The sequence below is a fragment of the Camelus bactrianus genome, chromosome 1 (genome assembly GCF_048773025.1).
Source record: "Camelus bactrianus isolate YW-2024 breed Bactrian camel chromosome 1, ASM4877302v1, whole genome shotgun sequence".
NCBI lineage: Eukaryota > Metazoa > Chordata > Mammalia > Artiodactyla > Camelidae > Camelus > Camelus bactrianus.
The window spans coordinates 89,681,802-89,970,159 of record NC_133539.1 but is presented as its reverse complement, the minus strand read 5'-3'; the positions used below and the strand labels follow the sequence as shown (position 1 = coordinate 89,970,159).

General features: G+C 42.0%; 1 protein-coding gene, 1 long non-coding RNA gene and 1 pseudogene across 9 annotated transcripts; 2 read left to right on the top strand and 1 right to left on the bottom strand.

Annotated features, from left to right (window-relative positions):
* The first annotated feature begins 135,835 nt into the window (after nt 1-135,835).
* SCHIP1 (schwannomin interacting protein 1) lies at nt 135,836-276,838 on the top strand. Of its 8 annotated transcripts, none has more exons than XM_074368922.1 (8): nt 135,836-135,895; nt 161,121-161,813; nt 249,868-249,986; nt 267,478-267,595; nt 268,669-268,866; nt 269,772-269,895; nt 272,340-272,433; nt 276,196-276,838. In XM_074368922.1, the coding sequence occupies exons 2-8, from the start codon at nt 161,139-161,141 to the stop codon at nt 276,245-276,247; spliced, it is 1,380 nt and encodes a 459-aa protein (XP_074225023.1). In that variant the 5' UTR covers nt 135,836-135,895; nt 161,121-161,138; the 3' UTR covers nt 276,248-276,838. The 8 variants fall into 8 exon arrangements, with proteins under 8 accessions (XP_074225023.1, XP_074225022.1, XP_074225012.1 ...); XM_074368921.1 differs by lacking the exon at nt 135,836-135,895 and adding an exon at nt 144,817-144,956; XM_074368911.1 differs by lacking the exon at nt 135,836-135,895 and adding an exon at nt 159,924-159,992.
* Nucleotides 135,903-144,460, top strand: LOC123615998 (cytochrome c-like; annotated as a pseudogene).
* LOC105066642 (uncharacterized) lies at nt 225,200-238,584 on the bottom strand. The gene is made up of 3 exons (XR_835068.3): nt 238,388-238,584; nt 234,516-234,590; nt 225,200-225,402 (listed from the first exon to the last, which is right to left on the bottom strand). It is a non-coding gene; the product is annotated as an uncharacterized LOC105066642 (long non-coding RNA).
* Nucleotides 276,839-288,358: the final 11,520 nt, after the last annotated feature.

Sequence of the window (288,358 nt, the reverse complement as noted above, 5' to 3'; positions counted from 1 at the left end):
ACATTTTATTTTTACTTTTGGCTTTTGTCATACAGGGTTCAGAGCTGAAAGCATCTACTTCTTAAAACTACTGAGTGATTTTCTAATGGTCACAGTATGTGGGAACTGGGCAGTCTGCAAAACTAAATGTCATTTGGCACAAATTATACCGGGTAATTTATAACCAATCTAACTGCTCTTTCTTGAAGAGCAGATCCTCTGTGTGTGTGTGTGTCTATGCATATACTGAGAGTGAGAGTCAAGTCTCATATTTATTTTTTTTAATTGAAATATAGTCAGTTTACAATATGTCCATTTCTGGTGTACAGTATAATGTTTCAGTCATACATATACATACATATATTCCTTTTCATATTCTTTTCCATTATAGGCTACTACAAGATTTTGAATATATTTCCCTGTGCTGTAGAGTAGAAACTTGTTGTTTACCTATTTTATATGTAGTAGTTAGTGTCTGCAAATCTCGAACTCCCAGTTTATCCCTTCCTACCCACTTCCCCCAAGTCTCATGTTTTAAATTAGACTTTCATTCTCTATTAAAGGGCATGCATTGACCTGAAATTCATAACCATCTTATGATAGTAAATAAGCATAATTATTGTAATTCAAATTAGAAAACCAAGAACATGTTGTAATCTGGACCACATGTTTCTATCCCTGTGGTGACTGTATTTCCCAAACCAAGATGTAGGACATGTGTTATGGCAAAGAACTTCCTTTAAAAATGGTCTTAACTCTTACTTATATAATCGTTCTTATAAGACTCTAAACATTCAATCATGTTTAATGCACATTTCATAATTTTTAAAGAAAATAACACTTTTATAAATGAGTTAGAGAGTCCATGACACTGACTCATCCTATGTCTCCTCTCATTCCTCTAAGGAATGATTTTATCTGTTGGCCTTGTTTAATCTGTAGACGGACTAGGAACAGAATGATCACTGGTTCACTTGAAAAACAGTGAAATTCTTTGCTTATAACGCTGGGATAGTAGGCATTTAAGAATCTAAATTCATATGCAGTTCAACTGGAAGCTGGAGATCGGAGCCCTAAAAATATCTCCTTGTTCTGAACTGCATTAATGTGCTTCCAAGACTTAAACAGAAATTACAGTAGATAGTTTTCCCCCTACAGAATTGATATAAGCTAGACTTTCCCAAAACCAGATTAAAATCCGTCTAGTAAAAATAAGGCAAATCCAATCCACATCTTTTGTGCAAGTAAGTTTTCCAACTGAGTAAAAGTTTAAGGCGGCTGTTCCTGGGTAAGACATGAAGGCTGGTGAGAAAAGAGTCTCTGGCCAGGGGGTCCCCAAGATGTAACAAGCCTTTTGAGAAATGGGATACACCTTGTAGGTGCCCCCTGCACCTTCATCTGGGATGTTTGTGTGAGAAAGAGCTTGTACAACCAGGTATCAGGGCTTAGAAGAAGACAAGCATCAAAAGCCATAGGGAGGTTTGAGGAAGTCTTTTTCAGAAATAAAACTTGAGGGCAATTCTCCATTGTTCCTCAATCCCAGCTAGAAGGAAAAACAGAAAATGGACATCAGACGCTTCGACCTTGAGTAGTTGTGTGACATCTTAAACTTCTGCCATTTCTCCATGTCTATTACTTATTAATCTGCTCTTTTGATAAGAAATAAAAGCAAACCCCTTAAAAGGAAATCCTGCTTCTTTTTGTCTCTTGGACAATAGGAAAGAGAATTTGGGGAAAGTGCATCCACTGTCGTATCCTTGGTGGAGGTATGCTTGGGTGGAGAAGAATTTTAGGATAAAAAAGGAAAGAAAGACAGTAAATCCTTCAAGTTGGAGGAGAGTAAAGGATAGTAAATCCTTGAGTTTGCTAAGGAAGGAAGTCACAAGCTGAGGACATGGGAAAGAGGAGAGCCCAAGAGCTGAACATCGGGAGGTGGGTGCCTTTCCTCACATCAGTAGCCCCTCAGAGCTCACTTTCCAAGCTCCCTGACTCCACAAATGCAACAGTGCTAACACAGCCTATAGGAGAAAACGTTTTGTATTAGCAGTTTGGTTATTAGGTCGTTCAGTCTTATTTTCTAATCCAACCTCCCCTCCTCCATTACAACCCCATGAAGAGCAGAAACTGCCCCATTCTCGTTCTTTACAGCTCAGTGTCGTCTATAACTTAGCACTCACAGACTTTTCATAAATATAGAAACAATACTTCTCATGCTGCCCTTACAGCTCAACACCATTTCCAAAAGTAATGGACAAAAGAATGTCCCCAAAGGACAAAAGAATGGGATGTGGGCAAGATGGACTGGGATAGCAAATGCCTGGTACATTTTTTAGAAAGGAATTTCTCTCTCAGACCTGAAAGTAACTTCCCAAGAGATGGAGACACAACTTTGCTCAGATGGAGAACTACTGCTTTGGTCTCTAATTTGCATTCAAGGCCCAGGTCTCGGTGTAGGATTCTTTCACAGTAGAGTCTTCAGTACAGAGTCATTTACAAAGAGAGGAGGATTTTTTTTTCTTTTTTTATCCCAACATTAATATTATGAAAATTTTCAAACATACAAAAAACAGAAACAAATTTCACAGTGAATGCTCATTTGCTCACCACTTGGATTATACCATTAATATTTTACTGTGCTTGCTCTGTCACCTACTCCACCATCTATGCATCCTTCTAGCCATCCGTAAACGCACTGCTTTATGCATTTCAAGATGCAGACATCAAAACATTTCCCCCTCTAGAGGGGATAAATTTGGGAGTCTGAGATTTACAAATGTTAGCCACTATATATAAAAATAGATTTTTAAAAAGTTTCTTTTGTGTAGCACAGGGAACTATGTTCAATATCTTGTAATAACCTTTAATGTGAAAAATATGAAAACAAATATATGTATTATATACGCATGACTGGGATTTTGTGCTGTACACCAGAGATAGACACATTGTAATTGATAGTACTTCAATTAAAAAAAAAACCTAAATACTTCAGCACGTATATCATTGGCTGAAATTGAATATTTGTTTACAGATTTTAATGTAAAATTTGCATATGATAAAATGTACAAATCTTGGATATATATCTACTGAGTATTTTAGTCTACTGAGCTTATCAAGTGTTTATATCTGTGGGATCCTAATCCCTATTAAGATACAATACTCTAGATTATATTAAATTCCATCCAGCAGGACCATCGTCCCAGAGAATTCCATCATGCCAGTCAATCCCTACCCACCGATCTTCCTCAGAGTCATCAACTCTTCTGATTTTTTCCTTAGATAAGAGTCTTTTTCACACTTTCCAAAGAATCATGCAAATTTTGGTTTTAGTGATGAAACTTTGCAGTCAAACTTTAGGAACATTTGACCTCAACAGAAGAAAAAATGAACATTTCTAAATGACTGATTATTGTAGATAAATGAGTCAAAGGAGAATGATTCTATTGCATAAGTCGTCTTCACCTCCTGCCCATTCATAGCTAATAGCCTGGATAAGAAGTACAGTACACATTGTCCTTGCTTGATAAATCAGCGATTTCATTTGCCTCATAATGAAGGGTCAAGGAAGAAGGTCTTCAGTTTTTGAATATGGTCCCTGTGTGATTACTGGTCTCAGAATACAGAACAAGAGAGACAGATTTTGATACTACCAGTGAGCTCTTCTTGGTCTAGTCACTCATACTCAGTATTATGGTGCCCTAGAAAAAGTGTAAATACAAGAACAGCATCTTGCCAACTGGATAACCACTCCTGGGTGGAAGTTAAGAACCACCACGAAAGGTGCGTTTTTCTTCCAGGCTGGGCAGGAAGTTGCTGTTCCACTGTGCTCAGTAAAGGTTCCCTAATGGCTTATGAGAGTGAATTCTACTCCAAAAATGGCAACTGCCTAGAGGAAGTAGTAGCCTTCTGGCCCATTGTTTTACAAATTAAATGGAAAGTTTCTGACCCGTCTTTACACCCACTGCATGGCTTTTTCTCTGGGGTTAATTGGTTTTGTTTTCTGATAGCTAACAGCATTTTTCCTCTTTATCCTATTGAATCCCTTTTCTTTCTAGTGTCTCTTTAGCAGGTCCTTCCACACACTCTCCCACCCCCGTTCCCTTTTCCTCACATCATTGCAAGTTTTACTCCCAACACTGAACTTGCTGCTTCTTCATGTAAATTCCCACCCCTCCCATTCTCCCCATTGCTCTCCAGTCGCCCCCTGGACTTACTGTGCTCTTTGTTTCTCTTTCCTGCTGCTTAATGATTTTTTCCTGCTGATAAGCTGTGCTCAAAATACTGAGAGCCCTGAAGCACTTACACTACTGTTCCCTGGGCTCATTGCTCGTGGAGTGTTCCACGGCAGATGGACGTCGGACTCCAGTCATGTTCATCCCGGGGCAGGTCTGCCCTGATGTGCAAATTGTATAACATCCCATCAGTTTTTTGGTTAATGAACCTATATGTTTCCCATTTTTATTTCCCTTTTTTTAAGTTGGAGTTTTATATTTTGGAAAATATTTTTCTGTTGGAAACTTAATTTCAGTGCCCTCTTTTGGAAGCAGAAGCAAACCCAGTGTTTATTCACTTTACACCCCAGAATCAAGGTTTTTGTTGTCATTGTTGTTGTTGTTGTGATTAATGCTGGAAGAGTGGAATCATAATAACATTGCTGACATTTGTTACGGCATCATTCTTTGTAAATGCAGTCTCATGCATTGTCCCATTTGAGTCTAACAGCAATCCTAGCCATTATTTTCATGAGTCTCACTTTAAGTCAAAAATGTCTGCAGGCATTACAGTGAGGGAGTGCCTCAGAACAGCTACACTAAGTCAGATCAGAAGCTCACCAGGAGAATACCTCTTTTTATAAGCCTAATGCAAAATTTGCCTGGCTCCTTCCCCGCTGGGTTTTCCTCTTCTGGATCAGCAGTTAGAATACAAAGCTTCCTATGAGGCTGGAATCTTTTTTAAACACCCTGCAGTGGTCAGGAAGTGGCTCCTACAATAATTCATCAGACACCAGTACATTGTATGCTGGGACATTTAGCCATGCCAACGGCCATCATGAATATACAGGCATTCCATTCTTGACCCTGAGTGTCTGCTCCTACAAAAAGTGTATGTAGATCAAATTACTGCACATGAAATCATATTGTAAAACACCCCAGGGTAATTTGCTATTTAAAGAAATCCTGTAGTTTACCTTTGTATAAAGAATTCTTTCATGATGCAAATAACCCATATTTTATTTGTAAATTTAAGACTTTAGGTATGAGTTTGCATTAAGTGAAGGACACATCCATTTTAATGGATAAGTAGATGGTGATCTGAGACACACTTTTCTGAACCGCCCAGGGGATCCCAGCCAATGTTCAGTGAAACAAAGGGACAAATTAGTCCCTCTGGAACAATAGAATTCTGCCATTATTCTTAATATGAGTTGATATGAGAATAGGAGGTCCTTTCCCCTCTCCCACAGTGGTTTTACCTTTCCCAATAATTGTTTCCTCAGAGTAAACCTGAGCTTTATATTTGTGAAAAGCACAAGGCATTCTCTTCTAACAAACCACATGAGCATCAGATACCCTTGAACTATGCATACAAGGGTACACAAGTGCTTTCCCTGCATTTCCTGAGACGAGCTTCAAAATGTTACCTGTGGTCTCTGAATGCTCCTTAAGCAGGCTTTGCCTTTCCTAATTTATGACCTTGGAATCAACTCTAAATTCCCTCAATCCTTTGCTCCCATTTCTAGTTTGCTGACAGACAACCTCCATGCCCTTGGATTATATATTTCCTCTCCGTTTTCATCAACTTATGCCATATTCCACTTTCATTGGAGAATTTTCTAAGTACTAACAAGCACTCAGCATCCTTGCTGAGAAAGGAGTTTATAAAATGTTCACTGCTGAGGAAAGTGTAGGGTGAGGGGAAATTCTGTCACAGGGGTTATCCCGTCTCCAGCGTAGGCAAGAGTGCTTCCCAGGGAGCCGGCCTCGAGAGCTTTAGCGCCACTCTTCTTCGGAAAGGGAGGAACTCAGCGATTGTCCGTAGTTGTGTACAGAAACGACTGAGGAGAGAGTAAATCTGTCTCAGCTACCAGGATCCTTTGTAGCTATGCTACCTGAGTCCTATGGAAAAATAGATCAAGACACAGAGACCTTGAATGTGCAGCCATTAGGAGATTTTGTTGGCTACGTCAAGTTGCACCCCAAGCCATGAGAGGTACGTGTTACCGTAGTCCATGTCCAGGGAAGTCCTCCAGGAAGATTTCATAAGCTCCCAGCTTGCAGTAACTTCATAAGTTTGCTTCCAGCTTCTCTCCTACCAAACGCAACCACAAAGGAGAAGAGATGGAAATTATATAAAAGAGAGACAAAATTAATGAACTCGGTATACAAATGCTGCACTTTTTACAGCATTAAATGGGATAGGAGATACAGATAGGAGATCTCTCTGGGACCTCAACCCATCCTTTGCTGTTGTAGCTAGACCATAGCCCAAATCCTTCCGTCCGCATGCCACACCTTTAAAATGCTAAATTCTAGATATGATAAAATGTATAGGAAAAGATAAACATTTTTCACCTTTTCCATGATGCCTTTATTTGGGAGGGGTATGGTTTGTAACTGGGTTAGAGAGCTTTACACATGTTTGTTTTAATAGTAAGGTTATAACTCAGTTCGGAGGGAAAAGAAGAAAGGGGCTGTTATCACACAGGTGCCGTTCTTAAGATAATGCCAGCTCCCTGGCAGCAAGTTGGGAGTCCGGGAGCCTGCAAAGCAAAGGTCTTCAGTCCCATTTGAGTTTATTGCTTCAGTTCCTTTAATATTAAACTCCCATGTGATTAATATTTAATCCTCAAATTACATCTCCACAATTCTCACTATAGAAACCTGAAGGCTGCTACAATGTTATATCAGGAGAATGGAGTTATAAGTTCATTTTTTTCTTTATACATCTCTATTGTTTTAAAATTTCCACAAGCAGGTGGCATATGCTACCTATATAATTATATGTAATTATACCTTTATTTATATATAAATACTTAGTATACTTATATTTACAAATATATATGGGTAGCACATGCTACCTGTATACTTCTTTTAAATTAAAAATTTTGAAAGGAAAAGCAGTGACTCCCTATTACATACCAAAATCCAAATTTCTTCCTCATTGTAACTCATCATATACACTTCTTTTTACGTATCACTGTTAGATTTCTATCTCAACAAAGCACTTTCTGTTCTCTGCCATTCCCATCTTCCCCCCTACTTAGTATGTAACACTTACTCCTATCTCCTTTAAGCCTCCCATATTTCACCGCTGAATCTCACAATTCACCTTCTTCAACCAATCTTCCCTTATCAGGCCCAAAATTCACTTTGCCAAACTTCTGTACTCTGCACTCGCACATACTTGCTTTTTTGATGTAAAGATTTCAGTAAGGTATAATGCTCAAACGAACAAGTGCATAGTAAGTCCTAAGGGTACAGCTAAATGAAACTTCACAAAGTGAAACTCAGATCAAGAAACAGAGCACCATCAGCAACCCAGAAGCTTTTCATCATGCCCCATTCCAGTGACCTCTCTGCCACCTCCACCCAGAGGAACCACCCTCTCGAATTTTAACACAGAGATTATTTTCGCCTGTACAGTGTATGCTCTTCTATGTCTGGCATCTTTCATCCAACATTGTAATTTTAAGATTAATTCATGTTGTTCCATATGGCAATACTTTGTTCATTTTCGTGGCGCTGTAGTATTTTATTGAACAGTTTTCCTATCCATTTGAAAGTTGATGGACATTTGTTTTATTTCCTTTGGGGCTGTTATGAATAGTGCTGCCATGAATGCTCTTACACATGTCTTTTGGAGAACAGAAAGGTATATCTTTTAGGTATATCTAGGAATCGTATTGCTGGATCATATAAGGACGCATCTCAGTTTTAATAGATAATTCCAAATAATTTTCCAAACGTGCTATGTTGCTTTTTAAATTCTCTCAAGCTGGAGTTCCCTGCTGAGCAGCTATGATTAGGCAGTCAGTGTGGACACCCAGCCTGGTGGACAGCCACGTCACCCCTGACTCCCCATACTCGGCCCGTGGGGAGGTACCACCCACTCACATCTTTGCAAGTTTCTTCAGGGTGTGTAAGGGCTGGCATAGCTTACTTCACCTCATCAACCCTTGCCAATGAAAAACAACTCATTTCTGTCCATGTGATGTACTCATAACCAGCCATAAACCTCTTGAGAGCAAGAATTTTACACTATTTAAGTTTTTAGAATTTCTCCTCAACTCATCCACCCCACTCTCTACCTCCCTTGAAGAACGGGGCTTAAGACATTTATAATATGATATGAACACCTGACTCAGGACTGCTGCCTTGGGCATTGGTGTGCCCCCACCCCTCTAGCAGTCCATTTTCCTGTCGCCTGCCGTGGAGACCTTATGAGTCTGTCCTTTTCTCCTCCTTTCTCCTCTTCTCCACAAGGAGAGACAACAGTTACGGATGCAGATGGACCATACTGGTTAAATGTCTTTACCCTGGGGGGGCCTCTTCAGTGTCACGTGGGCTCCTAAGTTCTGTTAACACTAATAGTTGTTAGGTGTTTTTATGGCGCATACAGGCCTCTATGGTTTATAAGGAAAAACTGAAGTGTACCCTCCTTAAGATGCATTTTTTTTCTTCCCTTCATTTTAGACTTTAAACAAAGTGGGATAGAAAGTCCTGTTTGATGAAATGATACAGTATTATGTGGTTACAGTAAGTGCATGTAATGTACAGCACTTCTGCTCCCAACATTCTTCACATGCCTCATATAATGAGCATCTTACTATTAAAATTCTCGCTAGTAGAATTCACAGTAGGGTAACCACTTCCCTTAGATATATCAGGGCAAGCATGACTGAGAGGCTTTTGCATTCTATTTTGCTGGAAGTAATTCTTATTTACTAAATAAATAGAAAAATTCTCTCCAAAGTAATACATTTTCTAGAGATTACATACTATTTAAGGGGATAAACGGATTTTCCATTCTAATATTTTTCTTCCTAGAGGAACACACTGGAACGTGGAATTTATTTAAGTTGGAGTTAGGGTAGCCTTAACACACTTGAGACTGGGCTGGACACTTGTGCTGTGACTTTGGGCAAACTTCTGAACCTCTCTGTTTCTCAGTTTCCTCCCAGGGCACCAATGGGGATGTTATTCATCCCGTTTCATTTCACAAAGTGTTGGAAGGATTACAAATAATGCTGTAATGAACATTTTCATGCACATTTATTCATGTAATAAATATTTATTGAGCACCTACCACGGACCAGGTTTGTTCTAGATTCCAAGGACACTGTAGTGAACAAAAACAAATCAGACCCCTGCCTTTATGAACTTACATTCCATAAGTAACTAAAATGTATATTATGTTAAGGATAAGTGCTAAGGTGAAAAAAAAATGAAGGTGGAAAAGGGGAGAGAGAATGCAGAAGCCAGGATGACCTCAGTGAGAAGCTGACATGCAGGTAAAAACTGGAAGGAGATGAAGAAGGAGCCGTGGACGTACCTTGTGGAAGAGCGAGGCAGGCAGAGGAAACAGCAAGTGCAAAGGCCCTGATGTAGGGATGTGCCTAGGATGGTCTAGGAACAAGGAGGCCAGCACAGCAGAGGCAGACTGAGGGAGAGGAAGAATAGGAGAAAACAGCACGAGAGAGTAGTCAGGAGCAGATCACAGAGGCCGTGTGTGCATGAGCGCACATGTGAGAGTTCCTTCAGGGTGCGTTACCCAGGAGTGGTACTGCCTGCGTCTGTAAGATAGGGGCGCCTGCCGTCCTGCTTGATATTGCCAAGTTGCTCCTCAGTTCACAATTTCACACTTTCGTGAGCTTTTATTTGAGTTCCTGTTGTTCTCTATCATTCCAGTTCTTGTTATTTTCAGTCTTTGAAATCTTTGGTCATTTGGCAGATAGGCAATGTTATCTATTGTAGTTTCAATGGGTATATCCTTCATTACTAGTGAGTTTGAAGATCTTTTCATCTGCTTATTTGTCATTCCAGATTTCTCCTTTTGTAAATTTTGTTCATCTTTTAATTTCCTATTATGTTGCTTGTTTTTTCCTATTGACATCGAGTATCTTCTATGTTCTGCGTATCAATTCTTGTCAGTTAAATACGCTGCTGCTCTATTCTCCATGCCTGTGGCTTCTCTCCTTTGTTCCTATGGTGTTTGTTAATGCATAGAAGTTTTAAATTTTAATGTATTCACATTTGCCAGTCTCTTCCTTTATGGTTTATGCTTTTTGTCTTCTTTAAGAAATCCTTTTCTACCTACAAGATACCTGTTACCTCTATAGTTTCTCCTAAAGATCTAAAATTTTAGTTTTTACATTTAAAAATTATCTCTCCCTGGAATGGTATGAAATAGAGATTTTTTTTTTTCTTTTGCCACATGGCTAACCAAGTCCCAGTCCCACTTTTCTCTTTAGATGAAAATGGCAGGTTTATAATTTCTTAAGTTTCCGTATATGTGTGGGTAACTTCTGGATTCTTTAACCTCTGCATTGGTCAAATTTTCTTTCTCTCCAACAGTACCATGTTATCTTAGTTGCTACAGCTTTATAATAAATGTCGAGATATATATTTGCACAGGTGAACAATTTTCCCCACCTTGTTTTTCATATTCTTTTTTTAGGTATATATATATACTTGTATTGACGTATAGTCAGTTTACAACATTGTGTCAATTTCTGGTGTACAGCATAATGCTTCAGTCATACATGAACATACATATATTCATTTTCATATTCTTTTCACCATGTCACTACAAGATATTGAATATAGTTCTCTGTGCTATACAGTATGAATGAAACATATTCTTGACCCACTGCTCTCTTATGAAAAATTTTTTTCTATTTTATCAAGTTCCATGGGAATATCTCTTGGAATTTTTATTGGAATTGCATTGAATTTAAGGGTATTTATGTCTTTATAATATTGAGTCTACTTATTACAGATGTGGCATATCTTTCATTTATTTAGGTATTTTGTAATATCATTCATTAAAAGTTTGTTATTTTCAACATATAATTCATACACATCTTTTGCTGGATTTGTTCTTAGGAGACATCTTTTGCTGTTAATTGTAAATGGTGCTTCTTTTTATATGTTTGTATATTGTCATTGTCTCTTCCTGGTGAATAAGGAGTGCAATTTTATTCCATTGATCTAATATCCAACAAGCCTGCAGGACTCTCTTATTAATCCTAATAATTTTACTGTATGTGCTCTTGGGTTTTTTATGTACAAAATTGTATTACCTGAGAATAAGAACAATTTTATTTCTTCCTTTGTGACTCTTATACATTTTATTTCTTTATCTCATTCTAATCCACTGACTAGGCCCTCAGTATAATCTTGAGGCAGAGATGAGGGCATTTTTGTTCCATTCCTAATTTTAAAAAGAATGAGTCTAACATTTCACCAGTAATGTACTTACTGTGGAGGCTTTTTATTGATATCTTTCATAAGCTTAATGAAATTCCTTTCTGTTATTAGTTCACTAAGAATTTTTATCATGAATGGATACTGAATTTTATCAAATGCCTCTTCTGCTTTTATTGAGACAAGCATACGATTTTACTTCCTAAATTTGATAAATTTTATTGGTGAATTTTTCAATTGTCATGATGCTCTTTCTAACAGGTTCCAGAAATGACTTATTACTATTTTGTGGTCATTTTCTTTTTAATACTCCATGCTTTTGAGTAAAAAAATTTTGAGAAAATTTTTGAGAAATTTGAGGGGAAAAAAATGTGTTACGAGTCACTCATCTCAAAGTGTGACTATCATAAAATTCCAGAGAAAAGATGCTGGTTACTCAAAGGAATTTAGAAAAAGGACATTTGTCTGAGTCTTCACATTATTGACAACTCCGTTTTAGTGTATAGATGAACAGTAGGATTGGAATGAGGCAACTATATCACACCATTATGGAAAATAGATGATTTGTCCTCATGAGTTGGCAGCAGGTCTATTTAGTGGGAGGTACAACTTTTTGAATAGACTTATTCACTGTCGTACCTTGAAGGCAGCTAGAAAGGAGACCGAATCTCATCCCTTTGCAGTGATTCCTGCATTAGCTGTCCTTCACTGTGGAGGACCAGATGAACAGCAGAATTCTCCATAGAAAATCCTGGATTTTCCCAACAACAGTTAAAATTTTGCAAAAAAGTCACCAGTAAGTACTGTTCATTTGAGAAAGAGGTGTTTGGAGCAAAATATTTAAGCAACTTTTCACATGAATAATAAAGATAAAAAGTTTTACCTAATATTTAGAGCAGCGCTTCTCAATATTTAATGAGCATGTGAATCACTGAGAGTTCTGGTTAAAGTGAACATTCTGCTTCCATAGATGGGTGGGGGAGGGTAAGTGCTGAGATTCCACCCAACAGACTCTCAGATGATACTGATGCTGTCAATGTACCTCACTTTAAGAGACAAGGACCTAAGTGACTAGGCAAAATGGGTTATATTTGAATAATCTAGATCTGGGCTATTTATATGTAATACAATAGCCACCAGTCACAAGTGGCGATTGAGCAACTGAAATAAGGCTAATCCAAGTGGAGATGTGCTGTAGCTATAAAATACACGCTGAATTTTGATGACTTAGTAAGAAAAAAGTATATAAAATAAGTCATTAATTTTTAAAATTTTGGTTAAATGAACATACTGGGTTAACTAAAATATATTACTAAAATTAATCTCACCTTTTTTTTTTTTTTACTGTTCAATGTGACCACTAGAAAATTTTCAAGTCCATATGCAGCTCATATTTGTGGCTCACCTTGTTTCATGTTTATTTCCTACTGCTGCTGTAATAAATTATCACAAAGTTAGTGGCTTAAAACAAATTTACCATTTTTCAGTTCTGAAGGGCAGAAGTCCTAAAAGCAAGATGTCAACAGGGATCTAAGAAACACTGTTTCCTGGCCTTGTCTAGCTTCTGAAGGTCACCTGCATTCCTTGGTTTATGGTCCCTGCCTCCACCTTCAAAGCCAGCAGCATGGTACCTTCAAATCTCTCTCTCTCTCTTCCTCTCTCTTTTCCCCTCCCCACTCCGGTCTCACATACACATGCTTCTGTCATCACATCTCCTTCTCTCATTTGAATTCTACCTCCTTCTTTACAAGGACCGATGCGATGACACTGGGTCCACCTAGATAATCCAGGATAACCTCCCATCTCAAGTGCCTTAACTTATTCACATTTGCAGTGGGATTCTTTTTGCCAAGTAAAATATTCACTGATTCCAGGGATTAGGATGTGGCCATCTTGATGTGGGAACATCATTTTCTCTGCTACGGTTTCCACTGAACAGCACTGATCTAGATAATCCATTAGTTTTGCCAGTTGTATACCTTAATCACTATGCAAATAGAGTCAGGAATACGAAATAAGGGATTTAGTTACTTCGTTATCACAATGCTAAACATCAAAAAACCGAAATTTATTTTGGGGTGGAGTACTTCTGATTTTGGCACAGATTCAGTGTTCATCTAAACAGGTTTTGTGGTTGAAAATATTAGCAAAAAATGGAAATTCCTGGATTCTCCTTCTAATTCAAGAGATTTCTGTGGCCCTCACTTAATTCCCCCTGTTAATTGACAGATGATTGATGAAGATAAAGGATAAACTCTGGAGAAATGGGTTAAAATCCAGTAGTATTGTAATATGAGAGATTTAGAGTATTTGGGGGCTGCTTTGTGGGCTGCTTTGTGGGCTGATAAGTTTCTTCATAAATGTATTTTCCAAGTATTTGGGAGGCACTGCTATATGTAAGGCATTGTCAGAAGACTGGAATGTGTCTCAACTCTATGAGCTCACAATCTAGCAAGGAAATAAGTCATGAACAGCAGTGGTCGTCATCCCAGATAGGAAATAAGTATCACCTGCCGTGGTGGTGCTAATAAGGATTTAAGAGGGAGGAGTAACAGCTGGTAAGGTTCTCTTAGCTCAAAATGATCAGGGAAGATCTCTTGGAAGAAGTAGACTATGGCCTGGGTCTTTAAGAATGGAAATGAATCTGGATCTCTTAGGCATTGATTCCGAACAATCCCATGACTCTTCTATTCTGTTTAAAAGGCACATTTGTAGATACTGGGGTTGATAGCATTGAGTTTCCTTTTTTTTTTTCTTTTTTCATTTCTTAAACATTAACCTTGGAGGTTAGGTCAATGCAGAATTGAATGACACAGAAAATGAGAGTAAAGGAAAAAAGAAGAAATGGAAATTATTGCAGTATTTTTCCCCATATACTTCCTGTCTACAAGACAAAATAACTTGTGCTTAGATTTGAGGAATACTACCACAAACTAGCTTGTCAGAATGACAGAAACTGACCGATTTTCAAGATATTGAAGGCACAGAGTCTACCACACCATGCATTTCAAAATATTTAAGATTCTGCTATGGTCTAAATGTACCGTTCTTGCAGCAAATTTCCATATTCATAAATTATACATAGATCCACATTATCATCCTATCTATGTAGTCATCCATCCATCTATGAAGTAGCAACTTTATCCTGAGGGCTCTACCAGGATTCCAATTTGAGGAACCTGTGCAGAACAGCCTGAAAACCCAAAGCCCTACTTTGTTATGGCTATTAATTAAGCATTCATAAATGCCAGGCATTTCCAGAACCTGCACAGATACAGGACCTCTCGCTTTGGCTTCTACTGGAGCTAACGTGACTAAACGGCAGTCTGTCCCAACTGGAGGATGGAGCCGATGAGGACAGTGCCTGTGCTGAGCTGTGGTGGGGAGGGCTGACGCCCAGAGCTGGAGCTGCTTCAGACACTCCAGAGTAGAATTATAACCACTGTCTCTTTACAAGGCTATTGTGATGTCTCATAAAATATTTACTGGATGAAATACAGAATGTCCCACAAATGTTATCAAATATTTTCAATAACAACAAAAATATAACAAAATAAAATAAGGCTGGAGAAAAGATGCTCACTTGCATGGAAATTCAGTTTGGCCAAGACAGGACATCAGCAGATGTACTTTTTGCCACTCCTTTGCCAGCAGCAGGACTTCGCTCCCTTGTCAAGAAACTCAGACAGATAAGGGCCCAGTGATCTCCATATGGCTTCACCACTGGCTCGGGGTTCATTTGAATGTCTCTAAGAGATAGTGTTCTCTAGAATCAAAATTAGTGGCAGAAAAAGAGTCAAAGCTAGCACCCCTTCCTAGGCACTTTCCATGATCTATGTGTTTCTCAAAACTATGAACTAATTCAGCATTCATATCACGTCTCTTGGGCACTTATCTAAAAATCTGTTTCTTTTTAGAACTCCAGCCTATGTCCTAAAAGCCTGCTTTGGAGTGTGCCTCACCACTCTTCATTACCTCAGTTCTACAATTCATGTTAAAAGCTAAGCAATGTCGATGGTACTTTCTTGTAGATAAATATTAAAAATTATTTGGGAAATGTTCATAGCAGCATTATCTACAATAGCCAAGTTATGGAAGCAACCTAAATGCCCATCAACAAAAGAAGATGTGGTGTGTATATATACAGTGTGTGTGTGTGTGTGTGTGTGTGTGTGTATATATATATATATATATACACACTCAGTCATAAAAAAAGAATGAAATTATGCAGCAACATGAATAGACCTAGAGATTATCATATTAAGTGAAGTAAGTCAGACAAAGACAAATAACATATGATATCACCTATATGTGGAATCTAAAATATGATACAAATGAACTTATTTACAAAACAGAAACAAACTCAGACACAGAAAACAAACTTGTGGTTACCAGGGAGGGAAGGGGAGGGATAAATTAAGAGTCTGGGATTAGCAGATACAAACCACTATATATAAAATAAACGACAAGGTCCTACTGTATTGCATAGGGAACTATATTCAATATCCTGTAATAAGCCATAGTGGAAAAGAAAAACAATTATTTGAGGAGGACTTCTGCTTCTGGGAACATGGAGTAGATGTACCTTTGCCTATTCCTCCCTATGAGTACAACTACAAATCCTGGACATTATATTTAAAATAAGCATAAGAAGACACTGAAAAGAGGAGAAAAGCAAGCAGAATGGCTAGGCACCCAGGGACCCACAGAATGATACAGTGCTGAGTTTCCTCGGTTTTCTTTCCTATGTCCCAGACTTAGAGCTAAAGAAGGCAGCCACCCAGAAACACCAATGGGTGCAGGCAAAAAACCCCCAAAAAGCCTCAACAAAGGCCAGCTCTCTCCGGCCAAAAGGACAGCAAGGGACAACCTAATAAGACAAAAAACTTTTAGACACTAACCACTCTATTCCAGCTTGACACTACTAAAACACTGTAGCCCCTGCCTGCCCGTGGCAGCAGAGACCCACTGGGGAGCCTAGACTTCTGCCCTCTGGAAACTGTAATGAGGAGCCCAAGACCCTCACCCCAGTGTGCGAGGAGGCCAAGAAAAGTGCTGGACTTTCATCCCCACGGAGCAGGAACTAGCTGCCCAGCTTTACCCATGTTAGCAAAGGACATCACGGAGAAGCTGGGATTTCCAATCTCACCTCCTAGATCATTCTAAAATGTATATGAAAAAGAATTTGAATATATGAAACAATTTCAAGAAAGAAAAATGAAGTGGGAGGAAACAGTCTGCCCAATTTCAAGACCTGTTCTCTAGCTACAATAATCAAGACTGTGGTATGGGCAGAGTGATAGACATATAGGTCAATGAAGGTGAGTCTACAATTCTCTCAGAATGAAAAGTTTAACTTTTAAAAAGTCATTTGTGCTACAACCAACTTGTTCATGTAGGGCTCATTTATTCTTTTCTTTTTATGAACGTGTATTTACATGGAAAATATTATGGAGGAGTTGAGGGGTTTTCTCCTTATACAAAATCTTCACAAGTTGGAGAAATCATTATTTAAGCATGTAAATTAAATTGTGGGTCATGTTTATATAACACTTAGCTTCATATTTTAAAATATTTTGAATATGATTTATGAAGTCAAAATCCAGATGCAAAGCCAAAAGTCAGCCAACTATCTAGATAGTCTTAACTTGACTAGGTTATCTAGATAATTTTGCAATGTGACCAAATAACAACAACTTGTAAATTCAGCAATAAGTGCTTTATTTACAGTTGTACTTTGAAAATTAATCATATATTAGCTTAAGTGAGACCTGGAGTCCGAATTACCTATGTCAACAAATAATAAGATTGAGATGGTCAGGGCTACATTGTAAAATATACACATAATAATTATGACACATTCTTATTTAAAAAATGCATACTCTCAAAATTCACAGCCATTATTCTTAACTGATGGGACCTAATTTTAATTCAGGACAGCTCACTAAATGCAAATTCGCATTAATTAATACAGTTGGTGATTGTTCTTTTCTGATACAGGGATCTATATTCAGTTTTAATCAAAAACCACACCATCCAACTGGTTAACTCAGTTTTTACTCTTAATGCAATAGTTCGTTGACTTGCAAACAGTCCATATTTAAAAGTGGTGCCTACTCCAGCAACATTTCTATAAAACTGTCCATTTTGATCCTCATATGTAATTCTAATATCACATATGTGTACAGCACTTTAGAAATTAAAGCCACATTCACAAAAGCTATCACATTTGTCCCTCCAACAACCCCTTAACTGGAATCATTGTGCAGGTTTTCTGGGGAGTGTAAGTGACTTTCCAAAGGTTACACAGCAATGAAGCCCAGCAAAGACTCCAGCCCACGTGTCATAGCTCCAAGTCGAGCAACTTTTCCCAGTTACCAAACTGACTTCCTGTAGGTGAATATTTCAAATTCACAAAGCAATCCAACTGATTGAATAGTACTTTCAACAGGAATCGATATTCCTATGGCAACACCTTCAGGAAAGATGAAAAATTGTATTTTTAGAGCAGTGACCACTATGTATTTTGATGCGTACAATATCAGCTAAACATTATGGACATGTCTTTGAAATGTGGGCTTAGCTGAGATGGCTAGTACATAGCTGCTTTGACTTCACCTGGAAAAGGGGAACTGTCTCTGAACTCAAAACATAGCAAAGCAGAGAAAAATGAAGAGAAACGCGTACCTGAAAATGACTTGTTAATTGTTGCAAAATGTGAGTCACTGCTGTCTAATTTGTATCTCCCTAAGGCCTGGTATCCCTTAGTCAGTTAGACCCTGAAATCAGCATCTCTGCGTCAGTGAGTGCTTTTGGCTGGTCAGGCTCCTCCCTGGTAGGAACAGTAAGCGTTTGTCATAAGGAAATGATTACACTGGTTTTATGCATGTTTTTAATCATTCCCCAGTTGTCCTCTCTCGCCCACTGGAGCATGTCTGTGTCCTCATTATTTGCATTCTCAACATGCCAATTGCCTCTTTATTCTCTCCCCGAGCACCTCTTCTCTGAGGTGTCTCAGTGATGCATAATTGCCCGTGTCCAGCCTATAGATCAAACTCCAGTCTAATTTGCAAAACCGAGTAAATACAAAGTAGGTTGCACATAATTCAGACCTCATCTTGCAATGATTAAGTTATCTGATTCTAGCTTTCGCATTTTCTGGCTTTCCACTCAGTATTCTCCCCAGCGTCTCTTCACAGCAAGTATTTGCCAGGTCATTTTAGTTTTTCAAGTACTGTTTCAGCTTCTCTTTCAAAACGGTCACAAAAATCCTTGATTATTTAGAAGTCTAGGGGATGTGTTGCCTCCTTTTCCTGGACTTCTGAGTGCCATCCTGATGAGGATACGCTGGGGCACTTGATGTCTGTCATTCCCTCTTGAAACATGAGCGGATCCACGTTCTATTTTTGAAGGAAATAAGTAAAGCCAATTTTGTACCCCACGGAAAGGCTTTTAGTGCTTCTTGACATCATCTTTTAAGAGGCCCAAATTTGTGTTTCTAACAGAGTCCTCCACAAATTCTTATTCAGTGAACAGAATAAAACGTGATGATGACAGGGCTGAAGAGCCACCATTGCGGCTGAGAAGTCAAATCAGAAACATCAGGCGCTGCTCTGACCTAACCTGAGTCAGAAGTCAAACACCATGCTCTGCACCTGGTCGGAACGATGCAGTTGATGCAGGGCCTGCAGGAGGTCTGTGGATGAGTGGGCCAGTCCAAAGTTCTCTAGGGCCAGGATTCCTAAACTGTGGTCCCAGACAGAGCTTAGGAGTCTAGGAACACCCTTAAAGCATGTGTGGAAAAGGGTAACTATATTCTAGGTGAGAGGTTCTCAAGGTGTGATCCCCAGAACAGCAGTGTCAACATCCCCTGAGAATTTGTTAGAACTGTGAGAAACTCTGGGGGTGGGGTCACCATGACCTGAGTTCTCACCAACCCTGATGCCTGCTGAAGTCTGAGAATCACAGTTCCAGAGAAAGGGTGGCTAGCTTTCCTCAGGCCGTCTAACCTCATCTCCTCCTGTTTCCTGCCTTGCTCATCTCAGCCACACTGCCTCCTTGTAACACCCTAGGCATGCCCTGCCCTGGGACCTTAGCACTGGCTGTTCCTTCTGCTTTAAACACTCTTCCCTCCTGTATCTGTGCAACCAACTCCCTTACCTTCTTTACACCCTTGCTCAGATTCTAGCTCTCAATGACAGCTACTCCAATCACCCTATGTTAAATTATACCTTGTCTCTCCCCATCCCCACCAGCATTCCTAACCCCCTCTCTCCTGCTCTTTTCATTTTTCTAAAGCATGTGTCACTTCTTACCTATTAGATAATTCACTTGTGTATTATGCTTCTTGCTTGTTGTCTGTCCCCCACCTACAGAATATAAGCTCCACGAGGGCAGCAGTCTTCACTTTGCTCCCTAAGTGACTGGAATGATGTTTAGTACATAGCAGGTACTCACTAAGTATTAAGTCAATGAATGAAACACTCGAAAGAATCCAAGACCCTAAAAAGGGAGGAAAACACTGTCCCAGAGGCAATTTAGTAATCTTCTTTCACAGAGGAATCCTTTCTGATAACCAGTGTACTTACCACTATTTTTGTGCTATTATGTGAATCTAAGGAAATTAGATTCAGGAAAGCTGGAAGTAAACGATGTAGAAGAGGTTTGGGAATGAAGGTGGGCAGGAATTAGAAATATTTGTGCAAACTCTCTGTTTGATTATATATTTGCCTTTCAGATGATGATTTCTGAATTTTTGAAATAAATGTATATTAACTCATTTAATCCCCCAAGAAGCTTATAAGGTAAATACCTCACTTAATCCTCCTTTGATAGATAGAAACTTAGGCATAGAAAGGTTAAGATTTTGCCTAAGTTTACGCAGAATCAGAAGGTATATGGAAGAAATAGGGTTTTGTTACTGAACCATACTTCGGGCCACTTGCCTGTCGTGCAGCAAAGCCAATTTACTGGCACGCACTGGGTTGTGGTAAAAGAAAGTACAGCATTTACTGCAGGGCCCAGCAAGGGGAACAGGCAGCTCATGCTCAAAAGAACCGAACTCCCTGAGAGTTTTCAGGGAAGGGTTTTTAAAGGCAACATTTGAGGTGAGGCTGCAGGGTATATGACTTTCTTCTGATTGGTTGGTGGTGAGGTGACAGGGTGGTTTTTGGGAATCTCAATCCGTGAACCTTCTGGTTCCAACCAGCCTGGGGTCTCTGTAATCACCATTCTCCACCTGGGTGGGGATCTTATTTCCTGTAGAATAACTCAAAGATGCGTGTCAGATTGTTATGCATATCCCTCAAGGGGGAACTTGGACTCAGTTTTATTGCTGAACTATTGTTTATTGACTGCTTTTCCTTTGGCTTTGCATTCTCTCACTTCCCTAATTAGTAATTGCTTGTTTTCCGCTCTTTGGAACTCAGGAAGGGCCCATGACACCAAAGCCATTTTCTAGAAACAAGAACGAGGGACACAAAGGGGATTTTGTACCCAGGAGGGCCCCGTAGGTAGGGTCCTGCTTAGTTTCAATCCCTTCTTCCTTTTTATATTCGCCAATCCTGAGAAGAACAGGGATCAGGACAAGAAAGAGAATAAAGTTTTCCTTAAAGATGCTAAGCATGAACTCAGCAGGCGAACTTGGTTTTAGGAGGACTCAGGTTCAGTTTGAACCTAGCAGCCCAGGTCAACAGAACAGCTCTTACAGCTGTACTATATCAACTTCACCTTCCAAGGTTAATGAGTTATACCTATGTGTTAGCATTTAAAATGCTTTATTATTCTTTATATAGTCCTATCTTCCCTGCCAACCTGAAAAATCCTAAAAGGGGCACCATTTCTCATTCATCATCTCTACTGACCCAGTGCTTAACAGAATGTTATTGGATGGATGGATGGATGGATGGATGGGTGGGTGAGTAAACGGGTGGACGAATGGACAAGAATATAAGTTCCAGGCTGGCTACTCCATTCAGCTCTCAGATAAACAGTTCCCTGAAACTCCAGAAATGAATTAATCAGCTTTAGTTTTTCCTCAGCTTAAATCTGTCAAGTAAGCCTGAGGTTTTATAATTGCAGAAATGTGTAGGTGATCAGATAAGGGAAACTGAACGATAAGGACATTTGTCTCCCGGTAATTTTGGCCACAGGAATGTCTATTCCCCCAGCTATCCTGCTTCCTTCCCCAGAAGATAAAGAGCAGCAACAGCAGGGGAAGCAAAAGATTATTGCTGGGCTGTGCCCTTTCCTCTCCGTGGGAGTTTGGGAGGATGAGCCAGTTTAGCCACAAGACTGGTCTCCAATTTCCATATGTTATCAGGGACTCAGTAGTTAAAGTAAATTTTTTAAATTAAGCCTTGAATTGAAAGACTGCAGAAGGAATGCAAATTGCACATGACTGCCCGAGCATCCTAATGCGTCCTTTAATCTCATTCTTCCTTCTGGCCTCAGTCTCAGTTTACAGAATATGGCTTTCAGAAGACATTCATTAACATTTCAATGTAAGTTTTTACAAATGGATAGCATCTCAGCAGAGCCCCTGATGATGCTGTAAAGCTCAGCTTTCTCTCTAGGATGGCTGCTACTTGCCAGTCTCGTCTCCTGCGTCTGCTCCTGGGTTGGCCAGAACAAGGACGGATCCCATTTCCACTTTGGGCCTGAGGCTGGTCCAAGACCTTTCTCTGCAGATCTCACGGCTGCTGCTCTCAGCTGGGATTATGAGACTTGGAGACCTTCCATCACAAATTCCAAATACCCTTCTTAAAAGACTTCAATAACTCTTCTCAAAATAAACCGAGCGGCACCGGCATTTAGGAAATTTACTGGGCAGCAGCCAACTTCAGAAAGGTGGTTATTTATCCTCATTAGAGGTACTGCCTGCACATCAGCAGAGAGAGAGCATCGCTCCACACCTGGGGCATCTAAGCCTGCAACTGCTGTTTCTAAGTCACTGCCTCCCGAATGCCAGTCCAAGGGCAAAGGCCGCTATGCCCCATCTGAACCACTGGGGAAACTTTTCCAAACACAGGTTCCTGAGCTGACCTCTGGAAATAGTGATTTATTAGGTTAGAAGTAAAACCCAGGAAGTCATCTGCATTTTTAAAGAACTCCTCCCACGATCCTGATGCACAATCAAGTTTAGAAACTGCTAGTAAGACGTTTTGAGGCCTGTACCATCTTTAAAAATAACTAACTTTTAACAATGAAAGTATCTTTATTTTTATTGTGAAATATTAAATTCTCATGTTAACACTTCATAAACCCAGAAAAACATAAACAAGAAACTAAATAGCACTCAAAAATTTTATTACCCAGAGGTCATTACTGTAAAGATTTTGGAGAACATTTTTCCTACAACTTGACATGCAAATATATATAATTTAAAATAAATGTCAGTTTTCTTAGATAGACTCTACCCATGTGTAATACTCATTCTATTAACCAAAAGTATGTATTCTAACACCAGGCTTTGGCAAATCTTTTTTTTTTTTTTAAGCAGAATTAGAAATAATTAGAGCCTGCATGGCTCCTCAAACCAAAGAGAGTATACTGTGAAAAACTGTTAGACAGTAAATATTTACTAATATTCTCCCTTGTTTCATGTTAGCATTTTTCAAGTAAGTACTAGCCAGAGTATCAGCAAGTGAACCGCAGACCTTCAAATAGTATTCATGAGTCTTAGAGCAGAGGGAAGAGAAGACAAATGTTAGACAAAAGTCAGGGCTGGTGAAGGGGGTATTGTTGCCAGATAAAATACAGGATTTCAAATTTGAATTCCAGAGAAACCAATACTTTCTTGGTGTATATAGTATACATCCTGTGTATATTGTATGCAATAGGTATACTTATATATAGTATATATTGTATGTAATAAGTATATTGTGTATATTGTATGCAATTAGTATATTGCAGTTTGTTTTTATCTGAAATTCAAGGTTAACTAGGCATCCTGTATTTTTATTTGCTAAATCTGGCAACCGTAGAGGAGGAGACCCAAGCTTGACTGGGGCAGAGTTGGCTGAGGGTAGAGGCAGAAGGTGGGCAGGTACAGGGCCAGACTCCAGATCCAAGATCAATGTCATGGTAAAGACTCAGGAGCTCTGACATGTCTGAGTCTAGCACTGCTCTGCCACATTGAGAAGTCAAATCCCACCGCAGCCACACCCCAGCTCAGTGCATAGTAGGAGCCACCATTCACCTAGCATGGTCAGCATCCTTACCAGTGCTCACGCCTTCTCTTTCTATTGTGTGTTAAATCTCCCTCTCCTAGTGCACCCTCTCAGGCTCAGTAACTGTTTACCTCAGGAAAGTTTCCTTTAGGAATGACTGTATTGCTTTCATTCTAATTCTTCTGGCTTCTTTCTTAAGAAAACATAAATCTTAAGTGGGAGCTCCCTTGATTGTCCTCCACATTTATCATTATCTCTCTCATCATTTTTAGTTCTTTTTTCCCTTCCTCTGCATCCTGGGGAAGCGTCTCAAATTTGCCCAGGACTTGATTTTATGACTTCAACTCTGATTTTACTGTCTCCAGTATGGATTTATTCTGCCATTGCATGCTTAGCATCCTTACAATCTTGACTTATCTTACTCATATGTCTGTTTATCTCATCCTGTTCTCTTTTTCTCTCTCCTTATGTTTTCTGCTCTTGTTTCATAGACACTATATCTTTTTGTATCCTTCTAAAGACCCCAAATTGTATTCCAAAATTTCCTTTTGGTTCCAAGAGCCTGGTCAGGTATTCGTCAATAGAAAATGAGTGTGGGTCCCTCTTGGCCCAGCTCGCTGTCTGCTGGAGGGCAGGACATGTCCCTTTCTCACAGATACAGCAAAGACAGGTAGACGTGCCTCGCTACTGTCCCCTTCCCCACTATAGCAAAACTTTCATCATGGACGGCTTCTGCTGGACTGAAATAGGACCTTTTCATCCTCTGTTTCCTGTGTCTTGACTTGCTGAAAAGAAGGAATCCATAAAAATCTGTCATCTCCAAGGTGATTTGTTTCCAGGACTCTTTTTCCCCTGCCTGTCCTGTGGGTAAAGTATCTCTCAACATGCATTTGCCACAATCTTTTCCTCACCCTCTATTCTCTGCCCTGGGCACTACCCCTGGAGATTCTAATTCAGTAGCTCTGAGAACTCAGATGTAGAAAGACCCAGTTTGGGGTGTAGAGATTGGTGTAGACCTTTCATACCTAAAACAGAGACAGCAAATACAAGGGGAATTGAAAGGACTTCCCCTCAGCTTTCATAAGTGGGGCCCCAGTTGAATTTCCAGTTCTCTGGGCCTTATGGTTGGATTCTGGTTGTCTAATTAATTAATGCTGGCTTTTGGTAATGAAATAATTTTCCATCTTTTGATGAGTTTCCTGTCATCACAGGCATTTTAGACCAGAGAGGGCTAACCAGATTCCATTTGAATGCAGATTTCTGAGGATATGTTAGCTTGTTTTATTTTAAGGTAATCAACTTCATATAAAGACATTTCACTATTGGAGTAGCATTAATTTGACCATTGCTAGGAACAAAAAAAAAAGTCCCTCGCCCTGGTAGGTGATATGTCAGAAAGCTAATAGAGACGAACGTGCTTGGCTGTGTTCTGTGGGATAGTAGTAAGATCTTTAAACTGATCCTCCCCTAATGCACTGCAGCATAAAAGCCCGGAGCGAGACAGAAAAAGACAGCTTGGAACCTCAGGGCACAGAACGCAGCTATCGATGTGGAACGTCTAGGTTTCAGTGGTTTTGTGCTACAGCCAAATGCCTTCAAGCTTTAAGTTGTTTAAATCCTCAAATGATTAATAATTATATCCTGCATTATAAATTATAGTTTAGACAAACCTTCCAGATACTTAACACCGTCTAGGGCTCTTTCGTGTCTCTACGCGAGCTGTTTCTCTCCGTGCGAGCCCTGTGCCCTCCTGCACCTGGAGGCCCCTACAGATCCTTTTGGACCCACATCCCAAGTTTGTGTCTCTCTGCAATCTCTCTTGCTTCCCAGGCAGTTTGTGGCTCCCTCCAGTTTGTCCATCCAACACTTTGTACCAAACTCCCCTCATAACGCAGTCATGGCTGGTTGTCCTTCTTGATGGTGGACACACACTTGACTAAAGGAACAGAGGAAAAGTAAGAAGAGGCTGGGACGTGTGCTCCCTTAAATAGCAGAAATAGTCTCTACTGGCCCGTCTGCTCTTCCAGAATGGATAATCTTGCCTGACCTTGTTTAAAAACAAATGGGGGGAACAAACTAATAGTTACCAAATATGCTGAAAGGTCTTTTTAGCTGTGTGCCCTCAAGCAAGATTCTTATGCGAGCCCCAGTTTCTTCATCCATAGCATGAGGATAGTACTAGAAATCTCCTTACAGGATTGTTGTGAAAATTAAAGGAGGCAGTATTTTAGAGCACTTAGAAGAGTTCCTGGAACATAGTAAATGTTCAGTAAAAGTTAGCCATTAATATTAATCAATTGGAGAAGACAACTTGATTACATCAGGATGGGTGCCGAAGTGGAATCACAGAGGGGCATGTGGCTCAACTTCAGAGTTGAGGGACAACACACCAAAGGAGGTGACAAGAAAGACACCTCCACGAGGAAGCGCCCTTCGTAGACTTGCAGGCTGCCCTCTTCACCTGGTACCTCCCCGGGCCCAGCCTGTCCAGGGGACTCATCAGGTTTAGGCCCTTACTCCTTAGAGGTCCACTGCTCCAGCCCAGAAAATCCCAGACCCTGGGTAAGAGTAGGGATTTGGAAGGAAGCCACCTCCATCACCAGTTAGCCATGTGAGCCTGGAAAAGCAGCTTAACCTCTCTGGGTCTCCAGAACCTCATCCATGATGCTCCTTCCTGTGACAATGGAGCGATGAGAAGTCTCTGAGGGGCCTCCCTCTGCAGACCAGGCGACCCAGTGCAAAGCAGGTAACTGGGGGCTCTCCTCTCTCCTGGACAGATGGACCCTCACTCTTTCCCCTACCTCCCTGTCTGGATGAAGAGATCTGAAGGAGAAGAATTGAACCACGTTTGGAGATGCTCTACCCTTCTCAGCAAGAGACAGAACTGAGAAAGCAGGAGGATGTATTGTGGAAGTATTTGCATGGGTAGTATTCCTGGGCATCTGTTTCCAGGATGTTTCCCTCTGAAGTAATGGATGGCAAGAGCCAGAGGGCTACAGCCCGGGCTCCTGGCTCCACTTGGCAGATTTGATTCTCTCCTGATTGCCTCTGTGGCTGTCTCTCCCCTTGGCCTTGGGTGTCCCTTACTTGCACAGCATAGAAAATTCCAAGATGATTCACAGATTCACTCTGTAGTTGCTCAAGGAATGCCCTCTACTGACCTCTGGCTGTTCCCTACATGAAGAAAGGAACACTGACACATTTCCAGAAGCCAGTAGAAGCCCAGGATGCAGCTGCTGCAATCTCTTTGTTAGAGGATGGGTTAGATTAATTCATGGACTTCCTGTGTTTACAGGGCTGAAGAAACTGCAACTTTGTAAAAAAAAAAAAAAAAAAAGGAAAGTTTCCAAACAAGAGCTGGCGGCAAGCTTTGATGGTTGCAAAGTAAATTAAGAAGAGAAAATCACCAAGTAATTTTTCCCTGGCGTGTTTGCTTTGTCTTTGAACATTTTTTTTCTCATGTTATGTCAATGGGTTAATTGCCTTCTGACACTGAGTGACAATAAGACGTGTTCGCCTGCTAGGATAAAGCAAAGTTAATTGAAGGAAGTTAGTAATGAAAATATTGGCTTCAGTCCATTCTAGGTAGAATATGACACTTGAAATTATAGCCAAAATGACTCCTACACTCACACATAATGTTTCTAAGAGCTTGACTTCCAAGAAACCAGCCATCAGTCACCTACAGTTCTGTGCCTATCACAAATGAACGACTTGGGAATCTATGAACCGTGAATCCTGAGCATCACTGGAGTACAGAAAACTGTGGTGCTCGTCTCTAGAAAATTCATTAGCAATGTCTTCAGCATAGAGGGAAGCCAATTGTTTCTATATTTAAACATAATTTTATTTCTGAATATAAACTCAGATGGCTGAGTGCATTCATTTCTGAAATATGTTTAACCCAAATACACAAATTGTTCAGTCTGCTCAGTCCTTCAGTGATAGAAACAGTGCCTGATAAGGCACAAAGCCTGGTTGTTCACTTAATTGGCTGTTGTGTTGTTGGATCTTAGAGATTAAAGATGGGGAGGATGTCAGGTTTCCAACCCTGTGTCTACTAAAGAGCGTCAGAGCCTAATTCTCTTGAAATACCAAAAACCTCCCAATTTCTGAAGGGCTCTTTGGCCAACATCTGTCATAAATCAAGAGAAAGTACTACCATTACCCAGTCAGTGACAAAGTAAATGAAATTTAATTACTCACTGGCTGGGGCATCATCTGCTGGTGGTGAGAATTGCCTGGATGCAAAAGCATCTGTAAATGCTGGTTCAGGGAGAGCATTCCCTGCACTGCTAACCCAGTGCGGCTCTGCTGGCAGACATGGAGCACGTCGTGGGCTACTGACCTCCTGTCCTCCAACTGTTCTCAAAACAGAGGGACAGGTGTCCATGGCTCTCTCACTGAGACATTCGGGGTAGGAGGAGATCTACATTAACTGTCTAAGAGGAGTGTTCTTTCATTATTCGGTGTGTATTATTCCTTCCTTGATGGCAAAGCCAACTATAGATGGAGCAGAGAGCCTAGGTCTTACTCCTGAAAGTCACTACTGTATGAAGAAAGAATTCCAGATAAACTGCTCGGGTCCTAACCTGAAAAGGAACATCAGTGGGTATCTTTGTAGTCAGGTCAGTATCTACCATGAAAATGCCTGACATTCAGTTGTCCTTGGGACAAACCAAACACAACTTCCTGGCAGAGTAGAAACCAGCCCTAGGGTCGTTTTGAATTTTCCTTGAATTCAAGAACCCGAGTTGATATCTTGATAAGTCACCTCCTAACTTACTTTGACTTCCTCCCACCATCAATTCTTTCCTCCTCTACAAAATGGGGAAACAATATCAGCCCAGTGTGCACCATATGGATTTACTGTGGAAATCAAATGGCATGAGATATAGTTGCAAACTGAAAAACGTGTAAAATACAAACTATCTATATTATGCAGACCTTATGTAAAATCTTAAAAAAAAAAAAATCAGTCCCAAGACAAAAAATAGGGATTGAGTTGGGAGAATCTCTATCCTGCTTTAAGAAAATTTCTGATTACTTAACCATTTCCAGCCCCTCCCAATAATAATAACCCCCACAACCTAGCACAGAGTTGAAAGAGAAAAATTCACTTAAAAGGTAAATATAACTGAAGGAGGAGGGTATAGCTCAGTGGTAGAGTGCATGCCTAGCATGCGCAAGGTCTTGGGTTCAATCCCCAGTGCCTCCATTGAGAATAAATAAATAAGGAAACCGAATTACCTCCCCCCAGAAAATAAATAAATAAATAGAAATAAACATAAACAACAACAACAACAAAAATAAATAAATAAAAGGTAAATATAACTGTAACTCATTTCTTGGCAATTTTCCTGATACGGCTAAGTGAAATGCAATAATAAACTAACATCTTTGTCTTTTCTCTGCCTGTGCTTTTCCCTGTCCCCACGATCCTCATGAAGTACTAGGCAGCCTTAGAAGTCCTTGGTGGAGGTTGTAGCATCTTCTTTTGAGTAGATAGAGTCTGGGGACCCAAGAAAATCATTAGGTGAACTGGGCTCCCATCTGCTTCTACCTGCCGTCCCCTGTTGCCAAAGACTTAGCCCCAAGTGGGTGACAGCATGATGCGGGTACCAACAGTGAGGTGGCTCATTTAAGCAGCATCACTAAATGCCTCCTCTGTGCCAGGCACTGTCCCAGGGGCTGAGAATACCAAGATAAGTGAAGGCAGATGGCAGTGCCCTGTCCAGGAAGCTCACCCACAGCCTAGTGGGGAAGTTATTCAAGTAAACCAGAAATTGAGGTGACAGGTAAAAACAGGCATATGGATTAGATCTACATTTGAAGTTGTTTCAGCACCTAAACATAATTTAAAGGAAAATTTAAGACCTTGTCAGCACATTTAACTTCCATGTTATTGACAATCCAGATGTTTCTCATCATCAGAATGTTTGGCCAGACCCAGAGTTTTTACATTAAAATGTTCCATGAGGTTATTTGAAGATGGTACTGACACAATGCAAAGTTAATTTCCCATAGATGTTGAATGATAACCTCAAGTGATTAGAATGATCAGATTGTGAAATAAGAATAAGCTACTACCTGACCCAACACATTTCTAATGACATTTGGTGACAGAGCCACTGATTTAATTAAAAACAGTTTTTCCTTCTATCAGAGAAAACAATCTAGGGGCAAATGGTGAACAATGCATGCACCCAACAGGGAGGCCCAGGATGGTGGAGTCAAAGTTTAGATGAGGCTAAAACCTTTAGTTCCACAGTCAGAAACGAGATTTAAAAGGGTGAAAAATAAAGGAAGGGTAGGCTGGGAAACAATGAGCACATACCTTGGGGACACATCGTTCTGACAAGGACTTTAAATCAGATATGTTACTAATCAGCCAAATTCAATTTGACAGTGACTCATGCACAGGCATTAAAATGCTGGCAAAAATGAATTAAAATCCCAGTAATTCGTTGATGGCTTTGAACTGGTTTTGAACTCTTGAATGAACTCACAACTGGAAAGTAATTGAGGCTTAGATCATAGGCTTTCAAAATTGGAAGAAAATTTAGAGACCTTTCTGACCAACCCCATCATCATTTAAGGTAAGGCAACTGAGTGTCTGAGGGGTTAAGGGACTTAGTCAAGTTCACCAGATAGTTAATGACAGTGTCAAGTCTAGAAGGTAGAGTCTACACTTGAGGGTAAGAATAAAAGCCTGACAAGTCAGGATAGGAAATGACAGACGACTCAATAGTGTAATCATATGGGTAGAAAAAAATAGCTATGTTAAAGTTTGAGGAAGTGGAGTTAATCAAACTGATGGATTAAAGTTAAGGCTTATTTTAATAATTAATAAGAATCCCTTAATTGATGACAACCATTCTTGTCGGCCCTGATCATATAAAGAAATCATATTCAGGCATGTGGGTAGCCGCAGGATCCCAGCGGGGACACCTAGAGCATCCTGCTTCCTAAGGCAGTGGAGACTCACGCTCCAGAAGATAACAGAGGTGATGCTGCCCCATGTCCCTCCCCCAGGCTTGTGGGAAAGGCAGATGCAAGCCCTAGCATACAGAGCTCTTCTCTAGGCACCCCAAATCCCAGTCCCAGCCTTTCACAAGAAAACTGAGCTACGATGCAGCCACCTCTATACCGGGAATTAATTCCTCCTAGTGTGTTTTTCATTTCAGTTATTCTTATGATTGGTTCCTTTATGTTTTCTAGTACCTTGTTAAAATTCTCACTGGGTTCATCTATTCTTTTTTTTTTTTAAACATGTTTTTATTGAGTTACAGTCAGTTTACAATGTGCCAAATTCCAGTGTAGAGCACAATTTTTCAGTTATACATGAATATACATATATTCATTGTCACATTTTTTTCTGGGTTCATCTATTCTTTTCTTGAATTCAGTTGGCATTGTTATTACTAATGCTTTGAACTCTTTCATCTGGTAGATTATTTCTGTTTCATTAGCTGTTTTTTCAGGGGTTTTTCTCTTGTTCTTTCAGTTGAAACAAATTCCTCTGTCTTCTCATTTTGCTTAACTTTCTCTGTCTCTATGAGATTAGGTGCAACAGTTACCTATTGAAGGAGTGTCCTTGTGCAGCAGTGGGCCTGTACAGCTTATGGGTGCCCAGTGGCTTTGCTGGGAGAGCTGGATCTGGCATGAGCACAAGTCATGTCTTCCCCCAAAGTGTGCTGACAGCTATCACCTCGGTAGAAGGTGAGGCTGAAAATGGAGGGGCTAGAGCTGGGCTTCTCCTTTGCTCAGCAGCCAGTATCACCCTACTGGGGGCAGGGTCGGTTCCCACGTTGCTTGAACTGAAGCCCTGAGGGTTGGGTCTGAGCTAGTTCATTCCCTGTAAGTGTGTGCTTTCCCTGCCCCTGCACCTTCACCCAAGAAGGAAGCAGTGCTGGAGCAAAAGGAGGTGGAGTGGGTGCTCGGCATAGGTCAGGGCATGGGCTGTGATGGTCCCAGCCCCAGTCAGAGTTCTGAAGCGCATTGGGAGTGGTTCCATGAGCACCATTAATGGCTGCTCCTGCCATATTCAGATGCTGTTTCATGTCTGAGCCGACTCCATCCCTCACAACTGAGCACTCCCATCGGCCATGACACCCTTCACCCTAGAATGGAGCTGCATCACAAAGCAAGCAGGGCTGGAGCAGGAACTTGGTTCAAACTGGAGCGGGTGCCATGGCAGTGGTGGGAAACTGACCAGAATCCCATGCAGCTTCAGTGTTTCCTCCCCCTTCTTTTGGGAATAAGCCAGCATGTGTGCACTCTTCACGAGCAGAGCCTAGGTTTATTATAGCCCTCCTGTTAGTCCCACTGGTTTTCAAGCCATCTAAGGGGACTCATCCTGCCGGAGTTGGACCCCAGGGCTGGGGTGCCCAATATGTGGCTCTAACCACTAACTCCCAGGGAAGATCTCCACCAGTGTAATCCCCCTCCTCTCCTGTGTCCCCTCCCAGGGGCACACGTCCCATCCTGATCGCTTGTCTTCCCTCCTACCCAATTCTGTGGGATCTTTCTTACAACCTTGCTTGTACAGGAGTCCTTCTGCCAATTTCCAGTTAGTTACTAGTGAGAATTATTCCACATGTAGATGAATTTTTTATGTCTTCTTGGCTGGGAAGTGAGCTCCATGTCCCCCTACTCTGCCATCTTGATGTTCTCCTCCTCCATATATTTTGGCCCCAATAGTGCACTGAAGAGGATGCTAATCCACTTACCAAAGCCCCTCTGCTTCTGCCCCCGCCTGTACTGCTGGGTCCCACTGTGTCATTCTCTCTACTCCTCTCTGCCTTTTCTCTTTGACTCCCTGTATGTTTCTGAATCATTCTCCCCCTCTCTCACTATAAAATTCCTTACAATTTTTCTCATGGGTTAGCTAAGAAGTAAACACAAATTATAAGTAATTTATATACTATGAATTAATCCTGGTAGGAGTGTTTTTACTATTACTGTTAGAATCAAAACTTTGCAAGTACTGAAACTATATTCAATAAAATTTATCAACTGAACATTGGCGAAAAGATAAAATATTTCTGAGAAATTTTGTTATGAAAACACTCACCTGAGAAAACTGCACTTTGTAGAAATAATGGCTGAAAGAGAAAGACTCATTATGGCCAAAGCTATAATCATTAAAAAAACTAATATATCAATGACAAAAATGAATACTTGATGTAAAATTGAAGTGAAAGAATTGATCCTGGTGAAAGTAATTTTAGTAATATAAAAATGAAAGTGGAAAAATATGAAAAACCATTAAATGCACTCTATAGACAATTAATCAGGGAATTAAATTGTCCTAATGATTTTCACTCCAGAAAGTACTTTCTTGAACCAAATTATTTAATATTGGTATAATTCTGACTGAAATGTTTATTTTAAAAATGTCCTTGAGGTCAAAATATTGGGTCAAAACTGCAGACGCTAAAAACCCTCTACCAATGACAAGGGATATCTGAAAGGCTATAAATTATTTCCTTAGCCAGGAAAATATCTTCTCTGGATTTGAGTTTTTAGCTCTTTTAGATGAAGATGTTGGAATAGATGATTTCCCCTTGTTTCCAAAGTTCTGTATGTAATTCTACAATTAACCAGATAAGTATTAAATTCTTTAACGTTTTAAAACCTTAATTCTAAGTCAGTATAAATAAAGAGATCATGAAAGTAAGTCAGAAATAAACCCAAACAAAAAATTTTTGGACACAAAATATGAAGACCTAGACAATTAATCATACATCACATAGTTAAAATCATAAAAATACTGTCACTTTGATAAATATCAAAAAATTGATTTACTTTACAAATAGGAAAAAAAAATCTCCGTTTTCATTCATTTCTGAAATTCTACAAGAAAAGCATAACAGACACTATTGGAGCTATATGATTGGTGGAATTTGTGGTTAAATCTTCAAAATATGGTTTTCCCATATTTTATACTGCTGGCCAGAGAGAGTATTGAAGTTACACTTAATATTGAACTATACACTTTATCCAGAATAAAAGTAAGATAATAAAGCACATTCAGGCAATTAACAAACAAAATTACTGATCAGATCATCAGTGTAAAATTGGGTTAATTAAGTAGTCAATAGGTTTATGAATTCATTTTGTGTAAACCTTTTTCTTCCTCTAGTTTGGCATCTATATTCAATTTCATTTAAAACTGTAAACGTCCTTGAAGATATCCCTACTTGAAAGTATTCACTTTAATTCCCATTTTCTGTTAGGGTGATTGACATGTCCTACAGGTTGAATTTAAGGTACATCTTGACACCCCTTAGCAGAGTATGAAGGGCACATTCAAAACTTGCTGCCCTGGAACAAACTGGTTAGAATAAGCAACAAGACCCACTCCTGAAGCATCGCCATCCTGGTTTAGATAACTACTGGTAACCTTCCCTTCCCAGGCTGGAGAGAGTTCTAAGTCATCAGAAAGAAGTTAAAAAGCAAATGTGGCTATTTTTACTATCTATGTATATAATATATTTGATCGTATGAAACTAAACATGCAAACAAAAACTTGGATTTCATGCAGAATCACTTATAAAAGAAAAAAAGCTCAGAGACCATTGGAGCTGCATTGCTTTGCAGATTTGAACTATTTCGTCCTGCAGATGATGATGGTAATAATAATTATAATATCAGCTAACAATTACTGAGGCACTCACTATTCTGAGCTTATAGGTATTTAATCACTACTGAAACACCATGGGATAGATGCCATTATTATGCCCATTTTATGGGTGAGGAAACTGAGACTCAGAGAGGTCATATAACTTGCCTAAGGTCACACAGCTAGGAAATATCAGACCTAGGATTTGAAATCAAGTAATGTGGCTCCAAATGCTATACAGAGCAGCCTCCCCAGCACAGTATGGGTTTTAGGAGGAAGAAGATTTCTTACAGAAATCTGAATTCCTTTTCTCCAGCACTTGATTGAGAACTTTAGGCAAACATTTTTCTATTTAACATGGAAGGCAACTCCCTTGCAACTACAGATCTTCAAACCATGATTTCTCAGGTTACATTGTAATATGTCTTCCTTCATGGGGTTTTATTTCCTCATCTTAAAGCTTCCCTTTCCTGTTTGACTGCAATTTAATTGCTGTTTGGAGTTCAGTGTCCCTTAAAAAGTCTAGGTGAATGTTCTTAGCTTGCTTTCTTCATTCCATTTGTGGGTCACAACTGCCTTATTTCTTTAAACCTAATACAGGACTGTACTTTCCGTTTGCATCTGGGGAGGATCAGGTGAGAGGAGAGAGGGAATAATAGCAGCATACCCACTTCTGTTTCCCTCATCCCCAGCCCCTCCCAGCTCAACCCGTCAGGATTCTACCAAGTCTTTGAAAGCAACCAAGTTCAGAAAGGCTTTTATGGTTTAAACCACTGTGTTCAAATGAAAAGATGAGGTGGACACTTAACATTAAAATAAGCTCAGTTATGTTAAGTTGCACTGAAAACCTGCATTTGACCTCTAATATTAAAATGGAACAGCATTCAATTCACATATTTATTTAACAGAGATTTTAACAGAGATTTAACATTCATTTAACAGAGATTTAAGGAGAGCCTACTCCTTGCCTGGTAGTGCTGGGGACAGGCGACACAAAGTGAAAAAGGTGTGACAGACTGACCTCAAGGAGTTCAGACAGACAGATGTGAATTTTAAATGAGCAGGTGCCATGACCGTTAGTTCAGTGAGAGTGTGAAAGAATAAAGGTCCCTTCCTCTTGTGGATGATCAGGAAAAGTTTTATCACACATGTGATGCTTTGGCTGGATCTCAAAAGAAGAGAGTTTCCAAAGCAGCTTAAGAATTGAGGGATTTGGGGACAGGGAGAGGGAACATTCTAGGCAGAAGGTACAGAGGGACAAAAATCACTGGGCCCGTCTCAGTTTCTCCAAGGAGTTCAGATGGTGTTTGGTGGAGTGGAGAGGAGTGTGCAGGGAGGGAGAGACTGGAGGGTAACCAAGGCCACATCACAGCAGGCCTTGTAGGTCACAATAACAAGTGTGTGCTTTCCGAGGGCAGAGGAAAGCCATTTAGGTTTTTAAGCAAGAGAGTGCCAATATCAAATCTGAGTTTGTAAGTCATCACTCTGGCTACAGCAAGGACTGGAGAAGACCGAGAGCAGGGAGGCAGATTAGCAGGTGGTTCCATTAGTCAGACTGAAAGGTGCTGAGAGTTAACTAAGGCCACCGAGAGAGCTGTAGCTGGCCTACCTGGCTCCTTTATTTGATTTAGAAAAAGCTGCTTCCTCTGGATACCATTAGGACAAAGGACAGCGGAACCCCCCCGGCTGGGGTGCAGATGAGCCTCACCATCCTCAGCCAGGCCGCCGGACAGTACACACACTGCTCAGCGCACGCCGCAGCTTTGGCAGTGGTGTCAGGATGAAAAAGGAGGAGGTGAGCGTGATAGAATTGGTGGAATGTGGGAGGTGAAGAACAGATGAATCTAGGGTGACTCTCAGATTTCTAATGTGGGTGAAGACGTGAGTGGTGGTAGCATCAACCAAGAAAGAAAATTAGATTATAAAAATGTAGATTTTTATGTAAAATCTTTGTATAAAAATAGATTTGAAAGAAAAAAACATCAAAATAAATGTTTTCAGTGTACACATTCTGAAAAATAAAACATAATTGCCTGTTGAGAGGGGCCTCTTGATGGTCAGCAGTGCCTAATTTTACTAGGACAGCATTTCTTTTGTATCTACAGCTGCGCCCACAGCTCCGGAGTCTTTATCTGAGACCTGTATCCACCCCATCAAATCAGGAGTTATTACTCTTTTCCCCTTTAAGGGGTGGGAATGTAGAAATGCAGAGAAAAAGTCATCTCAGAGGGTTAACTGCACACTTCCCCTTCCTGAGAACTGACCTAGAATACTATGAGCAGAGTCTGGGGCTCCCAAGCCCTGAGACAAAGTACATTTCTGACACTTTCTTTCATATTCAACTGGGACAGTGGAGGCCTGTTCATCTTCTGAGAGAGCATAATAACCACAGCAGAAATTACCAAGCAGTTGATCAGCCATGTATGTGCATACTGAGGTCATGGATGGTTCCCCTCAGCAGCTCCAGGACTAGACACAATACCATATAGAGGGAATGGTGGCTGAGGAACTACTCATTATGTGTCAATATAGGACTCCAGTAAAAGTAACAATTTCTTCCTTTGGATGGCACATCAGTCAGGATAGGCAAGGTCATACTACAGTAACAAATAACCCCCCAACCTCAATGGTTTAGAATAACAGAGGCTTGTTTCTTATTCATGCTACATGTTCCAGATTAGCTGGAGCTCTGCTCTATATCATTATGGCCTCACTCCTGGACTCAGGCTGATGGAGCAGCCACTCCCTAGAGCTGTGCTGTCCAATATGGTAGTTCTCAGCCACATGTTAAAATTCAATAAAATTAATTAAAACTTGACTTCTCAGGTGCACTAGCCATATTGCAAGTGCTCAATGCCACATGTGGCCAGTGTCCACTCTGTTGGCCTGTGTAGCTAGAGAACATTTCCATCATTACAGGAAGTTGTGCTGGGTACACTGAGTTAGAGCATTGGAACTTTGGAGGTTTTAACACCAACAAGTAAATGTCATGTGGTACCATCCAACAAATAAGTCCAAAAAGTTCAATTCCTCCAAGAGCCCAGAAAACAGAGAGCCAGACATATTTGGTAAGCAGCATTAACAATCACTTATTCATGGCTTCAGAAGAGCTCATTTCCCCCCTATTTTTGTTACCAGCCACAATATGAAGAGGGAAAGAAGCAATCATAATTTGGAAATGTGAAAAGCAGAATTAGAGGTCACAAGTAAGTTGCAAGTTCATAATTACATTGGAAGAATAACAATTATCATGTGATAATTTCCCTGAGCTCTACCTCTAGGTCATGCACCTTATTTTATCTTCATAATGATCCTATGTAGGCACATTATAATCCCCACATTAAAAATGAGGAAAATGAGGCTCAGAGAGGTTAAGTAACTTGGCCACCGAGGTCTACCTGAACTCAAAGCACCAGAAGTTCTTTATATGAAGCTGGAATATACTATTTCCCAGGTCTTTAAATTTTTACCCTTCAGTTCTATAATATCACTCAAATCCTAACTTCTAATTCTACATAAATGGTTTAGAGAAGCTGGGTAGATGTGTTTGGCTTAGTTACAAATCTATTCAGTTAAAAGCATTTGTGGGCATGAACTGCGTGAAGACACAAAATGAAATGACTATTTCTTACTTTCAGCTGCGTAGCAAAAGCATATATGCACACACATATATTTATGAAATTGATCTGTATATAATTAAGCTCCTTGGAAACCTTGAAAATCTAAGTGGCAAATTTGTACAAAGTATTCACTATGATGGTGAGACTATTAAGTATGCTGCATTATTCCTCTACTTTTGTTTTCTTAAAGTCATCCTTGTGCCAACATTTCATCTTTGTTTTTTAATTGAAGTATAGTAGTTTACAATGTTTTGTTAGTCTCTGGTGTACAGCCTGGTGATTCAGTTTTACAGACACATACATATTCTTTTTCATTATAGGTTATTACAAGATATTGAGTATAGTTCCCTATGCTATACAGTAGGACCCTGTTGTTTATCTATTTTATATATAGTAGTTTGTGTCTGCTAATCCCAAACTCCTAATTTATCCTTCCCTCCATCCTTTTCCTCTGGTAACCATAAATTTGTTTTTTTATGTCTGTGACTCAGCTTCTGTTTTGTAAACAAGTTCATTTGTTTCATTTTTTTAGATTCCATGTATAAGTGATATCATATGGTATTTGTATTTCTCTTTCTGGCTTACTTCACTTAGTATGATAATCTCTAGGTCCATCCATGTTGCTGCAAATGGCATTATTTCATTATTTTTAATGGCTGAGTAGTATTCCATTGTATATATATACCACGACTTCTTTATCCACTTAGGTTGATGGACACTTAGGTTGCTTCTATGTCTTGGCTGTTGTAAATAGTGCTGCTATGAACATTGAGGTACATGTTTCTTGTCAAATTAGAATTTCCTCCAGATATGTGCCCAGGAGTGGGATTGCTGGATCAGTTTTTTAAGGAATCTCCATACTGTTTTCCATAATGGCTGCACCAAACTACATTCTCACCAACAGTGTAGGAGGGTTCTCTTTTCTCCACACCCTCTCTAACATTTATTGTTTGTGGACTTTTTAATGATGGCCATTTCTGACCTGTGTGAAGTGATACCTCATTGTAGTTTTGATTTGTATTTCTCTGCCAATTAACAATATTGAGCACCTTTTCATGTGCCTGTTGGCCATCTGTGTGCCTTCACTGGAGAACTGTCTGTTTAGGTCTTCTGCCCATTATTTGATTGCGTTGTTTGTCTTTTTTTTTGTTATTAAGTTGTATGAGCTGTTTATATATTCTGGAAATTAAGCCCTTGTCAGTCGCATTGTTTGCAAATCATTTCATCTTTTTAGATGCCAAAATGGCAGACCACAGGTCCTGAATATTTAGCACTGAAGTGGAAACTTTATCTGTAGAGTTGGGAACCTTGACTGGAAGCCCTCTAGCCCTCCAGATGCTGGTGAGGACCCCCTTGACCTTTGACTCTTGTTTCACAAGGCGCTCTCTTTGGGTTGACAGCCCACAGGCTGCTGCTAGTGGTTTATCCATGGCATTCCAGAAGCCACACTACCCCGGCCGTCCATCCCTGTGATTGGCCAAATAAATCACATCATCTCTCCCTGAGACTCTTCCTTTCTCTCTCTTTGCAACATTCCTTAGAGTAAACAGTGCCATTTCAGCAATTTTAAAGGTGACTTCCAATAAAATATGTATGCAGATTTACTTCAGGGCTGGTAGGCTAAGCTATAGATTTATACCAGGTCAACCATGGAAAGCCCTTCAATTAAAAAAGAAGAAAGAAAATACAGAAAGTATAATTTCCATCAACATTTATCTTTGGATTTTAAAAAAAAAGTCTTTTGGGCTTTTGTCTTTTTTCTTTGTTTTTCTTTCTTTCTTTTTTTTAAATGTGAATCTATTCCTTCTTACCTTTTTTTTAAATGAGAAAGAAAAAAAGCCTATGAAGAGCAATTGACTGGAGCATTTCAATAGCCTGGTTTATAAACCTCTCTTGTAATCCTGGAAATAAAGAGAAATCCTCTCTGTGGCCCACCATTGCTTCACAGGGCCCCCGGTGCTTTGGGCTGCAGACGTACATGCCTGGCAGCCTTCAGTGCTCGGGTACAATTTGAAGCACAGCCATTGGTCCCCTCCCCCCTTGCTTATGAAAACTGAGGGATTAGCAGAGCCTGAGACAGACACCCCACTGAGCCGCCAGCATCAGTGAGCCCCACATACATTTTCCTCTTTCTTCCAAACCTCAGTACCCATCTCTTTCGAGGAAAATGGTCTCCCGTCCCCGTAAATGGATAACCCTTGGCCTCTGCCAAACAAAGGCTGCAGATTGCTTCATACTTTTTATTTGCCAAGAATTTATTGGACCCCTTAAAACAAATTTCTGTGGTTGGGGAAACTGTACCCTTTTTGTTTGTTGTTATTGTTTTTAATCTAGGCTGCAGTCCAAAAGTTTGCAGCATGAGTGAACAGTTATGCTATGCTTTCTAGTTGTATTTGGCCTGGAAAAAGCAAACAAGTGGGCAGTGCTTTGTGTCACATTATCTACGAGGGGTTTCTCATGTTCAGTATTTGCCTTATTATCTCTAAAATACAACTTGAAAAGGAGAGAATACTAAAACATGAAGCCCCCGATGTTTGCCCCAGTTCTTTGTCAAGTAGCAAAAGCATTAATAAAATCAAATTTATCTTCATAACACACTGTATCCAGGTAAATGGGAGATATGTTTATCCCACTTTGTGGATGGGTAGACTGACTGGGTCTGGGCCACACATGATAGGATCACAAAATCAGCTGGAGGTGGATCAGTCAGTATCTGTTGCTGTCCCAGAGTTCTTACCCTTTCTGCACACTCCCTGCCTTACAGAATGTGGGAGATGAATTTAATTTTGAAGCATAACACTTTATGTGAAAGCCACTACAGACACAGTGTGTGACCATGACCTGTCAACTTTACAGCTCTTACAATGTACCCCCAATGCCACCAAATGTTCCATATTTATCAGAGCTTTTGTTTCAGTCCAAACTAGGAATTGAGTAACAGAGAGGAGAAACATGACACTTAGAACTACAAAGATAGGTCCTGCTTGCTTCTGTGACATAGCATGTTCCTTTGAAGATTTAATTCATCTGGAAACTACCGCAGGCGTAAAGCCCAGTTTCAGCTGGGGAAGGAAACAGACAACGGCGTTTGTCATGTGTGGGAGCTGGAAAGATGCACGGTGAAAGTCACGCAGCAAGAGTGCCCCTTCTCTCCTGCCTGAGCTCTTGCAAGTGAGCTGACCCTGTAATTCTTGGGAAATAACACACTTTGCAGGATGCTGTGAGGAGGGGACATTGGAGGCAGAGCAGACCCTGTGCAGTGTGTCCTGCTCGGCTCTGTCCTCATGCCTGGCACGTTCTGTGTGGTCACGGGAGAGGGCGCCAGTGGGTGGCTTGCTGCGTGGAGACAGCGGGCAACCACGACAGGAAAATAGCAGAACCAGGGAGGAACATGAGCAAAGCCTTTTTCTTTCTTTGGTTGTAGCTTCAAGCTTCTTTAAAAAAAAAAAAAAAAAAAAAAAATCCTTATCGTGGCATCCTTTAGCACCTGTGCATGGAATTAGCCCGGCAATCCGATTATGCCAATAAACTTGTATTCTCCACTCTTTGCACAGATATGTTAGCCACATAACACATACCACATTTTAATATTCTCTTTTAAGTAAGCAAATGCCAACACCTTTCTGACATCCTGGCTGAGTCATCTCCTACTGACTGTTTGGAGGAAAAGCACAGTCATGTGAAGTGATGAGAACGCTAGTTGACGTGGTGTGATCCTGTCCCTGGCAGGTGTGCCCCGCCTTATCACCTAAAAACCTGCAGGTCCAGGGGAGTAAGTGTCCACAGCGAATAGGAAGGTGATGAGAGGACAGGAATCAGTGAGAGTTATACATGCTCCAAAGAAGCAACAACTGTGTCAAGCCCAAACGCACACTAGATGCCATAATGGGAGATAGTTTGAGAATTTCAGACAGAAACACAAAACTGCTTTCTTCCCTGAGTACTTGGCTGAAAGGGCTCGGGGCTTCTGAGGAGCAGAAAACTTGTTCACAGGCACCGAGGGCTCTTAATCTTTCTACATTCCAGTGGAACTCAGATATTGCCAACACTTTCTCTCTTTCACATTATTCACTGGCATCTCCGCAACCTGGGGTAAAGCCAGCTTGGAGTGAAAGCATTGTGTTCCCCAGCGAGGCTGCTAATCCTTTCATTTTCCAGTAAGGTAACAGCTATATTTGCTTCTTTTGAAAAAGGCAGCTGAAACAGGAGGGATGTGTGCATGTATTTTAATAAGGACATCTGTCTCCCAGCTGCCAGGCCCCTGGCACACCCTCTGACCCTTCCCTTCACCGCAGCAGCATCCTGTTTTATCACAGAACTGAAAAGGGAACAGTTCCAGAGGGTTCGGGTGGTGACCCCAAGGCAACTCTGTTTTCTGTTAACCTTCCTGGACTCCCACTTTGCTTCTGGCCCAGGCCCAGCAAGCTGGCATTTGCTTCCTAAGCAGGCACTGGGCCACCAGAACACCAGGCAGGGGCCTCACTGACCAGATCCTAATGGGTCCAAACCCACAATGTCAACACATCTGGCAGCCTGGAATAGCCCCACTCCAGGTTAAAGGGCTCAGCCAATTTCAAACTAACATAATTATATAAACTGGAGCTTCTGTAGGCAAAGAAAAAGGGTTTCATCTGAAAGGAAATGCTGTTTGTTTCTGGTGATTTTCCTGGAAGCTGGACACGTCTTTATTTCACAGAGTAATAGACTAGGCTTATAGTATAGCTAGCAATCTCTTTACACCAAGATGTTAAAGACCTTTGTGATTTCATGAATCCTCATGAGTGAATGCTCTAAAATATTGGCTTCTATACTGATGTCCCTGGTCTTTGGCTAAATAATCAGAAATATAAGAATTATTTGCAAAGGAATAATACAAATAGAGGAAATATGTGTGTGCATATATGTGTGAATACATATATGTATATAGAAATACATATATATTCAAAGATATTCCTTGTAGTGTCATTTTAAGACTGGAAACAACATGAATGCCCTCTGTTAGAAAACACTGATTGAACCATAGGAAATTCTCTCAATTGAATAATATTCAGGCATTACAAATAATACATTTGAAGCTACAGTAGACTTGAAATAGGTTCATCGTGTAATAGGTTTTCAAAAATTAAAATGCAAAATTGTTTTTATGCTAATGATACAATTGTGTAAAAATAATAAATGTATATGGGCAAGACCCCAAAGGAAATATGAAAAGCTGGGGGAGGATCTGTAGTTATAGGAGTCAGAAACTTGAGAAGTATAGTCCTCTTTTGTGTAGATGTTTATTTAATGTCATACTGTTGTTTGAGTGATAAAAGAGAAACGTAAAAACAACAGTTTTCCACTCCTCGTGGTAACTGCTTCCTACATTGTCTTCAGTGGGAAATGTAAATTTCAGGTTCACCCGGTAGGGTGCTGTTAGCTTCTGGCTTTGTTAAAAGGATAGAGCTTGGAAGGTTTTGGATTAAAGAATCCTACAAAGAGAATATAATGTGCTATCCCAGGAAACCCTACTGGGAACACATCTAAGCTCTGCCTAGACTTAAAAAGAATGTCTTCTACCCACACTCCACGTGCCCTCTCCCATGCGGCCAGACAACTTTGCAACGCTAGGCCAGTAAGAAAAGTCTGCCCTCACCCCTACTGCCTTCCCCTACCTGAGTCTGAACCTCTTGGTTGTAGGAAGGTCAGGGTGCTCCTCTGAGGCAGAAACTTGGTGTTTCTAGGCAATAAAAGCACAAACGGTTATTGATCATCTCATATGTCAAAGACACCTTGTGAAATATCATGTGTGGGGCTACATCCTGGGAAACAGTTATAGTCATGGTTAATACTTATTTGACCAGGCACCGTGCTAAGCATTAGACATGCATTATCACATTTGATCTTCACAGCAACTCTCTAAGCTCCATTCCATTAATAGCCCCATAGTACAGATTAAGAACATGAGATGTGAAGATTAATCATCTGTTAAATGGAATGAGAATTAAGTAGCCTGTGACCACAAAGCCACACTCTAACAAACCCAAACTCTCTGACTTTCTAACTACTCATCTGGGTACTTTTTAACTTTTTACAAAATTATAGCCCCTGAGGCTCTCCCTAGATGAGCTAGTGTGTATAATATGGGCTATGAACTGGGGACACTGGACCTAGGTGCTCCCAACACGGAGGTGCTCTGTATCCAGGGCAGACAACTCCTACAGGAGAATCAGAGAGAAACCACACAGAGAACAAAAAGCTGGCAGAAGACAGAATAATAGTCAGATACAGGGATGTGTGTTTCATCTAAAACTAATGGACCGTGGACTCACCCACTGAAAAAGTAATGCCTAAGGCCATGGAGATTGGGTATGGATGACAGACTGGCATCTACTTACACAGAGATTGAAAAGACAACTACAAATAACAGCTCAGTTTGAACGAGGAAGCAACCTTGAGCTCAGCAAATGAGAAGGACCACCATCTGGAGGTTTAGGGCTTCAGGAAGGGCTAGAAGAGCCTTCGGACCAAAAGCTTCTGGGCCCCAGCGCTTGAAGGGCATGTTTAGGATTTGGGGGTTTGGCAGAGCTCTGAGTAGCCAGAGTCTAAATTTGCAGCTTCTGCCTGGTGCAAGGTTTATACTTCTAAAATCTTCCCACCAAAATGGAAATTAGCCATGCACTTGAAACAACAGTATATACTGGATTTTGGAATAAGAGGACTAGAGAGGAAGAGGCAGAGAACGCAAATACGTGGGAACCGGGGGTTTTAGTGAAATTGTCCTCTAGGTAGAAACAAAGAATGGGAAACTGAAGACGAGGCAGTGACCCCTCTGGATGCTGGACCTTTGCACTGGGTCCAGTGAAATGGGGGTTGTACAGGGCAGGGTGGTGAACAAATCATGGGCCTGGAGTCAAGAGAGACCAGGTTCAGGTTCTAAACGGCCTACTTCCCAGCGATGTGACCTTAGGAAAGTTACTTCAATTCTCTGAACCTGCATTTCCTCGTCTGTTGCATGAGACCAGTCATACTTGGGTCCTAGTATTGTTGTGAGGTGTAAATGCTGTAAAGTACGTGAAATACTGGACATATAACAAGTCACTCAACAAATTTAGGTCTCTTTTCCTCTTTCCTTCTGAGCATTGCCCTTATTAACCAGGAGATTTATTTGGACCCATCAGAATCGCCTTATATTTCAAACACATAGTTTAAGAGCCTGAGGCAACAGGATTCTTCAGTCGTGTTTCTCAAAGAAACTTAAAGGTGATTAAATTATTACATCTTTTCTTTCCTCTCCACTTCCCTTTCACTGGTGGTCTGCTGAATTTTTCTTACCAGTTGTCCGCGCATTGGCAGCTTGCAGTCAGCTGTGGTGGGAATATTTACACCATGGGACTCAGCAAAGGCTACAAATCAGAGCTCTTTTTTGTTTCCAGTGAGCTGGTTTTTCAGCACACTGCACTCCAACCTCACAGGTGCCCTAAAGCCTTTCGCACCAACTCTCACCTCCTCCCCATCCACCCACCCGCAGAAGAAACTCATCCTCCCTCACAAGCTTTGCAGCTTCCTTCCTGCTAACACGCTCCTCCTCTGCTCAGCACTTTCCCATGTGGACCAGTGCTTCTCTCCAGACACAGAGGACGGAAGCGAGCAGGACTGACAAAGGCAGGATTGTCTCTAGTGGAATGGGAGAGAGATGCTGTCAGAACCGCACCTGGGTTAATAGTAACAACCTTCCAGAAGGACTGGACGTGAACACTGATCATAGTGACTCTATACCAAACTTGTAGCACCTTCTAAAACTAGGGCTGAAGGACTCCCAACTCTGGAATTTTTTTACCTTAGGGGGAAAAAAAGAGTCAAAGGAAGCCACTTATTTATTTGGGGAAGGAGGTCTTGCTGGGTCTAGCTTTACATTCACCTCAAGGGCCACGTGCTCCTTGGTCCACTGCCTCAGATGGTACCTGGAATCTGGCTTTCCTGCCTATATTTCTTGGAAGGCCTAACCAGACAGGATTTCACAACTATCTGTAGCTCATCTGGGACATGAATGACCCGTTGTACTATACAGGAATAAACCCAAGAGATTAACATTCCTCCACCAAACAAAACTTACCAAGCAATATAGTTTGCCTGGGGGTGTAGATAGCAGTTTGCTTTTTCAGACTCAGGCCAAACCAATGAGCCCATCTAGCTGCAAAGGATATCTTCCTGTGCTGGTCTTCTACTGGCGGCCATGCAGGGACCTGAGAAAGATGGTCTCCTAGATTGCATTCCTTCCCTCCCTTTTGTACATCCCTTGAAATTGGTAGGTGTCCCAGGCAAGACAGCACTGGCAATCAACTGTCGTTTGGCAGTGGGATTTTTGTAATTATTAGTGAAATTTCAGACCATGGGCTTTTTAGAGCCACTGTGTGAGCAGAGAATCTTCTAAGTTCTTCTAAAAGATCTACTTAAGTCTTATTTTTTCTTTCCCTCAAACTACATGGTGAGGCAAATAGATTTAATACGCAGGGTTGGCCTTAGGCAAAGGAAGGACAGGAAAGCAACTTTTACTTGGCACTCACTGTATGCAGTCATTGTTCTAGGCACAGTACCTCATTTAATCCACACAACAACCTTATGAGAAAAAAATACTATTTTAAAGGAAAAAATATACTCCAATGTGTCTCTCCTTTATTCTCACATTACCCACTACACTACTTCATTTATGACACCAGATGTGTAAGTTTTCCACACATCAGGCAATTCTGGGACACAAGCTGGGTGTCCTGCAATTTAACTCAATTCTGACACTACATGGAGATAGCATCAGATCCCACAGGTTAAGGGGCTCAGTCCTGCAAGACTGTCCCCACTTCAGATCCAGTCACAAGTCCAGGTTGTCACTGGTGCTTCTGACTAACTGGCTCTAAGTCATGGGAACCTATGACCCTCTCCTTGGGTTCAATTAATTTGCTAGAGTGGCTCACAGAAACAGTTTAATTACTGGATTATCAATTTATTATAAAAAGATAATGCATACGGCAACATATGGGGAATGGGTGAGGGGTTTCCGTGCTCTCTCCGAGCACAACTGTCTCTCAGCACCTCACGTGATCACTGACCCAGAAGTTCTCAAAAACCCATCCTTTTGGGTTTTCATGGAAGTATCATTACATAGGCATAGTTGATTAAATCACTGGCTATTGGCCATTGATTCAAACTCCACCTGCTCCTCACTTCCCAGAGGTTGGGGGTGGGACTGGAAGCAGTCTTAATGGTTTTGTGGAAAATCAGAATACTAAATTACATACTATATGATCTCATCTATGGAATTAAAGAAAAAAATGTACAAAAGTGATTGGAAACAAGCAAAAGAAGAAGAACCCAATTTAAAACCAGGCAAAGAGCGAGGAGGGTATATCTCAGTGGTAGAATTCTTAGATGTACAAAGTCTTGGGTTCAAGTCCCAGTACCTCTATTAAAAATAAATAGATAAACCTAATTACCACCCCCTGCCACCCCCTCAAAAAAAGATCAGGCCAAGTACTTGAATAGATATTTCCCTGAAAAAATATACAAATGGCCAATAAGCACATGAAAAGGTGCTCAACATCATCAGTCAGTAGGGAAACACAAATAAAAAACACCAGATACCATGCCTTCCCACTAGGATGGCTATCGTGAGAAAACTAAAAGGAAATGGCAAGGACTGGTGAGGATGTGGAGAAATTGGAACCCTTATGGAAACTTTGTGCATTGCTGGTGGGAATATAAAGGGGTGTAGCTGTTTGGAAACCAGTTTGATGGTTCCTCAATAAGTTAAATATAGAATTATCATATGACCCAACAATTCCACTCACAGATATAAGCAGAAATGACTGAAAACAGAAACTCAGATAGATACTTATAAACACATGCTCATATCAGCATTATTTACAATAGCCATAAGGTAGAAATAACCCAAGTATCCATTATCAGTAGATAAACAAAATATAGTAAACACATACAATGAAATATTATTCATCCATAGAAAGGAATGAAGTTCTGATATATACTGTAGCATGAAATAAAATTTGAAAATATGCTAAGTGAAATAGGTCAGACACAAAAGGACAAATATTGTATGATTCCACTTACATGAGCTATTTAAAACAGGCAAATTCACAGAGAGAGAAAGTAGAATAAAAAAGATTACCAGGGTCTGGAGGGAATAGGAGGTAAGTAGTTATGGCCTCATGGTTGCAGAATTGCTTTTTAGGATGATGAAAAAATCTGGGAATACTTAGTGGTGATGGTTACACAACATGATGAATGTCCCTAATGCCACTAAATTGTAACATTTAAATATGGTTAAAGTGGTAAATTTTATGTTATGTAAATTTTATCACAATAAAAAAATTAAGATTAAGTAGTAAAAAAATTGGTTGGAAAAATGTTTCAAAATCTTTTTTTTTAAATTTTATTTATTTTTTGCATATTTCAAAATCTTACTAATGGTTTCTTCTGATTGGTCTCTCCCCTCTCTCTCTGTCTCATTTGCATTCTGTATATTTTCCTTAATGCATACATATTCTATAATTTTTGAAAAACTCTAAATTTCACTTTTCAAAAAAAAGCAACATAGAAAACCAATATGGTAAGATAGAAAATCTATGCTTTCTCTATGTACAAAATACCTTGGGAACACAAAGGACATTGTGTGGATTTTACTGGGCCTGGCAACAGGCTTGCAAACTAGTTTGTTGGGAGAGCTTATAAAGTGCAGCCATGTGTCCTCTTGCTAGGAAACCTCTCCTGGAAGGGATGTAGCCCTGGTCTCCATTATTCTGGGGAAACTGTAACTCTATGCTGCAGTCTCCCGCAGAGCAAGACATTCACAGCCTCCAACTTCAAAGAGTCACTTCCCCCTTGGAATGCAGCTGCCCAGCTGGCTTGGCAGACTCTGCAGAGATTAGAAGGATCAGACAGAAACCCTCCAGTAGAGAGGAGGAGGGATGGAAACTCCAGCCAGTTTCTTCCCAGGTCTCCCTATCCCTCAGGGCGCTGCCAAGATTCTCCCCTTTTACTTTAAGGAAAGGAGAGAAGCTAGTTTTGTTATCTTAGTAAACTGGCCTCTGGCCCCTTGCTGCCCTTCCCTTTGTCAGAGAGAAAGCACAAACAGTATTGTGTTATGCTGAAGCCATGCCACTAACTTAGAACAAAAGTTCTGGAGCTGGGCCCTGCCTTGGAATTGGATCATCAGGCAAGGACCTGGGGCACTGCTAGTTCACCCAGGATTTTACTCTGACCTGGTTTGACTGAGAAGGCAACTGAACTGCTAGGAAAGGAAGAAGGTGTGATGAGCCCCCAGTGAATCTGTCACCTCCAGTGCTGCTGCTGCTGAAGGAAGACAGGTTTAAATTACAAATCAGGGAGATGTCGACCCTCAATTTGAAGGCCCCTAAGCTGGCAAGGGGGCACATGTGTGGGACTACTAAATAAGATGCTAAGGATGAAAATTGCCTTTTCTTCTGTGAATGTGCCCTAGAGATTAAATCTGTATTTAGTTCAGTCATCCAATATGGTCCCAGAGAATAAGCACCAATATGAAAACCTTCTCCTGTGTCTAAGAAAGCTCATGGATACACCCCTGGAACTCCATTCTTTTGTTTTCTAAAATCTTGTGACTTCAGAATTGAACTAAGAATTGGGATGCAGGAAATTTTAACACTAAACTCTCATTTTCCATGTATTTTTCTCCTTTGTTATGCCCAACTCTCTACTGCAGCAAACTACACACATACAATGTATTTAGAAGTTAATTCTTTGGGGAATCTGAGATGGAGACTCTGGACCCAGTGGTGTGCCAGAGAGAGTGCACAACGGCTTTTGAGAGCCAGTTGTACACATCTCTTCCCAACTCTGTTCACACATCCATGTCATGTTGGTAGCTTGAAATCAGCCAAGGAAGGGTATTGACACATAGAAATTAGCAAGAACTAAAAATCAGGGTGAGTTTTTTTGCTTGTTTGTTTTTGGAGGCCAAGTGTAACGCTCAAAACTAAAGATTAAAAGATTAAGTTAAAATCAGCATATTGATGGTAGGACCCTCAAACCCACCTCTTCTCCTCTCCCTGCCCCCAGGTTGCAGCAACCAGGCATTCACCACGAGGCAGGGAATTAGAAATTTATCTCTGGAAAATGAAAGGACCACGGAGATAAAGACTTATTCGTTACTATAATTTGAAATCCCTTAACAAACAAAAAAAGCTGATGTGTCACCCATGGTCAATAAGTCCCACAAGACTTTCAGGCAGCTTTTAGTTTCTTACTTTAATCATGAACTTTCATCCAATTTGTTTTAGAAGTTTGTGGAAACCCCCAGTATGAAAACAATAAAAGCTTCGTTTAAATAGAGGAAGCAAATAATTAGCAAGGAAAGCTTCAGAAAGTTAAGAGATGATATTGTAACCATAGAATTGAATAGTAGTTTTCCATTATGGCATGACAAATAACCAAAAAGTTAGCAGCTTAAAATAACATCTATTTATTATTCCAGAGTTTTCATGGGTCAGGAGTCCAAGCATGGCTTAACTGTGTTCTCAGCTGCTGTCAAGGTGTCAGCTGAGCTGTGTTTCTTTCTGAAGCTTGGAATTCTCTTCCAAGCTCATGTGGTTGTTGGCAGAGTTCAGTTTCTTGTGGTTGTAAGAGGTTGTAGGTCTCTGTTGTGTTGCTGGCTGTCAGCAGGGAACTGTTCTCAGTTCCTAAAGGCTGATTACAGTTCCTTACCAGGTGGTACTCTCATGGGCCCTGTCCAAATGGCAGTGTCCTTCTTCAAGTCACAGGATCTGCTCAAGTTCAAGGGGAGATTATATTAAAGGGTGACTCATTGGGTCACCATAAGGTGTATCTGCCACAGTTGCTATGGGAAAGAAACAAATAGAGAACAAGAAAGATCCTGAACATTTAAAGCCAAAAATAATTGCATTAAGTAGAAGAGATAGAAGATAAATTTGAGGAAATCTCCCAGAGAAAAGAACAACATAAAGAAATTTAAAATAGGAGAGAAAAGGATTAAAAAAAAAAAGACCAATTCGGGAGGCCTAATATCTGATGATAAAAGGTCCCCAAAGAGAAAACAGAAAAAAAAAAAATAGAAAGAGGAAATGTATCAAAGATATAACACATGAAAATTTCCCAGACCTGAACAAGTTTTCAGATTGAAAGGTGCCACTGATGGCCAGCACAATATATGAAAGAGAGAGCGGAAAAAAGAACCCCATCGATAAGGCACACCTCCATGAAATTTCAGAACACTACGAGTGAAAAGAAAATCCTAGTGGTTTTCAGAGAGGAAAAATAGATCAGATACAAAGGATTAAAAAGCAAAAAATCATCAGACTTCTCAATAGCAACTTTGGAAGCCAGAAGGGAATGGAGTAATACCTTCAGGATCCAGAGGAAAGCTGTTCTAACATGAAATTTCAAACCCAGTGGACCAAAACTCAAATGTAAGGGGGAAAAAAGACATTTTTCCCATCTGTAAAGGCCAAAAAACTTTATTTCCTGTGCATTTTTGGTTAGGAAGTATATTAAGAATTTATTTTTGGCAATATAAAGGGGTAAAGCAAAAATGAAGGGGATATGGGGCACAAGAAGTGGGAGATCCAGGCCCTCCCCCCCAAAACAAAGATGTACGGGAAGTCTTGAATATTAGCATACAACAGGCTGACAGAGAACAGTCAAGGTTGGAACAGCAATATAGAGGGTTAAGGGGAAGAAGTTTCCATTAAAGGGGGAGATTTAAAACAATAAGGTTATCTGATGTGATTAAATACTTAGAAAATTATAGATATAGGTAATTTGACAGATCTTCTGAAAAATGTGGAGTGGGGAGAATAGTAGTCCATATATGAACTTAAGCATAAGTTGCAGGGGAAATGGCAACTCAAGTCCTGAAAAAAAAAATCTATAATCTTACAACACTCCTTAGTTTCATACTGTCGACTAAAATAAATGCACAGCCTAAAAGTTGAGAGTTATGTTTTATTTGTCGGGAGGACTCAAGCCAGGATGACAGCCTCTCAGATGGCTCTGAGGGACTGCTCCGAAGAGGTAGGGGAGGAGCTAGGATATATAGGAGCTTGACAACAAAGACCAGGTAGTTGGAACAATAAAAGGTTACTTGTTATCTAAAGAAAAACAGGCATCTCAAGTTAAAGAATTTAGTGCTTTTCTATGTATGGGAGGAAGCAAATATTTGGGCTCATTGAATTCATTCCTTTGACAAGCATCTAGCTATCTAGGGTTAGTATCCTGTCCTTTCTCATTCTGAGTCCCCTCAGGGTGCACCTCTGTGAGTGGATGCAGAGTCTGGGTTGCAGGCTTGTCTTACCTGGGGGGGGGGGGTGGTGGCAGCCGCTGATGACTTGATGGCTTCAGCATTCTTTTGTTTACTGATACGGTTTGCAGTATTTTCCGTTCACAGTAGTAATATTTCATCACGGAAATGTAAACACTGACTCTACATAGAATGAACCAAATATTGCAACATGTGAAGAGGATAAGATATGAGGAAATTTAGGAGATTTATTTTTCAAGGGTTTGGGCAGTAGGTTAGATGGCTTAATGACCGAAAATAAAGAGAGAATGTTCCAAATCGGCCAAGCAAGCAGTTGCATTATTAACATGCTAGTTAGAAATGCAGAGCAACTGTATATTTCAAAAGGAAAAGGTAATGAAATGAGCTGAAAGGGGTTGCTTCTGGAGGTAGAAATGAAGACTAGAAAGAGGACTGGTTTACTCTCACCCTGTTTGGTACAGAAAAATAAGAGCGAAAAGAAAAGCTATGTAAATGTATTATTTTGGTTTGAAAAGATTTATCTATTTATTTAGTAGTTTATCAGGTTTCATCAAAATCCATAAGAATCAAAGTTTTTTCCCACCAGGATAAAGAAACAGGAAATGCTGAACACTTAGAATCAAAATCCCACCTCTCTCAGTTTAGTACTTGGTTTAACAAAGACAAACAAACCAAATTTAGCTTCCTTTTGTTACAACTTCCACGCTGATTTTGACAGATTTTCCTGAGTGCCTGTGCTCCACTACAAATTACTTCTTTTTCTGAGTCACTCTCGTCTAGACTGCCAGAGCGGCTCCTGCTCAGCGTTGGATGGGTAGGAATTGTAGGTCCTGCTCAGATGTGTTTGCACAGCACTTCCTCCCTCGCGGGAAGTATGCATTATGTGTGAACGAGGCTCTTCATGGCTCTGCATAATTACCGCATTTGGAGCCATTCTTCTCTTCAGAGGTTGAGTTTTTTCTTTTCCTTCTTTTGATTTCTTACATTTTGCAGTGACTGTCATCGTGATTTTGATGCTGTGGTTTAACAGCGACTTCAAATGCAAATTTGACAACAGCAGCTGAAAATTATGGGTGGCGAACAAAGGAACTAAACTTCCATGCCTGTGTTTTGAGAGGCTCCACCTGATCTATGAAATTACACGTTTTAGTAGTAAGCCCAGCATACAACTTTGGCTTTTGTATCACACGAAGAGCCAGAATTTTCCGAAGACATTCTCCAAACCTGGGCTCCAAAATGGAGTCTCAGTGATTTCCGCTTCACGTTTTACAGTTCTCATTTTGTAGGTAGTTAAGATCCAGTTGGAGACTTTGTCTCCCAGTGAAACTGTTCTCCTCTTTGCATCATTTATCCAAGGGCGATAAGCCAGATACTTCACAACCAGAACTGCCCAGGCAGCAGCCAATCAGAGCAGGAAGAGAGCTGGAGCTCCTGGCTGGCACGAGCTTTCTGCCTTTAGCTGGACCACGGGAGAGGTGACAGAAAGGGGGTCTCTGGCCAGGGGCTGAGTGACAAGAGGGATGCTTGGAAGGCCTGGGAAGCAGCAATAACTAATCAGTATGGGAGTATTAAATGTTAGAACAACTGGTAGGGCCGTATCTGTGTGTCCTGAAGTATCACTTCCTGTCTATGTACATGCCTCTCCATCCCTACTGTCTTCTAAATTCCTTAAGAAGAGATTGGGAATCAGACTCTGCTCTATGTGCGACACAGTGCTTTCTCTGGATGAGTGGATGAATGAATAAATGAGTGACATAAGTTATTTATCCTCCTTTCTAAACCTGGCTTCCTCATTCTTGACTTAAAAAATATTCCCTGTTAAAATTGAACATGCCAAAATTCACACAGGGAGGGACTTTTCATAACCACAAATCTAGTCCTTTGGAAGGGACAAAGGGACTTAGAGATAAATATGCAAGAATCAGACTATCAAGGGAGAGGTATAGCTTAGTGGTAGACTGTATGCTTAGCATGCATAAGGTCCTGGATTCAATTCCCAGTAGCTCCATTAAACAAACAAACAAACTAACTAACTAACTAAAACCTAATTACCACCCCCCCCCAAATAGTTTTTTAAAAATACACAAAAAAATCAGACTATCTTTTTTTTTCTTGAAAAAGTTATCCTTGGCATAATGGATGTTTGGGAGAATGATGAAAGTATGTTCTTTGTTATAGTTTGTTAGTTCTGTAGGTGGATGTGGAGTATAGTGGAACAGACTTAATGCTAAAAATTTTTCTTTGGGAAAAAAATGGAGACTTCATTTGCACTGTTTTAATTTTGCAATAGTTGTTTAGGTTTACATTAATACGAAAGAATCAAACCATAGGCATCACACTGACAAGTCTTTGTTTTCCCAGCTGAAGCTAATTGAAGAATAGAAAGGGAGAGAAATCCATAAATAGTCAGGAAGAAATTAGATTTTTTTAGATCAATTCTCAGAACCAAAGATGGCATCAAGCTATAAGGGATTGTAAAGGAATATGATTTTTATCTAGGTCATAATATTTACAGCTGTTTTCCTCCCTTAATTTAAATGTAGGAGTGATAGGCATCTATAACATGCCCACCCAGCAGGATCAAAAACACAGGATCACAGGTTAAAACATTTAGTTTTCATCCAGAAAGAAATTGACAGAAAATAAATTTATCAAGGGACTACATTTTTAAGGCATGCGTTGCATGGCTGCCTAGAACAAAAAAAGAATTCTAGTATATTAAAGCAATAATTCTTTTTGAACTATAGGTATTAATGTAAGATGAGAGAAACAGAGCAAAATAAACAATTCTCAAAGAAGAGACTGAGACCAGAGAATCATCTTGCTTCTCTGATACTATATTAGTTGTAGTTTTAGCTACTCGTGTTCTCAAAAGATAATTACCTAGAATTTTCTGAACTCAATCTGAGGCTCTGAGCAGAGCTAACTTATTGATATCACACTATTGCTATGAATCAAATGCAGGATGTTACTTTTGAAGCAACTGAATGGTTTACTTAATGCAAGAGCTGTTGACTATTTGAAGTAAGTTAAAAAAAAAAAACTAGTCTACATTAGACTTTGGGATATTTTTAGTTGTTCTTTAATGAGATTCTGAGAATAACTTACGTTTCCCTGATAACATGTTTCCAGACCTACCACTTGGTACATTATTACTAGGCACTGAAAATCTAGAAATAAATAAAATACTGTCTGTCATGCTAGAACTCAAGACTTAGTGTAGGGAGTAGACAGTTCTATAGATAATTTTAGCAAAGCCTGAGAAGCGTCAGTGTTAGAAGTACCCCAAGAGGAGAAGACTCCTTTTCTCTGCAAAGGGGAAGAAGCAGGAGTGGCCAAGGGAAGGTCTCTAAGGCAACCCCTGAGCTAAGTCTGCAAGAAAACAGACATTAGCCAGGCAGGAAGGACATTCCAGACAGGGGAAATGAAAATGCAAGATATGTATATGATATTTCAGAGGCATAAACTCAGACTGGATATCCTTAGAGGAAATCCAATGTATAAATTCATGGGACATACAGAGACTAAAATACTTCTTCCAGAAAAGTCATACAGAGTAAAATAATTAACATCTTCCCTTTGAGAATTATCATTACATTATGTTCTCAGTTGCTTTCAATAAAAAATATATGGAAAACTTCCCAAGGATTAGCCATAAAAATGCTTGGGAAAATTTCAACATTGGCCATTATAAGACATTTCCATAATATTTAATATTTCTGTCCCTAAGAGGCTGAATAAAACGCTAAATGACTTATACTCATCAAATAAGAAGAAAATTTGCTATGTTTGAATATTTTTTGCAGGATTACATGTAGCCTATCCATGTATCACAATATGGACTCTTCAAAATTGTCTCCTTATCACATAGTTTCCCTATACAAATGGAGAAAAAAATATGCTGATGTGAATCATGTGGAATTTGCATTCCTTGTAAAGGAAAACGTTTTCCTGTTCTTAAGTACCAAGTCCTCCTTCTGAGCCCAGCTAAAAGTTGGACTGGCCCAGAAGACATTGGACTGTGCTTGCTTCCTGCATTTAGACAGAGTCTTACATAACATAACATTATATAAAGTTCTCATTCTAACTGTGGACACCTCAGTTTCCTTACTGTAAAATGAGTGTGGACCAGATGACCTTTAAGGTCTTTCAGCCCTAACAGTCATTCTATTACTTTTTTATTTCATGCCTAGCATCCCACACACAGCATCCTAATGACTCCCAGCTCCAGTCAATGGAACCGCTTCTTCAGCATGCGTTTCAGCCATGGAGATCCAGGGTCTTACCTACTGTAGGCTGCTTTGTCCATCTCTCCTAGGTCATAATCATATTTCTTCACCCCCAAGTGGAGCACATTAGACTGAGACCTTCTTTCATAGGCTTTTACCGATCAAGGTCGGCTCATTCAACTGTATCAGCCTAAGTCCAGATCATAGTGTAGAAAGAATATGAAAGACTCCAAGGTGGTAAACAGCCAAAGCACTAAAAATCTTTCTGCAGACAACTCCCATGGCTCTATTACAGAAAAAAAAAATAATCACCTAAAGCAGGTGCCGATTGGCAGCATTATACTGGATATATTGAGCCTGTCCCACTCGGTCTCTCCTGACTGGGTCTAGAGCTTCAGGGCCAGAGTTCTTTAATCACATGCTACCTCATCAACTAATACATACATCTGTTATGTTCTTATATTTATATATTGTGTGCATGTATTTATTTATGACTTATATTCATGTTATATTGAACTAATAGTTTACAGTTTATAATATATACAAAAATAGAAGCTTTAAAAGAGTGAGATTTTTAAAAATTAAAAGATAGAAATGGAAGTTGCAGTATTCTTCCTGAATATTTTTGGATTATCTTGAATTCCCTACTTTGAGGCCATTGATTTTAAGTGCTGACTCTTCTGAATGACCTAGACATTTACATCATTAATCTATCCCTTTCGAATCTTTTGTAATTCTTAGTAACTTCTTATTCAAAATCTTAAAATATTTGAATTTTTTTAAAATACTGAGTTTTGATATTTTTGTTCCAAGCAGTCAGTTTTGCCTTTTTCAGTGAACAAAAGAGGTAACCAAGGGTCAAGTTTACAAGGCAAGTAATATGGATTAAGTCGTTTTCAGTAAGATCCCTGACCCATTCAAGCCCTCCAGAATCTCTCCCTTATGGCTCATTGTTCTCTACTATTCATTAGATCTTGAATAGGGTCTCCTTCTTATCGGAAAATCCCTTTTTTTCTTTGCATGCATGCATATGAGGTAACACAATTAAGATAGTGACATTGGTTCAGAATCAAACTCTTCAGGAAGTATCTAAATACATTCTCATTATTTTATGATCACATTTTATTTTCTTTACTTTTTTTTCTTTTTAATTTTATTACTCACCTTAATCATTCCATTCATTCACTGGATTGAGCCATTAATAATTTTTGACTATTTCCAAAAATCAGACCTATATAAAACGTGAGTTTTTTGTCTAAAGATAAAAGAGCAAAGATTTATATAGTACCTGAGGATATTTAAAAACAGTGTGTCCTAGAATTCTGGCAGTAAATCCAAACAAAATTGACAGTATCTTTATAATCAGTGTGTAAATAATTTACATATTAAAAGGAAATATATGAGCCTATGGTTTTTAAAATCGATTTTATTTCGCCACAGTCCGTTCTTATAGACATTAGTCTCTCCACATAGGTTGGAGGCAGTGTGGAGTGCTGGACAGAACCTTCAGAGGACTTTAAACCAGAGTTCCAGTCTCTACCCCATCATTAACTGGCTGTGACCTTGAACAGTTGACTTGCTTAATCTTTGAGTCTTGGTTTCCTATTCTGTAAAATAGGACACTATCTACCTCTTAATCTTGTTGTGAAGATAGAGTATAAAGCTCTTAGTACAATGCCCAGAACATAGCAGACACCCATTAAATGGCAAAGATTTTTTCTACTCTTTTAAATCCCTAAAGATTATGATTTGTCTCTCCTTTTTCCCCCCATTTAGTGCCAAGCATAGTGTCGTCTCTGGAGTTAATGTTCAGTATTTTTCCATTGATTAATATGGGTAATCTCCTACAGTTTGATAATTTTATGTAACTTCATAGAAGTAAATGATGCTCTGATGCTTCTTATATTTTTGGAGATTAAAAATAAAATAGTTTGACAACAACATAGCAATAACAACAAAGCTTGTCTGTGCAATCCTGCCTGCTTTCCCACCATATGGAACATTGATTCCCAGGGTCTGAAGTCATCAGAGCTCTGAGGGAGAAATGATAAATTGAGGTGCTCTAATCCTGATTCTACCAGCCACTACGTATGGCAAATCTGCAAATCCTTTCTTGAGGTCAATTCCACAATGCAGGTCTCTGCATCTGGGGCGTCAAGTCTAATCTTCTCCATTGGGTGATTTGGGTAATCCTCTGGCTTCCATCTTTGGGGATAAACCTTATCTTATTCCTGAGAGGGAAGCTGGGAATGTTAGTTTTTCTATCCATATCTAGCCAGATTAGATTCTGTGTGAGCATGTGTATGTGTACATGAAAGAAAAGCAGAGACAGTCAACTGACATTTCTACAACTCTCTGCCTTAATTTATAAGAAACTCAGGCATGAATTTTAATCTTTAGCACCAACACAAGGAAGCAGGATCTTCAAAAATGTCAGATGCAAAGGAACTACAGACTTGCAATCTGAAATGCAGAGAGGCTGTCTCTGTGAGACACCCATCCCTGGCTGTTAGCTGCATCACCACTGAATGGCCAGGAAAACCCGCACCCCAAGTCTCTGTGGGAACTGATAAATGCTGTGAAAAGATCAGTCTCTCCAGCTGATAGCTCCTTACAAACAGAAATACATACAAGGTTTATCAGTTCTGAAGCACTTTTTACCAATGTTAGAAAAATAGTGGTTAAATATGATCTGTTTGGAAAATGGCATGTCATTGTGGACAGACATTTGACTTAGAATAGATTCTAGTGTTTTTCTATTAAAAAAATCATCTATCTTGAAAAAGAGGCTGAAAATATGAACTCCAACTTTCTTATATGTAAAATGGGGGAAATAATACCTACCTCATAGATTTATTGGGAGAAGTGATTGAGAGAACAAATGCCTAGACATTACCTGGCACCTAGTAGCCCTTCGATAGGTGCTGAATCTCCATCAATAATGAAATGAAGTTTTCTGTTATGGTTTATATTCCTGTGTCTGTCTCATCCCCCAAACCTAGAATCTTTACAAAAACTTTAAGTTCTGCTTTTGGAACCATTTATCATTGATTTAGATTTGTATTCTCTGGATGATTAATTATTCAGCATTAATGATTTTTGCTGCAGCAAAGATAGGTTTTGAAGATTTACCTGCGTGTGAGTTTCAATAATTACAAGATCCCACCATATTTGCATAAAGCTATGTTCTGCAAAAGGCTTTTCTGTCTATTTTCTCATTTGCTCAAGAGTTAGTACAGTTATGCTCTTAAATTTTAACATCAATTTCATGGAGACAGGTTTAAATGGTTTCCTGTGGCTGGATGCGAATTGGGTTTTTTATTTTCAAATCTTCATTTGAAAATGGCAACCATATCCCCATAACCTATCTCAGAAAGGACACCCAAATAGGGCAGTGTTTCAAAGGAAATTCAGAAAAATTGCAAGTGTAGATTACAGAACGAGTGTCTGACATTTGCCTTGGCTCCTAAGTGAGTGTAATTCACCCGAATGGGTGCACATGTTCGGTGTGTAGCCCAGGGGGAAATACTCAACGGCCCACTCTCCACAGTGGATAGCCTGCCAAGGAAGAAAACCAAATGACAGCCTCTAAGAAAAGAAAATATTGGTGCTAAATTCTTTGTGGCCATTTTATTGTAGCACAAAGGAAATCCACATTAAAGCAGAAGAAGGAAATGATTTTGTTACCAGTTTACATTAAATGATTTGTATCTCCTACAATCTCAGCTTGAGCTGGGTCTCCAAATCGAGTTCATTTTCATGGCTTTATCGCATAAGCAGTACAGCTGAGGGGAAACGTCGGGGAGATTTAGAGACACAGGACCTGGTTTTGAATCCCATCTCTGCCATTACTTGCTGTGATCCGTGATTTTTAGCCTTTCGGAGCTTCTGTTTCCCCATGTGTAAAATGGCAAAGCACAATAAGAATTACCTCAGGATTTATTAGGGAGATTAAATGAGATAATACATATAAACAGCCCTTTTTATACTGTAAAGTGCTAAACAAACTTCAGTGTCAATGAGGTCATATTACTATGAATAGTGATAACAGAAATATTGGTACTGATCTTGTTTATCTATTCTGTATACAGTAGTGTGTATCTGCTAATTCCATACTCGTAATTTATTCCTCCCCACCCCCCTTTCCCTTTTGGTCACCATAAGTATGTTTTCTATGGCTGTCAGTCTCTTTCTATTTTGTAAATAAGTTCATTTGTGGTTTTTTTCTTTAGATTCTGCATATAAATGATAAATGATATTAGTCTTTCTCTGTCTGACTTTCTTCACTTAGTATGATAATCTCTAGGTCCATCCTCAACTATACTTCAATGAAAAAAATACTGGTACTGAGGTCTTTGCCTTGCCATGTTCTAAGGAAGTATGACAAACTCTAGTCCAAGCCCCCTGCCCCTGCATATACACCCATGAAACTTCCATCTACCCCTCCCTCAGGTTCATTGCATACCAAGTGTCATTTCTTACTCACACAGCATAACACTCAGTGCAAGAAGACTTTAACTACACCTTCCTATGCCTTCTCATCTGTTTAACTTTCTCCAAAATGTTTATAGATTATTCCAAAGGCATGGTTAATTCATTCAGTCGGTGAACAAACATTAGGTGAAGTGTTGCCATGTGCTGGGATTCTGTGGAAAGCACAATAACCTAACCCAGACAAGCAGAGGTTCAGAAGCTTTAAGATGGGACTGGCAATAAAAACCAAACACATTGTCTGAGAATATGAAATACTGAGTCGGACACAGAGACAGAGTACTGCTTACCCATGGGTTTGCAAATTGTGACAGTAAGAAGCATGGAATCATGGACCATCTTATGCAAGTCATCGACCTAAAGTGTGCTTGGCAGGTGGGCGACTGTTCCCCGGAGCAGTAACAGGGGGAGGGGGTGAGCTGTGTAGGGAAGAGCAGGAGGCGCCTGGAGAGATGGCTGCAGCACTCAGCACAAGAGGGCCCTCTGGTGGGGGTGGGGAGACTGCTGAGGAAGGGACAGTGCTCGTTTCGGTGGGGTGGAGTCAAGGTGAGTGAGCACCGGCCTAGAGGAGGAGAGGCAGTCAGCCAGGTCTGGGATGGTCGGAGGTGGGCTCTTCCTTGGTTGGTGAGACTTCTAGGTGCTGAGTATTGTCAGTACAGTCGGCCCTCAGTATCCGCGAGGGAAGAGCTCCAGGACCTCCCCGAGGATACCAAAATCCTGGGATGCTCAGTTCTCTTACAGTCAGCCCTTGGTCTCCGTGGGTTCAACCAGCTGCGGATTCAAAGTTTCCATCCGTGTTTGGTTGAACCCGCGGATGCAGAGCCTGACGGTACGGCGGCCACCGTCATACAAAAGTGAATCAAATTCAGCCCCTTCGGGGAGAGAAGTCAAGATTTAATGGAGCAATATCTAAGAACCTTAGGACAATACCTGCTATAGGTGTTCATAAGGAGGTTACTGTTCTGATTTCCAGAAGAATTTCTTGTTACCCAAGAACTCCCAACCAAGTGGAATTTGTTCCTTTGGCGAACTTGCTGTGATCCGAAGTCTGTGGCTCGGCTTTGCAATTTCTAACACCGGATTCTGTAAGCACATCACGAGTGGCTCTGAGCCTCTGGGGCAGACGCCCATTAGCCAAGCCCACGAGATGCAGAATGCCAGCAGACTCAGTCACAACGAGAGCTATTACTGTCACGCAACCCAGAACGCTCCGCCGGCACGTTCTCTCCCCGGAGGCGCGTCCACGTGGGAAGTCGATTTGTAATCAGAAGGTAGCGTGGTGAGCACACCACGGACACGAGGAAATAGGTGATTTGAATGTTTAATGGCATCAGGCTATCAGGGCTGGTTGCATTCTTCCGTCATAATAGAAATGTCCTTGATTAGCTGCAAAACTTCATAATTTTAGACTCCTTCTGCCCATGACTGTGATTGGCTAGTTTTCTGGTCATTTTCTCTGACTCTTTTTTTTTTTTTTCCTTAATCCGCCTCTCTAATTGACGTTTTTTTTCCTTACGTTTGTTTCATGTATTTTAATACATATACAAAGCCTTTTATCTACTGTTTCATGGAGGCCTAGGATCCCTCTTTTCTCATCCAATGTGTGTTAAGTTTTATGATTTGACCCTAAGAGATCTATCTTATTGACCTCCTTCCTCTATCTAGGGGCAGAGGTGCGTGAACAGGGCAGAGGGAGCCCTTCACTATTGCCCTATTTACTAATAACGGTTACAGTGACACACTCTTCCCTTTCCCCATTCAGCATAGGCACATTTCTAGGTTGTCAGTGTCCATCTGAAAATGCCCCACCTGGAATTAAACAGTATTCCAGGCATGTTTTGATGTGCTCCCAGAAACTACCACCTGTCCACTCATTTTTTTCAGGCACTATACTTCTAATAATATACCCTAAGATAGAGTTAGTTTTCTCAGCAGCACAATTGCACTGTTGATTTTTCTTGAGCTTCAAATAAACTAAATCTCTTAAATTGTCGTGTTAAGTTAACCTACATCTTCCTGGCTTTTGAGTGGTATTTTTTATTTGTTCCCATTTAATTTCATTTTGCATGCTTTGGCCATCAATACAGCCTACAAACATGTAAAAACTGGTTTGTCACCAATCAGGAACTATGTAAACACCTGAGTACACATTATAGACTTAATTTCTACAACAAGTGATTATTTTCTCTACTTTGTTTAGATTGTCTATAATGCTGGTGAATAAATGCATCAGCCACAATCCTTTATGATCTTTTTCTCCTTGTCTGTTTGGAGCTTTTTTTTTTTTAATTAAAGTGTACTTAGTTACAATATGTCAATTTCTGTTGTACAACATAATGTTTCAGTCATACATATACATACATGTATTCATTTGCATATTCTTTTTCATTAAAGGTTACTACAAACTATTGAATATAGTTCCCTCTGCTATACAGAAGAAATTTAGTTTTTTATCTATTTTTATACATAATGGTTAATATTTGCAAATCTCAAACTCCCAATTTACCCTTTCCCACCCCTTTACTATGTCTGTGAGTCTGTTTCTGTTTTGTAGATGAGTTCATTAATGTCTTCTTTTTCCTTTTTTTTTTCTTAGATTCCACATGTAAGTGATATCATATAGTGTTTTTCTTTCTCTTTCTGGCTTACTTCACTTAGAATGACGATCTCCAGGTCCATCCATGTTGCTGCAAGTGGCATTATTTTATTGTTTCCATTTGGAGCTTTGCATGAGCCATTTTTCTTTTGCACTGTGACCCCAGAAGGATTGAAACAAGATTAGCTAAAATGCTTATCTCACATTAATCAATAAACAGGTCTATAAAGGTATTTATTGCTTCCAAAGTAAACAAGGTAAAACACAATTCTGCAAACTGAATAATGCCCACTAAATTCAAATTAAAAGCCGGCTTCATTATTTTACAAAATCACAAGATTATTCTTGTTTTCCTTACTTTTTCAAGTTTGGTGCCAATCTTGTGGCACTTGAAATATAAGCATTCTGAAACATGGGGTAGCAAGAATCAGATTATCAGCCAGACAAAATTGTTGAAGACTTGCCAAATACTAAAAACTCTGGGGAGTAGAAGCTGAAGCAGACAAAGATCCTGTCTACAAGGAGCTAACACGCTAGTTAGGAAAAAAGACTATAATGAGACTATTGAACTGAATCTTGACACCTCTTTGACTGACTGGTCCTCAAGGCATAGCTAGGCCAGTAGCCCCCAAAAGTTTGAGGTAGAGAACGTCCACTTTAACCATACATTGCCTTGATTTTTTGTTTGTTTGTTTGTTTGTTTTACCCAATAAATCACAATTCTAATGGGGAAAAAAAGGCAGAGATAAGTTTTTATCATTTTCATAAATTCTTAAGAGGACAAGGCAGTCCATATAGACCAGAACTGGAGAAGCCATGACTCAAGCATAAACTTGAGAAAGAGCTTTCCCTCCAATTAATACCCCCCAACCCCAGCTTGACCCTCTGATTAGATTTATCTGAAACAAGAAATGCTGCCTATTATGCTCACCAACAAAATCTAAGCCCTAGGACTTTGCTGAGCCAAAAAGTACCCATCCATGGACATCTACAAAAATATAGGTTGACTCTTGCCTTATATCTATATTGTCAAGAAAACAACTCAGAACGTCCTTCCCAGAGCAGTGTGATAGGCTATTCTCAGCATAAATGCCAGTTCACAGTGTAGAGTGGAAAGATAGCTGGCAACCTCCAGAATGACCGTTGTGACCTTCCAACAATTTACAGATTCTGCCTCCACCAGGCAGCCCCTCCCTGTATGTTTAGGTAGCTCTTTCTCACTGCAGTGTGGAGGATGGACTGGGGGAGGAGGGTGTACCATTGTCATAACCCAGCAAAAAGATGATGTAGTATCTGTGTCGGTAGGAATGGAGATGAGATATGGATCTCAGAAATATTAATGAGTGAAAAGAAATAGGATTTGGCCATGTATTGGATGTACAGAATAAGGATAGGAATCAAAAAGTTGTGCCCAGATTTCAGGGCTGGGTGACTAGGTAGATGAAGGTGCCACTTGCTCTGGAGAAGAGAAGATCTAAATGAGAAGATAATGTGTTCTTCTGTTAAGATTTTATTTAGAGCCTATATAGACTATCAAAATGGGTTTGTTCGTGTCTTGGGGTGGGTTCTCCCAAACAGATTATGACTCAAGAATTCATGTGCAAGTGATTTTTTTCTTTTCCATTATAGTTTATTACAAGATATTGACTACAATTCCTTGTGCTATACAGTAGGACCTTATCTATTTTAAATCTAGTAGCATGTATCTGCTAATCCCAAATACCTAATGTATCCCTCCTTCCCCTTTGGTAACCTAAGTTTGTTTTGTATGTCTGTGAGTATGTTTCTATTTTGTAAATACGTTCATTTGTGTCATTTCTTTATATTCCACATATAAGTGATATCATGTGATATTTGTATTTCTCTTTCTGGCTTATTTCACTTAATATAATAATCTCTAGGTCCAGCAGTGTTGCTGCAAATGGCATTACTTCATTTATTTTTATGGCTGAGTAATATTCCATTGTGTGTGTGTGTGTGTGTGTGTGTGTGTGTATACATACACCACATCTTCCTTATCCATTCATCTGTTGATGGACACTTAGGTTGTTTACATGTCTTGGCTACTGTAAATAGTGCTACTATGAACACTGGGGCTCAAGTATCTTTTCAAATTAAAGTTTTCATCTTTTCCAGATGTACGCCCAGGAGTGGGATTGCTGGATCATATGGTAACTCTGTTTTTAGTTTTCTTAAGGAACCTTCATACTGTTCTCCATAGTAGCTGCACCAATTTACATCCCCACCAGTGTAGGAGGGTTCTCCTTTCTCCACATCCTCTCCAGCATTTATTATTTGTAGACTTTTTGGTGATGGACATTCTGACCAGTGTGAGGTGATACTTTATTGTAGTTTTGATTTGCATTTCTGTTATAATTAGCAATGTTGAGCATCTTTTCATGTGCTTGTTGGCCATCTGTATGTGTTCTTTGGAGAGATGTCTGTTTAGGTTTTCTGCCCATTTTGGGGGAAGGGGTTGTTTTGTTTTTTTGATATTAAGCTGTATGAGCTGTTTGTATATTTTGGAAATTAAGCCCTTGTCATTCACATCATTCACAAATATTTTTCTCCCATTCCATAGGTTGTCTTTTCATTTTGTTTATGGTTTTCTTTGCTGTGTAGAAGCTTGTAAGTTTGATTATTTTGCTTGTATTTCTGTTACCTTAGAAACTGACCTAAGGAAGCATTGCTATGATTTATGTCAAAGAATGTTTTGCTTTATGTTCTCTTCTAGGAGTTTTATGGTATCACGTCATATTTAAGTCTTTAAGTGATTTCAAGTTTATTTTTGTGTGTGGTGTGAGAGAGTATTCTAACTTTGTTGATTTACATGCAGCTGTCCAGGTTTCCCAGCGCCATTTGCTGAAGAGCCTGTCTTCTCTGCATTGTATATTCTTGCCTTACTTGTTAGAAGATTAATTGACCATAGGTCTGTCAATTTATTTCTGGGTTCTCTATTCTGTTCCATTGATCCATGTGTCTGTTTTTGTGCCAATACAATGCTGTTTTGATTACTGTAGCTCTGTAGTATTGTCTGAAGTCTGGGAGGGTTATTCCTTCAGCTTCATTCTTTTTCTTCAGTATTGCTTTGGCAATTCTAGGTCTTTTGTGATTCCACATAAGTTTTAGTATTATTAGTTCTAGCTCTGTGAAAAATGTCCAGGGTAATTTGATAGGGATCGCATTAAATCTGTAAATTGCTTGGGTAGTATGGCCATTATAACAATATTAATTCTTCCAATCCAAGAGCATAGGATATCTTTCCATTTATTTGAATCATCTTCAGTTTCCTTTATCAATGTTTTATAGTTCTCAGTGTACAAGTCTTTCACTTCTTGGTCAGGTTTATTCCTAAGTATATAATTTTTTTCACATGATTCTGAAAGGGATTTTTTTTTTTTTTTTACTTTCCCTTTCTAGTATTTCATTGTTCGTGTAAGGAAATGCAACAGATTTCTGTATGTTAATCTTGTATCTTGCTACCTGTGTGCAAATGATTTTTAAGTAATTTTTAAATAAAGTTCTCCCAGAGGAGACTAGTTAGGGAGTGGGGAAGGGGAGGGAGTCAAACAAGTATATGGTCTCAGCCAAAAGTTCTACAGAGCTCAGGCTTTAGCCAGACCCACAGGGGAATCCTGATGGGTAGGATACAGGTCCCAGCTCCCCACCTGTGACAGCATGAAATCCAGTGAGCCACTTAGGCCCATTTTCAAGAGAGAAACTTCCACTGGGAGTTCAATTAGCTGATAGCAATTAGCTGTTGGTGCTTTCAGCCTCAGCTGGAAAACTGAGACAATGTGCCCCCCACGAAGCCTCTAGCCAACAGTTGAGCACAGAGGTATAATTATAATGACTCACCATTTCTGGGACTCCTCTACAGACAATCTTTACACTGGAGCACCCCGGTGGACTAGCTGAGACTTTCCCAGCACTGCATGGCAATCTGAGTCTCAGTCTATCCCATCTCTCTTCCTCCTCTCTCACCTTCCACAGGTGTCAGATCAATTCTTAGTCTAAATGTTTCTCTGCCTACTTTCACTCTCCCTGTCTTTTATCTTTTATAGTCATTACCCTCCAATAATTACTTGTACTTCTAATTCCATCTTGACATCTGCTCCTTGGCAGACCCAACATACCACTCAACATAAGGGACCTGGGTTTTCATACTCTAGAGCCAGCAGTCAATGGTTAAGAGTTGACAATGGGGCAGGTTGGGGTGGTGGCGTAACTCCCAGGAAGTTACAACTCTCCATGGATGTACACAAAACTGCTCTGGTCATCAGAGGACATCCCTCTGAAAAAAAGCACAAGGACAGGCTTTGAGAGTGGGGCTGTGACACACAGCAATACTAAAAGGGACTCATGGGTTCTGGGCAGAGCACCAGCATTGTCTGCTACATTTAGAAGCAAGTTAGGTATCTGCATAGGTCTGGGCACAGAGAGAGAGATCTGGGCTAGAGATTGGAAGCTATTAGCATGTGGCTATTGAGTGAAGACTAGAAGATAAGGGAACCAAGACTGAATACATGGAGGGTGTTACGGGAGGATAGACAACAGCCAAGGAAAAAAACAGAAAGTAAATCAACATTTAAAGGGCAGACAGACAAAAAAAGAATGAAAATAATGCCATTTTCAGCAACATGGATGGACCTAGAGATTACCATACTAAGTGAAGTAAGTCAGACAGAGAAAGACAAATACTATATGGCATCACTTATATGTGGAATCTAAAGTATGATGCAAATAAACTTATTTACAAAACAGAAACAGACTCACAGACATAAAAAACTTATGGTTACCAAAGGGGACAAGCGGTGGGAGAAGGATAAATTAGGAGTCTGGAATTAGCAGATATAAACTACTATATATATAAAAAAGATAAACAACAAGCACCTAATGTATAGCACAGGGAACTATATTCAATATCCTGTAATAAACCATAATAGAAAAGAATATGAAAAAGAATATATATGTATAATGAATCACTTTACTGAACACCAGAAACTAACACAACATTATAAATCAACTATACTTCAATAAAATTTGTTTATGAATAAATAAATAAAGGGCAGGCATATAGAAAAGAAGAGAAGTTAGTGAGGGGGGAAAAGCAGAAAGGTAGAAGAAATCAGAAGAGGGTGTTGTTAGGGAACGCCAAGAGGAAAGAGAAATCCAGAGATGGACAATGGCAAATGCTTCTGAGGTAGAGCAAGGTCACGAATGAAATGAGTTCAATGGTGAGGATGGGGAAGCGGGAGGAGAGAGGGTCCACCTGCCAGAGAGTTGAATGGGAAATGAGGTGGAGACCCAAAGTGCCCAGTGATCTTTCAGGATCCTTGTCACCTAATTGAAGGAGACAGACAGAGCCATGGGGGAAAGGAATGTGGATCCTTCTCAGGTTCTTTGTGGTTAGAGGGACATGTACTTGCCAGAATTTTCAGCACTAGCAGTAAACTTCTTATAGAGAAGTGACTCCATGACAGCTCCGTCCCTGTTTGAAGTGCTGGCCAGCAGCGTCTGTCAGAACAAATGACTTCGCTAATTGTGTGTCTTCGTAGCCATTGCACTTTGCCCTGGAAAGCCATTATAGCTAATGTTCCAGTGCTTTTTACTGCTTTTACCCACTAGACTGGTCCCAGATAATACAATTGTTCAGCACTGTTCTTCTTTCTATGTCCTGTCTAGAGAAGCTCAAGTGATGTAGTTGCTGACAGAAACAAAAATGGAAAACCACCAGAACTAAATCCCCATCTCTCCCAGTTTGGTTTCTTTGGGAAGCAGGAAAGATTGAACGGTTTTAAATTTCCTGTCTTCAAAAACCTTCCCCGCCCTGGGGGTGGCCAACAAATAGGCTTTCTTCCTCAGGGTCACAGGGAAATTGATTTATCCAGTGATCTCTGCCCAGAAGACAGCTAATGAAGCAAGTGAGAGGCAAACCACTTCTGCTAAATCCCACCAGGTCAGTGACATGGACTCACCCATGGCTCAATTTTTTCAGAAAGTGACCACCATGTTGGCGCTGGGGGAGCCGCAAGAGCTTCCTGAAGGGAACAGGAATGGAAGGAGGGAAACTGGAATTGTCACAGAATCCCTGGCACACGCCTCTCCACTCCCAGCCCCCAGCTTCCCTTCTCTGAAAAATGGGAGGCTTCTTCCCGGAGTTATGGCCTCGTCCTTGACAGCAGGTCATGTGCTCCTGCTGACCTGCAGGCAGGGAATCCAATCGTGGTTAAGAGCACGACTACGGGGCCAAGCAGACTAGCCCCGTGCCTACCATTCGCTGTATTAGCTGCAGCAAGTTTTTTACATCTCTCTGCCTTGTTTCCCATTACTTAAAATAAGATAAATATCCCTACCTTGCAAGATGGTCTTGAGGATTGAATGGGATGCTGCCTGGAACACATTTAGCACAGTGTAGGCACATAATTGTTCAATCAACAGTAGCTAACAGTATGATTATTTTTTTTAAAAGGAGAGTACTTTTCTTATGGTTCTCATGGAACATTGTCTCTTCGCATTGTCAGTTTGTGTCTACTTTCTTTATGCTGATTTGCACACACACCTCCAAATCCATTCCCTGCCCTTCTCTGTTCCCCGGAAGCTGACCTCTGTGGACAGCCTCTACCAGGCACCCTGGATCCCTGGCTTAGTTACACCAGGGTTCTGCTAGTGGAACACGCTAGCAGAACAAGGTCAGAATCTTTCTCCCCCGCTTCCCCTCAGTGTTGGCAGGCTGCCTCTAGCTGTGGCTGGGTCCCTCTTTCAGGCAGCAACCATTCCCCAACTCCAGCTCTCAGGGCTCCAAGTAATACTCTCCTCGCTGCCTCCCTCTGGATTACTTGCAGGTGAAAGAGAAGTTCTATCCAGTTACTATCTTTGCATCTTCAGTCGCTTGGTCCTGAAATTATCCTAATTAAATGTCCCACCTCCATCTTCCCCACTTCTTGGAGATAGAAGACAGACAGAATGGGAGTTGACTGTACGGGTCAAGAACCCTGGTGAGAGGATTCCAGGGGGAGAAGTTAGAGATTTAGATATCTGCATTCACTTCAGCAGCAATAAAACAGGGGGGTTTGACTCAGCCATTTGATCCCAAGGGCATTTGTCTCTGTCGCTTTATAACCCACGTTTTTTAGCCCCTCTGTGCATTCAAGAACTCAGCAATGATTCCTTAGGACTTGGTTGGTCTCTAATGTCTGTCTCTCTCAGTCTCCATTTTCTATTGCTCACTCTCTCTTTATCACAGGTGTTCATAGGTTCATCATGGATTAGCTAGGAGATAAATGCACACCACTAGTCTTTTATTCAAAGTCATAATAAACTATAGATGTTGATGGTTGAAAAAATCAATGCAAAACTGACAAAGGCTAAAACTGTACATTGTAAAATTAATATTAAATAAAAATGACAGAAAAACCAAATCTTCATCACAAAATTTTGACCTGCAAAAGTAGACTTAAAAAAATAACTCTGCAGAAATTATGGCCATCCAAAAATAGTATCAGTACAATTTTATACAGGTGGAGAACTGATTGATGAATTAAATCTCTTCAATTTAAATGGAAAATAATTGAATCCAATACAAACAACTTCAGTTAATAAAAAAAAATTAAACAAAATAGAGATAATGTAACTACATCATATGGAAAATTGATTAAGAGAGTCACATTGGCTTTATTGAAGTCCATTTCAGGGGTAGCTTCCTCAGTGAAAACTCATCAATGTTGTTATAGTTCTGATTAAAATATTTATCTTTAAAGCGGCCTCTGAGTCAAACCAGTAGGCCCAAAGTGGAAAGGGCCCAAGAATCCTGTGTCACCTAAAGCAACCCTGAATATACAACCTCCAGATAGTTCTGGTTGCATCCATATTTCCAGAAATTCTATTTTCCCAAGACACCGGTACACTCTACTTATTTTAATAGCATGGTTGCTTTTTTTTTTTTTTTTTTTTTTTTTTTTTTTAGAATCATGCACAAGCCCTATAAAATCACAAGCCATCATCCTGGAGTTTGTAACTCAATTTTTTAAAATTCATATTCTCAAAGAATCATTGAGCTGGAAGGACTCTGAGAAATCATCTGGTATAAACTATCCAAGACAGATGGTGGTCTGTCCCCTCTTGTTCCTCCCTGAAGCATGCTAGAGATGGAAGAGAATGAATAACAAGAAATAAACACTGTTGGCAGGAGAAAACAAAATCTGTACATTTGAAATCAGGAAAAAAGGAGAAAATTCCAAACTGCCATTCATAATTATACCTTTTAATGATTTTACTTGTGTTTATATAATCATTTTATGACTAGCCCACCAATGTTTTATCAGAAATAGAACATAATATCAAAAACTATGAAATAAAAGATTTGTTATAAAAGTTACATATTCATAAAATTACTTAAAGTATTAATTAGGTAATGAGAGAAGTCCTAGAGCAAGTACCCTGGCTCACTCTTAGTACAGCTATAAATTTTCACAACCTTTGGGGAAGATAAACAGGTAGTATTTATTAGAATTTAAAATGTGCATATTCTTTGACCCCCAAAAGCCCAATTCTGAGAAAAATAAAAGTGCTAGTGCATAGAGATTTATGCACAGGTCTGTTTCTTGTTTATAATGGCAAAAAAAGGAACCTACATGTTCATCACAGGAGAGTAGTTGTACAAAGTATGATACATCCATCTGACAGAAAGCAATGCCACCATCCACCAGAATAGTTTAGTTCTGTTCATTGCACAGGAAAGAGGTCAATGACATTTGTTAGGTAGGTGAAAAAGTTTTAGGAAACATATGGTACAATCCCCCTTACATAAACCAAGCAGAAAAGCTATGTGTGAGAGACAGAGTAGCTTAGTAATTAAAACTACCTGAGTTGGGATACTAACTACTAGATATAAAATAGATAAACAACAAGCTTCTACTTGGGAAACACAGGGAACTATACTCAACATCTTGTAATAACCTGTAATGAAAACGAATATGTATATATATATATGTATGGCTGAAACATTGTACACCAGAAATTGACACAACATTGTAAACTGACCACACTTCAATTAAAAAAAAATTTTTTTTAGACAGTTAAGTTCACAGAAAAGAAGGGAACTAATATTCTCTGAATCTACTATGCTTCACTTACTGTATCAGCCAATTTCTATATTTTAATTTAATCCACAAAATAATACTACTGAGTAAAGATAATTCCTAATTGATGGTATTAGGGAAACATATTATGGGAGAGGTCAGATAACTTGGACAAGATCAGACAACTAGTTTTGGAATAAAGGCCTCTTTGTCATAAACAATTGGAATGTCCCTTATCTGGAAGTAAAATTTGATATCTTCAAAAAAAAAAAGACTATCTGAGTTTGAATATTTTGTCTGCTACACACTAACAGTGCGACTTTTGGTGAATGACTTGACCTCTCTCTACCTCGGCTTCCTAATCTATAAAATGGGGCTAATACTTGTATTTTTCTCATAGGGTTACATGTGTAGCATAATATTTGCCCAGTCGTTTAAAAAATACCTAACATAGTCTAAGCACTACCAGAGTATTATTTGCTGTTATTATTGTACATAGTATTTATATAACCAAAGGAGAAAATATGGAATTTATAACCTAAACATTTAGCATCTTTTATGCAAAAAATAGAATTAGAGGGAGAAGTAAAGACTATAAATTTTATAAAGATACCTTGCTTTTGTTTGAACTATTGCAACAAATAGGTGTTACTTCAATTTGCAATTCAAAATACTGAAACTTAAAAAAAAAACAATAGGAAGAATTTTTTAGTAAAGTGTATCAGGTGACTTTAGAAATGTCAGCACACATTTGAATCTCCCACAGGTGAATAATATAGACAGCTAAACTTCTGGAAGCCTTTTATAACAAAGACCATCACTTCTATTAGTAAGAGTGCAACGTCCTAAGCAGTTTAACAACCATTATCAGTAACAGCGTACTTGTTTGGTTATTGCCTCAACCACGTTAAAATGCATTTTTGTTTCTATAAGTGCACCGAAGATTTAACAATTTCCATTAGCACCTCTGTAAAAAGCAGTTGCAAGGTAAAAGGCAAATTGTATAATTATGAAGGCATTAGATGCAATTTTTCTTATTTTCTATAACTTTTTGGTAAGCAGACTTTTATTTTACTAAAAACTCTACCATAAAGTAAGTTGGAAGGCCTAAAGCACTTTATTGTTAAACTACTCAAAATGTTACCATAAGTAAAGGAAAAGTATACCTGTCACTATTTAATTATAAGAGACTGGGTAAAACGTGTTTTGTGGCTTCCTTGTAAAGTTGTCCCTTATTCACTTAATAGAAGCAGTTTATTCATTATTCAGGCTACCATCTTCATTAGGATCTGTTAGAACCTTCAAGGAATTTATTGAGCATTATTGGAGGAAAAATTTTATTTGCATTTATTATTTTTAGCTGAGGCTGTTAAAGGTGTTCTTTAATACATTTAATATAGTGATATCCCTGTTAAGAAGTACATACACTTAAAAGGAAATAAAACCAACAAAGTGACTATTAATTTCAGGTTTTGAAACCTGCTCCGTGTCTGCCCTGGGTGTCTTCCAGGAGAGGTCCTTGGCCCAGCAGCACTTACATCCTGATGGGGGAGAAGCATGGAAGCAGACACATATTCAGGCCCACTGCAGCCTTTGAGAAGTGTCATGAAGAACATAAGGGGCGACATGAAGGACAGCGACCACAGGGGTGGGGGGAGGGGTGTGCAAAGACAGTGGCCAGGAGACCTTCCAGAGGAAATGTCATCTGAGCTGAAGCCTGAAGGGCGAGGGGGAGGTGCCCACGTGAAAGGATGAGACATCGCAGAAGTCACAGCAAAAACAAGGGGGAGGTGATCTTTAAAATTAACTGTTGAGGGTTAGCTTCTAATAATCGTTAGTGCTTACCTCTACACAAATGTTCAATTTAAGAGTCTAATTTCAGATTTTGCTAAATACATCTAAAATATACCATCATATGTCCTTGGGAGATGGGGTTTTTTTGTTTTGTTTTGTTTTTATTCAAATATAGTTGATTTACAATGTTGTATTAGGTTCGGGTGTACAGCATAGTGATTCAGTCATACATACATACATATATATATTCTTTTTCATATTTCTCACTATAGATGATTACACGTTATTGAATATAGTTCCCTGTGCTATACAGTAGGAACTTGTTGTTCATCTATTTTATATGTAGTAGTTTGTATCTGCTAATCCCCAAATTCCTCGGCATATATCTAGAGAGAACTCTAATTTAAAAAGATACATGCACCCCAGTTTCACACCAGCACTATTTGCAATGCCCAAGGCATGGAAACAACCTAAATGTCCATTGACAGATGACTGGATAAAGAAGTTGTGGTGTACACACACACACACACACACACACACAATCGAATACTACTCGGCCACAAAAAAGAATGAAATAATGCCATTTGCAGCAACATGGATGGACCTGGAGATCATCATACTAAGTGAAGTAAGTCAGACAGAGAAAGATAAATATCGTATATCGGTTATATGTGGAATCTAAAAAAAAAAATGACACAATTGAACATATTTATAAAACAGAAACAGACTCACAGACATAGAAAACAAACTTATGGTTACCAAAGGGGAACTGGGGGCAGGGGTAAATTGGGAAACTGTTTTTAAGTGTGTCAGTCACTATTTTCTGTTTTTATCTTTCTTAAATTATAGAATTGTATTCCTTAAAGTGCTAATATAACATAAATAATTAGAAAGATAGTCACATACAAATCACATAAAGATGTCAGAGAAACTCCCCATTCCAGCTACCAAAGTACCTTCTGAGTTAGGGAATGTTAACGTGAGTGAACAGTGAGCCCCCTTTGACTGTCTGGCACCACGCTACCCCCCAGCACAGTCTGGCTCACCCTCTCCTGTTCGCCGGTCCACTCTCCCTGCTCCCTCGGATTCGGCACACAATTTTCATTGGTCATTTGGCTCTGCAGACTCACTGAACAGCTGGGTCACCTTGGACCTCAGTTTCCTCATCTACAAAATTGGGTGGTTGGCCCAGATTATCTCTAAAGTCTCTTTCAATTCTAATAGTTTGTGGTCCACAATGTACTGTCTATAAACCCCTACCTACTCAGATGATCAGTTGTGCCTCTGCTTCCTTCCTCTCTGGCTGCACATGTCTGTATGTCTGTGTGCCCATAATCTGAGGATATGGGTCTGCATGGTGGGGCACGGGGAGCAGGTGGAAGGTGGGGTTGTGTGCAGGTGAGTTTCAGGGAGGTAAGGGGAAGAAGTAAGGGCCCGCGTGGGTTGGAGTGTGGGCATGGATGGAGGTACAGGACATTTCCATTTCAGTTACTATCCCCTCGAAAAAGGAAGCTACTTTACAACATGGTCTATGACTTTAAGTAACAGATTCCTTACAAATCATACAAAGACAATCTGCACGTATTCAAAGTGACACATTGATTCGTCACCAGTGGCAGCACTGCTGACTGGAAGTGGTGGGCCCAGCCATGTCCCCCTGCCCTTTATGTCACTTCAGTGCCTGCTAACTGCCTCCCTTTCATAAAACAGGAAGACTGTGCTGCCAAACACGTAGAGTTCCCTGTTCAGGGCAGTGCAGTGTAGTCGTTAAGAGGATGGGTTCCGGGTTCAAATCCTGCCTCTGTCACTTACTTACTGTATGAAGTGAAATCACTTGATTTCAGTTCCCTGAACCTGACCTTCCTCCTCCATAAAATGGGAACGATAATATATCTATCTTCTAGGTTTTATGAAAATCGGCTATAAAACATCTGGCATAAAACTATTTCATTTGCTCGTTCAAGTGTCAACTATAAGGTAATGTGTCCACTTTGCAGGTGAAGGCACTGCAGCTGGGAGAGGTTGTGAGCTGCCCAGTCCCACAGCTCCAGAGTGTCAGGGTCAAGAGTCCCAGCCAGGTCTCCTGCCTCCGGAGCTGCCTCCTCTCCAAGCAGCCCACAGGTTCACCTGCCCCCTTTCAGTGGCATCTGGGGACCTTGGAGCCACGTGGCCTCCCCTAGCCTGTTCACAGCCTGTGCGGGGGAGGGGTCCTTCCCTGAGCACACTGCCAATCTCGAACGTACACCTTAGATAAACCACTAGAAACAATGGGTTCCTCCTGCATTACACAGAAACCTACACATATTTAAAAGGGCCAGAAACATCACATCAATGATTTTGGCTGATACAGACTTTGAGGAGATTAGGAATCACGAAGAAAGAGGTCCACATGACCATCCTCAAACGAAGATGGGGCTGGTAACGGGAGCAAGACGGGGCGGTGCCCTCCGCCGTTACCGCAGCGCTCCCCGCGGCGCGGGTCAGCCGCGAAGCGCGTGGGCGGCTCTCCCCGGGCCTGCGCGTGGCAGCCGCCGTGGCGTTCCCTTACTTTAGCCTTTATATAATTAGCCCCCAGATATTATTAGATGGTGATAATGTACACGTACATCACGCCCCGTTTACAGGCGTGTAGTTAAGGCTGTTAGTCACGCTCCGTGTGACTACAACCAAATCTGTCTCAGAGTCTAAGCTGACCAATAAATCCATGTCAAGTGGAGAGAATAATTTAAGTGATAATAAAAGGCAACCAGTTTAGATTTTGATTTTATTGGCCGAAGTTTCCTGCTGCCTGAATGTCACTTAACTCTTCAGGAAACAGTGCTGAGGGTCCTGAACCTTTCAGTCATAAATGCAACAGTGGGGATTAAAAGAGATATTGGCCTCCTGAGACGGCTTATTATAGATTGGATGGTGAATGGGTTATTTTTTGCTGCAAAATAACCCATTCTAAACTTTAAAAAAAGCCTTCTGAAGACAAGCTAATTGTGAGACCTGATTTTAAATTAATAAGAGTTATCAATGGGAAAGAAGCAACTGAAAGGATTCAGGGACACTTGGAGGCATGTTATATGGATGCAGTTACTATGGTGATGGGTTTGTTCTCCAGGAGATAGAAGCTGGAACCCAGAACAGGCATGTGGAACCAGGAAGTCGCATTAAAAGCCATGCTGCACTTCTAGCATTGTCCTATCAGAACCAGTGGCTTCTGAGCTAATGCCAGCAGTCTGGCAAATTTTCCAAGCCTGGCCCACTTCCTCCCACAGTTAGTTACCTAGAAGAGGGAGTAAATTGCCTATCAGTGTGGCGAGAATTTGAACAGGAGTGCTTATGTCATAAGGGGAGGTATGTGAATTGTTTCATAAAACTCTGCAGTTCCTAATACTGAAGTTCTGATTCAGAGAGAAAACATGATACCTGGCTGTTTCACAGTCTCCTTTCCATGATGATGATGTCCAGATGAAATATTGTGGAGTCACTCCAAATCAAAGCCTGAGGACCAGGGATTATATTCTCAAGTCAACAAGAAAGGTGGACAATGGCAGACATTAGAAATAACTGTTTAAAAAAATCCTTTAAATTGCAAATCAAGTATGGTATACATAATATTATATATTCTGTTTAGATACTCTTATGTATATTAAACTTTGAGAATGCCAGAGATAGATTAAAGGAAGGAATGATGACCTGAGTTTACTTGCTTTCAGAACACCCCACTCCTAATGGTCCTGCTGGCTTCTTCCCATCTCCCCGATGTTTATAATTTGGCCTGCCCCCAGTTAGTCCTTGAGCCTCTGTTCTTCCCTGTCCACACTTTCTCCCTCAGGGATCTGATCCAGTCTCATGGCCTTAAACTCATCCATATGCTGACTGCTTTTAAACAAGCATCTTTAGCCCATCAGACATCCCACCCAAACCCCAGATTCATGTGTCCAACTGCTTAATCAACACCCCTACTGGATGTTTACCTGGCATATCAAGCAAACCCAAAACCAAATTTCTAGTCTTTCCCCTACAAATTTGTTCTTCCTATAATCGTCTCCAACTCACTAAAAATTCCATTTTGGTTGCACAAGCCAAATACCTTGTCATTCCTAGATGGCATTTCCTGCTATCTCGTGTCTTTGGGCTTGGTTTAGAATCCCTTAGGTGACTGGATCACTTATGCTGCAGTGATCCAGTTGATCAGAGTAAAGAGCCCCATGAGAACACAGCCCATGCCCGCCCTCTGTTTTGTGCCAGCGCTAGACCTGGCCCAGAATGGGCACCTGGAAGCTCAGCAGAGGAGGGAGATTGCTGATGAACAAGCGAAAGGATCCTTGGGATGAGACTGGGTTCTCAGCATATCCAAATGGTGCATCTTTTTGAGACAGTAGCAAGGGGGTGAGATATTTACCCACGTGGCACTGCTCCCAGCACTGTCACACCACGTGGCTTCCTTTCAGTGTCATCATGTTCCTAGTAGGATTGTTCACAACAGCCCCATAAACAGGTACAGTTTTCAGGGCCTAACTCACTGAACATTCACTACTTCTAAAATTGTGCTAAGACTGAAAATGGTGAACTAAAAATATAAAAAATAATATCTTGTTAATGAATCATAATGCCTTTTTGTGGTGCTTCATGATTTAAAAAAATCTGAGAAGGCTAGATGAAGGAAAGTCATGACATATTAATGATTTCAAATGTGTGCTGGAATTGGCAGAATGGAAAGTGGCATGAATAATTCAAATAAGACACCAGATTTTTTTTTTCCTTCTTGCAAAAGGTTGACACATGAAAAGCAGGGGAGGGGGGCTCCTGGAAAGATGGAATTATATATTGTGTTGTCCAGCGATCACCTTGCATTTGGAGGGTTAATGCAAGTTCAGGCAACGTAGAACACCATCTAGTCATTTTGAGGGGATTATATTGAAATCTTTTGACACCACATTTCGTTCTTCTGACTCCAGCAGCTGCTGGGGAGAGTTAAGACTGAATGTTTGATGCCCAGTGAATTAAAGTCTATTTTTGAACTCAAATCTCCAAATCTTGAAGGAACGGTCACTGAGAAGAAAGGAAAGCAGGAAACAGCACTGAGGGCAGCTGGTTTAGTGTACTCCCTCCTTATCTCCACCACACAAATGAAGATGGAATCGGCTATGAAATGCTCTGAAAGGGAACTCTGAGTACAGATGATGACTTGGGAGGAAGCCAGGAATAAAAGCCAACACGACTACCTTTTTGCTTTAGTATCTTTTCTCCATTGTCTTTTTGCTTTAAACTACTTTTGAAAACAGCTGTAGTATCCTGAAGAAGAGCAGTCTATTTCAGCTGTGCATAGATTGTCATGACTTAATATGTATAAGGTTGCATTTCTTTTTTATCTGTTTATATCCATATATGTCCATATCTATACATACCCGTACACACGTGCACACATGTATGCACATACACATATAGCATATACACGCACACAATAATAAGTATATTTTGACAGTGCAGGAAAAAAATATTTTGAAAGAAAACTCTGTGAGTATGCTCCAGGCTCAGATTAATGAAGAATGAGGATTTAAGTGATTAGGGCAATACTGAACTTCAGGAAGATCATGAATTTACAGTTTTCTTTACGAGGTTCAGTAGAGAAGATAAATCAATAGGCACTTGAGTCAATCCATAAATTATCCCCTGCAAGTTATCTTTTAGAAATTGGCCCAAAGAGATCTGAACAAAGGGAATAGTAGAGAAATCAGCCCACAAAATCAGGCAGCAGGCTGCAGCTGGGAAAAGGGAAATCCATCCATCTATCCACTCACCCACCCATCCACTCATCTTCCCATCCATCCACCCACCCACCCATTCACCCATCTGTCCATTCATACAGTGAGTGTGTACTAATGTTAGGCACTGTGCAGAGTGCTGTGGATGCGAAATGAAAGCCAGAAGCCCTCACTTCACAGAGCCGTCAGCCCTGTGGATGAGAGAAGCAAGGAAGCCCAGACCGTGGTTGCCATCTGCTGAGCTAGGACAAGTGGGAGTCAGGGGCTCTGGGTATACAGAGAGGGGGCAACTATTTTTCATCAAAAAGCCATCTGAGATTTCAGATTTCAAGAGTCAGAACACCTTTCTGTATAGATTAAACTACATGAAAGCTGAATTTCCTATTTTATTTCCTTGTTTATAACCACATAATTTATATAATCATTTTAATGCATTTTAGGGGCACTTTCTGTATAGTTATCTCTCCATGTATTAAGAACTGACATACATATTTTTCATGCTCATGCCCAGTTATGTGTAAATTATAAGAATAAATTTTGTTAGACAACTTATACATTGTTTAAAAATAGACTGTGCTTATAATCAAACAGTATTTTCAGATTTTTTAATTAAGCACTTACTATGTGCCAAGACTATACTAGGAAGTATCAGTCATATTGCAAAATCCTGTAAAAGAAACATTATGATCCTGATTTATAACATATATACATATAATATATGCATATATACACATATACATATATGTATACATTATTGGTAAACCACATGATTTGATATGTGTTTATACATATAATACATAATATATAATCTATATAATATATAGTATATGTGCATATGTGTATATATACAATATATGTGTGTATATTTTTGATAAGTCATATACATATGATTATGAGAGATGAGATGAGCTGTCACATGTCTCCTTGGAATGATGACTAAGACTTGAGCTCAGAGCTTCTGATTTCAAGTTGAGCTTTTATTATTATTATCATCAAATCCTACCACAGATCCAGTTGAGTTAAATTTAAGTGAATAATTTCAAGGGTGTTAATTTACACACACACCGAGAGAGGCCATCTCTCTGGATTAGATCCTAGCTTGCACATGTCAACTAGGGTCTTTCTGACCAAGAACATCACAAGGACAAAGAAATCCCACTCCCAGTCCCCAGCTTCCAGTAGATCCCAGGAATGTCTTATCTGAGAAGCTGTTATAACCTTTCTAGCCAAGAAACACAGCACGGCTCCAGTGTGTTTGTAGCTGAATGTGGAAAGGAGACCAGCCGATGCTGGTCTAGATAATAGCGCACAAGTCCATGAAAAGTGAAAATTCTGTTGTCCAGGTGATTCTACTATTTCTCTTTTCATTAAATGACCATTTGCTTAAACAGATTGAGATAACCAAAGAAGCAGTTTTTCATGGTAGTAGTTCAGCACATAGATTCTAGAGATGGGCTGTCAGAGTTCACGTCTCAGCTCTGCCATTTATTAGCTCCTTGACCTTGGGTGTGTGGCTTCACTTCCTGTACCTCAATTTCCTCACGTGTGAAATGGGCATATTAATAGCATAATAACAGGACCTATTTCACAGGGGTTTTTTTTGAAGCTTAAACAAGGTAATACAGGTGTACATAAGATACACGTGCACACATATCACTTAGAACGATGACTGACACTTTAATAACTACTATAAATACCAGCAATTTTGAACATCTGGATAGTCTTTCAGATATTAATTTCCACTTCAGATTGTTTCTAGATGGACAAACCCTGGGACAGGAAAATTAAAGCCAGTTTCATTGTAGCAGGAGGGATATATATGATAGATGAGAGAGAGAGGTAATAGATAGAATGCTTTAATAATATTTTTCCAGCAATTTCTTGCTCACAAAAGCACATCAAAATTATTCATTTCAACAAGGTCGAGTGGGCTATAAGGTACAAAAGTAATTGCTTTAGGCCTCAATTTTGACAAACCTTATAAGAGTTCCTGTTACTTTTAAAATTACTCACTCTGTGAAAAAACAAAGTTTAAATTGGGAAGTATCTCCTATTCCATCATGTGAGGTTTATTTGCCTCTCTTGTTTTACTTGGTCCTTCTGATGGGATTTAATGGAAGCACTGGGTGCCAAGAAGGGGTCATAAGGCATTAACTGACCAGGAAACCTTGCTCAGGAAACTGCAGGAGAGAGGCATTTCATCCATCTCCTCTCTACTCAGCACAGCGCCCTTTCCCCGGGGGCAAAGTCACCACAAGAGAAATGAGTCTCTGGCTAGTGTGGGTGGAGGGTGGAGAGGCCCAGAGTCCATTTTATATTTCCTTATACTGATATATACTCACTCCATGTCACATCTGTGATTCTACCATTAATAATATAGCAGTTCTATTTCCTTACTTGTTCCTTACGAATTATGGATTTTAAAAAAGGCTTACAAAGACAGGTTGTAAACAGTACATCCCAAGTTTTGGAAGAAAAAAATACAGCCATAGTTTATTTTTGTATTCACTTCAATGTAGGAAATAGAACCTTATTTAATGAGAAACTACGTGCTGTAAAAGCGTATATATTAACATGAAAAATTCAGCACACGTTCTGCAACTTACGTTTGCTGGAGGAAACCTAATGTCAATTAGTGAAAACTGAATTACAGCCTTTTCTCAGTGAAGTGTGTTTTGTGGCAGGGAAGGTGTTGCAGGCAAAAGGAAGAGTGCGTTCAGAGACCTGTAGGGTAGAGGGAGCACGTGTATTCATTAGAGAAGCATAAAGAGTTGTGGATGGGTAAAAGAGAGTGTAAAAACGGCGAGAGGCAAAAATAAGGCTTGTGATGGTTAATTTTATGTGTTAACTTGAGTGGCCTAAGTGATGCCCAGGTACCCTGGTACAAGGTTATTTCTGGGTATGTCTGCAAGGGTGTTCCTGGAAGAGATCAGCGTTGATGCAGTAGACTGAGGGAAGAGACCACAGTGCCCTCGGCACTGAGTGGGTGGCATCCAGTCTGTTGACATCCCCAGTAGAAGGAAAAGGCCAAGGAGGGACGGGTGAATTCTCTCTCCCTGTTGTTGAGCTGGGATGTTTATCTTCTCCTGCTTTTGGAAACAGAGCTCCTAGTTCTCAGGCCTGAGGATTTGGGAACTTAACACTAGCAGCACCTTATTCTCAGGCCTTTGGTCTTGGACTGAATTATACACCCGCTTTCCTGGTTCTCCTGCCTGCAGAGGGCAGGTGTGGGACTTCTCCACCTCCACAATCACGTGAGCCAAGCCCTCTCCTCTTTTATCTGTCTGTCTATCTATCCATCCATCCATCCATTCTATCAGTTCTATTTCTCTAGAGAACCCTTACTAATGCAGGGCTGTTGAGGACACCTGACTGTAGATGGCCAGCAACTGTGTGTACATGTGGTCCTCAAAGCGTGGCCTGGAACCCGCATCATCAGCATCGCCTGGGAACTTGTTAAAAATTCACGTTCTCTGCTCCATCTCAGATCTGCTGAATCAAAACCTCCGATGGTGGAACCCCGAAACCTGTGTTTTAACAAGCCATCCAGTGACGTTAGTGCTTTGATTATAATGTTCTGAAAACCAGGGGTCGGACCATGCTGAAGGGCTGAGCCTGCACGTCAGAATCAGCTGGGAAGCTTTAAATGCAGATGTCTGATCCCCGCCCCAAGCCAACTAAACCTGGGGGTCAGGCTCTGGCACTGGTGTTTTCTGAAAACTCACCAGGCAATTCCAACATGGGGCCAGGGTTGAGAATCGCTGGTTTAGACTAACAGTTTGTCGTCTGTAACATGCTAATCGTAGGAAAGGCTTTATTCTGAGAGGCAATTCATTGATAACCAACTGTCTTCCAGTTCAGGCCTTGGTAACCCTGGTCTGTAGTTAACATCGTCTGTCTTCTAGTGGCTGGTACTAGATTTCCCACACCCTTGGCAACCATGTTTCCGTGACTCTTAACAGAATGGTTCTTTTTGCATAGACAGCATGAGGTAAACTTCCATTTAGCACAAACTAAATCATCAAGTAAACAGTCAGAGAAGTGGGTCCAAAGTAGCAAGATCTTAGAAGTTGAGTTTACGAAGCAATTATTTGGAGGGCGGGAGTGAACAAGAAGGGGGGAAATGATGGGAGATGGAGGTACACAAATAAGCATCTATGAAGAAAAATAAAACTTTCATATTTTGCTTATGAATAAAAGAAAGAAAGTAGCCACACTCCCTTTGGTCTAACAGGCTGCTATTTCTTGAAGTTCAGGTAGCATCTTCACTCATCACAAATTCCTGGACACTTGACACTGGGCAATCTTTAATAATGATAACCACCATTTATTGAGCTCTTACAGTGGGATCATATCTTCAAAGAGGGAGTTTAGGTTCTAAAGATAGTACGTAAGTTGAAAGTTTAAATAGAGTCAAAATTACCCATGAACATCCCTTAATGACTGAGGTAGAAGGGACCAAGTCCCTGTGAGACCAGCTGACCACATCTCCAATCTCACATTCCTCAGAGCTCCCAGAATGGGATAGGACTTCTCTCTTGCTGTCACCCATGGACGTGGATGTTTGCTTTGAGTGTCTCCCCCCATTATCTCTTTAAATTTTCATCACAGTCCCATGATGCAGATATCATTATTATTGTCTCTATTTTTTTTTTTATTTTACAGAAGGAGAAAGTGAGATTTAGAGAACTTTAGTAAATTGCCCAAGGTACACTACTGGAGCCCAGATTAGGATACAACGTGTGCAACCGCAGGAGTCACGGCATCTCTAAACCAGAGCCAATTTTAAAATTATTTTTCTTTCAGTGGGGTCATTTTACCTTCATGTTGTTTCCAGTAACAACAAACCTTTTCTGAGTAATTAATTTTGATCCCAGCAAGACCTCTGAGGCCAGTGCTAAAGGATCAAGGCAGAACTAGTCCCTTCTCTCCCACAAAGGGAACCCTTGTGCGCTCTTGGTGGGAATGTAAAGCAGTGCAGTCATTGTAGAAAACAGTATGGGGGTTCCTTGAAAAATTAAAAGTAGAATTACCATATGATCCAGCAATCCTACCTCCAGGTATATATCCAGAAGAATAGAAGTCAAGACCTCAAAGAGGTATCTGTCCTCCCACGTTCGTTGCAGCATTATTCACAGTAGTCGAGGTATGGAAATCACCTAAGTGTCCATCAGTGGATGAACAGATAAAGAAGATGTGGTATATAAACATAATGGGTATTATTCAGCCCTGAGAAAGAAGAAAATTCTGCCGTTTGCGACAATATGTATGGACCTTGAGGGCATTATGCTAAGTGAAATGAGCCGAACAGACAAAGACAAATACTACACAGTATCATTTATACGTGGAATCTAAAAAAAAAAAAAAAATCAAACTCGTAAAAACAGAGTAAAAAGGTGAAGAGGGGAGGGTATAACTCAATGGTAGAATGTGTGCACGTAGCATGCACGAGGTCCTGGGTTCAATCTCCAGGACCTCCATTAAAAAAAATAATAAATCTAACTACCTCCCCTACCCCGCCCCAATTTTTTTTTTTTAAAGTGGTTGCCAGGGCCTGGGGCCTGGAGGGAAATAAAAGAGAGTTTAGTAAAAGGGTATAAACTTTCAGCTGTGGAAGGCTAAGGTCTGAGGAGCTAATGCATAACATGGTGACTGTAGTTGATGACACTGTATCGTATAATTGAAATTCGCTAAGAGAATAGAACTTTAATGTTCTCATCCCCCTCCCCCAAAAAGATGATAAATACGTGAGGTGATGGATGTATTAATTAACTAGTTGGGGGAATCCTTTCACAATGTGTATGCATATCAGATCACCACCATATACACTTTAAAAATCTTACAATTTTGTCAATTATACTTCAGTAAGGGTCAAAATAAAGATTTTTAAATAAAAAATAAATTAAAATTAAAATTAAAAAATGAGGTCCCACATTTGTAAAATTCCCTCTAGCCCCTGCTTTGTCGTCTCTGGAGAGGGTAGCCCAGGATGAAAGGAGTTTCCTTTCAGTTGACAGATCACACGTACAAGTGCCCCAAAGTGAGGCTCTGGAGAAGGGAGCAGTGGGGAATGCCAATGTGCGGTTTGAAAAGTTATCACATCCTTCTCAGCATCCCCAGGCTCTGCTGGAACCTTCTTTCCTTGCTAGTGAGAAAACAGGCTCTGTGAAGGGGCAGGCATTTCCAATTAGTGCCTGAAATAAAGCCAGAAGAATCTTGAGGGAGGTGGTGAGATGATGGATTGCCTGCTCAGTTTAGCATCTCCCTGGGCCACTCTCCTCCTCTCCTGCCTCCCCGCCTCCCCACTATTGCACAGAGGGAGGAGCGGGGAGCTTTCCTCATCACCCACATTTCCTGGGACTTTAACCCAAAGCAGGGAGGAATAGCTTTGCCTGGGAAGAACAACAGGAACAATGGAATACCTTCCAACTACACAGCTACCTCCTCTTTCAACAGCTCCAATCCCAGTCAGTCGGTAGTTAGTTGATGAAAAGCAGAGAATGATATAAGCCCAGTTAAACTCTTTGAGCTGCCAGGCATAGATGTGCAGGTTGCACACTGAGCAACTCCATAGATTACAATGTGAATGGCCTCCCCTGGCACTGTGCAGTGCCTAATCTGCACAGCCATATGCAGCAGCCCTACCAACTACCCCGAGACTTTGCCAAGGCAAATAGTAAAGCATAATACTATACTTTCTTTTTTCAAGGCAAAACAGGAGTGGAAAATCCTGTTGTACATACTTTTCTATAATATTGTCAAGTCTTCTAAGTAATTCAGATGCTCAAGACAGTTAGGTATCTTTCTGAAAGAATAGAATGCTAATTTGTTTATTTCCTTCCTTGTTACAAATTTACATGTACATCTGTTCACAAATATACATGTGCATATGTTCACATAAACTGAAGTGAAAGAACAAAGCAGTGAAAAAGAGAAAGGATTTATGCCACTGTAGAATTAGCACACTTGCTATAGATGTTATTATTTCAATTTAATTGTGAGCCTCCTAGAAGCCAAGGCAAAATAGATAATTACAATTGTATTATTCTTAGCTGGTGGATAAATTATACCAAAAGGAGAAAGTTTTAGGAGAAAAACTTCTTTTCCTGAACCTCCATCCTTAAAGAGATGTATCACGACGAAGCTGATTAATTTGCCCATCGTGGCCAGGCAGCAATGGTGAGCCTGGGGTGGGAGGGCAGAGCCACATACAACCAAACCTACATGATGTAGTAGTCAAGCTCACAGACATGGACGCCAGCTGACCAGGTTCAAATGCCAGCTGACCTTGGGCCATGCACTTACCATAGCTCCAGTTTCCTTGTCTGTAAAATGGGAGTAAAATTTACCCACCATGATCTACTGTGAGAGTATGTGGAATAAGGCGATGGCATGCTTACTTAGCACAGCGGCTGGTTCACAGTAAGCCCTCAATACGTTAGTTCTCATTACTGAAGCCCAGGAGGGGAGCTGGAGCTTGTGACTAGGATCAAATACCAGAGTTACACCTGAGATGCCCAAGAAGGATGCATGAGGAAACGGGTTAGGGAAGCCAGGGTGAGGAAGCCTTCTGGAGAAATCCTGAAAAGTGTCTAGCTTCTGTGTTCTCAACCTGTCACAAGTCCCAGGTACCACCCCCTCAGGCAAGCATTTGCTTTTCTTTAAAACATCACTCTCTACAACAAGCAGATGATATTGTAAAGAAATAGCTGTTAGATTGATAACAGTCTTGCTGCAAATGCAAAGGGACCTGTACATATGGTGGGTTCCTGAGTCACCCTTCCATGGATGGTCAAGGCAGCCAGAGCTCTGGCAAGGCTGGAGCCTCAGGCCACAGACCCGTGTGTGTGTGTGTGTGTGTGGTAGGTGGCGGGGGGAGGGGAGGGATGGGCCGGCACAGGTAGTGGGCGTGGGATACACAGGAACCAGAGTCATAATCATGAGTCAGTTGGCCTCCGGAAGGAAATTTGAAATGTTGAGTTTCAGAGGCAGGCAAAAAGCCACAGTGACCTTCAAAATGATGGGTCTGTCATGGGATCTGGCTAGAAGAAGAAAAGAGTGGGGAAGTCAGAGGACTCCCGGAAAGCATGGAAAGCTGTGCTTTTCCAACTTTTTGGACCATGACCTGACCCACAGAGAGAAGTGGATTTTCCATCACATCCCAGTACACACGGACACGTGTAACTGATCAAAGTTTCACAGAGCAGTTGGTTCTTTTACCATGTATGTTGCACTCTGGTATTATCACTTCCATTTTCCTTCTTTTTTTTAAATGCTATTTTATTTCAGTTTCCAAAATATTGCTTTAGGGAAAAAGATGGAGAAAGGCCCTTTTGGGGGACCTTGGGTCCAAGATGGTGAGAGAGAAGGTTCATCAGAACAGATGCTCAGGAAGGACAAAGGGCCTCACACTGCAGTGTGGCCACAAATGTTGGGCTGCAGAGGGGAAATCAGTGAGACCTACTAGCCTAGATCTTCTTTGAATCCCTCATGCCTTTCACACAGTAGACTGGATAAAGATGTGGTATATATACATGATGGAATACTACTCAGCCATAAAAAGAATGAAGTAATGCCATTTTCAGCAACATGGATGGACCTAGAGATTATCATATTGAGTAAAATAAGTCAGATAGAGAAAAACAAATATATGATATCACTTGTATGTGAACTCTAAAAAAAAAAAGATACAAATTCTATTTACAAACCAAAAACAGACTCACTGACATAGAAAACGAACTACGGTTACCAAAGGGGAAAAGGCAAGGAGGGATAAATTAGGGGTTGGGGAATAACAGACACCCATTACTATGTATAAAGTAGATAAACAACAAGGACCTACTATAGAGCACAGGAAACTATATTCAATTTCTTGTAATAACATATACTGGAAAAGAATCTGAAAAGAAAAAATATATATGTATATGTATGTGCAAGTAACTGTATCACTTTCCTCTACACCTGAAACTAACATTGTAAATCAACTATACTTCAGTTAAAAAAAAAGTTTTAAATTATTTTAACCAAACTTGATCTACCTTAACTGAAAGTAGCTGCCTCAGGTATACAGCTTCTCATGACCTGACTTGATAGCTGGATGGGACTTGGACCAGCTGGAGGAGTGGATGGACAGTGTGTCCCATTCTCTTCCTTAAATGAGCCCTTTCTCACCTGAGCTGGCACAGGTGCCTTGAAAGAGAGATGTTGAGTTTGCACCTGACAGCTCCTCCTTTGGTAGGGCCTGGAGCACTGGTCCTCTCTGAAGACGGCCTCCTCGGGGCATTCAAAGCCCAGCAGCTCCCATCAGCTGGGAAGAGCTGAGCAGCTATTTTAAATAGTTCAGGCTGCGAAATGAATTGTCCTGAAATGTCTTCCCTTCGACTCCTCCACTTCCTCTTTCTGCAGCAGGGAACTTCTTCCTTTTCCTCCCCCTGTGGTATTCGACTTCGCAAATTAAAAAGTTACAGTGCTTTTTTTTTTTTTTTTTTACAAGCAAGCCAGTGCTCTGGCTGTTCCAGGATGCTAATGCTTCCATAAGAGAAAAAATAGCATTTATGAGACCCTAGGTTCTACCCCGGCATGTGTAGTTTCCATTCCGAGCAGGCCAGTGCCGGTTCCTCCCTCAGGCCTTTTCCTGGGTGCTCCCAGAGGACCTGAGCTTTAATGCTCCCATGGGAGGACGGCCGCGGGAGACCTGTGTTCTCACTGAAGGGTGCTGTGAGGGCAACTGCGCCTGAACTCCAGCTTCACCCCCTGGGGCAAGCGACTCAGCTTTTTGACATTTCATTGCCTCTTCGGGGAAGCCAGGATAATAATCAGTATCTTGCAGAGTTGTTATAAAAGTAAGGAGCAATGTACGTAAAACAGGGCAGAGAGCAAGCCACGTGGAAATGCTGAAAAGCAGTCGTAATAGGAATAGCAGCCGCAGTTGTGCTGTCATTTTTGTCATCATCACAGTTAAAACAAGCGTCATCTTAGGTGGACCCAGAGAGAGCTAGGCTCATTTTGACTGAAACCAAACAAGCAATGGAGCATTACCACTGTCACCACAGTTCAGTACTTATGAGGCAGCTTCTGCTCATGTCACTGTGTAAAGAGCATTAGACCCAGTGCCTGTCCAGTAGGAAGGTCTGTGGTGGACGACATGTGTGAAGGGATGGCATTCTACATCACGGTGCGAAATGAGTAGATCCCAGGAAGCAGGAAGTAGGTGACTGGCCTCCTTGCTATAGAAGGATGTTATGTTTATGCACAGATCTTTTCTGTTCTACCAGATTAAGAGCCCTCCATCCCACCTTAGGTCAAAGACTCTGTCTCATTTGCTTTCAGAGTCTCCCCAGCCCCTCACCTTGCTCTGTTCCCTGCACATGGCAGGCATTTGGCAGCGCTTTGTCAGGTGGGTAAATACAAGCATTAATCCTCTGACCCTGCATCAGATGCCCGGGCTATGTTTGGTGCATTTGTGGTGATTGAGGTTAAAGAGCAAATGCTGAGACCCTTTTTGGAGGAAACTCACTGCATTATGTCCTCGAGCCCTGAGGGGAAGCAGTGGGTGAATCTTTTCAAGTCAGAGTCTGCAGGAGGCACGTGGGAGGAGGCTGGTGCCTGGGCCTGTCATCAGTGAACCTGTGTGAATCAGTGTCTATTGTGGGCAACGAGCTCCTTGGCAAGGGGCTCTCTGGGGAAGAGAGATTCATCAAGCCACAAATTCCGAACAGCTAAAGAAGCATTCACCTTGAGGGAGGATGTTGACCAAACTCAAAGAAAATGATCTGATGTAGGGGAAGTTTGTATCTGGAAAAGACACTGTGCTCTGCTTGAGGGCAAAATCTTGGTTCTATAGTGCATCTGTTTGCTTTTCAGCTTGATTAGAACATAACATTCAAAGTATTAAAATTATTAGGTCTGCTTAAGTTAATCAGCAGAAACAAACCCAGGACAAGGACAAACTCAAATGGCTTCTTCTCATTCATTTTCAGCATGGTCAAAGTTAGAGCTCAGAGCCAATGTCTAGTTGTCCACATCTTTCAACTAATCACACATGGAAGAGCACCTTCATGGCTCTTTTACTAAACATACCAATGTGCAGTTAGATTCAGACAGCCCAGAAAATTTTCTGAACTGAAGAGAGACCAGCCAGGGCAAGGTGAATGCTTCCTTTGGCTGTCCAGAAATCAATCAGATGGTTGATAAAAACTCATCATGAACTACATTTTTGTCATTTTAGGGTGACCTTTTATGTTTGTTTCACAATTTAATATTTCTTAAATCAGTTTAGGTTGGATATTTTATACATACAACTAATGTGTTTATTTTTCTTGGAAAAAAAATAGAAGCTGCCACTAAGCCAATGGAGTGTCATGTTTGATGTTATCTTAGGATTAAAGAAATAGGATGCTTCACTGTTTTTGTCTAAGAACTTTCAGCACAGCACCTTGTGCAACAGCCCTTGAGTTACAAGCCCCCTTCTAAATAGCCCCATCTTCCCTTCGGCCCTGAGTAATGTGGAGATGGCTTATCTCAAAGGTGTATCAGGACAGCAGGGTCACTGCTGCCCAGGACCATCTATCTAATTTGTGGCTATAGATGCAAAATGAAAATATGGCGACTATCATTCAGAAGTTACTAAGAATTTCAACAGAGTGACAGCAGAGCATTAAGCCAAGGGTGAGCCTTTCGGAGCGTAGGGTGCTGTGCAGAAACTCAATGCACTGCTGGCCAAAGGAGCAGCTTGTGCTGAGCCTCAAACCCCATACAAGTCCTCATGCCACCCAGAGGCCCTCCCTCACTGACACGCCAAGCTTTCCCCAGTCTCCTTCCCATGGCTACGTCCCGCCACACCGTCTTGCACAACCTATTAATTCCACACATGCCCGATTCACCCATTTGTCCCGAAGAAGGGTGATGAGAGTCCACAGGCAGAGCGAAGCCCGGGGAGCCCTCCCAGCGTGGATCTGGGCACCACGCCCCCCACCCCGGGCCCCGGCCACTTTGGGCTGCTTCTCCTCACTGATTTCTCTTTTCGTTCCCCTTTTTCCTCCTTCTTACCTGTCTAGGTGTCCTCTGCTTTAGAGTTAGCATCCCTGCCCTACTCTCCCAGGCCCTTCTTTCTCTCCATCTCATGGTCAAATCATTTTATTCTACAAACTAACCCACAATAGTAAACTCAATAAAGATTTTCGGCATGAGTAATTGACCTGTAAGCCAGAATTCTTTTCTATATGAACCATAAGCACAGTCCAGGATATTATCAAGTCATTAGACCGACTTCTGAGCCAGCCCTCATTTATTTGGAGCATGGTGCTGAAGCCTGAGCTTTCTTCTGTTGGTCTTGGACTTAAATTTCTCCCCCTGAAATGATTACTACTAAGTCATTGCCTTAACTCAAACTAACTAGTTCATAAACACATTTTTTTTTTTCTGGGACTGTGACTTTGAAATAGAAAACATTTTCAAAATCAATGGCTTTTTAGGAAAGAGAGTGTTAAGGAGCCAAGAGTCTGAGATTTGCAAAAAGACAATTTTGAACTGATTCCATTTTCCCAACAGGCTCCATTTGCTCCCCTGGGAGCGGGTGGCAGAGGGGGTGACAGGCAGCTCCACGCCAGGAGAGCGCCTGGTACCCAAAAGGATGTGTGATCCTATCAACTAATTGGTTGGCTTCATGAAAATTATTCGAAACAATCCTTTTTTGACAGCTCAAGCTTGACCAGGTACATTCCATAGTTGAAGATAATTGGAACCGTAGTTGTCACTAAAATCTAATATCTCACAAGGACTCCGGAGTTGAACTTTGAAAAATTATTAGCCATTGCAGAATTCCCTCATGCTGCTGCAGTGGCAGAATTTCCTTTTCTGAATCTATTTTATGATATGCTGAGTCTGCAGGCATATCATTCCTCACAAGGCTGTGGAGATGATTAAATGGGCAAATGTGTATAAAGTGCTTGGCACACTTCTTGAAACATAGTAAGCACTCAATAAATGTTAGCTGTTATTGTTATCTGCTCCTTTATTTTGAAATGACATTAATTGCTGTGACAACCAGAGTACGTAGACTCTTTCTGTTGCCGTGCAAGGCAGTGTCTTCACGTGAGGGCTGATATTACATGTTAATTTTGTTTCTAGCTGAGGAAAAAGTTGGCTCTGAAGACAGACAGGTTTGAATTCAAAGTCCAGGTTAGCCAGTTACTCTGAACAGTGGTTCGTAACCAGGGGCCGTCTTACCCACCAGGGGACACTTGGCAATGTCTGGAGACATATTTAGTTGTCACAACCCAGGGAGGTGCTACTGACATTTCTTAGATAGAGGCCAAGGATGTTTCTAAACAACCTAAAAGGAACAGGACATGTTCCTCCCCACCCCCAGCAAAAAATTATCTGGTCCCAGATGCCGGGAGTTCCAAGGCTGAGAAACTCTGCTCTGTGAGAGATCTTGGTGGGATATGTAATCTCACTGGGCCTTGGTTTCCTCATCGTCAGGAAGGAAAAGAAATAGCATCCTACTTGCAAGGTTGCTATCAATAATAGAAATAAATATAAATGTATAAATGAAAAGTGCAGGGGGGAGGGTCTAACTCAGTGGCAGAGTGCATGCTTAGCATGCCCGTGGTCCTGGGTTCAATCCCCAGGACCCCATTAAATACATTGAACAAATATATAAAAATAAGCCTAATTACCTCCTCCCACACACAGAAAAAAAGTGCATAGTGGGATCCCTGGCACATAGTCACCCTGGCCTTGCCACCAGCGGTCACAGACGTGTTGGTGAGGCCTGTCAGTTCCTATACAACACGTGGAGAGTTCATTCTCTATTAACACCAGGGGAAAGAGAGAGAGAGAAACCATTTAGGCTTTTTTTATTACCAGGAGAAGAAAAATGGAAAAAGAATCTGCTCTTCTCCTTTTGTTTCTCATCTGAGCTGTTTAGAAGTGTCTGAAACACTCCTCTGTGCTCACTGTTTCCATCCCTTCTCGAACACACAGAAATCCAAGTTGCCCAGCCATGTGGACCTGAAACAATTTTTCTGTTCCCTTGTTTACTCAGTTGTCAATGACACTGTGTCTCTCTCTGTCTTAGTTAAGGTAATGCCTTCAGAGAGAAGACGGTCTGTTTGAGAGCATGTGTCTGGGCATTAATAAGGCACAAGGTCTCCGCTGAGCCTCCGTGGGCGGCCTGCCTGTTTCTGCCCCCATTCCCGTCCCAGGACTTCAGCCGGAACGCACTGTGTCCCCACCACCACCTCCTCCTGACCAGCAGACCTCGTGGGGCTTCTCGATCCTTCCATAGACTACTTTCTAACTTGAGGACGCAGATAGCAGAATTGCTTTCTATTTTATTGATGAAATGCATCAGAAGGGCAGCGCTAAGGCCGATTTGGCAATTATTCACCTGATTCCGGATCTCTTGCTAGTGATGTCAGGCAGCTGTGGGGTCTGGAAGGAAAGAACTTCAGAAAGGTCTCACGTGGGCCACTAAACAGGCCATGTGGGCAGGGTTTTCCTCTGGGAGGCAAGTGAACCTTACGGCAAATCCTTCTAGATCCCCAAAGAGAACAAGTTATACCTTGAGAGGTGCATAAGCCAGTTTGGCCTTTATCAAAAGGGAGAGCTGAGAGAGAAAGTTACTTACCCTCTAATACGCTGTTTCCCACCAGGAAATGGCTTTATAATACAAGAGGCATCACGCTCAGGCCTCATTCAGCACTCACTCGATGAAGGAATGCTAACCCAGTGCCAAGCGTGCTCAGGGCGCTGTGCTGGTCAGAAGATACGACCGTGAACAAGCCATGTCCTGCTGGCAGGATGCGTGGAGTGAGCTGCTCACTGCTCCTGAAGTTCCTACTACCCTGGTGCCTGGGACCGAGAAATTATTTGCTGAGTCCTTTCCATGTTGCTGATCCAACATTACCTGAAATATCCTGTTTATTACCTATTTTGATCATAACGCTTCCTTGCTCCTTCAAAGTCTGTTCCACATCTGTCGCCTCTGCGAAACCCGCGCCAGGTCATCAGTGTGCTCTGTGCTCCCACCACCTGCACTCTCTTCATCAGCCCCTTGCCGTCCCCTTCATGTACCTATGAGGTGTAATCTACAAATCTATGTGTAATGCAGCCTCCTTATGTCATGATTCAGGCACAAGGCATAACCATGCACCTCTCATAAACTGGGCCTGGAAGGGTGAGAGAGAGGCATGGAATTAAGATGCTCACTGGCTGGGGAGGTCCTCAGAGGAAGGGCCCAGCTGTAGGTGGTGCCCCTGAGAGGGCAGCAGGGCAGCCCGGGCAGAGCCACAGGCCTACTTCCCGGTGCCTATTCTTAGCATATCCCACTGGTGAGCCACACACAAGAACTAGGAATCCTTTCACAGTCAAGGCCAAACAATAGCAGTTCTCTTTGGAGGAGACCTGTCCATGCATAGCAGGACCTGGTCCATTGCCCTTAAGTATCGGGTCAGGATTCCAACCTCCAGAAAGGATTGGGAAGAGCTATCTAGAAAAATTGATTTGAATTGAAAGCAGGATAAAGATGGGGGAATGATGCATTTAAAGCCAGGCCACTGATCAGTAAATAAGAACCTAGGAAAGAACTCAATTCCAAAGGCTGAGCAGATTCCAGTGAGGATATGCCTGAGAGGTGCCTGGGCCCCCCGGGGTGCGCCCGGGTCTCCTTGGCAGTGGTAACTCAGGAGGAAGTAGCAGCAGGGATCAGGAGAGACAAGGAGGAACACACCGTGTGGGAGCAAGTTTGGAAGTGGCTTTTTCTCAACAGCATCCGGAGGGAAGAGGAGCCCAGAACAGAGCCCCGGCTGCAGACATGGGTTGTGCTTTAGGAGGTCTATGCTGTAAAGCCAAAGCTTAAGCTTCAGGGCTTAAGAAGGGCAGAAGTCGAGCTGGAGGAAGTAGCAGAGAGGCAGCTGATCTGTACGTCTTCAGATGTGCAGAGGCACGAATATTGAATATGTTGGCCTGACGTGCTTCTATGTCTCCTTTCCAAGACTGAAAAACTTAAGATAGCAGGGCACAGCTTCTCTGTGCTCTGCAAAATCCCAGGTTTGTTACAGCCAATGATAACGGTGAGGAAGAAAATGGCGTATATTAAATTACACAGTCTGTGTAGGTTAAGGAAAAGCACGACTACAGACATATTTCAGTGCTTCCCTGAATCCCTCGTTTATATGAATGTAGCAGAGGATGAGCCACCCCAGCTATGCACGGTGAGTACGTTAGCTTGAGTGTATGTCAAATTATGGTCTTTGTTTCTCACACTCTGACAATTGTTACCCGAAATAAAAGAGACACATTGTGCATCACTATGAAATCTCTTTTGGGGACTGTCTCACCAAAGGCTGGGGAACTGCCCTTGAGCCTGCATGAACTTGGTCTACACCTTAGGTCTGGACAGGACTATGTCTGGATCGCTCTGCTGACAGCAGCTCAGGAACACTGACAGCCCTAAACAACCTCCCTTCTTAGCTAGTGCCAGTTTTACTTTCACAAAACCCTCCCCAGCACACCCGCAAGGAAGGAGAAATTCCTCCTACTTGGAAATGAAAACCTATGCAAAGAGCAGTAAGGCCTGCTCTCTGTTGCCCTGATGGGAAGCTTGGAGTCAGGTGTGGCTTCAGAAGGGGGAGTTAATATTGGCATGCAGAATCCAGGTGTTTCTGTGCATGTGGAGGGGTACCAGGCTCTGGAAGGCTTTACCATTCTCCCTCTCAAAGTCTTCCCAAGGAAACAGATGTGAGTTCCCTCTATGTGCATCAAAGTTCGAGAGCAGGCAATTACTCAGATTATGCTGAAGATAAACAGTGTTACTCTGTTCAGTTCTTCAAATAATCTTCTATTTAAATCGTAGCTAATTACTAGTGAGCAAATTAAACTCATTGAGTACTTCAGAAATGTCTATTTCACTGTCAGAATGAATACTTTAGGGATTCCCCATGGTGAGGAGTCTTCTTTTTTCATGACACAGAATATTATCTAGTTGGCCTGAATCCATGAAAAGAATTTTTTTGGAGGTCCCTTAAAACAAACAAATGATGCAAATCATTTTTGAAATGTCAAGTCTTCAAGCAGACTTTTTTTTTTAGCACTAGAAGTTTCCTGGTAAAGCAGAAAGACTGCTAGTCTCTCAGGCTGTAGTTAGACCCTCAAATCATGTGCCAAGAGGTTAGGCGTGGAGAAGGGATGCTTCTGGAAAGGTGTGACCTGTCTGCTGGAATAAACCAGGACCAGGCAGCGCTCTCTGAGAGAACTGCTACCTGGGCTGTGTGCACCAAGTTCCACGATCGTTCAGCCACGAAGCCTCCCTTCAACCTGAAGGGAGTCTTTTAAGACAATTTTATAGAGTCAATAATATGGATTCCTGGAGAACTAAATCCACGTTATGGAATAAAATCTATTTATTAAATAGTTACTAAGTATAAAGCAAACATACTATACACACAATGGAGGCATTACTGCAGTGGGGGGGTGCCTCCTATGTTGGTTATGGTACAAGGGCACTGGCCTTAGACCCACATGCTTTAGAGGGTCCTACGCTGGCCATCCTCTAGCCACATTCCCAGCCATGTCCCCCACCTCCCATAGCAAGGAGTTCAAGGAACCAAGGGGCCTTGTCCACCTGGAACCCAAGCCCTCCATTCTAGGCAATGATTCAGGTACTCAGGACCCTAGAACCTCCTGCTCAGATGATCCCAGGCCTCCATCCCTGACCTACACAGGCCTCTACCCCATATCCTTCTCCCAAGGGCAGAGGGTGCCACCAATGTGTGTGCTCAGAGGCCCAAGGAGTGATCAGTGGAGGCGGACAAAATTTGGACATTCAGTGCAGGAGGCTAGGGGAGCTACCCAAGCTCTCAGCTGTACAACAGCATTCTCACCCACATCTGCATTCCCATAAGCTGTCCTATTCCTCCCTTCACCCACAGCTTTGTTATAAAATCCCATTTCCTCATTGAGGATGCTTTTATCCAAGTGAAAGGAAAGGAATCTTCAGACACTAATTTATACTACAGTATGAATGATTGATGGTTTTCTCACCATTTCAGTTACAATGGACTATTTCAAAAACTCTAGTTGAACAGTTTTATGGGTGAACATTTTTATTAGCAAAAATGTATTGACATTGACCAAATATATTTTTAATTTTAGAAATTATGTGTTTATAATTAAGACCAGTACAGTAAAATATGCCATATAATAAATAGCCCAATAAAAGAAAGTAAACTAAACTTAATTGGCTATTGGGTCAATCACACTGACTGGCAGAGGAGAAACTTACTTTCTCAATAGTGAATATTGCCCAAAGGATTCTATTGATGAACTATTTCCTCTAACTCCCAATTTAATTCTCACAGAGTATGACTTTAGAATTTAGTAATTAAATTTGAATCATGACTGTCTCTGCTCTTCAAGACTGCATGAAGGTGATTTCAACCCAAGAGAGTTCATTTTAAATTTAGAGAGGGCTTGTTGGCAAACATGTGTTATGAGGAGGAAAAAAATCCCTCTTAAGGTTTTATAATATATCTAATACCCTGTTGAGGGAAAAAAAATGAAGCAAGGAAGAAAATTGCTTTTATTTTTCTACCTGCAATCAGGAGAGCACCGCAGATCTGAAAATCAGAGCCTCTTAGCATCGTGGTTTTGCCTTGGACTTGTGTAGGGAGAAGGAGACAAGTTATAGGGGAAGTTGTTTCCAGCTGGGATGCTTCTGCCAGGAGAAAGTCCCTGCCAGTCAGGACCAGGGAACATTTGCCTCTGTGGCTAGCTAGTTTTGAGGAGACAAACAGTTCAGCTAATCAGTTACAAGACAAAGGGGGGCATTTGGAGAGGCTGTGTCTGTCCCTCTTGTAAGTAGACAAAGGGGGTCATTCAAGTGCCTTATCTAAGTCACATGGAGAAGGGTGGCTCTTTGCAGTAAGCCATTTTCCAGAACATAAAGGGGAGGGAGATAACTGTCACTGTTTTCCAGGAGCGCAGGGCTCAGAGGAAGTTCAGCATTGCCCATCCATTGGTAGAAGTGTACATTTTCTTAATGCACTGCTGTCCTGTTCCTACTGAGTCTTCCCTACTCCCTGAGAGCAGCAATGCACGTAGTAGGCTTGCAGTTCCTGTTTGTGAATAGATATGTTAAAATCACTTAGGGTATGCTTTGCCTCGCCTTGTGTTATTAAGGCTGTTTGTTACAATGATTAATATTCTTTGGGGTTTTACACAGTAGCACATAAATAACATGGCCTGGGAGGAACAGTATTCCTGGTTCTCTTCTGAATGCTCAGTCTAAACATATGTATTTTAAAACTTTATTTTCATTACTGATCATTATAATGAAAGATCCCAAAGCCAGCATATAGCTATATATGTTCTAAATATAAAATTTCAGATGTTGGCCTTGTAATTCCCTTGTCTAATTTATCTGAGAGAAAGTGGCAAAGTACTGTGTACATGGAGAAACGGCCACTGATTCCTCAGTGTCTCCTGATCTGCAGGCGCAGGTTTTAATCACATGCCACACGTGGTCTGGGCGCACGGGCATTAATCTCCTCCTTGCAAGTGAAGGTTGCACGATTTAATCAGAAATTCCTTCTTTTTTTCTTTTCCTTTTTGGTGGGAGAAGCAAACACAACAGCATTTCCCTGACTGATTATCTTTCTGCAGAAGGTCTGGGTTCCCAGACAATGAGGAGGAGAAAGAAAATTCTTAATGAAAAAGAAGGGGGAAATTAATTCTCAGGTGCTGTTTTTTTCATTTTACTTTTTATTGTAAAACTAACATCATCACAAGTAACAGACTTTTTTTAAAGCCTTTGGTGAGTCTATAATCCTAATCAAGATCTATTTCATTATTTCCTATTTTCCTCCAGTTCTCGACCACATGCACATATAATTTTTCATACAGTTGCAATCATAGAATAGATAAAATTTTGTGCTTTTAGGTTTTTTCTTGTTTAATGATAGTCTATAAACATTACACACATTATCTTAGCATCTTCAAAATTATTGTTATTTTTGTGCCTGAAGAATATTCCGTTAAGTCACTGATATACCACAGTTTACTTGTTCAGGGCGAGTTTCCCTGCTTTCTAGGCTGCTTTCCTCATCTCTTTTCACTGGACCTGTCATCAGTTGGACTTTGGAAAATATCTTCCAATTTAGTTACTTGACTTGGCATGACTTGGTGTTATCCAAACCACGTTCCACAGACTTTCTCATGTGCTGGGCAGGGAAAGGAGGTGGGGAGACTGTGAGAAGGGAAGCCTGTCCACACTTGTATTGAATATACACGTCTTGGAGTTTAGTATCACATAAATAAACTAAAGGCTCTGAGAGGTCTTTCAGAAAAGGCACTAATTTCACTGTAATCCAGCTTTCCCAAACTTTGACGAGCAAGAACTCTTCCTGGAGCACACAGTGCCTATCTGAGGGAGCATCGGGCCGCCCTCGTACCTGGTGCAGAAGCACTGCTGTAATGACCCCTCCAGTCCAGGGACCCTGTCCTCATCTTTCTTTCCTGCTCCAAACCATCTCTACACTCCCCATGGATTTCACAGCTAGACTCTCAAGGGAGCAAATGGAAGCCCATGTTGTCTTGGTTTAGCACAGGGCAGGTGCTCAGGGGCTAAGAGGTCTGGTTTCTGCTCCCAAGCTTGTTACTTTCTTTCTATGTGATTTTGGGCGAATCACCACCACCTCCACCCCGCTGCTCACTCCATCTTAAAGAGAGAATCTGAACTAGACGTTTCCTGGAAGGGCAAGGCTGAACCCAATCCCTACAGGCCGCACACGTGCCTGGGGAGGTAGTGGGAAGATAGGGAGTAGCACGTAGCATTCTTTTTATTTTTCAATTGAAGTGTAGTTGATTTACAATGTTAGTTTCAGGTGTACAGTAAAGTGATTCCGTTATACATATACATACATATTTTTTTCAGATTCTTTTTCATTATATATTACTATAAGAAATTGAATATAGTTCCCTGTGCTATACAGTAGGTCCTTGTTGTTCATCTACTTTATACAGAAATGTGTATCTGTTAATCCCAAACTCCTAATTTATCTGAGTGTGGCTTGGAATCTTCAGGAAGGTGATGCCAGAGCTCTCACAGAGAAGCTTCCCCAGGAGCCCAAAGGCTCCAGCAGAACATACACATTCTTCTCAATAGCCAGGGACATTCTCAGTGGCCACAAGTGATCGAGACTTTCTCTCTTCTATTTCCTTTCCTTCTTAATTTCCTCTTTCGCCTGACTGTGAGGGGTCTTAAGCAACTCACTTCACTTCTCTCAACCTCAGTTACTTATCCTTTCTGAGCCTCAGCTTCCTCTTCTTAAAAATATTGCAACCTGTCAATGAGATAACATATTTAAAAGGCCTGGTACATAGTGAGCACTCAATAAATGTTAGTTTTCTCTCCTTCCTTTTTCTTTACCGTGTTAAGGGAATACTGAGTGTCTAAAGAAGACACTGCTAAGGTTGAACAATTGCCAGGAAAGCCAGTTGAGCATGAAATGACTTCAGGAAAGACCTCAGCTCCAGCTAAGAAACATGAGAAAGTGATTGGAGCATCTCGTCCAAGTTCAGCTGCTTGATTACTTCATGTTCATTTACATTTGGGTCACAGTGATACCAAGGAACTACCGAAAAAAAAAGGAAAATTCAAGAAGAGTTTAAATGAATTTGTGGATGATAAAGTCGAAACAGTAGATGACTGGGGTACATATGAATCTTTGAAAAATCTAGATCTTGGGAGGAAATTATGTACTTCTTTTAGACATCCCCGGAGGATGCTATCACAGAAAAATGACTGGCATGGACTGACCATCTGGTGACCTAAGCACACCAGACAAAGCATGGAATCTGAGCATGACACTGTGTGAGCTGGGTCCCTTGGCAACTGGAATTATTGCTACCAACACACTCCTTATAAAACTCCCTTTGGGCTCAGATTTCACAACTGACATTCAAACTATTGTTTCATTTGTATATTCCATTGATGCCTTTCATTTTAGATGGTCCTCACTTAAGTAGTTCCTTCCTCCTTATTCCTAATATACTTTTCAAAAAATTGAAGTATATTTGATTTACAATGTTGTGTTAGTTTCAGATGTACAGCAAAGTGATTCAGTTATATATACATACATATGTCTATTCTTTTCCAGATTCTTTTTCATTTTGGGTTATTACAAGATATTGAATATAGTTTCCTGTGCTATACAGTAGGTCCTTGTTGTTTATCTATTTTATATATGGTAGTGTGTATATGTTAATCCCAAATTCCTAATTTATCTCTCCCCTGCTTTCCCCTTTGGTAACCATAAGTTTGTTTTCTATGTCTGTGAGTCTTATTTCTGTTTTGTAAAGAAGTTCATTTGTATCATTTTTTTAGATTCCACATGTAAGTGATACCATATGATGTTTGTCTTTCTCTGTCTGACTTAATTCACTTCGTATGATAATGTCTAGATCCCTAATGTAATTTTAACTATAAAATTGACAGAGGAGGAAAGTAGAAGTGAGAAATATATTCAGTTTTAACTGTATTTCTCTAAATTTGATCTTGCATCAGAATTATCAAGGATGCTTGTTAAAATTCAGATTTCTGAGCCTTATCTCAAACCTATTGATTCAGAATTTCCAGAAGTAGGAATTAGACATTAGACCTGTGTTTTAAACAAGCTACCTAGGTCATTCCTGTGAATATTAAAGCTCAGAACCTCACTGCTCTTGCCTGGGTCACTGCAGCTGTCTCTTAGCTCGTGCCCTGCCCTTGTGTTTTCCTTCGATCATTTCTGAAATACTCCTGAAGGTCTACATTCATCGTGTCATTTACTCTATGAAAACCTAGCATGGTTCCTTTGGATCACCTCACTGTATTTAGACCCATCCCTTGATGGTGAAAAGTCTTCCCTCTGCTTTCCCAATGCCTTCTCACTGGCCTTGTCCACACCTCCTCCTCAGTCCAGTTGTAAACTTGGGCCAATATAAGCTGCCCTCAGATTGCTCGGTGAAGCCCTGGAGGTTCCTTCCATGGGGAACGACAGGGGCTGCCACTGGGGGAGGCAGAGTGGAAGAGTGGCTCGAGGTTTCTCCATCTCCATTGCAACCAGAGCTCCTCTTGTGCTTCCTCATAAAATTTATTTGGAAATAAGACTCTGGTGGATAGAATAAAATTTTTAAAAACACTGTTCTAGATTAAATCTCTTACATCCCTTTTCGGTCTGAAAATACTTTCTTTTCTTTGTGTGAATCCCCTCCCCATCTTGCCTACTTCAAGGCTTCCTTATCAACAGTCTATGCATGGTCTGTCCATCAAATTTCAAAACTTTCCTCAAGATGCATCTGGGTATCACCTGACCTTCCAACTTCAGGGTTGTTTGTATCATCCTGAGCTCAGGGGAGCTCACTGCAAGTGGACTTAGTTTCCTCCTTGTTGTTAATTCGTACCCATCCCAGTTATTTCCTTCACTCAACAAATATTTATCAAGCCACCACTAGGTAGCAGGATCTGCACTCGGCCCTGGAAATACAGCAGTGAACAAAACAGACAAGCATCCCTGCCCCTTGTGAAGCTTACATCTTTCTGTGCATGCCCTCCCCAAAAAGACTCCAAGTTCTGCAATAGGAACTTGAGCTCTTCTTAGTTTTATTCCCTTCCAAACGACTTAGTAAAAACAATTAAATTAAATCCGCTATAGGAAACATAACACAAAATTCATGACAAAGTTATTTCATGTCTTAATGTCAAAACCTAACGTTTTTATTTTCTGGTTACTTGAAAATTAATTCTGAACAATAATTTGTCTGCTTCCTACTTATATTCCACATTCTGTGTAGAATCAAAAACCTAAAATTTCAGGGGAAAAAAACCAGTGGCAATTATTTATAATTCTTTAATTCTGTAATCAACATGATACCGTTCAATTTTTCTTAGACTTCCGTCTTAAATAGCTCTACGACTTTTATGAAAAGAGCTTGCTTAAATTCCCAAACTTACCCAACCAATTTGCTATACACAGGAAACTTTTAAAAAGGAAACATACTACTCTCAGTTGTCTTTGTCCATGCCAGAGTTCAGAAGATTCTTTTCTTACCTCAGTATAGATCTCGTGGGCATGAATTTCACACTCACATAACTCAGGCAGGACTTCTGATGTCCAGCACTGCCAAACTAATTTATTCAGGCCAATCCTCCTATTGAAAATTACTAAAAGTACTAAATAAAATATGCTTTCATCTTTATTAAAAACATCAGTAGGCACACAGTAAAGCATTACTAGGCCCAGAATAGAAGAGAACACAGTAAAATAGGCCACACACTAGAAGCTGCTTTTGTTCCAAGGGCATTTGCCTGTTTGGGCTGTGAAACTGAGTGGTGGCTTCAGTGGATTCCTAGGGTGAGAGGAATGGAAATCAGACCCCAAAGTCCACCAGAAGTGGAGAGTATAATCAAGAACCCCATATTAAGTGGAACAGAGTGGGCTACCCCAGAGGTCAGCCCATCCCCTCCCACTCCCCCTCAGAGAGCCATAGAAAGGGTTGCTTTAGCCCAGAGCAGAGCAGAGCAGGAGGAAAAGAAAAGGAAACCCAAGAGGCTGTAACCATAGGACTATTTGAAGCCTAAAATGTGCAGCCCCAAACTTGTATCATTGCCCAAAATCTAGTTGAGAGTGGTACCAGACTGATAGTCTGCCCAAGCCCCCGAAAGAAGCAAGTGCAAACCTTCCCCAGAGGAAGGCACCTTCATCTTATTGGGCCTTTGAGAATCCTCAACATATACGTTCTCAAGTGGTGCGAGAAGCACAGAATCGAAGGGAACCAAGGACACAAAGAAACGCGGCACGAAGAGCAAGAACCACCCTGTGGGAAGAACAGACAGCAGAATCAGACCCTCAGAGACTTCGGATGTTGGAGTTACCACCCTTAGATTATTAAAGGAAAATGCTTGTTGTAGTTAAAGAAATTTTTAAAGCTTGAAAATATCTGAAAAGAGCATGAATCTATAAAAATTGTCAAAGTTTTTTAAATGAGTCAAAGAGAATCTCTGAAGATTAAAACTAAAAATGAATGTAAAAGGATATGTTTTTTCTCTATAATTGAACTTAGCTCCTGAGCCCTTATTTCAGCTCGTGGAGGAATTTCAAATGCATTGATTCCACCTCCAGGTTACAGTCAGTCTCTCTCGGGTAGATCTTCAGTAATCGGTAACTCAAAACTGTGTAAGTCCCAGGGCTTTGCACATCCTTAGACAGTGGTTTAGTCTGTGAGGTCTTCCATTTTTTTCTGGATTCTAACCCTGCATTCTCCCCTTCTTAGGCATTCATTGGCCTCCTTCCTCTATAGAAACGCCTGCACTCACTTCTGCACTTTGATCGCTCAGACAATTCTTGTTCATCTCAACCATGAGGCTGCTTTAGGTCCACTGACCTGCACCCAGTCCTAACCTGTGCCACTAGAAAACATGGGAAATTCTCAGCTGCTGGGCTCCCCTCTGGGGCCATATGATTGCCATGCAACAGCCTCAGGTCCTCTCTGCCTGAAACCTCACCTGAGAAGCTCTATTTTCCCAGACAGGAGCTGGGGCAAAAATCCCCTCTACAGTCAGATCCAAACTTTGCTGGACATTTTGTCTTTCATGACCTCACTCCCCTCCCTACTCAGACTCAAGCAAAATGGGAAAGGGAGTCCTCTTTCTCCTCTCTCTCTCTGCCAAGCTTCTCATCCATCCCAGGAATGCTTCTGTCGCCTCTCACATTGCAGGAAAATATTCTGTGCTTATTGAGGAATTCCTCCTGTTTCATGTTTATTCTATCTACTCTAAGCTCTGAGCCCTCCATGCTTTGCCTCGGTATTCAAACTTTTGGAATGAAACCAATAAACAAATAATAACAATAAAATGTTTTCTCTTATCAAGAAACTTACTCTCAAGAGTTGAAAGCTCTAGCTTTGAAGACTGTCCTTGAAAACTCAAAACCAAGAGTATGACTCTGTTCTCACCATTTTATTGTGTTCTCCTTTCTCTAAGATGTGCATTTCTCTCAGGCTGAGGGTACAAGGAAGTTACCAAGAAGAAAAAAATACATTCAGTAATATTTCAAAATATTATTCTGCCGCATCAACTTTTCTTATCCAATCTCTACAAAAAGAAAACACGTTTACCAGTGAACTTGGTATCACAAAATTATCCTGTGGCAAAAATATGTGAGCCATAGAGTTCTGTTACACAAGGATTTGATCAGCCCATAGGTTTCAAGAGCAAGCCGGTGGCAAATTGTATTAATTTACCATGCAGTTCTCACAACCTAGGTCAAAAGAGTGTTACTGAGATAATTGAAGATTTGGAACAAAGATATATTTACTTTGGCTGGTGGCTATGAAAATTGAATCAATTTTCTTGTAATCTCAAGATTGAGAGTGCTATACTTATGCTTATGTCACCCCCAAATGTCAACAGGGAGAGTTTTGGTTTTTTAATGAGAACTTATACCATAAATTGAGGGTTCAAAAGTGACTCTACTCATCACCTAAAACTATTATGACATTTAACATTATTAAAGATAGTTTGGGTTTCACTGAAGTAGAATCTTTTTCACACCAATTCTAAGATCTTTCTTTCCTTTGAGGATAAAAACGTATATAAAGAGAAAGTAGGTGAAATCTGCCAACTTTATATTTGGAAAGAAATACAGAGATGAATTTCCTGCCAGCAGTCTTGGATATAAACCAAGTAGATAAAGTCATCAGAAAGGATTAATTGGGTCCCAGCACCCATAATTGAGCTGCCACTTTGGGGGATGCTGACCATTAATAGCTTAGACTAGAGAGGACGGTGCCTTTTTCAGCTAGAATTGAAATGTTCCCAAAGAGCAAATGGAAAACGCAGTAAGAATGAACACTGAACTATCCATGATTTTGTTAGCACATCTCTGATTGTTACTATAGATAGAGCCCACATCAGTCCTATGGAATTAGCATCTATTCTGTACTTTTTGTATGTAAAGCAAACTCAACAACAAAAACTCAACAGTTTTCAGAGATTTGGCTATGCTCCCCCCAAAAAATTACCTAGATCTGAAATTTACAAAAACAAAACTCTAGAATCTTCCCAGTTTTAAGATAGCTTTAGAGAGTGTTTGCAAAAAGTGAATCCATCCATTATTAAGTCATTTGTAGGATGTTAGAGCTGAGGGTACGTGTGTCATGAAGATCAGTGCTGTGGTTTCCACAGCAACTACAGCTCCGTCTCACTTCACTCCCCACTCCGTGCTTTATTCAGTCTGTGCTAGTAAATTCAGGCCCACAGTGAGAACAAGGAGGTGAATACAGGCGCACACGCACACCTGCATGGGGACAGGGTCTTTCCCAGAAGAACTAGGTTTTCCTTTTCGTCATGTCACAATACACTTAACCTTTAAGCTTGGAATCAACAGAGCCTTTTTTTGCAGGGTTTTCAATACCCAGGCATTATAGTAAAATATTTTTGTAATGAGAATTACGACCTACTGCATATTTTCTAAAAAATCAAACAATCGCATGTTCAAATAACCCAAATCCCCTAAGTTCACGACTGAGCAACAGTCACTGATTCAAGAGAAGAGCCTTCTCTTGAGCCCGCTGCTAATTCCAGAAACGAGGCTGATAGAATAGGGGTCTTTCAGCTCAGTTTTCCTTGAAACCAGGTAGCTGGCGTTCACGCAGCAGCACTTCAGTCCCTTCTGACTGAGCTGCTCAATTGCTTTGTGATTCTTGACAGATTGGTTGGTTGGGCTAAATGTATCTGTCACGGCAGATCCCAACGCTTGACTGATTGCTGTGCAGTACAATTAACAGGCCACCAAGTTATTCAGAAGACTTGTCCCCACCATGAAAGACGAGCTCCATCCCAGCTATCCTAGAGCTTCTTTGCCCTGCAGCTCTCCATGGCAAGAATTCTTCCTGAATGAAACCACTGTTGGCACCTTTGGTGTTCAGTTATGAACACATCCAACAAACATTGACAGAGTGCCTACCATGTGCAAGGGGCTGTGCTGGGCGCTATGGGCCCTCTGCTGACCCTGTCTTAAATGCCTTGAATGGGGGTCTATAAAGGACCCACAGCAAAGTGAACAGTGTCAGAGAACAGTTCCCACCCTTAGGTCATTCTCAGCTACCAAACCCTTAAAATGTGACTTCAACATGGCCACTGCCTTGTTTTCTTCTCCCATTGCAGGTTCCAGCTGACATCCCCAGGTCCTGTCCTACTATTGACCCTTCCTCCAGAGTCCCCACTCTTCCCTGTTCTCCACGTCCTTTCCTGTTACCAATTCAGTCACCACTTGATCCCCACTGTCACCTCAACCTTACCTCTCACACACCCCACTGCTTCTCACACCCCACTGCTCCACCCCCCATCTAGTTTCATTTCTTTCTACCTTCATTCCTCTTCTCACTGACAATTTTAAAGTCTTCAAGAGACAGGGAGATCCAAGGCACCATGTGGCTTTTATCTCTAAGTAGTTCAGGGCTTGATGGGGTTCAAGGAATTTGTCTGGGATTCAGAGTTGAGCCTTCTTGGCTACATTCTGGTTAAATAAGCATTGTGGAATTTGTATGAGGAGCTTACCACTGTTTGTCTCCTTTGTGTCTTTGGCAAATGTCTCCATGTCCCATAGAACCTATTACCTTCTTTATCTTCCCCTCAACCAGCCTGAACTTTCAATGAAGAGACATCATCCTTAAATTCACATCAACCAGAATCCTAGGAATGATCCAAGACCGTTCCTGCTCACTAACCCTTCCTTACCCCCTCCATCACCAAGCCCCATGGATTTATCTTCACTGTCATTGTCTTATTTAGGTTCTTAACAATTCTGGCCCAAATTATTGCCCTACCCCACTGACTAATTAGTCAAATCTACCACCACCCATCACCACACACCATACTGGTGCCCCTGCCTCCATCAATCAAATTCGTTTGTAGCTTCCTTTCCCAGTAACCTAACATCCACCCATGCACTCTTCATTCCCACCACCTAGAACAGTGTGTAGCTCCTGTATCTTCTGTTGCTGACTCACATCCCCGTTATTTCACATGTGCTGTCTTCTCTGCCTGGAATGCCTTTCTTCTCATCATAGAGAAGGAAAAATTAATTTTCCCTCTACCCTTCTAACTTCTCAGCTGGGGCCCCTGTAACAAAAGACAGATTAATAAGAGAAAAGCAAACAGAAGTTTATTAACGTGTATGCCTCATGTATACATGAGATACCCAGAGGAAAATGAGTAATTCTCAAAGAGGTGGCTTTAGAATTCAGGCTTAAATGCCATCTTAAACTTAAAAGAAAAAAAATGGTGTGAGGGAGACCAGTTATGGGAGAGATAACCATGAGCAGGAGAGTTTGTTATGCAGATTTACATTTTTTTAAGTCTCCATTTACAGGAGTTTCTGATGGCTTAGAGTCATCTTTCTCTTCCTGGTAGGGAAAGAGAGAGAGAGAGAGAGAGAGAGAGAGAGAGAGAGAGAGAGATTTACAAATGGAGATTTCCTTTATAAATATAAATCTCCCTTACAAAAGGGTGACTTATGCTCTGTTTTCAAAGCTTTTCCTGTGTCTGCTGTTTCTCAAAATAATCAGCTCAAAAATAATCCTTTGCCAAAAAGGCACACGTTGGGGTAGCATACTTTGCCACCCTTCACCATGAATAGTGAAATTAACTCATTGATATTACTGATCCTTTCAAACTCAATTCACTGTGTGGGTGATTGTGGGTGTCATTCCTGTAATTGGAAATGTTTGGTTGGAGAGCCAGTTTTACGAGAAAGAAAATAAGCTCAGCTTGGGACACACTGATTTTGAAGCGTCTTTACAACAAGTACAGTTGTCTGGTATGTATTTGAAGGTGCGTGGACCTAGAGTTCAGGGGAGAAGATGAAGAAGAGTCTGGAAATAGCGATCTGAGAGTCATTAGCATATAGGTTGCAATTAAGGCTGAGAGGATGAATGTGATGCCATTAGACTGTAGGTCTTGTGAGGCAAGAGCCATGCATTATGTATCTCTGTATCACCAGGGTCTAATACTGAGCCTGAAACAGAGTAGACGTTTGATCACTTTATTGAATGAATTAATTAATAAGTGAATAAGTGAATGAACAGTGTGAAATACAACCAAGTTTAGTTGGAAAAACTGTTGTATGTAAAATATTGAAAGATAAAAATTATTATGATATTAATATGCACCAACCAAGTTTTTAGAAAAGCAGTATTGGAATGAATAATCTAAAAAAAAAAAAAGTTGGGTAGAATAATGACGACTCCGAAGACAAGTGAAATGCATTTCATTTGTACAAATTAAGGCACAGTTACAGTCCAAAAATCACCAAAGCAGATTGCAAATGCTATTTTATTATCATCATTTATACAGTGTCTGTGACGGTGCAATTAAAATTTGATAATCATATTTGTCTCTGCATAGTAATTAGCAGGAGATAAAGACATTAAGAGAAAGTTAAAGACCAACCTCGAAACCACATGTTTGGCACCACCCAAACCTACTTTCAGCCGTGGCCTGTCTTGGTGCCTTGCTTTCCAACCTCCACTTGCTCCCCTCACAGATCTTCAATAGGGGGATACAACAAAACTCCTCTTGTGTGTTATCATGGTAATTTTCTAATTATTTTCAAAGGGAACTCTTTGAATCATTTTGTTCTTTTAGTGAACATAACATTTAAGTAGAGGAACACATTCTCTGCAACCAAACCCTGTCTATCAGCAAGGGTAACACCGGATATCAGTTCCACTACTGAACAAATATGTCCCCACTACTTTTTAAGCATGTCTCTCTCTTTTTTTTTTTCCTATTGATTCTTTCATTTCATTGGAAAACCTAGGAGAGACAACTCAGTGATTTTTCTTTTTTCTTTTTGTATGGCAATCCTAGTCATTACTGCAAGGCCAAAAGATGAATCTCAAGTGAGTTGCTATCAAGTGTACGCACAGTGGTGGAGAACATCCCGGCCAAAGTCAGGCACCAGTGCATGTTGCAGCGCACCTGTTCGGTAGGTGGAGGAGCTTAGGGAAGGTTGTTCAGCCTGTCTGGGCCTCGGTGGTCTCATCTGTAAAGTGAGGGATTGGATTTGGTGACTTCTAAGACCTTTTCTAGCTCTATGGTTTTATTATTTCATTATACCCTGGGAACGTTTTATTGCTTTAGACTATGTAGGCTTTATTAAATTTGACTTTGCTTCATTATTTTATTATATCTGCTCTCTAGTAAATACCATTTTTGGATCTACTGACGATGTCTCCATGCCCAGTGGAAACTAAAAGGCTGGAGACATAGCATGAGCATGGGATATGAAGCACTAACAACAGTGCTTCCGTTCTCCGGGTATTTATCATGGGCCAGGCATTGGCCTAGGTATTCGCTCTATCTCCTCTAATCTTCACAGCAATCCCATATAGTAAATATCAATATCCCCAATTTACAGAAGATGGAACTTACACTGGTACATGTTGACTGCCTGGCAGCTAGAAAGTGCAGTGGCTTGATTTCAACCCCAGGTCTGCCTGCCTCCTGAGCCTGTGCTCTTAATCACTACGTTAGATCGGGATTTCTGGCTGGTTCCCACTCTGAGGGTTGGAGTGAACCCAGTAAAAGCAGGTAGCGCTCAGGGGTTAGGAGAGAGTTAAATGGAGCAAGCCATCAGGGGTGCTTATCCATGAAAATGCAGGCTTGAGAGGCGAGCAAGGGAGGGAAAACTAAAATTGTGTTGAGGACAGCTCCGGTTGTGGTTGTAAGGCTGTGCGATAGATCACGTCCAAGGGGAGAGGCAAGAATGAACATGGGAAAATGAACAGTGACATCGGTAGCCTGGAGAGTCTTAGAATTCTACGGCTCCATCACTAAGGACGGGTACAGCAGGGTCATGTGGAAGTTCTCCTTTAAATAGCACCTGGTGGTGGCATAAGGAAATAGAGTGAACGTTTCTATAGGACAATGGAAATGGATTCCAGGAAACAGGTGGCAAGGAGTTTGTGCTGGAGCTTTTCTCAGTGGCTCGTGAGAAGCACACAGAGAGGCTTTCTGACTTGGTCAGAGAAGGGAAGGCGAGGTGGAGATGTGCTAGGCAAAGATCTCCTGTGCCTGATCCTCACGACTAGGTGATACAAGTGTCGCTGGGGCTGGTGTTCTCCAGGCCATCATCTCGTTTCACACGGTGAAGCCCTCAGAGACAACCATGCTCACTCTTTAGAAAGGTTTCCATCATAACAAAGGGTGATTTAGAACATCTAAATCAAGTGGATTGCTTTTGTCAGAAAAATGCAATTGGCTCTTGTAAAGTATTCTTGCTTTTTAAAAAATGACTCTGCATCTAGCCAAACCTCCATGTTAATTACCAGTTTATACTAAATAGAGGGGATAGAGAAACAAGTTAAATGATACCACAAGGAAGTCATCAGCCAAATCCTGAATATAGAATATTTTACAAGATCCAGTTTGTCTAACCACAAATGATGCATTTTCTCCAACAAATTAATGGCAAGAAATAAAAGGAAATAAATTATAGAATAAGAGATATTTAATAGATGTTAATTTAAAAATAAGCAATTGGTATAAGAATACAACTTCTAGTCATTTAAAATAAGTAATTAAACAGAGTACATGTGTGTATGTGGGTTTCCATTGCTCTGTTGTTTGTAACGGTGGAAATACTACACTTTCACTGAAAAAGATGCAGCATTGAAACAGAAAAGTAAATTAAGAGGGAGGAAAAAAGCAGGTTATAGGCAGTCTGGACAATATGGATGGTATGGTAATCAGAAAACCTAGATTTTAATGTAAGGCTAATTCCCACTGCTGGACCTTGTGCAAATTAATCACTCCATTTCCTCATCTTAAAGTAAAGATAATTATAGTTCTTATCTCATAGAGATACTATGAGAATTAAGTGTAATAATATTGAGCACAAAGCTTGGCAGAGTAAACATTTGCTATATTCTTCTAGAATATACACCAAACTTTCTAGAGTGGTCATGGCTCTCTAGAGAGGAAATTTTATTTTATTTTATTTATGTTTTTAGAGAGGAAATTTTAGATTTTTTTCCCTTTTCTGTATTTGATACACATTCATTGTCATTCAACTCTAAAATTTTTGTCAGTTTTCTTTGTGAAAATCCGTGTGTGTGTATCCTTTCTAAAAAATATTAATAAACTTTATTTTTAGAGCACGTTTAGGTTCACAGCAAAACTGAGTAGAGAGTACAGAGTCCTGTGTATCCCCTGACTGCACACACATGTAACCTCCCCACTGTCAACAGTGTCCTTTTTGCACCATGAGTTACTTAGATCTGGTTTTTAATTTTCATATAAATGAGATTTTTTTTTTAATTTTTATTGAATGTAGTTGATTTACAATGTTAATTTCAGGTGTACACCAAAGTGATTTAGTTATACATATGCATTCATATACATATTTTTTTCAGATTCTTTTCCATTATATGTTATTATAAGAAATTGAATATAGTTCCCTGTGCTCTACAGTAGGTCCTTGTTGTGTATCTATTTTTCAAAAAGATACATGAACCCAATGGTCATAGTAGCACTGTTTACATTAGCCAAGACGTGGGAACAACCTAAATGTCCATCAACAGATGACTGGATAAAGAAGATGTAATAGATATATATGATGGAATATTACTGAGCCATAAAAAAAGAATGAAAGAAATGCCATGCAGCAACGTGAATGGACCTAGAGATTACCATATTGAATGAAGTAAATAAGACAGAGAAAGACAAATATTATATGATATTACTTATATGTGGAATCTAAAAAAAAGATACAAATTCTATTTACAAACTAAATGGGAATTTTTAACTGATAATTTGATATTTAATTTCACTGTCATCAGAGAAAATGGTTTGTATAATCTTGATTCCATAAAAATTTATATTTAAACTCATTTTCCTGTATAACCTAACATATGGTAAATATTTGAAAAGATAGTAATTTTTCTATATACAGGGTTCTATTTATTTTTGATGTGATCTATCATTCTTTAACATATAGTTTTAAATCCTTGATTACAATTCTGGATTTGTCCATTTGGGGGGTAATTTTTCTTGTGTTTTAAAGATTATGTAGTGGCCCTCTTAATCCTGATTGATCTTTTTTGCCTCCTATTTCCTTACACGAACTATTTACATAAGGTGGCACAGGAGAAGGAGTGATAGGGAGATGGGCAAGACTTCCAGCAGTGTGTCAGAATGGCATAGTTGTTACCAGCATGTTCTTTGGATGAACACTGATCTAGACTGAAGCCCAGGCTTATCATGTCTAAGCTTCAGTTTCCTCATCTGTGAAGTGTGGCTGAAGACAGTAACAGTTCCCACCCCTATCCAAATGCACAGCTTGACGTGCCTTGGGCACATCAAGGTCAGGGCACTGCAGAATCCTGACAAATTCCCTAAACATCCTAATTGGGAAGTAAATCAGTGTTGACTTGGAATAATGCAGGAGCTTGAGAGGGCTTACCTTACCTACTTGTAGTAATGAAAAGGGAATTATAAAAATTCATTTCCTAACTAAACTGAAACCCCCAGGTGATCATTGTAGTGCCGCTGGTCAGTGTTCTTGGATCTTTAGGTCATCATGGCAGTTTTCAGAGGCACTAGAGGAGCTGAAGAAATCCCTGAGTTCTTCATTTTATTACATGTTCCAAGGGGAAAGGAAAGCTTTCCTCAGTTCGTACTTTGTGAGTAAACTCTCACAAAACCAAAGTAATTTGTTAATTCAGTCATAATATTTCTAAAGACACTATGATAGTCTAAATAATAATGAGATCTCACTTAATGCCTGTTCCTTTTGCTTTCTTATATAAATTATTTAAGACTCTCTGTCCATCGTTTCTCCGTGAAAGTACATAAAGTGAAACCTAATCTTCTCCTGACAAACACATCCATAGAAGTGAACTTCAAAGTCTGCAGATTACTAAAAGGAATGTTCTGCCCGGAATGGACACAGTTTATAATAGCTGTGAATGTTTGACTTTCCAAAGTGTCCACAAGATTTAATAGCTTTGTCCAGTGCTTAAAACAAAAAAAACAAAACAAAACAAAAAAAAACCTTCTCAGACCCTCATTTATCTAGAGATCAGTTCAGTTTAATAGCAAATATTTGTGCTCTAAGATGTGCCAGGCACTGTTTAAGGCTTTGGAGAAACCAAAATTGGTAAGACATGGTCCAGAGTAAAGGGAATCCTAGTCTGTTTCATAAACAAGCAAAGCAATGAATTAATACAAGTTTATACCGGAAGTTGACAACAGGGAGCCTGAAGACATTTGGCCCACATGGCATTTTTGTTTTTAATCCAGAGATTTCAAACAGAAATATGAGTTTGAGGGCTCTCTGGCAGAGTCAGCAAATAGGAGAGTACAGCATTTTGGACTCACTTTTCTTCATGGCTGCTGTCAACCAGAATTAAGAAGCCCTGCTCTCTTTAGAAGGGACATGTGCCCCTCGGGTGGCCATAGTCTGCACCCAGCCTACCTCGCATACATTGGGTTATCTGCCTGGCTGCTGGAGGAACGGAAGCCTATAACCCTCATCCTTACCAGATAATCCCAAACGAGGTGGTTTGCTGAATACCAATGATCACTTTCACTGCACTTACAAGCTGTGCCTTGATACTTCTTTGTATCTGAAGACAAGATTCTAAAAAATATTATTTTAATAAATACAAAACCCAGCATAGTTAATAAGGCTGCAGGAGACCCTTAGCAGTCAGGAACAATCTTGAGGTTTCTTTGGTTAAAATGAAAAGGTCCCAAATATATAAAACTATGTGCAGTGAATTGAACCAGATTACTCTATAATATAAAGAGTAGTTCCTGAATTGATTTTGTTCACAATGGCAACCTACATGTTTATAATGTTTTTGAGATCTTTTCAGCATATAACATGTAAGAGTTGCACATGGGTAAGGAAAAAAATATTTGCTGTTAAGCAGAGAACATCTTTAAAGGGACTGCCCGTGTGGTCATGGCCTGACTTCAGGCGCTTACTGGGGAGCTCTTAATGCCTGAAAAAGCCAGTCACTAAGAGCAAGAAGCTAAGCTGAATTCTGGGAGGGGAAAAAAATGCACTGAAAATGAATTGCCCGGATTTCTCCTAGCAGGTGAATTTAGAACCCAGTGTTAGTTTCGGATTGAAATTTTCAGAAAACAAGTACAGCATGTGAAACTGAAAGTGCGACTGCCTTCCTGCACTTAATTTTCCGAGGTTCAACTACATAAACTTTATTACGCATGGCTTATACATTTTAAAACTTTTAAAATATTTTTTCCAGTTCAACAAAGGGATTATTTTCTGAACCAAAGTATAGTGAGACTCTGTGATGACCTTTTGAAACAAGTAGACTTATCAAGTAGACTTGTTAAAGCCAGTCAATGATAAAATTGTTCTCGCATTTCTGTTTACAAAAATGGCAATTCTTTCTTAAACAATCGTCAAGATAATTGACAAAGTACATGCATTTATTCTTAATCTGTTTGCCATTCTCTGAGTGGTGAGGTGTAAAGGAGGAGACTCTTGTTTGGGAACTTGAGCCAAATTCATGACTCTGATCTTAATTCAGCCAATGATTAGAAACCAGTGTAGTGCCTTTCTGCCTGGACTGGAGCGAGGACGGAGGATCACCCATAAACAACAAGGGTCTACTGTATAGCACAGGAAACTATATTCAATATCATGTAATCACCTATAATGAAAAAGAATATGAAAAGGAATATATATGTATAACTGAAACACTATGCTGTACACCAGAAATTAACACAAAGTTGTAAGCCAATTATACTTCAGTTAAAAAGAACAAAAAAGAATCAAATGATTCGAGAACTTAAGCTGCAGGATCAAGTAGAGTTCCAGGGTGTTTATAGATTGAATGACTAAAAACCTTACTCCATTAATGATTTGCATTGAAGGAAATTATTTTTCAAAATTTTCTTCCATAAATGTTCTCTTTACATAATCATTTCCCCCTTATTAATCTAAGAACATACAACAGAGGAAAAGTTGAGTTAAAGCTTGACAGTAAGTGACATTGGCCAATAGCCTGGAGTGGCTTTTGCCCAAGATTTGTAGCTGACCTACCACAGAGATATGGGTAAATTATGTCACAAAAGAACTCCAGGATTGAATTAGAAGTCCCACAGCAGGACCTACCACAATATTTTACAAAAATTGGATCCTCGAGCAATCTCACTACTGGAGCCAACCCCAGCCCATCTCTGCTGTCGGGTGCCCTGAAAGAGTTCTGAAGGTCAGTGTCTCCCAGCATAATGCACTTCATCCAGAACAGCAAGCGTTTGAATGGCATCCACTTACACAGTCAAGTTTTGATTCTTAAGAAAAAGCAACACAGGAATTCAGAGAACTTGAGTTCTTTCTTGTGTGTTGAACTGTGTTTGGACAAAAGCCATTCTACTTGCCCTAAATCCATGCAGACTGTCATTCTGCAAACAGCTCTTGCCTCTGTGTTTTGCATGTTCTGAAGTGTCCATCCCATGTTTCCTCACTTTTTAAGCTCCCACCCATCCCTACAAGTGAAGCCCAACCCTTACCTCCTCTAGGAAGTCCTCCATGACTCCCTCTCCCAAGGCCTTCTTTGTCTGCATCAAATAACATTAAATACAATGTAAAGTAATTATTGTTTTATGTGCCTATCTGTCCACTGTACAATGAGTGCAGGTGCCATGTCTTTCCTATATATTTAGTGTCAAAGGTTGACCTTGGGCTCAGAAAACATGTTGCGTGGATAACTGAATGATGACTATCTCCATACTAAAGTCTCACTGGAATGTCATTTCATTAGAACAGAGACTGTCTTGTTTGTTTCCAGTCAGAAGATTGATTCCTGTGGTTCCCAGACACCTTCTCTTTAAATCAGAAAAGTGGAAAATCAAACTTCCTGCCACCTAGCAGTAACTTAATAAATGTTTCTTGAATGAATGAACATGTTTTAATGAGAAGCTATTTTTATTAAGCAATTCTGCTGGAAATTAAAATGCAAATTTCCTTTCCAGAAAATAATCTCTTTCTTCAACACCAAAAAGACCTCCACTCAAAAATATTTGAATCCTGCTCTTGAGGCCAGAAGTCAATGGCACACGTAGAGACAGGGCTTAGCAGCATTGCAATGTCTTCTACTGTAATGAGATAATATCTTTAAAAATTAATTTTGTGCTTTTCTTTTCCCAACTTTATTTGATTTGATCACATTGTCTCAAAGAGAGTGGAATAACTAGATTGAGAATAAAATAGAAGAATGGTACATGTTCAGCTGTGAAACTTCAAAAGAGGCTTTTGAGAATCAGAGGGACAGCTTGAGAGCCCAGAGATCATGACATAGAAATAGAAAGAGATTGGATGAAAGATCAAGCCACCAGCCCCTACCACTCCCAAGGAGGACCAGCAGGTGTAGAGATGGAACAGGACTAGGGGTCAGGGAATGGAAGAGAAGAGGCCCTGACCTGGGGTACCTGTGAAGTACCATGGGGAAGAGGTTTGGTGGAGGCAAGGACAGTCAACATCAGAAGACTGCCCAGCACTGCCGGAGTTTGGTACGACGAGGAAGCTGAGATCAATCATCGCCACTCGAAAGAACACTGCATGAGGCAGAGATGGAAGAGCTGTTTTGCTGTTTCTTCTATCAACCGATGTCCTTGTTGCCACCTGTGGTTCCTCCAGCCTATGAACATTCAAGACTAAGGCTTCTGAATTCCATCCATACTGTCCCATATAAATAACCCCCACTTTCCAATCGTTGAGTATACCTGTAAGCCGCCTGCCAGTCCCTTAATAGGGTAGGTGAGAATCCTTGGCTTCCAGTGAAACAGGGGGAACAGAGTGACATGGAAGAGAGGGGCCCAGTGCAGACACTTGTGAAACATTGGACACTGATTAAATAATTACCTTCATCACCATTTTTTAAATGGATGTTGAAGATTTCTTCAAATTCTGTATTGATCATAATGAGATTAAGTTAGCATAATCTTTGTTTAAGATCTAATAAATCTGTTCTGAACATATCTAAAGTTCAGATTTCTATCCTGAGTTCTGAACATGAGCACACATTCAGAAGAATGTGGACAGAATGATTATATGAGGATAATGTAAGGCACTGGACCCACGCTGCCTGAAGAAGAGAAGACTTGACTGAAGTCTTCCTGGGGGGAGAGGTGCACTGGAGCTCATTAGTATGCTCCCCTGAACAATGGCACTAGCAGTCAGAGTGATGCAAAGATGCTTTAAGAACAGTTGGTTAATCGGTTGGTTAGAATGATTCCACCAGGCTTCCGGTGACTGAGTGGAATACTTAGCAGCTGGGGTGACTGCTGACTCTGAGAATCTATAATTGTATAAAGCAAAGATAAAAGGACTTATTCAATCAACCAATAAACATCTATTGATCACTCACTATATGTCAGGCATTGTGTTCTAAATGCTGGAGATATAACGGAGCAGAATGGCCTCTCTCATGCAGCTCCCAGGCTAGGGGAGAGAAGACAGACATTGATCCAATAATCACACAGACAAATATAAATTTCAGCGGTGACAAGTGTTACAAACAAGAAATCCACAGTGCTATGAGGACAAGAGGGTGAGAATGGCTCCCTGAGCTGTGACTGACTAGACACCAAGGATGTGTAGGAGCTGTCCAGGAGGAGGGGAAGGGAAGAGCACTCAGCGCCATTGGAAGGAGCAGCCCCGTCTCTCCATTTCCAGGTGAGGGGCAATATGCCTCCTTGAAAGGCAATGTGGCCAGTTATTAAAAGATAGACTTGAATTCCATATCTTTCACTTGTGAGCTGTGTGTCCTTGGGCAGGTTATTTAGGCTTTCTGCACCTAAAGGTTCATATCTGTAAAATTATCTATCTCAGAGGATTGCTGGCTAAGATAAAAGAAATAATGGATGTAAAATGCTTACCCAAAGCCCAATACATAATGTTCATTAACCTTTGTCTATAATCCATTAAATAGACATGATGTGACGCTGACAATTTATTCACTGAAGACAAAACATAAGCCTTTTAAATTGCAAACTAGTAGATTGGGGACACTAAGTACCCCAGCATTAAGGCGGGAGCAGCAAACTGTTAATGGTAGGAAGTGTGAAGTGTGGTCCACAAACTTGTTATGAAAGGAGCCCCACAATTTTCTTTGAATCTAAATAAATCTTACTCTTACCCAGATCAAGGAATATTTTTTATAGATTAAGGAATTCAGTCTCAGTTATTACTGGATTCCTTCCCCCTCCCTAATCTTCAGTTCATCAAGGTCATTTGTGATTAATTTGTTGTCTGAGATGGTGTCAGCCCTTGAAGGCAGGCACCTCAACTGGCCAAGGTCTCTGTCCATTTCCTCATCTGAGCACTGTCTCCTCTCTGGTGGTGGTGGTAGTGGTGGGTTTTCTTCTTCTCTGTCTCCTCCTCTTCTCCCCAGGCCTCACAGGGGTGAGAGGTGGGCACAAAGGGAGAAATATTCTTACATTTCCCTTCCCCCTTGCCCTCCATCTTCTGCCAGCACCACCAATGACCCCAATTGGAAGCCAGAGGACAAGCGAGCCTGAGGAATGGAATCCTCATGGGCCAGCCTTCTCAGGCACAGAATAGGTTAGAAGAGGGCAGATAATGGGGGGGAGGCGGGGAAGGATGATCCGTTTACCAGTGTAGTGCAGTCACCTGTGATGAACCTTTATGCCATCAAGAGAGTAGCTATTCTTGAAATGAAAAAAACGTAGGTACTACTCAGCCATAAAAAAGAATAAAACAGTGCCATCTGCAGCAACATGGATGGACTGAGAGATCATCATACTAAGTGAAGTAAGCCAGAAGGAGAAAGAAAAATACTGTATGATATCATTTATGTGTGGAATCTAAAAAAAGAAACAAATGAACTTATTTACAAGACAGAAGCAGACTCACAGATATAGTAAACAAACTTATGGTTACTAGAGGGGAAAGGTGGTGGGAAGGGATAAATTGGGAGTTCAAGATTTGCAGATACTAACTACTGTATGTAAAACAGATAAACAACAAGTTTCTTCTGTATAGCACAGGGAACTATATTCAATATCTTGTAGTAACCTATAATGAAAATGAAAATATATATATGTACATTATGCTGTACACCACAAATTGACACAACATTGTAAACTGACTATACTTCAATTTAAAAGAAAAAATAAAGAAAGTGTAGAAATGAAGAAAAGATTAGTGGTTTGTCATGGGAGGGGCTGGGAGGGAAGGAAGCATCTGTAAAAGGACAACAGGAGGAATTCTTGTGGTGATGGAAACGTTCTGTGTCTCGACTGTACTGACACCAGTGTCCTAGATGTGGTATTGTACTGCAGTTTTATAAAATAATAAATACCATTGGGACAAACCAGGTAAAAGGTACAGAAGGTCGCTCATATTATTCTTACAACAGCACATGAATTATAATCAAAACAAAATGTTTAATTAAAAAGGAAAAAAATAGGTTAGCTTAAGAGCAGATGCTAGATATTTCTGGCCTTATATCATCAAAAGAAGTGTAATTATTTGCTTTTCCAAAAGACTGAGTCTTCCCTTTGGTTTACACAGAAATGTGTAGCTCCTGGGATTTGTACTCAGTAATAATCACTGAACAAATTGGTCTTTGCTAAAAAGTGCCTCATTCTTCAACTTGACCGCATCTTTAGAATGTTTGTTAGATTGCAGAATCCTGAGCACACCATGAATAGCCTTGGTCTGTTAAGACATTGGCACAGATACATGCCTTAGCATGTGGAGGCAGAGAGATCTGAGGAACAGGTGTCTAGCAGACATAACAAAAGGAATAGAGCAGGGGAAGTGAAGCAGTTTATTTAAATATTTATTCTCCATCATAATATAAGAAGGATTTAAAATGGGTTTCAAGGGTGGGGAGAGCATAGCTCAGTGATAGAGCACGTGCTTAGCGTGCATGAGGTCCTGAGTTCAATCCCCAGTACCTCCACTGGAAATTAAATAAATAATTAATTAAACCTCATTACCCCCCCCAAAAAAGTAAAAATACTTGCTTAGTAAACATTTAAAAAAGACAAAAAATTTAAAAATAAAATGGATTTCAAATATTACACAATAGGATTTTTCTTAACATGTGACAAAATCTGGGTGAAGAGAAAACCAGGGTAGTAACAGTTAGACACAGTCAGGGGTAGAGTTAATGCACAGTGTGCCAGCACGACATCATGTGCACTACGAGAAGTCAACCACGCAGGTGGCCGTGGGCCCTGCCTTTCTAACAGCCAGTGCAGAAAGCAAAACCTGATCTATTACATGCTTATAAGATAAAATTTGACTTGAAGGAAACCTCTTTGATGTGTTGTCATAGAGGTGACATTACAATTTATTCAACATCCTTAGGGTTAATAAAACAAGTAGTTTCATAGTTGGGTAAAAACAGTTCTCTTGGGGACCTAAATAATGCAGTTTAGGTGTACAGCATTCTGGTTTTGATTTGGGGGCAATCTGGAGTATAGTCAAAATGGAAGAATTACATCCTTTAAGAAATCAAAAAATGTTTTTCAATCAAGCCTTACATAAATATTAGTGAGATGGCAAACTAAAATTCCCGCAGGGTCCAGGAGGGTAAAATAACTAAGAAAAGTGCGACATCTGTTAAACACATGCGCACACACTACAGATTCAGTTAAATGGCATTTTCTAAATGGCCTCCAGTTGGGGGGTCCCCTAAGTTGTGGTGGGATCTGTGCAACTAGAGCCCACTGAGGACTTCCAGTCCATTGTTCCCATAACCAGCGTCAGGGCTGGCTGTTACCAGCGCTCTTATGTTTCCTGTGTACTCGTCAGAGTTCTGTTATGGAAAACAGAAACCACTCTGGCTATTTTAAGGACGAGGGACAAAAGGCTTCAAACAGGGAATTAGGCGCTTACAGGGTGTTAAGGCTGGGTCTCCAGGACCAACCCACGAAAGAGCAAAGAATAACTCGCGCCCAACGAGGCTGCCCCCGCTGCGTCAGTCCGGAAGATGGGAAATCGGAACGTTTCCTCTGAACCTTAGCTCTGGAACAGTCTGGAGACTGGGTAGCTCGTAATGCTGTCACTGCTGGCTCCAGCCATACCTCACCTGTTAGGTCCACACTGGCAACAAAAATAATGACAGCAGCTAAAAGATGCTGCCGATCTCACCTGTTGGTCCCCACAAAGCTGGTGACAGGAATGTCACTGCAGAAAAGCCCAAAGCATCTTTGAGCCTGCCACCAGGGGCAGTGGGGACCTCTGCCTTTGGCATCTCACAGGACTGCATCTGGTTGGTCTAAGCTAAAGCTAAGTCACTTCCAGATGCCCAGCTTAGAAATGTCATTGTGAGCTGCCCAGCCTCTGGGGGTGTGTGGAATACAGGCAGAGCAACAATCTATCTTATCCGCCACATTCCATTTTTATGCAAAAATCACCTGAACTTTTAAATGCTGGTCATTGAATCAATATTTTAATAAAAATTAAAGGATAGGCCAATAATGTGGGAGGTGATCAGACACATCCTAACAGATTCAACTTCAAGGCAAGTAACTGGAGAGTGGTTTTTGGTCCACTTCAGCACATGGAAATGATCAAGTCCCTCTCCCTCCCCATCAGCTGGTATATGGATAACAGTGTGTATAGTGCTGTGCTGTATTCAAAGCACTTAAAATGTTTATTATTATAAGTGTAGTAAATGCTTGAAGAAACAATATTCCAACAACACACAAGTTCACACAGTACAAGTTCATCTTTCTTTTCTCACTTCCCACTGCCACTGCCCAGCTGTAACTTCAGATAACATTGTGAAATAAATCAGACTTCACTGTGTTTGAAGTTGAATCTTCTAGAAGCACCCTTTGTTTCAGGTGGTCTACCAAGGGAAAGCTAGAACCAAATGTTTGAAGCATTTGGACTCATGTGAGAACCTATCCAATATATGTCTGGGGGTTTAACTGGACTAGTGAGTCAATTGACTGAGCAATGGGCCTACTATCCAAAGCAGAGTTCATATTCAGCCTGGCAACAAAGATAGTTTCCCATAACATATTTATAGCCAAGTAAACAAATACAGTTTCTATTTCAGACATGTTTTACTAGCTTTGTGGTAATTCTCAGACTTTGTGGTTAATGGTCATATTTATTGCTAATATTTGAAAATTTTAGAGTGTCTTCCTCTTCTCAGTAGACATAAAAGGAGAGGAGCTATAATTTATTACATTCTAAAACACTGTAGGCAAATATTTAAATTTAAATAAGACCTTTGTTCCCCTAGCTTGTCTTTCACAGTGTTCCTTGTTTGTCGTGCTCCTGTTTTCACTGGAAAGTAAATATTCTCTAACCTTCTTATGAAAAAGAGTAATAATCAACATGTCTTAAAGTACTCAGGTCAATGAGAGATTTCCTTCTGAAGGCATCTCATCAAATCCACAGTGATCTATAATTTTATTTACATTCTTTCCCAAGGTCAAATCAGGGGTTTAGGCTTCTGATGATTATTTCCACAACTGTGTGATGTATACACTTGGACAGTGTGTGTGTGTGTATATGTGTAGAGAACCGTGCGCACATGCATGTTTGTATGCATATCATTTTCTTCAAGCTCTTTCACATATTATCTCATTCAGTCGCCACAATAACCATATGAGGAAAGTGGGTGACCCATTATTATTCCCAAAGAGGCTCTAGGAGGTTTGGTGGCTTCATAAAGAGAACCCGACTAGTGAACCATCAGACCAGATTTGGGGCCTCTATTTCTGAGTCCAGTTCTCTTTTCCCTAAATGACATGTTTTCATATAAAAAAAATCATGAAGTATAACTGAAGGGCCTTAGAGTTCACATCCGTGCTCCTGGAGGGAAGTGGGAACCAGAAAGAGGAGTGGAGTGATCCTTTCAGTAGCACCTCTCCCACGCCCAGCTCCAGCAGTTAGAACCTGCTGCTGCTCGCAGCCAAAGCCTGCGTGTGGCCAGCGCTCCAGGAACCGGGTGCGTATTTTGCAGCCTCTTGTCAGAGTCCTTGACCTTAGTGCACCCAGAATTTAGGTTCTGGTTTGTTTCTTTTCAGTCCCCTTAGAGACTGAGGAGCTATCCCTGAAACTGAATATTGTTTTTCTTATTAAAATACTTTTATATTTTAACTCATTAATTTAGAAAAAAAGGGTTTCATAAAGATAAGAAATTAGAAATGACTACTAACCCCACCACCAGGTGTTTCCACCCCTGAAGTTTTGGTGTATCTCCTTTCTCCCTTAGTCATCTCAGGCTGCTCTAGCAAGATGCCATAGGTGGCTTGGACAACAAATATTTATTTCTCATAGTTCTAGAGGCTGGGAGTCCAAGATCAAGGTTCCATACATCCAGTGTCTGGTGAGTGTCCTCTTCCTGGTTTGCATGTAACTCCCTCTTGCTGTATCCTCACATGATGGACAGAGAGGATGCTGGTTTCTTCCTCTTCTTATAAAAGCACTAACTCCATCTTGGGGGCTCCATCCTCTTGACCCCAGTTCATCCCACTCTTAACTAGGACAGGAAACAATACCTCATTTCTGCTCACACTCCCAATGGGAAACTGGCTCCTCTAAACCCAATTACCTGCCAAAGATCCCACCTCCAAACACCATAACATCAGAGTTTAGGGCTTCAACATGAGAATGGGAGGGGGGAGGCAGGGATAAGTGACACAATCAGTCCATAGCACTTCTTTCTTTATAAATGTAAACATTTTAAAAATACTATACTGTTTATTCTCTTTGCCACATGTTTTTTCCTCTAGAAATAGCAATATATCATAAATATATTTCCATGTTATTAACTAGTCTTCTATAAGAACATTTATAATAGTTATCTCGCTGCATGGTGTCGCAGTTTACTTCAAATCCTGAGCTGGGCTTTTAAGTGATTTCTCTTCATCACCATTGCAGATATGCTCTGCTTATTTCATTTCCTGTCTCTTAGGGAGGGTGGAGCACCTAACTCTCACCCTACAAATAGCCCTTGGAAGAAGTAACCCCATACATCCTATGACACTTCTCTTCCCAGACAAACAATAGTTGACTGGATGAAGTCAGTCAATCTGTTGGCACTGAGCAAGCTATCAGTCTTAAATCAATCAAGAGTTGTAACTAAGAGAACCAGAAAATGCAGGAGAGAGTAGCCATTTCAAATGAAAGATCCTTGGCAACCTAATATTTGCAGCCAAAGAACCTTGACTTAAAAAACTGTGGTAAAGCTCAGGGATAAATTTTTTCCAACCTATTCATGATTATTGCTTAGAATAATGCTTCAAAGTGGGGTGCTAGCTCAACTTTATATATTTTTAAACTGTTTTTGACATATATTGCCAGATTGCTTTCTAGAAATATTAAATATTAAATTAGTTTATTCTCTTCCCAACCATCACTAAAGGTTAGTTTTTCTAATTTTATTTCCAGAATGGTACCTCATTATTTCAAATTACACATTAATGAATTCCAAGTGAGCTTTAATGATTTCTGTGGGTATTAGCCATTTGTATTTCTTCTTTTGCAAATTGCTGCTTTGTATCATTTGCCCATTTTTTCCTGAAATAATCATATTTTTCTTATTGATTTGAAATAACTCTTTATATGTCACAGACTTTAACCTTGATCAGGATCTTTCTCTTTGTGAGTTAGCGGGAGTTAGAAGGAAGGACAGAAAAAGATGAGCCAAGGATTTGGGTAAAGGTCTGCAGCCAAAAGAGGACAGGTCAGGGGCCACTCCATCTCCTGACCCTCCTTCCTCTTCCCTAGATGGGTCTTAAATGTGAAATACAAGTGTCACTGGACACCCACAGAGACTTTCAAATGAGTAGACAGAGATTTTTAGGGGAATTAATTTCCAGATCTTCACACTTCATATACCTTGTTCCTAAAATTGACCCTGAGAAATCCTTTTCCTACTTCAATCCTCCAATAGCGTTTGTCCCGTTTTACAAACCCTCATTAGGGTGATTTGCACTGGGCACGCTGTGCTTCAACGGGGAGGCGTTGCTATAACTGCCTTCGTTCCCATCTCCATGAACGAGGCTGCTCAATGTTTTTATTGAGACGCATTTTCAAAAATTAAACATTGTTTTTCTTAACAATAACCTGTGAAAAGTTGTAAAATATCCATGTTGTTTTGATCGGTTGTGGCATCTATTAATCAGGATAGTGTCAGCTACCTTACAGTAACCAATAAACTTAAAACTTCAATGGCCTAATGCAACAGAAGTCTGTTGCTACTTTTTGTATGACAGTCTGGTGCAGACAAGGGGGCTCTATGTGGGGACTCTTCTCCAAGGGGTCCTAGATAACTCTGCTTCATCTTGCATCTTTGCCATCTCAGAATTTCCCGCTTCCAGCAGGGAAGGAGAGAAAGAGAGAGAGAAAAAGAGCTCAGTTCAACCCACTCTTAACTAGGGCAGGAAACGATACCTCATTTCTGCTCACACTCCCGATAGGAAACTGAGAAATATAAACTTCCTGTACCTCCAAGAAGAGAAAAGGTTGTGGTGAACATAGCATTATTTCTGCTACAAGTATTCCTAGTAATGATTGTAATGATGACTCTGCTCAGATGAATTTTTTTAACAGTTTGAGCCTTATGGTCACAGATAAGAAAAAATTTTTTTTAATTTCACTCAATTTTTATAGGGAAATATGAAATGGTAAATAATTAAATACTCAAACACAAAAATACATTTAATCAGGATAAAATTCTATATATGAATAAAAATAAGAATACAAGGGGAAAATGAAAAGATGTAAAATTTGCAATTCTTACCCAGTGACTGATAGAGGGTATCAAGTTGCTATAGTGTCTACATGCCATTGGATTTATTATAATGAGTTGGGTAACCGTATCACTTTAAAAGCCAATATTTACAACAGATCATAAATTATATCCTTTGCTACCGTTCAAGCTTTTGATGAAAATTTTTACACGACAACATAAAACTGAAGGAGGGTGCAGAGTTTTTCGAAATCCCTTTAGGAGATAGTGAATAAAAATGTTGCAGCCCAGTGCCCTGTCCTGTCTTTAGGGAAACCCTCCCCCAATTTGATTTCTTTATTTAAAAACCAATAAGAAAGAAATTAAAATGCACTGTGAGTAGAGCTGCTTCTGCTGTACTGGATTTGCAGATGCCGTGGACTGCAAAACACAGTAGTTTATGATACCAACTTCCCAGGAAGTCCAGGGATAGACCATGCTGCGTACAGAAATGTATTTCTAGGCAGAGTTCACACATCAAGGTAACAACCAGACAGACCCACAGTCGGCCACGCCCTGCTTAGCTTTGCGGTCAGGCTACTTGAGGATTTAAGTCTTCCACCCTGAAGTCAGTGAATTCTCACTGCCTTGCTCATCAGCCGGTGGTACCGAACCACGCTCCAAGTTAAATAAACATCCTGCCACTTTCCAGAAGAATCTAAAGCAGCCTGATTTTTTGACTGTCAAAGACGGCAGTTTTAGATAGGGGTCTAGCTCTCCTTCCTAAAAAGGCCCATTGACCTTTATTGCAAGTGAAATAGCTTATGGGAACAGGAAATGGCTAACCTCACTGTGCCATAAACCAGAGCTCCCTCCAGCCTCCCCTCCCGCAGCGCTGGCGTGAGGCCTGGAACAGCACTCCGCATAAACGTCTCCGTGCCAGTCCCCAGGTGCAAAGCTGTCAAGAGGTACAACTGGGGAGTTTCCAGAATTGCTTGGAGAGACGATTGTCTGAGAATAATGCCGACTATTTTGCAGATGTTTCTTGACCGGAATTTGAGATCCCTTTATTTTTGTATTGGCACTTTTGTAACTGGTATAAGTGACAACTGGCGATATACTGGGCACAAAGGAGAGAAGGCTTCCATTGAAAGGCCAGCGAGAGTGCCATCTGATTTGGAGATAAAAAATAAATTCTACTCTCTGAACCAAATGAAATTAAAAGTCCTAAAATGGAAAATTTCGTCAGTTTTTCGAACAATAAATAAATAAATGATTCTCTGACATTTATTGAGAATCATTTGCCAGGTGAAGAGCAACAGGAACTGAGAAGCAGGATGTGATCTGCCTAAAAGAATTCAGAAAGTCCTGTTCTGACCAACACCCAGTCATCCCCTCACTTAGCCTGTTTTGTCTTCATCACAGAATTTATCACCACCTGGCATTTTCTCCCTCATTTCTTTACTGGTGTCTCTCCCCACGAGAACGTAAGCTCTGTGATCCTTGAGACTTTGTCTGTTTTGTCCACAGCTGTATCCCCAGGGTTCTGAACAGAGCCCTGCTTGTTGTAGACTTTCAACAAACTTTTATCAAAGAATGAATCAGTTCTCACCTTCAGAAGGGGCACGCACTCACAAGGGACAGAAACTGAAACCCCCATATCAATAATGTTCATTTATTCATTCAGTTAAATAGACCTCAAAGCAATGAGGGGCTTGAAGAACTGATGGAGCTTATGGAAAGAATTAGGTTTCCTAGAGGAAGTCATTAGATTGGGCTTCCATTTCCTGGGCTAGTGTGGGGCTGGGGGACAGGGCAAACTGTGGCGCACACATAGGGAACATTGGTTCCACGCCTGTAACTTTGTATGAAATGAAGATTTGCTAGCAAAGCCTTCATGCTAGTCAAAAAATTATTAAGCCTTTGTTCAGGGCATTTCCTGGAACTTAACGTCAAGAGCTGGTCGTCCTCCTCCAAATGGGTGTCCAGATAATTCCTGATCCTGCCCTCATAGCTCAGGTCACATCCATGGCATCACCAAATAAAAAATTCAGTCTTTAAAAGGAGGCCAATCTCTAATCTAAGAATAATTTAAAGCGATCTCCCCCTGGTGTTAGTTCTCAAGGGAACATTTTAAATATGTAATCTACATGATGTCAGTTATGCTTTGGTTGTCTTGCTAGGGCCTTAGGGACAGACTTTCTGCCTGTACATGGGTGGGTGAGCGCTTTCCAGAAGGGAATGTGTCTTTCCACTGTGGTTCTAGAAGATACCAAAATTGGGAAGAGAATAAGGGCTCTGGAAGTGGGCCTTATACTTATGTTGGAGATGATCTTTCTCCTCTTATAGGAGTGGGTTGTCATATTGTCCAGACTCCAAGACATAAGGATTCTCTTGACATCTGGAGACAGATGGAGACGGAGGCAGGTAACCCGCCTCATAGGGGCCCCTAAGGCCAGTCTGGGATGTGCTGTGCTTTTTCTCTTCCATTCACTTCCAACTTTCAGTAATGTCTCATTGTGCTTTATCCTTGAGTCGGCTGTCCTGTGAGACAGTGGGGAGAAGGTCTCACATCAGCTGGAGTGACAGAGGGGAGAAGGGCTTCCCTTCCCTCTTACCTCCAGGGAGGCCGGCACAGGGTGAGCTGCAGTGGTCACCAGCAGAGGACACCTGGGCTCAGAAGCACCTTGTGAAAGTCACTTGCAGTAGTGATGGCAAAGTAGGGAGGACAACGGAGGCCCTGCCTGCCTTGGGTACACTTCAGATGGCCTCTGAGAACACCTGGAAACCTGGAGAAATAGCTGAGGAACAGTTAAATGGAGAATTATCACACCTGATGGCCAGGGCTGTTAGAGCTACCAAACTTAGTCATTAAAAATAAACTCGTTCTAGATACATGCTTAGTAAAATTGAAATTTTATACATAAATTATTTTTATAGTGGTGAGGAATTAGCTATTCTGATTTTTTCCAAGGCAGCATCTTGATTCATGGGGAAATATAAGAAGATTTCCCATTAAAGAGAAGACAACATTGTCAACATATTTAACATATAATATTATTTAAGTACTACCCACTGGGATAATAGAAAAAATATATAAAAAATTGAAAAGGATGAGCAAAGATGATAACTACTTACAGATGGTATAATCACAATAGCTAAAAGAAAGCCACATGGAAAATGACTGGAAATGATAAGATGATCCAGTAAGAGAAGTGGTTGTAAAATGCAAAAACCAGTATCTTTTCTATATAAGAACAAGTTAGAAAATGTAATGAAAAAATTCCCATTTAAAAGAGTGTTCAGAATAGTTAAATACCTTACAATAAAAATAACAATAAATGTGCAGGATATATGTGACTTGGAAGAATCTTGACAGAATAAAATGGCATTTTCTGTGTTTAGACTAAGAGTTAAGTATTATAAAGATGTCAACTCTCTTTAAATTAAATTATTAACTGAATGTGATACCAATAAAAAATGCCAATAGAATTTTTTTGGTTATTGTTGAAATCATGTGTGCGAATAAAGATATTTATTATGCAATTAGTATAGTTGCAATAGCCTGGAAACAGTTTGAATGTACACCAATAGGAGGTTGGCTAAATTATGGTATATTCCCAGAGGATACCATTGTGATATCCCGCTATTTAAAAAAATAAGGGAGCTCTGCAGGCCTGGATGTGGAATAATCTCTAAGATATATTGTTAAGTGAAAAGATCAAGTTGCAAAAATAGATATACATACACACAAATAACATATCATATATCATATCTATTGTGTGTATACATATATAAGGATATATGCACAAATACGTAGATATATTATGATGTCATTTGTTTAAACACACACACACTCCTACACACGTGTGTACTTCAGAGCATCCAAGAACATTTGCTGCTGGAGATGAAGAGTGAGAGATGGCATAAAAAGAAGACTTGCCTTTTTACCATATATCCTTTTTATGCCATTTGATATTTTTACTATGTGTATGTCAGCTTTTCAAGAGAAAAACGTTTTTAAGCAATAAAAGAAATAAAAATATAGATCAAAAAGGAATGTTTGTTCAAGTTAACAGTATCAAAATGTATATGAGCATTCCCATCTACCCAGCTGGTCGACCTCCACTCAAATCCTAGAGAAATTCTTGCCCGTGTGCACAAGTAGACGTGTACAGGAAAGAGAGGTGTGGCATGGAGGGGGCAGCTAAAACACTGTCTATCTCTATTGTACCTACTGTTCACTTAGAATGTGAATAAATATTTATCGTAACAAAAATTCAGAAACAAACCCATCAGCAAGGATATATTTAACAAATTCTGGTACAGCTAAGTACCAGAAAATCCATACATAATAGAAAGTTGTTAATGTTATTAAGTGAAAAATCAAAATGCAGAACGATGTACGTAGTAGTAGTAATCTATTGTATAAGCACAGAAAATATATGGAAGGAAACATCAAACCGTAAATAGTAGATGCCTGAGTAAACAGTGTTTTCCCCAGTTCCTCCAAGCCAAGCCCGCTTCTCCCGGTCTCCTTCCAAGCTGCCTCCTGATCCGGGCTGTGCTGAGTCACTGCTGTAGCTGGGTCACTGATGTAGCCCTGGCTCCTGTCTGGCCCTCAGCAGCTCTTCATCGGGGTGCCGACCGCTTCTTACCGCCACTAAGGACAGTATCCTCTGGTTCCTCATCTGCAGCTTCTGGTGTGACGTAGCTCCTGGGAAACTTTGCCGGAGGGAGGAGTGATGGGACTGGTGTGTTTCTGTGGCTCCACTGTAGCCCCTACCAGACATCTCCAGGTCCCTCTAGAGGGAACTCTCCCTTTTCACTTTTTACACTTGTAACAATTGGCTTCTGTGTATTTTGGGAAACAAACAACTTATTAAACTGTAAAATAATGTAAATTGAAGAAATATCTTTGACATTCCTAAGAATAAACTGAACCTTAAGCTTGAACATGAAAATAACACATGTAAACTGATATATCCTTACTGATGCCTCCCACATCACGTGCAAAAGATTGTGACTGCAGAAGGATCCATAACCACTCTTCTCAACCTGTTGTTTACTTTATTTCATTTCTTTGGTTTTTGTTATGCTCATTTTTTCTTTTCCAAAATAAGTAATACACTATTACATGCTGTGTATTTAGTTTAAAAGAATATTAAGTAACCTTGATCAATCTGTGTCTTCACTAGCTACATTTCAGTTTACATTATTAACATTTTATTAGGGGAAAAAACTATTACTTTCCTTTAAACCTTCTATTAAGTTCATTAAAATCGTAATTTATTTACTCATTCATTTGGAATCACGTGGTCTCTCCCTTTTTTCTCCCTTCTCCCATGAGAGAAAATCGCTGAAATAATTTTAGAAAAGAAAATGTGACTACTGGGTCAAGAGCTATAAAAATATTAATGCCTCCTGATGCAAGTTTTCAGCATGCTTTTTATAGCTTAACTTCTTTGATTTTGCAGTACCTTCTAAGGTACAAGTATATTCATTTAGTACAACCCTCAACAGCTAGAAGCAGTACATTTTTTTTAATTTTAGTTAATTTACACCAAAGTTTCCCCTTGTATTCCTAGAATAAACACATCCTCTGAGACATACCTGTGTGTTTACTGATAAACGTTTTCAGATTCAGAATCCCTCGCTGGAAGCCTTCCCACTAATGTTGGTGAGACAGCGTTCCCCAACATCACTAACACATAATGCTTTATCCTTACCAGGTCCACAAATCATGAGATATTCGGTGAAAGTGGACCTGGTGAGATACCACTGTGATGCACAGTCAATTCAAGGGTGAATGAAAGGCAGCGCAGGTGTGCGGTGTATGACACAGGCGGGCCCCACCCCCAATTATGGTGACTCGCTCAGCTGGCAGAGAGCTCCCCTGGGGTAATGGCACCGTCAGGAGGACCTCTCGACACTCACTAGTCTAGGCTGATGGCGTCGTTTAGACGAGCTCAGAGCAGAAAGAATGGCAAGGTCAGCGTTTGCGTAGCCAGGATTTTTTTTTCTTACTAATTTAAAAATAAAAATAGTAGATAACGTTTAAGACAATTTTAGATAAATTATATCATAGTCCAGCACTGTTATACAGCAATTTTCAGTTTTGCACATGGCCTTCCATTTCTCATAGGTATTTAGCTAGTTGTAATCATAGATGTTCTCTCTTCTGCTTCTTTCCGTCAACTTTATACCACACGCATGTTTCCATGCCTGTACAGACCTTTCATAATTATTACTTTTAATGGCTGTGTGAAGGCCACCATTTAATTTTATTACTCTGTCTATACTCAGCGCCTATTATAATATTTAATAAGTCCTGATGGGAGCATAGGATGATGCTAGATTCTAAGTGCTGGTGCCGAAATACCTCAGTTCAAATACAAGTGTCTTAACCTCCGTACCTTAGTTTTCTGGTCCGTAAAATGGGATGATGACAATTCCTACCACACAGGTTTGTCGTGATTAAATGAATTAATTTGCATAAAGTGCTTAGAACAAGCCCCGGTATGCGATAAGCGATCAATAAACGTGAGCTATTATTATTGATGTATAAATGACTTTGGAGCCTTCGAGTCATTTCTTGCTTTTGCTATTACAGATAGCAATGCAATGAACATCTCTGCTTATCAGATGTTTTGCTTCTTTTTAATTATTTCCTTAGATTAAATTCCTAGGAATCAGATTGCTGGGTCAAAGAGTTTATCACAATGATTACCTTTTAAAGAAATTCCTTTAACCTCTGCCCTTGAAGAAAATGTGATTGCATGGAAAACAAATACTAGCTGATACGAAAGAGATGATAAAGCAAAGAGCTCATAGTTTTGTTTGACAACAACAATAATTTAGGAAAAATCCATTTTATTCATAAAACTATGTCCACATCATACAAAACCCCTGGGTTCCATTCAGTTGATTTAATAACAAGTATTTCCCAGTCGGCTCTAGGCCTGTTCCATGCTGGGTGTTAAGCAGAGTATGGAAGAATACGAAATGGTCTTTGTCTTTAAAGACTTAAAATCTACATAAGAAGGTAAGATGTGAAACTAGTATGAGACAATAGAACCAGGGGCCAAATTATGTGTTTTTAAAAAATGTAAAATCCATGGCACAAATGCTAAGCATTAGGCATAACCATCTAGCAATAAAGAGACAATATGCAGTTGGCAGTAAGAAAAAAGTGCGTGACCATCCAAATGATAACTATATTAAGCTCTATGTTGTTCTCACAATCTGACATTTTGGAGTTGCTTCTAATCCACCTCAAACCAACTGGCCAGACTTGGCATTTGAATTGCATCAGCAGAAAGTGTTCGCTCTTGCTAAAACACACTCTCACCCTGCCGGTTGGAAGATAAAAGCACTGTCAGGCTTCAGCTGTGGGCTTTAGCCAAGGGGGCCCAAAAAGGCTGCTCAGGGGCAGAGATGGCCTTGGTGGAGAACTGTGTGCGTATCTGCTCAGGAAGGGCCTCTGCCAGCTGAAATAACACCATCTCCATTTACCTCGTTTTTCAGGGGAGTGTGGCTAATGTGTCTTAAACAACCGAAGTCTCCCACCACCCTCAGTCGTCTCTCTTTAGTCTCAGTGTCGAAGGAAGAGGGTCGAACTGCCTCTCCTCTTAGAGATGAGCAAGATTATTGGTTTCCAGGAAGCCAAACCGGAAATAGAAGCAGAGCCCTTTCATGTCATTGAGGAAGACTTCCCAGTCACGGTAAATCCTTTCTGTAGGGGGCAAAACTCACATAAAGGGTTTTCCAGCCTTTGAAAATGGCCTGCCAAACACCGGTTCTTGTGCCTTAACCAGTGGTTATCCAGCTGCCCACTGTGTACAGATCCTCTTGGACTGACAGGCTCCAGATTCCCCCAGAAGGCTTAAGCCTCTGCTATGTCCAGAGAAGGAGCTGCTTTGCCCAAACAGGTCCCAAAGCAGACAAGTGAAACTGTCTTCCTTATATGGTGAAAAGCGCCCTGTCGCTTTAAGGCCAAGAGACTTGGCTGCAGACGGTCCCTGGGAAGTTTGCGGGCAGCCCCATCCTGTGTCTGATCCTTGCAGCTGTGCAGGTGAGTCCCCAAACCTTCTCTCCCCAGTTTGCCCTCTCCAGTCAATCTCGTGGTGTGGCCAGTTGGAAATGCTATTACAGAGGGCTAGAGAAATTCAGGGTCAGTTGAGATGATGTTGTTTGGAGAAGTTTGAGTTGAAGGGGAAAAATACAAGGTTACTAGGGAAATGTGCAGTAATGCAGCCACTGAGGATGCTTCTAACTTCCAGCAGGGAGGAGGCATCAAGGTTACGGGAAGCCCTGAGGCTTTCCAGGACAGGGCAGGGCAAACAAATTCAGCAGGGGATGAAGGACAGATTTTAGGTACGACAGGGGTAAGTGTGGACTTCTGAGCTACTGGTCAACTGCAAGTTTAAACCAAACATAGGTGGGAGGAAATAGTGCTTCTGCAAATGCTGAAGGCTTTGCAGGAGCTGGAGCTACAGGGCTGACTGCAGGCAGAAACTATACGTGAATGTTTGCAGCGTCTACTGGCGAGGAAGGCTGCAGCCTTAACCCTTTGTTCAGCCTGGCTGATTAGCAAGTAGAGCTTGACTGCACAGAGCAAGGAGTGGGGGTTGGGGTGGGGATGCCTGCGTGGAGTATTGCAGTAGGAGACTAAATAAATGGATGAGACTATGATCGTGGAACCGCATCTCTGGTAACCCATCAGTACCACCTGCAAGCTCGGCAATTCTGTGTCGTCCACAGGCAAAGAGCTGGAAGAAGTCTCGTTTAAACTGATTATTGCTGTCATTTACTAATTCAGTTTCCTGATTTCTTTTCCCCCATGGCCTGGAGCCTCCTAAGATATTAATTGGGAATTCTCTAATAGAACTTTTTAGCAGCTAAATATGCACTAACAGAAGCATGTGTCTAAGTGAAAGGCTGAGATGTATACAGTTGGGGTTGGGATTTTATGGATAGGACCAAAAGAAGTGGGTATGGCGGAGGAGGAGAAACACCTGATGGTTAATTTGCAGTCTATCCAAAGCCCTTTAACTGAGCCCATTCATCAGCTATGGCCAAAAAATGAAGTCCACCCAGGAATTCTAAAAGATGCCAAATTATACGGCTGGGGTTGTCTACCCTCCTGGTTGAGTCTGGGGCCATTCATCATTCATTTGAGGCCAGTGGTTGCTCTACAGTTGTGTGGGGGAGTGAACACAGAGGCTGGGTTAAAATTCCTTACATACCCCATGCCTATAAAAAATATTCATTCATCTGAGTAGTCACTGAAGAATTCTTTTTATTATTAACTAACAAGTGCTATAGCTACTTGTTTTCTAAAGACAGAATGTTCATGAAAAAAGGTTTATTTTATCAACAGAGACTTGTAAGCTCAAGGGTTCCTCTTTTTCACTTTTGATAGCTGGGAAAAGGATGATTAGAGCTTGCTGAATAGGAAGATCTGTTCTTGACTCTGAAAATCTCAAAGAACTCCACTTGGGTCTTACCCATTCAGAAAGGCTGATGTTCTGAGCAAAAAGTTAACTTTTGAGTTCCTAACTTGGAAGAGAGCAGGATGGGGGTATAATTTTACGTCATTTGTTTCAAGCTAAATCCAGAAGGCAGTGTCAAATATACTGCTTTCAAAGCCGAATGCTGCCAAGAAAAACAAAATTCAATCCCCAAAGCTGGAAAATCTCTAAAAGTAACAGACTGTGATCTTTTATAAGCTGAATTAAGGTATTTAAAAGGAAAAAAGATGTGGCTTTCTGAACATTTCACTCAGTGACCCTCGATCACATACTGACTGCACAACTTCTCTTAGGTTGTTTATTTCACCTGTGCCTCAGTTTCCTCACCGTTAAATTGTGCATTGTTGGGAGGCACTGTCCAATGAAGTGGAAAGATCAGTTGGAGCTGGAATTGAACAGTTCTGGGTTAAATTTCCAGTCCCTTCATTTATTCCATAACCTTAGGCAAGTTATACAGCCAGTCTGAACCTCGGTTTCCTTATTTATAAAGAGAGTGAATAATTAACAGTGTCATTAAAATTAGAGGAACCTACTGGTACATAGGTGCAGACTTGCGTGTCCTTGAACTTAGTGAGCAGGACGTCCTGCTCACAAGTGGGAACCTTTCTGTCTCCTGTGACAAAAGGGTGATTCTAAAATGGGTGATGCTGAGAAGGGCAAGAAGATTTTTATTCAGAAGTGTGCCCAGTGCCACACCATGGAAAAGGGAGGCAAGCACAAGACTGAGCCGAATCTCCATGGGCCATTTGGGCAAAAGACAGGTCAGGCCCCTGGATTTTATTACTTGGATGCTAGCAAGATCAAAGGCATCTCTTGGGGAGAGGGAACACTGCTGGGCTAGATGGAGAATCCCAAGAAGTACATCCTTGGGACAAGACATTAAGAAGATGGCAGAAAAGGCAGACTTGATAGCTTATCTCAAAACAGCTACTAATGAGTAGAAGTTGGCTGTTACCATACTTATTACAGAACAGAAGTATCTCACGACTTTACGTGTACCGTACTTAATTGAGCTCCTACACCAGAATTCAGACCATGAATGGCAGATATGATATTTCTTTTGGACTGATTTATATAGATTGACTTGTGGTTAAATTAATAAGATCAGCTTTTTAAATTTTGATATTAATTCCAGTTCAGCAAATGCTACCCATGTTTTCCTCTTCTAAATATATGACTGGACTTGATGAGTAATGCCCAACTATTCACAAAGATGGTGAATGCCATCTCAAAACCTATAGGAAGCTGGGTTTACATTTAAATTTATATGACTGGCTATATAACTATATTTAAAGACTGAGGCTATCCCTTCACTGTCTCATAGCAAGATGCACCTGCATTTCAATTTCCGTTCATTAGCCTGCTAAAGGCCAGGGCTGAAGATAAGCTGGCAATGTTCACATTATCTTCTTGGTCTTAACTATGCCAATTAAATTAAATTTGCTGTATCTAAAATGTTGCCCTTTACTTCATGAAAGGCATTTTAGTATGGTTTATATACATAATATCAAACAAAGAATATTGAATACTTTTCATATTTTATAGATGACCTATAAGCTACAACAGCAAACTTTGCTTGCAAATTCTATGCTGAGTCAAACTGAGTTATAATTCAGGATTGTCTTTTAAGCAGCTATGCAAAAGCACTGTGGCATTAACCTTTATGTATGATTGGTAATGGTGCTTTTGCCAGCTCATTAGAAAGATTAGAGGAATTACACCATCAGGAAAAATTTGTAAATTATGTGATCCTAAGGCTTAAGATAATGAAAACCAAAATCACAGATCAAAAATAGATAGATAGATAGATAGATAGATAGATAGATAGATAGATAGATAAAAAGAAGGGGGCAAAGAAGTAGAGGAACCTAGAATCCAGTGGAGCCTCCGTAAATATTATTTTACATTTCTTTCTTTTTTTCCTATGACTTAGGAAACTATATTGTTTCTTGGGGAGGAAATGAGTTTTGAGAGTGGAAACCAACCCTGGAGCACAACTTTAGAACCCCTGTTACTTCACCCCCTTCTTCCCACCCTTCTTCAAAAAAGGATGCCTAACTCCCTAGGAAATCCAGTCCTAATTATTAATTTAACCAGGCTCATTGTTTGGAAGTTCTTCTTAAAGCAAACCCACTTCCACCTATTTTAAGTTCAGAGACATGGAAAGTAGCTGGTTGTTTTCCTTTGCTATAAAAATATTCCATATGCTTGCAGACAATGGTAAGCCATCTTGGAATCTCAGTAAGGGTGGTCTACCCAAAAGGTGGTTTAAACAGCATTTTTAAAGGAACTGTTTTGGTTGTTATTGTAAGCCACCTCTTCCAATCATGTCAGTAATAACCAGTTGCTACCTTTCTGTGAAATCTCCTAATATATTCACACACTTTAAGCACGTGGTTAGTGCTACTCTCAGGCTTTTCATCTTTCACTTCAGGCTGTTTTAAGAGTGGGGCTGCACTTTTAAACGGGAAACATTCCCTCCACCAGCTTAGAAAGGTGGCGATAAATTTCAGCAGCAGGAACATTCCGTTGGCAGTACAAATCACAGCACACGCATCAGCTGGGAACTGAGGGCTGTCATTTTTAACTAAAGCAAGGGTAGGTCACTCCTACAGCCGATTTTCCAGTGGTGAATTAACACTGCCTCTGTTAGGAGACTGGTGTTTAGGATCCACACTTGGCCGCTTAAAGTAGCCACGGGACTCTGGGCTAGTTCCTTTGTGTCTGAGCCTCAGTTCTGTGGTCTGCCTCGTGGAAAGGATAATAATGCCATGTGTGTGGCTGTGGGAAAGACAGGAAAGCTGGCAGTGCAGAGTCTCAATAATTATGTTGGATCCAAATGCTTGATGGTCTCTAACAGGGTCCTTGTACTTTGATAAGACACTAACCGTAAATCTTGTCTACACCCTTTAGACCCATCTGCAAGTATGAGTATGTGTCCAAGCATGTGTGACCTACACTTTTAATAAAAATTAAGTCTCACATTAGGTGGAACCAAAGAGAAGTAGGTGCTGAGGCAATCCTAGATGGTGCTGCAGGGGTTACCTTTAAACAGGTTTAAATTCTGCTGGGTCACACAGGGCTTCAGATTGATCTCACAGGTGGCAAAGAGCAGATATGGTATTCAAACTCAGATTGATCTGGGAAGATTTGATCTTTCCTCCATTCCAGGGCTGGCAGTAACTTGTATGTCACCTCCAATCCATTGGTAGCCGCCGCCGGCAGCACTGGATTGGGGAGTCCCAGTTGGAATAGATGCTCAGCAAGAGGAAGTTCTGGAAATAATGAGCTGTACTTGCCAAGGAAGCAGGAGTAGAGAGTGAGGAACTGAGTGCTGTGTATTTGCCATCCCCACACGATGCCTTGTTTGTGGATCCATCTGTCAACTACTAGAATCAGATGAGAGATAGGTACTGAGATTTGTTCCATGGGGAGCAGTGAAACTTACTTCCTTTTTTATCCACTTCTCTAAAGGGTGAATCTGTTTTTTGAGCCTAGATTTGAGAAGGTATAATAACCAGTAAAGTAAAATGAAATGCAGCTGAAATATAGATAGTAGTAACCGCCATGGACATTTTAACTTAAAGTGGTGGCGACAAGAGAATTGGTTAATTATAATCTCTCTATGTTATCTGTCTCTCAGTGTGACCTGTCTAAATAGATCACCATATACTGAAATAATCCACTGTGACTTAATAAGGAGGTAATGAGCTTTCTGGTTTTATTCCTCCCTCCATCACTAACATTCAGTGTGGGATTTGTTGTTTTTAGTGTCTTAGTGCTTACCTAAAAAACGAGTTTGATAATGGTTTTCTGCTTCTTACTAATATGTATGATGATGTGATTAAATGACATATAACTTTACGGCATCTGTTATTCAATCAACAAATAATTATATAAATTTATCCAGACTGCTCTCATGGAACTTACATTCTAGAGAGGAAAGACAGACAATAAACAAGGAAACAGAGAAGGAAATTGTATACACTGATGTGTGCATAGCATGTGCACACACGCTGAGTGTGTGTTGCTATTTTAGATGGGGTAGTCCAGGGAATATCTTTCTGAAGACGTGCATTTAAGCTAAGACATGAAAGTGGAAAAGGAGCCAGACGTGGGTAGTCTGGGAGCGGAGCAGTCCCTGCAGAGAAAAGAGCCCGTGCAAAGATCCTGAGGTTGAAGGTAGGCAGGGGGTTCAGATTAAGTAGGCTAGTAGGGATTTTCAGCTGGGGGTGATACAACCCTCATTCCCCTGCCTAGACGGTGTTTGATGTGCAGTTGGTGATCCGGATGCAAAATATGGAGTTGAGGTCCGAGCACTGTTGGCTTTTAGTGGGCAGGACCAGGGATGCTAAACATCTTCACTGCTTTGGGTGGACGCATATGAGAAGATGTGCCCTGCTCATACTGTCCTGCAGATATTGTCTCTGTCAAGAAATCCTGAAGAATCTCTAAGGCCAGGGAAAGAAGTCTGAATTTTATCCTAAGCACAGTGAGAAGTTACCAGGGAGTTGTAAGCTTTAAAGATGATCTTTGAAAGATCATTTTGGCTAGGGAGTGGAGTGTGAACTGTAAAGGGACAAGTGTGAATGCAGGGAAATTCAACAGGCAGCTCTTCCAGTGACCCAGAGTAGAGATGGGGGGTGGCCTGGGGATGGGGAGTAATGGTGAAGGTTTTGAGAAGTATTTCTACCGTCAAGAAGGAGACTGCTACATAAATATAAAATGCTATTTCCCATAGCATCCCTATGTTATCTTTTTTTTTCTTTAAAGATTTTACCATTTCGGAATCCGCTGGTTTCCTCTATCGTCATTTAAGAGAATCTTTGTGCCACCAAATTATAGACTTTACTCTGTCAAATGCAAGTCCTTATCCTCTTGCTCTTTAACCTCGCAGATCCGTGTGCGTTTCAAGTTGTTCACAGCTCAGGAAGGTAATCTATTTGATTTGGGCTTGTAAAAAGAGATAAAAATTACATGTGCTCCTTGAATAACAATATGTGATTTCTCTCTCTGAAGGGTCAGTAGGAATTAGCCTACATACATCATTTTACAAAACTAGTGCCTAATCACATGAATAACAGGGACCAAGTCTACATTTTTTTTCGGCTGAAAAAGTCACAGTAAGTGAACATCGAAATCTCTTGGAGAGACTGCAGGCATTTCACTCGGGCACTAAAGCCTTGCAAATGGTTTTCAGGTGCATCAGCTGCTCCCCGACAAAGGCAATTCAGTTTCCAGGATCTTAGAGAATCCCCCTCACTGCACTCTTCTCTCTGCTCCTAGCCATCTCTTCTTACTGTACCCCCGCTGCGAGTGGCCCCCAGACTGCCCTCGGAGTGTCCTTGCAAATACAGAGACCCGTAAAGCAACAACATGGGAATCCATTAGTTCACCTGCAGAAGAACCCACTTCTGAAATATCTGGAGGGAGAAGCATCCTGGTCCCCAGGCTGAACTGAAGAGGGTGGCAGGAGAGAGAGGAGACAGCTGACTTCAGGTTATCCCCACACCGGCAAATGGTTCCCCCGAGTCCTGAAGTCAGCAGGTGGGTCTTCCCACCAGAGTCTTGTGTCCCCAGAGCAGGGCGGATAGTCACCAAAGAAACACTGGGGACTGGATGCGGGCAGGCAGAACAACGCACCGCAGCCTCCAGCAGAGCTGGTGGAGCAGGTACTCACTGACCGCATCCTGCCTTCTGATTTTGAGGTGAAACTGAAGAAGAGAAACAGAAAGTGGACAGGACCATCCCCCACCCCAAGCAAATTAAATTATGTGAACCCACCACCCAGTCTGTGTAAGCTAAGCTCTCAGAAATTAAAAAAAGCAAGGAGTCTTGCTTAACTGTAAAAAAAAAGGGAAGAAGAAGGTCTACATACAGGTGTGGTCTTGCAAGAGGTGGGCCACTTCTCTGCCGACTGCAAAAGGCGGAAACCAGGACCATGTATTGGAAGGGAAAGAGCAAATGTTTTGCGTTAACAAATCCTGTCCCAGCTACTAACTAGCCATGTGAATTTGGACAAGGCCACTTTCTTAGGCTTCCGAAATAGAGTTGATCAAGAGTCCTCTCAGACTCTGATGTGTTCTGAGGCTGTAATTTAGAATTCAGCTCAAGATCATGGCTCCCCTAAAGCCTCTTGCAAAACAAACCATCCGCTTCCCCCAACTCCTATTTCTCTCTCACTCTGAGTTAATCCCTTTCTCCATGCCGCCCCCACTAGCTGCTCCTGTCAGCACACCTGGAACACTACAGCTTTTCTTTCTTTCTTTGCATAGCTCGCTCCCTCCACTTGCTCTTCAGCCCCCAGGAAGGGAAGTACCAATGTCAGGTTTTGTCTTGGAATCTCCAGGGGTTAGCACTATACTTACTAGATGTTCAATAAATGTTCATTGTTGAATGAATGGATAGGGAAGATATAAAAACAGAGATGAATGGGCCAAACCAAGTTGAAGCTCAAGGGCCAGCTTTTGCTAAAGGCCATATATTCTGCCCATAAGACCCTGGATTTCTTAGAATTAAAAATAGAGAGAAAAGGGAATTTTAGATATTGTAGCAATAATTTTCAGACATCACAGTATCTAATACCCTATGTCTCCACTGAGATACACCGATTTTACAGGATTTTAGAAATACTAGAGTTTTACCTAGACTTTATGGAATGTCTTATATTTGTAAAAAGCTGGTATGAAATTGCTGAGTAGAAATTTCCAGATCCCTTACTTTATGACTTCATGCCTCTTGTTCTCAGAAGAAAAAAAAAAAAGCAAATCAGAAAGTTTAAAACTGCCTGCATCTTGTCTTCATAAGCTTTGATCCTTTCACTTATTTAAACTTCGTAACCATCCTGGCCTCATAATTAGAATTGCTAAAGAACACAGGGAGGCCATCTGGGAATAACCCCCCTGGCCTGTCTGGCCAAGTCACCAAAAATGGTCAAACCTTGCTGGTGTGGTGCTGGGAAGAGGGGAGGGGGCTGAGACTGCCAGCAGAGGTGGCCGGCAGTGTGACAAACCCAGGCTGGTCCAGTTCCAGGAGTTTGGATTTGAGGGGACTGAGATCTGGTGCAGTACCAGAACTTCTGGGCGGTGTCCAAGTATCTGATAAACTTTAGCCTAAACAGGGAGGATCACGCACAAGTGATTCCAACCTCAGGAAAGGGGTCAAAAGGAAAAGGGAAACGCAGCTGATTGTGCCTCTTCCTTGCACCGGGCCCCCTGCCGAACAGATGCTTCCGCAGGGCTGAGGCTGGAAGACACTGCCCCGCACGCCACAGTGTGGAATGGCCAACGGTGTCCCCGAGGGGTGCTGAATGACGGGTTCTTCCAGAATACCGTGCAGGAGACAAGAGTAATGGACACCCAGCTTCAGCGTGGGGGCGTGCTGTGTGCGGTTCAGCCATCCATTGTCGGCAACTGGGGTGGCCAGTGTCGTGAACTCAATTATTTTTAGTTTTCTGGTCCACTGTGTAAAGAAATGAGCCCTTTTGGCCCTTGTTAGTGTTGCCCTGGGAGCAGAGGAAGAGACCACCTCGAGACCGTGACACAGCTAGAGCTTTAATGACAACTATCAAGCCTTATTCAAACCAAAAAGAGCAGGGTTTTGGTAAGTTCCATGAGGGGAAGGCCCTGAGTGGGGGGAGAGCTGCTGATCACAGGGCTGCCGGGGGAGTTATGTCGGGAAACGTAACATACATTACACCTCTGTGACTGTTGCTAGGGCGTGCGCTTGGTGACATGAGGGGACTAGCACCAGTTTAAGTGCCCCCCACAGGCCTCTTGGCCAAACAACCTGGATGCTGACGCAGCGGTACCACGGAGTAGCTTTGCCCAACCATGCCTTTAGAGGAAAACCGTTAAGGAGAGGCAGGAGGTTAAGCTAAACTTCAGGATAATGTTGGGGAGTGGAAAGGAGAGACAGAGGGTGAAGTGTGGTTAGGATGGGACATGCCGAGGGCTTCAAAGGTACCAGGATAATCTGACTTAGAACGGAGAGGCGGGGGGTGCTGGGGTTCATTTGATCATTGTTCTTTACACTGTGCATGTATGTTTCCTGCCCTGCTGTGCATGTATGATATATTTTCTCTCTTTATTTTTAATTCAAGTATAGTTGACCCACAATGTTGTGTTAGTTTCTGGTGAGCAGCATTGTGATTCAGTTATATATTTAGACATATTCTTTTTCATTATAGGTTATTACGGGATATTGCGTGTAGTTCCCTGTGCTATCCAGCAGGTCCTTGTTGTTTACTTATATTGTGAATAGTAGTCTGTATCTCCTAATCCCAAACTCCTAATTTATCCCTCCCCTCCGACCTATTTTAAAATAAAAAGAAATTAAACTCCCTCCCCCAAAAATAAAGACCTATGGTCTGACTGAAAGGAACTGACCAAGAACTAAAAAATGTTGCCAAAATAAAGTCCCTAAGACCTTAGGTCTTAAAACATTAACCATTTAAAACATTAACCATAGAACCAACGTACCTCTCTCTCTCCCTCCCTCCCTCCCTTTCCGCCCACCCTTCTCCCCCTCTGGTAAAATGTTTGCTGACTGGAAAAAATTCTGTAGGAGTGAGAAGCATTAAAACTTATCTATGAATTACATTTGAGAGAAAATATTCTTTCCCCTCCCTTCCCATCCTGCTCACCAGGGAGGGACTGATTCAGCACACTTTCTTTTCCAAAGTTGAAAGGTCACAAATAATGCCCGCTCTCTGGAAGCTGGTGTTCTAAACAAGGTAGCCGTTGAGCAGAAAGAAGCCTGCTTAACGTCAGAGTGTGCTCAGCGGGGCTGACGTACAGTCCAGTGCCAGGCGAGCGCCTCGGCCTGCCCTCAGCAGCCTTTCCCTGTGTCCGTCCCAGGTTCTGCATTATGCTCTGCGCGCCAGCTCAATATTTCTTATTTTGTTTTGTTCTTTACATGCCTCAAATAGCTCATTTTTTTTTCCCTGAGCTCTGGCTTAGCCAAGTTCCCTATATTTGGTTCCTTTGATCTTTCCGTTAAAATCAATCTCTTCCTCTAATTATTTTCTGTTCCACTCCTTTGAACCCCTTCCAGTTGCCGCTATTTCTCAAGAAGCCAGGTGTTTAATAAAGAAATTGGATGAGGTTCAGGCAGAATCTAGGTAGATGCAGCTGCCTGCCCCCAGGTCACTTGTTGACTCCTCTTTAAGCGGCAGAGGTGGTTTACTGAAGGCACGTGACATTCCAGAGACATTCCAGGGCCCTGCACGAGGCAGGCGCTCGGTAAGTCATTACCACATGAAGGAGTTAATTGGGATCTTTTAAATGGGCGAGTTTATATTCCAATTTACACTCAATCTGCCTCCCCATCCCACCCTCGGCCCAGGTCTCTTTCTGCTCTCAGGTTTTTCTTTCCAGCCTAATCATTATTTCTTTGACACTTTAGTTTGCACATTTTTAAATTTAATTTCCTTCTGTTTCCTCATCTGTTTAACCTCATTAGTTTAGTTCATGTCATAGGATTTTGATAGTAACTTCACCAGCTTAGTGTTATTTATAAGTTATTCTATTTTACCCCTTTCTCTAAATAAGTGATAATCACATTCATATTGTCTGATTTTTAATTTCTCTTTATGAGAGAGAAGACTTTGCTTCTGTGCTTGTTCATTTTCATTGTTTTTCTAGCCACAGTGCAAGGGTCCACATATCCTCTGATTCTGACACAGACTGGGGTTTAGAATAAAGACCCTTATCTTAAAATGACAGGATGTCTGCGATTTGCTTCAGAATCATGTAATAGGAGGATTACAGGTGAAATAAGATTGCTGTAGGTCGACTGTTGCCAGAGCTGGTTGATGGGTTCGTGGGGTTCACTGTACTGCTCGATTATGTGAATGTTTGAAGGGTTCACACAATAAAAAGTTTTTTTAAATATATAGATGTACAAATAAGAATTGATCCATGGATTCCCTTAGATGTAGAGAGGGAATGCCTCCGTCATTCTCCAGCTATCCCTGTCATCGTCACCTCCTGGAGGGAGGTTCGGCGCTTCCTGAACATCCACTGTGAAGTTCAGCTCGTGCTACTTCTCTTCCTTTCTTTCCAGACTCTCGTTCTCACCTGGGACACCCCATCGTGCTGGTGTGTGGCGCACGCGACGCCTCGCGTGCGCAAGGCTGATTGTCTGCACGTGCATGCTCTTTCAGCAGCCCGCTATCCTATCCCTTGATTATATGTTAAATCGTTTTTTTTAAGTGACGCAGATCTCTATCTGCTGACTGTCTAGCACTCTGGCTAAGGCCTTTGGGTTGTTTTGATAAAGAATTTACTTTTTATCAACATCCGTCCACACAGAAAACACGTGTATATTCCAGCCAGTTCTGGCTTAAAACCCTTCATGTCTCTCTGTCGACTTCGAGTTCAAATTCAGTTTCAGTATCCCTCACATCCAGCTCTTGCTTTCCTACCATTTCCAGCGTCTTTCTCTACTGTCCTGCAATACTTACTCTCTATTCCAGTTATCCTAACTTCTCTCATTTGTGGGTAACATCCTGCTTTCTTACACCTCTAAACTTTGACCATACTGTTCGGGCTGTCCTTGTGTCATTCGGCCTCTGGAGGACTTCTGTTTATACCTCAAGACTTAATGCAAGCATCACTCCTCTTGAAAGGCTTCCCTGAGCTGTTCACAATGCCCTCTCCAATATTTTCTTCCACTGCATTCTTTGACTACACCCCCACCCCGACTACTTTGAAACCCAACTGTAATCACTGAGATTTTTTATTTCCTTTCTAGACTGTGAGTTCTTTGACCTCTTCCAACTTCTTCTCTCTAGAACCCAACCCAGTGCCTGGCACATAGTAGGTATTTCAATGAATGAGTAACTGAATGAATAGAGGAATGGAAACCTGAATGCTGCTGTCTCCTTAAGGTAGCACCTCCCCACCCAAGGGCCTTCTCTAGAGGTCTGGGTCAATGCTTTGGTCCTGGGCAGCCCCTCCAGGCTTTCCCTCCTAACTGCCTTCCCCAACCCACCTGACCTACCTGGCTCTAGCTGTAACTCGATTGACCCTGTCTCTGCTGAGTCCTTCCTATTTGGTGCTCCACCCAGAAGAATGTTGCCTAAAGTGTGATACACAGTAATTTTTAGGTGATACTCAGACAAGTGTCTTTCAACAGTCTTGTATTTCCATTCATATATATTTGGGAGGAGGGGGGATTGGGGGCATAAAATCTGTAATTTCACAGAGAATAATGCTTAGGATGAGACAAATGTCATCGTGCCCTGGTAATCAGCCTTACCTAGACCTCATAAATCAGGCGTGAGGTGTTTGAGCATAATCATAAATGTTCCAAGTCCTCAATAACTGAACCCCAGGCCATGCCAGTTAGAAGCACAGGCAGCCAGGAATCACACCAATAGGAAAGGACTCCCATCCCCTGAATTCTACAGGCACCTCTGTTTTATTCAGCTATATGTTGAAATATTACATCCTGAAGTTGCTGAGTATGTATGTATACACTTAAATATAACAGATAAAATAGTTAAATAACATACCTTATAAAAAATGTTTTGTAACAGGTAAAATAGCTTTTGAGCTGGCCAACCACGTCCTCATGGGAGTTCCGATTTTTAGTGGGTTAATACAGAAACTGACAGATCTGTTTCACTAGTGTGGGTCCTCACCTTTGTCTGAAACTACCAGTTAGGACTTCTAGATATTTTGATCCAAAGGGCCCATTATCATCAATAAGAAGCTTATATTCAGCCATATATTTTATAAGTCGATTTGAGGTATTCTTTTTTTATTTGGCATTTTTACTTTTCATTTTTAAAAGTTTAGCAGCATTGTTTTTAATACAATTTACTATATTTCATCAAACCTAATGTACCATTGACATGTAAAGCACCTCATTATTTCATGTGCTACTAAGAACAACAGAGATGTTGCCAATTATAACAAGCTGCCATTTTCTAAGATACATCCCAATTTCAGAGGCATTAAAAATTATTTTTGGAACTGATGAAACGTAGTATATGTACACTTCACTTCTATTTTAGCAGATAATACTTACATTCCATTTATCAGAGTGATATAAAATTTCCTCTTTGAATGAATTTAATTTAAAAACAAGTTGATTCAAAGAAAAATGCTATGTAAATAGGAGTAGAGGCGGAATATCGTATGGCAAAATCCTGGAGGTGGTAGCCAAGTGATTGTGACTTGCTCCAACAGCCTAGGACCAGATCCTGCCCCTTGGGCCCACCTGTCATCTCAGGCCAACCCCGCCACCCTCCAGCACTATGCCCAGATCCTACCTGAGGGAGAGCCTGGCTCCTCCACTGAGCACGGGGGAGGGATTTGAGCCATACACCTATGCTCAGGCTGCGGAATGTGGCTGTAATTCACTGAAGTTACTTTAAGAGAGTGAAAAGAGACTCCTAGGAAATAGACTTACCATAGGTATTGGAATCACACGGACTTACTTCTCTTTAAATAACAGCATACTCAGGGGTGTCTGGTTTTTGTTTTTGTTTTGGTTTTAACCCAAGAAGTAAGAAAGGAGGGGAAAAGAGGCTTTTAGTCTCTGTTGCTGGGCAATTTATATCCTGATCATGGCTATCTAAACACTAAACACTCAGTTTCACTGATTATCAAACCAAAGAATGGTCCACTTTGATTTTTCATAATAGATTTATTGTTGAAATAAATAGTTGAAAATAACTATGAATAACTTGAAGCAAAATGTATTTCATTGAGAAAGTAGGGAAGGAGCTGATTTCCTTCTTCCAGAAGAGGGAAAGTGAAGAGGGAGGAGGGAAAAATGGTTCGGTCTCCCCTGGGGAGGCTCCATGCTTTTGTGCTCCCTCTCCCCGGCGGTTGCAGGGGCTCTGTGTTCATCATGCTTCCAGCTCCCGCTTCTGCACCTGACCCAGCCCTTGGACTGCTAGGCTCTGTGCACACTTCCCCCACAGCCAGGCACAGAACCCGCTGATTTACTCGGAGCTTATTCTTGAAGGTTACTGCGAGTCACTGACCAGATGCAACAGAGCACAAGGTCACAGTTACATGGCTCCACTCCTTGACTGCTTTTGCAAACATGATTTTAAAGATTTTAATGTAGGTGTAATTGAGAAGATAAATTGAACATGTATGCATATCTTAATTAAGGTATCCTTCAGAGTCAGCAAATAACCACATCGTATTAAGCATCAATGAACCTGTTACAGTATAATAAAATGGAAAATTCTTATAATAAAAGATTATTTATAGGCCTTAGTTATTTGTATAATTTTAAAAACATAATCAGTAACAATTAGCAAAATTGATAATATTGGAGAGGCAGCTGTTTCCACTCACAAACAATACTAGCAATAATTCTATATAGTAATGTCAATTGAAAGCTAAACCTCTTCCAGGCTCTTTGTTTACCCATGTGGGTGTTTTTGTTTTTTGGATCATTGCTGCATATTTTATAAGAACTATTTCCTGGTATTCATAAAAGTTACTGACATCATACATTCTGAATTTATTCATGGATTAGAATAAAATTATAAGGATAACCAGTCCTGTATCCTCTCTCCAAGCAGATGCAGTGATCAGAAAGCCAAATGTACTTAGGAAGTAGAATCACTGGGACTTGGTGTATTAAGTCAGATTCCCTAGAAGCAGAGCCTGAGACAGGGATTTGGATGCAGGTGGCTTATTAAGGATAAGCCTATAAGGAAGTGAGGGAAGCAGGGATGGGGCTGGGGAAATGCCAAGTAGGATGTGGCTCAGATGGCCTGATGAAGGCGGAGGGATAAGTTGCGCTGTAGAGGATAGCTGTGAGCCTTCATAGCCAATACTCACAGCAGCGGGGTGCGTAGGGAGGGTTGTGTAGTGGCCAGAACCAGGGATCTGCATGGAGCACTGTCAGCACTAAGGACATCAACTGGTGACTGGAGGCGAGACACAGAGGGAGGGACAAAGGTGGCTCCCAGGTTTGTGGCAGGAACAAGTGAAGAGATTCTTGTATAGAACTGCAACACTCCCCTCATAGTACCAAAAATCTAAGATTACAGAAGAATTATGGCCAGATTCTTCATTTTACAAGTAAATAAAAATTTCCTTTAGCTTTTATTTTCTAGGTCAAAGTACCAATTTCATAGGATCAGTTTTCCATTCAAATATATATTAACTTTTTTTTTAAGTTTTCTTTTTTAGACCTCTTCCATTTATTCTGCTTCCTAATGAGAAATAAACCCAAACTGGTTCTAGGACTCTAATAATTGAAGATTCACCTAGCTTCAATCCCAATATTATGTTAGCTTTTATGGAAAAAGTAGTCATGGGCTTTTCTTATGTATTCATCCTTTACTACAGAAGTCATCAAACTGGGGTCTGTGGGCCAAATCCAGCCTGCAACATGGTTTTGTATGCCCTGAGAACTAAGAGCGTTTTTAAAGGTTTCCTTAGGGGAAAAAAAAAATAGGTAACATGTCTACATGACTCACAAAGTTGAAAACATTTACTATTTAGCCGTTTACAGGAAAAATTTGCTGTCCCCTACTTCTGTTTATTATGACCTCAAACTTTTTTTCAAAAGTGTGCTGGCTCAATCTATATTTTGAAATAAAATTTGATATTCAAAAACTTTAATAGGTGATTTAATGGAACCATAAAAATTACTGGTTTTATAAAAGGATTCATCACACAGTTTATATAAATTCTCTCTCACCTGAACAATGATTTTAATGGTATTCTTTAACAAATTCAGAATCATTCATTTTAAGGAAAACAAATATCTGTAATTTGTTCTCTGCTTTGTAAAAATACTACCATCTACTTTGTGACAACTGTAAAGAAACTGAAAAATAAAAATAGATACAAAGGTAAAAAAAAAATCACCTGCGATCTTGCCATCCCTAGTTAACCACTCTTAACATTTGGCTACATCTTTTTCGAGGTGTATAACCATTTACTTTTTTAAAATGTGGATCACATTGTGTGTATAACAGTATGCCCTCTTTTATTCATTTAATGTTATAATTTTCAAAAGCATCTGATTTGACTGCATTTATTCCACAGAATGAATATGTCACAATTTACTTAAACATCTTCCCATTTCTTGACATTTAGGATGGAGCTAATTTTTCACTATTGTAAATGCCACAGTGAGCCTCTTTATGCATAAATCTAGATCCTCATTTCTGTGTCCTTAGGCTACATTTTTTAAAGAGTAACTATTGTCTCTCCTCCTATTCTGTTCCTTGTCTTCCTTACAAACACACTCTTCTTCTCCTCCATCTGTAAACAACGGAGTTCCTCGGGGCTAGATACCTGGCCTTCTCTTCTCACTCTCTATATTTGTCTCCAGATGATGTCACCTATACCCAAGCTTTCAAATACCATCTCTATGCTGTGACTCCCATAGACTTACATCACCAGCCCCAGATCATTTTTCTAAGCTCCAGACCTACATACCCAAACAATTTCTAGTCATCTCCACTTATGTGTCTCATACCATTTCAAACAGAAAATGCCCAAAAAGGACTCAATATTTTCCATCTTTCTGCTCCCATGCCAAAACTCCCTCCTCCTAATTGCCCATTTCAGTAAAGAGACATCACCTTTCCACTAAATTCCCTATGATAACAACCTGGAAACCATCAGTGACATCTCTCTCTCCCTCCCCACCCCCATCTATTCAGTCACCAGGTCCTGCTGATTCTACCATCTTAATGTATCTTTAATATTTCCGTTTCACTCCATCTCCCCAACTCTCATCCAAGCCATATTCATCTCTTTCCTGGACTACTATATTTGCTACCTAACTGGTCTCTCTATAGCCTGCTCTGTCCTCTCCCCATGCAGTTCCCCACCGTGGAGAAAGTTTCTAAAATGTCAGTCTGCTTTCACAGCCCTTAAAGTGGCTGTTAAGATGAGGATCTTAAATGGCAACCTCTGCCCCCCCCCCTTCCACCTTCATTTTGCTGCCACTTTTCCTGGACTCTTTTGCTCCAACCTAGTGGTTTTCTTTCAGTAACTCACTTGTGCTGAGCTGCTTTCAGCCTCAAAACCTTTGTTCCCAATGTTCCCTCTGCCTGTAACACCCTTCCCTCCCTCTTCAGCTGACCAACCCATTTCCTGAACCTCCCGGGACACACATGCTACCTCCAGGCTCTCTCAGCATCATATCTGTCTACCTTTGGGGTACTTACTACAAACTGTAATCTAAATTGTCACATATTTCTTTCCTCCATGATGTCTTTTTCTCCACTACAGTGAAGTTCCATTTGGGGGGCAAGTTGTATTTGACTCTTTCACCTCTCTACCTCCCATCGCCTGGCATGTAACAGGTCTCAGTAAATGTTTGTTCAATTAACAGGCCATGGAGTATAAACTTTGGAATGATATTTAAAACATAATATCACATAGTATTTCAGAAAGTTTGTATCAACCAATTTATAAGCCCACCAAAAGGACATGAGCGTTCCTTCCATCACATCCATTCTGACATTGAGCATTGTAGTTCTAAATAATTTTAAAATACTTTTACAGGCAAAATATTACCTCATTACTGTTGAAATTGCATTTCTTTGATTACTAGTAAAGTTGAACACTTTTAACAAACTGATAGCCTCTCATATATTTTCTGTGTTTTTTAATTAAATTCATGACACAATGCTTTTTATTGAACCATTTTGTTGCGATATTTTGGAAATTTATTTTAATTACTAAAGACCTATAAAACAATGCCACCAAATCTGCTCAACTTCATCTGAAGGTTTGGACAGATCTGGGTGATGCTGCTCCACAGGTTCAGTCACTGCTGAGTCCCTTTCCGTGGGATGATCATATACTTTATTATGGAAACTGGGACACTTTTGAGAATGAAGGAGGGCACCATTAATAATTATGGCAGGACAACAGGTATAAAGCAGGACCAGCTTGTACCAGCCAAGTTGTATGGTCTCCCTAACTCATTTCCATACAGACTTCAACTCCAGGGATATAGAGCTCAGAGCAGAGGCCCAAGTGGTAATTCAGGGGTAAACTGAGGGTAAACCTGCTTTTTGTTCTGAATTTTAATATGGATGGCTTTGTGCATGCTGTTTAGTGACTCAGTGGCTCACCCTGTTCCTTTCTGTTGCCCCTGCTGCCAGCTTCACTCATTTACCTCACTTGCCTGAGGCTTGGAGCCATCTGACAACGTCATACAACTCCATGATGAGACCAGTGGTCCAAAGATCTCCAGGGACCGCCTTGCCCATAAATGCAAACCTGGTCAGAGGCAGAGCCAAGTCTCTTGGAAGAGTTATCTCCCATCCCACCATGCTGCTTCTTCACTTTTTTTTTTTTTTTTAATGGAGGTGCTGGAGATTGAACCCAGGACCTGGTACATACTAGGCATGCGCTCTACCACCGAGCTATACCCGCCCCCTCTCCTTCTTCACTTTCAAATGTATTCCTCCTGCTCACATTGCATTGGCAAATGCCAGCAGCTATCTTCTAATTTTATAGTGCTTCCAAAGTTATGCCAAGAAGTGACCAGAACACATCAAAGTCCAAGGCACGCAATTTCTGAGGCACTTGATCCTGTGTTGAGGAATGTGCATGTGGGCTTCAGTGCCCATCACTTGTGATGCTTCCCTGAGCTCATGCAGTGTGTCTGCAAACGTCCCCAGCTTTTCCTAAACATCCTTTTATGTACTTTATGCCCTTCAATAGAGCTCAAAAAATAAATTGAGAGTTGCTTACAGATTGCACTTTCAAGAATTGCTAAGCACTTAAGGAAAGCAGAACCTGATGACAGAAAACTTCTGGAAAAAGACCGGAGAGTTTAGACATGTTGAATTTGTGTCAGGGCCATCCAATCTGAGGTATGACTTGATTAGGAGAAGAAGAGCAGCTCTCCTCTTCCAATCTTGTCAGCAGAGAACAAATTTCCTACCAGGGGAATTCCCAGTAGCACCCAGTTTACCGTTTTCCACTGAGCAACTACAGGGGGCGTCATTTACATTGCCACCTATGCTAAGGGTGCCAAATGGTCCCTCCCGGCAGGGACCTGTGGTGCAGGTCACAGGCCTCCTGGCACTGTTCAGGGCACGGTCTGTGCGGCCGTATGCTGAGGTCCTGACACCCTCCATGTGGCTTTTCTCCGATAAAGACGCTGCCCCTTTGCTGCCCTTCGAGCGCACCAGTGCCCACAGACTTCAGGGTAATCTTCACTTCAAACATGCATTCACCTAGTTTCCCTAAGTGCTGTAGTATTTGTCAAGCCAAGTGTCCTGGTTTCAGGTTTAGAAAATAGGTCATTGGAGCTCTCTGTTAAGGGCTGAGTTTTGCCTAGATTTTGCCATTTCATTTTTATTGAGGAAAACGTAGGAAATAAATGCAGTCTCATGGTTTGCTAGAGATTCAAAACATTTCAGATGCTAATTTTTTAAAGAGGCCTTTTCACTAAAGTACAGCTCTATAAATGAAAGAAAGAAAAAAACTATTTTAGGACATATAAAATCCATCTCCAAGGTACCTACACAGACAGACTAATCAGTTAAGATCAACCCATTGGCTCCACAGAAATATAGAAAAAATACCATGCATTCAACCTGCCTAATGGAGACAGACCTTGGTTTTAAATTAGGGGAGGAACAAACTTTGTATCTCACAAGAAGGAAAGTGATAAAATGATTCACACATTTCCGAAGGGTCTTTAAGCTAGAAGCAGCCTTTGAATTCATTCACTTACCCATTCATTTAATTTGTTCTTAATATTTTCTTAACACCATGATCATGCAGTCCAGCCCCCTTCATGAGGAAACTGAGGTCACAAAGGTGGTTAGAGACAGGGCTGGAAACGAAGCCCAGATGTTCTATGTCCAGGACACTTCGCCCCGCAGTGCTGTTAAATATTCCCTTGTAGTTACACTCAGGTGATGAAACAGGAGAGCATCTGTGGACCGCATGTGACTCGCATGTAATTCACGTAATAAAGATGAAATACAAACCCCTTTGCCAGCCATTTCTTTATTACTCTAAATGCCACAACTTAGAGAAGGTTCAGCGTTAGGGCTAATAACTTCAGAATTGGTTTGGGAGTTTTGCAAATAAATCTTTTCCCCACCAATTCATACTCCTTACGATTTAAATATTTCAATCCTGTCTTTTCTCAAATGTTGCCTTTACAGATTAAAATCCTATAAATAGCCCTGACCCTTAAGGAACATGATCTCATCCCTCCGCTTTGAGTATTATTCAGTTTCCTATCCATGTCAAAGTGAGTATCTCAATCTTAGGGTGGCTACCTTCTTAAAGGATTTGGTTTTGGGGAGTGGGAGGGGGAATTTAAGGCATGTAGTTAATAACAATGTGAAATTCATTTTCTGAGGTGTCTACACTCTTCCTTTAGACAATGAAATGCCCCAGCGAGCAGACTGTTGCTGACCTGGTTGACAGCTGAGGTGGCTGACTGGAGCACGTGTGAGCAGAGGGGAGCAGCTGCTCTTGCCAGCTGCCTTTTTCTCTGCATAGAAATAGGCACTGCCCAAGGAGCCTCTGCAGGGCAGGGGACGGAGAACTGCTGCTGCAGCGAGACCCTTTCTGACATGTTCGCTTGGTCAGAATCCATCCATATGCATCTAGACCAAGAGGTACTAAGCTCTTGGCTCAGTGACTAAGAGCAAGGATTCTGACGCCTAGCTACCTTGGTTCAAATCCTGGCTCTGCCACCTGGCTTTCCAGCTCTGGACATTAGGCAGCTTTCTTCACTTCCCCATCCTCAGCTTCTTCACCTATAGATAGAGATAATCGCTTCTTTATAGGGTTTTTGAGGATTAAACGAATTCAACGTTACTATTAATAATTGCAGCAACAAATATCAGTCAAGTTCTTATTCCATTCCAATTACTATGAACAAGATAGAAATGGCCCCTTCCTTCACGGAATTTAGAGTATTTTTTCACACTAGGAACTCTGACCTATTTAAGGGTTGTGATGTCAGTGGTGAAGTGTGAACACATTTTGTTTTAAATGAATTAGAATAGGATTTTACAAAATAAAGAGTTTTATGAAATTTTTTAATATTTTAAAAATATTGAAGCCTGGGTCTTGCTGTAAAATGGATTCTTGACTCTACTCAAGAAGATAAGCAGTTAAACAGCAACCTCGATACAGCATGTGTGATAAGCGAAGTGAGCATCATGGGAGCATAGGAAAGTCATCTGATCCTCTTCGCTCAAATACAGAGAATCAGGGAGGCCTACCAGGAGGAAGTGACATCGATGCTGAGACTTAAAGGACTGAGTAGAAATTAACCAAAAGAAGTTGGAGGAGGTTGGGCAGGAAGCAGTTCTTTTAAAGGCAGTGAGAAGCCATGGGAGGGGAAACGGGGGTTAATGAAGTCTGGAGAGACTTGCTTAGATTTGCATTGTAGAAAGGCACTCTGGCTGCTTGCAGAGATGGTAGGGAGACTTTAGTAATTTCAGGACACAGTGATCTAGACTAGGGTGGGGATAGTGGGAATTGAGAGGGACAGGACCCTGGAGATTGATTGGGGAAGGTGCTGGTCTGGGATGACACCCACCTGACTCACATGTCTGACATCTAATTTACAGAGGTTGCAGAGGACAAATCTAAGTCTGTAAGCCCCAAGCCCTTGACTTGGGGAACTGTTCCTGTAAACAGGAAGACAGGGCCTCTCAATCACTTTGCAAATCATCTCTCCATCCTGCTGGACATATCTGTAGACTGTTGCTGGCCAAGCAGTTGGCAGAGCTTCCTGTTCCAAAGTGGGATGGTTCTTGGCAGGAGATGGAAAGTTGGAAACAGAATGCAAACTGGGCTAGCCAGGCACCTTGCATGAAAAGAAAAGAAAAAAAGGAAACCTGGTACTTTCCCATCTGATCCAGAATATCTGGTCAGAAAATAATTTAAAAGGACAGATAATTCAAAGATGTTTCTATTTGGCTTTGAAATGCCATGCATTTTTGGCAATGGATTTACCTTGCCAAATGTTTTCCTAAGGCCTCATTTTGCATTCCCTGAACACAGACCATCTGGGCAGCAGGGGGCTGAGCCAGAGCCCAGGAGGGAGTCTGGGTGGGTGGCTGAAGAGGTCCTGATGTTTGAAAATTGGACGGACACTACAACTCTCCCATATCACCCCAGCTGATCCACACTTGTCTGTCTACCTGTGTCCTGCCACAGAGCAGGGAGCTTTTTCTGACCTGAGCCTTGCCAAGTCACTTGAAAAGCAGCTATCTAGTCCCCAGCACAGAATGCTGTCTACCCACATCTCTGAACACTCACAGGGCCATCTCCACTCCACAGGGGGGCAGCCATCTGACCCAGGGCTCTGCAGCAACCTCAAAATCAAACCATATTTGGAGCACGAGGCAGGCTGTTTACAGATGTTACCATAAAAGACATTTTAAGTTATAATCAGTCCTGTTTTACAGAAGAGCTGTTAAGAGGCCAGACTAGAAGGCCCCCTTTCCTGTTATTCATTAGATAGCTGCTTCCAGGCAAGTTAAAAGATTAGTTTATCTCCCCTGGCTCGGGTCTACCTAAGAGAGCAAAGAGTTGCAGTTCACTGAAATCACTTAAACAAAGGGTCTCTCCCAGTTAGGACCTAGAAGAAATGTCAGGGTGACAGCCACTCCCTACTAAAGAATTCCAAGCATTCCTCTGTTCCTCCATCTGGAGGGTGCCAAGCCAGGGTAGTGGCCTGGTCCAGGCTAGAATTTAGTGGGAATAATCAGTAACAGGCCCAAATTTGAAAGTTCAGGGAAACTGGTTTTCTCCAAAGTGCGGTACAATTAAGCACTGATTTTCTTTTTCTTTTTAAAAATTTTTTCAGCTTTATTGAGGTATAACTGACATCTAAGTTGTAAGATATTTAAAGTGTGCACCATGGTGATTTTATATTCTATATATATAGAGAGATATATGTTGTGAAAGGAAACCCCCCTCCATCTAGTTAACACATCCATCACCTCACTCACATATTTATCTTTCTTTGCATGTGGGAGACCATTTAAGTTCTCAGTGCTGTTTTTCATAATCATGTCCTACTTCCCGGGGGTTGGGTAACAGCTCCTTCACAGGAAAGTCTTCATCCTTAAAAGGGGCTCTATATGACCCATATCCATTTTCCAGTAGTATCTTCCACTTCATGGAACCTTGTTCCTAAAGAGGATGAGCTGCCAAACTAGGGCAGTCGCTGTGTTTTGAAAAAGCCAGCATTAGTTTCTTCAACTCAGTTTCCTGAAAATTTTAAGGAAGCCAAGCCAGCGCCTGTGACAGGAGCACGTGACCCGACACCCACCTTTTCCCCTCCTTTAATGTCCTCTTGATTGGAGGTGGCCAAAGGGGGCTTTGGAAGCCCGCCCAAACCTTGAGAACAGATTCCGCACCTCCATGCCAGAAAGCAGTCCCATCTCATACTTCCTCCTCCATTCCTCATACACACACCTCTCACAGGTCATCCTCAGCGTGCAGCCGGGAGGGGAAAGAAAACGTGAGCTAAAGCAACAGGTTCCACCCACAGCCTGAACTTGTAAGGGCAGACGGCCAGGCCAGGCGACTGGAGCTGGGCGGTGGAGGGAGAGGAAGCGGCCAAGAGGAAGGTGGAAGGGAAATGATGGTGCATGACCACCCAGCACACGTCATCCGGGCTCCCAAATGGGCTTGTGTATGTGCGCGTGGGGGTGGGGGGAGGTCCTTCAAGGGGTCACTCGGGGACTTCCGCGTGGGTTGGGAGAAACCGGGCCTGCGCTTGGGACCGCCGGGAGGTTTGGGGTGGAGGGTAATGAGCCCCTCAGAGAGGGCTTGAGGCGCGCCCAGGATATATGAGTGTGTCTGAGAGGTTAAATTCACCACCCTCCCCAGGGCGCCGCCCCTGCTAAGTGGCCGGGTCTGCGCCCCTAGAGCCCCGAGTCCCCTGCCCTCGGGCCTTTTCCCAGCCTCTCCAACCCCATCCCCGCCCGGTCTCCCGCCCCAGTCTGCTGCCGAGAAAGCCGGGAGAGCGGACTGCGCCGCGCCCGGCAGCCTCTGGGCATGCTCGGTGGCGGGACCGGCTCCGTGCCGGGAGGGCGCGTCCTCCCTCCCCCAGGGCGGCGGCGGCGCCCGCAGCGACTGCCGCCGGGCCCGGACCCGGCACACCTTTAGGGGCGGCGGGGGCCACCCTGCCCGGCGGGAGCCGAGAACGCCCCCCACCCCGAGCCTTCCGGCGAGCCGAGGAGGGGCCGGCCCGGCAGGCGCGGAGGCGGGAGTGAGACCTCTGAGCTGCCTGCGGTTCCTTAGAAAGTAAAGCTCAGCTCGCGCGAGGAGCCGGGCTCCCCGCCGCCGGCGGGGGCGGGGCGGGGCCGGGTGGGGGTGGTCTCGGCGCCCCGCGCGAGGTGCGAATTTAGTAGCCGCCCACCCTCTTCTCGGTCCCCGCCCCCAAGGAATTATAATTCTCTGGGAAAGTGTCTGGTTCTCGGAGAATCCCTGGGGCGGGGTGCAGGGGCGCGCCCGGCGCAAAATGGTTAAAACAAAGTCCATGCGCGCCCTGAGGTCCCTCTTATGGAAAGTGTGCGCGCCGGTGGCTGGGCACCCCCTTTGCTGATTTGAGGGTTAGTTGCTCTGAGGAAGTCTGGTTGTGGCAGGGGAGGGAGTGGGATGAGAGAAGCCTCAGGCTGGTGCCGTCTTCCAACCCCCGGCCTCCTTGAGGGGCGCACCCCAGGCCGGGCGGGCGCAGGGCACTGGGCCGGGGCATTCGCGGCGGGCGGCAGGAGCAAGCTCGGCCCGGCGACTCACTCTCTTTGCCTCCTCCCCCCAGGATTACCGAGAGGATGGGATGGATCTAGGCAGTGACGCCGGCAGCAGCAGCAGCAGCCGCGCCAGTTCGCAGTCCAACTCCACCAAAGTGACCCCTTGCTCCGAGTGCAAATCCTCGTCGTCGCCGGGGGGCAGCCTGGACTTGGTGTCTGCCCTGGAGGACTATGAGGAGCCCTTCCCGGTCTACCAGAAGAAGGTGATTGATGAGTGGGCGCCGGAGGAGGACGGGGAGGAGGAAGAGGAGGAGGACGAGCGCGACGAGCGAGGGTACCGCGATGACCGCTGTCCGGCCCGAGAGCCGGGGGACGTGAGCGCCAGGACCCGAAGCGGCGGCGGCGGGGGCAGGGGCGCCACCACCGCCATGCCGCCCCCTGTGCCCAACGGCAACCTCCACCCGCACGACCCCCAGGACCTCAGGCACAATGGCAACGTGGTGGTGGCCGGCCGACCGAGCGGTTCTCGGGGTCTCCGCCGGGCGGTCCAGAAGCCCCAGCCGGCGGGGGGCCGGCGCGGCGGTCGGGGCCCGGCCGCTGGAGGCCTCTGCCTTCAGCCCACGGACAGCGGGACTTGCGTCCCAGAGGAGCCCCCAGTGCCCCCTATGGACTGGGAGGCGCTGGAGAAGCATCTGGCTGGACTGCAGTTCCGGGAGCAGGAGGTGCGGAACCAGGGCCAGACGAGGACCAACTCCACCTCCGTAAGTTGGCCGGGGTGCGTGCCCACGCGCGCACACACGTACACACCCCGCGCACCGCCCGCACGCGCCCTCCCCGCGCCCCCGCGCGCCTGCGGCCCCATTCATCCTGCCCCGAGGGTGGGGGTCGGGCCGGAGAGCCTGCCTTCTGCTCCCCTGGGGTACGGTTGCTCAGTCTCGGAGCTGTCTGGGTTTGCAGGATGGGCGGAGAGGAGGGAGGGGCAGCCAGAGGGCAGCGGAAAGTCAGGTTAGTGGAACCGGCGACTCATTTTAATGGAATTACTTATGGAGACGAGGTTGTGAGTCACTTGCCTGAAAATAAATGCGGGGAGATTTTGGCACTGAAGCCGGTGCCCTGCGGGTGATAATTCAAGTCGTAATAGTTGTGGCTTTGTCAACCGTGGTGGGTCTCACTTCGTTGCCACTGATGTCGCTCCCATATATAGGCTGTCCCTGCGCAAAAGCAAGCATTCGCCTGCCCACACCTCCGCACCGGCAGCGGCGTTTGTTCCCTCCCGCATTTAAGCGGGTGCTCCTGAATTTTAATGGCTTGACCGCCCTCCTCGGAGACTTTTTTCCTTTCTGAATCCCGACCCATTGTTGACCTGAGGGAACGGGGTGAATTGACCTGCTAGGATGAAGGAGTGGCTCTTTCCTCTGTCGCCTGACTCACTCCCTCTCCTGTGAATCCCTCCTTATTTTGATAAGGAGCCACTTGCAGTTCCTTACCGGAGGCTTCTGCCTCAGTTCAGGAAACCCACAGAGGGAAGGGTGCCAGAGTGGAAAAGAGAGCGGGAAGGAAAGGGGGCTACATCTGTAGTAAGAAGCTCTGGCTGGTTCACACTTGTCTCAACATGTTTTTAGCCCCTGAGAGGACAGCAAATAAATTAGTTCAAGAAAAGCATCAGGATTGTAGCCCCCCTGTTTATCACTGTTTTAAGATAAAACAACAGTTGTAGTTTGAAATCATTAATGATATTCCTAAATGGGGCTGAAGGGCACACAGTTTAAATGAGCTGCTTTCTGTGTGTGGCAGCTGTGTGGCAGTGTGGGAGAATGCTAGCTTGCAGGTGTAATTTTTCGGCTCCAGGGCCCTAGGGCTACTGGAAATTGGGTGCGTGCACTTCTGACTTCAGGGGTAAGGACAGTAACTGCGTTTCACAGAGAAATTGGCATGGTTTCTATCAGAGAGAGTCCTTGGCTGACAGAGCCCACTGGTTGGTGTCCCTTGAGAAACTACCTATGAAATTAACACACTCGTTTTAATCCCAGCTGTTTACTATGGCCACTAGCAGACTCGGAATCTTTCCATTACAGCCAATACTCTCTCCTGTACCTAGCAATTCAAAACAGCCTTTTCCCTCTTAGTGCTGAGAAAAATACCCGATTAGGCTCCCTGGACTTAAACAGTGACTTGAAAATCAACGAATTTCATTTACTACAGCCTGACATTTATACATTCCAGGAAAATGTAATGATTGGGTATCAAAGTTAGGGTTTAATGATGACAATGAGCCCCATTATTCAAAAGTTATTAAATGAAATGTTCTTGAGGACCCATGTGTTATGTGCGAAATTCGAGGTATGATTCTCAGCGCTGCAGTTACACATCTGTCCAGTTGGGCCTCAAATTATTGTGAGGGAGGTAGGGATACAGACTGACTCCTCTCTAGGAACTTACAATTTAATGGCTTACCTAACCGACCTGCCTCCCCCAACACACACACCCCTCTTCTTTCTTGTTACTGTGAGAACCGAATCTTTCCTTCCTGGGCAATTTTTGAAATCTGCGGTGTCTCCTCACCAGGTGAACCATTTGCACATGTGGGTTCCTCCCCACTCCTTCTCCAGTTCTCCCGAAAGTATCCCCTCTGGGCATTTCCATTGCAAGCCACAAAAATTTGGGTTCCATTGATTTAAAGCAAGTATGTGTGCAGAAAAAAATGGGAGGGGGAGGTGGCCTTTGAGGCTATTTAATATTGAATCTTTCCATATTTTGGTTTGTAGTCAAACAAAATTACTAGCAGATATTGATTTCAAATAGTGTTTTTCAAACTGTAAGTCCCCTGTGAAATCACTTTAACACTTTTTAAAAAATGAAATAAAAGAAAATGTACTACAGTACGTTGCAGGTAGTCACAGTAAGATTGGTTCTTTACGAAGTTTTGTTTCAGTTTTATGTAGATACTGGGTCACAGTTTAAGATTTATTTCTCTCTGTGGATCACTGTCATAAAAGTTTGGAAAGCACTGATTAAATCCTGTTTACTCCTGCCTGGAATAAGTGGGAAAATTTATAACCATGAGGACCTTGGTGGAATTGATGTAGAAGAGGAAGCCTGCCTTAAAGGAGTTGCTCAAATCACATAATATTTTTGCTCCTCCTTAAAGAGCTGTGTGTAAAATGTTTAAATGAAATTAGTATGTACTACTGGGAGGAGGCATATAAAATGAAAAACAGAGGTACATCTCTTTTACTTATGAGGAAAACCAAGTAAGCGATTCCCATCTAATGACTTGCCCACGCCGTTACCTCTGTGTGCAATCCGGTGGCTACTTCCTCCTCATCAGTCCAGACTGTACCCAACTCACCTGCTCAGAGATGCTGTCCCTGACCACCCTCCCTAATGTAGAGTAGGGTGCTCCACCCCCGAACCAGGCACTCCTCATATATTTTCTTAGTGCTTATCACTGCCTGACATTATCTTGTTCAGTTTGCCTTCATTTTTGGTCTCTCTAGAATCGAACTGGAGTGCAGGGGTCTTTCCTGCGTCTTTTAATTGCTGTAATTTAGTGCCTGAGATGGTGCCTGGGGAGTAGTCAGTTCTCAAATATTGAATGAATGAATGAATGTTTATAAGACTCAAACAGCCCAAACCTAAGGCAACCCCCTTATTGTACAGTTGAGAAAATTGACGCCCAGAGAGGTGAAGTGATTTACCAAAGATCCCAGTAAGAAAACTATGAAAGGGGTCTTGTTCTTTCTTCTGATGCCAGGCAAGCTTTTTCCCTTTTAATGCTTAAAATCAGTTGACATAAAAGGAAAGGAAAGAGCTCCCACCTTCCTAAAATAATTTAAAGTGTTTCCTAATGATAGGTCCCCTCTTGTACTGCCTTAGTGTTACCGACAGAAGTAAACTAGGAAACAATCAAAATCCCATGACTTTATGAGTCTCTTCTCACAGACAGGGCTTGGTTTGAACGGAATAACGTTGATTGTGCCCAGCAAAGCAGTGACAGAATTCAGGCCTCCTCATCCCTGTCCAGTGCCCCTCCCTTCCTCTCGGCTGCAGCGATACCCTCAAAACAAGGACTGAGTTCTCAAAAAGGTATTGAAAATCAGCTGCCTCTAATCCAGGAAAGATTTAGAGGCAAATTTTAAAACACACATTTTAGGTGGGATTTAAAACCTAGGGTTGACCTTTACTTTGTGAAAAATTTAAGCAGCTAATCTCTCTGTTGGTGCAGCGGAGTGGGGTGAGCTTGGATGCTCCCGAGAACTGTCTGGTGTCAGAGCAGGAGGTTCCTGGGGAGTCTTGAAGGACTCTGGTGACCTGACTTCCTGCTCTCTCCTCAGAGCCTGCATCGCCTCGGGTGGCCAACCCCCTTCTGATGCCCCAACCCTTCACCTTGATGACAAAGCCTTGAGGGCAGCAAGGTCACTTTATTGCACTGCCTCATTCCCAGTAGCTCCACTGTGCCCGCACCAATGCCTGACTCTCATGGGGAGGGAAAGAGGTTCCACCCAACAACCAGACCTCCTTCCAGAAGCTCCCCCTCCAGCTGGTCGGCCCCTGCTTATCTGGTGTCCCTGTGTTTCTCATGGTCCTTCCCCAGGCCTGCAACATCTCGGGTGTGTGAATGCCCCAGGTAAGCTCAAGGGCCACACACAGCCTCAGAGTCAGATTTAGAACCAACGTGGCAAGTTAAATGAGCCCTGCCCCTGTATGTTCACAGTCATCCTTCAAATCCTACTCTGCCAGAACTGGTGTGGACAGTCCCTTAGGGAAACCTGGAGCTTCTCTTCCTGTTTCCCTCTTCTGAGCACAGCCCCAACCAGTCAGCTTTCTCTTTCTCCTGCTTCTCCTGGGTTTTAGTTTGTCACAGTATCATTCTTCTGCCTCTCCATCACCAAATGCCCACTGCCTCAACGTACTCCTCTTCCTAAATGGTCTATAGCTTCACCTCTCTTTCTCAGTGTTCTCTCCATGAGGTTTTCTTTCCTTCAGAGTCTGTGATCCTCTGTGTTTAGCCTATTCTGCCTCTGGAAACTAGCCCCCTTTTTTTCCCTTCTACTTCTCCCTCCTTTCGATCCTTAAAAAAGAAAAAAAGCTCCATTGAGGTAGAATTAATATACAGTTAACTGCGCATTTAAAGTGTGCAAGCTGATGAGTTTTGACATTGTGTTCGCCTGTGAAACCATCGCCAAAGTCAAGATAATGAACCTGTCTCTCACCCCCTAAGTATCCTCGGGTCCCTTGTAATTCCTTCCATTCTGCCCTTTGGCCAGCACTGATCTTATTTCTATCACTGTAAGTTCCCTTGCATTTTCTAAAACTAATGTGAATAGAATCATGTATTATGTACTCATTTTTTGTCTGGCATCTTTCACTCAGCATATAATCATCTTGCGATTGATCTGTGTCAGTAGCTCATTTCTTTTTATTGCTGAGTAGAGTTCCATTTTATGGATATATTCTTTTCCTGGTTGATGGACTTTTGGGTTGTTTCTAGTTTTTGTCTCTTAAAAATAAAAATGCTATGAACATTCACATACAAGTCTTTGCATGGACATATTCATTCATTTCTCTTGGGAAAAACACCTAAGAGTGGAATGGCTGGATCAAATGGGAGGTGTGTGTTTAACTGTTTAAGAAGTTGGCTGTTTTCCAAAGAAGCTGCACCGTTTGATGTTAGCTTCCTCCCCCACCAATTGCTCTATTCCATCTGTGTCCTTGGGGACTTGCAGGACATCTCTCTTTCGGTGTCTGGGATGACTGCTCCTGTCTCTCTTAAAAGAAAACAATGAGAAAGTACTGGGATTACATCCTATATCCAACTGAAGTCATTACACCCATTGTTCAAAAAAAGGAAAGAACTCATTTTTAAATTAGAGTTCTGGTTGTAGACCTGACACATTGTAATTGCAGTTTTATTATTTTTTACTGCCTGTGACAGGTGCGTTTTCCTTCTCTAATGAGAAGATAAGAATAATTTTAATTGACATGTTAATTGAAAGCAAACTCTCCTGATGAAGTTACTTCCTAAGTACTTGAAAATAATTTGTCTTTTTATTTGTTTGTACTATTTAACTAGTAACAAACTTTAAATTACCTACATTTCTTCCTAGAATGGTACTAATTACAGGTTATTTTGAATGTATTATTCTGTAAGAATTACAGCCCAGTTGTTCTTTCTCCATCAATGACACTACTAAAGTGGCTCGAATGCTGAGTAGTTTGTTTCCTTAGTTACTTGGGCTATGTTTAAATTGCATGAATTCCCATTTTTATAGACTGAATTAAGAAGGCTTTATTATTCCTGCAAACTCTAGTGAAGTTTGTAAGTTTAATAAGTTATGGGATTCATCAGCCGGAGACACAGCAGTGAAAACATTCTGTGTGGTTTGCACTTACCACTTATCCCAGTTAGAGCACAATATGATAGTGTTAAAAATAATTTTTTTTAACCATAACCAGAAATCACCTGGGCTAAATGTATTCTGTGCCTCTACCTTTACCTTGAAATGTTTACTGCCATCATTGTCGGCTTTTTTAATTTATGTTGATTTCTGTTTAAGAGCTGCAAAGCCTGCTCTGTCCATTAGCATGTACTCAAGATTTTAAAGAAATATGGTTGTGTTTTCCAAAACATTAGGTTGCCACTAAACCACAGGTTCTGAGGCTGTGTGTGTGTGATTCAGCTACCATCAGATGGCTCATCCTACTGTGGAAGAGCCTTTTGAAAATGTAGTTGGATTAAAGGAAATCTCTGCCTACCAATTGTCTTACACATAAAGGTCCAATAGAACATCGTAAGGAAAATTGTCAAGGTGCAGATCTGAAAAACAGATGCACATATTCTCATCACACATTCGCCGAGCTGTTTGAACATCTCGCCACCGACATCACATCACCTTCCTCCATGCCTTTCAGACTCAGCCTGCACTTTCAACTCCAGATCCTTTGCTTGGCATCCTTGGGACTTCATGCCCAGGAAGGCGCAGCACAAGCCGTTTGCTCTGCAGCAGGTCCGATGCTACTGTCCACCAAACTGCCCAGCACTCTCTTCCCCAAGGCCTGCTCTGATTCAGGGCTCCAGCTCTTTGGGAAGCTGGACCTGATCTGAGATCTCAGCTCTGAGCAACCTCCCTTCCGAACTTCTTACTCCTCTTGTGTTCCACTTCCTCATCCTTAGGTTTTAAAAGGCTCCTCCCTAACAAGACTTAGAAAACATCTGTCAGTTTCTGGTTCCAGGCTCTCTCAGTGACATTGTCCAATATCCTTGATTATCTTTTTGTGGCTACGTCTCTTACCTACCCAGCTATTTTAAATCCGTCCTCCCCCTCAAACACATACATTCTACAAGCTCAGGCATTTCCTGAGGAATAGACATTTGATGAATGCTTGTTATCTGGTCAGTTTAATGTATTTTGTACCACCTTTCTGTTTAGTTTTAAAATTTGCTCAAAGCTGCTGCACTATGAACTTTATTAGTGCTAATAATAGTAATTCCAAGTCTTTTCTTAAAAGCTTCTCTAAATTCTGTGATATCATATTTGCATTTTAAAATAGGAATTTGTTTTAACTACTGGGCCTTTGCCCCTGAAAACATGAATGGTTATGTTTTCTCACTTTTGGAATTCAGTTCTAGGGTTTTTCTTTTGTTTTGTTTTGTTTTTGTGGTTTTGTTTGTTTGTTTGTTTTTAACAAAAAGGGACTTTGCAAATGCTTTATGTTCCTTGAGCTATTAGGACAGATAACCTTATACTGTCAGTGACTGGGAGATTATTTTGCACAGCTTTTGTAGAGCTGGCAAGTGTCAATTATGAAATTGAGCATTTTTAATAAAAAAAAGTAATAGGATTTTCAAGACAGAAAGGATCTGAGAGGTCATCTCATCAAACTCTCACCATTTTCAAAGGAGGAAACAGGTTTGTGGAGATTAAACATCTTCACCCAACTTTCTCAGCCCAGGCCTGACCCAGCCTCAAGTCACCTGACCCACAATTCCCACTTTTAATGAACTCTGTCCCCCTGCAGCTAATGCTACCTTCTTCCAAAAGAGTCTTTGCAAAGTTTAATTGGAGGACAGATCCAGCCTCATCATTTAAGAGCTTCAAGACAGGAAGTAGATTCTAATTTTTATCCCTTCCTAGAAAAGTTTCATTTTACTGTGAAAAAGAGAAAAAATTCTCTTTTTCTTTTCTTAAGCCCATGGCATTATGCAATTATAAAATTGCTTTGTTCCATTCAGACCTCTGCTTATCAATGTGTGTATCCCCACCAACAGAACAGGGCTCTCTCTGGGTTAACAAATTTTTTTCCCCTGTCATTTCTCCTTTCCCAGCTGTAAGCACTTTTTTTTCCCGGCCGTGCACCCTCCTTTCCAGCACTGGGTGACACCCATCCTCTCCTCTCGCGGGGTCAGGGCTGACTGCGCTGGAGGGCTGTGCACGGAGCCACCCCAGCTCTAGGAGACAGAGGAGGGAGCAGCGAGGGCCCAGGCTCCCCACTCTGCACGTCACTTCCATTCATAAATGTGTCCACTGACTCTTAGGCTGTGACGTGATGCCTGGGTTCAGAAAGACAGAGGAGAGATCTCTGTGTGGCTCACCCTACAGGTGGAAACAGATTTTGTTCTATCTAGAGTTTTCAGGGAATCATTTATGATAAGCCCCTAAAATGGGAAAATAACAAAACCAAGAAAAGACTAGAAAGAAAGGTATTTGTGGAGTCCAGGAGCAGCCCATAAAATCATCTCCACCAGGACATCTGGCTTCATTAGAATATGGATGAGAACTAGGAATGGAAAAATAGACGTCAGGGAAGGGAGATGTGTTTGGGATGTTATGTTCCTTCAAAGACGTTTCTGAGCTTCCCATTTCAGTCTGCAAACCTGAGTCAACCCTCATTCTTGTCAGGTCCGGGAGGGCTGTAAGAATCACTCTCCTTCTCTTACTAAGTCTCATCAAATCCAGACGAGCCCTCGTTGTTCCAGATGTTCTTGGCTTGTTTGTTTGCTTTGTTTTGGTTGGGTTGGGTTACCGTTCCACTTTTTTGGATAATTCTGCAATTTTCCTTACATACGTGTTAAATAACTGTGTCAGGCACGTTCTGTCATCAATCTCTGTAACTTGCCTCGCTCTGTTTTTACTCATGCATATATTTAACCTAATTTTATTCCCTCCACTTGACCTATTTTTCAATATTTGTGTCATTTTAGATGATTCCCATTTTTTCCATACTTTTGTGGTATTTTTTTTTCTATAAAGGGCATGTGATTCAGAAGGTGATGGTTTAGACTAGGAGGAGCCCAGGTGAGAGGAATGAACTTGACCAGTGCTTGTTCAGCCCCAGGTTGATGGTGGTTGTTGTTGTTGTTGTTGTTTTTAAGTACTTGTAAAATATGTTCTAGTTACGTCTAACTGATGTGATGTTATACTTAAAGCAAAGCTTACTGGCAGTGAAAATGTTACCAATTTTCTTCGGTCTAGTTTTGTCTATCAGATTTCCTAATAATTGCCACATGTATTTGTACATTTTACTGAGACCCCTGCATCTCCATCCAAATATTTTGTATTTCTTTGTAATTGAATGACCTTTTTGATATGTCCATCATTAGCAATATCATGTTCATCTTTCTCTCTTTTTTCTTCCATTTCCCAGTCTTTCCCTAATATTTATGGTTTATGAAAGTGATTGTGAATCTTCCTGAGGATATTAGCATAGTAACCCCCCCCCAAAAAGCTTCGATGTTTATGGATTGCAAGGAGCCATGTATTTGTCAGCAGCTGATTTCTGCAAATTCATCTATTCATGAGTTTTATTACCCATGTCTTAAAAGAGATGATTGAGCATTCAAAACTCTTCTTTGTAGAAATAGATGTGTTAGTTATTCACAGAGTTTTTTGTTTTTTGGTTTTTTTTAATGGTACAAAAAACTTCTATCAAGGAAGTGTGCGAGCTGGGCTTTTCCAGGTGATGCTCCGTTTGCCCAGGTGGATGGGGCTGGTTTTCAAGATGCTTGAGGAAGAGGAGAGAACACCACCTCTACAGCCTCACGGCCAGGCCTCTAGGAGACAGTTTTCTATCAGTGACTCCTGGACGAAAGCCAGGCAGGCCAATATGTCATTGTCCCCGTGGCAGCACACACTCATTGCTTCGTCCTCTGAGATCCCCCTACCTTGATCTGCAGGCTGCCTCTGTTTCCCCTTTGACTCTTGCCTGTGCAGAGAACCAATTCAAAGCCCATAAGAAAGTAGCTCATCTATCACTGGACACCTCTGGTGGTCAGAGCCCCTGGCCAGGCTCCCTCATGGACCACTTGGTGATGGAGAGCTGAGGCCAGGCAGCCACTCTCCCCAGCCAGCTTGCTGTGGCCTCATGTGGGGTGTGGATCACAAATAGGTTGTAGACTTGCCCCAAACCAAAGAGCAGGTAAGTCCTGGCACTAAATCACTGTAACTTGATTCTCTTTCCTTCTTGGTTTGCCATATATGGAAAGAACTCTGCTGTCTAAAAAAGTTTAAAGGGAATGAGGTAATTTCCTCATAATTCCTGAGATCTCCAGCAGTGTTGTAAATTTAGATTTGAGGTTAGAGCATTAAAAAAATAAATAAAAACAGAAGAGCTGTTGTGTTACGAAAGGCTGGGGCATTTTTAATCTCGAATCCAGCAGCATAATATCTTGTACCCCCTTCCTCCACCCAAAGAAACAGTCGTGTTGAATTTCTCTCTAAAATCAAAAGAGTCTGGACCTCTGGGAACCTAGCACAGTATCTTCTTAGAAAACAACGTAAAGCCCAATCTTCACTCCTATAAAAATAACATGTTTTCAAATAGTTTCAAAACCAACTTAGCCTCCTGTTTTTCTCCTCATGGCACCGGTAGCTAAAAATTATGTTACTTAGGAAAATTACAATTTTTTTCTTTGTGCAATCCTACATAATTTTGGTCCATTTTGACCTGGTCTGACATTTTATTACGGGCAGCATCTTAAGTACTCTGTCCTTTTTATTTCCACTCTAAAATTGGTTCCGTAAGGAGTAAGAGAAGACCACTGGGATTTTATTTTTGAATGCTTAACATTATGTAACCAGTGATCTCCTGTTAGAGTTGTTTTCCAACCTACAGTGGCCCCACGGCCTGACCCAAATAGCCCTCAAAGTAAGATCTCCTTCTAGAAGAACAGCATTAGGCAGCAGTAATTTTTAATTTTTCTGAATACCAGCTCTACTATGGTATGGCCATTTCATTACTGGATGTATTTTTCTTGTGTTTCATATGGAAACTCTCAACAAAGCAAATGTACAATGGTTGTACTTACACTGACACGTGAGTTAGACCACTTCAGAAATTCCTGTGCCCTGGAAGCCAAATTAAAACTCTCTTTCACTAGTAAATAATCACACTGAAAATGTGAATATGGAAGGGATGCCGTCCCAAGGATGACAAGCTCAGACGCTTCCAGAGACCATGTAGGTGATTAATGAAAGCAGTGGGTTAAGTGGGAGTAGGCCGTGGTGAACTGGAGGGCGGGTCCCAGGGACAAATGGCAGCTGTTCCTCCGTACTCCTGACTCGTTGACTTTCCAGAACAGAGTCTCAGGCTTCTGGTACGTCAGGAGAAGCCCAAGACCCAGGCTTTTATGAGACGCATCTTGAATATTAAATGCATTGCAAATAGCTTTAGATAAACACGTAACTTCGTGGGCCTAAGAAACAGATCTACGGTTCAAAACATGGCCTTGGGCTGCCAGTTTTCCATCCCACACTTAACCCAGTCCCTTCATTTTACAGGTGAGAAGCCTGAGACCCAAAGATGTTAGATGACTTACCTGAAGTGGGGATGGCTGGGGGTGCAGTAGGCTGAGGTGGGGGTGGCTGCTGAGAGGTTTGGTAAGAGTCTAGAAGTGAGAGATCTCAGGGAGGAAGACTCATAAGCAGTGTTGGTCTTGTTTACTGACACCAGAGTGACATTTACCTCCCTTCAATGCTTAAAGTAATTGTTAACAAAAATATGTATGTGTATATATATATAATATTGTATATAAAAAATAACATTTAGAGGGACAAAAATAAGAGATACCTTACTTGCACACCTTCCTCTTTTTCACTTTATTTTTCTAGACATTCCATTTCTTAGAATTTACTTTTCTCTTTCATCTTCAAAGCAGGTCAAAAGTTGATTTGTTATTTGGATTCGGGAAAATGTATAAGGATTTATTTTTCATTATTTATAAAGTATGAAAAGGGAGGGGCTCTTTAAGTACAGGTTGCCTTAAACGTAAACATAGACATGCATTCACACACACACACACACACACACTGCAGGATTTGTGGCCTCAGTTCTTTTATCTGTTGCACACTTATCCAAGACAGTTTAATTCCAAGGGCTGGTAGTAGGGGTGAGTTCTAATAAAATTTCTTGTTATATAAGACCCAATGAAACTTTAACACTGCTGAATCATATTACAGTTTTATTTAATTGTAACTGTTACTTTATAATGTTTAGGAGAACCTGTTGAAAGTACAGAGCTTGGATAGTCGATTTTTTCCTCCTCTTTAGAACTATTGGCTCTAAGTTTTAAGTCAACAGATTTCAAACAAAGGAGACAAGTTTGGGGTGTTAATTTACTTTCCTTTGGAAACGTAGGAAATGTTCGCTTAGCTTTTTTTAAAAAAAAAAAACACCTTTTATTGTGGAATAACTTCAGATTTACGGAGACGTTACAAAGATAGTACAGAAAGTTTCTGAATACCCTTTACCAGTTTCCCCGATGTTAACATCTTATATAGCTGCGGTACATTTGTCAAAACTAAGAAACGAACATTGGCACAATATTGTTACCTAAACTGCAGGCTTTAATTGGATTTATAGTAGCTTTTAAAATTAAGAAGATTGTATTAAAACTACCCAACAAAGGTAATAAATACCATATCCTTGTTGGCTGTGGCTTGAGGGGACAGGAGAGAGTTTGTCCTCCATATTGTCCCTCATTTCCCCCCAAAGTCATCCCAAGTGAACTTGAAACCCAAATAAAAAATCTGCTAGTGTGTTTGCCTTATAAATGCATTTGGAGGACGAGTACCCCAGCTCCTCCAGCGAGGCCGCCTTCCCCCAGTCTCTCCATGTAGGAACCTGCAGCTGCCTGCGGGAAAGGGTTATGTGGTCAAGGGGCAGGGGAGGCAGGTGAACACACACACACAGACACACACACACAGGCACACACAGACACACACACACACACACACACACACGCAGGCCTGAGGAGTGTGTGGCCCCTCCAAGCAGGAAGGCGGAGTGAGGGGGCTGTGTTGTGTCTGCTTTCATAGGGGCTGGGGCCAGCCACAAGTTGTCACTGTCCTTTGGAATGTTACTTGGCTTGCCAACATCCAGCTCTTTTGTTTGCTTGTTTTTTAGTGAGGGAGCAGCTTTTTGGCTCGGGAGTTTCCCTCTTTAAAGAGCCTGGTGGAATTGCGAAGGCTCTGAGAGCGGGCGCGCGGTGTGGAAGTTCCAGCAGGAGGGAGTGAGTTACGGTTGACTGGTGAGAGGTGGAAATGACCTGGGGGACACAGGCCACTCAAGCTGTGAAATGGGGGCGGTCAGGAGGAGCAGTTGGAGAGATCTCACAGACTAGAAATGGTGAGGAAAGGGGTGTGAGACTCTTGTAAAAATGGAAAAGGAAGGGATGTTGGCATGTTAGAATGTTCAAAATTCGCTGACTGATTGAATAATCTGAATTTTCAAAACTAAACTGGTTGTGGGCTCCAGGCACAGTGTTGTCAGCAATGGGAGGAATTCTCATAAGGAGGGCTTCCCGGCTCTCAGTCACTGCCTTTGGGTGGCCTGGCTTGGCTGACAGGATCAGTGATTTCCTCTTAAGCCTTGTTCAGATTTCCCAGAATTCTTTTACTAATGACACGTTCAATGTGTTGTGGATTTTGATACTACTAACTGAACGTTTCTTTCAACAAAACCCATATAATCAGATTGAAAACCATGTATTTTCTAGACCAAAATGTTTTGACTAGCTGCTCCAATGTATGTACTCCCTTTAATCTCATTAGCTGTTGTGTGGGGACGGGACAGCGGGGCAGCGCCCATCTCTATATTCTGCATGTCTTCCTCCTGTAGATATTCATGGGTTCACGGCACCAGTTACCCTTCCTTATAGCACCCAGATTCCTTTTAGGGGCTTACCTCTTCCCTGCTGTGTGTGATTTTGGGGGGAGGGCGTCACTAGTGGCTGATTCATGCTCTGGGAGCCTCAGCCCCAGATTCCCCCTCCCTTGGCCCTGCTGCAGGTGGAAGGGCTCCCCCGGGACTCTGAGCCTAGCACACTTGCTCAAGGCCCTCAGCAGCAGTGGGAGCCTCCTCGCGGGGTGACTTCTCCCGAGCCCTGCCCACGAAGGGACCACGGCCCTGGCCTCTGCTTCCCAACCTCCCCTGCCTCCCTTGGTTCCTCAGCGTCCGCCTCCAGTTGATTCTGTGGGCTTCAGTCAGTCAGCATTAGTTTTATTGCTTTCAAATTGGGAACCCTGACTGATAACAGCAGCAGTCTCTTGACTTCTGCCTCAGATTCAAACATGACAGTTGTGGGCCCAATAGCACTAGGAAGACATCTTTAAGGTGTCTTTGAGTCTTTCACAGAATCATTGGATATCAAAGGTGGAATGGACCTTAGAGTTCTTCTGGCCCAGGGCAGGGTGACTCATGCTGGGCACAGTCCCCTTCATTTTACAGGTGAGGAAATAACCACACAGGATGAAAGAGACTTTCAGGGTGTCATAAACAGAACACGCCACATTGGCATCCTGCACCAACACCTCATGACTCATCTGCCCCGGGCATCTTGTCCTCACATCCTCCTTCTGCTTCCCTGTTCCTGTGACCCTTGGTACCAATTTATAGGGTGACTGGCCAGAATTTGAAGGCAGCATCTGTGGCCTTGGAGAGGGTCAAAGCTCACTGGACCACAGTGGGATTCAGTCTATGGCTGGTGGTGGTGTAACCCATATTCAAATACTGAGCTGAAAGACACCCTCTGATGCCAGTCCAGACGTGTCCTCTTGATGCAGCTCAGATGTTGCATAAGGAGGTGGTTATCAGCAGGCTCTGAAATCAGACAGGCCTGGCCCACAATAGTAGTAGTAACCCCCTTATGATTAGGGGCATAAAAATAACTAGTATTATGGTATAAACCTCATGTTTTTAATGTGAATTAAAGACTGTCTTCTAAACATCCCTTATTTTATAGAAATTGTGCTTTTATGGCATCTAAGCATAGAGAGTCTTGGAGCTTTGAAAGGATACATTTTCTGAATTCATTTTGGAGCAAGAGCTATATTTTAAAATTGCTTGTGTGAAGCTTTTCAGCAAAGTGAAAAGTCCACAAAGTGAAGTCTGCCAAGACTTTCCTTAATGTATGTCATTATTCTTTCTTCATAGCTTTATTCAGTCGGTGAATATATATTGCACGTCTGCTGCGTGTTAGGGATGGCAGACGAAGATGCACGCAAGTAACGTGCAGCTGCTGTGCCGTGGGGCTTCTGGCCCTCCTGGAGCTTGCAGTCCAGTGGGGGAGACTCACGTGAATCACATCAGCACACGAGTGTGGCAGGTGCTGCGGAAGGGGGCCCCGATGCTGTCAGAGCCCGAGAGATAGGCACTAGACCTGTTTCAATGAGAAAAACAATAGCTGTTTCTTACTGAGAGTGTTCTGAGCAGGCACTGAGCTGGCCGCTGTTCGTTTCTTTGCCAGATACTCACCATGGGGCGGCGTGAACGCTGTTCCTCCTGTTTTCTAGGTGAGGCAGCTGCAGCGTGTGGTGGGATACCAGAGACTGTGCAGGTCTTGCTGACTCCAAGGGCCATGTGCTCTCTGCTTCGGCGGGAAACCACCACACCACCTACTTGGAGTGTAGCCCCTCTGACTTTTCATCGCACAATAACTGCTTATGTTTGCTGATGGCTGTGGCCACAGCTGAGCATCTGTAATCTCTTCATATGTAATATCCACTTAGTCCCGCGTGCTTCTATTTGAGAATTTTTCATCAACAGAAACGTTCCTTTAATTAATTAATTGATAATTAGAAAGTCATACGAACATAAATGCTTGGCTTTTTGTTTCTTTTCTCAGTTTTGAAGGTTCCTGCTACCACCGCTGTGCTTGCTTTTAATCCTCAAATCCATCCAGTTTGTTCAGGCTCAGTCAAGAACTCACCCTGCATATTGGCTTAAAGGGGATGTAATGATCCTCTGGTAGAGCAGAGGCTCACAGAGGGAAAACGGTGCATTCCTCCTCTCTTGACACCCAATCCTGAGCCAGCTGCTCCTCATAAAGTGTGTTCTGTGCAGAACAGGACGATGAGTCCCTGAGAGTCCAGGCAACCCTGAATGGATGGGGTGGGCCTCGGGAGCCCCCACCATCTGGTGGGCAGTGCACTCAGAGAGCCCCCCACCCCCGAAATCCTGGGACCACATTCAGCAGTGGCTTCATCTGTGCCAGTAGGTCTAATAAAAGAGACTGTCACCTGAAGGACTAGGAGGAGGGACAGGTTGGGCAGGATGAAACAGGGGCTCAAGCTGCAGCTGAACCCACTGCCTTCAGGGATTTTTATTTTTATTTTGCCGTTTCATGTACTTACTTACCAGCCATTTATTTACTCAGTAGCTGCACTATGCTAGACAGTAAGGAGGCAAGAGAGCTGGGATCTTGCCCAAATGGCATATTTATTTTGGTGAGGGAGGTGGACATTAAACAGCTTCCTTGTTAGTTATTTAATATCCTGGGTAAGTGCTATGAAGGAGAGGTCCAGGAGGCAGCTAGTGGAGGACAGCAGAACGGAGACCCGGAGAGGAGGGAGCCCGGTGCAAAGTGGGATGATCAGAGCTGCCCCAGCAGGAGGACTGTGGGGCAGGAGGGAGCTTGAAAGGTTTGTGGAAATCAGCCAGAAGGAACCTGAACAAAATCACTCTCTTTCTTAGCAAAAACATCCCAGGCATTTGGGTCTGTACTTCATTTTTGGAACTTTCCACCACCACTCTTCAAAGCCGTCTTTTTCACAATAAAGTCACATTGGAATTTTCTTATAGTAAATTTTTAAAAATTTTATTCTGCAGGGTGTTTCATAGTAGACACAATGCTTGAACTGCCATTCAGAGAATTGGGGTACAGTGGGGAATGGAGCCTTTTGGGTAAAGAAGAGGGAAGAAGCTATTTGAATTCAATAGTGAATTAATGTTAAACTTCTTATGCTCCAGGAACTTCTTGAGTATTTTGATTTAAAGGAGTTGGCATATTTGTGGGTTTTTCTGCCCAGGTCTCCTGGATGCTGGGCTGGGAATATGTTAAGAACAGAAGTCCCAGCCTTTTCCCTAATAAGCTGTTTGTACTTTAGACACACTAACCCAGGATGAGGCAGAGGTGCTGAAATGCCAGACGCTGACAGGACTGGGGGCAGGCATTCTGATGCCAGCCATGTGAGCCCTCGTCCTGGGACTTCCGTTCAGAGACCCCCACAGTGCTTTGCAGGCAGGTCCAGGGAGGTTAGAGAAGCTCCTCCCCTCCCCTCCCCTGCCCATCGGACCTGAGATGATTGGATCTGGAGCCTTGGTTAGGAGCTGACGGGTAATTACTGTGTCAGAGCAGGACCAATGAATTGTCTGAGCTGAGGTAAAGCTTAATCCTCTCTTCTACCCACCCACAATGAAAAGCTGTTGAATGTCAAATGGGGTTTGCCACTTTGAAGTGAAAATGTTTCCTGCCACATATCATCAAGTTGAACAAGTCCACACCTGTTCGTCTGGTCGTTGGCTAGGAGAAGGAATGAAAGAGAAGAACTGTGTGCCTTTGAGCTAAGGCATTTTAAATACTTATTCACCTTCACTGCAGTTTCCCTTTCATCTTGACACTGTAAGTAATGCATGAGCCTTCCCTATGGAACACCGCCGATCTCATTTAAATGGTAAAAACGTCTCCAGCTCAGGCCCGGTGGCTCCACAAGAAACAGAAAATGTTTTTGTCAGATTGGAGCCTAAGGATTCCCTGTAACGTGGGTACCTCCCATTAGTTTCCATCACTGTGTTCCTGTAGCCCATGGCTTCTGGACTTTCAGTTATCTTATAGACTAAATGGAAAAGTAAATGGCTTCATAGCATTGTGCTGGGTCTGAGAAAATTGTCCCTAAATCTCTATCAAAAGCAAAACTGCAAGTGCTTTAATGTTAAGTAAAAGTCGAACAAACAACCTGCATTTGCTCCTTAGTATGTCTACTTTGCTTTATAACCTAGAGCCTGAACTAGGGCTAGAGGTTATGAACTAGACGAGTATTGCATTTTTTTATTCTCCGAACACCCTTATCCATTAAAATATTAAAAAAGGTTTTAGGGTGAGCTCAGAGGTCCGTAATACTTTTTTTTTAAAATCACAATTATGTATTATTTGGGTTATACACCTTCCAGGGGCTGTACACTTAAAATGCCATATCAGAACAGTTGTGCAACTTCTCAATTTGATAGCTTTTCTGAAAAGCGTAACCAGGCTTCCATAAATGTAATGAAAGCTTTTTTTTTTTCACATTAAAGGCATGTTATTGGGAGATGGGATGTTTCCTTCTCCCTACATAACTGCACAGTGATTAAATATTGACTAAGAGCCAGGAGTTGACAGCCCTCGGCCTCACGCTGGTAAATGCTGATGTGTGAGGCTGAATGTAAATACAGAGCCATCCCCGCGGGGCCACGGTTTTCTGATGGGGAGCCGGGAGCAGCGAGTCGTGAGTTATGCACGAGGTGTCAAATCCGAGTGCACCATAGAAGGATGTAATTTGAGACAAGTAATCCCCAAAAAAGCAACCCAACTCTGTCAAAAGAAGAATAGATTTTCCTAATCAATCTGAATAATAAAGGGGATGCTAGTCAGAAGTTTTAACAAAACATCCAAGGTATCCACTGAACATTGCTGCTTCAGAAACAAAAGAACTGTCTGTCACTGGAACAACTTATTCTTTCACAGACAATGATTACTTGGTTTATACGAAACAGACTGGTTGAAATCATCAGATGTATTTCTGTGATACTCACTTGATTAGGAAATTTCAGTACGTCTTCTATAGTTTTCTGGTATGTGTATTTTCTTTATTTATTGTTGTTTTAATCAGTCTGATCATTTAAAACACAATTAGCTGTTTCTCTCCCTCTGTGGGCGGGGGAGGGGGTATGAGATGTTTTGCTTAGTTTCTGAAAGAAAATAGTTTTCATTCTATTTTTTCCTGTTAGTAAGGTTTATTATAGAACTAATTCTTTTTATTAGAAGACTTTTAAACTCTGCTGCAAATACCTGGAATTTGTTTCAAAAGAATGCCCACCTGGGCTGAAGGAAGGCTGTGAGCCTCTGCCTAACTTCCAACCCTGTCTGTGGGTGTGGGTGTGGGTTTGGGTTGCCTTTTAAACACTAGAATTTGCTGGGGCACCTTCCTCTAATTTTCCAGTCCCTGCTCATCCCCCATACGTTCACACACACTAGGCTCAGGCCTGTGTGTTCAGACCTTGGAAACTGAATGACCATCAGTGGAGGGCCCTGCCCCAGAGTCTGCCCCTTGCTGAGTTTCAGGCTGAATGGATTCATAGCGAAATGATGAATCCCTTTCTTCAAATTCTGTGTTTTTACGGTGACTGGGGAGCAAATCCAACAGACTAATTCTTACTGTTTTTCTCCTCCAAAAAAACACCTTCATGGTCGAACTGGGCTTTCCAAGATTCAACCCAAGGACTGAGTGCTGTGTTGAAGAGGCAGCTGTCAGACCTAAGTCCTCCTTTCTGCCAGCCGTTGCCTCCCCTAGGGCACTGGGACCAGCTCCCCCCAGCTCAGCCTGAACCTGTCAGCCAGCACGGAGACTCTGGTGTGGTTTCAGTGGAATTTGACTTGGGCTTCAGTAGGTGGAATGGAGAAGGTTAGCCGAGGAATGTTTACCTTTTCCGATTTCATAGAATTACCATCCCTGAGGTTTCAGAATAGTCTAATGAAGATGACTTTTGACCCATGCACAGAACAGCCCCCTCAGCCTGGAGACCAAGCCCTGCCTTTGTTCTCAGTTAGCCGCCCTGCTGAGTGTCTGCCGCGGAAGTGGAGGGGAGAGCCCGTGACCCAGAGCGCTGTTCCCGTGTCACTCAGGAAAGCACATTTTTAAAGATTTTTTTAGATTAACGTGTTAAGGCAGACACTAAAATAGGCACTATTTGAGACTAAGTTTTCAATTTCACTCTTTCGAGAAAAACAATGTACTGATAAGAATCTAATCCATACAGGGCATAACAGAAATGGCACGGTGCAGTGGCCGTGCTCACGGCGCTAACGCAGCGGGGCCTGTGGGTACAGCAGAATCTTAAGAGTGGCCTGCCGAGTGCTGAGCACTCTTTCACCGGTAAGAAATTAAACTCAGAAACACGAATCACAATTCCTTGATGTGACTTCCTGCTGGTTCCTCTCTAGACTCTAGAAGATTCCCGAGGAGAGCTTTATTGCTCACAGGAACTTAGTGGAAGTGTCCTCTAACAGTGTTGACTGTTTTCCAAGAGCCCCCTCTCAGGGCCAAATTATCCACTTCCCTTTCTCAGGGAGTTTACCGCGGATCATGCATTTATCAAACACACAGAGAGAGCCTAGGCTAGACGCTGAGCCTGCGTATTGGGGGAAACAGCTAGCACCCTAGTCCTTACGTAAACACATGCATGAAACTGGTGAGCCCCCTGTATTAGTCAGGGTTCTCTGGAGAAACAAAACCCACAGGATGTGTTTCTGTCTGTCTGTCTCTCTAGCTGTCTATCTACAGAGAGAGATTTATTTTAAGGAATTGGCTCTTGTCCAGGCTGGTAAGTCTGAAATCTACAGGGCAGGCCACCAGGAGTTGATGCTTCAACTTTGAGTCCAAAGACCGTCTGGAGGCAGAGTTCCTCCCTCATCAGGGGAGCTCAGTTCCTACTCTTAAGGCCTTTAGTTGATTGGATGAGACTGAACCACATTGTGGAGGGTAATCTGCTTTACACAAAGTCTGTGGATTTAAATCTTAGTCACATCTAAAAACAAATACCTTCAGAGCAACATCTAGACTGGCATTTGACCAAACAACTGGGCACCATGGCCAAGCCAAGTTGACACATATAACTACCCATCAGTCCCCTACCGCCACCCCCAAATAACTAGGGCATTCAGTGTAATGGCTCTCACACTTAGACAGGCATCAGAATCCCCTGCAGCGCTCGTTAAAACAGAATGCTGGCTCCGTCCCCCTGGTTCAGGAGGTCTGCGACTGGGCCCAAGAATTTGCAGCTCTGTCAGCCCAGGGTGCTGCTGCTCCTCCTGCAGGGACCACGCTCTGAGGACCACTGGTCTGTGTAGTCCAAGGGCTGCCCTGTAGCCTCGTGGCTCAGAACCTGATTTTGTAGTCGTAAGAAAGGTGGTCTTATTTCTCACAGATGGACCCAAACAAACTAAGATTACATGTGAAACACCAATGCAAATTGACTGATTTATAATAAGAATTAAAGTCACCACATTGAGCAGAGCAATCATGTCAGCTTGAGAGGGGTCATCTCCCTCAGGGCCGCTGTATGGAACGCTGAGCAATGATCAGGGGGAGCCAGAGAATCAGAGCCAGGGAATGGGGATGAGTGACTGTCTACGCAACCACCCTACCACAGGTCGGTCATGTTCTCAGGGCCCCTGGCCAAGGCCCTCTCTCCCCGGACTTTGTACGTGGATAAGATACAGCCATTGTTTGGAGAATGGATGCTTTAAGTAGACTGCTTGTTTCTACTGGTCTGAAAGAATGCTTCTCTCTACATTGCAAACTCTACTCAGCAGTGGGGCTCAAAGTCCACAGAGATTGGAAATACTTTTAGTGAATCATTAAAAATTTAGTTTTTTCTAGTACCTTTTCATTAGCTGTAACATACCCTGTTTTTATGAAAGAGGAACTTGGGCAGCATTAGGGTTTGTTAATGTGTGTCCTTTACATGTTAGGTTTCCTTTCTTGGCTGTAGTTTGAATGAATTTACAGTCTCCCCTTCAAAGGCTATTTCCATCTGTCTTTGCACATTAAGGAGATTTGACGGAAAAAACACTTAAACGTTTCATATTTTCAAAACGTTCCATGTCCATTTAGAAGCCATTTTTCTCTCAATTTTGGCTTTCTGCTGCCATTGTGCTATTTTTAGATTTTACATTAAGAACGGGATTCTTTTCTTAATAAAGACCTTTGAACCAGATTGTGTTGTAAAAAAGTTATGTTTATAGTGTTTGTTTTAGTGTTCTTTTTTTAGAATCCTGCAATTGCCTTCCTCAGCATGAAAAGTTTGGCCTTTTGAATAAAGATAGACCCTTAAAAATGGTTCTGAGAAATCAGAATGTGGGCTAAGTCTGTATAACCCCTCCCACCTGGCCTGCCTTGAACTTGTTGTGAAAGACAGTTGAATGAACAGCCTTGGCACATGGGGCCAGCACAGGGGTGTGGGTGGCCGTGGACCTGCTTCTGGGGTGTTGTACACAGACCTCGATGCAGATGAGAAGTAGATCCACACGAGTCTCAGCGACACGGCGGAGGCAGGTGCATCCTCACGCTTAACCTTCCAACCTCATTGTCATCAGTCCAGGGTCCAGTCAGCAAACAGAAACCATTCTAGGAATTTCAGGGAGCTGATTCAATACAGGGAGTTGGCTATGCAAGTGAAGAAAGGCTGAACGAGCAAAAAGCGGACACCGTGGTAACCCAGAGACTAGTAACTGGAACAAGCAGCAACCACCCCTGGAACTGAGGCAACAAATGGGAAGAGATGGGATTACCAGCTTCCTGGGAGGCGCCTCCTGTGGTTGGGGCATAGCCGAGCATGGGGAGCGTCCCGGGGTGAGGGCGGCATCTGGCAGCCACTGTCAGATCACAGAGGTGTCACCCCAGGGTAGGTTGGTGCTCTCCACAGCTGCTGGGGGAATGGACCTCACGGAGCACTGCCCTCCCGCCTCTCACCAGCCAGTCTCCCACCAGTGCCTCCCATGGACAGGATCAGGGAACCAGTGGTGAAGGTGCCTGAGAAATGTGGTTTGCTGAGGCTCAGCCTTAGTGTTACAGAGCAAAGTCCGTCCGTGGCTTTCTTTGTTTCCCTTCCTTCCGATGTTGGTCTTTACTCTCAGTTTTATTCACTTATTTCTATAAAAAAAAACTTAGTATCTCAAGTGAGGGTAATGTTAGTGATAAAGGGACCTCTTATTTATAAGGGACAAGGGAGAAGATCTGTTCTTCCATTCAGGTGATCCTACCGATGCCCCCCAGTCATTTTTAGGAAATACTTTTATATCAATGAGGGAAACAATCTCAGCTCATTTTTAATATCACATTTAAGTTTCTCAGAGAATGGACTGCTGTGTAATATTCTCATTTCACTTTGGAGATTTTAAGTCTTGTTCTTATTTGGATGTAAAAGTACGTCCGCAGAATAACTGTTCTGTGTGTGTCTATCTTGTGTCTAGAAAAAAATGACTCATTTTTCTCCGAAAGATTAGAATTCCATGGACGTCACTTTTTGCTGCAGTTCCTTTGTCTGTTCATTTCTAGAGATGATGGAGTTGGCCAGGGATAGTGTCCTCTTTGTATCAGATTCAGCTGGGTTCAAGGAGCCTTTATAAGGGCTTGTGAAATGCCAGGCTGTGCCCTGAAGGCAAGGAGGCAGAGGAGGCGGGCAGTGGGGAGAGCGTGGCTTTGGGCTTAGGACAGACTCGGCTTAGAGTTCCAGCTGGACCACCCAGGTTTCTCACCCTGTCACGCTCGATTTCCTCATCTATGATAAGAGGCTGAACACTCGTGTCACAGGATTGTTAAGGATTATATGTGATAAAGCGCTCGACATTGTGTCTGGGACATAGTAACTGCCCCGTAAATGGTACCATGTTGTTGTTTTTGTCATTATTATTATTGATAACCATTCATCGTTTTGGTAGGCTTTTTATATATTATTCAATTTAATAGTAAACTTTGCTTAGATGTCTGTGTTTCGTTTGCACAATTAATCAGCCTTTTAGTTGTTAATGGCCTAGAAGGGAAGTTTTCTTTCAAAATGAGTAGTTTGCTGGGGGTTTACACAGCTCCTGTTCCTAACTCCAGAAGGGTCTGAGGTGGCTGGCTTCTCATTTATCAGGTTTTAATAAGAGAATTAAAAATAAGTAACTCGTTTGCTTGAACCATTTTTTTAAGCCTTTGGTTTTCATACTTACGGGTTGACAGTTGGTTCATCAGAACGGAGATGTGTTGTTGACTTAGGTAGGGAGATGTGTTCTGTTCCCATGACTAGAGCACTGAATTGAAATTTTGGAAAGGACTTGGATTCTATTTTTAACCATGTTGGAGATTTGCCCATAACTATAGACAAGCTATTTTATTCTTTCTGCTTGTTTTAATTTTGTGTTTGCCATTTTCTCGATTCACAGTGGTCTTATAAGAATTAATGAGAATGTTTATAAATGGCTTATAGCATATATTTACCTTGGATGAAAAGGGCCGTATGCAAACTATCTCCTACCCTATTTTTGTTGGTACGGGCAGGGTTCTTAGGGGCAGGTCCCTGTGCATCATAATCCCTGAGAGCCTTCAATATATTCAGATCCAACCCCACCCTAAGATTCTGATTCAGCTGGGACCCCAACATTAGCATGTGTGTAATGTGTGTGTGGTCTGTCTATCTATCTATCTGTCTATCTATCCATCCATCCATCTATCTATCAAAGGAGGTTCTGACATGCAACCAGGGTTGAAAAACACTGGGATAAAAGATTAAGCCAAAGTGTGTGCTTGGTTCTCTCTCTTCCATTGTGTGAGTTGGCCATGTCATTGCTTATTGGATATGGGCCGATGTTTTAGTTTCCTACTGCTGCTATGACAAATTACCATAAACCTGGTGGCTTAAAACAACATATTATCTTACAGCTCTGGAGGCCAGAAGTCTGAAATGGTCTTATAGGGCTAAAATCAATTACCATAAACCTGGTGGCTTAAAACAACACAGTGTCTTACAGTTCTGTAGGCCAGAAGTCTGAAATGGTCTTATGGGGCTAAAAATCAATTTGTTGGCAGAGCCGATACCTTCTGGAGGCTCTAGGGGAGAATCTGTTTCCTTACCTTTTCCAGATTCTAGAGGCTGCCCGCCCTCCTTGGGTCGTGCCCCCATGTCGTTCCTGCCTCTGCTTGTCATTACATCTCATTCTCCAGCTTTACCTGCTTTGGACCATGTAATTACATTGGGACCACCTGGATAATCTAGGCTAACCTCTCCATCCCAAGATCTTAACTTAGTCACATCTGTGGGGTCCCTTTGGCATATAAGGAAATGTAGATTAGGACATGGACATATTTGGGAGAGGCTATTATTCTGCCTACCACAGCAAGAAAAAAAAAAATCAAATCGTCTCATTTTCCTCGCACAGAAACCTCTGAGTCAGCCACAGCTTTCCTTCTCTCTGGTTTTGATAGGCAAGAGAAGAATGTTTTGCAAAGGCTAGAAGTGATGATACCATGTTCAAAAACTTGATTTTATTGGTTTTTTTTTAGAAAGCTACCATTTTTTAAATTTTCAGGTGCCTTAGGAACCTGAGATTGCGTAACATTTGAATTTCAGCAGCTCTGAAATGGTACATTGCTAACATTTCCCTCAGGGAGGGTACTTCCCTGCTACTAAAACAGTGATTCTCAACAAGGTATGACTTACTGTTGAATTTATTCCTCCAGTGAGCATTTAGTGAGTCCCAAGTGTGTGTTTGGCCCCTTGACACAAGAAGACTGGATTCCTGACCTCAGGGTCAGGGTCAAAGAACTCACCCTAGTGGTCCATGTATTTGTATTTCAGTATAATTGATTTCCTTGTAATCCAGGTTTTTTTTCACTACATGCATGTGAAAAACATCATTCTGAGAAGGGGTCCACAGGCTTCACCAGAGTGCCAAAGGGGTCCTCTTGACATAAAAGTGATTTACAACTCCCATGAGAGGCCAACAAAGAGGATTCTAATAGAATGATAGGTCTCACCAAAAAGATGATCATGGAACGCAGGAAGCTACCCAGGGGGAGGGGAAACTCCTGGCGGGGTTTTCAACTCTAGCTGCTTATTGCAATGATGGGCAGAAGGTGGGTGGTGCCCCTTGCAAACCAGTGGCTGGCACCCACCAACAGAGACTCCGACTTGATGGTTCCAGGGACGGCTTTAACATCTGACACAGAAGAAGTGACGCAGAGTGGGAAGAGCTGAGGGACTTTGGCAGAGGTCAAGGCCCAGTTAAGGAGCTGTAAGTAGTTCTGTAGTGCTGGGACATGGACACGGCCCGTAAGCCCATCAGCTCATCCCGCCCCATGCCCTAATTCTTCTGTCAAACACTCTCTGCTGAAAGCTTCGTGACCTTTGAGTGAGACAGAACCAAACTTAGACACTTGGCAGCCTAACAACCTCTGTTCCTTCCTTAGCCAGTTCATTTCCTTGTAGGGAAGACAGGTTTCCAGTGGTTGAGAATGTGGGCATGAGCCAGATGGATTGGAGGCTACTCCCAGCTCTTCCACTTAAATAGCAGTGTGATCTTTGGAAATTTACTCAATCTCCTGCCTCAGTTTCCTCACTAATAATAACTTCCTGGGATAGTTACCAACAACTGAATGGGGTAGGTACTCTTACTGGCTTTGTTTACAGATGAAACTTGAGTTATTAAGTAACTCATCCGAGATATCAGAGCTGCTGTTATGGCCTAAATGTCTGTGTCCGTCCGCCCACCACCTCCAATTCACATATTCAAGCCCCAACTCCCAATGTGATGCTTGCAATTAGGAAGTGGGGCTTGGGGTAGCTAATTAGGTTTAGATAACGATACAGCCCCAATAATGGGATTAATGCCTTATAAGAAGAGAAATAGAAACCAGAGCTCCTTTCTCTGCCATATGAGGATATGGCATAAAGTAAAGAAGAGGACCCTTCGAAGAACCAAGTATTCTGGCACCTTGCTCTTGGCCTTCCCAGCCCTCAGAATTACGAAAAATTAAAGTCTGTTGCGTAAGTCACCCATTCTGTGGTAGTTACAACAGCCCAAGTGGACTAAGATAGCTGGCAAAGGGGCAGAGCTGGGATTGAAACACATATTTGACTCCCAAACCGAGATGTCTCTCACGCATACCATCTCCGTATAGGGTAGTCAATGTGATAAAGGTATGCACTCGCCGCAGTGGTGGCCCAAAGAAAGAATTATACTTCGTTTGAGTAGGTCAAAAGAAAAGCATCTTCAGCTGGATCTTGAAAAATGATTAATCCTCCTGGATTTGCCAGGAGGCTGTGGAAGAAGGCCTTCCAGGTAGAGGGACCAGCACACGGAAACTATGGGCACGTGGAAGAGAAGCAGCACTGGGGACCATTTGGCTGTGCAGCAGTGTTTCTCCAGGGTTATGCTGCATCAGATATATATTACAAGCACTGGATATGCAGAATCTGGGCCTCTCCTGGGCACAATGAATCACAGTCACTGAGGTTGGAGCCTGGAAATCTGCATTTTAAATGAAGCAAACCATATGCATCTATGCGGACTAAAGTTTGGTTAACCACAGGCAAAGATGTGGGAGGAAAATACATCATAGAGGGTCTTCCTTGTCCTCTGAGGGGTTTGCACTCAGGTAGAGCCACCACAGGTCAGATTTGGATTTTCAGAAAGATCCCTCTGAACACAGTATAGAGGAGGAAGGAGAGGGGCGTGCAGGGGGATGGCGTCCGTGCGGTGGGAGTGCATTCAAGCAGCGGGTAATGATTCTAAGCAAAAACATTCCTGGACTAAGACAGAGGGTAGCAGCAGAAGTCAGGGGACAGAAAGAGAAGCCATGTAAAGCATGGTGAGTCACCAGACCGTAGTGAGAGGTGGTCTGTATGTGTGGGGACGAGTCGGGGAGGAAGTGGGGGCGGTCAGAGAGCATTCTGGGTCGTTGGGTTGGCACAAAGTGACTGGTTGAAATCCAGCGAGTCAACTACTTCTTGCGAAGGAGACTTGCCAGGGTTGAGTGGTCATGCACTCATCCTCCCCAGATTCCCCGGAGGAAAGCAGAGATGTAAACAGAGCAATGACACCTGGAGGTCACAGTGGGGAGAAAGCCATCTGCATAACTGCGGTCCTCCCTCTGTGTGACACGTGTAGGTACCGATAACCAGAGTAAAGGAGATTCGGGATAGAAGTTGCAATACAAAGAGTTGAGAGTCATTGTACTAAAGCAAAGTGCTGATCCAGAGAGTATTTCCACAAAGAAGCCTTACACGGATCATGGAAAGTGACGTAACAAGCACTCGGACAGAGTACCAAGGCCATGAAATCATGAAAGGGAGCTAAACACCAAAACCATGCACTGGGTGTCAGGGAGGGAGATGACTGGAACTGTCTGGACAAGCACCACAGTGTTTTTCTTCCAGATGATGTCATTTAGTTAGAACAAGGACTTACACGACCAACGACTCAATTTCCATTTTTCATGACTAACTGGCTTCTCCTGTTGTGTCTGGTGTTTGGATTTCTGCTGCTCAGGAGATCCACATCTACTTGTTCAACCTTAAACGCTTCAAAATTATTAACCTGAAGGGCTATTTTCTTAATTCCTCTAAATCTTGATTGGAAGCAAATGTACCACCCATTTCTGCAGCATGGAATTGATAAGGTCGTAAGGTCGCTGCATGCTTTTGACCCTATATATTTATTTTGCCCCTATTGGTGACAATATCCAGCATGTCATTGTAAAACTTGATTTTATTAGATGTCCTTAAATTTCTCTTAAGATAAAATGTAGAACTCTTACTACTACTTATTCCTTAAGACTTTCCTTTATATTCTTCTGATGGATTTTTCTCTTCCACTGTTACCTTAAAAGAAATTAAGCATTATTTCAATTTTGTGAAGCTTCTTATTGTAGGCAACATGTTTGTAAGATACAAATTAGTATTAAGATGTTGTTAGACTAATTCTGTGCTACAGTTTTCTGAAAAATGTAAAACTAACTATTAGAAAGTGTAATTTATATATTACACAAACTAGAAAGTTGGTATGGCATCAAGCAAGTTTTGGAGGTAGCTGGGCTGGCTCTAATCCTTTCTATCCCTTCTAGCTGTGTGACCTTGAACAAATTACTTGACATCTCTGTGAGTTGACTTCTACATCTATGAAATGGGGGTATTAATAGTACCTGACTTCAGGGTTGTTAGAGGGTTAATTTGTGATGTGTGTACCTGACCCATAATTAGTGTGTTATTTTTCTTTATCATCGTCATCATTTACTCCATTTTCATAACAGTTGAACAGGACTTATTTTTCCAGGGGCCTAGTGCAGTCTTTTATACCTGATTGGCTCTTAACAAATGAACAAATCTGAACTTTTGAATTAGAATGATCGTGAGCTAAAACAGAAAGTGATTTAAAGATCCTTTCCTTTGAGGGGTAGGATATATCTCAAGTGCTAGAGCATGTGCTTAGCATGCACAAGGTCCTAGGTTCAATACCCAGTTCCCCTCTAAAATTAAATAGGTAAGTAAATAAACCAAATTACCTCCCCTCACCTAAAAGTAAATAACAAAAATAAAATAAATTTAAAAAAATCCATTCCTTGACTTTGTGAGCCTTTTGTGTTTAATGATAGTCACAGAGCTTCTGGAATTTTCCGTTTAGTTTCCACTCATGGCCTCATACACGCAATGAGAAAGGTTGGGTAATAGAGGGAGACGCTGGGCAGGGCAATCATTTGACCTACATTCCTTCACTCTTTAATAAAGAGGCTTTATTCGCAGTCTTGAGTAACAGCAAACATTCCATCTCCTCCGGCATGCCTTCTTGCTGAGGTAACAGATGCGAGCCAAGCCCGTGGAGGGCACTCAGGCACACGTGTGCTGCCCAGGCTGCTCTCCTGGAAAAAGCAGACCAGGTGCCACCCCACGGCGCAGCGCCGGGGAAGCAGGCTCGGGTCCGCTGACTCTGAACCCTCACCCTGGGCCAGTGACTTAGCCTCTCTGAGGCTCAGCTTTCTCACCCTCGAGATCATGAAAATGGAGGGTTACAGACAGCATGGCGCCAAACCTGGCACAGAAGAAAACATATTTATCCAGTGGAAGTCTCACTACCTCCTCTGTGCCAGCCTCTCCTTAAGCCAGGTGCCAGGGACACAGGTGACCAAGGTCACAAGACCAACTGCCTGACAGTGTTAACTGGCCAGCAGACAGACCGTCCTACAGAGGGGCACAGTAAGAACAGTGAGGGAATAAAGGGCGGCGGTGAGAGCACATGAAGACGGAGGCTGGGACCTGATGGGTGAGTTAGGGGGTTGCCCCCCAGCCTGATGGAGAGGGGAGGAGGGTGTGCGGGAGAGCGCTGGGCACAGAGAAGGTCAGTAAGGCTGGCCAGGGCAGGACAGATCGGCTGGGGCCTCATTAAAAAGTTTAGACTTTAGGCAGATCTATAGAGGAAGGAAGTATATTGATCATTGCCTAAATTTGAGGGTGGGAGGAATGGGAGTGACCACTAATGGGTTTCCTTTGAGGTTGATGAAAACATTCTACACCTAGGTTGCAGTGATAGTTGTACATCTCTGTGAATGTGCTAAAAACCATTCATTGTTCACTGTATGTGAGAAATTTGTATGGTATGTGAATTCTATCTTAATAACGTTGTTTCTAAAAATGAAAAAAATTGGACTTTATCCGAAAAATAATGAGAAACCTATAGCAGGATTTTAAGCAAAGAAGTGATACCATAGATTTGGATTCTAGAAAGACAACTCAAGGTAGAGATTGGAGCTACCCTGAGGCCTGGAGTCTAACTCAGCTGAGAGGTGTTGGAGGTCTTCTAGATGAGAGACAGCGGAGGCCTGGTCTGGCAAAGAGGAGGCTTCCAGGGAGAACAAAGTGGAGCTTTCATTCATTCACTTATCCCACACGTATTAATTCAGCATCTATTATGTGCCACGTACTGTTCTAACCGCCTAGGCTACTGTAGTGAACAAAGGCTCACGGAGTTCCACTCAGCATATAACACAAATGAATACAAATGAAACACATGTAACACTCTGATTTTATGACCAAGTTGATGCCCCCTTCCCCGATCCCACTTTGAGAAGGGGAGGTCAAGCAGACTTGAGCAGGTGTGTCTCAGGCCAACCTCCTGGTGCCCAGGGTCAGGGCACATCTCAGACCACGAGAATGGCACACCTGTCCCAACAGCCAGTCTCTTGTTCTCCTCCAGGAGCCCCTCTTGCAGCTGTCCCTCAGTCCCTAACAGATACAGAAAAGGGGCCAGTTCAAAGCTTCTCAAAGCCAGGGTCGCAAACTCAAAAGCCTTCAGGGGTGGAGTATCATTACTGGCTTTATGTTACACAGATGGTGTCCGGTGCTAGAAGGTGAACTTTGCAATGAGTCTGCTGGGTCTGAGGAACACAGCCCTCCATAGTCATTGCTGCCACGAGGCTACATGGCAGCGGTTCTTACGTGTGGCCTTCAATGACTGGTGGGCCTTGGGGAGCCCAGTGACAGAAGGAGAATGGAACATGCCAGAACTTTCTTTTGTTGCTCCAGGCCCATGACCTGCAGCTGCATGGTCTTCCTTTGCACACAAGGCAGAGGTGTGTATGTGCAAACCCAGATACCTTCAATCATATGTGCAAATTCCTATGTCTTCAGTACGGGCCGGGCCAGTCTCTAACTAAGGGAGGCCCCCCACTGGTGCAGAGAGAGTAGACTTAACCTAAGGGGACAGAGATAGGGTTGTGCATTGTGCACGGCCACCTGGGTGCTGAAATGCACATCATGGGATTTTTATGTGAAAATTCCCCTTTATTTTTAAGTCCATTTTTAAATCCATTTTTTAAAGCATTTTAAGTTTGTAATCACTTGTGGGCTGGGTTCTCCCTTTATCTTTTCCACAGCTGCCCTGCAAAACCCTCTATTTCTGGCATCTACTTTTCTTCGCTTTTCATTCCCCCACTGAGTCCTTTAGTCCCTCAGGATGTCCGATAGTAGTAACTCAAAATTGGTCAAAATGTTGTTGCATTTATACAAAGCTATATACAAAGGTAAGTTTGTGTACACAAGGATTTTATATAGGAAAGACTTGTCAGCTGGGGACAGTGGCTGGTACAACAAGTAAGTTACAGTTGTAAATGTTTTTCTAAGGGGTGAAATTTCTGAATTCTAGTCAACTTACAAACACATATTGTAGAACACAAACATTTATAAAGAAAGAAAGTACATGCAGATGTATTAAGTATATATTAACACGTAGTACATATGAGTACATAATATACTTTTTTTATGAATTGTCAGATACTTTTTCCTGAATCAAATGATGAGGACTACTTAAAGTTAAAAAGAAAGAAAATCAAAATATTCTGCATGGATATTTTGTTTTCACTTTTATGGTAAGCAGTTAGGTAAACAGGTGCCTCTACTCTGGCATTATATAGCTTTAGATTACTTTTTAAATGAAATACAAGTTTTTAGGAAGGAGCATATGTTTTGTACCTCATTTTTGACTGAAATCTTTTTCTTTCTAAAAATCAAGGTATTTTTCCTAAAAGAACTAATCAATTTGATCAATACTACTATAGTTGTATGTATCTTACAATTTTATAAATTTCTTTTAATACACAGTATCCTTATAATCACTTTCTCATTTTTTATTTACATCCTTAAAAACATCTCTAGGAGGTAGAAAAAACAGATTTCACTGAAATAATGAAAATAAAAGATTTGATGCAGTGCCTGACACTTGATAATCACAAAACATGCCAACAATTGTTATTGTTACAATTAATAGTATCACCGTTGTTCTTATAAACCTGACTGGCATTTTTTTTTTTTAATTGAAGTACAGTTGGTTACAGTGTGTCAATTTCTGGTATACAGCACAAGGTCCCAGTCATGCATTTTCATGTTCTTTTTCATTAAAGATTATTACAAGATATTCAATATAGTTCCCTGTGCTATATAGAAAAAACTTTTTTTAAAATCTATTTTTATATATAGTGGTTAACATTTGCAAATCTCAAACTCCCAAATTTATCCCTTCCCAGCCCCCTTTCCCTGGTAACCATAAGATTATTTACTATGTCTTCGAATCTATTTCTGTTTTGTAGAGGAGTTCATAGTATCTTTTCTTTTTTTTAGATTCCACATATGAGTGATATCATATGGTATTTTTCTTTCTCTTTCTGGCTTATTTCACTTAGAATGACAATCTCTAGGTCATTCTATGTTGCTGCAAATGGCATTATTTTATTCTTTTTTATGGCTGAGTAGTATTCCATTGTTTAAATATGCCACAACTTCTTTATCCAGTCATCTGTCGATGGACATTTAGGTTGCTTCCATGTCTTGGCTATTGTATATAGCGCTGCTATGAACATTGGGGTTCATGTATCTTTTCGAATCAGAGTTCCCTCCAGATATATACCCAGAAGTGGGATTGCTGGATCATAGGGTAAGTCTATTTTTAGACTTTTGAGGAATGTACATACTGTTTTCCGTAATGGCTGCACCAAGCTACATTCGCATCAGCAGTGTTGGAGCATTCCCTTTTCTTCACACCCTCTCTAGCATTTATCATTCATGGACTTTTTCTTTTCTCTTTTTTTTAATTGAAGTACAATCAGTTACAATATGTCAATTTCTGGTATAGAGCACAGTGTCCCAGTCATGTATATACATACGTATGTTCTTTTTCATATCCTCATTCATGGACTTTTGAATGATGACCATTCTGATTGGTATAAGATGATACCTTATTGTAGTTTAGATTTGCATTTCTCTGATAATTAGTGATCTTGAACATTTTTTCGTGTGCCTATTGGCTATTTGTATGTCTTCATTGGAAAGTTGCTTGTTTAGGTCTTCTGCTCATTTTTGGATTGGGTTGTTTGGTTTTTTTGTTGTTATTGTTGTTATTAAGTTTTATGAGCTGTTTATATATTCTGGAAATTAAGCCTTTGTCAGTTATATCATTTGCAAATATTTTCTCACATTCTGTAGGTTGTCATTTTGTTTTGCTTATGGTTTCCTTTGCTGTGCAAAAGCTTCTAAGTTTAATTAGGTTCCATTTGTTTATTTTTGCTCTTATTTTTATTGCCTGGGTAGACTGCCCTAAGAGAACATTGCTAAGATTTATGTCAAAATGTTTTCTTCTAGGAGGTTTATCATGTCTTGTCTTATATTTAACCTTTAAGCCATTTTGAGTTTATTTTTGTGTATGGTGTGAGGGAGTGTTCTAACTTCAGTGATTTACATGCAGGTGTCCAGTTTTCCCCACACCATTTGCTGAAGAGACTGTCTTTTCTCTGTTGTATGTTCTTGCCTCCTTTGCTGATTGACAGTTGAAGAAACTGAGTCTTAAGTAACAAGTCCCAAGAGGGTTATAGACACAGTTCTACTGACCTAAACTCCATAGACTTTCATTTATAACAAATAAAAAACTAAAGAACAAACAAAAAGAAGCCTTTGTTATTACAGTACCTATTTATATGCTTGGCACATTGCACATATTAGCTCATTTGATTTTTTTTTTTTTTTTTGCAAATACTGTACGAGATTTCAATTTATAGTTAAAGAAACTGGAGCTAATAAGGGGTTAAATCACTTACCAAGGTCACAAGTTAAGTGGCAAATCCAGAAAGTGCTCCTATGTCTGAAGCCAAGACCCCTGACCATCTTCTGGAGCCCACTGTCTCCTACTACATTGTGTCTAATTGATGCTTAGAGAAGTAACAAGTATTTTATTTTTAACTGATAGTAAGCATTTGAGAGCTTTTTGTCACCAAGAAAATAGTCTTCATTTCATAAAATTGTCAGCTAAAGTAGGAGAAAGCAGTCATCTTGAATAGATAGGGTTTTCTGTAAAATAAACAAGAAGGTTTTGTTCTTGGTTTAAAATAAAAATCTCTATTTCTTTCCATGTCTGGGAGGTGACCTTTCTGATGTTACACCGTGGATAGAATTCATTCTGTGGGATGTGAGTGGGATTTGGGGAGTATGGTGGAAATGACTGATGAATCTATACCCATTTGTAAGCAGCCTGTCTAGTTAAAAACAATGCCATTTTGATATCACAGATGAATGGAGAAAATATAAACAATGGTTATAGGAAAATATCTGTTCAGGTTAAGTTTAGCAATGAGTGACCAAAAAACACCCAAAATGCCAGTACCTCAAATCAGATAGATTTTTATTTCCCGTGCATATAAAAGAAGTGTGGGTGTCAGAATCTAAGGAGGTTCAAGGTGACTGAAGGTTATTTTCTGTTTTGCTGCTCCGTCATCCAGTTCATGGCTTTCTGCCTCCTGGTCCAGCTGGCTGCTTAAGCACTTACTATCATGTTGTAATCTGGCCAGTGGAAAAGAAGAAGGGCACATGTCCCTTCCTTTAAGGACACTTTCCAGAAGTCACATATGACACCTTTGCTTAGATCCATTTAGCCAGAATGTAGTCACATGGTTGTGAAGTCACACACTTGGTTGCAAGGGAGGCTGGAAGATGTAGTCTTATCCTGGGCGTGGGGGAGTCGGGGGTATGCTATCAATAAGGAAGAGAGAGAACAGGTATTGGGAGACTAGTAAAGTGTGCCACAGAAAGGATGGCAAGGCGATATAGAGAAAAACTGACTCTGATCCAGCCTCTAGGCTAGAATACATTATGTTCCTTTTGCCTTAGGACAGGAATTCTGGGGCAGATGTGCAGGTGTGGGTCTTAAACTTTTACTCTTTGAGTGAATGATAGAAATCTATTTAGGAGCCCATGTCTTTAAAAAAAAATCAAAGATGACAATAATCTTTTTTTAGTAGTCGTTCCTTGGCACACTGCTTCACCACAAATAAGACCTGCCTGAGGAATTACATCATTGATGAATCACTATCTCCAAACCTGCAGTAACTATCTGAAGCCCTTGACTTGACTTCCATTTCAAAGTCTGTGCTTCCTGATGCAGATACAGACTGTGCCTAAGGGACACGTATTTCCAGGTCCTTGACAACTGCTCTCATCAGTACACGTACACTCAGGGAATCTTATCTTGGATGGGAAGTAAATACAGTCGTTCCTCTATATGCACTGGGAATTGGTACCGCGGCAGATGCAGACCCCGTGGATGCAGAGAGCCAATGTGAATACACTGGGCAGAATGTTTAGGGAGCTGGCTGCTTTTCTGCTTTTTTGTCAGAGAGCCATCTTCTCTCAAGGAATATTGAAACAGTAATCCTAGCAACTATTCTTTTAGTGCCAAACCCATTACATGTTACTACATTTAAACTTCAGAGCAACTCTGAAAGGTAGGCTTTATTCATTCTCAGTTTACAGACATAGCGGCTCAAATGTCTTTGTGATGTGTCATGTCACATAACTAGGAAGGGGCATTACTGAGATTTGAACTTGGGTTTGATGGACGCCAAAATCTATATGCTTTATCACCGTAGCCTCTCACCTTTAAAAAAAAATGCAAGGAAGAACAAGGACCCCTTTGATGTTTCTTTTTGAATAACATTCTAAAGAAAGCAGGGAGGTAGGGTCAAATTTTCCTGATCCCTGGAGTTGTGTTAGGGCTCCCTCAGCCCTTTCAGTGGAACTGTAGGAAATGCCCCTGTTTCAGAACTGTGAGATGCAGACTGCTTAGCCCTGAGCAGGTGAGGAAGTCAGTAGCAAAGACCTGGAGCTCTGTTCTGTCCCCAGTTTTTTGCTTTTCAGACGCCTGCTTTCACCACTGTGTTCTTTTTTTCTTCATCTTATAGCTGTCTGTCCACACCTGGTGGTTGTCAGATGACTGTCTATACTGCAGGGCTTTGGGTTCCTTCATCCTCATCCAAGGAGAGAGAGACTTACAGAAGCTCTCCCAGAAGATCTTGGAAACTACTTTCCCTGTCATCCTCAGCAAATTTCTTCTCAATCTCTGTTGGCCTGCATAGGGTCACATGTTTATTCCTGAACCAGAACTGTGGAGTGGGGGTGGGGTAATGCAAATTAACTTAGGCGGAGCCACAAATCCAGCTCCCAGATCCACTTCCCCCAGCACCTGGACTTTGGAAGGGCAGCTGAGGGTAGCCAAATAAAAGTTAACGTTGTTACTTAAAGACTAGGAGGGGGGTTCAGGAAAGCATCCACAGCGTCTCTCCCTGTTGTGAGAATCAGCCCCTACCCACCCCTACCTAGCAGCACCCCAGGAACTGGGGCTCTTGGCTTGATTCACCACTTTTGGAAGGCTGCTGACCCCTAGTGTTTGGAGTAGTACATTGGAGGGAGAATCCAGAGATTTGGGTTAATCTTTGAAATGAGAATCACAGTAGCTGTGCCACCCTTTCGCACACACTGAAGAGTGTGAGCAAAATGAAACTTCTAGAAGTGCCTTAATGAATATGTGAGTTTAGTTAGAAACCTTCCAAAGACCCTTCGAGACCCTGTACACAGGCCTTCCCTGACCTGGCCGAGCAGCACCCTCAGACCACTCTCTGTAACCCTTGTCACGCCTGTAAATAGTAATCCAAGGCAGGTCTCCCTCGAGAGATGACAGCTGTGCTCTCTGAGGGCGGATCTGGTTCCAGAGCACCCAGCAGCGATGCTTGGTGAACACTTGTGTGAGGAAACGAAGAACTCAGATGTCGTTCGGCCCTCCTGTCCCCTTCCCTAGCCACTACTTTCACTTTTCAAAATCCGATAGATCAGCCTAATTGTACTCACAATAACAAGGATAGATAGATAGATAGATAGATAGATAGATAGATAGATAGATAGATAAATAAATAAAGCAACCAATTGTGTTTGGAATATGTACATGTAAGTGTGAAAATATTCCAACAACCCAAAACACATACTTTGTGATGTGGAACGGCCACTGCCTGGTAGCATGGCAGAGAAGGCACTGATGTACAGGGTGACTTCTGTGTGCCTCGGCAAGGACCCCTGCTGTGAGCGCTCCGCCGAGCTGTAGGGGAAGCTGTGTTCAATGGGGCGCCCTTCTTTGGTCTGTGCATTTGGGGTAACAGGACTTTTCTTGTGTGCCATGCTTTGGGGTAAGGGCGGAGAGGAAAGGCAACAGGGTGGTAGTTACAATATAGGATGGCTCTCAAGAAAACAGAGTAAGGTTTTGGTTTTGTTTTCCTTCTAATTGACTTCTAACTCAAGGATAAATATGGCAGCTCTCTGGATGAGAGAAATTTTGCACAAACCTGTGAGTAGAAATGAATTGGCACTGTCGGTGGAGGGCACCTAAGGACAGCCAGGATTTCTCAATCTGAGGTCGGTCAGGGAGAGCGTTCTGGGACGTGGTGGCAGCCACAGCTGGAGAAGCCCAGCAGCTGTTGGGTTTTGGCAGCCAGCTGCTGCACACCAAAGGGAGCTGTGCTGGTTCAGTTTAGGGCTCCCTCCTGATACGTGGCCTGCAAGATCTCCTCCGGGAGCGGAGTCACACACCATCTTTCTCTTCCTCTTTTCACAGGGAGAAGCAAAATGGGAAAATGGGTCATGGGAATGGGAAAAAAATTAAGTCACTGATACAGTGACTGGAAAAACCAAACTATATCATTGTGTCCTGAAGTATTCTATCAGTTTTGCTAGCCTGCTCTTATCTTTTAATTAAGTAAAAGAAATGCTGGGGACTGGATAGAGTGCCTGCTTAGCATGCATGAGGTCCTGGGTTCAATCCCCAGTACCTCCATGTAAAAAAAAAAAATAGGGAAATGCTGTTTTTGTCAAGACTATCATCATTAATACAATTTGGTATTTTGGAGAGAATGCAAATACATACTAAATATTCTAGTGTTAAGCTGACAAATTTTACAATTCTGCTTTGGATTCATTCTTCTCTTTTGAGATGTGTAGTGTTCTTACAGAAATACAAATTTTGTTCAGTCAGTGCTTAAGTGACTTTTAAAAAGCCACTAAAGCTGCAAACTGATCCCATTCAGCCAGTTTGAACAGCCTCCTATTTTAAGCTGTATTTGTGCTTCAGGGAGAAGGTGATGGATGAGGGTCCGTGTTGCTGTTGTCAAACTGATGTGTGAATAAAGGGCAGGGAACAGATGACCTGGGGTTCGTGCCAGCAGACCCACCTGCACACCTGCTTTCATGAGCACCTTTTTTTTTTTTAATGTGCTAAGTACATAAATGTAGTTGGTGTGTTTTTCTAAGTGCTCTCTCTGATTCTGTAGAAGCCACATTCCTAATCCTATTAGGAAGGGTACAACGCTTTAGGTATAAAAATAGAAGTATTTTTAGAAATTTGTTCTCCACAGGTGAACTTTTATCTTTAGTGTGTTTTCTTTGGTTTTGCTTTTTGGTTTTTTTTTTCTGTGTCTGTGTGTGTGTGTTTTGTTTAGGTTTTTTTGCTCTCTGCTCCCATTATAATTGTGTGTGTGTGTGTTGAATAGATGATATCTCATTAGGAATTCTCTTGAGATAAATTTTCAGCCTGAGAAATATGGGGAAACCATGGCTGAAGAACTCTGAGACAGCTGTTTAACTTTGGCAAGAAAAAGACTGAGACTTACTCTTCTGTGCTGAGCGCACGTGAGGCCCTGTTGTGCACCGTACGGCAGCGTGACCTGCGGAGGGGGGAGGCTTATACACCTGCCGCCTTAGCAAGTCCTCCCGGTGGCCCTGTGAAGCAGGAATTATCATTGTGCTTGTACAGGTGAAGAAATTGAGGCTTAGATGAGTTCCGGGATTTGCCTAGGGCAGAGAGACTAAAGGATGTGGCCAAGTTTTGAATCCAAACATTTCCAGTCTCAAGGATCCTATTCCTTCTACTAGTCCAAGTGGCTCAGCTCTCATGTTTTTGTCTTAGAAATAAAAGTAGGAATAACAATGAATATTTGTCAGCTGTAGGGTTTCCCAGCAGAGTAACAGGCAGCTTCTCTGGAACCCTTGTGTTTTCACTGAGGACTTGATTGCTTTTGTTTGATTTGATTTGGATAAGAAACCAGTAAAAAGTGGACTTGGGATCACCTGGATCACCCCTTTATAGCTGAGTACCACTCTATTATGTAAGCAGTGCTGGCTCTATTTGTGTTCCCATGGACCCCAACAAGTAATTTCTCCACCCGAGAGATGGTTAGCTTCTTTCCCCAGTATCCACGCTTCCTTCCTTCCTTACTGACAGGACCCTGGTTTGACAATACTCCTACGTTTCCCAGCCTTCCTTGAAATTAAGAATGTTCCCGTGACACTGTTCTAGCCAATAATATGTGAGAGTTACTGGGTGCGGCTTCCCAGAAAGGTCCTTAAAGGTGGCTGACACGGCAGGCCTTTTACACTCTGTTCTTTTCCCTCTTCTAGCTTGGATGGAGGTCAGGTTATGACCAGCAGGGCAAGAACACATGTTAGGGACAGCTGAAGGTGGGGAACGTCTGGGTCTCTAATGACTACAGACAACACCATAACAGCTCTGCACTTGGCTGTCTACAGACACCTCCTTAAATGGGAACAATAGCGCCCAAATTTTTAAAGTAGCTTTATTGAGATACAACTTACATCCCATAAAATTTACCTGTTTTGAGTGTACAATTCAATGATTTTTTAGTAAATTTTCAAAGTTGTGCAAACATCACCACAGTCCAAATTTAGAAAATTTCCGTCTCCCTCAAAAGATTCTGCCTGCCCATTGACAGTCAATTCCCAGTCCCTCTCCCAGCCCCAGGCAACTACCCATCTGCTTCCTGTCCCTGTATGTTTTCCTTTTCTGGACATTTCATATAAATAATATCATATAAAATGTAATCTTTTGCATCTAACTTCTTTTGTTTAACTTTTTGTTTTGCTTTTGTTTTTGAGGTTCACACATTACTTACAATAAAAGGGATCATTTATTTAAAAAAAAATCCGTGCTGTAGCATGTATCAGTAGTTCATCTCTTCTTATTGCTGAATAATATATTGCTGAATAGTATTCCGTTGTATGGCTGTCCCGTTTTGTTTATGCACTCACCAGTTGATGGACATGTGATTTTTTCCCACTCCTTTGATGTAATGAATAATGCTGCTGTGAACACATATATGTCTTTGTGTGACATATGTTTTCATTTCTGTTGGGCAGATACTTAGGAATGGAATTGCACAATCGTATGGTAAATTTATGTTTAATGTTATTTTTTTTTTTTTTTTTTTTAAGAAACAGCCAGACATTTTCAAAGTGTTTATACCGTCTTACATTCCCATTGGCAATTGGGGATTCCAGTTTTCCCACATCCTCACCAGTAATTATTTCATCTTTTTGACCCTACCCATCCCAGTGGACATGAAGTGGCATCTCGCTGTTGTTGTTTGCACTCTAATCCTAGGCTTACTCAACACAATCCTTTTACTTTACACAACAAAGTACAAACACACCGGCATTATCTTAAATGCTACAAGGTTACAAATTCAAAGCAGAAAATGTATAGTACTGACTTAACAATAAAAGCCAAAAAAGCAATGTACACATTGCCAAGGTAACCTGCAACACCACCGTGATCATTGCTGCTTTAATTTGCATTTCCCTGATGACTCATGATGCTGCACATCTTTTCATGTGCCCCTTAGTCCATTTCTAAATTGGTTTGTCTTATTGGCTTATAAGAGATCTTTATATATTCTGGATATAAATCCTTTATCAGAAATAATATTTGTACATATTTTCTCCCAGGCACTTGCTCATCTTTTTATTTTATTATTGGTAAGTTTTTAAGCACAAAAGGTTTAATTTTGATGAAGTTTTTTTTTCTGTTTTTTTCTTTTATGGATCATGCTTTTGGTGTTGTGTTTAAGAACTCTGTCTACCAAAACCACAAAAGATCTTTATATTTTCTCCCAGAAGTTTTATAGTTTTAGCCCCTGTCTTAGTCTGTGATCAATTTTGAGTTTATGTTTATATATGATGTGAAATAAATATAAAAATTAATCTTTTTGCAGGCAGATGTTCAGTTATTCCAGCTCCATTTGTTGAAAAGACTATCTTTTTCCCTACTGAATTACCTTGGCACATTGTCAAAAACAGATGGATTATAAATGCAGGGTTTATTTCTGGATTCTCAGTTCTGTTCCATTTCTCACCATGTCCATCCTTATGGCAATACCACACTATCTTGATTAACGTACCTTTATAGTATTAAGTTTGGAAATTGGGAAGTGTAAGTTCTCCAACGTTGTTGTTTTTTCAGGTTACTTTGGCTTTTCTGGGTCCTTTGCTTTTTCATATAAATTTTTAGATCAGCTTGTCAGTTTCTGCCAAGAGCCCATTGGAATTTTGATATCAATTGTATTGAATCTATAGATCAATTTGACATCTTCTGACCCGTAAATATAGAATGTCTCTTCCATTTACTTAGGTCTTTAATTTCTCTTACAATATTTTGTGTTTTTCACTGAGTAAGTCTTATACTTCTTCTGTTCATTAATTTTTAAAGTCGCTGTTTCATGGACTTTCTCCTGCTAAATTGAAATCCTGGTGCATGTTCTAATGGGCAGATAATATAGAAAATTAAAGGAATAGGAGTGGACTTAACATACATAAATGATGTTTTTATATGAAGGCCAAATGATGTGGTGCATTGTATAAATGACAGGTTTCACAGTGGATAAAATGAGGCGAGTGTTGAGAAACTGGAATTACTGCATGGCATACAAAGTATAGGCATCTCCAACCCAAATGAACCTTCGTCTTACAGTTCGTAGCATACATATAAAAGCCAATAAAGCAACATCGTCTGTCACAATAATTCAGTATTTGTTCTTTGAAATTGATTGTATATCATTTTGTTTATATTTGTGTATGAATTTGTATTTTATGTGTTATCAGCATAAAGAATTGATACCATCTAGTTTTACATTATTGGCCTAATTTTTTTTTCCCCTTTAACAGGTGTCTCCTACTCAACATTGGAAAACACTTGTTCTAGTTTATTAGTTTACAAAGCATTTTTAGTTCACCATCTTAGTGTTCTGAGAGCAACCCTGGAGCTTGGGTAAGATAAGGATTTTTATTATTCCCACATTATAAATGATGAGACTAAGATTCACAGAAATTAAGTGATACATGTAACTTTACACATCTGTAAGTGGCAATTCTGGGATTTAAAGCTAAGATTTCAGGCTCCAAATCTTTTACTCTTTTTGCTACATATGTCATGGATTATTGATCACTTTCTTAAACCCTGCTAAGGATACAAAGAAATATAGAATCTGGGGAGAAATTTGCAATCTAGGCAGGGAGATAAAACCCATGAAACATGCTAAAAAGCAAGTTAGTGTAACAGAGCCCACAGCCCAGACACTAAGCTCTGTTGGCATCTACAGAATGCAGGCAAGTCCGTGGACCTGCGTTACTGATTAGGAAGCGTGATGTGATCGACCTGGAGGATACTTACTGTCAGGCAGCCCAGATCCGTGTCACTGCCCACCCCCCTTCGGAAGTGAAGCGCCCACTGCCCCCAGCTGCTGGGAGTGTTGGCAGCTGACAGTTCTCATCTGAGACCCTCTTTGAGGATGGCCCAAGGTCATACCACCTTCTTAGCGGCAGCCAACATCCAGTGTCTGGTTGCCGCTGGGACCCAATTCTCCTAGCATGGGTCAACTCTCAAGGGCCAGCCCAGCTCCGAGCTCCCTCACAGAATCAGCGAAGCCTTTGCTGTAGCCGCATCAGAATTCAGCCTCTCCTGCCCACGTTGCTGCCTTTGTTCCCTCACAGGTGCACATCCCCAGAGCGTTCCTCAGTAAAGTTCCTGCTGGTGATCTTCACCTCAGAGTCGCTTCCTGGGGAATTGACCTGCATCAAATGACCTCTGAGGTTTCCAGGCAGCAGAAACAATGTGAACAAGGATAGGGCATAATGTAGCAGAATGAAAGGGAGCTGATGGCGGAGGACTTTGAAGGACAGGCTGAAGTATCAGCCTTGATAGAGAACACTCCAGAAAGCTTGGCTGGCCCACCTGCTGTAGCTATTGCCCCGTGAGAACACTGGAGCCCACCCTGACATCCCCTTTGTAAAGAGAATTTGTAACCCAGATATATCTGCCCTGACCTTTAACATTTACTGCCCCATCCGTCCGTGATCCTGTGACTCAGGCCCTGAAGCTGGAGAGGGAGGATCTGAATTTAGGATCTCCCTTGCCAACTTTATTCCTGTATGACTTTAGAGCTTTTGTTCCTCATTTGTAAAATGGATATACTGTACAGCACAGGGAACTATATTCAGTATCTTGTGGTAACCTATAATGAAAAGAATCTGAAAAGGAATGTACATATGTATATATGTATGACTGAAACATTATGCTGTACACCAGAAATTGACACAATAAATTGCAAATTGACTGTACTTCATAAAAAAAAAAAAAAGGAGAGAAGAAATGGATATGCTGTGAGGATTGAAATATTCCTAATTTCATGGGCATTTCATTGGTGTCATGTAACAGGAGGCTTCCCTGGCCACAATAACTGGATGATACTAAGCTAAGCTCAATTAAATGGATTTCTTTACTGTAGGATTTCTCAGTCTTTAATATGCTGCTGTGCCTTGTGATCTCAAGGAGGGAGGTGTAATCCAAATCATCGTACCTTAACTCATCAGGAAGAACTTTCCCCTCCCAACACCTTCCAGGGAGCATCTAATAGGCTGTGTCCTGCTGAAGTCATATTGAGAAACCCTGACCCACAACATAGCAAACAGTTATAAAATGTTAAGCTGGATTCTGTTGATCACCATGGTCTGCCCTGCCTTGACATGAAACTAAGGAATCTTTCAGAAATTTGTTAAGATGTCCCGGTGACTCTGGTACTCAAGATCATTGTGGTCTTGCTTATTTAAATTTGGTAAGGTATAATTCCCTTCAAAGATACCTCCAAATTATGACGTGCATCTTTTAAAGAATGATACTCTCTCAAGCCTTTAGATTTGGGGGGATTGTGGGTTTCCAGTGCATGCACTGTCCACTGGGCTGGCAGTGGCCACCACGTTGTGCTGAAACACACGATGGCTGCCTTGTGGGGACAGAGCAATGTGTTGAGAAGGATGCTGAAGCTGTGTCTAGGCTGTGTGAGCAGGGGTGCTCTGCTGGATTAGTGATGTCCATTAACCCAGCATTTGCTACCTTTATTTTAGACCATAGAAAAATTTAATTTATACATTACTTTTTCAAGACAGTGAGAGAATAAATAAATTGTATATAAACTATCTCAAGTGCAGCATGTTCAAAACTAACTCATCATCATCTTCTCCTCTAACTTCAGTCTATGCCGTACCTTTCATCTCAGATCGTGGCAGTGGCCTCCACCAACATACACATGATTCCCCCAGGTCTTCATTTCCTGTAACCAATCAGCCACCGAATCTTGCCAGTTTTACCTTCTATATGTGTCTCAAAGCTTTCCCCTCCTCATTGCAGCTACCGCCCCAACCCTGCAAATGCTCTTAACTCTCACCCCAGCCTCTACAGCTTCTCCCCGCTGGTGTCCCTGCTTCAGCCCTGTACCCTTCAAATCCTTCCCCCAATCTACCCGTCTACCTGTTCTACTTCTTCTCACATCTTTTAATGACTTCTTCAGGGTAAAGCCTAATGTCCTAAATTTGGCACTGAGGCCTCCCATGTCTGGGTCTCACTTATCTGTGGTCTCATTTCATGCTGCTCTCTTACATTCTAGTTAAAACCAGCCTGCTGACCTGCCTGATCCACACTGTTTCTAGCTTCCGTGCCTTTGCTTTTGCTACACCCCTGCCTGAAATGTTTTCTCTTCCCTGTTCACTATGTCCTTTTTTTTTTTGCCCAGTTAATTCCTACTCATCGTTGAAACTTAGCTCAGCCACCCCCAGCTCCAAAAAGCCTTTCATGACCACACTTCCTCTAGACTTGGTTAGGTGCCCTCATCTGTGATGTATTATGTATACATAGTGTGTAATGCACAGTAATTGTCTATGTGTGTGTGTGCACCCGGAGGGCAGGGCTGTGTCTTATTTCCTGTTTCTTGCACCTGTTAACATGGCTGCTTTGTCTTAAGCATTCAATAGGTATTTGTGGACCAAGTGAAGGAATTAAATCTACGATGAAGTAAACTAAGCTGTCGGCTGCCATGGACATCAAGAATATAACCCATCCTCGGGGTAAAAAAAAAAAAATACCTTTTTGCAGGTTATGAAAATTTGCTCTGCAGGGCTGGTGAGATCTGAGAGGGAAAAGCAAGCAGCGGGTTTCACCAGTGGGAACAGCAGAGTCTAATACTTTAAGTGTCACGTAAAGCAGTGTGGACACTGAATTGCATCTGGTTTCCAGGGAAACAAAGTCACTGTGAGAAGTGCTTAGCCGGGTTTAAAGTAATTTTCCGACTTTCGTGTGGCTGTTTCAGTGTTGGCCCATATCTGTATCTCTGTGGCTGACTTTCTGAAAATGCCTACAATTCGGCCCATTTTCTTCATGGATTACTATTAAAAAGAAAACCTTCGTACTACTGATTAGATCAGATTTAAGTTAACCCATGTGACCCTATGGTGAATTACCAAGTGGATTAAAACTTCCTTTCAACTAAAGCTTTTTTAATGACAACAGAGGAGGAATTGAGCGTAACCTGTCACCTCCTGGTGAAACTCCTCATTGTACTTTTGTTACTGTATTTTCACTATGGGCAGGACGGCTGCCAGTCACAGCCTCCAGGCTTAGGTTCTGAATGGCCTCAGGAGTGCAGACTTCCAGATTCTCACTAGTGCCCTCACTGTTTTGATTTTCCTTTTTATACTCGCACACCCACAATATGCCACAGTCCAGGAAGCCGAATTTAAAATAAACTCACAACCCCCTCACACTCACCTGATGGTGAGACCTTCAGCAACTGTGGTCAGCTGAAGCCTAAACACACACCTGAAACTCAGACACCCACTCAGTGGTCAGCAGCAAAAGAGGGCTTACAGGGTCGGTGTGTGTCACACTCAAGGGGGACAGGAACGCGTCAAGGGGTAGGCTGCAGGGGGGTGGAAGCTTCGCTCGCGCTCCTACGGTGCTGAGTGAAAACCGGCACTTCACACCAAGGCCGTACCTCCAGCGCCCTTATCTCACGGCCCCCAGGCAGAGCCCTGCATCGCATGCTACAGTCCTAGGGATAAAAAGCTGGTGAAAAGCTGTGAACAATAGCGGAGCGTACTTTAAAGTGGGGCCACTAACACTCTGAGATTCAAAACTAAAGTGGGAGAGCGTGTGCCCACGGTGCAGCCCGTAGGTCACTAATTACACCTCCTGAACTTGGTGTCGCCAGCGCCCGTCCCCGCCCATCACCTCCCGTGCATGCCCTCTTCCCCAGGCAGGGGCGGCCTGGGGCCGTGGGCAGGGCGCCATCTGCCAGTCTGCTGGGTCTTTGTGTGTCTGCAGGGCAGCCCGGGGTGGGGGATCACCGCCTCCGCCATCAGCCTCCTCAGAGCCAGGAGCTGTGCCCAGCGCTTGGCATTATAATGTCGTGTGGCCCTCACAACCACGCAGCGAGGAGGCGCCAAGGCTCGGAGAAGCCAGGAGACCTGCCCAGGGACACAGGGTGAGCACCAGGTGTGGCTGGCCCAGAGGCCCCGCTCTGGTCTGTGCGAACCTCTAGACCCTTTTCCTTCCTGGCAGCTGAAGCCTTTTTTCACATTAGCAAAATTATAGGTTATAGGTTCTTAATTTAAAAATGAAAGAAGTTTAACTGTGTGGTCCTTGCCTGTCCTTATCTGTCTTTGTTATCTATTGCTTTGTAGCAGCTTACTGCAAATGTAACAGCTTAAAGGAAAAGACGTTTGTTATCTCACAGTCCTCTGGTGGTCCGAAGCCCGGGAGCTGCCTGGCTGGGTGGCTCTGCCTCGGGATCTCTTGTGAGGTTCAGTCGGAACGTCCACAGGGGCAGTAGTCACCCAGGGGCTTGACCGGGGCTGGGGAGTCCTCTGCCAAGTGGCGCACTCGCGTGGCTGGAGGCCGGAGACCTCGGTTCCTCGCCACGTGACCCTCTCCATCGGCTGCCTGAGCGTCTTCAGCTGACTTCCCCCAGGGCAAGTGAGTGCAGAGGCAAGAGAGAAAGCCAGTGTGTCTTTTTTGGCCTACTCTGAAGTGGTTGGTGTTTGTTTCTACTTTTTGTTTGTTTGTTCGTTTTCTATTGTAGAAGAAAGTCACTAATTCCTAGGGATTACAACAGGACTCACATCAGAGAGGGCACGAGGCAGAGTAAAACCTGGGGAGGAATCAGAGACTGCAGCCTGGAGGGCGAACTCAGGGTGACTCAGGGGTCTGATGGCAAGAGGGTCCGAGCAGGGTCTGGGAAGAGCAGCCGGGGTCTGGCAGCAGGAGAGGAGCAGCAAGACTCCTCCCATCACAGGCCCTTTGGCAAGAGGGAGGAGGGAAGGAGAACAGCCACCACTTGAGAGAGCTGCAGGTGAGGCAGTGCCTCCGGGCACTGTTACAGCAAGACAGTGAAGGGGGCTCCCTGGAAGGGCTGGGAGAGGGGCTTACAGAGCCTTATAGGAAGGACCCTGGGTGGGTGAGGGATGACCCAGGAGTTGAGGGAGCATCACTAGGAGTGAAAGACCTTGCCGTCGGGCTGATGGTCTCGCTCCAAGGCAGACGGTGAGGGGGACGCTGCTAGTGTTGAGCCAGGGGCGTGGGGAGAGTGCTTGCCCAGAGCACACAGACCCCTGGGGCCTGTGGGCTGACAGCAGGGGGGAGGAGTGGTCCTCAGTGGAGGATGTGGGTCAGGAGAGAAGTCTCCTGCAGGGTCACAGAATACCCCCAGGTGTCCTGTAGTGTCTGCATCTCTTAACCTGCTCTTTCTAAATTTGAGGCAACTAAGCTTAAACCCATCACTGACCCCAGTTAGCTTCTGCATCTGTAGTGTGGAGTTAATCCTACGCTGCAGCAAGACAGAATAGGGCCAGTGTCAGTGCCAGCTCGGGGCCCAGCAGCCGGCATGTGGTGCGTGCTTGTAAAGGTCACTTTCTTCCTCTCCCCTTCAGCAGCCTCTTCAATTTCATTTCCTCTCCTACTGAGGGAGGTTGTGTCTTTCCATTGATATTTGCGTGCCAAAATTGAAAATGCTTTTTTCTGTGCATCTGAGAACCTGCTCCATTCTCAGACGAAACGACTGTATGTCTTGTCTCCTCTTCTCCCCCGCCTGCCACCCCAGACAGATGTCATGGGCATGTGGCCTCTGACCTTAGCACAGGGCCCTGGGCTTCAAAGGGTGCAGCTCTTAGCTTTGTGCTCTGCTGTTGCCACCCTGAAATTCTTAATTTTTGAACAAAGAGTCCCCATTTTCAGTTTTCTCGGGACCCAGTGGAATATGTAACTGGCCCTGTGCTTATTCCAACCTCTACAGGAACAAAGCCCAGGTGAAAATGACCATGCAGGAGTCGGGTCATTGGATTTCTCATCCCGTCCCTGTGTCATCATTCCAGTAATGAAGGGTAATTTGAAAATAATGAAAACACCTTAACCATGTCATTTGTAAATAAGAAAACATTGAGTGCATCTGAAACCTTATGAATTCCCAATGTTTAATCATGTATTTTTTTCAACATTAAGAACTAGCATCAAAAAAATTTTAAAAGAACCAGCATCACTTTCAGAAAGATTCTTCATTTATTGTCACTACCCTGTGTTAATACATTGAAAAGCTGAAAGTTATTCTTCACTCCAAGTGAAGCGTGACTGAATTATTATCATGCCAAACAGAGTCCTTCCCTGGGAACATCTCTTACCTGCTTGTAGGAACTCTCTTGTTTTTTACAGGCGATCCACACTTCCTGTAGTGTGTGCATCCTACCTCATCCTAGAGCAGTAGCCGTGGGGTAAGGAAAGAGACCACAGGGGCGGGCAGGGTGGGTTTGCGTGCCGTCATTCCTTAGACGGCATACCTGCCTCGTTCTCTCACTGCTTAGGAAACGCAGAGTCACACGGATCCAGGCATCCACCCCGGATTACAGTGACTGCTGAAGGGAGAGCCTGCTCAGGTTTTCTCAGCTCAGCAGTACCAGACCTGTCCTCTCTGCAGCCTTTGACCCAGACTCACCAATAATTTATCACCAAGGCAAGGCAAGCAAGTACCCGGAGTCCTGAAACTTCAGTTGTTCCTTTACTGTCAGTGACAGTGCTGTAACATGGAATAGTAAGGATTTTCTACAGAGAGAGCTTTTGGATTAGAGAGACTCAGATCACATCCAGCATTTGGAAAACCACAGTCTTAATTGTAGGTTATTGCTTGTTTTTAAGCTGTCATTTTTGTTTGTTTTCCTCTAAGAAAGCAAATGTGCTAAGTTTTCTTTCTTGGGCGTTTTTTTTTTTCTCTCCAGCCTAGACCTCCATGGTAGGCAGGCAAATTTTAAAATATCAGTGTTTCACAAACCCAGTTCACCTTCCTACTGGTTATTTTGCATTCAGTTCTTTTGATTACAAAACTAGTTGGGACACTTTATCACTCCTTAATTATAAGAATTCTGACTTTGTACACTTATCAATAGCCCCCCCTTTTTTTGTTTGGATGCATAAGTCTAATCTTGAATTCAACTGGGGGCGCTAGTCTAGTGGATGCACTTTGATATGTGTTAAGCTTGCATGGAGAGCTGCAAATGATTATTTTTGCCCTCAGGTCCAGCTGGCACAGTCAGTGCTGTCCCTGAGGCAGATCTGCCAGGTGAAGGGCCCTTCTGAGCCTGCCAAAGCCACAGTTCACAGTGAGGAGGGAAGTGCAGCCAGGTGGCCTCACCCGGCTTAGCTCACAAGCTGGCCGTCAGCCCCTGAACTGGCCAGGTGAGGCTTCCCCCACGGTCTTGGGATGAGGAAGTGGCTGCCTGACTGGCTTTGCCGTGGTTGATGAGTTGAACTAATAGCAGCTGGTTGCAGGCCCTGTCCTGCCCTGGGTCCCAAGACCTGCCATGAGAGAACGTCAAGGATTCCCTTCATTCATTCACTCACATATTTGCTGAACACCTACTATGTGCCTGACCCTGGGCTAGATGCTGGAGGGACAATGGTAGACAAGATAGAGAAAGCTTAGCGCCTAGTGGAGTGAATCAACCTTCTACATCCCACAAAGGAACAGGTAGTTAGAAAGTGTGGTAAGTGCTGAGAAGGAAATCACAGTGTGCTAAGGGACTGTGAGACAGGACCTGATTTAGCCTCGGGGCTAAGGAAAGGCCCGGTGGAAGGGGCATCCAGGTTGAGAAACAGCTCCTCAGAAGGCCCTCTGCCAAGAGCAATCTTGTCTTTTCTAGAAAACAAAGGCATCCCGTGTGCCCAGAGCTAAGTGAACAAGAATGTGAGAGGCACAGAGGAAGCCTAGAAGGTAGAGCAGGGCCTGAAGCGAGCAACATTCAGCCTCAATGTTGTGGGAAACCACTGAGTTTTAAGCCAAGATGTGACATAACCTGATTTATGGTTTTAGAAGTGTTTTTCATTCACAAAGGGAAAAGGCTGCAAGCGCTTAATTTTGTCTTGACAGTTTGGGAACTAAATCAAGAAAGCATGCAGCTATCAAAACTGTCAGATCAGGGGTCACTGGGTGAGTGACCGAGGCTGCATTTCTTTTAAAGTGACATTCTATAAATGTATGCCCTCTCAAACTGGGTCAAAGGTCTGATCGCCTCAGGTGTAGTGACAGCTCTGCTGAAGAAATCACTTCTTTGGAGAACGAATTTGATTCTAAAAACCTCAAACCAAAACACAAGTAGCTTAAACCATCAGTGTAAGTTTCCACCGCCGTCTGCAAAGCAGATGTGAGTTTTGCAGTGGGCTACCCTCAAGTTACGCTGGGAGTCAGAGGCAACGAGCGGGGAGAGGAAGCATTGGTGTTTGGGCAAAATGGATCGAGTTTATTTTCTCTTTTTCCCCTTTTGTCAATAATGAAAGCAAGTCAAGTCTACTGTCCCTTAGCGTCACCTCAGATAAGCGGAGAGGGGTGTCGGAGCAAGGTAGACAGATATTCCACGAGGCATCGGACCACGGAAGAACTGCTAATTTCAGTCTTGGTTTTCTTAGTAAATAATGCAAAACCCCAAGCACTTCCAATAAGTGGACGTCTTGCTGGCCCACCTTATGTGTCTGAAAGAGGCTCTGTGCTATTCACAAAGGAAAACTAGTTTAAATTTGGGAGTTTCAGATAAGTTGGAATTAATGTGCAGATTAACTTTATTGCTAATGAATAACCCATGACTGATTTCAAGTTCACTGCTTGCCCACTGTTCAGAGCAGCACAATTTCCGAACCACTACATTTATATTCTGAAAGAATTTCTTTCTAAAACATGAGAAACTGTCTTAATTCAATAGCTTTAAGATAAAGCAAGTTAATGAAATCATTCAATGATGTTCTGGCATTTTTATTGCAATTCAAAACACTTCTTAGACCAGTGTTTTTTATCTCCTACCTTTTAGCAACTAAAATCATTGAGACACCTCTTTTGGGATGTGAGAATGAGAAAGATTGTAAAACCATTCTGGATTGCTGCTTAACTGGCCCTGGACAAGCTGGTTAGAGAATTTACCTGAGAAAGCTCTTCAGTACTAAATTCTGTTATAACTAGTAGCATTTCAACACTACTCTTATACTGAGGGGAAAGAAAAAGATTTAAAGACCACAGAAGAATTTTAATAGTCCCTTAAAGATTATGTTGAGTTTAATTGTAAATTATTGTGCCTCTGTCCTGTGTTCAGTGATGAAGCAAGAAAATAGCAGGGAGTTTTCAGAAGAGATATATACTCATAACTTATTTTGTTTCCCTTCTTTTCATCATTATTTTTGCCTTATTCAAGGAAATAAATTTTTTGAAAGTAGTATCTCTAACTTTCATAATAAACTAAAATTTCATAATAAACTAATGATCTAGTGTGTTTAGTGTTTGAAATACTTTTTCCCACAATCAATGTAAAAAGAAAAGTTTAAGGTCATTGCTTTTCATTACATTTATATTAAGAAGACCTTAGATGAAATCAAATAGCTTTTTGTGGACTCAACCAGTGCTGGTATATAATGTGATATTAATTTTGTTTTGTTTTGTTTGTTGTTGTTGCTGATTTGGAAGCCTCATCATATGAAATAAACTTGATTTTAAAAGACAACAAACCATCTGACAGCCTGAAAGGGGGGTGGGGCACAAGGAGATGACAGTTTGGGAATCAACCCATTTTATAGATTAGGAAATAGAGGCTTTTATATATGAAGTTGCCCAAGAGAATACACCTAGTCAGAGGCAGAGTTGAACCCAGAACTCAGGTCTCTGACTCCTGGTCCAAGACTCCATGCATTCTAGAACCTTCAAGGATGGCCTAAATTGTAACTTTGAATATATTAGCATTAGTGTGATCTTTCTACTTTTCTATTAATGTGACTGAAGACTTGTGTATTTAAATTTATAATTGGCATTAAAATATTGAAATATCGGTAAGACAGTGGAGCATACTTTTCGCGTTATTTTTGTTTCCTAATCCTGTTTATAGTTTGAACAGATTGCAAAACACAGTTGTCCACTAGAGGTCACCTTTCTTCAAGATGAGGGTCAGTTCCCTTCTCTATTATCTAAATCTGTTTTAAATCAACCACCACCTGGGAGAAATGAACAGCCTTTCTTGTGGTCGGGGAGGGATTCCATGTATTTATTGCTTTAGCTAAATGCACTTGTAGGGAAGGCTGTCGGCGAGGGTGAAGGGGAGGTGTGCTCCTGTCTTCCCTTCCCTTCATACACACACACACTCACATGCGTACACCACACACACACACTTTGTGCTAGACAGACTAACTTATTTTTCTTTGGAAAGTCTTGTGTTAGCCCTGGCAGGTTTACATAACCTTTTACATTTTCTGCCACTGTTCTCTCTGACTCCAAAGTCAGAGACTAAATGGAGACTAAAAGAAATCGTCCTTAAACATTGGCACAATTTGGGATGAAACCATGTAGACTTCACCCAAATTTATCTATGAGTCAGTTACTATTTTTCTGCAGCGTGTGAATTTCAGTCAGAGTTGGCCAGAAAGTACTATGGGGAGAGGACTAGGACTGTGTCCAATAAACAAGCACTTTGGCAGATTCTGTTGAAATACACACCATCTCATTATTCTCGAGAGAGAGGCAGGCAGCGGCTCTCGCACTGCCTGATGCATCAGGTTTCTGACTGCGTCTGTAGAAACCCAGGGCTGCAGGACGTATTTTTAGAGGCTCATTTGCACCTATTATATGAACTGCTAAACACCTCAACCCCCAAAAAATCAAATTGGAAATTAAAGAGTTCTAAGATGTGAAAAGAATTCAGAGCAGATACAAATGAGATCGTGAGGCTCTGGGCTTTTGGAGAAGGGTTGTCCTGTAAAGCCAAGGTGAGAAGAATATAACAACATTTCAGCCCAAATTGTAGGCATCCATTCCCTCATATCTGTGCAAAGGATTTCTCTTCATCCCCTTTTCTGACATCAGCACATTAATTTATCCTGCCAGGTTAAGTAGTCTTTTACAGTCCTCAAAATTGAACTTATAAATGTGTCATTGACCATGACGGTGGTGGCTCTGCACTGGTCTTGCTGAAAATTCGTGCCTGTGCATGTCCGGACGGGAAAAATGACCTGGGCCGTGCAAGAGGCCCCACTGGGTTTAGTGGCAGGTCAGGGTCAGGCACATGTGTTTGGCACATTCTGTCAACAAGCCTGCTGGGTGGACTGTGCAATCACAAGCAAATGCCCAATGCAGCAACTGAGGAGGAGGTCTGGTTCCAGACTGGTGACCTATTGTCAGTCTGGGGACTCTTGTCTTTTCTTGTCTTGTTTATAATAAGAAATATGAGCAGTTGCTGTATGTTGTTAGTAAATCAATTTTGAAAAAAATTTCTTACTACTTTGCTTTCAAGCTTCTGGATTTGTTTAATGAAGAATTTCCAGAGATTGCAGCATAAGCTATTATAAAGGACTCTTACCACATTGAACCACTTATCTGTGTGAAACAGGATTCTCTTCGTGTGGCACAAACAAAATAAAGAAATAAATGTAAAAATACAGTTAGAAGAAGACTGTAACTGACTTCTATAAATTCTGTTTTCAACTGTTTGTGTATGACAAACCAGCCTCATGTTCCCAGTGAGGGATTTAGTAAGTAAATAGTATCAGTTTGAACTAAAAATCGTTTTATTTTGATTTAAAACACTTTTGATTCTCTTGTATATTAGTTTTCATTTGAAAAACATCTAATACTTGAAGAAAAGAAAAAATGACAATCATTGATTCCCACTAACAATTTGCTCGGGAAACTATCTTTGAGTAACGGAACTGATAAACACAGGTGTGACCAATGTCAAAATTGTCAAAACTGAGTGAATTAGTTGACGTACTTAATTTGTAAGACTCTCGGGTAAGTTTCTCATAATTATAAGGATAAAAAATCACAGCCTATTTTTCTCCTCTTTCTTCATTTCTGGGGCTCAGAGTGTGAGGGGACAAGTTGTGGGAATATGCCGATACCAAGCATCCTTTTCGGTGGGAATGACCTTGAGGCAATAGTGGCCTCCGAATCCACCACAGGCACTCCTCCAAGAAGTCTCAGACCAAATTAAGATGCGCAAATCACAGTTCATCAAGGAAGTTTAAAACGCATATCAAGATGCACAGGAAAGAGATGGGATGAGCTGACATGCTTAGTGTGATACTGTGGTTTGGTCTTCGTTCCTGTTTCTGGCACAGAGCTCCTAAATTCTAAAACCCTTGGAATTCCTAAGTGGTGAGAGTGATAAAGGCATCTCTTGTTACGTTATTAAAGTGACATTTGAACCTCATCACCTCTGGATGGGGACTGGTTACCTGGAGAGCCAACCGGGGGATTAGAAAGTTGGAACTTTCAGTCCCATCTCCCTGACTTAAGAGACGGGGCTAGAGGTTGAATCAGTCACCAATGGCCTGTGATTTAATCAATCGTGCCTGTGAAATGAAGCCTTCAGAAAAATCCAAAAAGGACAGGGTTTGAAGAGCTTCCAGGTTGGTGAGCACGAGGAGGTCTGGGGAGGGTGAGGTGCAGGGGAAGAGCGCACGGAAGCTCTGCGCCCTTTCCCCACACCCTGCCCTGTGCATCTCTCCCGATGTTCCGGAGTCACATACTTTTCTAATAAACCAATAATCTAGTAAGTAAAATGTGTCTCTGAGTTCTGTGAGCCACTCTAGCAAATTAATTGAAACCATAGAGGAGTTGGTTGGAACCTCCCATCTATCGCCTGCTGGTCAGAAGCACAGGTAACAACCTGGACTTCTGATCGGCATCAGAAGTGGGGAGCGATCTTGTGGGACTGAGCCCTTAACCTGTGAGATCTGACACTTATCTCCAGGTAGATGATGTCAGAACTGAGTTGAATTGTAGGACACCCAGCTGGTATCCAAGAATTGCTGGTTATGGAGAAAAATGCCACCGCACCCCACCCCCGCCACGAATTGGAATTGGTCACAGAATCATACTTTTAGGACGTGGTACAGGGATGTAAAGACAGCACCACCTGAGTCTTAGATTGTGCAGTATTTACACGCCCAGCCTTTCTGCCACAGCCATCTTCCCGGTTGATGGTATGGTTGCAAACCAGAGTTGAGGCTTTAGAAAGGAGGCCCAACTGGACAGAAGGTGTCTGCCAATGACACACAACTTGCTTTACCAGAGACGCGGGGGCAAGGCCCTCAGGCTTCCTCTGTAGCCTGCCCCCTCACCTGATGAGCAGCTATGAAATTGTATTTTTTTGCCAGAGGACACATGGGGCCAGAATGGGTGTCACCAAAGAACAGTCAATGTACAATCTAATGACTGTTGAGTGCCTCAGGATTATTTAGATGTGTCATGAATATTAGATGCTTCTTTAGTCTTTCCATCTCTTTCTTTGCTCAGCGCACACATGCTTGACCTAGGTCCCACACATCCGGGTTACTAACTTACTTTTCCATACTGGAATCCCACCTCAAGAATTCTGCCTCATCATCTAAATCTAACACATCTTGCGCATTTCACCTGCGTCTGACAAGCTCCTGTATGTAACACGTCTTGTAAGTTTCATCTGTCCCATTTGTTTTTCTTGTTCTTCTATAGGATGAATTGAACGTTCTCAAGTAATGCAGCAACATCCCCTACAAAATCTCTTGGAATAGCTTCCCCCACACCAGTCTGCCTCTCTGATGCCATTTTAGCCCGCCTCCCCACCCTTGCCATCTTCACCACCCCTGCTCCTTCAAGGACCCAATCAGCCATCTGTGCTCCTGCACCTTTCCCCATCTCCACTGTGACCTCCTCTTTGCTCAGCATCTCTTTGCAGTCTCACCCTCCGTATCTTCAGTTCCAAGGCTGAATGGAGCCCTCTCTCATGATCCTGATCTAACTATTCTAGGACCTGGCTCTTTTAGTTATTTTCCACCTACCGTCATCAGTTCCTTCCTCGCTGGCTCTTTCCCTGACGCCCACATAGATGTTTGGATCTCCTCTGTCTTAAAGATCAGCCACAGCAACCACCTCTCTGATTCTATTATACACTCACACTACCACCCTAATGCTCTAATTTATCACAACCTTCGTTTCAAACTGCTCTCTACTCAGTCCCCCAGCTTCCTAACCACTTATAACCTGGCTTCCACCCCTAACACATTAGTCCTGAAATTATTTTGAGGGAAACTGATGACCTCAGAATCGTCAACACTAATGACTTCTGGCTGTGTTTCCCCTTCTACCTGTTGGTCTTTCCTGCTTCCCTGCAGTGTTCAAAGCCATCGAGGTCTGTCAGCCTCCGCTCTCTCCCCTTGACCCTTCGCTGTGTTGGTTTTTGTTCTCCTCTCACCTTGTGCCCACACCCCCTTTGCTTCCTCTTGCCCTCCAAATGCTGGCTTTCACATGAGGGGACTGGATTAGTTTTCTATTGCTGCTATAAAAGATTACCCCAACCCAGTGACTTAAATCAATACAAATATATTATCTCACAGCTCTGGAGGTCGGAAGTCCCTAATGAATCTCAGTGGACTAAAATCAAGGTGTCGGCAGGGCTGTAATCCTTCTGGGGGCTCTTGGAAATCTACTTCCTTGCCTCTTCCATCTTCTGGGGCCTCCCACACGCTTGGGCTTGTGATCCCTCCTCTGTTGTCAAAGCCAGCAACCTCGGGCTGAGTCTTTCTCACACTGTCATCTCTGGTTCTTCCTCTGCTGCCTCCTCTTCTTACCTGTGCTAACTTTGGGCCCACCTGGTTAAGCCAGAATAATGTCCTCCTCTCAGGGTCCGCTGATTAGCAAGCTCCATCCCCCTCCCTTCCAGGGGGCTGATGCGCCCACCACATCATTGGGGGCGTAGGGGATGGGTGTTATTGCACCCACCACGGTGATGTCTTTGCTTTCTCATTCATTCTTTCTCTACACTCTGTCCCTTCCTCCAGTCCACTTCTGCAGCTTCAACTGTCCTCTCCCTGCAAAAGACCCCCACATTCTATCTGTCAGCCTGACTTCTCATTTTGAGCTCCAGTTGCCTCCCGCACCTTCAACTTAAAACTTTATGATGAAGAACGAAAGCCCTCCTTACTGCAAGCCAACCCCTCAGAATTAGCTTCTCCTTCTAACGTCCCTGTTTCTTTTCACAGCACCAAGCTTACTCCAACAGTGGTCTCGAAACCCCATGAATCCTTGTCCTGTCCGCTCCCTCAGGTTGCTCGCTTCGATGCCTGCCGTCAGTTCATTTCTCACAGTCTCATGGGCTGCATCCTTCTGTCTTTAACTTCCCATCCCCACTGTCACCACCATCCTTCAGTCCTCTCTTTATTCCTTGGACTGTTGTTATTGCCTTTCAATAAAATAGGGCAAAAAAATCCATTTATGTTTCTTGTCTGTGCCCCTAGGAGCTGTTTTACATGTTTTTCTCATTTTATCCTGTCATCAACCCCATAAACCCAGAATTAACATCCTTAGTTTAAAGATGAGGAAACTGAGGCGAGAGCAATGAGATAACTTTCTGCAGGTCAAAATCATTTATTCATTCATGCAAAAATATCGAGAGCCTGTTATATGCCAGGTATTATTTCAAATGTTGAGGATAATAGCCCTGAATAAACCAACCAAGATCCAAGTTCTAAGGAAATTTACATTAATCTAGAAATAGAAAAGACAGACCTTCCAAAAGTCAACAACCAAATGAACAAGATTATCGCAGTCTCCTGGCTAAGAGTTCTCGTGCTCTCCTGAATTCCTAGTGAGCAAACAACAAAATCTCTTTGGTGGTACTTCACTCGTTCATCATTGTGTACAGTCATTTTATGCCTTATTTCCCTTACCAAACTCCATGGGAGCAGAGACACTTCTACACATGGCAACTAACTGGAACTTGTTTCAACTACAAGGTTGTAAGAGTCAAGGGAGACGTCGGGGAAAGTACTTTGTAAACTGTAAAGCCATTTCCTAAGGTTTGCTGTCATTGGTGGTACTGACTGTGATGCTCTCTGGGCCAGTCATTCAAGGACCCAGTTCCCCTTGATGTGCACAGGATTAATTTCCCTCACAAGTCCCTTCCATCCACTGTCCGGTAAAGAAGCACAATGTAAAGCTTATAAAATGTCTGTCTACTTTCCACAAATTCCTAAGGAAAAGCTTAAAAGTTACTGCTTAAGACCCTGACTTCCTTGCTCATTCCCCCCCCCCATTAACTTCATTTTTAACCCCAACATTTCATTACAAACTTTTTCAAACTGAAAGCTTTTTAGGTGAATATGCATTTAGGCACCATCCAGATTCTACAGCTACTGTTCTACTAAACTTGCTTTCTCACAGCTTTTCATCACACCATCCCCCCATCCATTCATCAGTTCACCTCATTTGTTTGATGCGTTTCAAAGTAAGTTGCAGACATCACTAAGCCTCTGCCTAGATATTTCAACCGCATATCATTAACTAGAGTCCATAATTTGTTAACCAGATCTTTTTTATTCTTTTGAGGTAAATTTTATATACAATGGAATGCACAAATCCTAAAAGTGTTATTCAGTGAGTTTTGACCAGTGTATACTCTGTGTAATCCAAACTCTTACCACGTCATATAGTTTGTGCCAGAAAGCTCTCTATGCCCTTCCCAGGTCAGTCCCTGATCCCAGTAAGTCACTTGGGAAATCATATGCTCAGAGGACCTGCAGATGTGACTTTTTACCACTATATTTACTGTCCAATAAAAAAGCCACCCTCATTCTGTTGCTATTTTAAATTTTTATTTATTTTAATCTTTTTTCAGCTTTATTGAGTGATAATTGACAAAATTCGTATATATTTAAAATGTACAATGTGATGGTTTCATATAAATATACATTGTGAAGTGGTGACCACAGTCAAGCTAATTAGCATTCATTATTTCACATAGTTACCTTTTTTCTTTTCACCCTCCCACCCCCTCCCCCTGTCAACCACCTGTTTGTTCTCTGTGTCTATGAGTCTGTTTCTGTTTTGTTATGTTTGTCCATTTGATTTGTTTTTTAGATTCCACATACAAGTGAAATCATACAGTATTTGTCTTTGTCTGACCTATTTCACTTAACATAATACCCTCTAGGTCTATCCATGTTGTCACAAATGAAAAGATTGCCTTCTTTTTTATGACTGAGAAATATATATATATATTTATATTATAAATATATATATAATGTGGCATATATATATATATATATGCCACATCTTCTTTATCCATCAGTCTACAGATGAACACTTGTGTTGCTTTCATATCTTGGTTACTGTAAATAATGCTGCAATGAACATAGGGTGCATAAATCTTTTTGAATTATTGTTTTTGTTTTCTTGGGAATAATGCCCAGAAGTTGAATGGCTGATTTTTTTTTTTTTTGAGGAACCTCCAGACTGTTTTCCATCATGGTTGCACCAGTTTACATCCCCACCAACAGTGCCCAAGGATTTCCTTTCCTCCACATCCTCTCCAACACTTGTTGTCCATTGTCTTTTTGGTGATAGCCATTTGGATAAAGTGTGAACTGATAGCTCATTGTGGTTTTGTTTTATATTTCCTGGATGCTAAGTGATGCTGAGCATCTTTTCATGTGTCTGTTGGCCATCTTCATTCTGTTGCCATCAAATGAAGAAATACTTTTCTAGATTTAGAGATGTAATAGTTTGCATGGTGGCAGAAACAGGAACTTAATGAGGAAATACTCCAATTCCTTTTCTTTTTAAACATATCTTGGATTTAGATTTAGGTAGAACCACTCTGTAACCCCACTCTTGCCTTATGATAGATTTTGATTTCAAGGCCAGCCTACATTGGCTAGTTAAAAAGAGGTTTATTTCTCCAAGTCTGGTGGCCCTCATGTAGGATTTTTTAATATGAGTATACAAGGTGAGAGGCTAGAAAATCTGGAGGGTTTTTTCTTCTTCTTACTTTGATGCCTTTTTGCTGCTGTTGGAGGATTTGTGTTCTTGGGCACATCACGACTTTCTTAGACCTCAGTTTCCATGTCTGGAAAACAACAGTGTATCTCTTGAGGTCCCATCTCATTCTGAAACCCACTACTTTTTATGGGAAGGGAAGTTGTGAAGACCTGAGAAACAAAAAGAATCTCTCTGCTACACAGACATACTTAAACAGTTCATCAATATTTTTTAGTCCAAAAATAACAAATGTTTCTGTAGCCTGGTAAGTTATTCCAGTTTAAATGTTCTTGGAACAGCTGGTTTCTGTTTAAAGTTTTCTGTTTAAATTATAACACAAAGTCCTTTCAGATGAATGACTATAAAGGGAAGCTGGCTTGATACATTTCTTTTTGTTTTGTTTTGTTTATATCGCTTGAGAAGGTTTTTTGACAGGATTTGGGATACAATTGTCAGATGTCTGTTCCCCCCAGAGCCACCTCTGAGTCATTTCCACTATTTATGGACTAGCAACTGTGAAGAGTGGGATCATGTTTAGGCTTCTTCTTCTTCTTCTTCTTTTTTTAATAACACATGATAAATGTCTTTAGGAGCTTATGTAATATATCCCAGAGCCTTCAGTTTTCAGAAGAGAACAGAGTCCAGGAAGTGACTTTTTAGGCCTTGTCCAGCTTGAAAGCATGTTCCTGAGTCTTAAGGTCATAGATTGTCAAAGTTGTAACTTGAGCAAAATTTTAACAGCCTTTAAAGTAAAGCTGTTTTGTCTTGAAAAGTTGGGATTGTGCCTTCTAGATAAGGTCCAAGATCTCCATTTCATCTTATTTGCTACCTCACAAAAGCAACTTTTACTTTGGCTGACTTTTTTCTCCCTTGCACATACTTAGGATTCCAGAGCCTTCATCTGGGCGGCTGTATAGCAGGGCGCTCCCCACAGACGTCTCTCTGCCTGTCTCTGTGCTGTATGGATTGCTCAACCTCCCAGGAGGGATGGAGTTTGGGCTCGAGGTGTGTTGCATGTTGTTTCCCCTCCCTGAAACGTTTCTATCCTCTTTTCTTCATCTCTTTAAGAAGACTCATAATCTAGCGGTAGGGTAATAGCTCAGTGGTGGAGTGCATGCTTAGCATGCACCAGGTCCTGGGTTTAATTCCACTAAAAAAAAAAAAAGAAAAAGAAGAAGACTCATAATCTAGCTCAGGCTTCTGCTTCGTTCACAAAGCTTTCGTTGTGCCACCTGCCAACAAACAGGCCTAAAAAGTCTTGTACATGTTAAGTGGCCCAGCGCCCTCTATGCTCAAGGAGAAGGCCTGTGAGCTTTGCCGGGTGCATGTCCAGAGTGCTTTTCCTTTGAATCTGATGGGCTGGTGCTGAAATGTGAGTCTGTGGCATCGTCAGCTGGGCCATCCCTGCCACCTTTCCACTCTCCTGACCAGGAAGCTGCAGCCTGGCTTGTGAGTGTGTCTCAGGAGTTGAACTCAGGTAGCGTACTTTTCTCCTGTCAGAACCTCAAATCGCAAAGATTAAGAATTTTTCGAAAAATCCATTTGTCTCTTTCCCCAAGCAACAGAGTTGTTGTTATAAAATTAAAAATAGATCACCAAATAGTCCTAACACAAACTCTCAGCATTCCTTAAGATAGAGCTCAAAAGAAAACCTGTCAAACATGTTGGCTTCATTCCTCAGGCAAAAAGTACTTGTTTTTCTCTATCAGTAGCATAATGAAGACTTTGCAGTTATTAGTAAGAGTTTTTAAGAAGCTAAATAGATGTAGATATATTAAAATAGCTTAAAAATAATGTCTCTATTGAATTTTTTCAAATTTGATGGTTTAAATTTAGTCAAGATTTTATTGAGTACCATTTATGTGCTCAGGGCTATTTTATTAAGAAACAACAAGGTGGGGGGAGGGGTATAGCTCAGTGGTAGAGTGCCTGCTTAGCGTGCCCAAGGTCATGGGTTCAATTCCCAGTACCTCCATTAAAATAAATAAATAGAATAAATAAAAACCTAATTACCTCCTCCCCCTCAAAAAAATGACTGATTAAAAAAGAAAAAGAAAAGAAAGAAACAACAAAATGAGTTGCCTATGGCAATTGAAGAACATAGATAAGGAAATTTTATTGTGTGTGTGTTTTTTTTAAGTTTCCTGTCATTAAATTAGCTTCAAAAATTTACAGGCCTGGGGGAGGGTATAGCTCAGTGGTAGAGGATGTGTTTAGCATGCATGAGGTCCTGGGTTTAATCCCCAGTACCTCTATTAAAAAATAAATAAATAAATAAATAAAAATTAGTAAACCTAATTACCTCCCCTCAAAAATTTAAAAATTAATAACTAATAAATAAAAATTAATAAATAAAAAAAATTTCAATTTACAGGTCTAATTTTTCCCCTTTATATATCCTAAAATCCTAGAATAGCCCTGAAGTATTTCAGAAATTGGCTCCCCCTTTTCCCAGAGACAGGTATGATCCAACCTGTGTTTCCTTTGATTACTATCTGCAAGTCCAGAATCCTTTCATTACTGTCTTTTAGGTGAAAAAGGCTATCTCTAAGAGCACATGTGCTATATTGGATGTGGCTATATATTCAAGTCACAGCATTGGGTAATGTATATATATATGGCCTTATTTTCAAAAAAAACCTTGCAGTTTAGTTTCATTTTCGTGAAATGAATGAATTATATACTAACTTTGATACTTTAATAAACTTTATCACCCCCCAAAATTATAGGAGTAATCATTTCATCTTATTTCTGTTTGACTTAAAAAGCAGATAAGAGCCAAAAATAAGTAGGAAAGCAAAAGAATTAACAAAATTATATTGTTTAAAAGAATGAAGACCCCTCCCTTTAGCTATGAAGTTGACAAACACTTCAAACACTCAGCACAGAGAACATCCCTTCAGTGTCCGTATTCAGAAAGGATTGTTTTCTCTTTCTCATGTTAAAAGTTCTGACATGATCCGCAGGGCCTCTCTTTCTGTAAGCACCATGCAAGCAGCATCTGTGGGCAGGAAGGATGATGCCGGAGGTTAGAAATACTCAGCTGCAACATTGATTTGTTTCTGTCTGTTTCTCTCTCTCCCTCGCTGGCCTTTTTCCCTTTAATGAGGACTAGAATGTTTCCACATCAGTTAACTGCCTTCATAAAGCACCAGAAGGTCACACCAGCCCCAGACTGATCCTTTTCTTTGTGCCTATAATATAATTGGCTGATTGTGCCAGTGATGAGCGCGCCCCCTCCCCCAGCCCAGTCCTAGCTCCATGTTTGTAAGCCTCACTGCTGGTTTCCGAGGAGAGCAGCTCGGCTCGCTGCGCGCTTCCCGGCACAGGCAGTGCCACTGCGCAGGTTGATCAGCGAAACAGCATCCATTTTAATCTGCGGGGAGCCCCTGCCTTCCCAGGGCGTTCTCTCCGCCAGTGGATGTTCTGCGCTTTCCCTCCGCAGCCTCGCTGAGCAGTCCTGCTTTGGGGTCTGCGCCCTAGGATGCACTGAGATGGTACATCAGGAGAACTGTTCGTATCAGGTAAGATTTAAAGACTGATTTGAGAGGCCGGCATCCTGTGGGAGAGGAGGCCTTCCTCTTCCAAAGCAGCAGGTTGCCTCTTTCCGGATTTTCAAGGGATTTTGCCATCTTCCACTCCTGGCCTACATCGCATACAGTACCTGAATTGTAATTAGATTTTCTGGGGAGTAATGGGGCAGAAAACACTGCTTCTTTGGCCTTTAAAGCATATGTGAAATCCACTGAGGTGATCTGCTCTTTGCACATTCTGTATGTCTGAGCAAAGAAGAGGAACTGCTTTGAACTGTAATTGAATTTAAGGGACTTTGGAGAAGGAAAATCTGGTCGGAATTTCACATAGATAATATTGAAAAATATGATTTTTGCTCACTGCAAAGGGCATGAGTGCCTTCACATCCAGTTTTTAAGATTGTCTTTAAGGAAATTATGTAAATAGGAAGTAATAATTGATGACCTGAGAGATTTTCAAAAATCAGCTGGCATGCACTTGACGTTTTAAAGTTGCACTTGTATGTCTTTCCAAACTTATTTTTACTAGTATGTTGTTTCAAATGGCCAGTAAATAAGAATTAAGGTACCAATACGCATAAAAAAACTCGAAACAAAAATTTTAGGAAGATATATTCATCTGTGTGCTCATTTGCTATCTATCTGGAGTTTTGAGTTAAACACTTAGATGATTTCAAAAGGCCAATTCTGGAGTATTAATAAGTCCTTCCTGTGACTGAGACTGTAGAGGCAACATTGAAAGTATCCTCGTTGTAAACAGACAACGAGAATGTTCTCAAACAAACTGCTCTTTGCAGCAGTAAGCAGGGCTAGTCCAAGCCCTGCATAGTTAATGTCAGGGTATTACTCAACTGACCGAGTTTAGAAGCTCTAAGGGACCGTTTCTCTAATTTAACAATGCCTCTTCCTTGTGTGAGGTAGGTTACCTGAGACCAGCAGGTGTTTCTTCTAAGATCGGATTTCACAGTGGTAAATGTATGCAGGTACATCTCACAAGACTCAAGGCAATCGTTTCTCAGCAAAGTGTGCTGAGAAAATATATTTGTATACTTTTTTCTCTGCTTAATCATTGGAATGTTGTCATTGTAGGCTTGTCTTATAGTATTTTCACTTTATGGCATATTTAGGTCCTTAGATCCTAGGTATCAGATATATGCTTCATGGAAATTTTTTCCATGAGAAAGGGGGCATGATGCTGAGGAAACAGCCAAAACTTGACTTACACAGAATACAGAGTTGGGGAGTGGAGAGCTGAGCCTACTTATGGCATGGCTCCAGGTGATTAAATTACTATAATAATTAAAATCCTTTTTCTGCTCACCTTTCAGAGAAGCTATGTGATGTAATTTTTGAAAGGCAAGATACTGTAAGATTATTCCCTATATCTTTTCATTAGTTTGAACATGGAATCACTGGTGTTACAAGTCAAAAATTGGTCCAATAGCAGCAATTTCATCTGAAGAGGAGGGATTTTGTTAGCCCCCTGCTTCCAGAGGAAGACAGATTAATTTTATTTTACATGAACTGCAACATATAACACTGTCAATGTGTGTTCAATAGTTTTAAGATATTTATTGCTTATTTTCACAATAAAATTAAATGCATTAGGCAGATAATAATGAGCAATAGATTCTGCATCTTCATGGGTTTTATAGACCTATCTTCCTGGGTCTGTCCTTTTAAAATGCTCTCCCTTTATTCATAACTCAGCCAAAGCAAGAACATTAAAGGATTGAAGCCAAGTCTCAATCCTACTTAGAACCTTAGTTTTAGAACCCACCTGGCACCATGTGCCTTTGGACTCAGAAAGTTCTTGGCTTGATTTTATCATGGTCACTGGTGATATCGACAGTGTGTTTGTTGTCTTTCAGAAACTTCCCCTTTTCTTATATATATATATATTTACTCTTAAGGACGATAATGCAATGGTAAAGCAAATTCCTGGGTTAGTGTTTTAGTGAGTAGAAGGAATTTATTTGTAGGAGTGATTCCTTTCCCGCATAAATGTAAACCAAGGTCTCTTAGTGGCGAGTCCATGAATGGGGCTTCAGAGGCTATCCCCCTCAAACGTATTTGCCCGTTTTGGAGCACCTGCCTGGATGCATGTTACTATTACCGTTGTCGTCATCATCATCATCATCATCATCATTAGAGCAATAACGTCCTCTAACTGGTGCTGCTCCTGCCCTTGCCCCCGTTCTGTAGTCTGTTTTCAACACAGTATCCAGAATAGTCTTTTAAGACCTAAGTCAGAGCCTGTCATCATCTCAAAATTCTCCTCCTCGGAGAAAAAAGCCCACGTCCTCCTGAGGCTCTCAGGACCTTACGTTTCCTCGCCCCTGACTCCTCACAAACTCCTCTCCCACGTGTCCCCTTCACCTTCCCACCCCCACCCTCATTCCCCCCTCTTCCCGTGCCGGCCTGGCCCTGCACATGCTGCCCCTCCTGCCCAGCGTGTGTGTCCCTCAGGGCCCCCCGTGTAGGGTTGCAGATTTAGCAGACAGTCTGCAGTGTTTGGGACATGCTTATACTACAAAAATTGTTCTCTGTTTATCTGGAATTCACATTCCCCTGGGCATCCTGTATTTGTCCTGTCCGCAACCCCCATGGCTTACTCACTGGCTTTTCAGATCTTTGCTCAAATGTCACCTTCTTGTGTAGGCCTTCTCTGGACTTACTATGTCAACTTCCAACTCCCCAGTTCCATCCCAATATTTCTATGACACTCCCTAATTTATTTTTGTAGTTGGCACTCATCACCACCAATCAGACGACATAATGTATTCGTTTATTTTCCATCTCCCTCATTCCATGGACGCTCGCCAAGGGCAGGGGTTTTTATGTTTGTGTCCCTCTGCTCTCCCAGTGCTAGGAACAAGCTCTCAAACAATATGAATGGCTATGCCTACTGTATATAAAACAGACTAAGAAGAAAAGCACTGTGAATGTACTAGAGCATTGTGCTTTCTTACATTTTGATGGCCATTGGGGTGACTTTCAATCCCCCTCCCTCCCAGCCCCCCACCATTAGCCTGCACTGGTTTCATTGTCTGTGGGTCAGATTATCCCCTATTGTCACTTTTCTCATCTGTGAAATGGGATTTTTTCCTGGTTAACATACTGGTGTGAGAGTTGGCAGGTCCTTTCTGCATCTTTCCACCTGAACAAGTCAGTCACCATGAATTAGGAGCCACCTTCTCCTGATACACATAACGGGCTCAGTGAAGACTGTCAAGCAGCCCAGGGAAGCCATGCATCACTTCACCTCCCAATTATTTATTGCTAATATACGGACATATACTTGATTCCCATAGACTGCCTTTCCAAATAGGTGACTGTTTTGAAAAAGGGTTTCGCTGCTTCCAAGGGCTAGGTGGATGGATGCAGGATGAGGTGGATGGATGCACTGTGTTTGTCTTTTAACATATGCTTTATTTATTTATTGTTATTAATTTTGGGGGAGAGTTAATTAGGTTTATTTATCCATTTATTAATTATTATTATTTTAATGGAGGTACGAGGGATTGAACCCAGGACCTTGCTCATGCTAAGCGCTGCACTCTACCACTGAGCTATACCCTCCCTGCTAATTTACAGTGTTGTGTCAATTTCTGGTCTACCGTGCTTTGAACAGCCTAATCCAAGCAGGGATGATCAGAGAGAAATTCTCTGGCAGAATTTCTCATGGTGGTTTTGCTTTTAAAGGTTCTCACATCGTCAGCCTCTTCATGTGCTTCTCTCCCTTCCAGGATTTACATTAGCACAGAGGCTACTGAGGCGTATGTTGTCATTTTCAGTCGTAGCCGTGTTAAAAGATAGAGCTATCGACCTCCATTTTCCAGCCTTGGGAGGAAGCCAATCTCTTCAGGAAAGAGCCTTGCCCACAGCTGCAGGCCTGGCAGCCTTCAAGAGGCCAGATCCTTCTAAACGGTCTCTGATAGAAAGCTTTGAAATATTGTTAACTTGAAAGCACAAGCTTAGGTCAGAGGTCCATTTTGTAAAAACTCCCAAATATTTTCTCCTCTTTCCCTACAGTTGGTTTTGGGGATTAGTGCGTCTATCAAAACAATGACATGCTTTCATCCCTGTCTTGCCATGGCTTAAATTCCCTCATGACCACCTCCGACATAGAGCCCACCCCTCACATTCTTAGCTACTGTGGGAATGGAGGCTTAGAAGGGAAAAGGTAAAATGATACGAAGATGGCTCTCATCTTTTTCCTCCCTCGGGATCATAAAGAGACTCTTCTCCAAACACGCACCTAGGCCTGAGGAAGCGCAATAGAAATCTTTAATGCTCCCCCATTTTCTTTAGGATAAATTTCAGACCCCTTTGCATGACATTCAAGGCCTAACCATGATCTGAACCCTGGGCAGAAACACACCTCCCTCCAAACCCTGCACTCCTGCACCTACGTTGCCATCAGTCCACTTTCTTTGCGGTGATGCCTCAGCCTGGGTGGTCTGCCACCCATACACCTGCTTCTACCTGTTGCAAGCTGATGCACCTTAAGGCTCAAATGCCACCTCATTCTGGAAACTTTCTCCTTCTCAGTGCACTTTGTTTTTACTTTTGTAAGATCCCATTTACAGCTAGTGACGTCTAAGTCCGTATCCCCCATTAGACAACAGGCTTCCTGAGGGCAAAGGCACAGTTTTCATTTCCAGCCCTACACACAGAGTATGTGTTCAATAAATAGGTGTTGGACTGAATTGCATTTTTTGCAGCTGGTGCTGTCATGAGTCCCCAGGATCAGGGTTTTGCATCCTAACAGCAGAGAGAAGCTCCAACGCATGCACTGCAGCAGGGGGTTGGTGAAGCTGACTCGCGACTCCTGGTACCTGGCTTATGAGCCTGTTGGCCATTTGCCAGCATCCCACATGCCAAGATGGGGGACAAGGAGCAAGGAACAAAAGGAAAGAGACAGACATCCCACCCTTCCCAGAGACAGTGCATTAAGAACGGGCCTCCACACCTACCCCTCCTTCACCAAGAGAAGATTCCCGAGATGACCCTCCTGATCATCCCCAAGCACTTTTTCAAGGTATCTGTGGTCAGTGGAGGCGGGTTCGCATCCTCAAGCCGCCTTTCTTAATAGATTGAATTTTGCAAAGTTTTCACATCTTTTTACCATAGAGGGGGATCATCTTACTGCCTCCTGAAATACCAAATATTTCTTGGGCAAAATGTTTCAGCCTAGTTGAAGTGTCACATCCAGCACATAAAACAAAAGATGTCCTATGTTGCTCTCAAGTGCTAAAGCTCAAGAGTATATCAATTTAAGTAGCACATCAAGATGCTTTAGAAGTTCTTGCTGGAGAAAGTAGTAAACCGGTCTTCATGCCCAGATTGCGGTGGGTTACTTAATGGTTAACAAAGGAAAGGAAATACAGTCTGTCCCTCTTGACACCAAGCCACGTGAGGGCTCATTTCCCAACCCCCTCTTCCTGTGAATGAGAAAACAAGGTATCAAATTTGACTTCATTTAAGATTCCACTCAATTTAAGCCTGGTTTCATCCACAGCAGGGAAAAAAATATATTGACCTAATGGAAAGGGAAATTTCATAGCATTTTAGTGCATTATTTGATACAGCCTTTGAAATCTAAGCTCAATGAAAAGTAAATAAATAAACTATAAGTTCAATGATGCTATTTTTCTGTCTTGTTCTATAGAGTTTTATTTGATTGAGAACTTTGTTCCCCATAGTTAATAGTATTGACGAATACTTTTTGTCTTCATTCTTTTGCCTGGTTCGGGTGTAGCTGTGTTTTGCCCTGTTGAGACACTGTGTTTTTCTGAGGCAGTAGTAATGTATCTATCACCTTTAAAATTAAGAAAATAATTCTGGATATAAACTTATCTCCACTTGTTTTTAGTCAGTATATCTGAAAATCTAACATATGTTTTATCACAAAAGGAACACAGTGATCTGTCTAAATGTGGGAAAAAATCATTTCAACAAGGCTTCAGTTAAGGGCCTGATCGGAAATAGAAATTTAGTACAAGTGCATTGCTCCTATTTAAAGTAGCACTAGGGCCTCAAACATCATGATTTAGACATCAAGCGATTTTTAAGAAATGAATATGCAATGCATATTTTAAGCCAAAAGCTTAGTATTTTTCTAGGAAAGTGGGTGGAGATGGGGGATGGGAAGAAAATGGGAACATTGCTATGGTGCATATCAGTGCATCCATGATTTTTGGAAAATAGAGACCCCGCTTTCACAGACACACAGGCACAATCTTAGGTAACTAAGATTTCACGTGCAGAAGCTCAACACTAATAGCGCCATATCCTACTATTTATTTATATTCTCTATACCAAGGGAAAATTTGAAATCTTGGTGTACTTAGTATTCCCCTGTGCGCTATCTAGAAGCATCAGAAATTACCAAGCTTCCTGAAATAGAAAGTACTTTGACGAAATTGCTTGAATTCAGAAGAAAATAACCATCAAAAGACCTAGTGACAATCAGTGTATGTAGGAGGGCCGCTAATGGGAAGAGAATTCTAAGAACAAAGGGAAACATGATGAGAGCATTACTGTTGGTCCCCCCCACCCCCGGAAGCTGTGCTGCCGTCGTCCAGGTGACCACAGCCGAGTGTCTTACGCTCAGGCTTTCAGCTGGATAAGAAGATTGATGTCTCTGGCCCTCAGTTTTTCTGATATGGGTAAACCACTGGCATTCAATCTACTCCCAACACATTCAACCTCCTCCACTCCACACTCCCAATGTCATTATTTTAACTTTTTAAACCTACACTGAAAAGTCCAGTGCAAAATCACATGCAGATTTTCATGGTTTATCTAGCTATCAGACTACCTTATTTGAAAAGCAAAGCAAATTTAGAGAAACATTGCACGGAAGGGGAAAAGTCATTTTTTGGAAAGATATAAACCAGGTGTCAGTTTGTACAGCACGTGGAATTTGGATGTTAGGGCATAAGGAAGGGCGGTGGGAGGCTAAAGGGTTAATCAGGATGAAGTAGAGTTTCCATTGATGAATAGGAAAATCTTTTGACAATGCGTAAGTGATTTCTCAGTAATGGGGTCGGTGTTCTCAGAGTCAATAATTTCCACCAGTGGCCGATAATGATCATTTAAAAGCATTAGCTCACGTGACCAGTGCGCCTTGACAGGCAACTGAAGCTCTCCGTTCTAGTCCTTGAATTTCAGGGCAGGGGGGCGAGAAGAGGCCCTTTCAACCTCTGATATTGTAAGTGGCTATGTGTACATTTTCTAAGGGGAATCATTAGTATCTGGGTCCATGTTTTGCCAGCACAGTTCGTTTTAGAGAGGACAGCAGGAGAGGAAGGAACCAGAGGAAATTCTCTGTAGGGAGAAAGAGTGGCTGTTATCCCCCTGTTTGCATAGCTACTGCAAAACCGCCAAACACGGTCAGCTCAAGCCTTCCGAGGTGGTGTTTTGTTTTGTTTTTTCCCATTCCTGTGTTCATTTGGCCCTCATGGAAGTGAAATTGATTAGTGTTGATCCCAAGCACCTAAAGCCAGGATCTTGCCATCATGCCTAGAAATATGATCTAAAATAGAAGGATAATGACTTATAATGAATTTTTTTCAAGATCTAGAGCTGTGCTCCTAAAATTTTAAGTGCACTCAAAAATCTTAGAGTTCTTTTAAAAGTGCATTTTCTGATTCAGCCGGTCTGGGGTGGGACCTGAGAGTTTGCATTTCCAGTAAGCTCCCGGGTGATGTGGATACTCTGGTCGGAGGACACACTTTGAGAGGGAAAGCTCTAGAAGACATCAAAGGTCAGTCCACGTGGTAGGGAAATATCAGATATTTTAAGCCAGAACAAACCATCCAGATAGTGGTGGTACAGCGCCTTCTGGATAGGGTCTGTGCTGTGAGCCTGTGTGCCAAGCACTTCTTTAGGGAGGGTGCAAAGTGAATCCACCACCACTGGGGTCCAAGGTTCAGGAGATGTTCTACTGCTTGCCTCTGTATAGTACTTATTAGGGAGTCACTTATGCCAAGAAAAGCTGTAGAAGGTAGAGTGGGGGAGTGGTCTTTATTTCTTTCTTAGTACTAGTCCTTGTTGCTATTGTATGGCTGAGAAATTTCTATCTCGGATTTTGAGATGCCCTTCTGCAAAGGGTACTAGCTTATTAATGTATGTGCTTATATGTATAGATGTATGTATGTGGCCAATATATTATTAGTGTATTTCAAGTAACTGGATTATGTGTATGCAGATGCATAATTAATAGTGAGAGTTCAGTAATTTTAACTGTCTATTTCAGACAACCCTGCTAAAGTCAAAAGATGTCAGCAATTAGGATTATAGTTTTACGTATTTTACTAGGTCTTATAATATCTAAATTTGTATAATTGCATCCATGTTAGCTGTTGATTGTAGGTAGAATACTAACCCCGGTAAGAGGGTGAAATTCCTCAAATTCGTGGTAGGCCCCCTCCTTCAACCCGAGCAGACTCATTTTTACCTTTTGAATGTATGTGGTTTCCAGAGAAGATTTGGGTTGAAAAGCACTCTTATGAGCTATTCATGTTTCCTTCTGGGGGCAGCACTCCGAGGAAAGATTATAAGCAACACATACCTTTCTCCTCTGTTCACATATTTATTCAACAGCTCTTCATCGTCCACTTAACGTGTAGAAGGCAGTGTCTAGATGCTGTAGAGAAAACGAGCTGAATAAACACAAATTTCTGTCCCCTTTGAGAAAGGCTAGCAACCCTAACGGTGTTGGAAAGAAACCATTGTGGCTCTGAAAACAACAAGGTAAACTCGAAAGGAGAATTCACTATGCAGTGTGCTAGGTCATGACCATCAGTGAAGGAGCTTTTGTTTCCTATCTTGAGATCTGACCATCAGGGGATAGCGGTGGTACACACTGCTGTTCCAGGTGTGTGATTTAGGAAGTCAAATCCATATGTGGTATTGCTGTATGAAACCTGCCGGAATTCACTCTGTATTAAATCCTGATTTTTAAAAACTATGCTTGATGATTTAGCTGGGTACAATTGTTTCTTACTGGGGCAGCCAGTAGGAGGCGGTCTAGCATGCCTGTTGAGAACGTGGGCCACAGACGCAGAGGGCCCATGATCAAATTCTGGCCTGGCCATCAGCAAGCGACTGCGTCAGTGGCGAGTAGATATCCTCACTGGGCTCTCACTCCACTATAAAATGCAACTGATAATAATATCTACCTCAGAGCGGTTCTGTGAGGGGCAAAGGCATATGTAAGAGGCAAGTGTAAAGTGCCTTCAAAGCAGAGCATCCTTTATTTTAACCACAAAACCTTAGCTTTGGAGAATTCTTCAGTGTAGGGAACACCCACCCTGGGGGAGCACTTGGTGGCCAGCACGGCCTTACAGGCCACGGTGTACTGGGCTTCATACGTGCAGATGGTGGGACCCTCATCCAGAGTGAGGGTCCTGGGGTCTGGCTGAGAGTAAGACAAGGGAGATCTCTGCTAGGGAGAAGCTTTGCATGAAGGCAAGTGTGGCTCAGGAGATGCAACTTGTCATCATATTGTCTGACAGAAGTGCAGGTCATTCCCTCAGGGTGTCTGAGGCAGGGAGACGGCGGTGGGGTGAAGGGAGGCCTTGGATCTGGGTCAGGGGCTGCAGAAGAAGGCATTTGCTTTATTGATGTACAGCTGCCGTGAACTACATTGAGACCCAGTTATGCCACAAGTCTTCTACAAATTGATTTTTTTTCTTAATTTGTGGAGAGAAGTAGCAGACAGCTGAATGTGACCATGTCAGCAGAGGTTCAGATGCCAATTTATGATACAGTAGGAGTTGAGGATTAACAGATACACATTACTATATATAATATAGACAAACAAGGACCTACTGTACAGCACGGGGAACTATATTCGATTTCTTGTAATAATATGTAATGGAAAAGAATCTGAAAGGTATATACATATCTGTATGTACATGTATAACTGAATCGCTTTGCTGTACGCCTGAAACTAACACTGTAAATCAACTACACATCAATAAAAACAACTAAAAAGAAAAAAACTCTTAACAGTGTTGAGGTTGGTGAAGAAATCACATTGGGAAGCCTGTCGACTGGTACATTCGCTGCTTTCTGTCTGAGCGTGTCAGAGCATAAGATTGTGCTGCTAAATGGGGCCTTGGCCTTTCAGTTCTTCTTTGGCCCATTTCTCCTGCAAACAGTGACTTTCAAAAAAAAAAAAGTACTGGATATAGAGTTCACAGCCACAGTAGTTCCCTAACGAGGAGTGTGCGTTTGCGTGTGGACTTCTGTTTGTCTGCTTCTTGCATCAAAACATCCTCCAGCTGTGGGCCTTTTCCTCCTCTGTATGTAAAGCCAGTAAACAAAACCCAAAGCCATGGGAAAAGCGTAGACAGAGCAGCAGAAAGGAACGTCCTCTTTTGTGAAAAAGCCCGCCACTGGCGGAATTTTAAAGAAAAGTTGATGGATCTTTTTCTCTCGCCTATATTAATAGAACAAAGTGCCGATCCTGGGGCAGTGGGTCCTTCTCTGTGTTGGAAATAAATTTCATTCTTGTTCTAGGGTTTTTCCCTGAAGATGAGACTCTTACATCTGATTTTAAGAAATGATTGGTTATGGGAAAAGGCAGGCGGGTGGGGTGGGCAAAGCAAGCATCTGTCTTACAGGTTAGCTTTTAAATTATACTGTTTAGTTTTGTCATGGGATACACCCGGCTTTTAACTCACCAGTGAAGTCTGTGAGGCTGGGCTTTTGCATCTATTTTTATCCCGTACACTCTACCCTGGTTCAGAATAAGGTTGCTGGATTCCTCGCAGAACTCCTGTCCACACTCAGCCCTGGACGGGGGAGTTGGGAAGTTGAATCAGCTTTTTCTTGATTGGGGGTCGGAAAGGTACTGGGGAGAGGAACTTGGGGAGAGGAATCTAGACGAGATCAAAGGTGACAGCAGACGTGGGAAGGCTGGACTCTCCACCAGCCGAGTGTCAGAGCAGAGGGAGCCTCAGAGAACAGCAGCCGCCCCTGTGCCAGAGCACAGGACAGACGGGGAGGCCAGGCGGGGCGGTGTCTCTGGGACAGAGGGGGCCAAGGTCACCGCACGGCCAGACACAGACTCTTAGCTGGCTCTCCATGGCAGCATGAGCGGCCACCAGGGTTCTGGACAACTTCAGCCTATCAGGATTCATGGGAGGTTATTTCTTAAGTGAAATTCTAAAGAGTTAAAGGATGAATTTGGACAGTGATGGAATGGATGACATCATCAGTCAAGAATCCCCATTGGATATGGAGGGGAATTATAAAAAGGTAAGGGGAGAGAGCTCTTTTGTTTGTAAACAATCGGACCATTTTTCTAACGGGGAGAAAGATCACCCTTGAGGAGTGGCCAAATTCCGCACTCAGTGGCCATTGCCGTAATATATTCAGGAAAGCTGAATGCACAGAATCAAATGCATTGAGCTGGGACAGTTCTTTCTACTTTCCCCAGCTTGTATTCATTAATATATTATAGCAGTAACTGGAAGACACATGCTGTTATTCTGAAGTTGAAAAAAAAAATCTGTGATGCAGTAGTTTGTAAGCAGGCTTTTTATGTAAAGGAATAGTTTTAAAATTATTGACATGTTGACAGCTTACCTGCAAGAAACAATTACTAGCATGTGTAATCTATCTAAGTTTGACCTTATGAAAAATACAAAGTTTTACTAAGAGAAGTGTGGAATTTTAAAAAAATTGTTACCATGTCTGCTAATTCTTTGCTTGCCTTTTTATTTGGGAAAGTCAGTAAATATATTTTTGGTATGTTTTATATGGTCATTGTCTGGTAATAACAGGCCCAAGAAAAAATAACTTTAGTTACATGGGTGAGGTCGTGAGATTAAACTACGAGTATATGCTTGTCTGTCCACAGAAGGCCAAACACTACGTCCACCCACCTTATTATTTTCCATAAGTCAAGTGTGGGTCACAACACAGCACAGTATGAAGAATTAGGGCCCTTCCATCATGGACTGGAAAGAAAGACCTCTTTTCTCTCAGAGGCCAATATCCTAAAACAGTAAAACCTGCTCCTAAAATTTTAATTTGATCAAATATGTCACTAACTTTTTTCCCCCTAGATTGAGATGGAAACTTCTATTTTGATAGCGCTTAAAGAATAATAATGTAAAATATGGCAGTTTAGATCTTATAGCCATAATTATGTGTGAGTATGGGGGCTGTTTTAAGTATATACTTTCTTAGAGCAATTTGCAATAGTTTTTGTTCTTTCTCCAGAAGCTGACATTTAAATATGGTTTGAGTGACCTGCCACGTTGCTCTGCATGCTTTTTGTCCCTTGTGATCCCTGAGAAGGAAGTGAGGGCCCAAGGGGATTAGTGCTCAGAGTCCTGAAATCCTAACACCTCTCCGATGTCCCCTCCTGCTGGAAGTGTGTGTACAAAAGATACTTGGGACCCTCAGTAATCAGAGTCCGTCACTTACCCCGCCCAGTAGAACAAGTGCACGGTTCTCATCCCGCCTCTTTCTTCAGTGCCCAAGGCTGGTCACGGTTTTCCTTGTCACAGCGTTTCTCAGAGAGGAAAGTGTAGGTCAGTTGGCACTTAGGAAAAGTGAAAGCCATGCCGTTGCTAATGCAATGACAATAAAGTAATGCCCACTATAGTTTTATCCTACTTAGAAACAGGGAGCCCAGATGCCTGGAATGACTGAGCGATGATACGCTGGCAACCTGATACGGCGCTGACTAAAGGGACAAACATGTTAAGGCTCAATTAGCTTTAAAACATCAACAACAACAGCACAGAGCTGCGCTGTGCAGCCCTCTATCCCACTAAGGTGGGGGAGGCCACGTGTGGCTTCGGGAGAAGTGCTGTCTGCCAGGTTAGTACAGAAGACCACTGGATGAGACTTCTAGATGTGTAGGATGCCCGGACACCAGTCTGCATTGTTCTGGACCCTCAACATGGAAGCTGTTCTCTTGTCATTTCAGCTTTCTAACTGCCTTTCTCAGGCAATGTGCTTTCAAATATATGCATATCATGCATAACAGGCTCCATTTTGCCAAAAAAAAAAAAAGCACTGTTGACCATTTCAGTAAGAACTTCTAGTAAAACAAGGCCTCATATATTTTCTTCAAAATACAAAGAATAGGAAAACAATGACCTAATATAAAAATTACTTTTCCTAATTAGCATCTTCCTTTTCTAAGTTGGTTTTTTCCTCTAATGTTTTTGCTGTTTGCTTGACTAAGTAGAAAATTAAATTAGATGCCATAAAGCAGTGATCTGCACGCTTTTTTGATCTCATATCCATCAATAAAATGTTTTTGAGCCCATGCCTCTAACATACATATATTTTATTCATAAATTACACATATATACCACTATAAAAATATGTATGTATAAAACATATACAGTCATCTCTTGGTGTCCACAGGGGATCCAGGACCCCCACAGATACCAAAATCCCATGATGTTCAAGTCTCTTATATAAAATGATGTGGTGTTTGCACATAATCCACACACATCCTCCAGTATATTTTAAATAATCTTTAGATTACTTATAATACCTGCTACAGTGTAAATGCTATGTAAATAATTGTGAAAAACAATGTAAATGCTATGTAGATAGTTGCTGGATGGATGGTAAATTCATGTTTTACTTCCTGGAATTTTTTTCCAAACACTTTCAGTCTGTGGTTGGTTGAATCTGCAGATGTGGAACCCACAGATATTGTGGGCTGACTGCATACAAATAGATATTTTTTAGAATAAGATGTTTAAAATATAAATAAAAATAAAAGTTTTAATAATTTCTTCTTTCCCATTCTGTCACTTTGAGGTCAATTATCCAAAACAGTTGGAAAATTGATATATCCCTGCCTGGGTACAATGGAATTTCCTATACCAGTTGCACTCATAAATGTCACATGCATTAGGGATTATTTTACAAGATCGTTTTAAAGTCAGACAAACAGCCTTCAGGGGAAAGGTCACTTTACAATAACTAGAATTAGATTCCACCCAGGCAAAGGAAGGAAAAGAGTACGAATCTGTTCTGTTTCCTTGGGGAAGATCCTGATGGTAAGAAAGATGTTTCATTGAGGATCTCTGGTTATTCAGTAATAGTAGTAAAACTGAACTCAACAGAAAACACATCTTAGTATCTAAGACAGAAAGTCTGCACCTTGGCAGAGTCTGAGGTGTGACTGTTCGGCCTGTTACAGCCTTGCCTTGCTCTGAGCAACCTCTGACCCTCTGGTCACACAGCCCATTGTCTTCAGGACACGGAGGCACAGAGCCTGCCGGTCACCATCCTTCAGCCATCATCGCCAAGACCCCTCCTGTGTCCCTGGCATTGTGTTCAGGGGCCAGGATCCCAGAAGAGAGGCTGCGCTTTCCCTCAGTGAGCTTACAGCCCACGTGGGGAGGCACAAAAACAAGCAAGCTGCCTTGGAATTGATCCTGCCTAGAAGAGCGATGAGACAGTCAGCATGGACCTAGAAAACACGCAGCCTGGGCCATCTCAGGGCTGGGGAAAGATCCCAATTATACCAGTGGAGAGAGAGGAAGGAAATCAAGAAAACTCCACATGAAATACAGCAGAAGGCTGGCTCCCACTCCGTCCCAGAGCAAGGCAAACACAGGGAAACCAGCCTTGCCCTCTCTCCCCAGCAGAAGGAGCCTTGGGCAGGGCATGTGTGGTCGGAGGTTGGGAAAGCCGGCTCGTCTTGGCTTTGTCTCTCTGAGGTGCTGTCTCTAGTGCGGTGCATCCAATTATGGTGAAAGATTAGGGAGGAGCCTGTGAAAAAATTAAAAGGCTGGAAGGAACAATATTTAAAGTGAAGCCCCAGCTGCGCCTCATGTTTTTTTAAAAAGGTGAATGGAAATGACTGCTTGGGATAAACTGCCATAAACAGGAACCCAGAATGCCAGCTGCCGTTCCAGACAAGCGCTCTGCCCTCCCCACACAATTACGGAGGAAAAGCAGCCGCCGACCTCCATTAACCCTCGCGTCCTCCTGTCTGTAAGGGCTGAACACGCCTGAAGAACTCTGTTAAGTTACTGAGCCCTGGCGCCCAGCCCCACCTCAGCCCCCTGGGGACACTCTCTTCCACTTTCTGGGCCAGAGTCTTCCTTTTCTTTCCGGGGAGGAGTTGGCTGGGTTGGTTTTAGGTTTTGTAAATATGAAGCCTCTTGGCTCCTGGTTTGAGCTCCCTTGCATCATACAGCCAGATCGGTACATCTTGGTGAGCCAGCATGGTCAGGGAGTGGTTTCTTCCGAATAACTAGATTTTCCGGCTATGTGGTATGTGAAGTATATCTCAATTTAAAAAATAAGCCCCCCACACACATTTTGGGAGGAGGGTGCGGTTTATTTTTTTATTTGAGATATAATTCACGTACCATGAGATTCACCATTTCAGTGTACCCTTTGATGGGTTTTAGTATATTGATATGGTTGTAAAAACCATGACTATCTAATTCCAGAACATTTTCATCAGCCCCACCACAAGAAAAACCCTGCAGCCATTAGCAATTGCTCCCCATTCCCACCTCCCTCCACAACCATTAATCTGCTGTCTGTCTTTATGGATTTGCCTGTTCTGGACATTTCTGCCTCTCTTTTATCCCTTTCTCCACTCTTCTCAGCAGCTGACCCCACCCTCCCTTTAATATTAGCAACAGCTACTATTTAATGAGTTTCTCTCTGTGCCAAGCACTTTCTGTATAGTATTTTATTTAATCCTTAAACTAACCTAAAAAATAGGTACCTTTATCTCTTTTTTCAGAAAAAGAAACTGGGGCTTGAAGCATTTCTGTAACTCGCACTAAGTGTCCGAGTCAAGATGCTAACTTCAGTCTTCTTGACCCTGAATGCCCTGCTCTCTGTTCTGGTCACACACCTGTCTATGTCCGGCTCTCCTAGATCCTCAGTCCACCCTGACGTGGGAGATGGAGGATACCAGCTTCGTGGCAGTTGATTGCTGTTTGGCTGTTTCATAACCATGTAGAGGGTGTTTTGGATGGTTGTGTTCTGACAGTGATACGGAATGACGAGATGGCTTTACAGATTTGTAAAGTGGCACCTGTTAAAAATAGTCCCCAGATAACACTGTTCTGTGTTAAAGTCTCTGGAGGCAGTCAGCTGAGAACCTGAAAGAGCTCAGGGTGCGCCCAGCAGTTCACATTTTGGATATGCTGCTCAGAGGGGAGAAAACTCGAGTTTTCACATGGATCCCTTTGGGATTTAATGTTGAAGCACTCCCACCACGTTTTTGTGGTCGTCTTTGTGGATTGCACCTTGGGCTCCTTTACCTCCACCACGTTTCCCATTCAGCCAGAAAGTGACTAATGGACTTCAGTCCCAGCTGTTTGTTAAATACCTTTGCTCCAGTCCTTAGCAGTTAGAAACTCAAGTCTTAGGGAGTCTGCGTGACGGCACTTCCATCTGCCTGTGTTTATTTATGTCCTCTCTCTGTAGCTCGAGGACAAGGAATGCAGTCAACAGGCAAAACCATCCTCGGGGTTAACTAATTGTAAACAGGCATCTCCATCCTCTGGCCTGGCATGCCAATATTCTTGATGTTGGTGGATTCTTAAGTAAAACAGCTGTCAGAGGACCCTGCTTGGATGCCGGTCCTGGCCTTTAGGTATCCAAGGCCAGCTCCCCCAGGAGGACTGATGCTGAGCACGCCGAACCCAGGCCTCAACATTGCCCGACAGCCCAGCCTGACCCCTAGTCCAGAGGACTTGTTTAGGCAGATGGGTACAAGGATGCAGTGATAAGAGATTTCAACCGCATTTCTGGAAACCCTTCTGGACTGTTGAGTGTAAGTATCTGAAGTGGAAAATACCAGAAAGACAAACTAAAAACAGACAATCTAAAAACAGACAATATCCATTCGGTGATACCATGGAAAGATACTAGGTTATTTAGCTTATTATTTCCACTGATAATTGAAAAGCTCCTCCCAGGGGATGAAATAAGATGCAAGAACTTGAAATAACCTGCACAGAGCAAGGATTTCTTCCCCTGACATTCAAAAGCATGCAATCTATATTCTTACAGGATTCCGTTTTCATATTTTGCTCTTGTGACAAACCCCTGGTTGTCTCATTGAGAAAATAATTAGGAAGTACCACCAGTATATTTTGGGTTTTCTTTTTTATTTTTTTGTTGTTGTTGTTTTAAAGAAAATTAATAAAATTGACCTAATTAGCAAATAAGTTCTGGCCTTCCAGTTCCTCGTGTTTAAAAGCCTCAGACTCCTCCACACTGGAATGCTGCCTATAAATGTTGGAGTAAAGATGTCTTTCTTACGCCGAGGAAAGAAATAAGAGTGTCCACCATTCTCCTAAAGGAAGAGATCTTTTCCACAGGGAGCTCCAGCATCCCAGTCACATTCCCTGGTGGATGCAGCTAATGGCCATGATGCCAGATATCACCGGACAATAGATTGCACCGAAGCCAGGGGATCAGTAATTGCTTCAAAACAGGCATCCTGGCAAGGCCTTGGCAGAGGCCAGGCGGCTACAAATGAGAAGCACCTGGATGCAGAGTCTGGCCATTCCGTATGCAACAGATCTGTGTTCAATTAAAGAACCGCCTCTGTGTTTCATCCAGTTCCCTTGATCTGTTCAGATGTTTAAAGCCATGGTTCTCAAAGTGCTTGAACCAGCATTGTCTGGGGACTGGTTAGAAATGCGCTTTCTCGGCCCCGCCCCAGAACTTCTGAATCAGAAACATACTCTATGGTTCTGCAAGCCGTCCGGGGGATTCTCATGCATAATCAAGTGTGAGCACTACCGGTTGAAAGAAATTTGTGACGAGAGACAGGGCCATGCTGTGCGTGCAGCCACCTATGCAGTTCTCCACTTGGCACGGCGGGGCCACAGCGACCTCCCTACACCCGAAGTTCCTTCCTGGGCCTGGGGGACCAGAGTATTACTCCTCAGCTCCTGGGATGGTGCAGCCCCCATCCCGTAGGAAGTTCTTCCTCAGTGGCACATTGCTTTCCTTTTTCCCATTGGTGGAAAATGCTTACATCACTGCTCTAACGCATTTCCTAAGGCCTGTGTGTGACACCCAGGTAGAAGATGGAAAAAGAACATTCAAGCTCCAGAGGCTTCTTCAAGAGAGGGAGAGAGGACCAGGTGTGAGACAGCTCACCCCTCACAACTCCTGCGGCTTGTTAGGAATGCAGGGTCTCAGGCCCGGCCCCTGAATCAGAATCTGCATTTTAACAAAATTCCCTGGGTGAGCACGGACTGAGGTAACAACTTCAGCATGGCAGAAGGGAGGCTGCTGGCAGGGGTGTCTTCCAGGATTGGGAGTGAATTGAGGCCTGAGACAGCATCGTAGATCAAACACATCCAATAACAGCAGGCGATTGCAGTTCCCTTGGAGAACAGGTGAAAGGAAGAAATAGTGGCGCTGGGGAGGAGGGGACGAGATGGAAGGCAGGAGTCTGGGGGAGACATTTCCCTTTCCCACAACTGAACCCTGTCCAGGCCCAGGTCGCTGCTGCACCCAAGCTGACACCTGCCTTTATCCCCACAGCACCACTGTGCCACTCACATTTGCTGGGCCCCCTGAGTCCCTCAGCCAAGCTTCCTTCAATATCTTCCTCCTTTGGGGAGTTGAAGGAACCCCTTCGTCTTGGTCAGACAGGCCCTTTCCTGTCCGTGCAGGGATGAGCATCTGTGCAGGAGTCAAAAGGAAGCAGCTGTTTGCAGTGTCCTGAGCACCAGCTGGCTTTAGATTTAGGCTCCCGATGAGATTTCCCAAAGTGTGCTGAGAACCCTAACGCCCCGCAGCTGCCCCCATGAATAGTTTGTCAATTAAATTTTAGCAATGCAGAAGATACCCAATCTTCTGCTTATAAATGTATAAGACTAGCGTGTGAAAGATGAGGTGGCCCTGCTGCAGAGACCAGAGACACCAGGATGCTGCGAGCAAGATGAACTGGGCCAGAGGGACGAAGGCAGGACGGGAGGAGGGGCTCAGGAGTGGTAACCCGTGTCTAAGGGACAGGGACACACCACATCCCAAAGGTAGTAGGGAAAAGACCTGGGGACATACCAGATTCAGAGACGAATGCTATCTACCAAAGCAGAACGTTGGCTTTTTTGTTTCTTTTACCACACACCCTTCTTGGTTCTTGTCAAGTTTGGGCAATTGCGGCAGAACAGTGGCGCGGTGGGAAAGGCTGGTGGGCAGCGTTCGGGGTCGGGAAGTGCTCCGCTGTCTGTGTTCAGAGATCATGGCTCTCAGGGCGCCCTCGAAAGGCACTGTGAGCCTTACCTGCCCAGGCACAAGGCGTGGCAGCAGGGAATTCAACCACAGGCCAGGACAAACACTGCCTGTGGCTGGGCAATGGGCTTGTGAGCGCACGTGACTTCTGATAATGGTCTCGCTAGCCTTTCTGTCTCAGTGATGGGCCGCTCTTCCCCAGGTGCCCTCGTGCTTGTTGCTAGCAATATCCATACTGGATGTTTTATTTTTGCTTTATGACAGTATTTCCCAAGGCTGTTTTCGGAATGGAAGTGGCTGTGTTCGCCGTAAACACAGTCGAACAGTGTAGTTTTGAGTCAGCCCTTTTCCTTCCCTGGTTCTCACCCTGGGGCAGCTTTGGGCTTTGGGGGATTGGAGGCCATAATTGCCCTGCAAGTGTAATTCCTTAGAGGACAGAAGAACTTTGAAACCACACACACACACACACACACACACACACACACTTTATACGTGTGGGCAACTGGAAGGAAATCAGGTTCCAGTTGTTGAATTTTAAGACGTAAACTGTTTTACTAGTCAGTTGAATCACAGTTACTTGAAGTGTTAGGAATCACATTTGTTTCAAAAGGAAGATTGAGCACTGGGGTCAAGTAGCGTGGCTCTGAAGAGAAGGTGTTTGTGCTGTAAATATTTGTGGTTATAATTAGGCCTGTGGTGTGTATGTTGTGCAGTTAAGTGTTTCTCCTTTTGTGAGAAAGCATCACATCCATCTCAGGAAAGAAATAGATCCGTCACTAAGTCCCATATCTTACCTCCAATGTGATGTCTGCTATTACCAGCCCGGACACCTTACTCAGCGATGTGGAGGAGTCGTGTGGAAGAGGGGCAGGAAGATCTAGCACCAAAAAGATGGACTTGACTCCTAGCTCCTCTAACAGTGGGGTGACCTTCCTTCACCCTCCTTCGCCTTCATCTCCAGAGCAGGAATGTGGGGGGATTAATCGTGACAATTACCATCTATCGCAGATTTACATCACCGTGGCCCGGGTACTGCTACTAAGCCATTGACATAAGTGTCCTCATTTGGTCCCACCCACATCAAGTGAGATGCTTTACCTCTGGACTGGGAAGGGCTTTCCAAGCACAGAGCCAGCAGACACTTCAGAGGAAGCACTGACTTAACTATATAATAACACTTAGATTTAAAATTCAAAAGAACTAATCAGATGCTTAATATAAAATTTTCAAAACTATCACACCTTTACAGAATAATAAGCAAAGCTTAGAGAAAAGCAAGTACATAAACTGAAAAAAATGAAATATTTAATCTCACTGGTACGCAAAGAAATTAAAATAAAAAGAATAGCACTTTGGGCTGATCATATTAAAACCAATAGCACTCTTTTTTTAACCTGGAAATACTCACTGTGAGCCAGGATATAGTGGGAGCTGCACCCTTTTATGTTGCTGGTGGGCATGTAAATTGGAACAGATTTTCTCTCCAGCAATGTGACAGAATGCGTCAAGAGCCTCAACAAACGTTCACACTCAGCTGATCTGGTAATTCCACTTCCAGGAACTTATCCTGAGGAGATAATCAGACATGTGGGCAGGAATTTATGTAAAAATACTAACTTCTATGTAATTTTTATTTGGATACAACCCAAATAGCTAACAATAGAGCATAATTCCGTAGGAGAGAATGATGTGCACCATTGAAAATTGTATTTGTGAAGAATTTTGTATGAATGAGGGAAATTCTCAAAATATAATAAATGGTATGATCTTAATTTTATTAAAGAAAAAAGGGGAAAATACACACATAAGATTAAAAAAAAAACTAGAAGGAAATATACCAAAATGTTAGCGATGATCTGTGTCTAAGTGGTGGGATCATGGTGACTTGTATATTCTTTAAGCTTTTCTTATTTGTTCCGTGGGATCCAGACAAGAAGAGAAGGGGAAAGATTGTGTATTATAAAACAGTTCTCTTTAAACTGTTCATGAAGTGTTCCAGTATAAAAAAATTGTAATTGGTGCAAATAGAAATATTTTTAAGGCTTTCTCCACTATCTGTGGCTTTAGCGTACCAAGTAAACCAGGACAGACAGATGCAGAATCAAGGCTGCGTTCACACCTCCACACCTGAGATAGGCGTCGTCTTTAAATAAAACCTCTTCTAGACCCCAGGCTAATGTTGGACAACATTAGTCATTAACACTCATGTTGTTATCCACTGATTTTATATTTGGAGATTTCATGCCACTCAACAGTGTTCTGACTGTAGGGGACATTGAGTGAGAATCTGTTTTTGTCTGTCACATGGATTGAGAAACAGGTTCACTGATGACATTAAATCTGCCCCGCAGATTTGGGGATTTTGAAATGAATTTGTTTAAAATAAAGATGTCAAGTGTGGTAGGTCTGTTTTGGCAGGACCATCCCCAGTACCAGCCCTGCATATTTGAAGGGCGGGTTGCTTTAATTAAGGTTCCCAGCAGTATGGTTGCAAGTGATAAGTGAAATTAAAAGCAGTTCTCACTTCCCTTTACAACCTCATGGTTACTTTCTCAGGGCTCATTGCCGCACTAGCCCAGCAACGACAAGAAATCAACATCACATCTATATCTGTATAAAAACAGCATTTCACCTTGTGGCTGTAACACACACACACACACACACACACACACACACACACACACACACCCCACGCTCCTAGTATGACACAGTTCCATTGGCGTATGCCAGAATGGGGGCATATCTATATAGATGGGTAGCTATAATTGCTAAGTATGAAAGTTGAAAGAATGCTTGTGGTATCTAAGAGTCTTTATTTTTATTTTTTTCAAGAATTTTTAAATGTTAGAGAAAACGAGAATAGAGATGAGCTTTCCTTGAACTAGAAGTTCTCAAACTTGTTGAAACAGTATCTGGCACTAGTGCCCAGGGTGTGTATCTACACTTGGTCTTAGCCAAAAGGCTGAGAAGCGGTGGGAATGTGCATTTTAAAGTCTCTGCCGGAAATTCTGATGCTGACTATTGACGCTGACATTTGGGAACCATTGTCTTAGCGGTGCTATCCTGTCATATATTTTATTCCGCCCTATCCAGTATGATACCCACCAGCCAGCTGTGGCTCTGGAGCTTTTGAATCACAGCTAGTATGACTGAGGGACTGAACTTATCATTTTAATTAGTTAATTTTTAATTTGAATGTGCATAGCTACTTGTAGCTAGTAACTACCCTGTTAGAGCAGCCTTAACCTACAGTCCACCGCCCTTCACCTGGGATGAGATGAAGCCATCTGTCAGCCCGCCCTTCCACTAGGTTGTGCATTTCATTACTCTGACACAGTGATGCTCGGATGAAGGCTCAGAGCTTTTACTGTAACTTCTAGGTGCTGGTAGCAGCAAATGTGGCTCCAGAACCTCCTACTGGGGGAGTCCAGGGCCATCGTGTGCTCCTTAGCCACACTCATTCACGTGAGCTGGGTTTTGTGATATAATTTGCTCTGCATAGTCTTCAGCCCCCTGCTCAGAACATCAAATGGTGCTTCTCACAGACTTCCTCATCCCACAAAACTGAAAACCAAACTCTCATTCTCACCCCAGGATTTCTAACTCATTGTATTTGTTTTTTATCGTTTTATTTTTAACTAAGGAAATCATGTTTAATCTTCTCTCCTGTTGTTTAAAGGGTTTAAAAGTTCAGCATGGTGAGTTTTTATGGGACTTTTATGGGAAGCCAAGTGTTGTAAACATATCCACACTATCCCAGTAGTATAGTTTACCAAATCCTTTTCCTATGCACACCGACCTGACTTCCCTTCAAAATATGAAACAGATGGGTCCAATTAGAATCCTCCAGCTATTCCAGGCACTATGTTAGGGTTTCTCAGAATCCAAACCCGGTGAGATCAGGATAACTCTTGAACAGAAACATCACGACTGTAAGCTGGGTGGAGTAGGGGCCGTGTCTATCCATCCTGGGCTGTGTTCCGGCATCACAGCGCAGCTCCTGCCTCTCCCAAAGGCTTGGTACATGTTGGTTGAGTGAATTGATGTTCTTGCCACAGAGAAAGTGGACTGAAGGGACAATGTAAGAGAGAGAAGACAAGATCCAGAGAAAGGCCACATTTGGGATAAAGGTGATTTGATTTAGGACAAAGTGCTTGCCCTCCACGACTACTCTGTCACATCTAGCACGTAAGAAGAAGATTATAACACATAATAATCTACAGGTGACCCTTTGACAGCCCCCCAGGTTAGGGGTGCCGATCCTCCACGCATTCGAAAATCTGCCTATAACTTATAGTTGGACCTCGTATATGTGGTTCCCCATCCGCAGATTCAACCAATCAGGGATCGTGTAGCACTGTAATATTTATTATTGAAAAAAATCTGCTCTAAATGGACCTGAGCGGTTCAAGCCTGTGTTGTTCAAGGGTCAGCTGTGGTTCTCACCTGGTGAAGGTCAGTTAGTACCATGATGGTAATTTCTGAGACTAGTGAAGGGCTCTGGAGAATTGAAATTGCTCACAGAGGTGGAATCAGGAAAGACTGGTTTAATTTCAGCTCATAATAATTCAGATGCTTTTGTGCTGTGACCTGTTTATTTTTTTGTTGTCTAATATTACAGTTCTAAGAAACTTAGCAGTTAAATTGCCTATGATTGTGCTGTATCTGCCTGCTTATCGGCATGTTTTATTTTCCTGAAATTTTAGGCACAGAAGAATGAGAGAGAATCTATCCGACAGAAGTTGGCACTTGGCAGCTTCTTTGATGATGGCCCAGGAATTTATACCAGCTGTAGCAAAAGTGGGAAGCCAAGCCTTTCTTCCCGGTGAGTGTTCTTTTGAGCTGATTTTCTGATATGTACCTAATGGATTTTGTCATCTGACTGTAAGTTTAATAAGAAATATCCTTTAAATCCTTGAGTATTTTCCCCCCATAATACTGCCGCCTTGACTTGGATACTAGACAGATCCCTCCCCAACTGTTTGTTGGGTTTTGTTTTTGGTTTTCAGTTTGGGGGATTTGGGGCCCATTTGCCCAGCTATTTGAGGTCAGATTTCTATATTTCACTTTTTCCCTAGACACAGTTCTGATTTTGCGCTGTGCTGAGGGAATCAGGCTACACTCTTAAGCAAGCCCTGATGCTAGAGGAGTGTGGCAGACCACCAGATTTCCCATTAAGCAGTCCCAGGGCATCCAGCCTCACCCCTCTGATACATCTGATTGCAGTGAAGACTGGTAGCTGAGAAATACAATCCCCACTTTGATCACTGAATGTTTATTACAGAGCTTAATCTGTTCTCCAGGTGGTTTTTCTTGATCTTAATTGATTCCAGGATATCATTGGTCATTTTGTGTAGCTTCTAATTCCAATTAAAATATATTAAAATTATAATTTTACCTAGAAAATAGGGCTGTAGACCATAGCTTCGCAAATTTTAATGTGCACATGAACCACCCGGGGATTTTGTTAAAATGCTGATTCTGATTCAATAGGTCTGGGTGGGGCTTAAGATTCTGTATTTCTAACAAGCTCCCAGCTGATGTCCATGCCACCAGTCCATAGGTCACACTTTGATTAGGGAGGGTATAGACAGTCTGCAAAATTAGCTATCATAAATACAGGTATTCCAAATGATCAAGCACATAGAACACTGCTTTAATGAAGATCTGTCATCATTCTCTTGATCCCTCCCCAAATGTCTGTGTCTTGCCTTGGGTTCTCTAAGAACAAATATCCCCTGTGTAAATACTTGGTATATTTGCCACATTAAGCGAAGCATGGGAGACAAATGATAAGCATTTATTCATGCATTAATTTGGCCAATAAATTTCCACTCTTACCTTCGTTTGAGGCCAGGAATTAGACACTTTAGTATTTTATCTGGCTACCAGTAAGCCTCATACTTCTCTCTGATCCTTACAGACTTATCTAAATCAGCAAAAATCGGAAAGCACACACACGCTCACATACGCGCGTGTTTAGGAGGCACTGTGGGTGGGTTGGTGCCTTGGGCACAAGCTGTGGTTTGGCCATGCAGTATTGAGGCATGTCTTCCTCAGCTGGGTGTGGGTGCCAGCCCGTCTCAGGATTCCCTCACTCTTTGTCATGTGGACACCTTCCAGAGCTGGAAGGTCAGCCTTTCCCTGTGCCGTAGAAGAACCTCCTTCCCCTCCCAGGCGGATGTGACAGGAAGAGCTCCTGGAGACCTGAGTCAGTCCTAATCAGCTTCTAATTTTGAGACTTGAATAATTCACTTAGTTTTACCATTCCTCAGTTTCCTCATTTTTGTAAAATGAGAAGATTGGACCGTACAGTCTTAAAGATCTCTGCCACTGCTCTCTCCTGTTCCCCAAAGCACCACAAAGTCCTCTTCTAGAAACTCCATTTCTCTGCTCATCAGTGTCACATCCATCTGGTCCAAATGGGAGGTCTGTGTTTCATGTGTGTGTGTGTGTGTGTGTGTGTGTGTATTATATGGCTTATATGTGTGTGTATATTATATGTGTGTGTAAATTATATGGCTTTGAAAGTAAAGTAGAATTAATCTTAACTACAGAATATATAATAGCAGCACAAAATAAAAGTAACAGTCTCTGGTCCCATCCCTTGCCATCCTCATCTCTCTCTCCAGAAATAACAGCCTTTAACTCCTTAGCTGTTTCTGCTGGCATTTATATCTCTGAGTAAAATGCTTATCTTCTTAGCTTTTACTTGTAAACCATCTATTGACTACCAAGTGAAGAAAACTTGGATTTAACTCTCTTTTGCAGCTCTCCCACAGATGTATCTAAATACCTCCCCCCTCCTCCCTGTATAATTATTTCATAATTTGGGGTCAAATAACTCTTCAGTCTTACATTACTAAGATCATAGATTATTCACGCTGAACCATGCAGTAAACTATGATTACCTGAAAAATTGTGGTGTTTGTTCTGAAATTTAAATGGCCCCATTTTCCCCTTTTTCAGTCCATGATTTTGACTGCTATTTTATATCCACTGTGTGAATGTGTCACAGTTTATTTAACCACTCATCTGATGATAAGCATTGGGTTGCTTCAAAGGTTTTGATCTTATAAACAATACTGCTTATCCACGTTCTTGTATATGTCTTCTGCTGTCCATGTGCAAGTGTATCTTACTCCACCGAGGAGTGGAATTACTAGGAAAATACATGAATCTTCATATTTAGAAGATAATGCCAAACTGTTCTACAAAATAGTTGTGCAAGTTACACCCCTACCAGCAAAGTTTCAGACATCCTGTGGATCTGTAGACTTTCTAACACTTAATGTTATTGCCAGTTTCTTTTACATTTTACTAATTGAATAGATATCAAATGGTATTTCATTGTGTTTATTAACCATCTCTGTTTCTCCTTCTGTGAAATGTCTATTTGGGTCTTATGTCCAGATTTCTATTGGATTCTTTATGGTTTTTTAATTGACTTATTGAAATTCTTTAGTATGATACTAATCCTCAGTATGTTGTATTCATGCCAAACGTCTTCTCCCAGGTTGTAACTTGTCTTTTCACTCCTCAATGTGTCTTTTATGACCAGAAGTTCTTCATTTTAATATACTAATTTTTATCTAACTTTTATAGTCAATCCTTTCTGTGTCTTATATAAAAAATCTCCTACCCTAAGGTTCCAAAGACATTAACCTAGATTTCCTACTTTGAGTTAAAAGTGTTTGTTTGTTTGTTTGTTTTTTAAGTCTGTAATCACCAGGAGTTGGTTTCTGGATGCGGTATGGAGAAGTCTCATTTCATCTTTTTCCATATACTTGATTGTTTTTTCCATCATGTTTATTAAACAGTTCTCTTTTACTCAGTGACCTGACAGACCACTTCTGTATATACTGTACATTGATGTACATCAAGTTCAGCAAAATACTCTTGGGATTTTGACTATAGAATTGCATTGCATCTGTAGATAATTTAGGGGAGAATGACATTTTCACAATATTAAATCTTCTATCCATGAACATGCCCTGTCTCTCCTTTATCTTACTGAATATTTCTTAATAACATTTTACAATTTTCCATTTTTTAACATTTTTTATTGATTTATAATCATTTTACAATGTGTCAAATTCCAGTGTAGAGCACAATTTTTCAGTTATACATAAACATATATATATTCATTGTCACATTTTTTTCTCTGTGAGCTACCATAAGATCCTGTGTATATTTCCCTGTGCTATACAGTATAATCCTGTTTATCTATTCTACAATTTTGAAATCCCATCTATCCCTTCCCGCCCTCCGCCCCCTTGGCAACCACAAGTTTGTATTCTATGTCTATGAGTCTATTGTACAATTTTCCATTTAGAGATAGTGTATATCTTTTGTTTTGTTTATTTCTAGATATTTGCTCTTCTGGTATTATCTTAAATTCTCTTTGATAATCCTTTCTTACTGTCTCACTGCAACTTACTGTGTGTACTGGGCTTGTATCCAGCCACTTTGTTGTTATTATACCTATTATTTCTCTACTCTTCTATTATCTCTAAGAAAGTTGTCTGTACCTTCTTTGGGATTTTAAAACAATATCATCTACCAAAAAAATGGCAGCTTTTTTTTTTATTCCTTTCTAATCCTCATACTTCTGATTTCTTTCTTTATTTTATTGCACCAATAAGTACCCTGGAATACTGAGGATTAAAAATGGTAGTAGTAACAAGGATCTACTGTATAGCACAGGGAACTATATTCAATATCTTGTAATAACCTATAATGGAAAAGAATCTGAAGAAGAATATATACCTATATGTATATGTATAACTAAATCACTATGCTGTGCACCTGAAACTAACACAACATTGTAAAGCAACTATATTTAAATTAATTAATTAATTAATTAATTAAATGGCAGTATCTGGAATCCCTAGCTCATTTCTCATAGTAAATGAAATGCTTGTAATGTTTCTCCATTTATGATGTTAATTTTGTTTTCTTTACTGTTACTGTTTATAAGATTAACATTGTTCCCTTATATTCATAATTTACAGAGAATTTTTATCATGAATAGGTATTTAAAATTATCACATGCTTTTGCTGCATCTATTGAAATGATTATATGATTTACCCTATTAATCTATTAATGAGTTACATTTATAGATTTTCAAAATATTAAACAACCCTTGCATACCTATTATAAACCAGAACTGGTTAGGGGTATTAATCTTTTTCAGACAGTATTGGATTTTATTTACAATGTTTTATTTGCAATTTACAAAATACTTCTCATCCATCTGCATTGTGTCTTCCAGTTGTTTTTCAAACTCTTCTCTGTGCCGTTGTCTCCTTTAACATATTCTTTGTCCATGTAGGTTTATACCTTCTTTCTTTCTTTAATATTATTTTAGTAGGATTTCAAAAGAGAGAGTAGATCAATACCTGTATCTGATAGGCCATGTGTAAGTAGGAGTCTCATGGAGGTTTTCATTATTTTTAATAGCAGAAATACCTTTGCGAATAAAATCCTGGCAGAAATCATGTATGTAAAACAAAGCAGACCTCTGACTCTGAAGGAGAAGACTGGGGTGTCCCTGCCTGGAGAATGCCTCCCCCCCACCTTTCCCTTTAGTGCCGCTCTACTCCACCTCCAGTGCCCCTCACCATCCCTCCCCCATTGGCCCTCAGAGCCCACCTGAAACTCTTCTGGTGGGGAAGAATTTGAGAATCACTGAGTCATCCCCCCTCTTTGGAGGCACTGCTCTCTGAGCGCATATGTACTTCACAGTAGCTCATAACAAGCTACACTTGTTGACTCGCCATAAGGGAGATTATTTATATCCTGTTCTTTCAGATGTTTTCATCTCCACACTCTGGGATGAGATCATCCTCTCGGAGAACACGATTACTTTCTGGATCCCCTTTAGGATGAGGTTAATAATGAGACAATGTTTCTAACAAATATCACTCTATCCCTGTAAATCTGAAGTCTGCAAAGACTGTCATTCTCCCTCCCCAGTCATCGTGCAGGAGAAAAGCCTTAGGAAATGTTCAGTTGCAATTGTGTAGCCTGTGTTCTTCATCCCTATTAGAATTAATGTTTTCTTAATGTATCTGAAATTCTTCACTGAGCTCGAAATACCTTACCTCTTTCTCGCTCAAGTACTTGAGGGATATTAGAAATCTGAGGTCACTGATGTGGCACTCCAAAATATGCCGAAGCACGTGTTGAATCAGTTAGATAATCAAAATAAGGTAAATATTAGATGAATTTACTATTTACAAGAGCTCAGTACTCAATTTTAAACAAGGCTGAGGACTTAAAATGAATTGGCCAAGCAATGGATTCTGAAGTGCTAAGCTGACTTTTAAGGCAGGGCCTCCCCAGTTAAGTGGGCTCCTCGGCAGAATAACGGAGTTCTATTTGTGCATTTTAAAGGATGTGCATTTACCTGTAAAATTTAACTTCATGCACATTATGTGAGAAATTGTAAAGTAGCGTGAGGGTCTTCTGGGAAGATGGGTTTAAGCTGCTCTTGGAGTGTTAAGTCCTTCTCAGTTGGCCTTTGGGTTTCAGCCCCACTGAATTTTTCTCCTTGGTGCTGTCTCCTAAAGCACTTTTTAAAAGAGTGACAAGCTGTTAAATGTAAGCTGGGCTTACAATAATCCCATAAAGGCACTTCATGCCCAACACTGCAGCAAAAGAAGTTTTGATGTTGCTTCATAACTCAACTAATTAAATTTGACTTATACTGAAATGTGGCAAATTTAGGAAGCACTGTATTTTTCTTCTGAATTTGGTAATCCGCACATAATCAGCCTTTTCAAAATGAGCTTGTATGACCTTTGTCAGTGTTTTCTATTTGAAAATGTTTCAGCTAAAAGCTTAAAAGGAAATGAGAAAAATGAATGACCTATTTTTGAAATAAGGTTTCTAAGAAATATTCGATTTACTCACGTTCTTGGGGAAAATAAATATGCCTTTTCTCTTACTACTAGTATAATACTTTTCCATGAAATAGTTTTCCATTGACCCAATTAATCTGGCATCAGCATTCTATAGGATGCTGAGTTTAGAAAGCTTAGTGTTACTAAAGGAATGGAAACTGGCTTGGCTGCTAGAACACAGGACAGAGCTGTCATTAGTAATAGACATCCAGGAAATCTTTTATTTTTCAAACATTACAACCTGATTTGACATTGTGGAGAAAACTTTTCCTGCCTTCTCCATTCTTCTTTTCTCGGAGTAACCACAAAATAAACCTGACCCTCACTTCTCTTATTCCCTTGCCCAAGATAGATTTTATTTACACGCATATAAAAAGAAATACAATCGAATACAGTCTATTCATAAAATATGCAACGGGATGGTGTAACCTAGAAAAGGCTATACCCTTCTCTCCATATGTTGTGAAGATTGTGGAAAACATATTCCCCAGAGAGCTTCTGAGCCGCTGGTTTGAATAATGATCACTGTTTGCTTATCTCAGTCATTCCAACATCCCCAAGTCAAAACTCATTTCTTTCTTGTTCTTATAGGTTCATTGGTGAACGGCTGAGACAAGACCAATAATAGTTACCCCCACCTTCTTTTGTGTTTGGGCTGGGTCCCGGGGGCAGGGTTGGGGGAAGGTACCAGAGCCCAGAGAGTGGTATCACCAGGACTGGTAACAGTGATCTAGAGAGCCTTTAAGGAAATTGAATTCATAGGAGTTTTGAATGTGAGGAGCTGAGAATCTGAATATATAATCTGCCACAGAATCACAGGTCAAACCAGCATCATTTTGCCAGGAAAGTGAATCATCTTTTTGTCTCTAACAGTAATAACTTTTGCATAATTTCCTGGAAGAAGTAAGCGGAGTGGTGGTCATATATACCCAGCATGGGTGAGAAGAGGCTGTCCTGTTTCATCGCAATGAAATTAGCTTTCTTGGAGTAATAGGTGCATATTCCGGCAACCTATTTATAACATGCAACATGCCTTTTAAACTTCATATTAATCTCATACATGTGTACTATTACTTGCTTAGAAAACCTTTCATATGAGTAATTCCAAGGTATGTGTCATTGGAAATGGTAGTTTACAAATTCTTCTTTTTTACTATTTGAAAAGTTAATTTACAGAAAACCTGTCATTTTTTTATGCCCTCCTCCAAGAAGTACCTCCAATATTCTAAAATATTACACAATTTTAAAATTGAAGCAAAACTTGAGGAGTAATAAGATTAAAATGGCAAAACAAATTTAATTATGGAAGCCATTCTTCTCTTTTACAAACCTGAAAGCAAAGCAAATTGGTATTTGTTAAATTTTCTTTGTCTAATAAATAGCCTCACTTTACAATAATGCCAATGACCCCAGTTTAATTAGGTGCAATTAATTTTGTGCAAGCGAAATTTGACATCTTGCTCGAGGCATAACCAGCTGTACTCTGTCTTATGAATTTTTTTATTATCACCAATGAGAATTCAATTGTCAGAGCTATTGTGAAAGGGTGGGAGACAGGAAGAAAAAGGCCACAGGGCTGCATTTTATATTTAAAAATGACTCCAATGGACAGCCAAATGTTTAATTAAAAGAACTTCTAGGAATGATTGTTTTCATCCGTGCATCTTATTTGACAAGTTGTCATGACTTTATTACCACAATTTGCACTCCCTTTGGACAGTGGTCCTACATATGTGTCTGGACACACACAGCTCATATGAAGACCAGCTCCTTTGAGAGGTGAAAAAAGCTCTCACTGCTACTAGAGAACAGCCTCACTGACTGTAGGTGAGCTGTGTCATCTGGAGTTTATCCCAACCCTTTTGTTCAATGTTGTAAAATTTTCTGTGCCCCTCAGATTATTCTCATTCAGATTATCACATGCATTAACTACTATATACAAAATAGACAAACAACAAGGTCCTACTGTATAGCACAGGGAACTATATTCAGTGGCTTGTAATAACCTATAATGAAAAAACATGGAAAAGAATATATATGTGTAACTGAATCACTATGCTGTATACAGAAATTAACACAACATTGCAAATCAACCATACTTCAATTGAAAAAAATAAGTAAATAACATGGGGAAAAAAACCCATGGAAAGTTACTTTGGAAAACCACTGCCAATTAAATGGTGATACATGCCTCCTTAACACTCAAAATTTTTATTTTAGTTATTGAAATTAACTAAGTTATTGAAATAAATTTAGTTATTTATTTAGTAATTTTAGGCTTATTTGGATATACATTTTTATCCCAATGTGTCTTTTGGGCATAAAAAAGAAAGAAGAGAAAGTGAAATATGTTGGTTAAAGTCGTCCTAAACCCTCTTCATGTTCACAGTCCAGCTCTCCATTTAACCACTTCCCCTCAGAGTTGTCCATCTTTGCTTTCCCCGCAGTGTCACCCTTGGTGCCATGAGGAGGTGCTGTGCAGCACCTTCCAAGCCACTGTCCCCTATTCTGCAAGTTTTGATGCTGGCGCCTTTTTGTTCATATCAGAGGTCATGAATGGTCCACTGCCAGAGCCCACCTCCTCCTCAGTGGTCCTTATCTCGTTCGTTGGCTGATGGGGTTACAGGTCAGCAGAGCAGTCATGCCACCAGCAGCCTGGGTGGCTGAGGTTGGGAGGCACATCCTGACTTTAAAGATGGCCACATATGAATATAACCACGAGTCACAGAATCATTGCAATTCAGTAAATCTCTGCATTCTTTTTAATGGCTGCGTAGAATTTAAATGACCACAAACTAAATCGTGAAACAGATTATCTTTGAACGAAACTGACTCTGGGAGCCCCAGCATTTTTTAAAACATGAACATAAAAAGTGGTGAAAGCAGTGAGTCAGTGTTCACGAGAGGGAAGGAATTTGCAATTAAGATTTTTCACCAGATCCAACCACACCCACACCCCTCAGAAACATCCACAGGCCCTGACTCTTCCACCACCACGTCTTTACCCCAGCCACGTGAACCTTGTCTCAGGTTGGGAAGGGGACAAGCGAGTTTCAGCTCCAGCAGTGGAAACTCATCAGCGGGTCTGGCAGATACAGGTGTAAACTCTGTCTGGTCTGGGTAGAATAAGTAGGCAGGCTGGCTTGGAAAATACAAACAGTTAAATGTATTATCAGTTACATTTGAGTCTATAATCTGTGCAGATCTGAAAAGGGGAATGAGATAGAGACTGGGCTGGGAAGATGTCAACAGTTGAATCAAAGAGTCCATCCCCAGAAATGTTCCCTTATAAGAGAATGTGTTTCTTACTGCCTTCTCAGAGGATCTCCCACCGCCAGTACCCTGCCAGAAACAAAAGCCCAGCCTGACTCATATGTGAGTCACGATCCCTGCATAGACACTGTCTGAGTCAGACCCGCAGCAATCCTCTTCCAGCTGTCACACATTTAATCCTACTCACCTTTCTGCAACACACAAGCGCTAATCAACTTGCCCATTTTTCTGTCCTTTTCCTTTTTTAATTCCTGCTAAATGCCTACACGTGGCAACTCAGAGGCACTCAGAAAAATTTGAAGTCATCTGAATTTCTTCCACCAAAAAAATCTAGGTATATTTCCAGCCACTTTTTCTGTGCATATATCTTCATATTTTTGTTTAGAGTTGAACCCATGCTATACCTATTGTTTTTAGCTTGTTTGTTTTTGTTTATCACTTAGCAGCACATGAGGAACATTGCCCATACTCGTAACTGTTCTATCATGTGTATTTTTACTAGCTGCGTAATGGTCCCTCATATATTTTACCATAATGTACTTAATCTCTTGTTGTTAGACGTTAGACATTGGAGTTGTTCCCAGTTTTTTGTTTTGTTTTTGTTTTGCTTTTTTTTCTTCCATTTCTTTTCTTCCTTTCAGAAATTTATTCTAACATTCTTAAAGTGCCCTGGCTTCTCAAGACACTCTCCTAGAATAAAATGCCAGCTTTGTGACCTTGTAAAATTTAACCTCCGAGCGTTAGATTTCTCCCATGTAAAATGGGGGTCATAATAGTTTATGTGTACCCAAGGATTAGAGGTAATATATGTGAAGTGCCCCCAACATAGCAGATGCTCAAAAGTGGGGAGTCTTTTTATTTCAGAATGTGGATTGCTTAGAAATCATTTGGCTTTAATTAAGATGAAAGCAGGCCACAACTGGCATCTGGGAGAGATGGCTGTTTATCATTATTCCAATATCAGAAGAGGCCTTATTTCTGGTCTTCAATTCATGCAGAAAATATTTCCAGTGAAAATGCATTTTTTAACATTAAGATCCTATAATTCCAAATTTAATTATGTAAGTGGTCATTAGTAAAGAAACTGGACACTGATGTGAAATTAGAACCAACAGCTGTCTGAGGAATGCAAGTATTTATAGCTCCCTGGAGAATCGGGTGAGGCTGCAGGGGCTGCTGCTCCGCCAGAGAAAAGCTGGTGAAGGCTGGGCCACTTTTCTCCCCTTTTCTTAAGCAGTGAAAAGGCTCTGTGGCCACGTGGAGTTGGCTGCCTATCAGCTCTCACATGAACGAGTACAGACAGAAGGTCCAGGACTAAACAAGCCTTAGAAAAGGGAGCAGAAGGAAAGGGTGTGCAGGAGGAGGAGAAGAAAACCCAGACAGGGCCGCTCACACTCAGCCGCCTTTGGAGCTGCCTTCCTCGGCTTTTGGTGGGGAAGCCAAAAGCCTGAGTCCTGTAGACGTGGGGCGGGGACAGGACATAGACGCGATACCCGCCTCTCCACCAGCCAGTCCCCTCTCTAACACATAGTTTGGAACGACCATTAACCTCTCTCGGCACGTAACTGCTGGAGGTCGGCTTTGCATCCCTCTTCTGCGTTTGTGCCCCCCCCCCCCCCGCCGCCATGCGCCAGACCTCCTTCTGCAGTTAGTTCCCCACTCATTCACTCTTCCTAATTAACATCTTACTTACGAGTCAATGTCCAGGTGAGTGAAAGTGTTCCTTTTCCCATACATAAGATAGACAGTGTCTAGCATTTTTTGAGTTCTCTTCCAGTGCTCTATATGGTCCACGTTTCTCTTTGTACGTTGTGGTTGAATGATCCAAGCATTTGGTATCTGTTAGAGGACCTGGTTTCTGTTTCTGGATCAACTACTACTGTGCATCCACTTAATACAGGGGGCATGAACTATAAAGTGCCCCCAGGGGCCAGCAAGAAACGTAAAGGAATGAAGTAACCCAGAGAAAAAGCAATAGGTAGGACTGTAGTGAACTAGAGGGTGTTGTGCCCTGGCCAGAGGGGAGGCAGCGACTCAGCACTGGCTGATCGGTGCCGTGGGGCTGGTTTGCAGAGATGTTGTTGCCTGATCATCAAATGGATGGATGAATGAACAGTTAAGCATCCCCCTTCTCTCTAATATAGTTATAAAACTCATTTATCGTACTTTTGGGTGTGTGATGATGTATGTTAGACCAGTAATCTTTGTACCTGTTATATGAATATCACTTTTTTTTAAGTCAAATTAACTCAGCCATAAAAAAGAACGAAATTTAGCCATCTGTAGCCACGTGGATGGACTTGGAGGGCATTATGCTAAGTGAAGTAAGCCAGAAAGAGAAAGACAAATACTGTATGATATCACTTATATGTGGAAGCTAGAAGACGCAGCAAACTAGTGAATAGAACAGAAAAGAAGCAGACTCACAGATACAGAACCCAAGCTAGTGCTTACCACCTTTGACACCTAGGAGAGATGGCTGTGAGGAGAGGGAAGGGGGCGGGGCAGTACGGGAGTAGAGGAGTAAGCAGTACAAACTATTAGGTATAAAACAAGCCACAGGATATCACAGGGGACACAGCCAGTATTTCATAGCAACTATAAATGGAGTATAACCTTTAAAAATTGTGAATCACTATATTGTACACCTGTAACTTACATCATATTGTACTATACTTCAATACAAATTTGTTTAATTTTACAAATTATCATCCCATGCATTACACACTCTTTAACAACAGAAAGTTAACACAACCCACTAATGTAAAATAAGAAATAGCAGTGTATTTTCACAATAAATATTGGGAAGCAGAAACTTTGCCTTTCCTTTTGTATTTTTAATGGTAATTCTGTAACTCTCACAGTAGATGTTAATATGAAACAGTCAGTAGGGGAGAGAAGAGTAAGGAGCAAGGTTTGGGAGATGGAAAAGGTATTTTACAGTTTATTAAGGAGTAGCAGCACCTCATTTTAACTCACCTCAGCACAAGAGATACCATTACATGTGCTGTATATTAGAACTTAACCAAGCCCCAACTGTTCCCAGTCTTTCTTCATGGCCATTCCTTTGAAAAATGAAATGTGTTTATAGCTACCGTTGGGTAATTACAACCCACATTTTATATTTCATCCTCTTTGAAATTCTCATGAAACAGAAAAAGATAATGGTATAAAATATGGGTGATGATATTCATTATGTAGAAAACCTTTGAATAATGCATCAAAGACCCATTAAAATAAATAGAAATAATAGATTTTAACAGCCCAGCCACAAACTAGTTAGGGATCCTGAGTAATGAATGGCATGGCTGGGCCAGGGGCTCTCACAGCCACACTGGTTGTGGACAGATGATGAGGAAGGCACGTTTGAAATCCATAGGCATTTGGAAGTTCCCTCTCACTCCGTGTCTGAAGGAAGCCATACGGTTGCCTTAAAATTAAGCAACTACAGGAGGAATATGCTGTTAAAATTATATTGCCATCACAGGCAAGATCTAATAAATCCAAACCTGAGATTAAGTGGAGTATAGGGTAAAGGCCACTGGACTAAAAAACCAGAGGGCCAGCCTGTAGTCTCTTGCTTTGTGACCTTGTGCCAGTTATCTGTTGCCACAGTAATGATGTGTAATGAGCATTCAGCCACATCAGTGAGACACGATCATAAGCATTGATTTCTGCCACTGATCAGAGCCGGACTCGCCTGAGGCTTACTCGTGCATCTGCGATCAGCCAGAGGTTGGCAAGGTGCTCCTGGCTGAGCTCTCTCAGGTGCCTGGGGCTTCCGTTGGGGCAACGGTCAGTTGAGCTCTGTGCTATGAAGTCCGTCATCTGCCAGCAGGCTGAGCTGGACTTTTCTGTGGGCAGCGGCAGGCTTCCCTGCGGGGAAACTCGGAACTGGACTCGGTCACTTCCTCTGCATTCTGTTGGCCAAGGCAAGTCAGGAGGCCAGCCCAGGGGTAGGGAAATAGGCTCCACCTCTCGATGGAAGAAGCCGCGGTCATATTACAGAGGGACCAGATGCAGGGGAAGAACTGGGGCCATTTTTACAATCAGGCTGTCACAGATCTGGGGCAGGTTATCTGATTTCGCTGAGTAGCCACTGCCTTGCCCATAATCCACTGGTGGTCGTACAGCCCAAGGAGAGGATGTTGTGAATGCACTTTTAAACTCAAAATCAATGCAACCGTTCAAGTGAAGTTAAATAAAGGCGGTGCAGGGGATAAAACCGAAGAACCTTAACCATGCCTGTGTGGATACTTGTGGTCTGAGCTGGTGCTGGGAGACTCCTGTTTCTAAAATCAAAAAACCCCAGACAGTTCTGGGGTTCGGAGCTGGCCATCAGACCAGGGCCCTCCCAGTCACTGAAACCCAAGGCTGAGGACAAAGGCCAGATTCACAGTGCTGCTGCCCCACGAGAAGTCCCAGCAGACTTAAAGACCATCACATCACTGGTCTCAGGGAGGAAACTGGTCTTGTCCCTGTATTTTGAAAAAAGTGTTATCTTGATACCAAATCATATTACCATGCAGATAGGTTTTTGATATATCCTCTTAGTAGTTAAAATCTTCCCATCTCCCAGTCTCAATTCCGTGCATATTTTAATAATATCTCCAGGAATGGTAGTTGGAACTCAGCACAAGTATTTTCAAAGTAAGTTTTCCTCATTGTAAATGCCAAGCGGACGTCGGTTCTGAACAGCCTCTTGACTAAATGCCTTCCCGCTCCTGGCCAGCAGGCACTGTCACTCAGAAAGCCACTTCCACTCACACTGAGACATCCAGGACACAGTCTTTTATCTTTTCATGTTTCTGAGCATTCGCCATCCAGAACACCCCTCTCCAGACCCACGGGCTCCTTGGCAGTAACTCTGGGCAGCAGTGTGATTTTTCATGGCCTGAGGAGCAGAGGTTTCTGGGGTAACCAGGGTGCAGACCTTCCAGAAATAAAATCCACAGGCAAGGCAGACGTTAGGCAGCCTTTTTGATATAGCACTCTGCCAAATGCCACTCAAAACATCCAGTAACCTGGAATTGGTTACCTTAAATCATATCAGTAATTAACAAGAAGAGGATTGTGTTTTGTGTTTTGTGTTTTGTTTTCACCTCAGACGGTGCCTGAGAGATTCCAGGTCAATTAGCCACCACCCCCCACCCACCCACCCCGCTCCCCAGCAGCTTGGATTCTGCCAGACTGTGTAGCCTGGTTGCAAGTGAGGCTGGAGGCACTGCAGTGAGAGGGAAGGAGGCCGGGACTCCAGGTGGCTGGAGTGACAACCTCAGAACAGCCAGGCCTCCCCAGGGTGGGAGGGGGCCTGGAACAGGGGTTATCATTCCTGGACCCTGTGGCTCAGAGGCTTTCAGCCGCTCCAGGTGGCCCCACTCACCCCAAAGCCAGGCCTCTGCTTGGGAGCTGTGGTTGGGTTTCCCCAAAGCCACCTTCATCTTAAAACCCGCTTAAAGGCTAAAGGCAAACAAATCCTTCTTGAAACCTGAGTCCGTTTTAAGATGTCTTTACTAAAATCCCCGCTGAACTATTAACTGTTATGTCATATAATTTCCTTTTCCTGAGAGTAACATTCTTGGTGATTACCGCCATGAGGAATTAGAAGTCTCACCCTGTAAGAAGCTCTGCTCAGTTTCCCACGGTGATAATGTGTTACTAAGGCGACTTTCTGAGTTTCTACCTGAGGCTTTTTTTCATTTCACTCCGACTACTAAATCCTTCCCTTTTTTTTTTTTCCTTTTCCTTTCTTGACTTAGAAATGCTGTGTGGGATGGTTGATTTAGGTCTGAGTTGATCCTTAGCACAAAGGTCAGTTTGAGGGCAGAACAACAGAATTTATGATCAGACTTTCTTAGAATGAAAATATATAGCTTTAGATGTTTTAAACCTTATTTTGCAGTGGCATCGTGGGTTATTTTATGTCTTTATGATCTGTGTATATAGTGGCCAGAGACTTCTTTGCAAGACTTTAGCTGTTCAATAAATAGGAAATGCTACACAATCCTAGATTAAAATTAGGTTTAATTTAACATGTCTTTTTTTATTTTAAAATACGACTTTAAAATCTGGCTGGCTTTAATTTGCACTTTTATTTCCCACTATCTTCCATCTATGGGTCTTGAGTTTTATTGTTAAAAATGGGTTAATTGGGGTTCTTTTTTTTTATCAACTATGGATAATAAATTTTAAAACTTAATTTATATGGGATCAAAGGGTAACCCAAACATACTAGATTTCTCCCAGGGGGAAAAATATTCCAATGGCAGAAAGTTAAAAGGAGACAAATTCCAGCTCAGTAAAAGTCCAAGCTGCCTAACAGTTAAAGTCAGCTCGAGGCTGCTCTCAGCAAGTCAGCTGGGCATCAGGGATTGCTGTGACCAGGCCAGGTATTCAAGTAGGTGACCTCAGAGAGCCCTTTACAAAGTCATATGACCTCTAAACTTCTGAGTTCCTCTGGGCTTTCAGGAAGTAGAGAGGCAGGAATAATAAACTTGTACGGACCACCTGCCCTGTGCCCAGCTCTGAGCTCTTTTCATTCTCCCTACAAAACACTGCGTTATTCACCCAATTTTACAGATGAGGAAACTGAGGGTCATAAAGCAATGTGCCTAGGGAAAGAAGTGAGGATTCAAAACTTAAGTCCCACTGACTCCAGGCACCCTAAGCTGATCACAGCAGAACCTGTTGGCTTCTGCGCCCAGCCCTGGACCTGGGTCCCCTCGGCTGCTCAGGAGGGCAGGGAGGAAATGGAACTGGACCTGCTGAGGGAAAGGCTGCATTTCCTTCCTGGGGAGGTAAGCTGGGACTAGCAGTAATTATAGAAGTTAACAATAGATGGCAGTACAAACACGTAACAATGATGGTGCCTGTGTTAAATCAGTACATTTGCTTTTCCTGGGTTCTGTATTGTTTTTCATCAAAGAAGTGCTTTAAATGAGTCATGTGATATCTTCTACAGAGCATCCCAACCCAGTGGAATTAAAAAAAAAAAAAAAAAAAAGAAAGCCAACGCAAATGTCAACTATCAGAGGAGTTGCTTTTTGCCTTTCTCGCTGTGACAGTGATAACACCAGGGCAGATTCAGCGTCCGCTGCCATAAACCTGGATGGCACAAGCCTCCTTATGATCCCTTGCTGCTTAGAAGCCTCCTTGGGCTTTTCTCTCTCTAAGGTCATGCATGACTGCGGCTACTAGGGATGCTAAGAAAAGGACTTCTTGAAAAACCCTTTGTTGTCAAACAGTAATAAAATGGGTTCGACTTCAAACGAAGGTGAGGACACAGAGTTGGATCCACAGCCTGGCTACGTGTATAGAAGATACACAGCCAGGTGGCCCTTTGTGACCACATTTCCAACAACATCCCTCTGGGAGCTTCCCAGATTCTCCACAAGCATAATGAGCTCCCAAGACGTCTCTGCCTCTGAGGCTCTGTGCGCGAGGCAGCTGTGGAACCTTGCTATGTTCCAACACTGTGCCTTCCTGCCTGGGTGGGGGGTTTTCTTAAGTTTCTCTTGAGTGAACCTCCAGTGTGTTTTTTTCTTAATGACGTAAATGAGCCCTTTCAGTTGGCTTTCAGCAACTGCCTTAAATAAAATTTTCCTTCAGACAACCCTATTCTGTGGGGGTAGTGGGGAGGAGGAGCCTTTCGCCGGAGAGCTATGGCCAAAGCATGCCAGCTCTAATGAGCATCTTTGGGTTGTCCCCATGGGACAGGACACTGGATGACACCAGGCAGCCTTATTTGGCTGAGGACCCATTCATCTTCCTCGACAGAAATGTAAACTCAGTGTCTCAACACATTTTTATTATGCACCAGCTGTGGATTTGGTGTTATGCTGGATGCTATCATGTGACCTTAAACTGTTTTTCACCCAACATGAATTTGTGTGTGAAAAAAACTAATACAATATGAGTAAAGGTTATAACTTTATCATTTATCAACTTATCAAATTATCTTTCTTATCCTCTAGTAGAAGTGACCGTTTCTGAGTTGGGGGTAATATTGGTCACTCCCTTCTCCATGTGAAGGGCTCATTAAATGACTCTCTGTTAGCAAAGCCAGACAGCTCTTTTGGATGCTGCCAGATAACAGACAGCCGAGTGGAATGAGTGTCCTGTCTGCTTCTGCCCAGCCTGCAGAGTGGGATGAACCTGCAGATATGCTTCGTCAACGACAGCGGCAGCGATAAGGACAGCGATGCTGACGACAGCAAGACCGAAACCAGCCTGGACACCCCGTTGTCTCCCATGGTGAGTCCCAGAGCCGTCACTCAGGACCTTCCTGGTCATTCAGCGTCGTCTCTTCTGTGGTTAGTCAGGAACAAACACTGGAGAGGTTAAAAAAGAAACGTCTCGTGACGTTTCTTGACGTGACACACTCCTAAAACCTGGCAGTGACTGAAAAATCAAAATGGTGATCCCAGAAAGGTAATAAGCTCTGATAAAGTTAGCAGCTACTTTCATGTTAAACTATAAAAGAAATCACATAGGCCCTAAAAATTGTAAAGGAAAATATGCTGTACGTTAATCGTTCCCCATTGGGCTTAGAAATAATCAGCACAGGGTGGTTGGGGATATGATAGAGTGTATGCTTAAAATATGTGAGGTCCTGGGTTCAACCCCCAGTACCTCCATTAAAAAAGAGAAAGAAACATGAGCACAGACTAGCAGCAGGACACATTTTAAAAGGTAGGGGATGGGGTCGGGACAGGGGTGGGAAGGCTAGCACACAGAGATGTTGCTCAGAGAAACCAGCAAGGTAGTATATATTGAGCAATGCCTCCTTGTTCCTTGCACACATATTACAGAAGAGAGTTCAGTGACCCCAGGTGCCGATGGCTGAAATTCTTTCCTTTCTGTGAGGTCTGTCTACCTTTCTTATCAGAGACCAACTCGCAGGAAACCATGTGGGTCACTGTGTGCAATGCCACATCAGAACTTCACTGGACATCTCAGATCCTGCCCGCTCCAGGAAGCAACCCATCACCTTTGCTCTGGGTTAAATATTTTACTGTGTCTGTTCACTTCAGGAAAGTTTTGGAGTAAGAATCAAAGAAATGTCTCAAGGTTTTCATAAGCAGAGTCTCCCTATGATTAGTTATGCTATTCTTTATGCTAAAATCAGAGTCAATTTTTGACACTGAGGGAAGAAACTCTCTTTTCAAATGTTACTTGAAACTGCTACAGATCAAATTGAGACCTGAGTCGCGCTGATGGAGGGGGCCCTTGGCCGCTCTGAGAGAGGGTTCAGGGAACGCCGTAGCCCATCCCCAAAGATGGCACCTGGCACGGAAAGCTCAGGGCTGTTCTTTTTCCCTTCGCAGAGCAAACAGAGTTCTTCCTATTCCGATAGAGACACTACTGAAGAAGAATCCGAGTCCCTGGATGACATGGATTTCCTCACAAGGCAAAAGAAATTGCAAGCTGAAGCCAAAATGGCCCTTGCCATGGCCAAACCAATGGCCAAAATGCAAGTAGAAGTGGAAAAACAGAACAGGAAAAAGTCTCCGGTCGCTGATCTCGTAAGCAGCGAATGCCTTAACGCAAGCCAGGGTTTGGTGACTCCAAGTGGTTGGCTCTGTCTTAGTCCTTTCCCGGAGTTATGCAAACTTGGGTTTCTGCAAGGCAGTGTGTAAAACGTACTGTCATTGAGAAATATCTGTTTATTTTTCCTTCCGTCTGTATGGCTGGAGGATACATATGCAACAGATTTCACAAAAGTAAACTTTGCTCTTGATTCCTGCCTGCTGTGTGTCTTAGGAGCAATGTTACCCATCATGGGAGTGTTTTAATTCCTTCAGAGCAACCTCAGTTTCAGAGCTCGTTGCTGTGGCAAACTCACTATTGCTTTAGCTCTTGTTCCCACTTTTCAATGAAGACAATATGGCAGAGTGGGTAAGAGCCCTGGGCTTTGGAGCCTAAGTCTGGCTCTGCCATTGACCTGCTGTGGGGCTCTGGGCACATCTCAGTTTTCTCACCTATAAAATGGGAATAACACCTGTGTCAGAGCACAATTGTGAGAATTCAGTGGGAAAAGTGTTCAGAGCACTTAGCACAGTGCCTGCAGCCTGGTATTAACTAGTAACTTGCTGATATTACTGATTTTGTCCGTGTGATTGATATTACTTACGCTCCCTGGGAATTCATATGTTGATATCATAACAGACTCTCAGTTGTCACGGCCTGTGTTAAAGAGCAGTCCAGAAGCTTTTGATTTGAGTCGTGTCCCATTTTGATGCCGAGAGCATCTTAGACAATGTGTAGGGAGGGCCTCACATTGGAAAAGTCAGACTGGGAAAGCTTTTAAGCCAGAAACCCGAACTGAAGTGGGTGAATGAAGGTGGGACTTTTAGGAGAAAGCTGGGTCGTATGTTCAGTGCGCTTGCTGCTCTGTTCACGCCTCCATTTCTTCCCTTTGTATCTTCAGCTGCCACACATGCCTCATATAAGTGAATGTTTGATGAAAAGAAGTTTAAAGCCCACTGACCTGAGAGACATGACTATCGGGCAGCTACAAGTCATAGTCAATGATCTCCATTCCCAGATAGAAAGTAAGTGTAAGAGGTGCTGGAAAATGGGATATCAAGTGTAAAATATGTCGGGATGGATAGTACTGCTTCCTTGATTCAGTTTCTTGGGGTCCTCACTGGGGTCCATTCATTGGGGTCTTCCTGCATCCTTGCAAGAAAAGGAAGAGAATCACGAGGCTCTCCTTTTGATTATGTTTCTGTTTTTACTGTAAAGTGTTGAGAAACTTGAAGAATTTTTCAAGGTTCCACAGCTTAGGGGTCCTTTTTATTAATATGAAATCCCTAGCTCCTAGCAGAGTGCCTGGCATATATTTAGCTCGAATTACCTGTTTATAGAAGTGATTTAGTACTTACAAGTCACTTATTGGAGAGTTAGACTCTTGACTTGACTTGTATATATGTTCATTCTGAGTCATCAAATCAAATTTGACTTATGTCATGGGACTCCAGGTGGTGAAAGCATGTGTGACCAATATGTGTAAATTATAGAGTGAGAAAGACTGGGCCTTTCCCCCCAGAATAAGAAGGACTTCTACTGGAAGTTGGGGGCGGTGAGTGAATAGTACTCACTCAAAGTGCTGGGTTGTGCAGAGAAGGGCAGGTGCTGGGCCAGTGAAGGAGAGAGCATGCTCAGTCAGGCAGAGTGATTAGTCCAGCTGAACTCATGAGCCCTCTAGCCTCCAGAAACATGAGTCCATACAGCCCATGGCTTATAGATTGAAACCACCTAAGAGACATGCCAACCAAATGCAAACCAACTACAAAAAAGCATTTAGGAGCCAAGTGGGGAAATTTGACCACTGACTGAATGTTTTATTAAAGATTTACTTACTCACCTATGACCGAGGTATTACGGTTATGGTAAGTTTTTTAAAAGAGCCCTGTCTTTAGAGATACATACGGAACCATTTACAGATAAAGTTATATGATGCCTGGAATTTGCTTTAAAAATCCTGTAAGAGAAGGAGCGACAAATGAGTCAAGACTGGCCATGAGTTGGTAATTGTGGAAGCTGCTTGATGCATGGGGCAGGGGGTTCATTGAACAATTCTCTTTACTTTTGTATCATTTTGAAAATTTCCATAATGAAACATTTAAAACTTCATATGGGAAAAACATTCTCATACACTATGCAGGCGCTGTACTGGGTGCCAGACTAAAAAGCTACCCTAAGAACCCACTCGAAAAAAAATAAAATTGGATGCATTCAGTGGCAACTTAATACATTCAGTATAGTTTTAAAGTCAAGAGAAAGGATTTAACATTTTAATTAAGAAACTGTAGATTCACAGGGTTTTTTAAAATTCTACTACATTTTAATTTGAGTTGAGAATAAATTACTAGGAGTGTTATGCTTTCAAGGACTTAAAAGGCTTTCTGATATTTTACCACTGAAATATCTTCCTTAGACTTTTAGATAATAACATTGCCATCTAGTCCTTTTCAGGGGTAGGTGAAATTTTAGACCTCTTTGATTTTTTTTTCTCCTTTTTTAAAATTGAAAACTAGTCTGAACTACAGGCAAATAAATGCATTATTTGAGGTCAGGATCTCTGAAAGCATTTCCAAGGAGGACCTCGCTGAATGCTTCCTTCCTTTCTTTTGTTTCTGGGCCCAGAGCTCTTGCTAAATGAATGTTACCCTCCATGTGTCCATGTGTCCAAACCTAGAAGCTTTCATTCTCAGCCCTTCTGAGGGGAAAAAGCAAGAGAACCCTTGGTTTGTTCATATTTTTCAAGGATAGGGCCCAGATTAACCTAGTACACTGATTTCAGAAAGACTAGAAATGTTTCCATCTATTTTATTGCCAGTGTCAGTCCTAGGGAGTAACTTCCTTGGTACCCACTGTCCGAGATCTCAGGGGTTATTTCTTCAGGTCTTACACATCTGGCTCTCCAATATCTTCAGATATTACCGTTTCTTAGAACAGGCTGCGCCTTCCCTCAGCTCCAGGAAGCCTTTGAGAATCCCTGAGGTGCCTTCCGCCCCTGCTGGGCGCCTGGTGAGGCGCTGTCTCAGCGGGGCAGGGGTGCCCTGCAGCCCTCGGTGTGGGAGGAGCATCCGGAAGATGAACGATGGAACACTTAACATGCCCTAGCCTTCTTGGTTCACATTTCTTCAAAACAAAATCCCGCTTCTTCTAACAAGCTATTTTCCTAACAGCTAACAATTTCTTTTCCCACTTTATAATGTGAATGTAATTGGAGATACTTCATCCTCCTTTTCTTCCAGTACTTCTGTAATTATGCCAACTAGTCATGTTCTCAAACTGGTGACTTCTCCTGGGCTTGTGAGAAGCTAATGTAGGAACTCTGAATTTTAGCAAAAATGCCTTCCTGCTATGTTTAGCTGTTTGTATATATGGGTGTATCTATGGTACATATAGAATGGTCCATAAGTAGCTATACATCCTGACTTAGATGCAGTTGTGTCTATTTCTACATGCTCTCTTTTCTTTGCCCCAGGCTTGAATGAAGAATTGGTCCAGCTGCTTCTCATCCGAGATGAGCTGCACACGGAGCAGGACGCCATGCTGGTAGACATCGAAGACTTGACCAGGTCAGTGGTGCCTCACCCTTTCCAAAGAAGGAAAGAAGCCTGGGATGGTCTGAAGTTTAAGAATTAAGGCAAGAGTGAGCTCTAGAGAACTTCTTCCCTTCTTCCATAAGTAATTCGCCTAATCTCTGCTGGTGTCAGCTGGTTAGATGGAAGGGAAGCAGCCAAAGCTGCTCCTATCCAAATGCATTGCTTGTGATGGATGGTCAGTGCCTTAGAACGTCATACACCCCCACCTAAATCAGGTCAGCAATTCTGGCCTGGGAAGACTTTATCCTGACGGACTATCCCCTGGGGAGTCGGCCCTAAGCCATCCCATGCTGGCATGATTCCAGCACGTGGTGGGTGCCACCAAGTGGCCCTTGCTGTTATGTGACCTGACTCTTGATCACATCTGCCATGCCCAGAAGGCAGGGACACTGGCATCTTTCCCCAGCACCAGTGCCACCAGATTGCTCTCACTATGGGGAAACGCCAAGATGTGCGTTTCTAGCTGGGACTGGCTCCAAGTGCCTCTCTCTAAAGAGGTAAAGAATGCTTTCTTCCCTAGAGGATAAGGAAATTTGGCTAATGCTGATCAAGATCTTGCATTTCTTTGTAGTTTTCCTTGTGGAAAAGCCAAGTATATAAAGTATATGAAATACTGTGAGCATCCCTGTTCTCAGATTTACTACGTTACCTGTTCTGAGAAAGTTTATGGGAAGTCTTTAAACCTTAGGCAACAATTCCTGTTAATCCCAGAAATGGTATTCAGAGAGTTGAAGGCTCCCAATGAAAGAAAGAACACTGCTTGTCACAATAACATAAGGAATTAACCACATGATCCAGACCATCCAAGAGAAGCTTGAAAACATATGTAGTGAAAAATGCTCTCAGCACCCATGGCAGGGACCTCTTCACAGTGCGTAACACTGGGTAAAATGGTTTTCTAAATGCAATGTTACAGAAATAGTTATAGTAGCAAAATAGATACTGCAGAACTATGTTTAGGCTGGTTTTAAAGATCTATGGGCAGCACTCTGTTTCATATGCTTTGGATATTATATTGCCTTGCCCCTAAAAAAAAAGCCAAAAACCTTGAAGGTCTTCTCCTAACTTCTTAGTATATTTGCCTGCATGTGAGATATCACAGTAACACTCAGATAATACTGTTGCCCTTACAGGTGTATTCAGGCACTGCACCAACAACTACAAGACGCATCCCTTTTTATTGGGTTAGAAATTTGCATATAGGGGTTAAGATTATGGGAAATTCGTGGTGAAATATACAACCAGCACCTGCTTCTTCTGAAAAATATGTCAACTCTATTGTAAACACTGTGACTTGCCTATGATAGCAGAGACTGTTTCTCTGCCTCTCTAGGCAGCGTTGGCCATCCTCCTTGCAAAGACAACATTCAGAGGGTCCTCCCTTCTCTCAAAGTGTCTTGTTATTATTTAGATTCACAGTGTATTTTGTTTATACCTTCAGATGATGTGATTATGGGAGACAGGGCAGGCAGAACCGTGGGGTTCAGAGAAAAGAAGTCACTAATTTAAAGGTGTTGGAGGAACCCTTTAAATTGGAGCAGCTGGGGAGTTTCTACGTCCATTCTTGGCTGCAGAAGTATAATTTTGCCCATGGAGCATTCTAAGGATACTTAAACGTCCCTAAAGGGGCCCTGAGTTTTCCCCCGACTGGCGGGAAGCCTGTTCACCTGTTCCCTTTACCTGTCTAGCTCCTGCCACTCCAGGTGGCAGTTCAGCTCTGCAGTTCTCAGTTTTGGCTGCACATTTAAACCACCTGGGATGTTTCATAAAATGCTAATGCCTGGGTCTCACTCCTAGAGATTCTGATTCAATCGTTCTGTGGAGTAGCCTGTGTATTAGGAGTTCTTTAAGCTCCTCAGATGATTCCAGTGCACGGCCTAATTTGAGGACCACTAGGGTAGGTCCCTTCTCTGTGCTCCTGACAACATAGCATCCCTCCAAGTGGAGCCTCATCATATTGTGTTATTTTTGCCTGCTGTCTCTCCCTGCCTGACTGTAAACCCCCTGAAAGCAGAGATGCTGCCATTTCCAGTCATTGTTGTGTCCCCAGAGCCTAAGACAGAGCCTGCCAGGTGCATGGTAGGTCCTTAATATCGATTGTTGATAAAAAGAAGTCTGTGGGGTTTGAGTGAAATAAATCCTAATAAAGACTATCATATAAATAGTTGATGAGAACCTTTTAGTTTTATGGGGTGAAACTCTTCCCCTCCTTTGTTTAAAATTTTAATGAAATTCACCCTTGTATGTATGTCTCAAGATAACACACCAGTATTTTCTGAAGCTATTTCCTGTCTGTTCTTTCCGTCTCGCTCAGAAAATCCCGTGCTGTTTGTGCATGCGCGCACACACACAGAGATTTTAAAGCCAAGGCTGCTGTAAGAGCTATAATTTAATTAGCTACAGTGGAATCTTAGCTGCTGGGCATCAAAATATTTCTTGAGCTGAATTTAAGTGAGGCCCATGAGCTACTTTATGAAAATGATCAACTCTTTGCACACAAAAAAGAGCTGGTCTGCTGAAAGGCATAGTTTTTTAGGCATAGAGTGCTGTTGATATCTTTTTCCTGAGACCTTTTATTGTTAAATGAACATCACCAGTTATTTGTGGGCTGCTGTGTGTGGCAAGGACACTGCTGCCGCTTCCTTATTTCTGAAAGTTTGTGGTTTGTCTTCCCTGTACCATAGATGCATAATACCAATGAGTTAAACTTGACGTCACTGACGTAGCCTAGGCAGCACGCAAAAACTGCCCCTGAATCTTTGATGACAACTGGAAACCACACTCTTAGATGCTCTTCTCTTGCCCAATTTATAATTTCCCTAAGATCCTCCTTCAAAACGTTTGTCTTTTTGCAGCCTTCAGACCCTACCACTCTCTGGGGAGACGTTTAATTAGTGCTCATTCAAGTGATGTAAGCAGCTTGGTCTTGCCTCCCACCCCGTCTGCACTGGCCAGCTGCTGTGTTGGCCCAAAGTTGGGCTCACAGGCCATTATTGAGCCTGAAGGGTGAGAAGACTTCACCGCCCTGCCCCTGCCCTCCCTGCCAATCATGCCGTTAGGACTGATGGAGGGGAGGAGAGGGAGGGGGATGCCAACATGGAAAATCTTTACATCCACAAAGGGCTATCATTTGTTAGGAAGACATTAGCCTCTGTGAGACTGAAATCGGATTATTAACAGGAGCCTGGTTAATACTTAGATTTGTGTCTGTGCGCCTGTGTTTCAAGTAGTCACTAGTTGCTTTCTGTCACAACACCTTTTTTTGATTGTTGCTTAGCACCCATTTTCTACCTCCCATTTCCTGGTTTTGCGGTTTGTTCCTTTCTTGTCTCTTTCCATTGGAATATAGACTCCCCGAGAACAAAGGCATCCTTGTCTGCTCACCACCAAGTCCCTGGCACCCCGAGCAGCGCCTGGCGCGGAGCAGGCACATACTAGACATTTGCTGAATAAACTGTCCCAGCTGCTTTTCTTCTTTCATTTTTAAATGCAGCACGTTTCTTCCCAAAGGTAGTGACAGATCCATGTCTCAGGTTAATCCAGTGGCTCACTAGGAATCGTACATAGAATATAAACATTGAAAGCAGGCGAATCAATTTGACTTGAGTAACTCTTTCTTGATTCTCTTGATTTCACTATGAGTAACTCTGAACGAACCTTGGTTTGGAGGATGTTTTAGCTGCTGGTTTGGCTCTTTCTTCTTAGCACTAAATAATCATATTATTAATCTCACAGACACGCCGAGAGTCAGCAGAAGCACATGGCAGAGAAAATGCCGGCAAAGTGAAAAGAAGCCATCCAACCAGAGGACAAGCTAGAATTTATTTTGCTTCTGTGGTTGTAAAAATGCTGTTGCTAAAGGTGGCGCAGAAACAAACAAATGTCAGTGTTAGTCATTGATCATGTCTGAAGCTTAACGTCCGGTGATTGGCCTTTGCTTCTTAATTTATTTTCATTTTTGTACTGTGCCACTAACTATCAGGCATTTTAATAAAATATTGTTAGGAAAAGAAAACTGTACAGTACTGACACCATCACAAATCATGGTTACTCAAAGAGGGTAGTTTTAACTTTATTTTTATTTGTTTAGAGGTTTTGAGTTGGAGCAGGATTTTACCATTGACTGCTTTCATTCTTCACTGTAGTTTTAAAGAACTGTAAAATGACGGTGCTACCCAAGTCAAAAAATACCTGCCTGCCTCGTAGTGAAGTTGTAGCTCTCCATAATATGTATATTTTAATCAGTTTTCAACATTTTGTGAATGTTGACTACCTGAAGCTCATTTTTAGATGTGCTATTAACATTCTGTTGGATCCAGAGGGTTCCCTGAGAGTTTTATGTATAAATATGTAAAATAAAAATTAAAACTTTGTTTCATAGGATACGTCTTTTTGCTCACTAGCAAGCCCCACGCTGGCTCTCTGGCTTCCCTCCTGTCTCCTCCTCGACCGAAAGCCCCGCTGGGAAGGTTTTACCAGGGAACAAACAAAGGGCCCCAGGGACTAGCAGTGCAGCGAATCGCCAGGAAGATTGTGGATTGTGGACGGGGTGTGTGTGTGTGTGTGTATGAGGGAGTGATCCAGGGAGACGTCAGAGCCAGCACTTCTGCTTCTGCTCAGAGTCCGCTGTCCCTGCTGTTTACTAGCTGCTGGGCTTCCCAGAGCCGGTAACTGCATCAAAGCTGCACTTCTCAGCGGGGGACGGTACAGCTCCGTGCTAGAGCGTGGCTTATCATGTACAAGGTCCTGGGTTCAATCTCCAGTACCTCCATTAAAAATGTTTTTTTAAGTTTAAAAAAATCTGCATTTACCAAACTTGCCACGGGAACAAATGACACCCTCAGTGACACTTTTCCCAAGGCCAGTGTTGCCATGTCTCACATTTCAGACACTTCTGTTGGTCACATGAAGAAAAATGCCAAGTCTAAAGCAGATGACAGGCAGTTTCTCACTAGGTAGAGAGGTTCAGAAAAAATGATATAATTAGCGAATGTCAATGGGGGCATTGGAGAACCATAAACCAAAGCGGAGATGAGCAGCCAACGCTCCAGAACCACCCACAGACCACCTGGTTTCACTCGAAGGTCCATGATGTGACCGGAAGATAGGAGTTGAGTCAGTTGGCCCCATTTTCTGTTCTTATAAATACCCAGAGGGCTATTTTAAGTAATTTAGGGTTGCCAATTTTCCCAGCCTTCTTACTTAGCAAAATAGGCCCTCTTCAATTGAAGCATGAAGCGTTTCTTCATGAGTCTCAATCAAGTTCTCGTCAACTGGGAGAGAAAACCAATGCAGCCCACAAGTATGTTTTGGTTTTTGAGAGTCGGCTGTTGAGCGGGACAGGTCACTCACCACTAAGCTAACGGGTGGCGCTCAAACTCCTCTCTACCCCAAGGTCTCTAACTGAGCCCCAAATTCCTACACCAGCTGTCGGTGACCCCTGGGCAACCCCAGCCCTGAAGATCCAGGCACAGTGGCTGGGCCTTCGCTGCTGCAGCTGGGTGAGGATGTCCGTCACTAAGCCGGCGGCTCTCGTCTTCAGCTGCACAGTGGAATCACTTGAGGAAATTTAGAAACCACAGGGGCCTCGGTCCCACCCACACACTGATACAATTGGTCTGAGGTGTGGCCTGGGCATCAGGGGTTTTAAAGGTCTCTTGGTTATACTAATGTTAAGAACCAATGCCTTGGACTTTTTTCTTTCTTCTCTTTTCTTTGACCATTTTTTTTTTTAGTTTCTATTTTTTTCTAATTAAAATGTATTTCTATTAATTTGTAACTTTTGGGGACAGTTGACCTAGGGAGAGTGTGACAAAAATGCCTGAGCCCAAGGAAGAGGGGTCGTGTGACCGAAACGTCCTACAGTGACATCTGCAACCTGAAATCCTGACGCTAGAACTCAGGCCACCAGGAAAGACGATCTCAATTTTTTTTTAATCCTTGCCAGAATTGGCAATTCCAATAAAAATTTAGAAATGAGTTTTCTCTTTGTCTTAAGCAATGCAATCTCTCTGGATAGAAATGTGTTCTGAAGAAATTCATGGCCTCTAACCCTTCAGTTGTTTGAGCCCATGATCAGATACCTAAAGCGCCGCTAACTCAAGAAGGAAGTGAGGTCACACCCACAAGCGCCCTTCAACACCCTCACGGTCAAAGCCAGCTGAAGGCAGAGCAATTCTTCCCACCATCCGAGACCCTCAAAGGAGATTACACCAGGGTACCAGTGTCCCCTTCACATTTCTGCCCTGGTACAGTTGTCACCCAATGGCTCACCTCCAAGGATATTCTCGGGTCTTTCCAGTCCCTTTGCTTAGGATTATTCCCAACAGGATTCTTTTTTTCTTTTTTTAAGTGGCTATTTCTATTTATTTATTTATTTATTTACTTACTTACTTACTTACTTATTTATTTGGGGAAGAGAGAACATTAAGCTTACTCATGTATGTGTTTATTTAATGGAGGTGCTGGGGATTGAACCCAGACCTCATGCATGCTAAGCACACACTCTACCGCTGAGCTGTACCCTTTCTCCCAACAGGATTCTTATCCGCACCACATCATCCTTACATACGTCAACTAGGACCCTTACTAGTTTACCACTTAGGTACTAGACTTCCTGACATAAAAAAAATAGGGTCACCTCTCCTCCTGATTTTAAGAGAGTGAGGTGTGAGCGACAATACGCAGGCTCTGGGTCAGAAGGGACTGGGCACAACGCTGACCACCATCTTCCTAGTGGTTAGACCTTAAGCAAGTCACTAAAGCTCTATGTTATCATATGTTATCGCTTGGGATTATTCTAAAGACTGAACAAAGTAGTGTCCATGAAAGGACTGGCGCCCAGTAGATACCCAATAATTGCTGAAAGGAGAGAGGTAAATGATCAGGGTTTGGGTGAAGGAAGCATTCTGTATTATACCAGTTTTTGAGATTTAACATGTCCTTGGGGGGTTTTTCTTGTTTATCAGTCACTGATTTACAAAACAGATGCTTAAGGAAAAAGTCACCTCAATCTTCAAGCCCCTCTCCCTCCTCCGGAATATCGATGTTAAAACTTGAAACACATTCTTACACATCTTTTTCCATGCCTGTACGAGCAGATACACACATTGTGTCTCAGTTTGTTTATACAAAGGTGGCTCACAGAAAACAACTGCTCTGCCTTATCTGTGGACATCCTTCCAGGTCAGTACATACAGATCTGAGCCAGTCTTTTTAACAGCTGTATAGTAATGCCCAGTACGCTGGAACATGCTTTATTAGCCATTCCCTTTAATGATGGACATAAGGATCTTTCCAGATCTCTGCCACTAAAAGCAATGATGCAATGAACATGCTTGTACTCACATTTGCTTGTGCTTTTATTCTGTGAGTACGTCATTTTTTTTCTTAAACTATTACTTAGTATTATATTTAGATACTTCAAAATACAGAGAGCTAATTAAGGTAGTAAGACAGGTGAGACCATTGCAGAGATGTTCGAGTCCTTACAACAAAACTGAACCAACGCCCCTTGTCTGACAAACAGCAACTCATTTCCATCTTGAAAGAGCATAGGTGTCATTTCCTTGATGCAACTGTTTCTCTCTCTTAACACACACACACCCACACACACACTCCCACACCCACACATAAACTCAGCCTCCACAGATTGTCATCTACATCCTGAATACAGATTTTCTCTATTTCCTGTTTGAGGGTAGAGGCAAACCTCAGCCACCTTTTTAACAATAGCCCTCAGCCCAGAACCAGGCAGAGTCTTCTCTTGAAGAGAAACTGATCATTGGGACCCACCCTCTTAATACTTCCACTAACCAGCATCTCTCTGCTCCTCCTGATGCCTGATGCCTCTCTTCTCAGCTGTTGGAGGAGCCCCTCGGCTTGACTTTGACTCAGGTTTACTCTCACTGTTTTCACGCTTGAAACCCCATGACTGGTTGACTCTTCCTTAAGTCCCTCACTTCTCCAGATGTTTGATCTACGATCCCAGAGACTTTCCTTCCGCAGGCTGTCATCTCTGCTGTCCCTGATGAACAGCCCTATGGCAGGTATAGCTACCATATGCTGAAACTCATGCCGCCCCACCATGTTCACAGCTAGGAGTTGTCCCTGGGAAGTGGTTACATACACGGGGACCACTTTTCCCTTTGTATTCGGATGTGACCCGTGACTGATGTTCACCAATGGAATGTGAATAAGTGTGATGTGTCTTAATTCCAGCTAAGGCTCTGAAGAAGGGGTTTGCCTTCTCCTTGCTTCATCTTTCTCTGCTGCAATCACAAGGACCCAGAGGAAGGCAGAGCCACAGTATGGAAGGAGTTTGAGTCCCTGAGTCTCCTGCATGAAGAGAGCTGCCTGCTGTCCAGTCGAATATGCCTCTGATGGCTGCAGAAGTCAGAAATAAACTCTGATTATGTTCGACCCATTATACATTGAATCTCTTTGTTACCACAGCTAGCGTTATTGCAACTAATACAAGTCCTAACAAGGACAGCCATAGTCCTTTAAGGAAGAGCTAGAACACAGACTCGGGTCTCTGAAGACAAATGCTGTGTTCTTAAGCATCATGCCACACTGCTTCTAAAAGCCCTGCCTCTTTCCTCAAGAAAATCTTCTCTAGGTTGGTGACTCACACGTTTTCAGTTCATGGATCTCTTCAGTTTGATTTAACTCTTGTCCCCTGGTCTATCTTTTCCTTTAGCCATTGGGGCAGAAACTGGAGAGGGTCAAAATAAGATTCATCATGAACAAACAATTAATTCATACTAGAAACAAGACTATGGATTTACACATATTGTCAAGTGACCACAGGAGATGACTTTGGTGTCCATCTGGAAAAGCCTTGGGTGTCTGCAGTCCTCAAGGCCATGCTCTGACTCTTAACCCCAGCTGAATTCAGCTGCTTAGAAACGCAATTACCTTTTGCACTGACGTTCATTTATTTTTTCTAAATAGGATATGACACATTCATTATGAGATAGGTTGATGGGTAATGAGTTTTTCAGGATATTTTAATTGAAGCTTATAGTCAGTTGTTGGTATAAATTAATACTATATTAAATAATTTGTGAATTAATGATCTGGCTCTGCAGAAGGAAAAGAAATTCTCACTCCTAATTTCTGAGCAAACACTTGAAAGGGATTTCATTTAGTAGTTCTGGTAGGAGAAGATTCACCAGGGCTAATTAATTGGTTGTAAGAAATTCTTTCCAGTAGCATACGTCTCTGCATACAGCCAGCCCTCTGTTCTAGAACAATGCTCTGCCAATGGTTATAACATGGTCCTTGGGTTTTGTTGTTGTTGTTGTTTTAGTTTAAGTATAGTCAGTTTGCAATGTTGCGTCGATCTCTGGTGTACAGCATAGTGTTTCAGTCATACGTATACACACATATATTCATTTTCATATTCTTTTTCATTATAGGTTACTATAAGATACTGAATATAGTTGAATCCACTTCCTTGCTCACTGTACAAGAGCACAGGGTAGAAAAGCAATACTTATGTGGAAAGCAATTTTATTTTGACCCTCTAGACTAGGCACTCAGACTTTCTTAGTGATTATTTACTACCAGAATCTCTTTTCTTTTATATTCAATCAATACCTTATTTGCTTTTTGGCTTTGCAGAAAACAGTGGCGTGTATCCTGACTCTGGTAAAGCAGAGACAAGGCTGGAAGTGAGTTCTTTAATTTTCTGCCTCATAAAGTTACTTCCTTCCTGATGTCTGTTAGTTCTCAGTAGAAATTACAGTCTGTAATGACGTGTTGTCTCACCTTGGGTGGGGGGCTGTTTAGGCCACAGAGCATCCCCGCACACTAGAAACGGCCTTGCAAGAGAGCCAGGAGCCCGCACCGTCAACGTGAGGGCTCAAGGTGAAAACGGTGCTGACCCTCACAGACAACAGGGACAGAGGGCTTGACTGCTTATCACAAGGCATCCGTTTCCTCTTTCCAGTGATGTGAAGGACTCTTGCCCCTGCAGCTTAAGAAGGCTGATTTTAAGACGTGTCATTGTCTCAGATGCAAATCAGATTGAGAATAGAGCACCAGGCAACTCTGTCAGGCTAAGTAATTTTTTAAGGGAAGTAATAAATGCCTCAGGAAGAATAATTCAGTGTAGGGATATTTCGTGTGAGAGGAATAAATAAATCTGTCTCCCTGCAGTTCTGGCTAAACTAAGAGTGGGAGGAAAACAGAACATGGGCCTTTTACCCGGAGTTCCCGAGCAGACTCACCACACACGAGTCGGGGTGCTGGGTCCTGAGGGAGACAGCAGCCTTCACTTCCTGGACCCGGGGCCAAGAGCAGGAGCAGAGAACGTGAGGACCAGGGACCACGGAGGCCCTGCTCAGTGGGAGGCCCAGGGAGCCAGCAGCGCGGCCGCTGCAGACCGGGGCAGCTCCGCGGCCGGCCTGCCCATGACGGCCACCTCCTGCACGGCAGGCAGCATCGTGGAGCCTGGAACCCGTCTGCCCGGCAGGCTCCCACAGGGGGTGCCTCTGCAAGAGTCAGAGTTAGAGACCCTGTCGGCGTGACTCTCAGGGACATGCGGTTTCCCGTGAGAACATGCTTCGGTCACCAGTGGGGCCCGGTGAGGCTCAGGGCCAGGCCCAGGATGGCTGAGGCCCAGAAGTGGTTTATCAAAGGCAGCCTCGAAGGGGCTGAATAACTGAGGTTTTCTGAATTTCATAGGCAATATGTAAACAACCAAAAACCTCATTTGAGTTTCCTCTACTTCCCAAACTGAACTTAGGGCTACCTCCCCAAACATTTAGGCAAGAATCACTCAGGAAGCAAGAATTAATGGGGTTTGGAAGGATAGGGCAAATCCAACAATAAAAAAAAAAAAAAAAAAAGCTTAGAATTATGCACCTTTTGGCCACACTTGAAATGTGTTGTCCATTTGCCCCTTACCAGAAAGAGTCCTAAATAAATCATGGTTTTGGAATCCAAACTGCATTTCAAGTCTTATTTTCTCTCTCTTGTTTCTATTATAATCAGCCCAGTCCCCTGATTTGCATAATTGGTGTGCCAGTATAGTACAACAATGCCCTCCCCAGTCCACTAAACTGAAGAGTCCAAATGCCCACTTCCTCTTTTTAAAAGTACATACATGTGTATCACTTCCTGAATTACACCCATTGTCAAGAATTTTGGACTCTAAAGTCATCCAGGAGTTGTTTGCTCCCTGGGCAGCTAACTGCTCCTTTAAAACAGCACAGTTGCCTTGACTTCATGTCTTAAGAGCCTCTGCTCTTATGAGCTGGAGCCAAACATACTGACTCTTTCTCAGAATTGTGAATTTCAGAGAAAGCAGGAAGTTTCACATAAAAACGACTTTCATTTCAGGTGCTTGCATGGATTTTCCTCTGCTGCCACTAATTGAGCAAGCAGTGTGGCTTTCGCATCACACCAGAAAGTGAAAGCCAAATCGAAGGGCGGATTCAGATTTCTGAGACAAGTACTGATGGTCATTCTGAACTCAGTTACTCAGGCTTCTTGGCTCAAGATGAAAGCATTTGCATTGGGAATTCCTTTGTCTTCAGTTTCCCGGCCAGTCATGCAAACCATCCAAACCATGGACCAGTCTCACCAGACTGGAAGTGAGGGTGCCAGTTCTTCAGGAAAATGGTAGCTTGACCTTCCAGGTCCTGAAGCCAAAAGCAGGAGAAGGGTGACTGCGAGGACTTGTCTGAAGAAGACTGGAGGAGAGCAGAAGTGATATTTGATAAAACCAGTATCAGAGGCAGCTGGGAATGGGTAAAGAAGTCATTGAGGTCTACTAACATGTAGGTTGAGCGGAGTAGAGGGCCAGGGAGTCGGATCTCGTGTGCAAATGCATTCAGAAGCTGGATTGGTAATAGAAGTAACTGAAACAAGCTAGATGTAAAACAAAAAGGAATGAGGGGTGCACATACCCTGACCAAAGGGATTCACAGCTAAGTAAGTGATAGCTACTCACATAACTGTTGGGCTGAACTGGCTTCAGCAAGACTTTTCTTAGGATTTCAAAATAGCCTGGATTTGTTATAGAGTACCTCACTTTTAGTAACTAATGTTTTAGCTTTATGACTTTAGCCTCCATTGAAAGTCATTCTAAGAATGAGCCCTGCAAAACATACTATTACGTTTATCAATAAAACGGCGTTACTACAACATTACACCATGATAGCTTTATGAGGACCTGGGGAGATGCTCCTCTCAGGAGTCAGTACCAGTAATAGTCACGTTTCTTTGATGATCATTGTAAATTTTTTGACTGATAATGTTGCCCTCTTTGCTTTGGTTTCCAGGAAGCAAAGGACAAAATTTGCAGCCCACCTATAACAAATTAAATAAGAATCTGGGGTAATGTAACTCTCAGGTGACAATATTACCCCTATAAGTTGCCTCAAATTATTTTAAGGAACCAAGAAATGTATCATAAACAAATAAGTATCTCTCTATGTTTATTTATTTATGTTTTATCTATATATTTATTTAGCCCTCTCTGGCTACCAACATCTGGAATTTTCTCCCAGTGACAGCATCTCCCGGTAGCTGCTAAGACAGAAATCTATTTTGTTTTAGAAGACTGAGTCAATGAAGACAAGTCCTGATGTCAGCTATACCCAGCCCCTCCCTGCAATCTCTTTGTCTGTCCTCTCTATCATGCTGTAATCAAATTCTGCTCTTGTGGTCAGTGGTAGCTACACTCTGTATATTCTCAGTGCACATTCCTCTTCTTCTGGGATGGGATCCCAAAGGATCTCTTTCTCAACTCCATGTGGTTCTGCTGGGGCTGTCAGACTTGCTGCCTGCCCTCTCTCACAGGAGTGACCCAGGCAGCCACTCCCAATGGAATACCCCTTCCTCTACCCTCCACTGATGATTGGTTCACTAATGTGCATGTGACCCCAGCAGCGCCAATCAGAAGCTTCCCTGGAACTGATATACAAATATACTGGACTTGTTCAACGGAAAGTAAGAGCCTGGCAGCCACCTTGTCTACTATGTGGAGAGAGAGTTTGCATCAGAAGCTAAGGAGAGCAGCAGAGCTGAGAGATGGTGGGGGAGAAGGAGGAAACCTTGATGACATCCCACGAGTCATCCTATGAGTTCTTGGCTTTAGTCTGAAGCCAGATCCTACCCTGGGCATTTTGTTATAGCAGCCAATGATATCCTATTTTGCCTATACTAGTTTAATCAGATTTCTGTCAGGACTGAAAGAGCCCTGACTATACTCCTGTCCCTATCACTTCAATCTACCCTCCACAGGGCTAAGTGATCTTGTAATGTCCCTAATGAACATCTGATCTTGACACGTCCTTGCTCAATGTCCTAAAACCTGTCACCCACAGCATAAAACAGAAACTCTGCATGATGTTCAAGCTTTGTTATGATCTGTCTCTTGCCTTCCCATCCAGTCTAACTCTAGCCATTCTCTCCCTCTCAGATTTTGAGCAGGTGACACTTGAGCTTCTTGTTGATCCCAAGTTCTCCCTGGTCTCCAAGCCTTTGTACATGACATTCTTTATTCCTAATTTACCCTCCCCCTGCTTGGAGCTCAAATGCCATCTCCTCTGGAAAGTCTTCTTTTGCTTCCTCAGATTGAATCTGCTGCTTATTCTCTGCTCCCAGTGTCTTCATTTGAGTAATTGTATAGTATAGCCATTGTTTTTGCCTTTCTGCAATCAGAGGAGAAGCCCCCTGAGAGCAGAAAGGGCATTTATCTTCTTCATGCCCAGCCCAGCAAATGGCACATAATAGGAGGTAAATAAATATATGTTGAATGCGTGAATGAATGAATAAATGGATGTTCAATATCATCACATAGAGAAATCCTACTCCAGAGTTTTTTCATATGCAATGCCTTTCTACCCAATTTCCCCACAAATTCTTAGACTTGTACAACTTAAAACTCCAAGTCTTTTCAAGACTGCAGGTGACTTGCCATTCCTCATTTGAGATTCAACATTCTCATAAGGCCTCTGAGACAAAAGCCAGTTCTGAAGCACGTTAGGTCAGCTGGATGTCACAACCTCACATGCTTTATGAACTGGGAGGAGAGGTGTAAGGTCTAACTTTCCATTAATTGTTTATAAAAGTATAAGCATCTTTAAGACGAAAGGAAGGAGAAGAGGAAAGGCATCATATCTTGAATATAAAATATGTTAGATGATCTAACAAGCTGAAGGGGCCAATGTGGTGTGTGGACTGACCACCCCAAGTTACCTGAATAGGCATTAACAGTGACAATACTCAGAACCTGAGTCAATGTTTACAGGACTAAGTAGCATGTGCTCCTGCAGCCATTCGGGAGGGGAGTTTAGTGTTGTTGGCTTTCCTGATGTGTAGCCTGTGATTTCTCTTACTGACCATCAGAGTAGAAACCTGGACTGAGCCTTGAAATAGAGTTAGGTTCCTTCTTGCTAACCCCGTGATGCAGTGACGCAGAAACTAACCCTATGATGTTAGATCTCTTTCGTGAAGTTCCAACCACTGAATCAAAACTGGGGGAAATGGGAGGCCACAGTAAAGTAGACATCGTAATACGAGTACCATTCATTTATACTTTCTGGGGAACTAACAGTATCCTGTTAACCTGAAAAAAGTTATTGAAACTTCCCAGAGGTGTCCTACTTGCCCCAGGAAATAATCTAGACCTTTCCACATTAGTTCATTATCTTATATGATCTCAGAATGTTCCTGAGAATAAGGGAAAGCAAGCAGGTGTGCTTTTTATTTTGCAGAAAGAGAAATGGACACCGAGGGATTAAGAAGGGCATTTCCCAGGGCTTGAGCGTAACCGCGCAGCCAGGATGAGAAAGCCTCACTTGTAGTGCTAGCCCGGCCAGCTCCAGACCCTGCCGCTCACACAGCCCCCAGAAACACATTTAAGACTCTGCACTCCGCATACATTTCTAAGTTGACTTCAAAATTTGTCCATCATATATTTAAAGAATTACAAAGAATATCATTTTCAGAACTTTCTAAATATAAACATTTAAAAATATATCTGATGTATCCAAGGAATGTGTCTTTTTTTTAAACATTTTTTATTGAGTTATAGTCATTTTACAATGTTGTGTCAAATTCCTGTGTAGAGCACAATTTTTCATTTGTACATGAACATACATACATTTATTGTCACATTTTTTTCACTGTGAGCTACCATAAGATCTTGTATATATTTCCCTGTGCTATACAGTATAATCTTGCTTATCTATTCTGCATATGCCTGTCAGTATCTACAAATTTTGAAATCCCAGTCTGTCCCTTCCCACTCCCTGCCCCCTTGGCAACCACAAGTTTGTTTTCTATGTATATGAGTCTGTTTCTGTTTTGTATTTATGTTCTTTTTTTTTTTTAGATTCCACATATGAGCAATCTCACATGGTATTTTTCTTTCTCTTTCTGGCTTACTTCACTTAGAATGACATTCTCCAGGGACATCCATGTTGCTGCAAATGGCGTTATGTTGTCGGTTTTTATGTTTGAATAATATTCCATTGTATAAATATACCACATCTTCTTTATCCACTCATCTGTTGATGGACATTTAAGCTGTTTCCATGTCTCAGCTATTGTAAATAGTGTTGCTCTGAACATTGGGGTGCAGGTGTCTTTTTGAAGTAGGGTTTCTTCTGAATATATGCCCAGGAGTGGGATTCCTGGGTCACATGGTAAGTCTATTCCTAGTCTTTTGAGGAATCTTCATACTGTTTTCCACAGTGGCTGCACCAAACTGCATTCCCACCAGCAGTGTAGGAGGGTTCCCTTTTCTCCACAGCCTCTCCAGCATTTGTCATTTGTGGACTTTTGAATGATGGCCATTCTGATTGGTGTGAGGTGATACTTCATCGTAGTTTTGATTTGCATTTCTCTGATAATTAGTGATATTGAACATTTTTTCATG

Coding starts and splice junctions, on each gene's coding strand:
- SCHIP1 (XM_074368911.1), top strand. CDS start 159,939: ATGATGGTGCATGACCACCCAGCACACGTCATCCGGGCTCCCAAATGG. Junction 267,596..268,668: donor ACACCCCGTTGTCTCCCATG/GTGAGTCCCAGA, acceptor TTCCCTTCGCAG/AGCAAACAGAGTTCTTCCTA. Junction 269,896..272,339: donor TCTCCATTCCCAGATAGAAA/GTAAGTGTAAGA, acceptor TCTTTGCCCCAG/GCTTGAATGAAGAATTGGTC.